The sequence below is a fragment of the Sus scrofa genome, chromosome X (genome assembly GCF_000003025.6).
Source record: "Sus scrofa isolate TJ Tabasco breed Duroc chromosome X, Sscrofa11.1, whole genome shotgun sequence".
NCBI lineage: Eukaryota > Metazoa > Chordata > Mammalia > Artiodactyla > Suidae > Sus > Sus scrofa.
Genome location: NC_010461.5, coordinates 42,239,115 through 42,517,930, shown reverse-complemented (window position 1 = coordinate 42,517,930; position 278,816 = coordinate 42,239,115). Strand labels below are relative to the sequence as shown.

Here is a 278,816-nt window from a genome sequence, read left to right as displayed (position 1 = left end):
TTAAATAGTGATTATTTCTCCAGTATCATTTCACATAGAGTGTATTTGTGATTTCTTTTTCCTCAATTAGGGAAACTAATGCTGGCATTTTATTTATTTTACACCTCTCACCTAAGATCAGTTCTTTTTTTTTTTTTTTTTTTTTGTCTTTTTGCCTTTTCTAGGGCCACACCTGTGGCATATGGAGGTTCACAGGCTAGGGGTCTAATCGGAGCTGTAGATGCCAAACCTACACCAGAGCTACAGCAACGCGGGATCCGAGCCGTGTCTGCAACCTACATCACAGCTCACAGCAACTCCAGATCCTTAACGCACTGAGCAAGGCCAGGCATTGAACCCACAACCTCATGGTTCTTAGTCGGATTTGTTAACCAGTGAGCCATGATGGGAACTCCTAAGATCAGTTCTTATCTTTATATCATTTTCCTGTTTTCTGATTCATTCATTTGTGCTCTTTTTCATTACAGTCTTTCCATTTGCTTTTCTATTTTTTCTAACTTCTTTAGTTGAATGTGTAAATCAATATCACCATTTTTGGTTTATTTATAGATTGTATTTTGGGCTATGTATTAATTTGAGAACAATTTTTAGCCATTTGTGGTCTAATCTGAGGGCATTTTGCTTTGGGGTAGGCGAATCCTACTGTTAAGCCAAATTTTGTTAGTAGGTATTACCGATCTATTTAGTCTTAGATGTCCTAGCATGTTTCCTGTTATGCATCCTATTTTCATTGCTTTTATGTCTTTTAATCTTTCATTATGGGGCCCTGACTTCCTTGGTACTGCTTTGGATATGTTACTTGTGTCCCAGAGCATAGCAAAGGGAGGAATGCTTCTAAAGGATTTTCAGGAAGCTAACATAATCCTGATACCCATAATCTTGATAATCCATAAGACTTGGGAGATGAGATTTGAGGCTGAAAAGAAATATGATGGCAGGACTGTGGCTATAAATGTTGAGAGGAACTTTTTTTAAAAAAAAAAAACCAAAACTTTTCCACTTAATGCTGGGATTTAAGGTAGATAATTTCCAGTCTCTTGGGCAGAGGAGGTTTTATTTCTTTTATTTCTAGCTCATTCTTCCAGTGAGCATGACGAATTTTAAAAATTGAAGTATAGTTCATTTACAATGTTGTGTTAGTTTCAAGTGTACAGCAAAAATGATTTAGTTATACATCTATCTATCTATCTATCTATCTATATATATATATATTTTTTTTTTTAGTCTTTTTTGCCATTTCTTGGGCTGCTCCCGCGGCATATGGAGGTTCCCAGGCTAGGGGTCAAATCGGAGCTGTAGCCTCCGGCCTACACCACAGCCACAGCAACATCAGATCCGAGCTGCATCTGCGACCTACACCACAGCTCACGGCAACGCCAGATCCTTAACCCACTGAGCAAGGCCAGGGATCCAACCTGCAACCTCATGGTTCCTAGTCGGATTCGTTAACCACTGAGCCACGACGGGAACTCCTATACATCTATATATTTATCTATTTTTTTTTCAGATTCTTTTCCCTTATAGGTTTGCAGAGAAAATGGAGAAACTCAGGCGCTTTACTCCTAGGCACCATGCTGTTCTGGTGAGGAATCATGTGGCAATTATTATATAATGGTAATTACACCCGTGCGTGCACAGTAGAATAGGATGATGACCACCTCTTATGTAACAGTTTGGCAAATTGCCGGCTTTGTTCTATACCAGTATAAAAGGCGGCTGGGACTTCGCCCACCACCACTGCTTGTGAAGTCAATAAAGGTACGTCTGACCTACCTACCCACAGAGCCTCAGCTCTTTTTCAGGTTGCCCAAATCCAGATTGAACCTGCCTGGTCTCGAGAGACTGCAGTATTATAAAACATTGAATACTGTTCCCTGTGCTGTACAGTAGTTCCTCGTTGGTTATATATTTTATATATAGTAGTGTGTATATTTTAATCCCAAATTCCTAATTTATCCCCACCCCCCTCCCCTTTGGTAACCATAAGTTTATTTTCTATGTCTGTGCGTGGCTCTTTCTGTTTGGAAATAAGTTCATTTGTACTATTTTTTTTTAAGATTCCACATATAAATGATATCATATGATATTTGTCTTTGTCTGGCTTATTTCACTTAGTATGATAATCTCTAGGTCCATCCATATTGCGGCAAATGGCATTATTTCATTCTTTTTAAAGGCCGAGTGATACTCCATTGTATATATGCACCACATCTTCTTTATTCATTTCTCTCTCCATGGACATTTAAGTTGCTTCCATGTTTTGGCTATTGTCAATAGTGCTACAGTGAACATTAGTGTGCATGTATCTTTTTGAATTATGGTTTTCTCTGAATATATGCCCAGGAGTGGGACTACTGGATCATATTGTAGTTCTATATTTAGTTTTCTGAGGAACTGCCATTCTGTTCTCCATACTGGTTTCACAAATTTACATTCCCACCAAAAATGTAGAAGGGTTCCTTTTTTTCCACACCTTCTCCAGCATTTATTATTTGTAGACTTTTTGATGAAAAGCAAAAAAAAAAAAATCCATAAGAAAGAACAAAGAATCAAATCCATAAAACTTCATATTAAAATGATCAGACATAGGTTATAAAATACATACATACACACACACACACACACACACACACACACACATTTTTTTTTTCTCAGGGCCACGCCGACAGCACATGGAAGTTCCCAGGCTAGGAGTCAAATTGGAGCTACAGCTGCTGGCCTACAGCACAGCCACAGCAACACTGGATCTGAGCCGCATCTTTGACCTACACCATAGCTCACGGCAACACTGCCAGATCCTCAACCCACTGAGCAAGGCCAGGGATTGAACCTGCATCCTCATGGATACTAGTCGGGTTCTTAACCTGCTGAGCCACAACAGGAACTCCTCAAATAAGTATATATTTAAAGTAACAAAAGAGGGCATATTAGTTTGCTAGGGCTACCATAAGAAAGTACCAGATGGCTTAAACAAAAGAAACTTATTGTCTCACAATTCTGGAGGCTAGAAGTCCAAATTCAGAGTGTTGGCAAGATTGGTTCCTTCTAAGGGACTGTTAGGGAAGGATCTTTTCAGGCCTCTTTCCTTGGCTTGTAGATGGCTGTCTTCTCCCTGTATCCTTCACATGGTCTTTCGTCTCTGCATGTTTCTGGGTCTAAATTTCCCCTGTTTATTTTATTTTATTTTATTTTATTTTATTTTTCCTTTTTAGGACCACACCCACAGTTTATGGAAGTTCCTAGGCTAGGGGTCAAATCAGAGCTGCAGCTGCTGGCCTACACCACAGCCATAGCCATGCAGGATCTGAGCCGTGTCTGCGACCTACACCACAGGTCAATACAATGCTGGATCCTTAACCCACTGAGCAGGGCCAGGGATTGAAACTGCATCCTCATGGATACTAGTCAGGTTCGTTACCACTGAGCCACAGTGGGAACTCCTCCCCATTTTATGAGGACATTAGTCATATTGGATTAAGGCTCAACTTAGTGACATTATCTTAACTTGATGACTTCTGTAAAGTCCCTATCTCCAAATAACATCACATTCTGATGGTTAGGACTTCAACATATGAATTTTGAGGGGAAACAATTTAACCCATAACAGAGGAATGGAATATATAAGAGCAAAAGAGTCCTAAATGACCAAGCAGATTTAAAAAAATTAAAGTATAGTTGATTTACAATGTTGTGTTAGTTTCACAGGTATGGCAAAGTGATTTGGTTATACATACAAATATATACCTATACTATTTTGTTCAATTCTTTTCCATTATAGTTTATCAAAAGTTAATGAATATAGTTCTTTGTGCTATACAGTAAATCCTTGATGTTTGTGTATTTTATATATAGAAGTGTGCATCTGTTAATCCCATACTCCCAATTTATCTCTTCTCCCTCCTCTTTGGTAGCCATAACTTTATTATATACATCTGTAAGTCTCTTTCTGTTTTGTAAATAAGTTCATTTGTACTATTTTTTATTTTTATTTATTTTTTGCTTTTATAGGGCCACACCTGTGGCATATGGAAGTTCCCAGGCTAGGGGGTTGAATCAGAGCTACAGCTGCAAGCCTATACCACAGCTACAGCAACATGGGATCTGAGCCGCACCTGCAACCTACATCACAGCTCATGGCAATGCCGGATCCTTAACCCACTGAGTGAGGCCAGGGATCGAACCCACAACCTTATGGATCCTAGTCAGGTTCGTTAACCACTGAGCCATGAAAGGAACTCCCTGCACTATTTTTTTTAGATTCCACATATAAATGATATCATATAATATTTGTCTTTCTGTGCCTGACTTACTTCACTTGGTATGATGATCTCTGGGTCCATCCATGTTGCTGCAAATGGCATTATTTCATTGTTTTTTATGACTGAGTAATATTCTATTGTATATCTATATACCACAAAGAATACATATATACATATTTCATTGTTTTTTATGACTGAGTAATATTCTATTGTATATCTATATACCACAAAGAATACATATACACATATATAGATATACAATTGAATATTACATATATGTATTCTTTGCAGTATATACATGTATAATAGAATATTACTCATTTATCTTCTTGATCTACTGCTGTGTGTACTTTATGACAAACTTGTGCAGAACACTTAGCATAGAAATTAGCTGATGGCTAGCTCAATCCAATTTTTCCTTAGGCCAGTCATTCTCCATCAGTCTTATATCCTGAAGATGCTTTAACTCAATCTCCCAATACATTTGATCATCAATATCAGTACTATCACATGAGTTATTTACATAAGGCAGTTGAATTCTTACCAATAGTGGCACTATTTTACCAATTATGCCAGTGTCATACCATATCACAGTATAGTCAGGGTGTAGTTCATTTCAAGTCAGTAAGAAATTATAGAGGTATTTACTAGGCCTTATCAACAGAATCAACTCTTGCCATGTGATGCCTACTGCTTTAATTCTATTTGAAACCCATTGTTTTTTTTTCTATTCTGTTTAATAACTTTCCATCCACAAAAACAAGGGCACTATATACCTGTGTACGACACAACGTGCCATGTCAGGCATGCTGCTGTTATATTTTGTCCATTATAACCAGGAACTTTTCTAAGCATTCTGTCATCAAGGTTTATAATGACATGTAAACCAGTCTGCTGAGAGCTGTAGACCACAGAGTCTGATGGCCCAGTAGGGAGTAGTTCCCAGAAATTCCTTCTCAAATGATATAGTAGACGTATCCTGAAAAAAAAATAAAAGAAGAAGCAAAAGATATTGGCATGTAGAGTTCCATTCAGTCATCAACAATTGGCCCAGTTCATCATCATATGCTATGAAGAAAATGCAACCCAGAATGATGCCACTGGGGTTACAGATTTCCATTCGAACTTAGGATCCAAAAGCAGGGATGGTCCTGGCAAATATATATAGTTCACCTTTGCAAGCATCTGATATAACTGTGCTAAGAGACCACATCATTCTTTTGCTTTGATCCTATCTCAAGGCACCAATGTAATACCGGATTTCCCTTGTGGCATAAACCGTTTATTCACTCCTTTCCCCTCAGCTACCATTTCTCCTTTTCTCCATTTGTCATTGATGGTTTTTTTTTTTTTTTTTTTTTTGCTTTTTAGGCGCGGGCCCACAGCATAGGGAAATTCCCAGGCCAGGGATTGAATTGGGGCTACAGGCTGCTGGCCTACACCACAGTCACAGCCACAGCCACCCCAGATCCAAGCTGCATCTGTCACCTACACCACAGCTCAAGGCAACGCTAGATCCCTAACCCACTGAGCAAAGCCAGGGATCAAACCTGTGTCCTCATGGATGCTAGTCAGGTTTGTTACCGCTGAACCACAATGGGAACTCCCTGTCATTGATTTTTAACCCAAATGTTTCCACCTTTGGGAGGGATATTAAGGTCAGCTGCTGTACGGGTCCAGATTGCTGACAGCAATATCAATCTAGCAGTCCATTCCCATTTGTATGGATAGCATTATTTGGGGACAGAACTAGTGGGCTACTTTGACCAATAGGTAATAGAACTGTATTAACTGTCAGATCCTGCTGTCTTCACTAGGTATTCAGGCTGGTTTCTTTGGACCCTTTGTGTCTTTTTCTGGCTGGAAAGATAGGAATCTATGATGGTGAGTCACCTCTTCTGAGGCCAGTGCTCTGGACATTTGTTGTAGCATGGTAGTAAGGAGTTACTTTTCTTTCCAGCAAAAAGATGTTTCTTTGCCCCTGCATAAGGTCCCTTCTGTTTTTCCTCGGCTTCCCTAAAAACTGCAGATTGTGCATGGGAATTTCCTCAGTCCCTTAAACCCATGGATTTGGTGTGGGACTTTCCTGAACCCCCCAGTACCTAAAGATTGCATGTAGGTATTCACTTGGCTCTTTACCCCAGAAATTGGACTTGCATGTTCCCTTGGCTCTCTGCCCTGGAACTTGCATGAAGTGTTCCCTCAGCTCTCCAGTCTTGGTTTAACTCTTTGTTTTGTCTTTTTTTTTTTTTTTTCATTTTTGGCCACCCCATGGCATATGGAGTTCACCAGCCAGGGATCAGACCTGAGCCACAGCAGTGAACTAAGCTGTAGCTGCAGCAATGCCAGATCCTTCACCCACTGTGCTGGGCCAGTGATCAAACTCATGTCCCAGTGCTCCCAAGAGCCATGAATCCCACTGTGCCACAGTGGGAGCTCCAGTTTAACTCTTTGTTAATCCCATGGCTAACTCATTCTGCCAGGTGTCTTGTCTCCTCTTCTACCCTGCTTACTACATGTTTTGCCATTATTGCACTTACTGAGTTTAATACCTTCATAAATAGCAAAAATTTACCAAAGGCAATTGGAACTTCAACAACCTCTTTGGGATCCTTGAGGCCTTCCCAAACTGGCTCATCCAAGATCTGTCCCTTCCCATTACTTCCACTCCTTCCCTGTGGCTCCCTTAAATCCTTTGATCTGCCCCCCTTCAACCTCCTTGCCTGACTTTTTTCCTCTAGCCCTTCAGCTTCCATAGTCAGTTAGCGATTTAGGCCTCCTGACTCCATTGGGGGACTCTCAAAGGGATCAGGGACCCCCAAAACAACCACCTGAAGCTGAAAAGGTTAATTGGAAACAGACTGGCTGTTTTACCCACTCAGATATCTTTGGAGATGCTCACATGGCTGCTGGGTATCTCTTTGGTCCCTCTCTGTATTTATTCCACAGCCTTCCTAAGATAACACATTGGGTCAAAGAAGATGGTGGGAAACTTTAAGTCCTCACATTGAACAGATAACCTCAACTTGTTCCATCTCTCAGAATAATCCCGATAAAAATATAAAGTGGGGCAGAAACAAGGACTAGTTCAGTTATATAAACCAGGGAGTTTTGCATTTCTGTGTCTGTGCATGACTCAACTAAAATTTTAGAATGAAAGTTATAAAATCTTTATTTGTATCTGTATGTTATGTATTTTTTTTTTTTTTTTGGTCTTTTTGCCTTTTCTAGGGTCTCTCCCGTGGCACATGGAGGTTCTCAGGCTAGGGGTTGAATCGGAGCTGTAGCTGCCAGCCTGTGGCCGCCAGCCTACACCAGAGCCACAGCAACGCCAGATCCGAGCTGTATATTCCACATACACCACAGCTCATGGCAATGCCGGATCCTTAACCCACTGAGCAAGGCCAGGGATCGAACCCGCAACCTCATGGTTCCTAGGCGGATTCATTAACCACTGAGCCACGATGGGAACTCCTGTTATGTATGTATGTAATGTGTATGTAATATTTTCTCACCTTCAGATGGCATTACCAAATTGTTCAAATATCCTGACAACTTTTGACCTTTTGCCTTCCCCAAATCTCATCTCACCTGATATCTTTTATGCTCAAAACTGTCTTTGGGATTTCCCAGAGGGCTCTGGAAAATCACAAAGGATTTGTTCTTTCATCCTGTAAAAAGAGGTGCTATAAATAACTAGTTTTATTTAATATTATAGAAATTATTATATAAATTGCATGGGAAGTGTTGTTAAAAAATACTTAGCCTTCCCTAGATTCAAGTTGGTTGTGGAGTTCCCATTGTGGCTCAGTGGTGATGAACCCGACTTGTATCCATGAGGATATGGGTTCAATCCCTGGCCTCGCTCAGTAGGTTAAGTATCCGGCATTGCCATGAGCTGTGGTGTAGATTGCAGATGCAGCTCAGATTCTGAGTTGCTGTGCTGTGGCATAGGCTGGCAGCTGCAGCTCTGATTCAAAACCCCTAGCCTAGGAATTTCTATATGCCATGGGTGAGGCCCTAAAAAGACAAAAAATAAATAAATAAATGAATAAAGAACATTGGTTGAGCTGTTTAGTACAGAGAACTCTATCTAATCTTATTCCCAATAATTTATGTGGGGAAAAATCTGAAAAAGAATGGATATGTGTACATGTATAACTGTATCACTTTGTTGTACAGCAGAAATTATCACAACATTGTAAATCAACTATACTTCAATAAAACTTTAAAAATGAAAAAAAGTTGGTTGAGTAAAATGCTATTAATATAAATATTTTAAAAATTATATAAAGTTGCTAGAAATTTCTCATTGTGTTCACTGTGATATATTTCTGTTTATTAGAGTCCTCATGCCACTTTGCTTTACCTTAGGTAGCAATAACACCTTTTTTTTTTTTTTTTTGGCTGCGCCTGTGAGCATGTGGAAATTCCTGGGCCAGGGATCAAACCTGTGCCACAGCAGTGATCCAAGCCACTGCAGTGACATGTCAGATCCTTAACCTGCTGTAACACAAGGGAGCGCCATTTTTTCTTTTTGGGGGGCCACACCTGTGACATGCAGAAGTTCCCTGGCCAGGGAGCGAACCTGAGCCACAGCAATGACAACACCGGATCCTTAACCCACTGAGCCATGAGGGAACTCCCAGAAACTTATGAATGTAAGTCCTATCCTAGTGAGAAAGCAGAAGCGATAGCCTCCTTTAGTTTATCTACTGTTTGTTGTAGCTCAGGTCTTCACTCAAAGTGGAAGACTTAGGGGTGACTCAATCGATAGCGTCTAGCAAATGTGTTGGCACCAGAATCCAAACTTTTCTACCAGATGTTGGGCCTCCTTGCCGGTGTGGGAGGTTGGGGCACTAGGAGCTTTTATTTTACTGGAGCGGGGAGAGTTTGCCCTTTTTTAATTTTAATTTTTATTTTTATTTTGTCTTTTTGCTTTTTCTAGGGCCACTCATGCAGCATATGGAGGTTCCCAGGCTAGGGGTCGAATAGGAGCTGTAGCCGCCGGCCTACACCACAGCCACGGCCACGTGAGATCCTTAACCCACTGAGCGAGGCCAGGGATCGAACCCGCAACCTCATGGTTCCTAGCCAGATTCATTAACCACTGCGCCACGATGGGAACTCCTGCCCTTCTTTGTTCTGAATGTGGCCCCTCAATTTAACAGACTGGTGGAGGTCTTGTACCTCCTGGGGGGGGGGTGCAGTTGCCCATTCCCTCTCAGTGAGGAGTTCACCACCCATCCCTCAGTGCTTTGCCCAGATCTGGTACTGTGGCGCAATTAGCATCCACACCAGTAATGGACTGTTAACTGGTTCCCAGTGGGTGGCGCCCACCAATAGTATAAAAGCCTTAGTTTTGTTCCATAAGGTCACCGGCTGACTGAGCTGGTCTGGTCATGGGAACAGGGATCATCTCCAAGGGAACCACCAAGAAAGAAATATCTTGTAGCAAATCTGGGCCAATTTGAATAGTTAAGTGGGTAATTTCCCTTTTCATTCATTGTCCCTCTCGAGCCAGTCACCTCCTTTGGGGGGAGGGTCCCTTTAAAGGGTGACACTCCCCTGGATTAGGGAGGTGTGAGCACCCCTGTCCAACAGCGCCAGCCAGTGAGCTTATGTTTTGGAGCCCAAACTACAGTTAATGTGATGCAAGGGCAACTGCCTTCCAGATGAGTCCCTGCTTCTGTGGCTGCTGGATCCCTAGATGCGGGCTGTCCTGCCTGCTGGTAGAGATGAGAGGCACATACTGAAGATGAAGCCGCCTCTGAAGAGGAAGTCTCTGCAGCTCCTAATCTAACCCTAGTAAGTAGTACCATTCCTCTACTGATTTATCAGAGGACATCCAATGTGGGACCTTCTTGTCCCTAATGGTTCAATATGACCCATGATGGTTAAGTTAATGTGTCAGTTTGACTGGGTCACAAGTGCCAAGACATTCAGTCAAACATTATTCTGGGTGTGCCCATGAAGTTCTGGATGAGGTGAACATTTTTTCTTCCTTCTTTTCTTTTTAGGGCTGCAGCTGCAGCATATGGAGGTTCCTGGGCTAGGGGTCGAATCGGAGCTGCAGCTGCCAGCCTACGCCACAGCCACAGCAATGCAGGATCTGAGCTGCATCTGCAAGCTACACTGAAGCTTGTGGCAATGCTGGATCCTTAACCCACTGAACGAGGCCAGGGATCAGACCTACAGAGACAATGTTGGGTCCTTAACCCACTGAGCCACAAGGGGAACTCTGAGGTGAACATTTTTTTTTTTTTTTGTATTTTCAGGGCCATACCCACAGCATATGGAAGTTCTCAGGCTAGGGGTCAAATTGGAGCTGTAGCTGCCAGCCTACATCACAGCCACAGCAGCGTAGGATCCAAGCTGTATCTGCAACCTACACCGAAGCTCACCGCAACACCAGATCCTTAACCCACCGAGTGAGGTCAGGGATCAAACCTGCGTCCTCATGGATCCTAGTCGAGTTTGTTATTGCTGAGCCACGATGGGAACTCCCGAGGTGAACATTTGAATTGGTAGACTGAGTAAAGTAGATCGCCCTCCCCAATGGAGTGGGTCTCATCCAATCAGCTGAAGCCTGAATAGAACAAAAAGGTGAAGCTCCCCAGTAAGAGGGAATGTCCCCTTGCCTGACTACTTTGAGCTGGAACTTTGGTTTTCCTGTTTGGGGACTCAAACTGACACACTGGCTTCTCCCAGGCCTGTAGCCAGCGAGTCTTTGAACCGGGACTACCTCCCTGGCTCCCCTGGGGCTCTAGCTTGAGGACTGCAGGTCTTGGGACTTGCCAGGATAACCCCGTGAGCCAATTCCTTACAACACATCTCTTTTTATATATACATCTTGTCCGTTCTGCTTCACTGGAGAATTCTGACTAATATATAACCTGTCTTGTTTTCTCAGAGTTCACGCTTAAGCAGAGGCCAAGCCGTAGGTTTGTTTGGCTTAGGAGCAGGGGCGGCTTTGCACTTGATCGTAATTTTGATTTAGGCTAGGTGGCCTCACCGCTTGGTTCTCCCTTTTGTGGTTTGTCTTTTGTGAGTTTCTGTTAAATTCAGGGCAGCTATGGCTTTGGAACTGTTTTTGCATTAACCATCATTGCCAGAACAGAGGACGTAGCTTTGTCAGGAGCCCCTCTGAGAAACAACTCTGTGGACTCAGGACTCAGTTCGCCCTCCTCCCCCTTGCGCAGTCATCCTGCTACACACCATCTGTTTCCTGATAAGCCCACTCCAGCATCCCTAGCTGAGGGAAGAGATCTTTGGCCTCAGCGGGTGTTTTCCGTTGACAGTCCACCCAGGTGATCATGAGCCATAAAAATCCATGTCAACAAGGTATATGTGAACCAGCATCCGAAGCTGCCTCAGGGGGTCCTTCCCGCCTTCTCCACTAATCGTGCAGGATCCCCTAGCAGGGAACCCATTTTTCCATCCCATTCCGTGGCACCAACTGTTTAACTCCAGCCCCTGCTAGGTAGAGCTCGATCTCTGCCTGATACATTCTATAGAGCCAGGCATTCCCTTTTGCACTTGGTTCCCTGGCTCTCTCCTTAAAGAGGGACTGGACCTCTGGGCGAGAGAGGATGTGTCTTCTCCCTTAAGTGAAAACTGGTCCCTCTTTCTGGACCTTCTCCTCTTATCTCTTCTGTCTTTTTAAAAAGATTTTTCAGAACATTTTAAGTAAAATAAATAGAACCAAACAGAGACTAAACAAGTGAAACCAGGGAATGTTGAATACATATATAACTTTGCCTTTCTGTCTTTTTTACTCTGCGGCTGGTTCTGTGTGGTGGATAGTCTCCACCGTGCTGGCAGTGTGCTGCCTGGGCCACTAGAGGGCGCCAGTCCTCTTCTCCAGGGCCCTTCCCTCCATCTCGTCTTCCAGTGTGTAAGCTCCTGCTTCCACTCCAGGCTGTCTCCTGGTAAGAAATCGCCAAGAGGAAGTTTATCCTTTTTTAAAAAACTTTTTTATTTTATTTTTTTAGGGCCGCACCCACGGCATATGGAAGTTCCCAGGCTAGTGGTCTAATTAGAGCTGCAGCCTCAGGCCTACACCATAGCCACAGCAATGCAGGATCCAAGCTGTGTCTGTGACCTACGCTACCGCCAGAGCAATGCTGGATCTTTAACCCACTGAGTGAGGCCAGCGATTGAACCCAATTCCTCATGGATAGTAGTCGGGTTCATTACCATTGAGCCACGACGAGAGCTCCAAGAGTAAGTTTAGCAGTATAGCCCCCTGTTTGGGAGTCTGAGCAGGAGGTGTCGGGGGCGGGGGGGGGCAGTATTTGTCACTTTAAGTAATGCTTTAGCTGCCTCAGTCCAAGGATTGGGTGTCGGGATACCCCTCCAGGGAAGGGCTAGAATCATGCCACCTGTAACAGCAGAGCTGAGTGTGACGGCATCAGAGTCAGGCTGTTTGCAAAGGTACCTCCCCCAACTGCATTTAGGGGACTAAACTTGGCTTTATGCCTCTGCCTTGTAGTCTTGTTTAGCTGCCATAATGGTTCCTTAGTAACAAGGATGTCCTCCTCTCCTCTCAGAGTATTCCCCAATCACTGGCCAGTGTCAGGGAGCTCCTCCCATCATAGCTCATTATGGGGCCAGGGGTAGCCCCGCTTCAGTCCAGGAGAGTGTACCCCTCCCCTTTTTCTGTGCAGGCCCACAGGTGTTACAGTGGTGGTGGGCATCTGACTTCCTATCCCATGCAGCTGGGCCCTTTGATTCTCCTAAATCGGTTCCAGTGGCATATGTTCACTCAAATACCGATGCTATCGCTTGGCCAAGGTATTGAAGCACAAGGAGATAACCCCCATAATGTAATACAGTGTACAGCAGTGCCATGCCAAACTGACACAGTGACATTCCAAATTTTCAATCCCAACCGTTTGAGTCCATGCAGAATTTTTGCTGATTGATGGTTCTGCCGACTGGGTGACCCCTATATCTATTTCCTAATCATCCCTTCTCTTCATCCCTAAATTCTTCCCTTCTCATTGCTGCTTGCCGGGGTTTGAGATATTTGGGGGGGTTGATGGAGAAAAAATGTATGACCACAAGGTGGCAGTAGCACATAAAGCTTTACTGGGTTTGCAGGCAGGGGAAGTGCCCCACCACAAGAGCCTGTTCAGAGGCTATGGCCAAGGGTCACTATTAAGAAGAGGAGGGCAAAGCACCTGCTGGAGGCTGGGGGTTTAAGAGAGGGAGCTTATGTGTCTAGGTGATGTCACTCAGCAGCAAAGTGAGTGCCTTTGAAGGGCAGCAGCAACTGGGATTTTTTATAGCCCTTGGGCTTAGTTTATCTATTGCCAGCAGATGTAGGGTGAGGTTTCATGGGGTATGCAAGGCAGGTAGGCTCTAAATGATGGAAAATCTGCTTGTTTGGGCAGTTTATAAAATGATTGGATGTGTAGAAATCTAAGTTTGGCACAAGCAGACTTTTGAGCTATTGGGTCTCAACAATCTAGGGGCCAATGCACAAAGGCTATTATTATTATTATTGTTGTTGTTTTAGGGCCACAACCATGGCATATGGAAGTTCCCAGGCTAGGGGTTGAATCGGAGCTGTAGTTGCTGGCCACAGCCACAGCCACAGCCGCAACAACGCAGGATCCTTAACCCACTGAGCGAAGCCAGGGATCGAACCCACTTCGTCATGGATATTAGTTGGGTTTGTTACGGCTAAGGCACAATGGGAACTCCCACAAAGGCTATCTCTGACCTAGCTATATAACAGGCGAAAGTACAGTCCATCTCATTAGGGGTCTTAGTAATTCTGACATAAAGGTTTATTTATTTATCTATTTAATTTTTCCTTTTTTTTTTTGTCTTTTTGCTATTTCTTTGGGCTGCTCCCGTGGCATATGGAGGTTCCCAGGCTAGGGGTCTAATCGGAGCCGTAGCCGCCAGCCTACACTAGAGCCACAGCAACGCAGGATCCGAGCCGTGTCTGCAACCTACACACCACAGCTCATGGCAATGTTGGCTCGTTAACCCACTGAGCAAGGGCAGGGACTGAACCCGCAACCTCATGGTTCCTAGTCAGATTCGTTAACCACTGTGCCACAATGGGAACTCCTCTTTTTTCTTTACTTTTTGGCTGCACCTGCAGCACATGGAAATTCATGGGCCAGGGATCGAATCCAAGCCACAGCTTCAACCTACACCACAGCTTCGACCTATGCTACAGCTGCAGCAATGCTGGATCCTTAATCCACCGTGCCAGGCCAGGATCGAACCCATGCTGCCGCAGAGGCCCCATGGGACCTTCACCCACTGTGCCATAGCGGGAACTCCCTGCTGTAAAGGTTTAAAGGTATACTTACAGTTTCTCATTTAGGGATCATCCCTATTTCTGGCACTTGCCGTTGTAGTCCTGGTCTCGGGACCCCTGCCTCAGGTAGGAAAGAAGAAAGTGGAGGAGATGCAAGGGAAGAATTGTGTAGTGGGAACGACATCTTCCCTGCCCTTTCTGCCTCAGACCTCACAGAGAAATGGAGGAATCTATCTAGTGGGGACTCTGCCTTGGCCTATGTCACGTTAAATGTGAGCGTACACGCATGCAGGGGTGTAAGCCAGCTCTTCAGGCTTTATCTCTCCCACTTTAGACACCTTCCTGTTCCAATTCTCCATCTAACCAGTACTCTGAGGTTTATGTCCAACATGATGTATTCATTTAATGTCATGGGGTTTTTTTTGTTTGTTTGTTTTTTGTTTTTTTTTTTGCTCATTTTTGGACACTCGGAGCTGTGAAGTGTGTTCTTTGGTTTGAAAAAGAAATGTAACTCTTTGGTCCCAGCTGCTACACTAGCTTCTATTCCCATCCTTTTCTAGTATTTTCTAGTGTTCTGAGTATTCGCATCTGCAGAGTATGCAAAGCCCAGTGCGGAGTGGGCTATTCCTCTCAAGATTCATTTATAAAAGAAATGATAATTATGAGCTGATAGAGGTGGTAGCTAATATTAGAGTGGTAATCAGATTGCAATATACAAACTATCAAAACAAAGCATTGTCCTCCTTAAAACTTACATAAATATTATGTGTCAATTATATCTCAATTAAAAAAAACATTTGGGAGTTCCTGTTGTGGTTCAGTGGTATCAAACTCAACTAGTATCCATGAGTACGTGGGTTCGATCCCTGGCCTCGCTCAGTGGGTTAAGCATTCAGTGTTGCCGTGAGCTGTGGTGTAGGTCGCAGACGTAGCTCGGATCTGGCATTGCTGTGGCTGGGGCATAGGCTGGCGGCTGTAGCTCCTGTTAGACCCCTAGCCTGAGAACGTCCATGTGCCATGGGTGTGGCCCTAAAAGATAACAACAAACAAGTAAACCAAAAAACCAAACAAACAAAATACAAAACCCCAAAACAAAAAACCACATTTGTAGCCTTCTGGAACTACCAGTGCTAGTCTATATAGGCTACTTGCCAGCTATGTGTGGGGCCTTCCCCCAGGGATCTGCCCCATAGTCACCTGAAGTCTCTGCCTCTTTTGCCAGACAGGCCAGTTCTTGTTGACATTTTGCGTTGCAGTGGGTGCGGGAGGAGTATGCCAGTGATCAGCTCGTCTCGGCATTGCTGTTTCTTTCATTTCATGGACCCAGGTGACTACCTCAAGCCTGCACTTGACGCTATCCACTTGCCAAATTTGTTGCCTCCTGGGAAGGGGTTCTTCTGATGGGCATCATCACGTTCTACATTACGACACTATTGTGCTTCTCATAGGGCTGTGCCCCCTATGGGGATCGCTTTAATAGTCCAATTTTCTTTTCTTTTTTGTCTTTTTAGGGCCGTCCCCATGGCGTATGGATGTTCCCAGGCTAGGGGTCCAATCAGAGCTACAGCTGCCGGCCTACACCACAGCCACAGCAATGCCAGATCTGAGCTGCGTCTGCGACCTACACTACAGCTCACGGCAATGCCCGATCCTGAACCCACTGAGCAAGGCCAGGGATCGAACCCGCGTCCTCATGGATACTAGTCAGGTTTGTTAACCGCTGAGCCACGACGGGAGCTCCAGTCCAATTTTCTGTTGCTCATCTTCCTGACCATATGGCCAGGCTATTGGCCATGACCCATTGATGGGTAAAAACTCAAATATGGTGGCTCTTATCTTGGTGCAATGCTCAATTATTGCAAAGAAAATAGCATGCAATTCAGACCACTGAAGTGATTTGTTCTCGTCTTCTTCAATCCAAGTTTTTGTAAGAGTCAGTTGTAGTGGAGTAGCCTTCCAAACAGGATGTTATGTGTCCACCTTGGAACTGCCACCTGTAAACTAAGTAGCCTTCTAATATTCAATAGAGAGCTCTTCATAAGACACCACACTTGTGGTAATAGGATTTGGCAGCTCCTCAGGTGAATCCACAGTCAGCCCTAAGGAAGAGTCTGCCTGCTTGTAAATACAATTTCTTGCATTCCCCGGTAACATGTTCCTATAGAAACCATTTCCATTTTATTATGAAACTCTTCTGGGCACTGCTTTCCCTCTAGCAGTGTTTTCTCCGACATTATCCAAGACATTATGAGCATTTCATATTTCAAGATTTTTTTTCTCTCTATGGCCGCACCTGCTGCATATGAAAGTTCCCAGGCCAGGGGTTGAACCAGAGCTTCAGCTGAGCCCTGTGCCACAGCTATGGCAATAGCAGATCTGAGCTGCATCTGCAAACTATGCTGCAGCTTATGGCAACATGGGTTCCTTAACGCACTGAGTGAGGCCAGGTATAGAACCTGCATCTTCACAGAGACAATGTTGGGTCCTTAACCCGTTGAGCCACAGTGGGAACTCCTCAAGATTTTTTTTTCTTTTTTGGCTGCCCTGCAGCATATGGAGTTCCCACGCCAGGGATCAGATCAGAGCTGCAGTTACGACCTTCACCACTGCTGTGGCAACAGTGGATCCTTAACCCATTGTGCCAGGCTGGGGATCGAACCTATGTCCTAGTGCTCCAGAGATACCGCCAATCCCATTGCACCACAGTGGGAACTCTTCCTCAAGATTATTTTATGTCCTTCAGTCATAGGGACACTTTCAATTAATGCATGCTAGCAAGGTAGTAATTGTCTCTCAGCTGGTATCTACTGTACTTGCCGTGTCTGGACATTTTCTGGTCCAAAATCCTAGTGTTCACCACTGGGTAGCACTCATGGACTTTCCCCATAAGCTCCAGTCTATCTCTTTTTGTTCAGTAGGTATTCCATACTATTTCAAATTAACAACCTATGTGGGCTCTGACAAGTCTATAAGTTTCCATTTAGCGTGTTCAATTACTGCTGGCTGGAGGGTGAACTTACATGCCTTCTGTTTTACAATACTAGGTAGGAGAAGTGTTCCCCACATCACCCCAATAATACATTCAGGTAAGGGAGATGCAACCACTTTACATAAAGCCCACTCACACATTTTAATTTTGATACAAACTTTCATATCAACTATTTCATCCCCATATCCTTCCAATCTAACTAAAGCCCCTGTTAGGATTTTACCATCAGATTTTGGAATAACTGTGCATTGGTCTCCCATGTCAAGGAGTCCCAGAAAGTTTCTTTTCTACTCGGCCTTGTTAGCTCATTTTATTCCCACATGTGCATATGGCCTTGGGTCTGCAAGCCTTGGATTGCTTCAAGGGAACTTGTGGCTCCTTCATCAATCCTCATCTTGATTAATTTGCCAAACCATCACCCCCAGCAACTCAGGGTCAGTTTTCCCATTTGTTAACTTTGCCTTCTGGCTTTTTAAAGTCTGCCAAACTAAGAATAGAGTGAATTTGTGTTTTTTTTAATTTTTTTTTATTTTCCCACTGTACAGCAAGGGGATCAAGTTATCCTTACATGTATACATTACAATTACATTTTTCCCCCACCCTTTCTTCTGTTGCAACATGAGTATATAGACAAAGTTCTCAATGCTATTCAGCAGGATCTCCTTGTAAATCTATTCTAAGTTGTGTCTGATAAGCCCAAGCTCCCGATCCCTCCCACTCCCTCCCTCTCCCATCAGGCAGCCACAAGTCTTTTCTCCAAGTCCATGATTTTCTTTTCTGAGGAGATGTTCATTTGTGCTGGATATTAGATTCCAGTTATAAGTGGTATCATATGGTATTTGTCTTTGTCTTTCTGACTCATTTCACTCAGGATGAGATTCTCTAGTTCCATCCATGTTGCTGCAAATGGCATTATGTCATTCTTTTTTATGGCTGAGTAGTATTCCATTGTGTATATATACCACGTCTTCCGAATCCAATCATCTGTCAATGGACATTTTGGTTGTTTCCATGTCCTGGCTATTGTGAATAGTGCTGCAATGAACATGTGGGTGCACGTGTCTCTTTTAAGTAGAGTTTTGTCTGGATAGATGCCCAAGAGTGGGATTGCGGGGTCATATGGAAGTTCTATGTATAGATTTCTAAGGTATCTCCAAACTGTTCTCCATAGTGGCTGTACCAGTTTACATTCCCACCAACAGTGCAGGAGGGTTCCCTTTTCTCCACAGCCCCTCCAGCACTTGTTATTTGTGGACTTATTAATGATGGCCATTCTGACTGGTGTGAGGTGGTATCTCATGGTAGTTTTGATTTGCGTTTCTCTTATAATCAGCGATGTTGAGCATTTTTTCATGTGTTTGCTGGCCATCTGTATCTCTTCCTTGGAGAAATGTCTATTCAGGTCTTTTGCCCATTTTTCCATTGATTGATTGGCTTTTTTGCTGTTGGGTTGTATAAGTTGTTTATATATTCTAGAGATTAAGCCCTTGTCAGTTGCATCATTTGAAACTATTTTCTCCCATTCTGTAAGTTGTCTAGAGTGAATTTGTTGAGAGCACTTCAGTGTTAGGGGACCAGCAGAAAGTCCCACTGGTCCACCTAATCTCTAATAGACCTGCATTAATGGTTGGATTTTTGGCCACATCAATGTCTTTTTATTAATCCCATTTCTTAATAACTATTTATTTATTTATTTGTCTTTTGTCTTTTGAGGGCCACACCTGCTGCATATGGAGGTTCCCTGGCTAGGGGTCGAATCAGAGCTACAGCTGCCAGCCTACACCACAGCCCCAGCAACATCAGATCTGAGCCTCAGCTCACAGCAACGCCAGATCCTTAACCCACTGAGTGAGGCCAGGGATCGAACCTGCAACCTCATGGTTCCTGGTTGGATTCATTTCCACTGCACCATGATGGAAACTCCCCATTTCTTAATAACTATTTAAAGACTTGCATATAAAGATGTATATAAAGATACTTGCCCAACCTGCTTGGACAAGTCCCTTGACTCTCCCTATTGTAGTTTCCCATTCTTTTGTGGATCACTCTAATTTTCTTAGCATCTGTAAGATCCATAAAGGGAAGCTAATGATACTGATTCACAAAACGAGGTAATTCCTGATTATGACTTTGTATGAATTGTTATGTTATGAATTTGTTAAATAGAGGACTGGGGATCTGAATGGAGAGTCTAGGTGCAACAATGAAATTGAAATAAGGAGGTTTATTATTCCTGGAGGAGGCACACCTTGATGGGCCACATGGGGAGGTCAAGACAGGATGCAGGTGGAGAGAGAGGTAGGATCTGGGGAACATGCCTTTATTAGTGTCTATGGGTAGAGTGCTTTAGTGTTCCCAGGCTAAGTCTGGATTGGTCAATTCAAACCAAAAAGAATAGGGTTTTGTAAGTTCCACAGGGTTTTATCTAAGGGGTGCACAAGGGGAAGGTCATAGGAGGCGAGAAGACTGCTTATCACAAGGGCTATTGAGGAATTCATATCAGGAACTTACATTTACTTGTGATTCTGTGGGCTGTTATCTAGTATGCATGCATGCATGAGTAGGCCAGTGTCATTTTAAGACTCCTGCTGGCTGCTTGGCCCAAACAAAATGGATGTTGAGGTAGCAAGACCATGGAGCAGCCTAACTAAATTCTCAACACTTCTCCACAATATACCCCCCTGGTTTCATTAGTTTCTTGCTTTTGCCCCCCTGTCACCTGCACTACATTCTTAGTGACCAGAGGTTGTAGAGATAGTATTCTGTCATATTTCCCCCCTTTGGTAGTGGCTCTGAGGCTAGCGGTCATAGCTTAGACTAGCTGAAATCTGAGGTTTGCACAGTGTCAGAATCTTTCCCAACCTTCTACTTTCATTTTAGCTATTAAAGATTGTATATTTAGCTTGTTTCTGGTTATTTAGTGTATCCTTGTATATCAGGTGTGATGGTTATTTGTATGTGACAACTTGACTGAATCACTGGGTGCCTACATATTTGGCTAAACATTATTTCTGGGCGTATCTGTGAGAGTGTTTCCAGATGAGATTAGTATTTGGATCAGCAGACTGAGTAAAGCAGAGTTCCATCCCCAGTGTGAGTGGGCCTAAGCAATCTGTTGAGGGCGTGACTAGAGCAAAATGGTAGAGGATGTGGGAATCTGTTTTCCTTGCCTGACTAAGCTGAGACCTTGGTCTCCTCCCTTTGGAGTGGGACTTACACCATTGGTGCTTCTGGTTCTCTGGTTCTTGGACTGGAATTTATACCACCAGCTTTTCTCAATCTCTAGCATATCGTGGGACTTCTCAGCCTCTGTATTTGCATGAGCCAATTCCTTGTAATAAATAGTGTGTGTGTGCGCATGCGTGTATTTGGTTCTTTTTTATTGTTGTTGTCTTTTTAGGGCTGCACCTGTTGCATATGGAAGTTCCTGAGCTAGGGGTGGAATTGGAGCTGTAGCTGTAGCCCACACCACAGCCACAGCGACACTGGATCTGAACTGCATCTGCAACCTACACTGCAGCTTGCCGCAACACTGGATCCTTAATCCACTGAGCGAGGCCAGGCATTGAACCCTCATCATCACAGAGACAAGGTCAGGTCCTTAACCCGCTGAGCCACAAAGGGAACTCCTATTTAGTTCTTTTGGTTCTGTTTCTCTGGAGAACTCTAGTACGTCCAGGGAGGCAGTTTTTCAGGAGGTAGTTCTGTCATTTCTAAATTCTATTGGTAACTTTTACCTTTAGTAACTGATCACAGCACAGCTGCTGTTTTATACCATGGGTGACTTGGAGGCTATTCAGGCATCAAAACTTCATCAATTCCCATCCACTCATCCCTCCTTTTCCCAAACAATACTTTTGCCATGTTTCAGTGAGTCAAGGTCATTCTAGTGAATATCACTTCTGATGTCAAATATGGGGCCTGCAGGAACACTCTCAGTTTGATGATTCACTGGAAGGACTCACAGAACTCAGAAATGTGGTTATACTCCTGATTATGGTTTACTACAGCAAAAGAACACAGATTAAAATCAGCAAAGGAAAAAATTCATAAGTCAGAGCCCAGAGGTAACCAGGCCCTAGCTCCCAGTTATCTTCTACCAGTGGTGTTGCATGATCCACACTCAATTTTTCCAGCAATGATGTGTAACATATATAATGTATTGCCAGCCAGAGAAGCATACTGGAACATTGGTATCCAGGATTTTTATTGGGGTCGGTCATATAGGCATCCTGTTCTGCTGAGGCTACCCCCCATGCCACAGCTTTCCTTTGCCCAGGAGAGGCTGATTATGTTCGCAGGGAAGCATGGCTCACCTTAACTACTTAGTTTCCAGACTTCCAGAGGTCAAACCAATACAATGTGGCCCAAAGCCCCAGACATACAAAAAATGTACATACACCATAAATCAGGTTGTTAGCATAAAATATCTGATGTGGCCCAAGATCTCCGGTCCACAAAGATGCTCTTATCAGGAAAGATATTCCAAGAACCCAGATGTTATCTCTTAGGAGCTGGTTAAAGGTCAGTCCTGAAGATGTTTGGGAAGCACAGGCCTGCTGCATTAAGTCTTTACTACACAGGATAAACAGACATCTCAGTAGGGACATTTTCTACTTCTGTTTAGAAAGGACTCAAGGGGAAGAATAGAGCATTGAGAGACCAGAGTGGCAAGCATCTTTATATTGGAAGGTGTAAAAATTTTGTTGCCCTCATGTGATCCAGCAATTCTATTTATCTTTCTAGAGCTTCATCCTTAGACAATAGTCATGGATATTCACAGAGATTTAACTTCAGGAAACTTCACCACCAATTTGTTTTTAACACCAGGAAATCCCAATTTCTTTTTCCTAATAACCTAGACTCCAACCATGGGTATTGGAGAAAGAAGTGATACCTTCAATGTGTGTAATGCTAGAGGATCGTTAAAAGCAATACTAAAGATGATTAAGATACTCATGAGACATGGAAACCAAATGAAACAAATGGGTTGAAGATTGAGGTCTAAAATAGATGAAAAATTGGTTGTGGAATAGTTTTAACAGGACCAAGTTCAAGGTAAGGCCAGAGGGACTGTATCGGTGCAATAGTAAACAAGGGCTTGGGTTCTGTTTCAGGTCTGAAAGACATGGATGTTATAATATTTAGCAAAGATTCACATTCAAGGTTAGACCAGAAGGGCATTGGTGGTGAACATCTTATTAGAAGCCTAGGTTTTAGATCAAAGAGAAAGGAACATTGATGGTGAAATGGTTAAAAGAGGCCCAGGTTTAAGATCAGAGCCAAGAGACACTGAGGGTGGAGGAGTTAATAGACAGAAAAAATTGAATCCTAAACTAGGGAGTCATTGATGCTACAGGTTAACAGTGGTCTAATTTTAAGGTCTAACACAGAGGAACACTGATGATGGAATAGTTAACAGTAGCCCAGGATTTGATATCTAGATAAGAGAGTCATAGACTATTGAGTTAACAAGAGGCATAATTTAGATACATGGATTCTATTTGTAGAAGCATTAATAATAAAAGAGCTAACAGAGGCTTAGGATCAACATCAGCTCATAGGGACATTGATGGTGGAAGAGTTAACAGAGAGATTGGCTTTATGTCTAAAAAGAAGAGGTCTTTTACTGAAGTAATTAACAGAGTTTTGGATTTAAGTTTAAAGTGGAGGGTCTTTGATGGTAGAAGAGTTGAGAGGAACCCAGATTTAAGATTAGACTAGAGGAGCACTTGAACTGAGTCCCCCTAAACCTGAGTTCCCCTGCTGAGTTTATTTTATCTTACTTTATGTGGGTTTTTGTTTTGTTTTGTTTTGTTTTTTGTTTTTTGCTTTTTTAGGGCCGCACCTGTGGCATATGGAGGTTCCAGGCCAGGGGTCTAATCGGAGCCACAGCTGCCAGCCTACACCACAGCCACAGCAACTCAGGATCCTAGCTGTGTCTGCGACCTACATCACATCACAGCACATGGCAATCCTGGATCCCCACCCACTGAGCAAGGCCAGGGATTGAACCCGCATCCTCATGGATACTAGTCGGATTCATTTCTGCTGCACCACAATGGGAACTCCCCCTGCTGAATTTATGATTAACCTCTCTATTAAAATTTTGTTCTCATTCTTGTCCCACCCCTATTCCCCTCAGGATAGAGGAGTGTCAAAGAAAGGGGGGATTGAAACTGAGCAGGACCCTGAAGGACCCTCCCAGCTACCAAAGCACCTCTGTGTCCCCTGTTTCTTGTTTGTAGAAAGAGACTTTAGTTTCCTGGACCTTCCCTGAGTCCCAAAGAGCAGACTCAAGCAGTTACTAATCAGGGAATTGAGGGAATGCAGAAACAAAGGAGGAGCAGTGAGTGACAAAATATAGAGTCCTAGTTCCTACTCAAGGGATATACATAACATCTGACACATATATTTGAGTTGTTTGGCAGGAACTAAGATGTCCCCATCCCCAACCCAGGTGGAGGATAGTGACTACATGCTGAGCACAAGCACTAGACCCTAGACTGGTCGGAACCAGAAGGTTGATGATTTAGATTCCTGAAACATCACTGCTACCTCACCACCAACAACCAATTGGAAGAAAGTCCCTGAGCTGATCCCATACCACACAACACCCACCCCTAATGGTGCCTTAAAAAGCCTTCTCTGCAAGCCATCAAGGAGTTCAGGTCTTTTGAGCATGAGCTACCCCTTCTCCTTGCTTGGCATCTGCAATTAATGCTGTCCTTTCTTTCACCATAGCCTGATGTCAGGGAATTGGCTATGCTGTACAGAAGGTGGATGAGGAGTTCCCATCGTGGCTCAGTGGTTAACGAATCTGACTAGGAACCATGAGGTTGCAGATTCAATCCCTGGCCTTACTCAGTGGGTTAAGGATCCGGCATTGCTGTGAGCTGTGGTGTAGGTCGCAGACTCGGCTCGGATCCTGAGTTGCTGTGGCTCTGGTGTAGGCCGGTGGCTACAGCTCTGATTAGACCCCTAAACCGGGAACCTCCATGTGCCACGGGAGTGGCCCAAGAAATGGCAAAAAGACCAAAAAAAAAAACAAAAAAAACAAAAAAAAAAGAAAAAGAAAAAGAAAAAGAAAAAAAAGAAGGTGGATGGATGACACACATGTAGTTTGATAGCACATTGATGGTTGAAAATATGAGCCTTGATTTGAAGTCTAACCAAATAGAACTTTATAGTGAAATTTGTTCCATATGTCCAGGAACAAGATCCAGACCAGAGGACTATTGATGGCAGAAGAATTCACAAAGACACAGATTTGATTTAAGAACTCCAGGCCGTTACTATTGAAAAAGTTAACGGAGTCCTAGAAGGTCAGTGATGGGAACTGCTAACAGTTGTGGCATATTGTTATATTAATGTATTCCAGTGAGTCATGCCTCCTGGTGTCCCTGCTCTTGGTTTTGTTTTGTTTTTAAATATAATAAGTAGAAAGGGTTTATTTAGTAAATAAAACTTGGCTATTCATGTTGGAAAAAATCTGTATATCACATTACTAAAAACTCTATTCAATATGGATAATGCTTTCAATGTAAAATATGAAGAAATATTCAGGAGACTATACATAAAATATAGGAGTACAGGATACATCTTCCTAAGAAAAGAAACCTAACATTAACTAAAAGGAAAGCAGATATATTCAACTATATAAAAGTTTAAAATGTTTGCATGTCGAAAGGTACTTTAGAGCAAATGTACAAATGATAGATTTTTTTTTTGTCTTTTTAGGGCCGCACCCACAGCACATGGAGGTTCCCAGGCTAGGGGTCCAATTGGAGCTATAGCCGCTGGCCTATGCCACAGCCACAGCAATGCAGGATCTGAGCCACATCTGCGACCTACACCACAGCTTATGGTAATGCCAGATCCTTAACCCACTGAGAGAGGCCAGGGATCGAACCTGCATCCTTATGGATACTAGTTGAGTTTGTTAACCACTGAGCCATGACAGGAACTCCTACAAAAGATAGACTTAAAGTAAGGAGACAGGAGTTCCCATTGTGGTTCAGCAGTAATGAATCCAACTAGTATTCATGAGGATTTGGGTTCGATCCCTGGCCTTGCTCAGTGGCTTAAGGATCCAGCATTGCTGTGAGCTGCAGTGTAGGTCACAGACACAGTTCAGATCTAGCATTGCTTTGGCTGTGGTAGTCTGACAGCTGTAGCTCAGATTAGGCCCCGAGCCTGGGAACTTCCATATGCTACAAGTGTGGCCCCAGAAAGCAGGGGAAAAAAAGTAAGCAGACAAAAGATATTTTTTCCTGTTTATTTTATTTTATTTATTTTTAATGTAATTTTATTGGAGTCTTGACTTACAATGTTATGTTAGTTTCAGGTGAACAGCAAAGTGAATCAATCATGCATATAAATATATCCATTCTATTTTCCCATATAGGTTATTGCAAACTATTGGATAGATTTTCCTGTGCTATACAGCAGGTTCTCACTAATCATCTATTTTATACAGTATTGTGTATATGTTATTCCTACCCTCCCAATTTTTCTCTCCTCCCAACTGTTTCACCTATGGTAGCCATAAGATTGGTTTTGAAATGTTTGAGTTTGTTTCTATTTTATAAATAAGTTCTTTTGTATCATTTTTATTAGATTCCACATATAGGTGATATCATATGATATTTATCTTTCTCTGTCTGACATATTTCACTTAGTATGATAATCTCTATGTCCATCCATGTTGCTGCAAATGGTGTTATTTCATTCTTTTTTATGGCTGAGTAATATTCCATTGTATACATGTACCACATCTTCTATGTCTTGGCTATTGTAATAGTGCTGCAGTGAACATTGGGGTGCATGCATCTTTTCAAATTAGAGTTTTCTCTGGATATATGCCCAAGAGTGGGATTGGTAGATCATATGGTAGTTCTATGTTTAGTTTTTTAATGAACCTCCATACTGTCCTTTATAGTGGTGGCACCAATCCCTGCCTTGTGTAGTCCTCTGAAGAGGCCCAGAACTGAGATTGGATCCAGCAGCATAAATAATGGAAAAGTTAATAAATATCCAAGTTTACGGTCTGTCCAGGGGAACATTAATGTTGGAACCATTAACAAGTGCCCAAATTGACAATAGAAACAGAGAAACGTTGGTGGTGGAAGAGAGCTCAGAGACCCAGGCTTTGAGATTTAGACCAAAGAGCCATTGATGGTGGAAGAGTTAAAAGTTTCCTAAACTTGCCATCAAAGCAGAGGGGCACAGGAGTTCCCATCGTGGCTCAGGAGTTAGTGAACCTGACTAGCATCCATGAGGATTCGGGTTTGATCCCTGGCCTAGCTCAGCGGGTTAAGGATCTGGCATTGCTGTGAGCTGTGGTGTAGGTTGTAGATGTGGCTTGGATCCCATGTTGCAGTGGCTCTGGTGTAGGCCGGCAGCTACAGCTCAAATTGGACCCCTAGCCTGGGAACCTCTGTATGCTGTGGGTGCGGTCCTAAAAAGACAAAAAGACAAAAAAAAAAAAAAAAAAAGCAGAGAGGCTCAGTGGGGGAAATATTAACAAAGGCATAGTGTTGTGGGCAGCAACCAGTTGGCCACCAAGGTTGCGACGAAGGAATTCACCAGTCAGGTCAGAGTAGAGAAATACAGATGTATTGAGTACACTGAAAGGAAACAGCAGGCAGAGCAACATAAGGAGAGCTGTCTGCCCCGCGATAGTAGTTTGGGCTATTTTTATAAGAGAACTGGGTTTGAACTGCCCATTCTGGTCCCATCATACAAATAAGGGATTGAAACATGGTGGTTTTGGTTGGCTGATATTTGAGACTGCTCATTGGTTGGTTCAAGGTTAACACAAATGGCTTTTGTCATATAAGATGGGTTCCACATCTAGGATTTGATATCTAGATTAGAGAATATTTGGTGATGCAATGTTAGCAAAAGGGTTTAAGAGATAGACTAGAGGGGATGGGTAGCAAAATAACAACTAGAATAGGAAGTCTGAACAGATGGATATTCACAGTGAAGAAGTTAACAGAGGCCTTTCTTGATTTCAAAGCAGAGAAGCATTGATGAGGGAATCGCCAAGGGCCCAGGATTTGAGGCCAAGACCCAAGGGTATTGATTGTTTTGTATTGCACTAATGTTGTAGAGTTAATGAGGATAGTTTCAAAGTCTAGGTGGAGTAGTTTAGAGGCTGACTTTGAGGTCAATCTAGAGTATCAGAGATACTGGAAGACTTAATGGAGACATTAATTTTCATTACAGTGCAGAGGGGAATTGAGGTAATAGACCTAAGGACAAGATCTTAAAAAGAAGGAAACTGATGGTAGTTGACTTAACAGAGATCCGAATTGGAGATAGTTTAGGGAGACAGTGATGATAGAGAACCTGTTTGATGCTTGGGGTTTGGTATCCAAACCAAAGTGAAACTGATGTTGGGGTATTTAACACAGGGCCAGATATAATGTTAGCGCAGAGGTGTATTGATGGTATATTGTTAACAGTAGTCTGGATTCGGGATTTACACCAGAAGAGCTCTTATGATGGAAGAGTCCATAAAGGGCTGGAATTAATATAAGACCGGAAAACTATTAATGGCACAATATTTAACAGAGACTTGGGTTCAAGTTTAGACCAGAAAGGTGTTGATGATGAAAGTGTTAACTGGGGTATAGTTGGGATGTCAGATCCATTGGTGTTAAAATAGATAAGAGGGTCTCAGATTTATAGTCAGGAACACAAAACAGATCATGGTGGAATAGTTTGTAGAAGTCAAGATTCATGGTTAAAGCAAAGGGATTTAGAAAGTGGCTCTTTGGTGTGGCAGAACCTACCCCCACCTGTCATTCTTTTTTTTTTTTTTTTGTCTTTTTGCTATTTCTTGGGCCGCTCCTGCAGCATATGGAGGTTCCCAGGCTAGGGGTCGAATTGGAGCTGTAGCTGCCGGCCTACACCAGAGCTGCAGCAACGTGGGATCCGAGCGGAGTCTGCAACCTACACCACAGCTCGCGGCAACGCTGGATCGTTAACCCACTGAGCAAGGGCAGGGACCGAACCCACAACCTCATGGTTCCTAGTCGGATTCGTTAACCACTGCGCCACGATGGGAACTCCACCTGTCATTCTTGACCCAAGCATTACCACCTGCAGCCCTCCTATTGGCTTCAATGCTGGTATAATTTCTCCCAGCCTCATATTGGCAAAGCCTGTCCCTGCCCATCTCTTACAACCCGAGAGTCACTGCCCTCTAGGCTTTCTATTGGTCCATCAATGGTGACAAATTGTGCCCCCAGTCTGTTGTTCATAGCCCTAGCATTACTATTTCCATTGAGTCTTCAATGCCAGCAGAACTTGACCTGGCCTGTCACTCACAGTCCCAGCATTACCATTCTTTATGTCTCTTATTGGCCCTTAGATCCAGTGTCACCTCCCTACAAACCTCCCATTGGGACTTCTCTCTCTCTCTCGTTTTTTTGGCAGCATGTGGAAATTCCTGGACCAAGGATCAAACCTGTGCCACAGCAGTGATCTGAGCCACTGCAATGACAATGCCAGGTCCTTAACCTACTGTGCCACAAGGGAACTCCCCCATTGGGCCTTCATTCGGATAAAGCCTGCCTCTGCCTGTTACTTACAGCCCCTGTGTCCGCCTCCAGAATTTCCATTTGTTCTTCAGTGCTGGCAGGGCCCACCTCACCTGAACTTCAAACCCCAAACCTGCCAGCCTTCATATCTACCATTGACTCTTCAGTGCTGATAGAGCCAGCCTTCACTTGTCACTTGCAGCCCCAGGGTTATTACCACCCTCCAGGACTCCCATTGACCCTTTCATTTGGCCAGGACCCTTCCCAGTCTATCAGTTGAAGCACCAGCATTACCACTTTCCAGGCCTCCCATTGGCTTTTCAGTGTGACAGAGACCATCCCAGGCTGTCATTCACAATACCAGTATCACATTCTCACTGCCTTCTGAGCCACTCATGACTATTAAGTGGGGCAGGGTCAAATCCTGTTTGTCATGGATAGTCCAAGCATTATTGTTCCCTAAGCCTTCCATTGTATTCCTAGTGTCTATCCTAGCCTGTCACTTTCAGCCTAATGTCACTGCCCAGGTTTCCCATTTTGGCCCATCGAATGGGTACAGTTCACCTATGCCTGTCACTACAGGGTTAATATTCTCTCAGCCTCCCACTAGCTCCTCTGAGATCTGCCAAAGCCAGTCTTTGCCTGTTACATACAATCTTACTGCTCCAGTAACCTGAAAGTCTCTGACAGAATTAACAGAAGTCAGAACAGATTCAAGAACTCACTTGATCAATACTGATGGTGGAAAAGTGGACTCATAATTTGAGACCCATATACTTTGATAACAAAAGAATGAACAAAGTCACAGTTTCGTGATCCATAGCAGAGAGTCATTGATTGTGAAATGGTTGTATGAGACCAAAATTTGGTGCTCAGGCTTGCACTGGTGATAGAAATATTAAGAAAAGCCTGGGCTCTTTGCATAATTTAGAGGGGTAGTTACTGGGGGAATATAAACAATACCAAAGATACAGTTTTGGCCTTAGGGATATTGATGGTGTAAGAGTTAACAGATTCATGAGTCTGAGAAACAGAGAAACATTTTTTTGGGGGGCTGCACCTGTGGCATATGGAGGTTCCCAGGCTAGGGGTTGAATCCGAGCTACAGCTGCCAGCCTACACCACAGCCACAGCAACGCGGGATCAGAGCCGCATCTGCCACCTGTACCACAGCTCTCGGCAATGCTGGATCCTTAACCCACTGAGCAAGGGCAGGGATTGGACCTGCATCCTCATGGATACTAGTTGGGTTTGTTAACCACTGAGCCATGATGAGAACTCCAGAAACAGAAACATTGATGGCAGAAGAATTGATGGCTAACTTGATTTAAGATCCAGATCAGATGGGCATCGATATTGGGAAAGTTAGCAGGGGCCTTGTTTCTTTGTCACATGTGATAAATTAAGAAATTATTTTAAAAACAGAAACAGGAGTCCCCGTCGTGGCTCAGTGGTTAACCAATCCGACTAGGAACCGTGAGGTTGCGGGTTCGATCCCTGGCCTTGCTTAGTGGGTTAACGATCCGGCGTTGCCGTGAGCTGTGGTATAGGTCACAGACGTGGCTAGGATCCTGAGTTGCTGTGGCTCTGCCGTAGGTCAGCAGCTACAGCTCTGATTCGACCCCTAGCCTGGGAACCTCCATATGCCACGGGAAGTAGCCCTAGAAAAGGCAAAAAGACTAAATAATAATAATAAAATTAAAAAATAAAAACAGAAACAAATTCACAGATTTCAGAACCAATCTATGGTTATCATAGGTGAAACCATTGGGGGGAGGGAGGAATTGGGAGGGTGGAAATACCACGTACACATTATTGTATAAAATAGATGATTGTTTTTGTCTATTTGTCTTTTTAGGGCCACACCTGTGGCATATGGAAGTTCCCAGGCTAGGGGTCCAATTGGAGCTTTGGCTGCCGGCCTATGCCAGAGCCACAGCAACACCAGATCCAAGCCCCGTCTGCGACCTACACCACAGCTCATGGCGATGCTGGATTCCCCAACCCACTGAGCAAAGTCAGAGATCGAATCTGCAACCTCATCGTTCCTAGTCGGATTCATTTCCTCCGCACCAAGACGGGAACTCCTAAAATAAATGATTAACAAGAACCTACAGTAGAGCACAGGGAAATCTACTCAATAGTTTGTAATAACCTATATGGAAAAAAAGAATGGATATGTTTATATGTCTGATTCACTTTGCTGTTCACCTGAAACTAATACAACAGTATAAATCAACTATACTCCAATAAAATTAAACTTAAAAAAAATCACCACAGGGAGCTCCTGTCATGGCGCAGTGGAAATGAATCCAGCTAGTATCCATGAGGATGCAGCTTTGAGCCCTGGCCTTGCTCAGTGGGTCAGAGATCCGGCATTGCCATGATCTGTGGTGTAGCTTGCAGACACGGCTCAGATCCCCTGTTGCTGTGGCTGCGGTGTAGTCCGGCAGCTGTAGCTCCAATTGGACCCCTAGCCTGGGAACCTCCATATGCCATGGGTGTGGCCCTAAAAAGCAAAAAAAAAAAAAAAAAAAAAAAAAATCACCACAATAGGAGTTCCCTGGTGGCTCAGTGGGTTAAGGATCCGGTATTGTTACTGCTGTGGCTTGGGTCGCTGATGTGGTGCAGGTTTGATCCCTGGCCCCCGGAACTTCTGTATGCTACAGGCACAGCCGAAAAAAAATTGCCACAAAACTTTGCAGCTTTTCCCATTCTTACATTGGGCTGGCCTTGTACTTACTTTGAATAGTAGAATGGGGCAGAAGTGATGTTATGCTTGTTACAGCCCAGATCTCAAGAGTTTCAGATTTGTAGTTTCTGCCTTCACTGTTGTAGAACTCTTCCTCCATCGTGTGGCAAAAACCCAGGGCAGAAATCCCAATGGAGAGGAGCAGCCCAGCCATTCTAGCCATCCTAGCCATCCTAGGTGATGCCCCAGGCATGTGAGAGAGGCCTTCGTTGGACCTTCCAGCTGCATGTCTGACCCCAGGGGAGAATAGCAGAGGAATCACCAGTCAAGCCTCATAATCCTTAAAAATGATAAATGGTTGGAGTTTCCTGATGGCCTAGCAGTTAAGGATCCGGCGTTGTCACTGCTATGGCTTGGGTTCGATCCCTGGCCCAGAAACGTCTGCATGCTGTGGGCATGGCCAGAAAAAAAAAAAAGCTTGTTTTGTTGTTGTTTTTTCTTTCTTTCTTTTTTTTTTTTTTTGGTCTTTTGCCATTTCTAGGGCTGCTCCTGCGGCATATAGAGGTTCCCAGGCTAGGGGTCGAATCAGAGCTATAGCTGCCAGCCTACACCACAGCCACAGCAACACGGGATCCAAGCCTTGTCTGCAACCTACACCACAGCTCACGGCAACACCAGATCCTTAACCCACTGAGCAAGGACAGGGATCGAACCTGCAACCTCATGGTTCCTAGTTGAATTCGTTAACCACTGAGCCACGACGGGAACTCCTTGAGTCACTAAGTTTTGTGGTCATTTGTTACATAGCATTAGATAACTGAAATCTCATATTAGAGGAGGTTTAATGGTGGGATAGTGATCAGGGGACCAGGACAAGCCAGGGTCCATTGATGGTCCAGAAAGGCATCAGTGATGCAATAGCTAATAAAGCTCAGGTTTGATTTCAAGACCGCAGGGGCAATGATTGTGGGTGAGTTAACATACATCCAGGGTAAATTTCAACTGAATAAACACTGACAGTAGAATAAAGAGTCCAAAGTTCAAATTCAGACCAGAGGAGCACTGATGGTAGAGCAGTTAGGAAAGTCCCAGGATTCAAGATCTCCACCAGTGAGATATTGATGTGGAAAACATAACGGTAGCCCTGGTTCAAGGTGAAATCCAAAGGACTTTGATGGTGAAAGAATGAATAGAAACCTAGTTTCAAGGTCATTCCCAAGAGATTTTATCTTATTTTTAAAAATTATAGTTGACTAACAGTGTTGTATTAGTTTCAGATATATAGCAAAGTGATTCCGTCATATATATATATATATTTTTCAGATTATTTTCCATTATAGGTTATTAGAAGATATTAAACATAGTTCCGGAGTTCCCATCATGGCGCAGCAGAAACGAATCTTTCTAGGAACTGTAAGGTTGTGGGTTTATCTGGCCTTGCTCAGTGGGTGAAGGATCTGGTGTTGCCGTGAGCTGTGGTGTAGGTTGCAGACAAGGCTTGGATCTGGCGTTGCAGTTGCTCTGGCGTAGGCTGGCAACCACAGCTCTGATTAGCCCCCTAGCCTAGGAACCTCCATATGCCATGGGTATGGCTCTAAAAGGACAAAAGACAAAAAATATATATATAGTTCCATGTATTATACAATAAATCCTTGTTGCTTATCTATTTTATGAGTAGCAGTATATATATGTTAATCCCATACTTCTAATTTCTGTCTCTCCACTCTCCCTCTCCCCTTTAGTAACCATAAGTTTGTTTTCTATGTCCGTGAGTCTGTTTCTGAGGAGCTAAAGATTCTTAACCACTCTCAGAATAAGGCGTCTGTATTTTCATTTCCTATGCGATTATTAAAATGTACCTTTCTAATTACTTTGAAGCCTTGAAGTCCACACAGATGGGCCCAAGTCATTATATCATTTCCCATTACAACATATGCTGTTACTAAACCAGATATGACTACCTCTGAAGAAGACAGGACTTTGGATCATAGAGAAATCCCAAGTTCAAGCTGTACAGGCAAATAAGAAATGAATAGGTGGGAGATGATGCGAGTAAGACCCCATTGGGTCAGGGAGGATTAGACATCTCTTAAAGCTCAGAAATATTATCCTAACGCATGTGGGCTTTTTTTTTTTTTTTTTTTTTTACTACAAATTGGTAATTTTGTGAGTTACCATCTCATGGTAATCTTGGAAGGGGATGTCGAGGAACTGGGCTTTTCCTTCTTCTCTTGGTCACCTCAGTTATTTTCAGCCTCCCTGAAAAGCCCTTTCTATTCTATTTTGAGTTCTGTCCCTCTAAATCCTAGATCTACTACCATTTCAAAAGTCCTTTTTTCCCACTCCATGGCTGCCTAAACCTATTTTCACTTTCTTGCCTCAATCTTAAACAGTCAATTTCTTTCTTTTCTTTCTTTCTTTCTTTTTTTTTTTTTGTCTTTTCTAGGGCTGCACCTGCACCATATGGAGGTTCCCAGGCTAGGGGGTCTAATCGGAGCTGTAGCCACCAGCCTACACCACAGCCACAGCAACGCAAGATCCAAGCCACGTCTGCGACCTACACCACAGTTCACAGCAACGCCAGATCCTTAACCCACTGAGCAAGGCCAGGGACTGAACCCACAACCTCATGGTTCCTAGTCAGATTCATTAACCACTGAGCCACAACGGGAACTCCCATAAACAGTCGATTTCTTAAACAAAGTCACTTATAGTTATTGTTACTCTCCTTTTCCAATTTCTATTAGAGCAATTTGTGCTTTTCCCTCCTCAAGCTCAGGATATAGGATACACATGGTCTTTGAATTTCTTTGCGAGCGGTATCTAGACTGAAAAGAAAATAAAAACCCTTGGAGTTCCCATTGTGGTGCAGTGGTTAATGAATCCGACTAGGAACCATGAGGTTGTGGGTTCAATCCCTGGCCTCACTCAGTGGGTTAGGGATCTGGCGTTGCCGTGAACTGTGGTGTAGGTCGCAGATGCGGCTCGGATCCTGCGTTGCTTTGTCTGTGGCGTAGGCCGGCGGCTACAGCTCCGATTAGACCTCTAGCCTGGGAACCTCCATATGCCGCGAGTGCGGCCCTAGAAAAGGCAAACACACACACACACACACACACACACACACACACACACACACAAAACAAACCCTACAGAGGTCTGTTTCTGACTAAGGTGTATTCACAGGGTGTGGCTTCTCATTCTTCTTTCTAAAAGTCCAGCAAGTTGACCCACTGGAGAGGCACAAGAGAAATCAAAACAGATACCTGAGGCAAGCTATATTCATTAATGAGAAAAAATTGACCAAGGAGGGAGGTCAGGAATGTAAGAGATTAAGAAACCCACCTCCTCAGAGCACAAAGGTGGTTTCTTCATGACACACTCCGTGTATATATGACTCATATTAGAAAAGTGTTCAAGACAATTCAAGTTTACTCTGTCATAATAGAGGCTTTGCAGCTTAGAAATGTTAATGAATGTAATGGATGTGGGAAATTATTAATTCATGGCAGGCTTGAGAAAAATAATGGAATGAAAACTGATGATCATTATGTGGGTGGGAAAGCTCATAAGCGTAACCCTTTTTTTGTTCAGCATAGTATATAACTCAAGCTGGTGAGAAACTCTATGAATTTCCTAAGTATAGAACAACTCAGCAAGAATTCACTCCTTATTGCTCATCAGATCACTCATGTAGGACAGAAACCCTATGAAGGAAGGTACAGAGTTCAGAAATGCGTTTAACAAGAAGGCACACCTTAGTGTACATCAGAGAACGCACATAGGCGACAAACCCTTTGAATGTAATGAATGCGGTAACTCCTTCAGAGAGAAATCAACAATGCATGGACATCAAAGAACTCATCCAGAACAGAAACCTTATGTGTGTTCAGACTGCAGAAGAGCCTTCTTCCTTAAGCTCAGTCTAAGTGCTCATCAGAGAACTCATGCAGGGGAAAAAACTGATGGATTTATGTGGGAAAGTCATCTCCCGGAAGTCATATCTAATGTTGCATCAGAGAGCGCAAACAGGAGAGAAAGTTGAGAAATCCTATGAATGCAATGAAGGTGATAAAGCTTTCTTCCTGAAGTCATATCTCACTGTTCATCAGAGAGTTCACACAGAGGAGAAACCCTGTGAGTGTACTATATGTGAGAAAGCTTTCTCCTAGAAATCATATCTCGTTATGCATCAAAAAAGTCACCCAGGAGAGAAACCCTATAGATGTGGTAAGTGTAGTAGAACCTTCAGAGAAAAGTCAAAACTCACTGGACACTGGAAAACTCATGTAGGAGAGAAACCCTATGGCTGTCCTGAGTACAAGAAAAACCTTCCAGGAGTTCCCACTGTGGCTCAGTGGGTTAAGAACCCAACTAGTATCTAAGAGGTTGTGGGTTCTATCCCTGGCCCCGCTCAGTGGGTTAAGGATCCAGCATTGCCATGAGCTGTGGTGTAGGTCAAAGATGAGGCTCAGATCCCATGTTGCTGTGGCTGTGGTATAGTCCGGCAGCTGAAGCTCCAATTGGACCCCTAGCCTGGGAACTTCCATATGCAAGGATGGCTGTAGAAGGCAAAACAAACAAACAAACAGCAAAAAAAAAAAAAAAAAAAAAAAAAAAACCAACAAAAAAAACAACCCTTCTTCCAGAAGTTGAAGCTCATCATGGAGTAAAGAAATCAGAGAAAAGGGAAGCTTTGCAAAAGAACTAAAAATGGAAAAATCCTTCTCAGAAAAGTCAAAGAAAAAGAAAGAGTTGAGGTGAGAGTGTTATGCTTTAGCTAAGGTGGTCAGGGAAGGTCTTTCTAAGAATGAGGAGCCAGACATACTAGGGGTAAGAACATTACAAGCAGAAGAAAGAGTAAGAGTCAAGGTCTTGGTGCGAAAAGAACTTGGTCTCCATACTGGTTCTCATGGGTATATGGTGAATGACTATTTTACATCAGAGAGGTTGTTCAAGCTTGCAATTCTTTGAAATTCTAAATATACAAGAGCCAAACGTCATGGTAAATCTGGGCACAGATATCAAGAGAAACCCAGTTTAATTGATTTCAATAAATATAGACATGATATTAAGGGAAATATTCCAGATTTAATGCCAAAATCTCATAGAAAAAAACCCAACACAGTTTATTATAAAAAATAGCTGTTTTGACATCTCTAGTAATGGAGAACAAGTGCCATCTACCAAAAAAAGTTTATCAGAGTTCCTGTTGTGGCTCAGTGGAAACGAATCTGACTAGTATCCATGAGGATGCATGCTCAATCCCTGGCCTCACTTGGTGGGCGGGGGATCTGGCATTGCTGTGAGCTGTGGTATAGGTCACAGACCTAGCTTGGATCCCATGTTGCTGTGGCTGTGATGTAGGCTGGCAGCCGTAGCTCTGATTGGACCCCTAGCCTGGGAACTTCCATATGCTGCATGTGTGGCCCGAAAAAGGAAAAAAAAAGAGTTTATTAAATGATTAAAATTAGAGATTTAAAATAACTACTAAATGAATAATGATGATAAATATAAGTGTGGTAAATTATTAGAAGGGATGCATAATCAGAAAACTGTAAAGGATACAACACCAGGACATCAAATCCAATTTTCAGAAGTAGCAACAGCTGATAATGCCAGTATTTCTGGCCCACCCTGTTCTATGGTCAAGATTTTGGCTTTTTCTCTGTGTGAGACTTCCTGCTGGCTGAGCTTGATCATGCAATCTTCCCAGAAACACTATGAATGATCTGATTGGCATTTAGGAGATCTGCTTTTTTTTCCCTTTCCCTTCTGTGCCATGGCATGTGGAAGTTCCCAGTCTAGGGATTGACCTGAACAACATAGCAGTGACCCGAGCCACAGCAGTGACAATATCGGATCCTTAAACTTTACCCCCCTGGGAACTCCTAGGAAATCTGCTTTTTACTTAAATCCACCAGTTTATTTCTGATGCTTTTGATGAATAACTATTCCTCCAGAAATTGGTACCCAGAGTGATGGTACCTTTTATGGACCCTCAGGGAAATGTGAGATTTGGTTATCTAGGCTGGTTGGGGCTGAAGGCAGGGGAAACACAGGTGGCATTTAAGGAAGGGGGCTCCAGTATTCCTTGGCATGTAGTGGCTTTCATGATCACCTGTGCTTATCTGGGATAAAATAAACACTGAAAACAAGGCTTTGCGTAGTTGAAGGACTCCCACTGCCACACACACCAAAAAGTACAAAGGACGTGAGGACTGCTTCCTCACCAGGGTGGCTGCTTTCAGTGGGGCTGGCCAGCACAAAGAGGAAGATCGGCAAGTTCAAATTCCTAAATTCTCTGCTCAAGCCATAGACTGAGACTCAAGTAAAAAAAAAAAAAAAAAAAAAAAAAAAAAAGGATTACCTTGTGCAGCCATTGAATTCCTGGCCTAAATTTCCAGTTTGTCACTTGAAACTTTGGTTACAGATTGTGAAAGATGTTGGGGGCTAAGAGTTAGAATGGTAATGTGTGGGAGGATGTAGCAGAAGAATACTTTACCCCCCCCCTTTTTTTTTTGGCTTTTTAGGGCCACACCAGTGGCATATGGAAGTTCCCAGGCTGGGGTGGAATTGGAGCTGCAGCTGCTGGTCTACGCCACAGCCACAGCAACGCAGGATGCGAGCCACGTCTGCAACCTACACCACAGCTCACGGCAACTCCGGATCCTTAACCCACTGAGCAGGGCCAGGAATCGAAACTGCATCCTCATGGATGCTAGTCGGGTTTGTTACCACTGAGCCACAATGGGAACTCCAAATACTTTAAACTCTTAATTCCCAATGAGCTTCCTGTGTAAGCTGTAACCAATTCCATTATCCCTCGAAGAGACTGCATCTGCCTTAATTAAAGTCCCTGTAGTTAGCACAACAGAGAATGATACTTTTCAAAGGAAGCCAATTTTCCTACCTCCTCATCCCTTCTATCTCCAGACCTAGAATCGCTTTGAGTACCAAGCACTTTATGTGCTTTGCAAACATTAATTCATTCAATTCTCCTAACAACCTCGTGAAATACTTACTCCCCCTACATCATCATTTTGCAGATGAAGAAACTGAGGCACAAAGAAATTAAGTGCCTCACTCGAGACAACCTAGCTAGTAAGTGGTACAGATGGTATCTGAACCCAGGAGAACTTATGCTCTTAATCACTACATCATCCTCCACTCCTACCCCAAATTATCTTGTGTCCCCTGATTAGAGCTTTGAATATGTGAAGGGAGGGATTGAATCGGGTTACCTTCAAGCATTGGAAAAATGAAGTGAGTCAGACCTCAGGGGTCTCTTGCATTCTTTATAGTATCATACTTTATTAAATCCACAAGAGAAAGAACAAAAAGGAAAAGAAAATTTCTATCACTGAGAATCTTAGTCATGAATGAATTCTTTTGGGGTCAGGTTTTACATTCAAATGACACCCCTTGAGCCATTCAGATAAGTCATGGCCAGAACAGTGCTGGCTCCAAGAATCCCTGGGAAAGGAAAGGAGAGAGGGAGGATGAAGTGGACAGGCTGATAGAATGGCAGTGCCACTATCCCGGTTGCCCAGGGTCCCAGCCATTCCTGTACACTTACCAGGCATTCATACCTTCCTGTGAGGACACTACCTGCTGGGCACACATGATGTCATCAAGAATATGGCGGTTGAGCAGTTCTGGGGAAGGAGAGGGACATAGCGATCTGGTATATTTGGGACAGGGCGACAGTGTATGAAAGGCCCAGGGGTTCTGGGTTCCTTAGGGCCTGAATAACTTCTATATTGTCTGATTCTGGATGACCCTGATGCACTTATCAGCTGGATATGAATTACCTCAACTGCCATGTTGGCTGGTTCTGTACAGCCTTAGCTCATTGACTAATCCTGTGTGATCTTGATTGTCATGTTGGCTGGTTATGAATAATCTCAACTACCCTACTGGCTGGTCCTGAACAACCTCAAACTCCATGTTGGGCCAGTTCTGGGTGACTTCAATGGTCATTTTTGTGTGGTTATGAATGATCTCAACTGCAATGGCTGTTGGCTGCTTGGGAAGCCACTCAACTGCAAGGCTGGTCAGTCCTGGGGGCTTCAAACACTATGTTGTCAGGTCCTGGATAACCTCAATACCAATTTTGACTGGTTACAAGCGACCTCAGTCTCCACGTTGGCTAGTCCTGTTCAATCTCAGCTACCATGGTGCCTAGTCCTAGATGACCTCTATTCTAGGTGAGGTTTGGGAGCTTTGAGTCCTCCTGACCTAGACGACATCTCAGTGTGGTCTGGTTAAGGATACAAGATGTTGTTTCTAACAGCCCAGGCAACTCTGCTCCTTCCCTTATCATTTTTCTGATTGTTACTTAAGATTGTAGCTTTGTGAGTTCCCATTGTGGTGCAGTGGAAATGAATCTGACTTGGAACCATGAGGTTGCGGGTTCGATCCCTGGCCTTGCTCAGTGGGTTAAGGATCCAGCGTTGCCGTGAGCTGTGGTCTAGGTCGCAGACACGGCTCGGATCCTGTGTTGCTGTGGTTGTGGTGTAGGCCAGCAGCAACAGCTCCGATTAGATTCCTAGCCTGGGAATCTCCATATGCCACAGGTGTGGCCCTAAAAGGACAAAAAGACAAAACAAAACAAAACAAAAAAAGATTGTAGCTTAGACAGTCTTGCTCTCTCTGTGCTGGGGAGTGGGGCCAGGCAGAGCTTCAAGATGTCCCCAGTGCTGCCTCACCATGACACTCCATGTGACAGAGGTTCTGGGTGGGTGTAACACCATTGTCACACCACCAGGCGGAGTTCAGTTGGAAAATGCCATATTCACTGCTGCCATCAGGATTGTGGTTCACAAAGGAGGTGTCAAAGCCACTCTCATAGTGCGCCATGCACAGCCCTGGGGCAGGGAGAGAGAGGGGAGGTAGCAGATAGTCATGAGTCCTGGGAATAGGGGAGGGTGGATGTGGGGGCAGGGATGGTTTTCATCTCAGTCGTAGGGGTGATGACCTTGGTTTGGTGGAGGTGTTGATGTTGGGGATTGTGATGAGATACCAGTAATGGTGGTGGTGATGGTATGCATGGTGATAACAGCAGTGATGCCATTGATGGTAATGGTGGTGGTGGTAGTAGACATGAGGGTAAAGAGTTGTGAAGGAAATGATGAGAAAGATAAGACTAGAGTTAAACTACACATCACAGTTGGGGTGGGGGGCGAGAGGATTGTTCCCTAGCCTGGGGAGGGGACAGATGGCAAGAGGGACCTGGGTCTGAGTGTGGTGGGTGGCTCAGGGTGTGGGTAGGACTTGGGGTAACAGAATCTCACAGTCTCCAGTGGTGTAGCCCTTGAAGCCATCGAGGCCCGCCTTCTCCAGCTTCGTTGCCAGCTCACAGCGTTCATAAATCTTGGCATCCACAGTGGCAGCCATTAGCATGGTGAGGGTCACCACCACAGAGCCCCAGGCTTTCATTATGACAGCCCTCCTAACTGACTTCTTTGCTCCAGACTCACCCTGCGGTGTTCAATACTCTGGTCATTCTGGAACTCTGGGTGCTATGAGCAAAGATCTAAGTGATAGGTTCTGGAACACAGAAGGAAGGGGGTTGGGCACCTCACCATCTTCCCTTAAAGACACACACAAAGAAAAAGAAAGATTCTGTATACACAGAGGCTGAATGAGACAAAGACAGGGAGAAACCTAGAGATGACAGAAAGGGACACAGGGGAAAGAGGAGCTGGGGACACACAAAGGCCAGACAAGATTGAGATACTAAGCCTCATACCTGGCCCATGTTCCGCTACATTCCTTAACACTGTCCCACTCTAGTCCCATTCACCATGCTCTAACCCTTTTGATTACCTTCATTTCCGTTCACTCTGCCCCTCATCACCTCCATCCTACCCACTACACTCTGCTGAGTAGTCAGTGCTACCACCTGAGATTCCTCCTGCTCTGTAAAATATGGCCACCTTGCCGTCAACCCCTGCCCCAAATTACCTCCATTTATATATTCTCAGCAACCCCTTCACCTCTCTTCACTTAGCATGCTCTGTTCCACCCTCGTTTACTGGAATCTGCCCCACGTTACCTCCATTCAATCAGATTCTGCCTCACATTGCATATTACACAAGATATATTACATATACATGTTCACTCTACTGCCTTTTTACCCCCATTCTCATTCTACCTTTTATTCCCCCGTCCACTTACACTGCCTCACACCCACTTATATTTGGTCTCACTGGGCCTCGTGTTACTGCCATTCAATAACCCTCTACTTGCCATGACTCAAGCTCGCTCACATCGTAGTTCTCCTTCACCTCCATTCAGTCCCACTCCGACTCACATTTCCTATTTTCATCTTCAATTCCTGACACCTCATCAAAGGACTCCCATCTACTCTCATGTGGTCCATCCTTCAGCTTTGTTCATTGACTCTGGGCCTCATTCCCTTGTGCCCTTTCTTCACTTCTCTCAAGGGCTGCCCCCCTCCCCCATATTACCGGCATTTCCTGGGACTGTATTACTCTCAAACACTCATTCAAGGTACCCACACATACTCCACGCTTGGTCACCTCCGTTCTTTCTCAAATCTTCTCTTCATTTGCCTCCATTTACTCTCACTCTGCCTCATGCTATGTCCTACATTTGCAGTCACACCCAATGTAATCCCTGTTTCCACTTATCTCTCCCATTCTGCTCCTGATTCCCGTCCAGTTGCTCCCACTCTGCCCTATGGGACTCTCTTTCTTTCTTTTATTTATTTATTTATTTATTTATTTATTTATTTTGCTTTTTAGGGCCGCACCCACGGCATATGGAGGTTCCCAGGCTAGGGGTCCAATCGGAGCCTCAGCTGCCGGCCTACACCACAGCCACAGCCACGCTGGCTCCGAGCCACGTCTGTGACCTACATCACAGCTCATGGCAATGCCTGATCCTTAACCCACTGAGCGAGGCTGGGGATTGAAACTGAAACCTCATGTATCCTAGTTGGATTCGTTTCTGCTGCGCCAAGACAGGAACTCCCCATGCGACTCTCATTCCATCACACTCTGCCTCAGATTTACCACTTTTTGCTCACATTGGGCCCCATTTCTCTCACTTTACTCGCTTTGGGCAACGTGTCCCTCCTCCCCTCTCCCCTGGCCTCACAATTACTCACCGTCTCCCATTCTCACTCTGTCCAATGTTACCTCCATTTACATACACGCTTCAGCTCATTCACCTGGGCTGATGCCTACTGGGATCTCTGCACATTCCAGGCAATGCCTTGCATTACCCCCATCTAATCCCATTCTGTCCTTCATGCACCTCTGGTCAATCTCCTCCTTCACAGTATCCCCACTCAAACAAACGAGACTCGATTCAAGTATTCACATTCAACCACGTGTTCATTTCCCTTCCCTTGTGTTCTGTCCCTTGTGCCCCCCCTTCTTCCTTCAGTGCCTCACATCTCACATTACCTTCGTTCACTTCTACTTTCCCCCTAAATTTGCCTCTCTTTACTCATACTGTACCCCCTAAACCATCATTCATTTACACTCTAATCCTTAGTACTCATACCAACTTGCACACTAATGCTTTATCAACCTCATTCACATTCGCCAACTTTCATTGCCCCAATCAACTCACAATCTGCTCCCATTTCCACTTTTTGCCATTTAGACTGTGCCTCATTTCCCCATCATTTACTCAGTCTCATTCATAATCTTATTAATTCAAAATCAAATGCATTGGAATTCCCTGGTAGCCTCGTGGTTAGGTATCCAGCATTGTCACTGCTGTGGCTTGGATCACCGCTGTGGCACAGGTTTGCTCTCTGGCCGGGGAACTTCTGCATGCCACAGGCACTCAAAAAAAAAAAAAAAAAATCAAATGCATAGTCATTTACTCACTCTGCTCCACACTCCCCACATTCACTCCACTCTACTGCTCATTCACCTCCCTGACATCACCCTTTGTCTCTCCCCAATTTGTCCTTCATGCACCGTTATTCACCTGCCCCCCCATCCCATGTGTCTCCCATTTAGTGACACATTGGCCAAGACAGAAAAGTCTGCTGTATCATTGAGGAGTCAGTTTGGCTGCACATACCAACACCACCCTAAATGCCAATGGCTTCAAGAGGATGGAAGGGGATTCCTCTCTTGGAGGCAGGAAGTTCGAGGCTAGAGTGGCCCTCCACCACAAATCTCTGCTTCAGATATTTGTGTGGCTGGTTCCTTTTGGTCAGCGTAACTGTCACCCCTGACAAAAGGAGATTGTCCCTGCTCATCCTGAGAAAACAACCTGTCAGCCACTACTTAACACATCCCCATCATCCCAGGGTGTGTGTGTGTGTGTGTGTCCATCCTCTAAGTCGCCGTTTATTTATTCTTCAGCCTCTTGTTTGTCTGCACACCGTCCTTCAAAAGCTAGGCTGTAAACTTCCAGCCTTAGCCACTGGATGGAGCTAGTGAACTAAGAAGCCAACCTCCTAGCCTTTGTGCTTGTAGAGCAATTCTACCATGCACCCCCATTTCCTATTCAATTACACCTGCGAACCCGAAGCTGCCCTCGCCCTCCAGGTTCAAAAGATCAAATTTCCGCCCGCTAGCATTTTCCTTAATTGGGCACGTCTCCTTCCCGCCGTAAGGAAACAGGTTTTTGGAGTCTTAGGAATGACGGCCTCCACCGATCAAAGTAAACACCTGTTCTACACCAGCACCCGCAAGGGGAAGACACGCAGTGGGCGCGGCCATCGCTTCAGAACAGTGACGTCACCGGAGCGGCCATCTTCCCTCTGCGCCTGCGCTGCTGCCCCACCGCGTTCGCGTCGGGCGAGAGCGAGGTGGGTGTGCCCCCATGTTGACTATTGGCGGACGCAGGCTCAAAGCCCCCACTGAGCTTGCGCATACCCGGTCGCTGCAGCGCTGTGGCTGCGGAGCCCGAGTTGTCCCAAAGCGGAAGTGCTTCTCGGGGCCAGTTCTTGTAACGGTCTCCTCTGCAGCGAGCAGAAAATCTGTTGTCGAGAGAGAGGTTGAGGGGGCGAGTGGTAGGAGTGATGGGCTGAGTGATGGGGAGTTCTGGGGGAACAATGCAGCCGGTTTGTAGGGGTCGTGGACGTGGGAGGTTGTGGGATTAGTGATGGTGGACCGAGAGGTCAGCGAATGAGGATCTGTGGGTTCCGTGGCAGACAAAGTTAGGGGGCTAGTCAGGGTTGAATGGTGCTTATTAAACGTTGACTTTTACACATTTTCCAGCACAGTGACCTGCGCTAAGGGTTCATTCGCACCCCTCAAGCTCCTCCTTAGGCGTCCCCGCCTCTCCCTCTGTCCCTTTCCCTTTGCCCAAGCCCCGAGGTAGGGGCCTGGTGTGAATGCTCCAGCTGAAGTGAATCTGCACCCGAAGGCTTCCTTCTGGCTCCTGGGCAAGACGGCCCCAGTGAGGTGAGGAGAAGCAAGAAGAGGCACCTGAGAGAACTCACCTGAGAGCTTGGGGCTCGGGAGGGCTGGGCAGGATCTGGTGGTGTGGGGTCTGGGGGCGGGGATGGGGCTTAAAACGCATGGGAATAATAGTTGTAAAGTTCAGTTTCTTTTGACATTTAACAAATAACACATTCGAATTATAGATTGATTAGAAAATAGAGGAAAAGAAAATTCAAAGGAACTAATTTTATCCCCTCTTACATTTAAATGTCCGTTCTTAGACATTTGTAGTGTGTATAAGGGGCGTGCATTTTTAAACATTTAACATACGGTTTTCAAATGGGTTCCTGCAGTTTTATAACCTGCCCTTTTTTTATTTAGAAGTTACTGTGATTCAGCCTAAAAGTTTATTCTCTAACGTTTAAAAACCTTGTAATTTAGATGTATGTACAGAAAAGTACACAGATAATTGTACGGTACCATACTTTTTTTTTTAATAACCACATAGAATTTAATCCCTTGTATTTCCTTGTTAATCCCATGTTATGGGTCATTTAGGATTGTTTAAATTTGGCATCGTTAAAAGTCAATGCTGAGATGAAGGTACTTCAGAGAAATTATGACACATTATTTCATAATGGAAAATACCTAGAAATACAACTTGTGAGTCAGAACACAAGTATTTTTAGAAAAAAAAAACAAAACCCTTTTGTGTTAGATGGTCACATGAGGAAAAGACTCAAGTATACACAAGTGGTTGTTAAAACCACATGTCCAAACTGTGGAGGTTGCCCAAACTTACACAGAGAGGCCTCACACCCAGTTGGTGTGAGAGGATTTCTAGGCAGATAATTCTGGGCATTGGAAGCCTGATGGAGTCTCTCATATGCTCTACACTTCTCCACTCTTCTAGCTCAATCCTCACACATCTCTGACTTTTCCCAAGAAGAGCAGGAAATGGCCGAACCCCAGGTAAGTATGTTGTCTGTTCCTTCTGTTCTGCCCTGGACGCGATGAGCACTGTAGGACTCTCAGACGTAGAATAGGAAATTATTTGCAAATAAGCATTAAAATCAGGGGTAATGAGAGCCAGCAGCAAGGCCAAATTTGAATGTAGACGCAAAAAAGACTTAGGGCGGAACTGCTAGTTACGCATTATAACATTAGTTGAGTTGCAAATTTCTCTTTGAGCCTCTGGCAGCCAGAGGTAATCTGGCTCCCTTAACTCAGGAGGGAGAGAACACACAAAGTCAAGTCATCTGGCAAGTAAAACTTTTGGGGCAATTGCCTTTCAGGGCTTTTCTTTGCTGAATCTTTGTGTGGATGGTTGAATTGTCTTCAGTCACAACCTGATGACAAATGCAGCCTCTGGTCTCCTGCAGGTATTTCTTAGAGCCTTCCTCAGTGAGCTGGAGCCATAATGTCAAGACGGAATGTGGGAATGAAATGGGGAACTTGCTTGTCTTTTAAATGATTTTCCTCAAGTAATTTTCTCAGTTGGACTTTGGATTCTCATTTGGTCAAGAGACAAAGTATGGCAGGCACCCACAGCCCACCATCTTTTTTTTTTTTTTCTTTCACTTAAAAATTTTTTTATTTTTAAAATTTGTGTACAGTAACATTGATTTTTGTGGTCCAGGCTGATAAACATTAACACCTGTGTAGACTGTCACGCCTAATCTATAGAATAGAGAATAGTTTCATCACACCGAAAAAGGGCCTTATGCAACCCCCTATAGTCATATCCTCCCCTAACTGTAACCTCAGGCAACCACAGATGTTTTGTATCAGAGTTGTATCTTTGCAAGAATGTCATATAAATGGAATCATACAGTATGTAGCTTTTTTAAAAAAATTATTCTTTTGCAGTAATTGACATGCAGTTGTAAAAATAATACAGAGAAATCTCATGTATCTTTGATTCAATTTCCATCAATGGTAACATCTTGCAAAATTATAACACAATGTCACAACCAGGATATTCACATGATGTGTTCAGACACAGTTCAATCATCTGTTCTCCACCCACCCCCACCCTGTTCCTAGACCTCTAGCAATTACTGATCTAGTCTCTATTTCTAGAATTTTGTCATTTCAAGAATGTGATAACATCAAATCACATAAAGTCTGTAACCTACTGGAACTGGATTTTTTTTTTTCTACTCAGTGCGATTCCCTAGAGATTCAGCCAAGTTGTGTGTGTCAGTAGTTCTTTCCTTTTTATTGCTGACTGGCTTTTCATTTTGTAGATGTACTGCAGCTTATTTATCCATTCTCTTGTTGAAAGACATGCGAATTATTTTCGGTGTTTGGCAGTTATGAGCAGAGATACTTTAAACATTCATGGACATATGCGTTCAGTTCTCTAGAGTAAATAGTGGATTGCTAGGTCATGTGGTAAGTGTATGGTTTAACTCTTTAGGAATCTGCCAAATTGTTCTCCAGGATGGTTGAATTATTTTTCATTTCCACCAGAAATGTGTAAGAATTCCAATCGCTTCACATTTTTGCCAGTACTTAGTACTGTCAGTATAGCTGACTCTTAAAAAACCCTCAGGTTGGGGGCACCAACCCTCCTAGTAGTTGGAAGTCCACCTATAGTTGGCCCTCTGTATCTGTGGTCCCAACTAACTGCAGATCGTGTAGTACGGGATTATGCATTTATTGAAAAAAATCCACGTGCAGGTGAACCCGTGCAGTTCAAAGCGATGCTCTTCCATGGTCAACTGCATTTTTAATTTCATACATTCTAGTGGTATAGTGCTATCTCTTGGATGGTTTTAATTTGCATTTCCCTAATGGCTAATGATGTTGAATATCTTTTACTTTTTGCATATCCTCTTTGGTGAGTGTCCAATCAAGGCTTCTGCCCCTTTTTAAATTGCATTGTATGTTTTCTCACTACTGAGTTTTGTGAGTTCTTTATGTATTCTGTGTACAAGAGCTTTGTCAGACACGTGGTTTGTAAATATTTTCTCCAGGTGTGTGGCTTGTCTTTCAGTTCATAGTGTTGGTCATAGAGAAAGAATTTTTAATTTTGAAAATGTCCCACATGTAAACTATTTCCTTTATGGGTTGTGCTTTCGATGTTAGATCTAAGAACTCTTTGACTACCCTAGGTGAGATTGAAAACCTCTAGCCTCCTATGTAGAGAAAAACCCAGTTCTTTTCTACTGTATCACTCCTGTGAGTCTTTAACTCACACTCTTCACTTCTGGTACTTCTGGTCACCAAATGTGTGGAGGTCTTCTCCCACAACGAGCAATTCTCTGACACCAGCTGGGTGTTCTGCAGCTTAATTCTGATACTGTCTACCTGGAGATTGTGTCAGATCTCACAGGTTAAGGGGTTCAGTTCCCTACAATTGCCCCACCTCCCAACGTAAATGCCAGTCAAAAGCCTATCACCTGTGCTTCTGACCAACCCGCTGTGGATCTGAGGTTTCAACAACCTGCTTTTTGGGTTCGCTTCATTTGCTAGAGTGGCTCACAGAACTCAGGGAAACACTAGGACATGATAAAGGATACAGGTGAACATGCAGGTGGAAGAGATGTGGAGGGGCAAGGTATAGGGGAAGAGGCTTGGAGCTTCCATTCCCTCTCCAGGTCCAGGTGTGTCACTCTCCTACCACCTGCATGTTTACCAATTCAGAAGCTCTCTGAACCCGGTCCTATTGAGTTTCTATGGAGACTGCTTCACGCAGGCATGACTGATGCACTCATTGGCCCACTGGCTTTTGATTCAAACTCCAGCCCTTCTCCCCTTCCCCAGAAGTTGGGGGTGGGACCACAAGTTCCAAACCTCTAATCAGGTGGTTGATTCTCCTGGCAGCCGGCCCCCACTCCTTAGGTGGGGTCCTAAAGTCAGGTCATTAGTATAACAGAAGACACCTGTATTGCACGCTTCACTTAAACTCCAAGGGTTTCAGGAGCTCTCTGCCAGCAGTTGGGAGCTAAAATCAATTAGTATGTTTGTTGGAGTTCCCGCTGTGGCACAAGGGATCAGCAGTGTCTCTGGAGTGCTGAGATGCAAGTTTGATCCCCAGCCGGCAAAGTAGGTTAAGGACCCGGCATTGCTGAAGCTGTGGTGTAGGTCACAACTGCAGCTTGGATCTGATCCCTTGGCCCTAGGAACTCTATGCCATGGGGTGGTCAAAAATGGAAAAAAAAATATTATAAATCACAATATCACACTAGGTCATGACAATTTTTTCCCATTCTCTACGTTTTTATCGTTTTAGATTTACATTTAGACCTAAGAGCCATTTCGCATTAGTTTTTATGTGAGGTGTTAGGATTAGGCTGAGGTTTATAATTTAGCAAATGGACTTCTATTTGTTCTAACCTCATTTGTTGAAAGGACCATCTTTTCTCCATTGAAGTGATTTTTATGGTCTTGTCAAACGTCAGTTGGCCATGTTTGTGGGGTCTCTTTCTGGACTGTTCTTTTGTTGTCTTGATCTATGTATCTAATCCTCTGCCAGTACCACACCGTCTTCATTACTGCAGCTTTACGGTAAGTTTTGAAACCAAGTAGTGTGATTTCTTCAACTTAATTCCACTTTTTCTAAATTGTTTGGCTATTCTTACTCTTTTGCCTTTGTATTTGTATATACATTTCAGAATAATCTTGTTGACATATCTAAAAATGATCTTGCCATGATTTCGATAGGAATTGAGTTAGTCCTATAGATTACTTTGGGAAGAATTGACATCATTATTTTGTTGCATCTTCTAGTCCGTGAACAAGCTATGTCTCTCCATTTATTTAGAACTTTTATTGATTTCATCAATATTTTGTAATTTTCAACATAGAGATCCTATTCATGTGTATTAGTCTGCTCAGGCTGCCATAATAAAATGTCACAGACTGAGTAGCTTAAACAACAAATTAATTTTCTCACAGTTCTGGAGGCTGGAAGTCCCAGATCAGGGTTGGTTTCTGGTGAAGCCTCTCTTCCTGGCTTGTAGACGGCTGCCTTCTCACTGTCCTCACATGGTCTTTCCTTTGTGCCTCTGCAGAGAGGGACCTCTGGTGTTTCTTCCTATTTTTAGGAGAATACCAGTCCTATTGAATTGGGCCCCAATCTTATGACCTCATTTAGCCTAATTACCTTCTAAAAGTCCCATCTCCAAATACAGTCACCCTGGGGGTTTGGGCATCAACTTAGGAATTTGAGGGGTAACATAATTCATTCCGTAACAACATGGCATGTTTCATTTTTTAAGCCATTGAAAATGGTTTTGTTGTTAAAATTTCAATTTCAAGGAGTTCCCGTTGTGGCTCAGTGGTAACAAATCTGACTAGTATCCATGAGGATTCAGGTTCCATCCCTGGGCTTGCTCAGTGGGTTAAGGATCTGGCGTTGCCTGGAGCTGTGGTGTAACTTGCAGACACGGCTCGGATCTAGCATTGCTGTGGCTGTCGTGTAGGCTGGCAGCTACCCCTCCGATTTGACCCTTAGCCTGAGAACTTCCATATGCCACAGGTGTGGCCCAAAAAAGACAAAAATAAATAAATTTCAATTTCAAGTATTCATTGCTAGTATATAGATGTATGATTGGTTTTTGTTGTTGACCTTTGCTATGGTCTGGATGTTTGTGTGCATCCAAAATTCACATGTTGGAATTCTAATGCCCAAGGTAAGTGATGGTGTTAGGAAGTGGGGATTCCTCTTACTTATTTATAGTAATATAGAATTTTTATTTTTATGGATTTTAATTTTTTCAGTGGATTTTTAAAAAAGATACAGTGTATTTTTTTATTACTCAGTGAATTTTATTATAGTTGTACAACAATCAACACAATTTTATAGCATTTCCATCCCAGATTTTCAGTGGTTATAATCCATTACTGTCATTGTTTATTTTGATGCTTAGTTGTCCCTGAGTTATCCAGTGGAAGCCCCTTTAAGCTGACTTTTCTTGTCCTTTTGTCACAGCCTGATAATTTTCTGAGCACTTCCTTAGTTTCCAACATAGTAAGATGTATCAGCCCTTTTTTTCTTTCCCTGCCCCAGGCCTAATCAGCCATTTCTCCAAGGAGCACTGGTTCCTCTTAGTAAATAATTATATATAGAAATCAAAATCTGGGTGCTAAGTATGTTCATTGCTGTTGGGGTGTCATTACTTCTAAGGCCTTTCAGAGAACAAAGCTCTGTGTATATGTCTGCATATGTATATGTGTACATATGCACACACATATAGACACATACACACATACCTTGAATTCATACAAATATCCAAGGAATCTTCCTAGGCCCCTCTCATTCCATATCCGTATCTCCCTTCATCAACAGTGAGCACTGGCTCCTGGTGTCAATATATTGACTCGTTTGCTCAGTCTTAAAATGTACAGAAAGTAGAATCAGAATTCCTGCACCCACACTTGTGAAAAACCAATGTATTGAGTACAGTACATGATTTATTTGCATGTCTTTTATACTGAGGATACGTAAGTAAAGTACCCTGTTCAGAAGTTATTTGGATTAGTTTTTCTTTTTGATTTTTTTTCCTATCGAGGGTGCTTATGTTATTTACTTGGTATATAGTTAGGTTCATTTTTTTCTGTTTGCATTCCATTTTAGGTTTTATTTCTTTCCATTTTTGTTGATTTAGTTTTATTCTTATATATGTAAAATGTTAATATGATTCGAAGAGACACAACTATTCATACATGTACACACAGAATTGTCATTTCTCCCCTGAACCTTCCACCCCATTCTCATTCTACCTTGGCGATAACAAATCTTGTTAGCTATCTTGGTAGAAGCGGACAAAGGTATATTTTAAAAATTTCCTTTTTCTCATCTAAAATACGATACAAATGAACATATCTATGAAACAGAAACAGACTTGTGGTTGTCAAGGGGGAGGGGGCTGGGAGGAAGGAAGGATTGGGAGTTTGGGATTAGCAGATGTAAGCTATTATATATATTATGGATAAACAACAAGGTCCTACTGTATAGCACAGGAGACTATAGTCAATATCCTGTGACATATCATAATGGAGAAGAATATGAAGAAGAATATGTATAACTGAATCACTTTGCTGTACAGTGCTGTGGGCAATGGCCACAGCCAGGACCAAAGGCAGCAGAGGCTAACAAGGCAGGGGGTGGGGGATAGGGGAGCAGTTCAACATTTGCCTGGCAGCATCCCCACAGGTGCAAAGTCCAGGGCACTAGAGAGACTTGGAGCCTTGTCCGTCTGCCCTTCCAGAGCGATTCTATCACCCCAAAAGGAGACCTGGTCTCCGTTAGGAGTCGCTCCCATCCCAGCCTCTGACAACAACTAATCTGCTTTTCTGTCTCTGGATTTGCCTGTTCTGGACATTTCTTGTAAATGGGATCATATACTGTGTCTGTGATATATTTTGTGTCTTGCTGTAGTTGCAACCTATGCCACAGCTTCAGCAATGCCGGGTTCTTAACCCACTTTGCCGGCTGGGGATCAAACTTGCATCTCAGCACTCCAGAGACACTGCCGATCCCTTGTGCCACAGTGGGAACTCCAACAAACATACTAATTGATTTTAGCTCCCAACTGCTGGCAGAGAGCTCCTGAAACCCTTGGAGTTTAAGTGAAGAGTGCAATACAGGTGTCTTCTGTTATACTAATGACCTGACTTTAGGACCCCACCTAAGGAGTGGGGGCCGGCTGCCAGGAGAATCAACCACCTGATTAGAGGTTTGGAACTTGTGGTCCCACCCCCATCTTCTGGGGAAGAGGAGAAGGGCTGGAGTTTGAATCAAAAGCCAGTGAGCCAATGAGTGCATCAGTCATGCCTGCGTGAAGGAGTCTCCATAGAAACTCAATAGGACCGGGTTCGGAGAGCTTCTGAATTGGTAAACACATGCAGGTGGTAGGAGAGTGATGCACCTGGACCTGGAGAGGGAATGGAAGCTCTATGCTTCTATAGGCTTGCTTTTTGGCCCAGCATGGGATCTATTGTGTAGAATGTTCCATGTGTACTTGAAAAGAATGTGTATTCTGCTGCTTTAAGATGGAATATTCCATAAATAACAATCAAGTCCTTCTGGTCTAATGTGTCATTTATGGCCTACATTTCCTTATTAATTTTCTGTTTGGATGATCTGTTTGTTGATGTAACGAGAGGTGTTAAAAGTCCCCTACTATTATTGTGTTGCTGTCAATTCTTTTATGGCTGTTAGCATTTGCCTTATATATTGAGGTGATCCTATGTTGGGTGCGTATATATTTACAATTGGTATATCTTCTTAGATTGATCCCATGATCCTTATGTAATGTCTGTCTCTTAACAGTCTTTAAGTTCTATTTTGTCTGATAAGAGTATTGCTACTCCAGCTTTCTTTTGATTTCCAGTTGCATGGGATACATTTTTCCATCCCCTCACTTTCAGTCTATATGTGTCCCTTGATCCGAAGTGGGTTTTTTTGTAGACAGCATATATGTAGGTCTTGTTTTTGTATCTGTTCAGCCAGCCTGTGTCTTTTGGTTGGAGCATTTAATCTGTCTACACTTAAGGTAATTACTGCTATGTTCTTAATACCATTTTGTTAATTATTTTGGATTTGTTTTTGTAGTCTTTTTATTCCCTTCCTCTTTTGTCCTTTTCTCTTGTTAGTGTCGTGTTTGGATTGCTTTTTCTTAGGTGTGTGTATCTAGTGTAGATTTTTGGCTTGCAGTTACCATGAGGTTTTGATGGAGCACTCTAAAGCCAAAGCCGGGTTCCCTCCTCCCAATGCCAGACCCCAAGGCTGGGGAACCTGATATGGGGCTCAGAACTCTTGCCCCTGTGGGAGAACCACTGTGATATTATTTTCCAGTTCGTGGTCACCCACCTGGCAGGTATGGGATTTGATTATACCATGAATGTGCCCCTCCTACTTTCTCACTGTGGCTGCTTCTTTGTCTTTGGATGTAGAAGATCTTTTTTTTTTTTTTTTTTTTGGTAGGTTCCAGTGTTTTTTTGTTGATGGTTGTTCAGCAGTTAGTTGTGATTTTGGTGTTTTCATGAGAGGAGGTGAGCTCAAGTCCTTCTACTCTGCCATCTGTCTCCAAGCTGCAACCACCATTCTCCTGTGTATGAATTTTGGTTGTTTCCAGTATTGTGCAATTAAGAATAATGACAAAATGAAATATATTATGCATATGTCGTCTCCTTTTTGTACAGATATATCTTCTATGTAAATTCCCACAAGTGGTATTGCTGGGTCAAGGGGTTAATTTTGGTTTGTTGGATATTGCCACATTCCCTTCAATAAAGGTCATGCTGTTGCACATGACCACTACTAATATATATGATAGTACCTGTTTCTCTATGGCTGCACCAACAGAGTATATTGTCTGGTTTTTAAATTTTTTCCAATCTGCTAGGTAAGAAATGATATCTCTCTATAGTTTTAATAGGCATTTCTATTATTATAAACAACGTTGAATGTAATTTCATATATATATAAACCATTTTTATATTTCTTGTTTATTGTCTTATTTTTTTTGCCTAATTTTCTATCAGGTATTCTTTTTTCCCCTCCATTTTTTTTTTTTTATCTCTCTCTCTTTTTTTTTTTTTAGGGCTGCACCCACGGCATATGGAGGTTCCCAGGCTAGGGGTCTAATTGGAGCTACAGCTGCTGGCCTACACCACAGCCACAGCCACAGCCACAGCAACGTGGGATCTGAGCCTTGTCTGTGATCTCCACCACAGCTCATGGCAATGCCGGATCCTTCACCCACTGAGCGAGGCCAGGGATCTAACCCACAACCTCATGGTTCCTAGTCGGATTCGTTTCTGCTGCGCCATGACGGGAATTCCCTTCCCCTTGATTTTTTTTTTTTTTTTTTTTTTGTCTTTTGTCTTTTGTCTTTTTTTTTTGTTGTTGTTGTTGCTATTTCTTGGGCCGCTCCCGCGGCATATGGAGGTTCCCAGGCTAGGGGTTGAATCGGAGCTGTAGCCACCGGCCTACGCCAGAGCCACAGCAACGCGGGATCCCAGCCGCGTCTGCAACCTACACCACAGCTCACGGCAACGCCGGATCGTCAACCCACTGAGCAAGGGCAGGGATCGAACCCGCAACCTCATGGTTCCTAGTCGGATTCGTTAACCACTGCGCCACGGCGGGAACTCCCCCCTTGACATTTTAAGAGTTCTTTATATATTAAGGATATTATCTCTATTTGTGATATATGTTGTAACAAATCCCCCCCACCCCAGTTTGTCATTTGTCTTTGGACTAGCCAAAGTATTTTTTTTTTTTTGTGGTTGTATTTATTAATCTTTTATTAAAACATCTGGACTTTATTTATAGAAAGTTTTTCCCTCCATCCAGGTTATGCAGACATTCACCCCTTCATTCTTCTAGTAGTTTGTTTGGTTTCAGTTTTTTACATGTATTCCCCTTATCCATTTGGTGTTTATTCTTGTGTCTGTAATAAGGTTTGGATCCGATTTAGCTTTTTCCAAATGGTTCTCCAGTTGACCCAGCACAATTTATTAAAAAGTGGGTCTTTACCCTGTGCTTTGAGAGAACGCATGTATCAAAGTATGTGTTGGTATCTGGTAGGCACTCCATCCCTCACAGTTTTTCTTTTCCAGAGTTTTTCTAGCTATTGTTGTACATTTATTTTTTGATAGGATCTTTAGTACTACCTTGTTTAGCACCATTAAAAACCTTGTTTTAGGAGTTCCCGTCGTGGCGCAGTGGTTAACGAATCCGACTAGGAACCATGAGGTTGCGGGTTCCATCCCTGCCCTTGCTCAGTGGGTTAACGATCCGGCGTTGCCGTGAGCTGTGGTGGAGGTCAAAGATGCGGCTTGGATCCTACATGGCTGTGGTATAGGCCAGCAGCTGTAGCTCCAATTCCACCCCTAGACTGGGAGCCTCCATCTGCTGCAGGTGTGGCCCTAAAAAGACAAAAGACCAAAAACACCTTGTTTTTTAAATTGGGATCACATTGAATTTATAAATCAAGGGTAACTACATCTTTGTGACTTTGTGTCATTCTATCTAGGAAGAGTTAAGACAACTGTGAAGTTAGAGGGAACTGTCCCAATAAGAGACCACCCTCACTTCTGACACCAAATACAAGTTTGGGGGTCCCCAGTATCACACTTAGGTTTAACACTTCACTTAAGGAATTCACAGAACTCACTGAAATCTGTTATATTCATGCTAATGGCTTGTTACAGGGAGGGGACACAGATTCACTTTCTGTCCCCAGAGTCAGGATGCGTGACTTTGTGCAGCATTGATGTGTGACAGTACACATGGAGTTCTGTTAAACAGGGAAGCTCTTATGAGCCTTGGTGTTCAGAGGATTTTTTTTGTTTTTTTGTTTTTTTAATTATGGCTCCATTTTATAGGCATGATTGTCCATGTTGCTGCTATCTGTCCCTAGCCGCTCTGGGAGAGATCAAACTCTTCCCCCCCCCCCCTCCGCTAAATTATGTGGTTGGTCTTTCTGGTGTGGCCAGACCCCCACCCTAAGTCACATCATTATGCTAACCATGGTGACCTAAGGCTCCTATGCAGAACATCCTGCTGCCCTTCCTTCCTTCCTTCCTCCCATTCCAGTCCATCTTTTTGTCCATCGTCTCTTCTTTCCTTCCATTCTTCCATTCCAATTTGCCTTTGCTCTTAACTTCCTTCCTCCTTTCCCTTCCCTTCCTGCCATTCCTTCCATTCTAAATCCATCTTTCCCTCCTTCCTTCTTTCCTTATCTGTCCATCCATCCATCCATCTTTGGTTATTTTAAGGAGATTACTATCTATTCTAGTTTTTTTTTTTTTTTTAAATCAAGATTGGGTATTGGGAGTTCCCGTTGTGGTGCAGTGGAAGCGAATCTGACTAGGAACCATGAGGTTGCAGGTTCGATCCCTGGCTTCGCTCAGTGGGTTAAGGATCTGGCGTTGTATAAACTGTGGTGTAGGTCGAAGATGCGGCTCAGATCCCACCTTGCTGTGGCTGTGGCGTAGGCTGGTGGCTGTAAGCTCTGATTGGACCCCTATCCTGGGAACTTCCATATGCTGCGGGTGTGGCCCTAGAAAAGACAAAAAAAAAAGATTGGGTATTGAATTGTTTCAATATTTTTGTATCAGCTTTTCTTATATTAAGCGTATAAGTTTTCTCTTTAGGTCTATTTAATGGTGATTTATGTTAATGAATCTTCTAATATTGAACTGTCATTGCATATCTGGAATAGATTGTAGTTGGTCATCAAGAATTATTGCCTTAATACGGATCTATTCTCTTTGCTTATCCAGTTGACCCTTGAATCACGTGGGTTTGAACTGTTTGAGTCCTCTTACATGCAGGTGTTTTTCGATAGTAAATACTACACAGTCCATGTTTGGTTGAATCTACAGACGTGGAAGAAATACTGATATGGGGGACTGACTGTAAGTTATACATGGATTAACACCCATGTTGTTCGAGGATCAGCTGTGTTTAGGATTTTTGCCCTGTTGTTCGTAAGTGAGATTAGCCTGCATGTTCCTATTTTGTACAGTCTTAGGTTAGTTGATGTGTTAACTTTATAGTCAATTCATGTAAGAATTTGAAAGCTTTTCATTTTTCTATGCTCAGGAATAATTGGAGCAATTAAGAGTCTTCTCAGTTCTTTTGTGAGCCTGAGTTTTGTCCTAGGCATATGTGTGCCTTTCTAAATTCCCCTGTACATGGGTGCTTTCGAATGTCCTAATTGCCCAAAGAATATCTCCTCGCATTTCCTCTCAGGCCTTAGGCAGTCTGTTGTCTGTCTAGACTGTAATCTTTTGCCCCAGGCATCAGTGGGTTCTTTGTTTGCTTTGCAGCCTTTTCGATCAGTGTCTACAGCTCTGAGTTGAGAGGCGAAAGAGCAAGGAACATCTTGCGTTCATCTTTCTGGTAGCCTGTCAGCAGGTTAGAACAGACCCACACTAATTTGTGAATAAGGTCTGCTCTGCTTCCTCTAGAACTAGGGTCTGGGGTCCCACACAGGGAATACTGGCTGATGCTGTTGCTTTAAGACTGCTGGTGCTGAAAAAATGTTCAACATCGCTGATTATAAGAGAAATGCAAATCAAAACTACCATGAGATACCACCTCATACCAGTCAGAATGGCCATCATTAATAAGTCCACAAATAACAAGTGCTGGAGGGGCTGTGGAGAAAAGGGAACCCTCCTGCACTGCTGGTGGGAATGTAAACTGGTACAGCCACTATGGAGAACAGTTTGGAGATACCTTAGAAATGTATACATAGAACTTCCATATGACCCTGCAATCCCACTCTTGGGCATCTATCCGGACAAAGCTCTACTTAAAAGAGACACTTGCACCTGCATGTTCATTGCAGCCCTATTCACAATAGCCAGGACGTGGAAACAACCCAAATGTCCATCGACAGATGATTGGATTCGGAAGATGTGGTATATATACACAATAGAATACGACTCAGCCATAAAAAAGAATGACATAATGCCATTTGCAGCAACATGGATGGAACTAGAGAATCTCATACTGAGTGAAATGAGCCAGAAAGACAAAGACAAATACCATATGATATCACTTATATCTGGAATCTAGTATCCAGCACAAATGAACATCTCCTCAGAAAAGAAAATCATGGACTTGGAGAAGAGACTTGTGGCTGCCTGATGGGGGGGGGGGAGTGGGAGGGATCGGGAGCTTGGGCTTATCAGACACAACTTAGAATAGATTTACAATGAGACCCTGCTGAGTAGCATTGAGAACTATGTCTAGATACTCATATTACAACAGAACAAAGGGTGGGGGAAAAAATGTATACATGTAAGGATAACTTGATCCCCTTGCTGTACAGTGGGAGAGAAAAAGAAAATGCTGGTGCTCTTTGGGAGTTCCCGTCGTGGCTCAGTGGTTAACAAATCCGACTAGGAACCATGAGGTTACAGGTTCGATCCCTGGCCTTGCTCAGTGGGTTAAGGATCCAGTGTTGTTGCTGTGAGCTGTGGTGTAGGTTGCAGATGCGGCTCGGGTCCCGCGTTGCTGTGTCTCTGGCCTAGGCTGGTGGCTACAACAGCTCCAATTCGACCCCTAGCCTGGGAACCTCCATATGCTGCGGGAGTGGCCCTAGAATAGGCAAAAAGACCAAAAAAAAAAAAAAAAAAAAAAAAAAAAAAAAGACTGCTGGCGCTCAGGAGAGAGGCAAGTAATGATGCAATGATGTTTTCCTCATGTCTTTAAGTTGCCTTTCTCTTGATTCCATGTGGTTGCTGCAGTCCTTTGCTTCCCAGAATTCTGACAAAGTTGCTTCTGACAGTTTCGGCTTGTTTTGTAATTTTTATTTTTGGAGTGGCGTTGGGAGAGGAGCTAAGGGCTGCGAGCTGCCTGCTCTGTCATTTTGCCGATGTCATTGTGGGATGAATTTCTTATCACTTGAGCTATTTTCTCATTTTCTGTTGTTCTCAAACTTTGAGTGGATGTTTTCCTCTATTTGAGGACAGTGTTGGAGGCTGGGGTGACTTGCCTGATTCTTGGCTCAAGAGCTCCCTCTTTAGTCAGGGAGGCAAAGTGCAGTTTCCTTAATGGTCAATTTCCTTTTGGTGCGGTGGAGGGCCACTGGGTGTATTCTGACTTATTTTAGTTTGTTTAGGTCATTCTTTGTCTCACATGACCTTCACTTTCTCCCTCTGGCTTTTTCCCTTCACAACCCAATTTCCACATGGTTCTTCCTCATTGTTTTTTACCCAATGTTCCCTTTGAGGCAGTGATTTTTTTGGGAGACTGCAATCTTGGGTCACACACTCCTCCTTATAGCTGGTGCTCTGATAGAGCAGGCCCATTTTTCAGTATTTTTATACTTTCAGTATATTTTCTCTCTTTAAACATGGTTTCAACTCATTCTTAGGTTCCCTGCTCCCTTCTCTGTTCTCTTGATTGTTTTTTTTAGACCTTTCCTGCACTCCCAGAAAGGTTTGTGGTAGTAGCTTGAAAGCCAGCTGAGCTGGAATTTGCTATTTTATTTATTTTGTCTTTTTAGGGCCGCACCTGCCCTAAAAAGGGTCCCAGGCTAGGGGTCCCAGGCTAGGGGTCCAATCGGAGCTGTACCTACTGGCCTACCCCACAGTCACAGCAATGCTGGATCCCAGCTGCGTCTGCGACCTACCCCACAGCTCACAGCAATGCCAGATCCTTAACCCACTGAGTGAGGCCAGGGATCAAACCCGCATCCTTGTGGATACTAGTCGGGTTCATGAACTGCTGAGCCACGATGGGAACTCTTGCTATTTATTTTTCACTTATAGATCATTAGGATATGTAGTAGTCTATACTTAAGATATAGGTTATATGTAGTTTTATTCTTCATATTGACCTGTATAGTTTTTTGGAGGCTGTGTGGAGAGATTGGATTTACACAGGTGCAGTTATTCTAAATTACCTGAGGCTCTTTAATTTTTTTACATTTAAATTTAAAAAATTAAGGTATCATCTGTACGTAGTAAAACAGACCCTCTGCATTATACAGTTTTGCAACTTCTCACAAACTGCACGTTTTGATACCACCACAATAAAGCTCTAGAACAGTTCTATCACCTTCCAATACAGTTGATCCTTGGACGATTCAGGGGTCAGTAATGCTGACTCCCCGCACAGTTGAAAATTTGCATGTAACTTTGGACTCCACCTAAATTTAACTCCTAATGGCCTAGTGTTGACTGGAAGCTTTATCAATAATATAGTCATTTAACACATATTTTGTATGTTATATGTCTTAATACTGTATTCTTACAACAAAGTAAGCTAGAGAAAAAAATGTCATTAAGAAAATCATAAGGAGAAAATACATTTTAGGTACTATACTATATTTACTGATACCATACATTTATGTTGTCCGTTTACAAGATGAATCATCTGTCAGCACGTGTATCAGTTTGTCTTATATGATACAAAACACTGTAGATGTTAATACAGATTAACATTAGCCATAAAAAATGAAAAGAGAGAGAGTTCCCATTGTGGTGCAGCAGAAACGAATCCAACTAGGAACCATGAGGTTGTGGGTTCAATTCCTGGCCTCACTCAGTGGGTTAAGGATCCCATGTTGCCATGAGCTGTGGTGGAGGTCACAGACGCGGCTCAGATCTGATGTTGCTGTGAGCTGTGGTACAGGCCGGCAACTACAGCTCCAATTCAACCCCTAGCCTGGAACCTTCATATGCCACAGGTGAGGCCCTAAAGAGTAAAAAAAAAAAAAAATGTAGTGTGAAAAACAAATTCATATTTATTTACAGGTATAACAATTCATGCATTAATAATGAAGAAGCAGCAATATGATTGCTTTTCAGTAGCCTAGTTTGCTACAATTGCTTTATGGTAGCCTACTCTATACACTAATGAATGGATCATTATAAAATTTTGTGGCATACAGTATTCCAACATTGTTACTTTTTTAAAAAACCCACTTACCTGTGATGATAGGCTGATACTCAAGTTTCTCCAGTTATTAGAGTGGCATACTGTAAATATAGTAATACAGTAATATAATTCTTTAAAAGCAAAGTTATAAAACAGTACGAAAACTTAACACGTTTTAAATTTTATGTCTCACCTTATGCCTATGTAAGGATAGAATAGTATCTATGTATATTTTATGCATTCATGACATACCTAACCTTTTCTTACTATTTTCTGTATTTCTAGACTATGCAGTTCATCTGTGAGCTTTTTTAAATTGTTGCAAATTTCCAAATAAATTTTTTTTTTTTTTTTTTTTTTTTTTTTTTTTTTTTTTTTTTTTTTTTTTGTTGTTGTTGTTGCTATTTCTTGGGCCGCTCCCGCGGCATATGGAGGTTCCCAGGCTAGGGGTCCAATCGGAGCTGTAGCCACCGGCCTACGCCAGAGGCACAGCAACGCAGGATCCGAGCCGCGTCTGCAACCTACACCACAGCGCACGGCAACGCCGGATCGTTAACCCACTGAGCAAGGGCAGGGATCGAACCCGCAACCTCATGGTTCCTAGTCGGATTCGTTAACCACTGCGCCACGACGGGAACTCCGCCATTTTGTCTTTTTAGGGCCGCTCCTGTGGCATATGGAGGTTCCCAGGCGAGGGGTCGAATCGGAGCTGTAGCCGCCGGCCTACACCACAGCCACAGCCATGCAGGATCCGAGCCGTGTCTGCAACCTACACCACAGCTCACAGCAACACCGGATCCTTAACCCACTGAGTGGGGCCAGGGATTGAACCCGTAACCTCATGGTTCCTAGTCGGGTTAACCACTGAGCCGCAATGAGAACTCCAGCATGTAGCTTTTTGGGTTGGCTTCTTTCACTTAGCATAACACATCTGAGATTCATCCATGTTGTTGCATGTATCATTAGTTCTTTTATTATTATCCTTGACTCGTATTACATTGTATAAATTAGTTTGCTGATCCATTCACTGGTTTAAAAACATTTGTGTTTGTTCCAGATTTTGGTGATTACAAATATCGCTACTATATGAATGTTCATGTTCAAGAGACAGATTCACAGACCTCAAAACTGTGGTTACCAAAGAGGAAACGTGGTGGTGGTGGGGGGGGTGGATTGGGAGTTTAGGATTGGCCCGTGTACAGTGTTGTATTTGGAATGGATGGTCAGCGGGGACCTGCGGGATAGCACAGTATTCTGTGACAACCTATATGGGAAAAGAATCTGAAAAAGAATGGATATGTGTACATGTATACCTGAATCACTTTGCTGTACAGCAGAAATGAACACACACACACACACAAAAAAAATGTTCACGTTCAGGTTTTTGGGGTTTGTACAAGTTTTCATTCCATTTCAGTAAATACGCCTGTGAGGGGGATCGCAGGTGCTATGGGAGTATATGCTTAGCTTCCTCCGAAGCTGGAAAGCTTTTCTAAAGTGGCGGTGCCATTTTGCATTCCTGTCTGTGATAAATGAGGGTTCCAGCTGTTCCACATCATCACCAGCACTTGGCATTTTCTGTCTTTGCCCCCTTCTAATAGGTATGTGGGGATAGCCCATTGTGGTTTTGGTTTGCAGTTTCCTCCTGGCTAATGATGTTCAGCACCTTTGCATGTGCTTATTTGCCATTTATATCTCTTTGGTGAAGTATGTCTCTTTTGCCTTTTTTTGTAGTTTTGAGAGTTCTAGTTCTTGTAGATTCTCAGTACAACTTATTTGTCAGATATGTGATTTGCAAATATTTTCTCCCATTCCATGGCCTTTTATTCTTTTAACAGTGTCTTTTGATATCCCATCAAAGAAATACTTGACTAACCTAAGGTTAAAAAGATGTTCTCCTATATTTTCTTCTAAAAATTATACAGATTTAGATTTTACATTTAGGTTTGTGATCCATTTGGAGTTAATTTTTAGATATGCTGGAGGTATGGATTGAAGTTATTTTTTTGCACGGAGAGATTCAATTGTTCCAACCCTATCTGTTGAAATAGGAACGCCCATTTTCCATTGAAGTGCCTTTGCACTTATCAAAAATAATTTTTAAATATGAAAATATAAAGTACATTTAAATATACCATACATGAAGTGTGGGCTTTAAGTGTACAGCTTGATGAATTATCACAAAGTCAATACCCTGTGGAGCCACCCCCAGGTCAAGATTAAAACATAATCAGGACCTTCAAATCCTGCCTCATACCTTCTTCCAATCAAAAGCAGCTGCAAAGGTAATCACTCTCCTGACTTCTAACATCATGGCTGTTCTCTTGCTGTATATAAATAGAATGATGCAGTATGTGCTCTTTTGTGTCTGGGTTCTTTTGCTCATCAGTACCTCTCTGAGATCCAGCTGTGTTGGCTCTGCAGTTGCAGTTCATTCTTTTTCATCACCGCATAGTATTCCATTGAAAGACTGGGCCACAATTTACCTATTGGATTGCTGAGTTGGGTTTTCCCCACAGCTTAGTATGAGAAATAGTGCTGCCTGTGAACATCCTTGTACTTGTTTCCTAGAGCACATGTGCATGATTTTCTCTAAGGTGTGTACCTAGGAGTCGAACTGCTGGGTCACAGTGTTGGCAGAGCATTAACTTTAGTAAATCATGCCAAACTGTCTCCTCAAAAAGTTATGCAAGTTTTAATATTCCTACTAACAGTGTGCGAGCGTCCCCATTTCAATACAATCCTACGGTATTTTTCTTGGTCTCGCAATGTGGCTTAAATTTTAATTTACCCGAGGGCTAATGGGGTTGAGTACAGTTTCTTTTTCATAGAGCATATGTCCATATGTTTATTTTTTCTTTTTAGTGAAGTAGCTAGTCACATCTCTTGTCTATTTTTCTGTGTTTGTATTTTTCTTTTGATTTGTAGGGGTTATTTTATATGTTCTAGATAAGAGCCCTTTATCATTTTTGAAAGATAGAGATCATCTCCCCATCTATAGCTTGCCTTTTTACTGTTGTACTTTTAATCTTGTAATATTTATAAGTCTTTTCCTTTATGAGTAGTGCTTTTCATGTCTTGTTTTTTAAATTTTCCCCTACCCCAAGCCTATGAAAACATTCTCCTTTATTATTTTCCAGGCACTTCATTGTGTTACCTTTCACATTAGATTACAATTTACCCATAGCTGATTTTGTGTATGGTAAGGATTAGGGGTTAAATGTCATTTTCCCCCAATGGGAAATGTTTTTTGGAAAATATCATCCTCTCCCCACTGTTTTGCAGTTTCCACTTTATCATAACTCAGGTGTTCTTGCATATTTGGATTCCCTGTTTAATTCTGCTGGACTGCTTATCCATCTATCCTTGTGCTAATACCACATTGTCTGGCATTTTTCATTATTTAATGCAATAGTTTCTCTACCATGATTTGTGATTCTGCCCCCCGCCCCCCGCCGCTGCAGCAGGTCCCTAACATGCTAGGCATCCTGTATGAAGCCATCATCGTGAACTGAGAACCCAGTCAGAAGTTGTATCCATCCATCCTTATCACCCCGTGGTCAGCATTTTAGAATAAACGAATGTGCCATTCCAGGGACTCATGACATTTGAGGATGTGGCTGTGGATTTCACCCAGGAGGAGTGGCAGTACCTAAACCCTCTGCAGAGGACCCTGTACAGAGATGTGATGCTGGAGACCTACAGCAACCTGGTCTCTGTGGGTAAGAATGGCTTCCTCGGGTAATTTTGCTGTTCGTGATTATCATGTCTGATAGAAGGCGTTTCCTTTCTCCATCTGGGAAACTTGCCAAAGGCCTCTGAACTAACTGAAGAGTTTGATGTTGAATTCCAGGGATCAGAGTTCCTCTCCACCACCCTTTGCTTTCCTGACAAGGTGTGTGTGAACCCAAAACCCAGGCGAATTGGGTTGACTACCATTGTATCAAGTGATGCATCCCTTGTGCTGCCCCCAAATGCCACTTTGCTTCTTCTCAGAGGGTCTCAAGACCAGGGAGGTATTGCTCTTATTTCTCATCAGCAGGGCAGCATGTTACCAAACCAACTCTCATCCTCAAATTGGAGGTAGAAGAGCCGTGCCTGGCAGAAGGGAAAATCCCAGTTTGGAACTTTCCAGGTAAGTGGGCTTGACCCAAGCCATGGGGACATGAGGTCCCAGCTTGTCAGTCAGGGGCTTTGAAAGCCTCTGAAAAGGCTTTGAGGAATATCTTGAGAATGGTGGTGGCCCTTTGATGTTGGAGGATGGGGACGTGAACAGCTTAGACTGACACCCCCCGCCCCAGTCCTATATTTACCAGATCACTCTCCTTAAGTTGGTGCTAACCCATAAGTTTGTGCACCCATTTTCCGGTATATAGGTGGCTTGTACATGCCAGTCCCTTGGCCCCAAGCCCTGCCACTTCCATCATTCTCATTTCCCACTGCCTCATCTGAAGCCAGGCTCATCATGTTAAGTCATAGGCCGGGGTGCTAATGCTCTAATTCTGGATTGGAGACTACCTGATTGCATTCAGCTTGGATTTTTCTATCCCGTTTCGCTCTCCTAAAGCATCTTGATTATCTCTTTAAAAATTATTCAGGAGTTCCCACTAGTGGGTTAACATCTGCCTTGTCTCTGTGGAGGCACCCGTTCAATCCCTGGCCTGGCACAGTGGGTTAAGGATCTGGTGGTGCCGCAGCTTTGGTATAGGTCGCACCTCTGGCTCAGAATTGATCCCTGGCCCAGGGAACTTCCATATGCCATGGGGGTGGCTGAAAAATTAAAAAAAAAAACAAAACAGATAATTCACATACAATATAATTCACTCTTTTGAACTGTACGAATTCAGTGATTTTTAGTATATTCATAGAATCGTGCAACCGTCACTATTACCTAGTTTTAGGACGTTATTATCACCCCTTAAAGAAACCCCTGTCCCTTATAAGTCACTCTCCATTCTGCATCCCCTGGCAACCACTAATCTACTTTCTGTCTCAATCATTTTGCCCTTTCTGGACATTTCATACAAATGGAACCCTACGAAATATGGAATTTTATGTCTGGTTTCTTTCAATTGGCATGTTTTTTTAAAGTTCATCCATATCATAGCATGTGTCATTCCTTTTTATGGTGTAATGGTATTTCATTGTACGTATATTCCACATTTTGTTTATCCATTCATCTGTTGATAAGCATTTAGGTTATTTCTACTTTTGGGCTATTATAGATAATGTTGCTATGAACATTCATGTAGAAGTTTTGAAATTATGTTTTCATTTCTTTTGAGTACAAACATAGGGGTAGCATTGTTAGACCATGTGATAACGTGTACTTAACATTTTGTGGAACTGCCAAAGTGTGTGACTATCCTGTTCCTTAAAATTTTTTGCCCAGTGGTTTTAACTTCCTCTGATGATTCTTGCCTGAATCAATTATTACGAAGGTGGTTGGGAAAATGGTGAATTTTCTATCATTCCCTCTACATTTGTAGGTTGGCACTTACCTGTAAAGAACTTTCCCTTACCCCATCTCCACTAATTAATTAATTCATAAATTTTAGTATCAGTATAGACTCATAGATTTTTATTTTTCCATGTGTTACATATAATTCATTACTGTCATTATTCATTTTCATGTTCAGATTGTCCTCAGTTTGGCTAATAGGAGTCTCTTCAGGCTGGCTCCTCTGTCTTTTGATGTCTCCATCATTCTTTGAGCACTTTCAAGCACAAAAATATGCTCTGGTTCACCTTATACTTTCCCCATTTCAGACCTGGAATGAGCAGCTTCTCCAAAGATCTCTGATTCCTTTTAGTGGAGAGTGGTACATAGGAATCAGGAGCTAGGAGCTGAGTGCATTCATAGCTACTTGGATCCTTTCTTAAAATGATTCCCTTCTATCTGTCTTTCTCTTTTTTATGTATTTCTTTTTTTTTTTTTTTGTCTTTCTGTCTTCCTAGGGCCGTACCAGTGGCATATGGAGGTTCCCAGGCTAGGGGTCGAATCGGAGCTATAGCCGCTGGCCTACGCCAGAGCCACAGCAGGGGAGGATCCGAGCCGCGTCTGCGACCGACACCACAGCTCACCGCAACGCCAGATCCTTAACCCACTGAGCAAGGGCAGGGATCGAACCTGCAACCTCATGGTTCCCAGTCAGATTCGTTAACCACTGCGCCACCACGGGAACTCCCCCCCCCTTTTTTTTAATGAATCGGTATTTAGAGCTTGACACTTGATTAGAGTCATTTTTTTTTTTCCTTTTCTTTTAGCAAGATGACCTCCTGGCTAGTGTAACGTAATCCCATATCAGGAGGCATGTAATGCATGGTTTTCTCTTTTCTGTTATGAGTCATTGATGATGACTTCTTAGATCCATTACTTCTTTAATGGTTGCAAAATGGTGATATTCTTCCATTCCTTCTTCATACTTCTATGAAGAAGGAGTGCCCTCCATCTATTACAGTTTACCCTTGAACAACATGGGTTTGAGCTGCACAGGTCCAGTCCACTTACAGGTGTTTTTCAGTAGTAAATACTATCATACTACATGACCTGTGGTTGGTTGAATCCATGGATGTGACCTGCAGACTCAGGAGGAACTATATACATGGAGGGCCAACTATTAAGTTATAACTGGGTTTTTGACTGCACAGAGGGTCAGTATCCCTAACCCCTGCATTATTCGAGGATCAGCTGTGTTTTGTTATGTATGAGCTACATATGTTTTTTCCGTTTATTGGTTTTCAAAACAAAGAGTTGATTTTGTAGCATCATTCAGGGGTGACTAATGTGTTTTTTTTTTTTTTTCAGTACAATTTGTGGACTTCTGGATTTAAACACTTTATATTTTGATCCATTACCTTATCCTCATTATAAATCTAATTGCTCCATCCCTGACCAGTGGAAATCCCTTCAAGCTGGGTCCCAAGGCTTTGGTAGCTTCCTTGCTTTCTGTTATTACAAGATGTTCCAGGTTCAGTTTATATACGTTCTGTCTCTCCCTTGGAACCAGTCATTTCTTCAAGGAGCCTTGGCTTTTTTTTGGTGGCAAATGTTTTGTGATCACAATTTGGATGTTAGGGAATTGTTTCTAGGCCTTTTCATTGACATAGCCAGAAACTATGTACAAAAAAAAGATTTTTAAGAGAAAATACATCATGTTTTCAAATTGCTATTTCCAAATCAAATTCTGAACTTAAAAAGTTTTAATCAGTCATAATCTGATGGTAGTATTGTTAGTATTATTCCGAGAATGCTGAATGTGTATAGTGGGTTGAGTCAGTTGAAGTAATTATGTTGGTGCTATTGAGAATCAAGACTTTTTAGCATGGTTATTGGGAAATACAGATGAGGGGATATTTATTATTATTATTAGGGAATCCTATATTTGTTTCCTTGCCTAGAAAAACGGTAGCCTACTTTGCACATTTTTATTCACTTTTTTTTCAGTTAATTCAAGAATGTGTTAAATATATGGAGATAGTCCTTATTACTTTTATAGTACTGTAGTGACTCTTACTCATAATAGTAGTAGCTATTATTGTAGTAGTAGTGGTGGTTCTAGTAAACATTTGAAGTGCTGTGTAGCCCTGTTATAATTAATTTAATCCTATCAACATACATTTGGATGGGTATTGTTATAATTCCTATTTGTTAGGTGTGAAAGTAAGGTATAAATAGATTAGATGACATGCATAAGGCCATAGAGTAAGTTAAAGTCTGATCCAGGATTTGATTCTGGGCTAGAGAACTTATGACCCTAGCCACACGTGCTAGGCTGCTGCCTAACACCTAAGGAGGTCCATGTTCGGTAGCTCATTGGTAGAGTTTGGGTCCCATCAAATTTATTTTGTAAAAGCTTTTCCTGTGATTACGATGTTTATTCACAGTTAAAAACTATTGCTTTACTGGCTGCATGATCCATTTTAAAATTCCTTTATTACTCTTAAATGTTATTAAACTTGGGTGGTAATATGAGTAGTTATTGTATTCTTTCAACTTTTCTGTATGTTTGAAATTTTTCACATAAAATTTTAGAAATAGGTGAAAGGAAAATTAAACCACAAAAAGTAAAAATTCAGTATATGTGCAAAAAGTATTTACCATATTTTACTGACCAAGATACCACTGATTTTAAGACACACCCATAGGAAAGAAAATGTGCCACCAATTAATGACATGTCATTGATTGTAAGGTGCATCTGGATTCAGAGGTGTTAGAATGTGGAATGATATGCATATTGTAGTTGATGAAATACAGTATATTAAAGGCAAGGATTTGCAATTTTAACTGTGTAACTGAGTGGAACAGATAACTGATTACTTAAAGTCATGTAGAGGAAGATCAGAGTAAGTTTTTTTGCAAAGACAGAACTGCTTCTTAAAAAATTTTTTTCATGTTTGTGTGTGTGTGTTTGTCTTTTCTAGGGCTTCACCTGCGGCATATGGAAGTTCGCAGGCTAGGGGTCGAATCAGAGCTGTAGCCGCTGGCCTACACCACAGCCACAGCAACACGAGATCCGAGCCGTGTCTGCAACCTACAACACAGCTCATGGCAATGCCAGATCCTTAACCCACTGAGTGAGGCCAGGGATCGAACCTGCAACCTCATGGTTCCTAGTCAGATTCATTAACCACTGAGCCATGACGGGAACTCCTAAAAAATTTTTTTATTATAGTTGGTTTACAACTGAACTGCTTCTTGAATGTTATCTAGATTCTTAATACAGCAAAATATGGAAGACTGGCTATGCAGGTTATGGAACATGAGGAAGGGTTTGAGTTAATGATAGACACAGTTTTTAGTAGAAATAGTGTAAACAGGAGCTGAAGGTGGCATTGACGAACTATGAATGCAAACTTGAATGAATACAAAGGTGAATCCAGACTGGGCAAAGATCTTTAGGTTTATTTTTGTAAGGCTAATTATTCTAGATCTTTCTCTCATTTACTGAGCATGTAGATTTCAGTATTGTTGTAAGAGTCCACGAGTCATACTGTTGCATTTCTACCCAGGTGGAAATAGTATATAAGTCAGGTACAGTTAAGACTTCATAGGATAAATGAAGATAAAAGATGATAAGTTGTCTCCAGAGTGATGTAAAAGTAGAGGTAGGTTTTTGGTAACAAAAAGGCTAGGTGATGAGAATTTAGTAAGAGAACAGGATTGATAGTTCTTTCTCCAGGAACTCTGATAAAATGGGAGAACAGTATTAGCTTTCATTTGGCAGGGCATTTCTAAAGAAGGTCCATTCCATAATGTCAAAATATAAAGATGGTTTATTTACTTCTTTCTAGAAGAAGCCTGCCAGGTTGATGAACAGATTGAGAGACAGCATGAGGACGACCAAGATAAATATCTGTTACAAATTGGACTCCCAGACAAGAAAACAGTCATCACTAAGAGTGGCCATGACTATAATGAATTTGGAAGCATACTTCATCTGAGTACAAACTTTGTTGCCTCAATACAAATACCCTATAAACACGAGTCATTTGGACATAATATGGTAGATAACTTAGACTTATTTAATAGAAGTTCTGTAGGAAAGAAACACGATAATGGATGTGCAAAATTATTCTTCCATACGGAGTATGAGAAAACAACTCCTGGAGTGAAAGCCTATGGATATAAAGATTATGGGAAGACCCTCAGGCAAAAGAAAGGTCTTAGTCTACATCAGAGAATTAAAAATGGAGAGAAACCCTTTGAATGTACTGCCTGTAGGAAAACCTTCAGTAAGAAGTCACACCTCATTGTACATTGGAGAACTCATACAGGAGAGAAACCCTTTGGATGTACGGAATGTGGAAAAGCCTTTAGCCAAAAATCTCAGCTCATTATACACCTGAGAACTCATACAGGAGAGCGACCATTTGAGTGTCCAGAATGTGGAAAAGCCTTCAGAGAAAAGTCCACTGTCATTATACATTACAGGACTCATACAGGAGAGAAACCTTATGAGTGTAATGAGTGTGGGAAAGCTTTCACTCAGAAGTCAAACCTCATTGTCCATCAGAAAACCCACACAGGAGAGAAAACTTACGAATGTACCAAGTGTGGGGAATCTTTCATACAGAAGCTTGATCTAATTATACATCATAGTACTCATACAGGAAAGAAGCCTCACGAATGTAATGAGTGTAAGAAAACTTTCAGTGATAAATCAACTCTCATCATACATCAAAGAACTCACACGGGAGAGAAACCTCACAAATGTACTGAATGTGGGAAGTCTTTCAATGAGAAGTCAACTCTCATTGTGCATCAGCGAACTCATACAGGAGAGAAACCTTATGAATGCGATGTGTGCGGGAAAACCTTCACCCAAAAGTCAAACCTTGGTGTACATCAGAGAACTCATTCAGGTGAGAAACCCTTTGAATGTAATGAATGTGAGAAAGCATTCTCTCAGAAATCCTATCTCATGCTACACCAGAGAGGTCATACAGGAGAGAAGCCCTATGAATGCAATGAATGTGAAAAAGCATTTTCCCAGAAATCATATCTCATCATACATCAAAGGACGCATACAGAAGAAAAACCCTATAAATGTAACGAATGCGGCAAAGCCTTCAGGGAAAAGTCGAAGCTCATTATACATCAGAGAATTCATACAGGAGAGAAACCCTATGAATGTCCTGTATGTTGGAAAGCTTTCAGCCAGAAGTCACAGCTCATAATACACCAGCGAACACACACAGGAGAGAAACCCTATGCATGCACTGAGTGTGGCAAGGCCTTCAGGGAAAAATCAACATTCACTGTACACCAGAGAACTCACACTGGAGAGAAACCCTATAAGTGTACAGAATGTGGGAAAGCCTTTACCCAAAAATCAAATCTTATTGTACATCAGAGAACACACACAGGAAAGAAAGCTCATGGGAAAGGCCATACCCGGAAGTCCAAGCTCATTGCACATTAGAGAGTGAGTCCGTGGTGCAGTTATGTTTACTGAAGGCAAATTTCGTCAATAAAACATTTAAAAAGTATGTTATGACTTCTGGCTTAAAGAGGGGGGTCAGCCTTTTTTCATCTCAGGCTTCACCCAAAAGCTACAAGGAGAAAAGGGGCAGAATTGTAAATCTCTGTATCTGAAACCCTGCTGAGAGGGCTACTAGAGGCTGAAGAAATCAAGCCACCAGTGCAAGGAGATTTCAAAGGAAAGAGAGTGGTCAAGGCTGCAGACGTGAGACTGGAAAGGGCGCTTCGCCAAGTTTTAGGCTGTGTCTTGAGTGCAAGACCATAAAGATACATAACAATTGTAACGGAGGCCAGGAACAGGTGGGATGTTTCCTAGACTCATTTGGAGTCTCATGAGAGACAGGCAGGGGCCTCGACGAGGCATTGCTCAGACAAGCCGTGTTTGCAGAAAGTATTCTGTACTCATGAGAGGAGCAGTTGGCAGGGCCTGGGGAAAGAGAAGGGAGTGTTCTTAGGAGGAACCCAGCAGCTGCCCCTATTGACTGACTCCGCAGAAGTCAAGTCAGAAAGAACTACCAAATGGAAAACAAATCCAACTGTTAAGAAAACCCCTCTGATCTGCCTAGAATGTGGCCCCGATTCTTCCCCTGCATGAACTTCCAGCAAACAGCAAGTCCAGGAAAAACTCTTATTCAATGAGGGATCATTCCAAAGTAGTCAAAACCACAAACGAACATGGCTTCTGAGCCAGCGAATTCACTTCTAGGAATGTATATACTCATGCATGTACAAAATGACAAACACATGGAAGTATTCGATGATGCACTGTTTGTAAAAACAAAAGATTGGAAACTTTCCACGTGGCTCCTAAAGTCCTGGAATGTTCATAAGCAACCTTTTAGGTAGACAAAAAGGACTAAATCTATAAAGAGAATTTGGACACCATTTGTGTAGTGATGTGGGAGGATCTCCAACATTATTCTTAGGTGAGAAGAGCAAGTGCAAGATAGTGAGGCTTATAGGCAACCATTTGTATTTAAAAAGGAGAACAGATGGTAAGTACATAATTGAGTGTATGTGCATAAATTATCTCTGGAAAGTTACGTGAGAAGCTGGGAACCCTGATTACCTCTGGGAAGTGGAAGCGGGTGGCTGGGGGTGGGGGAGGAATTGGGAGGGGGACACCTGTATATCCTTTGATAGCTTTTGAAAATTGTACTCTGTGGATGTCCTACCTTTTCAAAAAAATAAAACTTTAAAAATTAATTTTGTTCTATTATTATTTTTTGTCTTTTTGCCTTTTCTAGGGCTGCACCCACGGCACATAGAGGTTCCCAGGTTAGGGGTCTAATTGGAGTTGTAGCCACCAGCCTACGCCAGAGCCACAGCAACACCAGATCTGAGCCATGTCTGTGACCTACACCACAGCTCATGGCAACGCCAGATCCTTAACCCACTGAGCAAGGCCAGGGATCGAACCGGCAACCTCATGGTTCCTAGTCGGATTGGTTAACCACTGAGCCATGATGGGAACTCCTGTTCTATTACTATTAGAATGAAGTCAGAGTCTAGATAAAAGATCTCACAACATTTAGTGGAGATGCGCTCAGTGTGGAGTTTAATTTTTTTAGAGTGAATAAATTGAATCAGCGGTCTGACAAAACAGATACCCAGTCAATTCCAAAGGCACGTGAACTTTTTTTTTTTTTTGATTTTTTTAAAGGGCCACACCCCATGGCATACAGAAGTTTCCAGGCTAGGGGTGGAGTTGAAGCTGCAGCTGAGGTCTACGCCATAGCCATAGCAATGCGGGATCTGAGCCACATCTGCAATCTACACCACAGCTCATGTCAATGTTGGATCCTTAACCCACTGAGTGGGACCAGGGATAGAATCTGCATCCTCATGGATACTAGTTAGGTTTGTTACCACTGAGCCACAACGGAGACTTCTGACATGAGCATGATTTTGAGGGTGCAAAATAAAGTGACTCTCAGATCAGCTGGGACCACGTTATGTAAATCTACAATGAGACTGAAACATTTCTAAATTAGTATGCACAGTGACATATGTGAAAATATCATGTACTAAAGCCCACCAGTGCCTTTCCACATCTTAAAACAATGCGGAAATCATTAAATCATTCCTGTGTGTATATGCTTTCTTATAAATAAGACATATAAAGCATAAATCCACAGAGAGACTGAGTAACTTGACTGCCAAGTCACTTTCTGGTGACGATCTTTAGGTGAGAGACATTGAAAGCTGTGGTCTTTTTGTCTTTTCTAGGGCCGCTCCCACGGCATATGGAGGTTCCCAGGCGAGGGGTCCAATCGGAGCTGTAGCCACTGGCCTACACCACAGCCACAGCAACGCCAGATCCGAGCTGTGTCTGCGACCTACACCACAGCTCATGGCAACTCTGGATCCTTCACCCACTTGAACAAGGCCAGGGATCGAACCCACAACCTCATGGTTCCTATTCAGATTCGTTAACCACTGCGCCGCAATGGGAACTCCTGAAAACTGGTCTTAATGGATACAGCTAAAGACTATGAATAGTACTTTTGCTCCAGAAGGAGAGGTCCCATAGTGTGAACAACCATATTTGTAGCCCTCACACTACTGTGGTTTTTCACGGAGGCCATCTCTGTGGTTGAACTGAGCAAATCAAGCCATGTATTTGGACTTAACAAAACAGGTGAGTGAGTCAGACCTGAAACTCTGCCTGTGCCCTCCCAGGCCTTGTTTTTTCCCCTCAGTTAGCCTGCAAGAAAATGAACAGTGGGCTGACTTTATGAACTATGGATGTTGGACATGCCATGTTGAGTACCTTTCCAGGGAGAAGGAAGCTTAGCAAAGGAATATGGGGCCAATGTCTTGGCTATTGTACACAGTGCTGCAATGAATGTTGGGGTGCATGTATCTTTTTGAATGAAGGTTTTCTTCCTTGCCCCTAGTCTGCTGAGAGGACACCTGAGGGTGCTAGAAATGAGACATTTCATGTACCTGCTGATAGAGAATACTCCTGAGGTTTTAGGCCCATCAGAGGTCACCCTGAAATGGGCTATGGACAGATCTTGACATTTCAGGTTGATCTTGGATTCCTGCTTCCTGGGACCCAGATGGCAATCTGTGGGACCATGTGGGTAAGTGGAGATGAGTGAGGCAGGGACCCAAAGGGGAAGGGGTGGGAATGAACAGCAGGATGTGGCTAAATAGTCTGGAGTTGTGGGAGAAAGACTAGGGTGATGAAGGGATGAGTGTGGGATTGGGGTGATGATGAACAGAGTGGGGGTGAACAGGAGAGAGCAGGGAGAAATAAAGCTAACTTTTTTTTTTTTTTTTTTTTTTGCTTTTCAGGAGCACACCCACGGCAGATGGAGGTTCCCAGGCTAGGGGTTGAATTGGAGCTAGAGCTTCCGGCCTACGTCAGAGCCACAGCAACGCCAGATCCGAGCCACATCTGTGACCTACACCACAGCTCATGGCAATGCTGGATCCTTAACCACTGAGCGAGGCCAGGGATCGAACCTGCAACCTCATGGTTCCTAGGCGGAATCATTTCTGCTGGGCCGTGACGGGAACTGCAGAAGTAAGCAGCTGAGTTGCTGGAGAAGAGACAGTTCAGCGTAAATTATGAGCAATGCCAGGGAGAGTGCGACTGAGTAGTTTGAGGGGACAGAGGGTGGAGGTTGGAAATGTGGGCAGGGTGGAGTAAATTGGGAGTGATAGGACGCACAATGGGAATGATGGTGAATGAGGCAGAATGAAGAGCGGCTAGGTGTGTTGCAAACTGTGGCTGAGCCTTAGCGGAAAGAGCAAGAGTGTAGGTAGGCAACATGGGGCAGACCCCCAGACCTGAGGAGTGCTGGGCCATCTGTGCCATGAGTGAGAAGAATATGGAGCTGAGCTGTAGGGTCTTAGAGGCTCAGTGATGCAGGATCCCCTGCTGCTGGTGAGCAGGAGTTGGTGGGGACTGTGCGTGATGGAGGTGGGAGGCTGTCTCAAAAAGCAGCTACCCCAGGCCCTAAGGTGACCACAGGTATATGTGATGGGAAGAGCTTGTGGTCTGGACAGTGCTCCTTGTTAACACGCAGAGGGTGAGGCCCTCTGATAGGTATATCCCTGCTACGTTCGCCAAATCAGCTCTGTTGTTCCCATAGACCAGCCTTGAGTCCCACCCGACTATTATTTATGCCGGTTACTAAGTTGGCTCTATTGCCATACTAAAACCTGTCAGATTACATGATGATTTTTCAGTTTGTTCCCATGGACACTCAAGACTATCCTGGGATGTCTAAGATCAGCCTTGTGACCTTTTTTTTTTTAACTTTGAAAATTTACTTTTTATTGTATATTGGAGTATATTTACAATGTTGTGTTAGTTTCAGGTGTGGGGCAAAGTGATTTTAGTGATACATATACATATATCCATTCTTTCTCAGATTCTTTTCTGATATAGGTTATTAAAGAATACTAAGTAGAGTTCCTTGTGCTATATAGTAGGTCCTGGTTGACCATTTTACATGTAGTAGTGGGTATATGTTAAACCCAAACTCCTAATTTATCCCTCCCCCCACTTTTCCCCTTTGGTAACCAAGTGTGTTTTCTAAGTCTGTGAGTCTGTTGCTATTTTAGAAATAAGTTCATTTGTATCTTTTTAAAAAAATTACTGTTTATTTTTTGCCTTTTCTAGGGCCGTTCCCGCAGAATATGGAGGTTCCCCAGCTAGGGGTCTAATCAGAACTGTACCCGCCGGCCTACACCAGAGCCACAGCAACTTGGGATCCGAGCCGCGTCTGCAACCTACACCTCAGCTCACGGCAACGCCGGATCCTTAACCCACTGAGCAAGGCCAGGGATTGAACCTGCAACCTCATGGTTTGTAGTTGGATTCGTTAACCACTGAGCCACGACGGGAACTCCTCTTTTTTTAGATTCCACATATAAGTGATATATAACATTTGTCTTTCTATGTCTGACTTAATTAATATGGTGATCTCTAGGTCTATCCATGTTCCTACAAATGGAATTTATTTTATTATGGTTCAGTAATATTCCATGGTGTGTATGTGTATATATAGATGTGTGTTATCCATTCCTCTGACAGTGGATATTTAGTTTGCTTCAATGTTTTGGCCATTGTAAATAGTGCTGCAATGAACATTGGGTGCATGTATCTTTTTGAATGATAGTTTTCTCCAGATATATACCCAGGAGTGGGATTACTGGATCCTATGGTACTTCTATTTTTTTTAGTTTTAAAAGGAACCTTCATAATGTTCTGCATCTGGTTGTACCAAATTTACATTCCCACCAACAGCACAGGGAGGGTTCCCTTTTCTCCACACCCTCTCCGGCTTTTATTGTTTGTAGACTTCTTGAGGATGGCCATTCTGACTGGTGTGAGAATGTAGGTTTTTTTTAATTTTTATTTTATTTTATACTGGAGTATAATTGATTTTCAGTGTTGTGTTAGTTTGAGATGTATAGAAATGTGATTCAGTTATACAAATATCCATTCTTTTTCAGATTATTTCTCCATGTAGGTTATTACAGAGTATTGAGTAGAGCACCCTGTGCTATACACTAAGTAGGTATTGATGATTTAAATTTTTTTTTGTTTTGTTTTGCTTTTTAGGGCCGCACCTGAGGCATATGGAGGTTCCTAGGCTAGGGGCAGATTCAGAGCTACAGCTGCTGGCCTACGCCACAGCCACGCAGGATCCTTAACCCACTGAGCAACGCCAGGGATCAAACCCGAAACCTCATGGTTCCTAGTCAGATTCATTTCTGTTTACCACAACAGGAACTCCTAATTTTTTAAAATTATAGTTGATTTACAATGTTCTGTCAATTTCTGCTGTAAAGTGATCCAGTTTATTTACATATATTTTTTTCTCACATTATCCTCCATCATGTTTCATCACAAATGATTAGATATAATTCCCTGTGCTAGAAAGCAGGATCTCTCATTGCTTGTACACTCCAAATGCTATAGTTTGCATATACTAACCCCAAACACCCAGTCCATCCCACTCCCTCCCCTTCCCCCTTGTCCATGAGTTTGTTCCTTTTCTATAGATAGTTTTATGTGTGCCATATATTAGATTCCAGATAAAAGTGATATCATATGATATTTGTCTTTCTCTGACTTACTTCACTTAGTGTGATAATCTCTAGTTCCATCCATGTTGCTGCAAATGGCATTATTTTGTCCTTTTATGGTTGCATAGTATTCCATTGTGTATATATACCACATCTTCTTAATCCATTCATCTGTCGATGGACATTTAGGTTGTTTCCATGTCTTGGCTATTGTGAATAGTGTTGCAATGAACATAAAATGTATGAATCTTTTTCAATGAGAGTTTTGTCTGGATATATATGCCCAAGAGTGGGATTGCTGGATCATATGGTAGTTCTATATTTAGTTTTCTGAGGTTCCTCCATACTGTTTTCCATAGTGGTTGTACCAATTTGTATTCCCACCAGAAGTGTAGGAGGGTTCCCTTTTCTCCACAACCTCTCTAGCATTTATTATTAGCTGACTTGTTAATGATGGCCATTCTGACCAGTGCGAGATGGGTACCTCATTGTAGTTTTGATTTGCATTTCTCTACTAATTAGTGATGTTGAGCATTTTTTCATGTGCCTATTGGTCATCTGTTATCTTTTCTTTGGAAAAATGTCTCTTCAGATATTCTGCCCATTTTTCAATTAGGGTGTTGGTTTTGTTTTGTTTTTGCTGTTGAGTTGTGTGAGTTGTTGGTATATTTTAGAGATTAAGCCCTTGTCGGTTGCATCATTTGAAACTATTTTCTCCCATTCCATAGGGTGTTGTGTTTTTTCTTTTTATGGTTTCCTTTGCTGTGCAAAAGCTTGTTTGATTAGGTCCCATTGGCTTATTTATTTTTGCTTTTTTCTTGTTTTTTTTTTTTTTTTGTGGGTTTTTTGGTCTTTTTTGCCTTTTCTTGAGCCGCTCCCTCGGCATAACGAGGTTCCCAGGCTAGGGGTCGAATCTGAGCTGTAGCCGCTTGTCTACGCCAGAGCCACAGCAACGCGGGATTGGAGCCGCCTCTGCGACCTACACCACAGCTCACAGCAACGCCGGATCCTTAACCCACTGAGCAAGGGCAGGGATCGCACCCAAAACCTCATGGTTCCTAGTCGGATTTGTTAACCACTGCGCCACGACGGGAACTCCTGTTTTTTTTTTTTTTTTTTTTTTTTTTTTTAAGGGCTGCACTGCGGAATATGGAAGTTCCCAGGCTAGGGGTTGAATTGGAGCTACAGCTGCTGGCCTACACCACAGTCTCAGCAACACGGGATTCAAGCTGCGTCTGCAGCCTACACCAAGGATCATGGCAACACACGATCCTTAACCCACTGAGTGAGGCCAAGAATCGAACCTCCCACCTCATGGATACTAGTCAGGTTTGTTAACTGCTGAGCCATGAAGGGAACTCCTATTTTTATTTCTATTGCTTTGGGAGACTGACCTAAGAAAACAGTTATATACCATTTATGTCAGAGAATGTTTTACCTGTGTTCTCTTCTAGGAGTCTGAGGGTGTCTTGTCTTATGTTTAAGTCTTTAAGCCATTTTGAGTTTATTTTTGTGCATGGTGTGACGGTATTTTCATTGATTTATATGCAGCTGTCCAGGTTTCCCAGCACCACTTACTGAAAAGACTGTCTTTTCCCCATTTTATATTCTTGCCTCCTTTGTCAAAGGTTAATTAACCATAGGTGACTGGGTGTTGTTCTTGGATTCTCTATTCTGTACCATTGGTCTGTGTGTTTTTGTACCAGTACCACACTGTCTTGATTACTGTACCTTTGTAATATTGTCTGAAGTCTGGGAGCGTTATGCCTCCTGCTTGGTTTTTGTTTCTCAGAATTGCTTTGGCAATCCTGGGTCTTTTGTGGTTCCATATAAATGTTTGGATTGTTTGTTCTAGTTCTGTGAAAAATGTCATGGGTACTTTGATAGGGATTGCATTGAATCTGAAGAATGCTTTGGGTGGTATGGCCATTTTTACAATATTAATTCTTCCAATCCAGGAGCATGGGATAGCTTTCCATTTCTTTGAATCCTCTTACATTTTTTTGATTAATGCTTTATAGTTCTCAGCATAGAAGTCTCTCACCTCCGTCATCAGGTTTATTCCTAGGCATTTAATTTTTTGGTATGCAATTTTAAAAGGTATTGTATTTTTTTTGGTCTTTTGTCTTTTTAGGGCCACACCCACAGCATATGGAGGTTTCCGGGCCAGGGGTCGAATCAGAGCTGTAGTTGCCGGCCTATGCCACAGCCACAGGCACAGGGTATCTGAGCTACGTCTGTGACCTCCACCACAGCTCATGGCAATTCCAGATCCTTAACCCACTGAGCAAGGCCAGGGATCAAACCCACATCCTCATGGATACTAGTCGGGTTCGTTGACCACTGAGAACTTGTATCTTTATATTCCTTTTCTAATATTTCATTGTTAGTATACAGAAAGAAATACAACCAATTTATATCTTGCTACTTTGCTGAATTCATTGATCAGTTAGAGTAGTTTTTGTGTAGAATCCTGAGGGTTTTCTATATAGAGGATCATGTCATCTGCATACAATGAGAATTTTACCTCTTCTCTTCCAGTTTGGATGCCTTTGTTTGTCTGATTGCTATGGCTAGGACTTGCAATACTATGTTGAATAAAACTGATGAGAGTGATCATCCTTGTCTTGTTCCAAATTTTAGTGGGAAGGCTTTCAGCTTTTCTCCATTGAGTATTATATTGGCTGTGGGTTAATGGCTTTTATTATGTTAAGGTATGTTCCCTTTATTCCCACTTTGGTAAGAGTTTTTATCATCAATGATTGTTGGATTTTGTCAGATGCTTTCTCTGCATCTGTTGAGATGATCATGTGGTTTTTGACTTTTCTTTTGTTAATGTGGTATATAATGTGGATTGATTTGCATAGGTTGAACCATCCTTGTGCACTTGGGATGATTCCAACTTGTTCGTGGTGTATGATCTTTTTTTTATATGTTGAGAATCTTTGTGTCTATATTCATCAAAGATATTGGCCTATAGTTTTCTTTTTTGGTACTATCCTTGTCTGATTTTGCTATTAGGGTGATGGTGGTGTCATAGAATGTCTTTGGGAGTGTTTCTTCTTCAACCTTTTGGAAAATTTAAGAAGGATGGATATAAGTTCTTCTTTGTATGTTTGGTAGAATTTTCCTGTGAAGACATCTGGTCCTGGACTTTTGATTGTAGGGAGTGTTTTATGATATATTCAATTTTGTTTCTAGTGATCAGTCTGTTCAGTTGATCTCTTTCTTCTTGATTCAGTTTTGGTGGGCTGTATGTCTCTAGAAAGTTGTCCATTTCTTCTAGGTTGTCAAATTTGTGCCATATAACTGTTCATAGTATTATAAGATGTGGTGCTTTTTTTTTTTTTGTATTTCTTCAGTATCCATTGAAATTTCTCCTTTTTCATTTATTCCGTTTGAGTTCTCTCTTCTTGGTGAGTCCGGCCAGAGATGTGTCATTTTCGTTTACCCTCTCAAAGAACCAGCTCTTGGTTTTATGGATTTTTTTCTATTGTTTTTTTAATCTCTATTTTATTGATTTCCTGTTCTTGATGATTTCCTTCCTTCTGCTGACTTTAGTTTTTGTTTGTTCTTCTTCAAATTCTTTTAGGTGTTAGGTTAAGTTGTTGATTTGAGATTTTTCTTATTTTTCGAGGAAGTCTTGTATCACTATGAACTTCCTGCTAGCAACAGCTTTTGCAGCATCTCATAGGTTTTGAATGGTTGTGTTTTCATTGTCATTTGTCTTGAGATATTTTTTTTTTTGTCTTTTTACTATTTCTTGGGCCTCTCCCATAGCATATGGAGGTTCCCAGGCTAGGGGTTGAATCAGAGCTGTAGCCTCTGGCCTACGCCAGAGCCACAGCAACGCGGGCCACATCTGCAACCCACACCACAGCTCACGGCAACACCAGATCGTTAACCCACTGAGCAAGGCCAGAGACCGAACCCGCAACCTCATGGTTCCTAGTCGGACTCGTTAACCACTGCGCCACCACGGGAACTCCTTGAGGTATTTTTTAACTTTTTGGTTTCCTCATTGACCCATTGGTTTTTAAGTAGCATGTTGTTTAGTCTCTATGTAGTTAGTTTTTTTTAAATCATTTCTTTTCCTGTGGTTGATTTCTAGTTTCATGCCATTGTGGTCAGAGAAGATACCTGAAATAATTTCTATACTTAAGAGTTTGTTGAGGTTAGTTTTGTGCTCTACCTAGTATGTAGCATGTGGTCAATCCTTGAGAATGTATATTCTGATTTTTTTTGGATGTAATGTCTTGAAAATTTCAATTAAGTCTAACTTTTCTATTGTGTCATTTAGGATCTCTGCTGTGTTATTGATTTACTGTCTAGAGGATCTTTCCAGTGATGTGAGTGGGGTGTTAATGTCCCCTACTATTACTGTATTCCCATCATTTTCTCCTTTTTTGTCTGTTAGTATTTGTTGTATGTATTTTGGTGCTCCTATATTAGGGGCATATATATTGGCAGGTGTAATATCCTCTTGAATCCATCTTTTTATCATTAACTAGTGTCCTTCTTTGTCTTTCTTCATGACCTTTGTTTTAAAGTCTATTTGGTCTGATCTGCTTTGTCTTTTCAGTTCCCGTGAAATATCTTTTTCCATCTCCTCCCTTTCAATTCACATGTGTCCTTTGCAGTAAGGTGAGTCTCCTGTAGGCAACATATTGTAGGCCTTTTTTTTTTTTTATCCTGTATGCCGATGTCTTTTGATTGGAGCATTCAGTCCATTGACATTTAAGGTAATTATTGATAAATATGTATCCATTGCCATTTTAAACCTTGTTTTCCAGTTGATTCTACTTTTGTCCCTTGTTCTTTTCCTTTTTTTTTTTTTTGGTTGGATGATTTTAATTTATGCTCGTGTCTTTTTATATTTTGTGGATGTGTTGTTTAGTTTTGATTTGTGATTGCCCTGTTTTTCACATTTTTTCACGTTAACTCCTTCCTATATTTGCTTCCTTTAGATTGATAGTCATATAGGCAAAAAGAGTCTAGATTTTCTTACTCTCCTTCCCTCATTTTATGATTTTGATGTCTTTTTTAAACATCTTCATGTTTTTATCCTTTTGCTATTCCTTGTGTTTATCATTGCTTTTACAATAGGTTTTTTTTTTTTCTTTTAGATCTGTGTTCTGGCTTATTTAAGTGACTACTTTCCAACTGTGATTTCTTCCATCCTATTTCTTCTTACTTCTTTCATATTTAAAGGAGAACTTCCAGTTTTTCTTTTAGAATGGATTTAGTATTACTGTATTCTTTTAGTTTTAGAATGGGTTTAGTATTACTGTATTGTTTTAGTTTTTGTTGGAGAAATTATTTTTCTCCTTGTATTTTAAATAATAATCTTGCTGGGTAGAGTATTTTAGGCCACAAATGTTTCCCTTTTAGAATTTGAATATATTGTGCCTGTAGTGTTTCTATAGTAAAATCAGCTGATAGCCCCATGGGGGTCCCCTTATAATTAACTTTTTTCTCTGGCTGTGTTTAGTATCCTCTCCTTATTTTTACGTTTTGCCATTTTTGTTATGTGTCTAGGTGTAAATCTGTTTGGGTTTAACTTGTTTGGGGCCCTCTGTGTTTCCTAGATCTTGATATCTGTTTCCTTTAGATTTGGAAAGTTTTCAGCCATATTTTCTTCAAATATATTTTCAATCTTTTTTTTTTCTCCTTCTGTAATCCCTATTATGCATAGGTTGGCCCACTTTATATATTCTCATAGATCTTATATTGATTTCATGTTTTTTCATTTGGTTTTTCTGTCTGCTGTGCTGATTGGGTGATTTCCATTGTTCTATCTTCCAAGTCACTTATTCGTTCCTCTGCATTATTCATTCTCTTCTTCAGTGCCTTTAACTCAGTTTGCGTCTCTGCAACAGAATTTTCTAATTTTTTCTTGGCTCCTCCTTATATTTTCTCATTCCTTTCTAAAGTAATCTGCGTTACTGTTTATATCTGCTCTTAATTCCTTCAGTATTTTCACTATCTCCTTCTTGAACTCAGTGTCTATTAGACTGCAGAGGTCTGTTTCATTGTTTTTTTCTTCAGGTGATTTCTCCTGTTCTTTGAACTGGGAATGGTTCCTGAGCTTCTTCATTTTGCTTATTATGTTTTTCTTATTTTGTGGGTTTAGGGCAACCAACTACTGTAGTCTTGGATGGCTATTTATATGAGAGAGTGCCCCTGGGTATTTTATGAGGGCTTACTATTTATCTTTTGGTGTGAGGGTTTGGATGCTTCCTGTCCCTTTCCTCACTGTGTGCAGGCTGTTACCCCCTTGATAGGATGCTGTGTGTGCTTCCAGGGAGATGGAGGCAGTGGGCAGGGCTAGTAGCCAGTGCCTGGTTGCTGGGTCCGTGACAGTAGCAAAGACCTGCAGGAAGGTGGCACAGGTTCCTCCTAGTTGCAAGGCTCTGGGAAGTGGCAGTGAGCCTCAGGCAGTTTTAGGCAGCACCTGGAGAATTTGGCATTGGCAGGGTGTGTGCATTCCCAGGGAAGTGAAAGCAATAATAGGTGGTGTTCAGTTGCAGTGCTCTCCTCTTTGCTGACATCTAAGGTGGCTGGGGCCACAGATTGTGCCTGTTCACAGACCTCTAGTGGTGGCTGGCCATGCTCACCTCCGGAGTCTGAAATGACTGAATTTGCCCCCACCTCCTGTAGACCATGCAAGAAATGCCCCATCATGCTTAGCCTGCACAGGAGGTGCTGCTACCCATAGCTGGTGCAAGAGGGGCCATCACCCCATAGCCTGTGCAAGAGGCACCTTGCTGCCTGTAGCCCTGCCTCTGAGAATCCACATGTATGTAGATAAAGTATTCCTATGGTAGTCTGCCCCCTCCTCCTCTTGCCCTCTCCAACAATGGTGCCTTGCTTCTCTTCTGCAGGCCCAGACCTCCTCCTGGGTTCTCTTGGCTGTGGCGCTCTGCTCCCCAGCCCTTGGTGCACTGCACCCTAGCTCCCTCAGGCTGTCTTCATACAGCCAACCCTCATCCTCTCCCTGGAACTGACCTCCAGAGCCTGAGTCTCAGCGTCCAGCCCCTACCTGAGCATCTCAGGCTGTGGTGTCTGAGGACAGTGGTACCAGTAGTTTGCACAGCTCGCACACTGCTTTGCCCTCCTCAGTTTGGCTGCTGCACTTTTCTCTGAGGCTTTGCGGTCCCACCATCTTGGCTGATCTCCCTGTCAGCGAGGTGGCTTCCCAGGGTGTGGGTTCCTTTCCTCTTCCACAATTCCCTCTCAGGTATGCTGGTCCCATCCTGATTCCTTCCTCTCTCTCTCTCTTTTTTCCTTTTGTTTTACTCAGTTATGTGGAGGGTTTCTTGCTGGTTTTGGAGGTTTAAGGTCTTCTGCCAGTATTCAGTAGATGTTCTATGTGAATCGTTCTACATATAGATGGGTTGTTTGTTGGAGAATGTGAGCACTACATCTTACTCCTCCACCATCTTGATCCCACTCCCAGAAAATGAAAGTTTAAAATGACATAACTTATAATTGCAACAAGAAATTTAAAAACAACAACTAGGAATAATGTTTTTTCTAACTTTTGGCTGCACCCATGGCACACAGAAGTTCCCAGTCCAGAGATCAAACCATGCCACAGCAGTGACCTGAACTGTGGCAGTGACAACACTGGATACTTAACCCATTGAGCCACAAGGGAGCTCCCAACTAGGAATAAGTTTAACAAAATATATATGAGACCTCTGTGGAGAAAATTACAAAACATTATTGAAGGAATGTAAGGGCATACATATATGTATATAGCATTTATTAGAATACTAAATATTATAAAGATATCGATCTCCTCATTGATCTTTACAATCCCCTCATTAATCTCTACATTCACTGTATTCCCAGAAGGCTTTCTGGAGAAATTGACAGATTCTAAAATATAGATAGAAATGCAAAGGACTTAGACTATCCCAGATAATTGTGAAGAACAAAACTGGAGGACTCAAGAGTTCCCATTGTGGCTCAATGGGTTAAGAACCTGACTAGTATCCATGAGGAAGCAGCTTCAATCCCTGGCCTTGCTCAGTGGGCTAAACGATCTGGCATTGCTGCAAGCTGTGGTTTAGGTCACAGATGCAATTCGGATCTGGCACTGCTATGGCTGTGTAGGTCAGCAGCTGCAACTCCAATTTGACCCCTAGCCTGGGAACTTCCATATGTTGCTGGTATGGCCCTAAAAAAAAAACAAAAACAAAAACCAAATGGGAGGACTCATAACCTGATTTTGAGACTTACTATAAACCTACAATAATTAAGACAGTGAAGTGCTGGCATAAGGACAGGCAAGTAAATAAACAAAACAGAATAAACAATCTAGAAATAGATCTACACATATATTACTAGTTGAACTACAATGAAGGCCACAATAAAATTCAGTGGGGAAATGATAGCCTTTTGGGATAAATGGTGGTGGAGCAACTGAATATCCATTTGGAAAATGAATTATCTTGATCATTATCTTCACATTATAAAAATTAAAGATTGTTATATAAATAATCCAGAGATGGCACCTGTACATTGGCCTTTTGTTTTTTTCTTCACAGTAGACTAAGACCACTACTTCAAAGCCTGCCTGTACAAAACTCAAATTTTCACATGTCCAACTGCTTTAAATCTAGCCAAAATAATATTTTTAGCTCTTTAGAGTCTACCTGCTTTGCACATCCTATGAAACTGTACCCAACATTTGATAGCCATGGATAAGTTAAACCTTGGGACCATAAAGGATCCTAATCGGCTGCGGTCCCTCAGAGCTCTCTGACACAGACTCCCTGTCTTGCTACTGAATGACATCACCTAGACACATTACCCATTCTCTAATTCCCCTCTCTGGAGGACTCTCCTATTATGAGGGACTTTGATCTCATGTAACCCGTTCCAGCTCTGCCAAAACAAAAACCAAAAACTGTTGAGCAATACATTTTGTGATCATGTCTTTTCTTGAATCATTTCCCAAATCCTCAAACTCACTACGAGGTGATAAGGATGGGACTTTGGTGATGATCAAGGAATTAGCATGTCTATCCAGTCAGTAGGACATTCAGTTGGCACATTGGTCCTGGATGGCGTCAAGTGGTGGGGGTTCAAATCTGAAATACCTCTGTTAGTTTGGCATGGTATTACTCTTTGCAATTGCTCTATATTTTCTGTGGTCTTCCCCTGTGCCTCATTCGCCTGGCTAAGCAGTAATGCCAGTATTTGAATGAACCCTCCCTAGTAACATGACTACAGATACCATCACTGAGCCTGGTACTCCTCTTCCCACCTCTACTGAGAGCAACACACATTCTGGCTAAGCCAGACTCTAAGACATGGTTTGTGATTCACAGGTGCCTTCTTTTAATACTGTAGATCAACTTTTACTTCAAATCAAATGAAGATATTAGCAACTAGTACCACCAATTAGAGCAAATGGTTCATGATCTATGTCTCATTTAAAGCATACCCAGAGATAGTGGGTACAGGATGCTCATGAATGGCATGATCAAAGTAAAGATACTGTATTTTAAAGCAAATACCAACAAGCCCTGTGGGATTTCAGAGATAATATGATACTTCTGACTAATATCTAGGATGATGATAAGTGTAAACTCTGCCATGAATGGATAAAGAAGACGAGGTAATAAATACACAATAAAATACTCAGCCATGAAAAAAATAAAATTTTGCCATTTCCAGCAACATGGATGGACTTGGAAGGCATTATGCTAAGTGAAATAAGTCACAGAAAGGCAAAAATACTGTATTGTATCACTTATATGTGGAATCTAAAAATGCAACAAACTAGTGAATATAACAAAAGCAGATTTACAGATACAGAGAACTAACCAGTGGATAGAAGGAATGGGGATGGGGCAGAGAGGGGTAGGTACAAACTGTTGGTTGTAATATAGGCTCAAGGATGTACTGTGCAACAAGGGGAATATGGCCAGTATTTTATAGTAAGTATAAATGGAAAGTAACCTTTAAAAACTGTATAAAAAATAGTGTTTAAAAGAAAAAATGTAAGCAACCTCTGCCCTAAATGTAAACCCTGCCAACAATGTAGGCCCTTAAAACTACTAGTATCTTTTCCTATTAATTATAATGATCTATTGGAGTTCCCATCATGGCACAGAGGAAGTGAATCTGACTGGGAACCATGAAGCTGTGGGTTCAATCCCTGGCCCCACTCAGTGGGTTAAGGATCTGGTGTTGCCGTGAGCTTTGGTGTAGGTCACAGACGTGGCTCGGATCCTGTGTTGCTGAGGCTGTGGCACAGGCCGGCGGCTACGGTTCTGACTGGACCCCTAGCCTGGGAACCTCCATATGCCATGGGTACGGCCCTAAAAGGACAAAAAGACAAAGAAATATTATAATGATCCATTTACTGAAGCAGAAAATTATACTCACCAGTGGTTAAGGGCACTTTACTATGGATTTCCTCCCTGGCCACTAATCAATACATACAAGGAAAGCAACATATACTACATCTTAGCCAGCCCAAGGCATGTCTAAAATGAGAGAATTTATTACCAGCTTGGGAACCTCTCCCCAACCTACCCTCACAGTGATGGCAAGCTGTGATATCACACTTAATGGAAGCAGGCTCAGCAACATCTGCAACACTGAATGCCATAGTGAACAAGCTGAGTTCCTGGGTGTTACAGCAAAAATTCTCACAAAACCTACATATATATGATCCCATGGTGAAATCTCCCCCTCCTTACAAGGGAATCCCTCCACCCAAATTGACAACTACTTGCTTACAGCTTTACAACATTTGCTGGGCCTACCAAGACCACAAGTAACAAGGCGTCAGAAATCTTTGAGGAAAATTGCCACCCATTGTTCATCTTCTTGTGGGTCCTTAAAAAACGTACAGAACCCCACCTTAGAGGAGATAGAAATAATCAGAAGATCAAAGACTTAACACTGTAAATCAACTACAATAAAATTTAAAAAAAAGATCAGAGGCAAAGCTACCCTGGGGGGAAATTTATTAGGGGAGTCACATCATCTTTTCCCAAGGGGCTACCACCAGAGCTGCCCTGGAAAAGTTTCCCCTGTAATGAAAGCAACAGAATAGGAAGTCTCCCACTGAAACACAGCAAAGTTGTGATAAACTGAGATGGAAATGGGCCAAATTATAATACGATGAATGTCTACTGTTGTAAGTAATTTGGTTCCCCTGTGAGAATCCCATATGTGAATGCCCAATAGTTCAGGATCTAATTTGGTTTATGTCTAAATTAACTGTTTTGTCTTTTTAGTCCTGCACCCACAGCATGTGGAAGTTCCTAGGCTAGGGCTTGAATGAGAGCTATAGCCGATGGCCTATGCCACAGCAATGCAGGATCTGACCCGAATCTTTGACCTACACCACAGATTGTGGCAACGCTGGATCCTTACCTCACTGAGCAAGGCCAGGGATCAAACCCACCTTCTCATGGATACTAGTCGGGTTCAATAACCACTGAGCTATGGCGGGAACTCCCGAACTTTTTTTTTTTTTTTTTGTCTTTTGTCTTTTCAGGGCCGCACCTGTGGCATATGGAAGTTCCCAGGCTAGGGGTCAAATCGGAGCTCCAGCTGCTGGCCTACACCACAGCCACAGCAACGCTGGATCCGAGCCACATCTGCAACCTACACCACAGCTCACGGCAACACTGGATCCTTAACCCACTGAGCAAGGCCAGGGATCGAACCTGAAATCTCATGGTTCCTATTTGGATTCGTTTCTGCTGACCCATGATGGGAACTCCCGAACTTTTTTTTTTTTTTTCAACTGCAGAGAGCATCTGTGGACTCACACTGATGCTATTTACTTTTGGAAATCAGCGAAACTCAAGCACCAATGCCCACCCATCAGGAAAAGTAGGAACAGAGAGTGGGAACAAGATGGCAGAGGAGTAAGATGTGGCACTCACCTACCAAAAAACACATTAAAAAAAATCCATCCACATGTAGAACAATTCATACAGAACATCTACTGAACACTGGCAAAAGAACTTAAACTTCCAAAAAGGGCAAGAAACCCTCCACGTAACTGAGCAGAACAAAAGGAAAAAGAGAGAGAGAAGGGGGTAAAATAGGAATCAGGATGGGATCAGCACTTCTGAGAGGGAGCTGTGAAAGAGGAAAGGAATTTGTGTCTTGGGAGGCCACATAACTGACAGGAAGATCATCCAGGACAGGGGGAATCTAAATGCCAGACTGAGGAGGGCAAAGCAGAGAGAGAGCTGCCCAGACCGTCAGTACCACCACCTGGGACACCACAGCCTGAGACACCCAGGTGGGAGCCAGGCACTGATATTCTGGCTTCAGATCTTAGTTCTGGGGTGAGGACTAGGGTTGGCAGTGTGGAGACAACCTGAGGGGCTATGGAGCAGCATGTCATGGGCTGAGGAGAGGAACACCACAGCTGAGGGAGTGTGGGATGAGGCCTGGGCCTGCCAGTGAAGCAAGGCACCACTGCTGGGGAGGGTAAGAGGAGGAGAGGCAGGAACCACCATAGGAACATCTTTCTCTGCGCACGTGTGGGCTCTCAGGTGGTGGGGCACCTCTTGCATGGGCTATGGGGGCAGGTGCAAACCACTGCAGCCACCTCGGAGTCCTGAGGTGGGTGTGCCCTGCCACCACTAAAGGTCCTGTGAACAGGCACCACCTGCAGCCTCAGTCACCTCAGGAGTCACTGCTACTGAGGGCCCTGCTACCAAGCACCTCCCCTTGCCCTCACCCCCTTGGGAATATACATCCCCAGGCCATTGATGCTTCCAAGGGCTCTGAGAACCACCCCCACCTCCCTGATGGTCACTGCCACTGCTCAAGGCCCTGCAACCAGGATCAGCCTGCCACCCCCACCTTCCCATGGGTTTTCACTACTGCTAAAGGTCCAGCAATCAGGCACTGCCCACAGGTGCTGCCCATTGCCCCCACCTCCCTGGAAACACACATAGGGCATACACCTGCACACACTGAGGAAAGACACAGCAAGCATCCAAACCAAAAGCAGCCCTCATGCCAAAAAAAAGTTAGCCATCACAAGCTACCCAGGAATGCCTATAAATAGGAGCTCTATAAATAATTGTTTTTCCTAAACTCACAGAATAAGAAAAATATAAGTAATATTGAAAAACACAGGAACCATTCCCCTGAAGAAGCAAATAATGAAACAGACCTTTGCAGTCTATCAGAGTTCAAAAAGGAGGATGTGGGTTTGATCCCTGGCCCTGCTCAGTGGATTCAGGATCTGGCATTGCTGTGAGCTGCAATGCAATTTGCAGACACGGCTCGGATCTGGCATTGCTGTAACTATGGCATAGGACAGCAGCTCCGATTTGACCCCTAGCTTGGGAACTTACATATGCTGCGGGTGAGACCCTAAAAAGAAAAGAAAAGAAAAAAGGAATTAGAAAGAAGGAGTCAAGAAAAATTAGAAAATTCATTTGCAGAGACAAAAGCTGAGTTAAAGGCATGAAGAACAGAATGAATAATGCAAAGGAATGAATAAATGACATGAAAGATAGAATAATGGAAAGTACCCAATCAGGACAGCCAACAGAAAACCAAATAAAAAAATATTAAAAGCAATATAAGAGGTCTGTGGGATAATACAAAGCATGCCAATCTACCTGTAATAGGGATTCTAGAAGGTGAAGAAAAAGAAAAGGGGATTAAAAATATATTTGAAGAAATTATGGCTGAAAATTTTCCAAATCTAAAGGATACTGATATCAAGATACAGGAAGCACAGAGGGCCCCAAACAAGTTGAACCCAAACAGATCTACACCTAGACATATTATATCAAAAATGGCAAAAATTAAAGATAAGGAGAAGATTCTAAATACAGCCAGAGAAAAACAACAAGTTAATTATAAGAGAACCCCCATAAGGCCATCAGCTGACTTCTCTATATAAACACTACAGGCCAGAAGATAGTGGCAAGATACATTCAAAGTTCTAAAAGGGAAAAATTTGCAGCTTAGAATACTCTATCTAGCGAGATTATCATTTAAAATAGAAGGAGAAATAAAGAATTTCTCAAACAAAAAAAGAATACAGGAGTATTAAACCCATTCTAAAAGAAATATTGAAAGGACTCCTCTAAATAGGAAAGAAGTAAGAAGATATAGGATGGAGGATATCACAATTGGAAAGTAACCACTTAAATAAGCCAGTATACAGATCTAAAAGAAAATAAAAAACCTATTTGTGAAAGCAATGATAAATACAAGTAATAGCAAAAGGATAAACATAAAAGTGTAACAAAGGACATCAAAATCACAAAATGTGGGGAAGGAGAGTAAGAAAATCTAGACTCTTTTTAGAATGTGTGAGCCTATATGACTATCGGTCTAAAGCAAGCAGATATAGGAAACAGTTAACATATGTGAAAAACAGGGCAACCACAAATCAAAACTAAATATTCACAAAATACAAAAAGAAGAGGACACAAGCATGAATTAAAAGGAAATCATCAAACCAAAAAAAAAAAGAAAAGAAAAGAAAAAGAAAGGAACAAGGGACAAAAGTCAAATCAACTGGAAAACAAAGTTTAAAATGGCAATGAATACATCATTATCAATAATTACCTTAAATGTCAATGCACTGAATGTTCCATTTATTTTTTTTAAAAACAGACTTTAAAATAGACTCCATTTACCAAAAAAATAAAAAAACAGACTCCATTTAAGATGGAGTCCATTTTAAATAAATGGAGTCTATTTAAAACAGACTTTAAATCAAAGGCCACAAAGAAAGACAAAGAAGGACACACCATTTAATGATAAAAGGTTGGATTCAAGAGGAGAATATTACACTCATCGATATATATGCCCCAAATATAGGAGTACCCAAATACATACAACAAATACTAACAGACATAAAAGGAGAAAGTGATAGATAATAATAACAGTACAAGGCTTTAACACTTCACTCACATCGATGGACAAATCCTCTAGATAGAAAATCAATAAGGCATCAGAGATCCTAAATGACACAATAGAAAGTTAGACTTAATTGATATTTTCAGGTATTACATCCCCCAAAACCAGAGTATATATTCTTTTCAAGTGCACATGGAACATTTTCAAGGATTGACCACATACTGGGGCATGAAACTAACCTCAACAAATTTAAGAGTACAGAAATTATATCAAGCATCTTCTCTGACCACAATGGCATGAAAATAGAAATCTACTACAGGAAAAGAAATGATAAAAAAACTGATTACATGGAGACTAAAGAACATGCTACTAAAAAACCAATGGGTCAATGAGGAAATCAAAAAGGAAATTTAAAAAATACGTTGTGACAAACGACAATGAAAATGCAACCATTCAAAATCCATGGGATGCTGCAAAAGGTGTTGTTAGCTAGAAGTTCATAGTGATACAAGACTTCCTCAAAAAGGAAGAAAAATCTCAATTCAACAACCTAACCTAACAGCTAAAAGAATTAGGAGAAGAACAAACAAAACCTAAAGTCAGCAGAAGGAAGGAAATCATAAAGAACAGAGAAGAAATCAATAAAACAGAGATCCAAAAACAATAGAAAAAAATCCATAAAACCAAGAGCTGGTTCTTTGAAAGGGTAAACAAAATTGACAAACCTCTGACCAGACTCACCAAGGAGAGGGGACTCAAACAATATAAGAAATGAAAAGGAGAAATACCAACGGATACTATAGAAATACAAAAAAAAAAAAAAAAAAACCCAAAAAAACAAAAAACAAACAAAAAAACCCCAAAAGTGTAAGAGAATACTATGAACAATTATATGCCACCAAATCTGACAACCTAGAAGAAATGAACAACTTTCTAGAGACATACAGCCCACCAAAACTGAATCAAGAAGAAACAGATCAATTGAACAGAACGATCACTAGAAATGAAATTAAGTATGTAATAACAACACTCCCTACAAACAAAAGTCCAGGACCAGATGGCTTCACAGGGGAATTCTACCAAACATACAAAGAGGAACTTATACCCATCCTTCTTAAACTTTTCCAAAAGATTGAAGAAGGAACACTCCCAAAGACATTTATTGAAGCCACCATCACCCTAATAACAAAACCAGACAAAGTTACTACCAAATTGGTCAATGAATTCAGCATAGTAGCAGGATACAAGATGAACATTTATAAATTGGTTGCATTTCTGTATACTAACAATGAAATATTAGAAAAGGAATATAAAAATATAATACCTTTTAAAATTGCATCCCCAAAATTTAAATACCTAGGAATAAACCTGATGATGGAGGTGAAAGACTTATATGCTGAGAACTATAAAACATTAATCAAGGAAATTAAAGAGGATTCAAAGAAATGGAAAGATATCCCATGCTTCTGGGTTGGGAAAATTACTATTATAAAAATGGCCATACCACCCAAAGCAATCTACAGATTCAATGAAATCCCTATCAAAGTACCCATGAAATTTTTCACAGAACTAGAACAAACAATCCAAAAATTTATATGGAACCATAAAAGACCCAGAATTGCCAAAGCAATCCTGAGGAACAAAAAGCAGGAGGCATAACTCTCCCAGACTTCAGCCAACGTTATCAAGACAGTGTGTTACTGGTTCCAAAACAGACATACAGACCAATGGAACAGAATGGAAAACCAGAAATAAACCTAGACACCTATGGTCAATTAATCTTTAACAAAGGAGGCAAGAACATAAAATGGGAAAAAGACAGTCTTTTCAGCAAATGATGCTGGGAAAACTGGACAGCTGCATGTAAATCAAAGAATGTGGAACACACCCTCACACCATACACAAAAATAAACTCAAAATGCCTTAAAGACTTAAATGTAAGACAAGATACCATCAAACTCTTAGAAGAGCACAAAGGCAAAACATTCTCTGACATCAACCTTACAAATGTTTTCTTAGGTCAGTTTCCCAAAGAATAGATATAAAAACAAAAATAAACCAATGAGACCTAGTCAAACTGACAAGCTTTTGCACATCAAAGGAAACCATTAAAAAACCCCCAAAGAGACAACCTACAGAATGGGAGAAAATAGTTGCAAAGGATGCAAATGACAAGGGCTTAATCTCCAAAATATACAAATAACTCATCTAACTCAACAATGAAAAAAACTTCTAATCAAAAAATGGGCAGAAGACCTAAATAGACATTTCTCCAAAGAAGACATACAGATGGCCAACAGGCACATGAAAAAATGCTTGACATCAGTAATTATTAGAGAAATGCAAATCAAAACTACTATGAGGTACTACCTCACATTGGTCAAAATGCCCATCATTAATAAGTCTACAAAAAACAAATGCTGGAGAGGCTGTGGAGAAAAGGGAACCCTCCTACACTGTTGGTGGGAATGTAATCTGGTACAACCACTATGGAGAACAGTATGGAGGTACCTCAGAAAACTAAATATAGAACTACCATAGGACCCAGCAATCCCACTCCTGGGCATATATCTGGACAAAACATTCATTGAAAAAGATACATGCACCTCTATGTTCATCACAGCACTATTCACAATGGCTGAGACATGGCAACAACCTAAATGTCCATAGACAGATGAATGGATTAAGATGTGTTACATATATACAATGGAATACTATGCAACCATAAAAGGACAAAATAATGCCATTTGCAGCAACATGATTTCAACTAGATATTCTCATACTAAGTGAAGTAAGTCAGAAAGAGAAAGACAAATACCATATGATATCACTTGTATGTGGAATATAAAATATTGCACAAATGAACCTATATATAAAACAGAAATAGACTCACAGACAGAATAGACTTGTGGTTGCCAAGAGGGAGGGGGGAAGAAGTAGGATGGACTGGGAGTTTGGGGTTAGTAGACGCAAACTATTATATTTAGGATGGATAAGCAATGATGTCCTACTCTATAGCACAAGAAGCTCTATCCAGTCTCTTGTGATAGACCATGATGGAAGGTAATATAAGAAAGGGAATATGTATATATATATATATATATATGATATATGTATGACTGGGTCACTTTGCTATACTGCAGAAATTGGTACAACATTGTAAATCAATTATACTTTAAAAAAAATAAAAAAATAAAAATAAAAATAAATAAATAAAAAAAAAATAAATAAAAAGGATGAAGATACTATTGCCCAGCAACCTAAACTTTCATATAGCCCTATCCACAGCCACATACAAGGTGATAAGTTTACTGGGCTTGCTTCTGCCAACCTGATTTTAGTATACATAGCATAATACTCTACCTGGCCAAGCTCCTTCATAAACTTCACTTACCAAGATAAGCATATTACTCTAGCCATGGATATCCAACAACAACATCAAGAGGTTAATCTCATGAAAATCTATGGCTAACTGTGGGCTGAGTCCATAACCAATGGAGTTGGCCAAGGTGCTGAATGCAAGGTGGCTAACATGCAGGCTTGTTTGACTAGATAAACTATAATTATCCTCCTTTTAACACCCCCTGGAATCTCACTGTGCCACACAAAGTTACCTTCGGAGGAACATAGAAAATACAGGCAACAGAGGGAGACTGGTGAGCCCATCATAAGCTTCTCCTCATCCAACATGGGACAGTATTTATGTCCTTGGGTTTGGCTAAAAATTCCAGCAGATTTTTCCTCAGAAGAACTCATTAAGGACTTGCCTCGACAAATCATGCCAGCCACCACTCCCTATCACTGTAAATGAGCTTTTCACATAGTACCTCTTGTACTCACCACTCTAGGATCACTAGTAGTTTTGAAACTGAGTAGGGCCCTGTGGGGATACTGAGCTTTTACAAAAGCCTTTCTGTGTCCCCCATTTCTTGTCTGTAGGAAATAGGCCTTTCAGCCTCCATGACCTTCCCTGAGTTTCAAAGTTCAGGTTCAAACAGTTGCTAGTCAGGGAAGGGAGGGGATGCAGAGAAAAGGGGAGAAGAGTCAGGAAACAATGGTGCAGCCTTGGGGCAGGGTCCTGGTTCCTTCTCAAGGAATATATATATAACAATATCTTTGAGTTCTTCTGAAGAACTAAAACCCTTAACAAATGGAAGATGTTAATTACTTGATGAAGCATTTTTTTTGTCTTTTTTTTTTTTTTTTTTTTTTTTTTTTTTAGGGCTGCACCCTCGGCATGTGGAGGTTCCCAGGCTAGGGGTCGACTGGGAGCTGTAGCTGCTGGCCTACACCACAGCCACAGCAATGCCAGATCCGAGCCATGCCTGTGACCTGCACCACACCTCACGGGGTAAAGCTGGACCCTTAACCCACTGATCAAGGCCAGGGATCAAACCTGCATCCTCATGGATACTAGTCAGATTAGTTTCCAAGGAGCCATGATGGGAACTCCTTGATGAAGCATTTTTCATTCCAGAAAGAATGCAGACCACAAGAACCAGTTCTGGAGCCAATAAATACCAACTCTGAAGAAGAATCCACTTGTATCTGTGGCCCTATTTTCATTCCTAAACTATAAAACCACTTCCTAATCTCTCCCAAAGGAGGACATAGTATTCAGGGCATTAGCTTGCTGTGGCCTCCTTTGCCTGGCAAAGCAAAGCAATTTTTTTTCTCCTTTGCCCAAAACTCTGTTATCACACTTCTATTTGGCATTAGTGGACGGAGGCCAAGTTTCAGCAACAGTGCGGGGGCAGCAGAAACAGTATACAGTTAGGGCATCACCTAACAATGAGAAGACCACAGAGTGCTAGTCCAAACAAATTAAATAGTCCAAGGACTGGAACTCTTGGTCTCATCTTAAGTTTAGTGACTATGGTGTTAGAAAACCACATAGCCCTAAATTACTGACTGATTACTTGGCTGGGGGTGGGGGTGGGGGTGGGGTCTTGCATACTTGCCAATACATCATGCTGCATGTGGGTAGATAATACTAAGTTTTATTGAAAGTCAGGGTTATACACTATAGAGCCCATAATACCACTCTGCTGACTAAAGAAATTGAAATCCTCTAAACAAATCAAAATATTCTTCTTTTCTGATTGATTCTCCTGGCTTTCCCCACTAAATTGGCAGACTGACTGTGAAGGGGCTTTGAAATCTTAGTTTATGCCTTTATAGAATTTTGGGTCTTAAGGATGCTTTATGCTGGCCTCAAACTCATGTGTTATGAAATAACATACAACTTAGGTTATACAACAACGTGGACCCAGGGGATGGAGTGTTACATAAATGAGCCAAGGATGGCCCCTGTATATTGACTGGCTCTATGTTGTTTACTTTTTTATAGCAGGCTGGTACCATTAGCTCAAAAGTTGCTGGCACCAAACTCAAATTTTTACACATGCATTTGTTTTTAAATATAACCCCAATAAGTAGACTTTTAGCCATTTAGAACCTGGCTGCTTTGTAAACCCCATAAAACTGCAGGTGACATTTGCTAGCCATAGATAAGATAAATCCTAGGTCTATAAAGACCCCAAACCAAAACACTGCTGCTCTTTAGTGCTCTGACACAGAGACTCCCCATCTTGACACATAAGTCTCCTCTCAGATACACATCGCCTTGGATTTCACTTATCTTCCTCCCCTCCTGAGTGGTGTGGTCCCTGGACGGTCTTTTGCCATGAGGATATCCCATTGCCTATCCCCTTTCAAAGCATTATTTTAAAGCTGGTTGTATGCTACTGCCACTTTGTGGCCACATCTTTTTCCTTGATCAATCTGAAATCTCTTGAACTCACTATAAATATCCAATAAATCAATTAACGAGAAACACCATATTAATAGAATAAAAAACAAAACCATATGGTCATCAACTGCACAGACACAGAAAAAGCATTTACCAGATTTCAACACTTTCATGATAAGAACCTTAAGCTAGGAATAGAGGGAAGTTTTCTCAGTCTTATAAATGGTGACTTCAAAAAAACTACAGATGTTATCATACTAGTGAAAGACTGTTTTAAGCCTAAGATTAGGAAAAAAGGCAAGAATATCTGTTCTCCCCACTTCTATTCAACATTGCTAGAGATTCCAGCCAGTGCAATAAGGCAAGGAAAACATATTAAAGGCATATATATTTAAAAGGAAGAAGTAAAATTATTTTTATTCACAGACAACATGATCTTATATGTAGAAACTCCTGAGTAACCTACAATGAAAAATATGTACTAGAACTGATAAGCGAGTCTAGCAGGGTCACAGCATACAGGATCAATACACAAAATCAATTGCATTCTACATATTAGCAACAATCTAAGAAAGAAAACATAAAAGTAATTACTTCATAATAGTATGAAAAAGAAAAATACTTAGAAATAAACTTTGAGAAAAGAATTGCAACACCTGTACAATGAAAATTACAAGACATTACTGATAGAAATTAAAGAGGATCTTTAACAAAATCCAGAGATACACTATGCTTATGGACTGGAAGACTCAATTTTTTTGTCTTTTTGCCATTTCTAGGGCCGCTTCTGTGGCATATGGAGGTTCCCAGGCTGGGGGTCTAATCGGAGCTGTAGCCACCGGCCTACACCAGGGCCACAGAAACGGGGGGGTCCATGCTGCGTCTGCAACCTACACCACAGCTCACGGCAATGCTGGATCCTTAACCCACTGAGCAAGGTCAGGGATTGAACCCGCAACCTCATGGTTCCTAGTCGGATTCATTAACCACTGAGCCACGATGGGAACTCTGAAGACTCAATATTTTTAAGATGTCAAATCTCCCCAAGGTGATTTATAGATTCAATGCAATCCCTATAAAAAATCCCTGCAAGTTTTAAAGAATTTGACAAACTGATTATGAAATGTATGTGGAAATGAAAAAAGCATAGAACAGTCAAAATAATTTTGAAAAAGAACAAAGTTGGAGAACTTACATTACTTGATTCCAAAACTTAATATAAAGCTGCAATTACCAAGACTTATGCTTTTAGCATAAGTGTAGATATGTAGCTTATAGGAACAGAATAGAATCTAAAAATAAACCCTCAGAGGAGGATCAAGATGGCAGAGGAGTAAGATGTCACACTCACCTTCTCCCACAAGCACATCAAAAAAACACATCTACATGTAGAACAATTTGCACAAAACATCTACTGAATGCTGGAAGAAGATCTTTTTTTTTTTTTTTTTTTAATTTTCCCACTGTACAGCAAGGGGGTCAGGTTATCCTTACATGTATACATTACAATTACAGTTTTTCCCCCACCCTTTCTTCTGTTGCAACATGAGTATCTAGACAAAGTTCTCAATGCTATTCAGCAGGATCTCCTTGTACATCTATTCTAAGTTGTGTCTGATAAGCCCAAGCTCCCGATCCCTCCCACTCCCTCCCCCTCCCATCAGGCAACCACAAGTCTCTTCTCCAAGTCCATGATTTTCTTTTCTGAGGAGATGTTCATTTGTGCTGGATATTAGATTCCAGTTATAAGTGATATCATATGGTATTTGAATGAGCCAGAAAAACAAAGAAGATCTTTAAATCGCCAAAAAAGGGCAAGAAACCCTCAGCATAACTGGGTAGAACAAAAGAAAAAGAGAGAGAGAGAGAGAGAGAGAGAGAGAGAGAGAGAAGGAATCAGGATGGGACTGGCATTCATAAGAAGGAGGTGTGAAAGAGAAAAGGAACCCACACCCTGGGAAGCCACCTAACTGATGGGGAGATCAGCCAAGATGGAGGGACCTCAAAGTAACCAAGAAAAGCACAGCAGCTGGACTGAGGAGGGCAAAGCAGAGCGAGAGCCACACAGATCATCTGCACCACCAACATGGACACCACAAACTGAGATGCTCAGGCGGGGCTGGGTGCTGATACTCAGGCTTGGAGGTCAGTTCCAGGGAGAGGACTAGGATTAGCTGTGTGGAGAGAGCCTGAGGGGCTAGGGAGTGGTGTGCCATGGGCTGGGGAGTGGAACACCACAGCTGAGAGAACCCGGGAGAAGGTCTGTGCCCACAGGAAAAGCAAGGAGCCATTATTGGGGAGGGCACACACTACCACTGCCAAATGCTCTGGGTATGTCCTAAATCTGCCTAAGGCACATTACCACTTTCCAGGGGCCTGCAAATAGGAGTAGCCTGTGCCACCTTCCTGCAGATCCTTGCTACTGTCAAGAGCCCAGCAACCAGGCACTGGATAGTAGCCCTACCCATGGCCTCCTTCTCCCTGGAAAAACACTCAGCACCCTGAGGATAACAGCCTGCTAACAGCAAAGAAAGAGATAGCAAATATACAAACTCCCACACCAAACATAAATAGTACCCCCTCAGAAAATACAAAGGGGTGCTCTTGCATAGAAATAGCCCTCCAAGACTATAGTTTGGTTTCCCTAAACTCACTGACAGAGAAAACTATAAGCAAGATAAAGAAGCTCAGGAACCATTCCCAGTTAAAAGAACAGGAGAATTCACCTAAAGCTGCAAACAATGAAACAGACCTCTGCAGCCTAATAGACACTGAGTTCAAAAGGGAGATGGCGAAAATACTGAAGGAATTAAGGGCAAACATGAAGGAATTAAGAGCGGATATAAACAGTAATGCAGATTACTTTAGAAAGGAACTAGAAAATATAAGGACAAACCAAGAAAAACTAGAAAATTCATTTGCAGAGATGCAAACTGAGTTAAAGGCACTAAAGACCAGAATGAATAATGCAGAGGAATGAATTAGTGACATGCAAGATAGAATAATGGAAATCACCCAATCAGGACAGCAGACGGAAAACCAAATGAAAAAACATGAAAGCAATATGAGAGATCTATGATAATATAGAGCAGGCCAACCTATGCATAATAGGAATTTCAGAAGGAAAAGAAAAAGAAAATGGGATTGAAAATATATTTGAAGAAATTATGGCTGAAAACTTTCCAAATCTAAAGAAAATAGATATCAAGATACAGGAAGCATGGAGGGTCAAAAACAAGCTGAACCCAAACAGGCCCACACCCAGACATATTATAATAAAAATGGCAAAAGTTAAAGAGAGGATTCTAAAGTCAGCAAGAGAAACACAAGGCATTAATTATAAGGGAACCCCCATAAGGCTATCAGCTGATTTTACTACAGAAACACTACAGGCCAGAAGAGAGTGGCAAGACATACTCAAAGTTATAAAAGGGAAAAATTTGTAGCCTAGAATACTCTACCCAGCAGGAATATCATTTAAAATAGAAGAAGAAATAAAGAATTTCTCCAACAAACAAAAGCTGAAAGACTACAGCAATACTAAACCCATTCTAAGAGAAATACTGAGGAGGTCGAGTCATGGCTCAGCAGTTAATGAACCTGATTAGCATCCATGAAGACGTGGGTTCAATCCCTGGTCTCAATCGGTAGGTTAAGGATCTGGCGTTGCTGTGAGCTGTGGTGTAGGTGGAAGACATGGCTCAGATCTGGCATTGCTATGGCTGTGGCATAGGCTTGTGGCTGTAACTCTGATTAGACCCCTAGCCTGGGAACCTCCATATGCTGTGGGTGTGGCCCTAAAAAGACAATAAATAAATAAATAAATAAATAAATAAATAAATAAATAAATAAAATTTAAAAAATAAAAGAAATACTGAAAGGGCTTCTCTAAGTAAAAAAGATGTAAGAAGAAATAGATGGAGGACATCACAATTGGAAAGCAATCACTTAAATAAGCCAGTATACAGATCTAAAAGGGGGGAAAAACCCTACTATAAAAGTGAACATAAACACAAGGAACAGAAAATGGACAAACATGAAAATTTTTAAAAAGGACTTCAAAATCATAGAATGTGGGGAAGAAAAGTAAGAAAATCTAGACTCTTTTTTTTATTGCTTTTTTTTTTTTTTTTTTTTGTCTTTTTGCTATTTCTTGGGCCGCTCCCACGGCACATGGAGATTCCCAGGCTAGGGGTCCAATAGACTCTTTTTTTTTAAAATAAAGTGTTTGAGTCTATATGACTATCAGGCTAAAGCAAGCAGACATAAGAAGGGGTTAACATACTTCAAAAACAGGGCAGCCACAAATCAAAACCAAACATTACACTGACAAAAACTAAAAAGAAAAGTACAAAAGCATGAAATAAATGTAAAGCATCCAACCACAAAAAGAAAGGAACAAAGGAGAAACATACAATCAACTGGAAAACAAGGTTTAAAATGGCAATAAATACATATCTATCAATAATCACCTTAAATGTCAATGGACTGAATGCTCCAATCAAAAGACACAGAGTGGCAGATTGGATAAAAAAGCAAAAGCCTACAAGATGCTGTCTACAAGAGACTCACCTTAAGGCAAAGGACACCTATAGACTGAAAGTGAGGGGATGGGAAAAGATACTTCATGCCAATGGACAAGACAGTAAAGCAGGAGTGGCAATACTCATATCAGACAATACAGACTTTAAAATGAAGGCCATAAAGAAAGATAAAGAAGGACAGTGTTTAATGATAAAAGAACCCATTCATGAGGAGTATATTACAATCGTCAATATATATGCCCCTAATATGGGAGCACCCCCCCCACACACACAAATACTAACAGACATAAAAGGAGAAACTGATGGGAACACCCACTCACATCAATGGAGAGATCCTCTAGACAGAAAATCAATAAGGCAACAGAGATCCTAAATGACAAAGCAGAAAAGTTAGATTTCATTGACATTTTCAGGACATTATACCCGCCCCCCCCAAAATCAGAATACACATTCTTTTCAAGTGCACATTGAACATTCTCAAGGACTGACCACATACTGGGGCACAAAACTAACCTCAACAAATTTAAGAGTACAGAAATTATATCAAGCATCTTCTCTGACACAATGGCATGAAAGTAGAAATAAACCACAGGAAAAACTAACTACAAGAAGACTAAACAACATGCTACTAAAAAACCAATGGGTCAATGAGGAAATCAAAAAGGAAATTAAAAAATACCTTGAGACAAATGACAATGAAGAAACAACCATTCAAAACCTACAGTATGCCACAAAAGCAGTACTCAGAGGGAAATTCATAGCAAAACAGGCCTTCCTCAAAGGAAGAAAAATCTCAAATTGACAACTTAACCCACCTCCTAAATGAATTAGAAAAATGAGAACAAACAAAACCTAAGGTCAGCAGAAGGAAGGAAATCAATGATCAGAGAGGAAATCAATGAAACAGAGATTCAAAAAACAATAGAAAAAAATCAATAAAACCAAGACCTGGTTCTTTGAAAAGGTAAACAAAATTGACAAACCTCTGGCCAGACTCACCAAGAAGAGGAGAGAAAAAAATAAAATAAAATAGGAAATGAAAAAGGAGAAATCACAACAGATACTACAGAAATACAAAAAAAAAAATGAGAATACTATGAATAATTATATGCTAACAAATATGACAACCTAGAAGAAATGGACAACTTTCTAGAGACAGCCTGCCAAAACTGAATCAAGAAGAAATACATCAACTGAACAGACCAATCACTAGAAATGAAATTGAAAATGTAATAAAAACACAAGTCCAGGACTAGATGGCTTCACAGGCGAATTCTACCAAACATACAAAAGGAACTTATACCCATCCTTCTTAAATTTTTCCAAAAGGCTGACAAAGAAGGAACATTCCCAAGGCCATTCCATGAAGCCACCATCACCCTAATACCAAAACCAGATAAAGATACTACCAAAAAAGAAAATTATAGGCCAATGTCTTTGATGAGTATAGACACAAAAATTCTCAACAAAACTTTAGCCAACCGAATCTAGCAACATATAAAAAAGATCATACACCATGACCAAGTGGGATTCATCCCAGGTTCACAAGGATGGTTCAACATATGCAAATCAATCAACAGCATACACCACATTAACAAAAGAAAAGTCAAAAACCACATAATCATTTCAATAGATGCAGAAAAAGCATTTGACAAAGTCCAACAGCCATTCATGATAAAAACTCTTACCAAAGTGGGTATAGAGGGAACATACCTTAACATAATAAAAACCATTTATGACAAACCCACAGCAAATATAATAGTCTATGGAGAAGAGCTGAAAGCCTTCCTGCTAAAATATGGAACAAGACAAGAATGCCCACTCTCATCACTTTTATTTAACATAGTATTGGAAGTCCTAGCCATAGCAATCAGACAAACAAAAGAAATAAAAGGAATCCATATTGGAAGAGAAGAGGTAAAATTCTCACTCTATGCAGTTGACATGATACTATATATACAGAAAACCCTAAGGACTCCACATAAAAACTACTCAAACTGATCAATGAATTCGGCACAGCAGCAGGATACAAGATTAACAATCAGAAATCAGTTGCATTTCTGTATGCCAACAATGAAATATTAGAAAAGGAATACAAAAATGCAATACCTGTTAAAATCACACTCCCAAAAATTAAATACCTGGGAATAAACCTGACCAAGGATGTGGAAGACTTATATGCTGAGAACTATAAAATATTAATCAAGGAAATTACAGAGAATTCAAAAAAATGAAAAGATATCCCATGCTCCTGGATTGGAAGAATTAACATTGTTAAAATGGCCATACTATCCAGAGCAAACTAAAGATTCAATGCAATTTTTATCAAAGTACCCATGAAATTTTTCACAGAACTAGAACAAACCAAAAATTTATATGGAACCATAAAAGACCCAGAATTGCTAAAGCAGTTCTGAGGAACAAAAACCAAGCAGGAGGCATCACTCTCCCAGACTTCAGGCAATATTACACAGCCACAGTCATCAAGACAGTGTGGTCCTGGTACAAAAACAGACACACAGACCAACGGAACAAAATATAGAACCCAGAAATAAATCTAGATACCTACGGTTAATTAATCTTCCACAAGGAGGCAAGAATATATAATGGGAAAATGTCTTTTCAGCAAGTGGTGCTGGGAAAACTGGAGAGCTGCCTGCAAATCAACGAATCTGGAACACACCCTCACACCATACACAAAAATAAGCTCAGAATGGCTTAAAGACAGATGTAAGACAAGACACCATCAAGCTCCTTGAAGAGAACATAGGCAAAACATTCTCTGACATCAATCTTACAAATGTTTTCTTAGGTCAGTTTCCCAAGGCAACAGAAACAAAAGCAAAAATAAACCAATGGGTCCTAATCAAACTGACAAGCATTTGAACAGCAAAGGAAACCACAAAAAACCCCAAAAAGACAACTTACAGAATGGGAGAAAATAGTTTCAAACAATGCAACTGATAAGGGCTTAATCTCTAAAACATACAAACAACTTATAAAACTCAACAGCAAAAAGCCAACAACCCAACTGAAAAATGGGCAAAAGACCTGAATAGACATTTCTCCAAAGAAGATATACAGATGGTTAACATGCACATGAAAAAATGGAGTTCCTGTCATTGTGCAGTGGAAATGAATCCGACTAGGAACCATTAGGTAGTGGGTTTGAGTTAAGGATCTGGCGTTGCTCTGAGCTGTGGTGTAGCTCGAAGACATGGCTTGGATACAGCACTGCTGTGGCTGTGGTGTAGGCTGGCAGCTGTAGCTCCGATTAGACCCCTAGCCTGGGAACCTCCACATGCCGCGGTGCGGCCCTAAAAAGACAAAAGACCAAAAAACAAACAAAAAATGCTCAACATCACTGATTATTAGTGAAATGCAAATCGAAACTACTATGAGGTACTACCTCACACCAGTCAGAAAGGCCATCATTAATAAGTCCACAAATAACAAACACTGGAGAGGGTGTGTGGAAAGGGAACCCTTCAACACTGTTGGTGGGAATGTAAATTGGTACAACCACTATGGAAAACAGTATAGAGGTACCTCAGAAAACTAAATATAGAACTACCATAGGACCCAGCAATCTCACTCCTGGGCATATGTCTGGATAAAACATTCATTGAAAAAGATACATGCACCTCTATGTTCATCACAGCACTATTCACAATGGCCGAGACATGGCAACAACCTAAATGTCCATCGACAGATGAATGGATTAAGAAGATGTGTTACATATACACAGTGGAATACTATGCAACCATAAACAAGAACAAACAATGCCATTTGCAGCAACATGGATGGAACTAGAGACTCATAACCAAGTGAAGTAACTCAGAAAGACAAATACCAAATGATATCACTTATATATGGAATCTAATATACGGCACAAATAAACCTCTACACAGAAAAGAAACTCATGGACTGGGAGAACAGACTTGTGGTTGCCAAGGGGGAGGGGGAAGGAGTAGGCTGGACTGGGAACCTGGGGTTAATAGAGGCAAATGACTGAATTTGGAATGGATAAGCAATGAGATCCTGTTGTATAGCATTGGGAACTATATCTAGCCACTTGTGATGGAGCATGATGGAGGATAATGTGAGAAAAAGAATGTATATATGTATGTGTGACTGGGCCACTTCGCTATACAGTAGAAAATTGACAGAACACTGTAAACCAACTATAATGGAAAAAATAAAAATCATTAAAGAAAAAAGCCCAAAAAACAAAAATAAGCCCTCGTCTTTTTGGTCATCTGATTTTTAACAAAGATGCCAAGGCAATTCAATGGTGAAAGGACAATCTTTTCAACAAATGGTCCTGGAACATGGCTATCCACATGCAAAACAAAATGACTTTAGACTCATATGTCACACCATGCATAACTCAAAATGGATTATAGATGTAAGAGGTAACCCTAAATAAAACTTTCAAAAGAAAACACAGGAGAAAATTCTTGTGACCGTGGCTTATATAAAGATTTCTACAATCCATACAAGATGATGAATTGGACTCCAATGAAATTAAAAAGTTGTTTCTTCAAAAGACATCATTAATAAAATGAAAAGTCAAGCCACGGACTGTGAGGAAATATATGCAAATCACACACTGCAGAGAGGAATCATATCCTGAACATGCAAAGAACCTTATAGTGCATTGGGTTAAATGCATTTTTTTAACCAAATTTTAAAAATGGACAAATGATTTAAAGAGACATCTCACCAAAAGAAGACATATGAATTAACAAGTGCATGAAAAGAAGATCATTAGTCATTTCTCTAAAATGCAAATTAAAATCACAATTGAGATACCATTTTATACGCTACAATTAAAATGACTGGCCATAGCAAATATATATAGAATTATAGAAATATAGAAATATAGAATTCCTGGAAATCCCATAATTGGTGGGAATATAAAATGGTGCAGCTACTTTGGAAAACAATTTGCCAGTTTCTCACGAAATTAAACATATACTCACCATACTACCAAGAAACTCCACTCCTAGATATCTGCCCAAGAGAAATGAAAACACATGTCCAGGAGTTCCCCTTGTGGTTTAGCGGAAACGAATCTGACTAGTATCCTAGTATCTGACTAGGTTGCAAATGCAGCTCAGATCTGCTGTTGCTGTGGCTGTGGCATAGGCTGCCACCTCTGGCTCTGATTGGACCCCTGGCCTGGGAACATCCATATGCCACAGACGCAACCCTAAAAAAAAATTAATTAAAAAATTAAAAAAAAAACCCACACGTTCATACAAAGACCTGGATGTGAAAGTTCACAGCAGCATTATTTATAATAGCCAAAATTAGAAACATTCCAAATGTCCATCAACTAGTGAATGAGTAATATGGCATATCCAAACAATGAACCTCAAAAATATTCTTCCAGAGTTCCTGTCATGGCTCATCAGAAATCAATCTAACTAGTATCCCTGAGGATGCAGGTTCGATCCCGGGCCTCGCTCAGTGGTTTAAGGATCCGGTGTTGCTATGAGCTCTGGTGTAGGTCACAGATGTGGCTCGGATCCTGCATTGCTGTGGTTGTGGTGTAGGCTGGCAGCTACAGCTCCGAGTTTACTCCTAGCCTGGGAACCTCCATATGCTGTGGGCACGGCCCTGAAAAGACAAAAAAAAAAAAAAAAATTCTGCTGAGTGAAAAGAAGCCAGACTCAAAAGAGTATACATACAGTTGACCCTTGAACAATGCAGGGGGATTAGGGGAACCCACTGTCCATACGGTTGAAAATCTGAGCATAACTAATAGCTATTCACGTCCATGATTCCTCATTCTCCTTGGTTCTGCATATTTGGATTCAACCAACTGTGGGATCTTGTAATCATTACACTATTTATTGTTTTGTTTTTTTTTTTTGCATTGAATTTTCCCATTTGTATTTTTTTCTTTTTTTTAATTACTCAAATGAATTTATCACCTCTGTAGTTGTATAATGATCGTCACAATCCAATTTCACAGGATTTCCATCCCACAACCCAAGCACATCCCCCCACCCTCCAAACTGTCTCCTCTAGAGACCATAAGTTTTTCAATGTCTGTGAGTCAAGTCAGCATCCGTTCTGCAAAGAAGTTCAGTCTGTCCTTTTTTCAGATTCCACATGTCAGTGAAAGCATTTGATGCTGGTTACAGTATTTACTGTCGAAAAAAAATCTGTACATACGTGAATCCACACAGTTCAACCCTGCGTTGTTCAAGGGTCAATTGTATATATAAATATTGTATGATTACGTTTATGTGAAATTTCCAGCAAAGGTAAATCTATAGAGGCAGAAAATGAATAGATCAATGGAGGCCTGGATCTGGGGCCATCATAAAGACTGCGAACTAGTACAAGGGAACTTGCTGGTAGGGTAGAAGTGTTCTTAAACTGGTGATGGCTGCACAAATTTACCAACCTTCATTGAACTGTACACTTACAACAGGCGAATTGTATGGTATGTAAATTGCAACTTCAATACAGGGTTACATTTTTTCTTTGACTTTTCAAAACTGCACTCTGGTCATGAGAGTGAAGGTCTCATTCCAAAGAGATTCACAGTGAAGTTTCTAAGGATGAAGGGTCACAGTGTCTGCAACTCATTCTCCAAAAGTTTTAAAAAAATCAGATTGAGATGAAGAGAGAAAAAGCAAATGGGGCAGAATCAAAAATTGGTGAATGCGAGGGCGTTCCCATTGTGGCTCAGCAGGTTACAAACCTAGGTAGTATCTATGAGGATGCGGGTTGGATCCCTGGCCTCGCTCAGTGGGTTAAGGAGGCGGCGTTGCCGTGAGCTGTGGTGTAGGTTGCAGACGCAGCTCAGATCCTGTGTTGCTGTGGTTGTGGCGTATAGGCTGGCAGCTGTAGCTCCAATTCGACTCCTGGCCTGGGAACTTCCCAATGCTGCAGATGCGGCCCTAAAAAGCAAAAAAAAAACCAAAAAAAAAAGTGAATGTGGATAAAGGTTATATTGTATTTTTCGGTAGGTTTGATTTTTTTTTTTTTTAGAAAGTTAAAGAAATTAATTGAAAATCATGTATTTGCATGAAAGCTTCTTGTGACCCACAGTTTCTCTATGAAGTCAGAGAATTTAGGATGTCAGTCTGTGTTCAATCTCTACTTCACCCTGTGTTATTGACTGGGACCCGAAGAGAGGGAGCAGGCAAAGGGAGATTTTAGAAAGCTGCTTTCAGAGTTCCCGCTGTGTTGCACTGGGTTAAGGATCTGACTGCAGTGGCTTGAGTCACAGTGGAGGTGCAGTTTTGATCCCTGGCCCAGTGCAGTGGGTTAATGGATCTGGCACTGCTGCAGCTGCTGCATAGGTGATAGCTGTGACTCAGATTAAATCCCTGGACCAGGAATTTCTGTTATGTCGTGAATGTTGAACATAATTTTTTTTGTCTTTTTGCCATTTCTAGGGCTGCTCCTGCGGCATATGGAGGTTCCCAGGCTAGGGGTCCGATTGGAGCTGTAGCCGCTGGCCTACACCAGAGCCACAGCAACACAGGATCTGAGCCACGTCTGCAACCACACCACAGCTCACGGCAACGCCAGATCCTTAACCCACTGAGCAAGGCCAGGGATCAAACCTGCAACCTCATGGTTCCTGGTCGGATTTGTTAACCACTCAGCTACAATGGGAACTCCCACAATTTTTTTTTTTTAAAGAAAGCAAGCTGCCTTCACAAAATATTCTATGAAAGCTCCTGTACATTCCCATGTGGAAAATGGAACCTGGGTAGCATAGGTGAAAAAGAGGAATCCTATTTTGCTAGACCAGGGTCCACGGACTATGTATGGTCCTTAAACCAAATCCAGCCCCACCACCTGTTTTTGTGAAGCCTGTGAGCTAAGAATGCTAATTTTTAGTGATTGGAAAAGATATCAAAAGAAGATTTTTTTGACATGTGAAAATTTTATGAAATTCAAATTTTAGTTCCCATAAATAAAGTTTTATTAGAACACAGCCAGGCCCATCACTTTACAAATGTTCTAAGAGCTGCCTTTCCACTACATCAGCAGAATTGAGAAGTTGTGACAGAGATCATACGTGGCCCATAAAGCATAAAATATCTACTCGCCAGCACTCCACAGAAAAAGCTTGCTGACTCCTACACTGGGCCACATGAAACACGCGGAGTTCCTATAGCTCAGCAGTTCTCAGCTGGGGACAGTTTCACCCCCTCAGGCCACTGGACATTTGGCAATGCCTGGAGACATTTTGGTTGTCACAACTCAGTGGGATGGTACTATATCTAGTCGGGGATGTGGAGATTCTAGAGAGAGAGGGAGAGAGAGATTAGAAATAGAGTTCCCTGGGCTCAGCAGGTTAAGGATCTGGTGTGGTCACTGCAGCAGCTCGGGTTGCTACTGTGGTGCGGGTTTGATCCCTGGCCCAGGAACTTCCACATGCCATGGGCACAGCCAAAAAAGACAGGCAGATGACACAGATAGATAGCGAGAGAGGTAGGTAGGTAGATAGAAAGACAGACAGATAGACAGGGAAAGAGAGATACGATGACTAATATCCTGTAATGCACAGGTCATCCCCACAGCAAAGACTGATCCAGACCCAGATGCCAATAGCGCTGGGGTTGGGAACACTGGTCCAAAGGACACAGACACAGTGACACGTTTAGGGCTAGATATCATGGCCTCACCCTGAATAAACTAAAGATTTCACTCCTGCCTTTGACCCCACCTCCGTGTCCAGTCTCTACATCCCTATGCCCACCTGCCCCCCTGCCAGGCATGTTCCCAGTAGGCCATGCACATAGCTCTGGCAGGTCCCCGTCAGCGTCCTCCCCTCCCATCCTTGCTGCCATGCCAGGCAGCCCTCTGTGATCTCATTTAATTCCATACCTCACCGTGCTCCCATCCTCGTCAATGCTCAGGCTGGTTCCGCTCAGTCTGCCCTCCTGTTTCTCCATCATTCCTCAGGCCCGGGCCAGGAGGGTCTCAGTGACAAGCCCATTTCCAAGGCCGGGAGGGGCAGAAGCTGCACCTCACACCGCAGTGATGGACCCACTCCCACCTCTTGTCCTAGGGGGTCCTTGCATGCTTGGGGCTGAGCCATCTGACTCAGGGGTACGGTATTCATGGATCTGTCCACTTCTGTCATCACCCTCCACCTAGAACCCTGGGGCTGAAAGCGAGATGGGTGGGGTCATTGGGCAAGTGGGTGCCTCACAATGGCCTGCTAGGTCTGCCTTTGGAGCTAGAGTCACCCACGTGAATCCCACCTCAGATGCTTGCAATATGTGGAAACTTGGACACCTCATCCCTAGGTCTCGCCATGACTCGATTTCCCAACTTGCAAGAAGGGAAGAGCAATCACACCCACTGATGTGGGATGGTTGTAAGGATTATAAATACCCAGGATCATTTTTCCTACAATATGATAATAAGCAGGGAGTCCAGAGGAAAGTCTGAGATCAAGGGGTCGGCAGGGTTGCTTTCATTCTTCTGCTTCTCCCTCTGGCCTGTAGATGGCCACCTTCTCCCTGTGTCTCCACGTGGTCTTTCTTCCATGTGTGCACATGTCTGTGTCCAAATTTCATCTTCCCACAAGGGTACCAGTTGTACCAAATGAGGCCCTGCCCGTAGGACCTCATTTCATCTTAATTCCTCTTTCAAGACAACATCTCCAATAAGGTCACTTCTGAGGTTCCCGGGGGTGAATTTTGAAGGGATGGATTTCAGCCCATAACAATCAAGGAAAGATTTGAAGAACTGTTCCTGATTAAGGGAATAGAAAAGAGACATGGTGGGAGTTCCCGTCATGGCGCAGTGGTTAATGAATCCGACTAGGAACCATGAGGTTGCGGGTTCGGTCCCTGCCCTTGCTCAGTGGGTTAACGATCCGGCGTTGCCGTGAGCTGTGGTGTAGGTTGCAGACGCGGCTCGGATCCCGCGTTGCTGTGGCTCTGGTGTAGGCCGGTGGCTACAGCTCTGATTTGACCCCTAGCCTGGGAACCTCCATATGCCGAAGGAGCGGCCCAAGAAATAGCAAAAAGACAAAAAAAAAAAAAAAAAAGAGACATGGTGGCTAATCCAACATGTGATCTTAGATTGGATCCAGGACTGGAACTGGTGAAAACAAATGAGATAATACTATGGGGGTATTGATATTTCCTTTCCTTTCCACCCCATTCCATTCCTTCTTTTTAGGGCCATACCCACAGCATATGGAAGTTCCCAGGCTAGAGGTTGAATTGGAGTGGCAGCTGCTGGCCCACACCACAGCCGCAGCAATGCAGGATCTGAGCAGCATCTGCAACCCACACCACAGCTCACGGCAATGTCAGATCCTTAACCCACTGAGCGAGGCCAGGGACCGAACCTACACCCTCATGTCATGGATGCTAGTTGGGTTCATTACTGCTGAGCCACAACAGGCACCCCAAATAACTACTGCACCATATTGGTGGTCGTTATGGACTGAATGTGTCTCTCACCCAATTCACGTGTTGAAGCTCTAACCCCTCAGTGTGGCTATATTTGGAGATGGGACCTCTGAGGAAGTAATTAAGGTTCGATGACATCATAAGGGTGCAGCCCTGATCGGATAGGATGAGCATCCTTACACTAATATCAGTGAGCACTCTTGAACTCTCATTCTCTGTGTGCATCCACCCAGGAAAGGGCATGCGAGGACACAGTGAGAAGACAGCCATTTATAAGCCAGGAAAGGAGCTCTTGTCACAAATGGAATCAGCCAGACTTCCAGTCTCCAAAACTGGGAGAGGATACGTTTCTATTGCTTAAGTCACCCAGTCTGTGGTATTCTGCTATGGTGGCCCGAGCTGACTAAGACAGTGGTTATGTAGGAGAATGTACTTGTCCTTGGGAAATTCACACAAAGTATTGAGGGGCATGGAGGCATCATGTCTGCAACTTCCCCTAAAGTAGGTCAGAACAAAATAATGTCTGTATGTGTAGTAATGTGTATATATATAGAGGATGGAGGGAGAGAGGGAGGGAGAATCATAAAGCAAATATGGCAAAACATGAACAATTGTTGGATCTGGTTGAAGGGGATTCTCTGTGTTACTCATGGAAATTCTCTCTCAGTTGGAAATGATGTCTAAATAAAAGGTTTAAAAAATTAACTGGTCCCTGGGAGGGGGGGTGTGGGATCATTAGGAATTTGAGGAGGATTTTCGACCAATCATATTTATGGAATCTTTCTTTTTTTTTTTTTTTTTTTTTTTTTTTTTTTTGTCTTTTTGCCTTTTCTAGGGCCGCTCCCATGGCTTATGGAGGTTCCCAAGCCAGGGGTTGAATCGGAGCTGTAGCCACCGGCCTACGCCAGAGCCACAGCAACGTGGGATCCGAGCCGCATCTGCAACCTACACCACAGCTCACGGCAATGCCGGATCCCCAACCCACTGAGAGAGGCCAGGGATTGAACCTGCAACCTCATGGTTCCTAGTCGGATTCGTTAACCACTGTGCCATGATGGGAACTCCTATGGAATCTTTCTAATCTGTCTGGTTAGGGTCACTTTATTGAAGACTATTTCCTCACCCGGGCACCATATTGGTCCCTCGTCCCCACACTCTGAGCCACCTTGTCTTCCTTCACCCTCTCCGTAGTCTTGTCCAGAGGACAAAGCAGCTTGTCATTATTCTCAAGATGAGTCTGTCGCAGTTGAGAGCGGGCTACCTGCTACCTCCCGGCCTGCAGGCCACTGCAACAAAATCCATCAAGGGCACTAGAAAGCAGTTCCTTGTTTCCCAGAGGCCTGAAGCATTGAGACATCTCCCTTTTCTTTGTGTGACACGGAGCACAGGTCCCTAAGCACCCTCACTCAGAACTTGACAATGACCCTGGGCACTTCCTCTCCTCGCCTCCTCCCTCCATCCTGACCAAACAAAAAGGCCAGTGCCCTGACCACACTCTGAGACCCCCTGTCCATCACATCTGGTTTCCTTTTCATGGGAAGGCAGACTCCAGAGTCTCTAACAACCTCCAGAATAGCTGGGGGCTGGGGGCTGGGGGCGGGGAATGGGATGTGCTCAGGGTTCCTCTGGGAGAACCCCGGCAGTCCCCAGCAGCAGGCCAGCTGTTGGCCTCCTTGTCACTGTCAAATGTCTCTGCTGATGAGGGTGAAGGGGCACTTTCTCCTGCTCCTGGAACTCAGAGGGCCTCTTAGGGCCTATTCTCTGAGGGGTCATCCAGCCCTGCTGCTTTCCCCTGCCCCCTCATGGTCCATGAAACCTCTTCTGCCCAATCCCTGTCAGAAGAGTGTGCTCTCAGCCCTTCCTGTCTGTCTGCAGTGGAATTAGCTTCTCCAGATTCTGGTGGAGTTTCCCCTTCTTGCATCCCCCTTCTCAGCTGCTGTGAGCCCCCACTTCCTCAGGTCCCCACCCTGAGCAGCGTCTGGGTGTGCTCAGCACTTTTGAGCCAAGCACTGGGTCCTGTGCTGGGCGTGAGGGGTCCCCTCTGGCCCTAGGGAGTTGAGAGGCTGCAGTGCAAAAGAGTGCCTTCTTTGACACAGTTTCCCCATGTGCCAGGAGCCCAGTCTCTGCCAGTGGGAACTTTGCCCTGGGACCCAGATGGGCCATGGCCCAGTCTCACAATGCCACAGAGGAGGGCAGTGCTGCCCAGATACCCTCCATCCACAGAGGGCTCACCACCCACCCTGGACTCTTATGGGAGGGAACAGGGACCTCTAGCTCGTTTGTGTGGAACTCAAGCCGCAGCATATTAGCTCAAACACAAACCCTGAAGCCGATGCTCCCAAAAGGCCTGGCTCTCTCCTGATAAAGAAGTAACCTGTCCTAGAAAGCTCTCCTTTTCTTGGTAAAGGGATGGCTTACTCAAGCAGACCCTTATCAGGCATGAGGAGAGTTTCAGACCCCTGTCTAATCAGTAAAGCCGCACTGCCCTTTCCCTTACTCTCTGGATATGAGAAGCAGCCAATTTCCATTGGGGTTGGCCTTCCCTGACCACCAGGAAGGCATCCCACTGCACTAGCAGCATTTCTTAATAAACTCTTCCTTCTCTTCACCTTGCTATGAGCCCGGAAATTCTTCTTCTGACCTGCACCAGGACCATGGCAGTCTGAACCAAAGCATCTGAGGTCTCTTCATTACAAGAGTTCCACCTCCACCCTCACTCCTCCCCTGTTCCAGGGCTAGCAGCCTCAGGCCACATGGCCCTCTTGACCAGAGCAGATTTTTATCTTCTTGGTGCTTCCTTGAATTAAACTCATTTGGTGATGAGGGTGTCTTTCACATTAGGGCTTTTTTGAAAAAAATATATAAAATCATAATTGATTTACAATGTTCTGTCATTTTCTGCTGTATAGCAAAGTGACCCGGTCATACATATATATATACCCATTTTTTCTCACATTATTCCACATTAGTTTTATTATTTTTTTTTTTTTTTAGGGCTACACCCACAGTATATGGAAGTTCCCAGGCTAGGGGTCAAATCAGAGCTACGGCTGTCAGCCTACACTACACCCACAGCAACTCAGGATGTGAGATGCATCTGTGACCTCCACCACAGCTCATGGCAGCGCTGGATCCTTAACTCACCGAGTGAGGCCAAGGATTGAACCCACATCCTCATGGATACTAGTTAGGTCTGTTACCGCTGAGCCACAATGGGAACTCCCACATTAGGATTTTAAGATCCTACAGAATAAACTGAAGTTTTTTTTTGGCTGTACCCACAGCATGTGGCAGTTCCCCAGCCAGGGATCGAACCCACACCACAGCAGCTACCCAAGCCACAGCAATGACAACACCGGGTCCTTAACATGTTGAGCCACAGGGGAACACCTAAAATTCATTTTAGGCCAGGCTGACTCTCTGCACTTAGCATAATCCCAGCACACCACAGGTGGCCAGAGATTTTCATTTCTGAATGTGTGGAAGAGGAAGGAAAGTGCCTACCTGGACCTCAAAGATTTCCAGTCACTCTGGCTTATTTCTCTGGGCCCTTTCCATACCTTATCTATGATTTCTGTGATCCTTAACAAGTTAGGACAGTGACATGTGCACCTCCCTTCAATGACTCTCTGATATATTCTAAGTAAGATTCTCACGCCTATGAAGGGGCCTCACCTGGGGCTTCCTGTCTTAAGTTTCATGGATCATATTGTTTTATTATTTTTTTTTCTTTTTAGGGCAGAACCTGTGGCATATGGAAGCTCCCAGGCTAGGGGTTGAATCGGAGCTACAGCTGAGGCCTACACCAAAGCCATAGCAATGCAGGATCTGAGCTGCCATCTGCAAACCACACCACAGCTCACGGCAATGCCAGATCCTTAACCCACTGAGCAAGGCCAGGGATTGAACACACATCCTCACAGAGACAACGTCAGGTCCTTAACCCGCTGAGCCACGACAGGAGCTACACTATGGCTCATCTTAGATGAGCATCCCTTGTGCAAGCACAGCCCACACTTTCACAACTCCTCACCCTTGTCTATGTCAAGCCTCCTTCCTAGAATCTCCTGGTCTCTGAAGTCAGTCTACTGAATCCTGCTCGTTCTCTAAGAACCAGTTCAACATCACACAGCCTGAGCTCCACATCATGAGGCTCATCTCCATCTATCAGGTACTAGTCATATTCTGCTTGAAATCATTGGGATTATTTTTACCTTGTCTCCCCTGTGAGATATGATGGATTCACCTATTCTCAGAGCACTGATCAATGGCTTGCCTATTATTCTTAAACAACTTGGAATAAGAACCACCAGTGTCTATCACTCAGTCAATAGGTGCAGACACAGAGCCATAGGACTTACATGCTTCCTGTCATTTAATGCACACAGCTCCCCTGTGAGGATGGCAGGTAAAATCAGAGAGAGTCACAGGGTCTTGGAAAGAGTCCCGTAGAAGGATCTTCCCCCAGGGACCCACCTCCTTGACTGTGACCACCGTCCTTCCTCCAATGGACCAATAACATCTGCTGCAGTGACTCTGCCCAGAGCACAGAAAGGAAGTAACTGTGGGCAGAGGCTCTTCTGGGTCCCTCTGGCCCTGTTTACCACACCAGCACTGAGAATGATGGGTTCTCTGAAGCGGCAGCTTCAGTGACTCTTATGTGGCAGAGTAGCCTCCTATAGGAATTGCCCTTTTCCAGCTGAGAACCAGACTGGCCTGGGTGAACAAGGGCAGAACCAGAAGGGGGTGCTGTCGCTCTGGCCTGGGCCCTCATCAGGATGCCGGGGGCACGTCAGGGAGAGCAGGCAACCTAAGACTCCAACCCAATGACAGGGAGCCCACTTTTCGGGACATGGGTCTGTACATTAGTGTGAGACAAAACAGGCACTGAACACACGAAGGGTTGTTGGTTGCGTACTTTGAAAAGTTCTAGTGTGTAGTTAAAAAATCTTGCCCCTTCTCATATTTCTTTGTATGACTGGGGTAGACGCTGGTGGGTCCCTTTATGGGCCAGTGCATTGCCCCTCCTCCAGGGCTAGTGTTAACTGCTAAGGGTTCACGCTGTCCTTCCTTCAGAGAATTGCCTTGGTCAACAGAAGTCATCCGGCCCCACATGTCTTACCCCTCAAAGAGCCCCATCCCAAGGGTGGGGGTAACCCACGGACAATGACTGACTAATAGCGCGTTCCCAAGGACTGGCCCCCCTGCCTTAAGTCAGACCAACTCTCTGGCATCCTCCATGCTTTAGAGCTCCCTGTGGGATCAGGCTGAGGCCACCCTTCTACTCAAACCACACACCTGCTAGGCTTCTTCCTGGGACCCATCCTGCTTTCCTCACCCCTGTGCCCATTTCCCTCAGAGCTCTCCCTCCTCAGATCACCCGAAGAAGAATTTGCTTCTAGTGAACCAGCCTAAAACGGTAAGCAAGCAACTGTGGTGTGCCTTTCAGAAACTCTTCAAGGCTCCATGTCAATGTGCAGGTGTATGTTTGCATGATGTGTGCGAATAAAATAGGGCCCGTGTTTCTAGAAGAGCCTGGCTTCATCTCTCCACATTCTGTACTACATGGGCATCTGCTCCAGCCACGTTGCCTGGGAATCGCCAGATAAACTCTCATGTCAGTGCCTTTGCAGTTGCTGTCCCCCCGACGGAAATCCTTTTCCTCCAGGTACCTGCCTGACTCATTCCCTCATCTCCCTCAGGTGTTTGCTCAAATGTCTCTTTCTGTTGAGACCCCCACCACTTACGAGGACCCCCCCTCACACACCTTCTCTCTGCCCCCTCCCTGCTATAGATTTGTTCATAATGAGAACCACCCTTGAGTATACTAAGTATTTGTTTCTGTTGTTTATTGTATGCCTCTTTCCACCCCCTCCCACCCCCAGTAGAAAATAAAGTCAGTGAGAGCAGGGGGGTTTATCGGCTTTGTTCACAGCTATATCTTGAGCACATAGAAAAGTCTCTGGCATATAATAAACACTCCAGAAATCTTTTCTTTTTCTTTTCTTTTGCTTTGTAGGGCCACACCTGCGGCATATGGAGGTTCCCAGGCTAGGGGTCCCATCGGAGCTGCAGCTGCAGGCCTACACCACAGCCCCAGCAATGTGAGATCTGAGCTGCATCTGCAACCTACACCACAGATCACAGCAATGCTGGATCCTTAATCCACTGAATGAGGCCAGGGATGGAACCCGCAGCCTCATGGATCCTCGTCAGGTTCATTAACCGCTGAGCCACAAAGGGAACGCCCAAGAAATCATTTTTGACTACACCAGGTTTCCTCCCACAAACCAAGGCCATCTCTCTCTGTGTATACGGTACTGATGGCATGCCCTTGCTTTTGATCTATCCCTGTTAAGCCTAAATTACACTAGAAACTTTATTTGCAGTATAAAAATTTTCAGTGAAATACGAACTTCTGGAGTTCCCATCGTGGCTCAGCAATTAACAAAGCTGACTACCACCCATGAGGATGCTGGTTCAATCCCTGTCCTTGCTCAGTGGGTTAAGGACTTGGCATTGCTGTGAGCTGTGGCGTAGGTCGCAGACACGGCTCGGACACCATGTGGCTGTGGCTGTGGTGTAGACCGGCAGCTACAGCTCCGGTTTGACTCCTAGCCTGGGAACCTCCATATGCCGTGGGTGCAGCCCTAAAAAGACAAAAAAAAAAAAAAAAAAAAGAAATAAGATTTTCTCCATACATTAGACCCTAGTAACCACTGCCCTCTAGAACAGACAGAATAAAATCTGAAATATCCATTTGTAAGGAGGAGTTGATTTCTTTCCATTAGTCTGTGAAGGAATTTACCTCCTTTAATATGTCACACACCAGAGCCTTCAGGGTTTATCGAACTCAGGGAGGATAATTCCTTGGTGTGGAGGGGCGGTTGAACAAATGGTCCTGACTCAGTCTTCCAAAATGTACCTTCCCCTCCTTGGGGTACTCCATGCCACAACCACGATGTTAAAAACAGTTTTTGAAATAAAGGATGGGATAATCCAGGTAACTCTGCAATTGTCCCCATTCCTGGCCCATCTCGTAGGCACACACATCTCACAAGCAAAAAGAACTCAAAGGGTGGCCACCCCAGGCCTCCCGAGAACCGTAGTAAAACTGTGGCTCACAGAGCAGAGTGGACAGCGCTGGGGGACACCGAGTTCTGCTATAATGAGCATATTTATAATGTGTGAGTGTGTGAGTGTGAGCAGAGAGCAGGATGTGGGAAATAGACACCAAATGACCCAGTGGCCAGCTCCTGAGAGGCAGCAGGGACGAGAAGAATGGCAAGAATGCTGCTCTTCTCTCTGGGCACCTGTGTGTTGGTTCGCCTCTGTTGTCTGTGTTCACATCGCCTCTTTGCGGATGACTTTGAACCAAGCTCTCCAGCTTGAGGGACTCAAGGGAACATGAAATGCAGCATAACTGAAGCCTGAGCTCATTATCTTAGGTGCCATCACTTTCTCAGGCCCCCATACTCAGTCTTGAACTGCACCCTCCCTTTCCCCACCAGTCAATCAGTGGCCGGGACCCATCCACTCTGCCTGCGCCTCTGCCCTCAAGTCCATCCTCCCAGTTATGACTTCTTTTTTAATGATTTTTATTTTTTCCATTATAATTGATTGTGTTCTGTCAGTTTTCTACTGTATAGCAAAGTGACCCAGTCTCTCTCTCTCTCTCACACACACAAACACACACACACTCTTTCTCTCACACTATCCTCCATCATGTTCCATCACAAGTGACTAGATATAGTTCCCTGTGCTATACAGCAGGATCTCATTGCTTATCCATTCCAAATGCAATAGTTTGCATCTACTAACCCCAAACTCCCAGTCCATTCCATTCCCTCCCCCTCGGCAACCACGAGTCTGTTCTCCAAGTCCATGAGTTTCTTTAATGTGGAAAGGTTCATTTGTGCCGTATATTAGATTCCAGATACAAGTGATGTAACATGGTATTTCTCTTTCTCTTTCTGACTTACTTCACTTAGTATGAGAGTCTAGTCCATCCATGTTGCTGCCAGTTATGACTTCTGCCTCCATCACCCTGATTGCCCTCCGCACAGTGCTGCTCCAGACTCCTGGCCCTGCCAGCTCCCACGAACGACTCCAGATTTCTAAGGCGAAGCTTTGGGCCCATCCCTCAACTGCTCAGAAACCTCTAATGGCTCCACAGGGTCTGCTGCACACAACCCAACCCAAATTCAGCCTAGTCACCAAAAGACAGCCCTATGCATCCTCATCCACCATCACATAGATGGTGCTCTGCTGACCTTTGAGACATTTGCCTGGATTAACACTTAGTTGTAATAGTAATCAGAAGGGTAGGGAGCCAACATTTGCTGAGGACCCACTACATTTTAAGCAATGAGTTAGGTGTCTATTAGTGCTACTTCCTTTTGATATTCATTTAGCATGTTTGTGTCTGTCAATGGAAAAGGGAACATAGTGAAAACTGTTATAGTAAAAGCTCCTGTAACACAAAACCATCAACTAACATCTCTGTGTATCTATGTGATAAGCGCAATGAGCACTGTTGAAAATAAAGAGCATCGGATGGTAACCGATTCCCGAGTGCACTTCGTTTTGAAGAACAATGAACTCGATCTCCATAGTCATATATGATTTTATAATTTCAGGCATGACTACATATGCCAGACAGATCCCGTGTGAGGTGTATTTTATGATTCTCTATGCCACACAATATCCAATAATTTTATTAAGTAAAATATTCTATTGACCAGAAAAATCTCACTCCCTGATGCTTTTGGGTACCAGCCACATACTGTGTACCTTCACTATGACATTGCGGCACTTGGCTAAGTATGGTCTTTTTTTTTTTCCTTTTTAGGGCTACCTCTGCAGGATATGGAAGTTCCTAGGCTAGGGGTCGAATCAGAGCTGTAGCTGCCAGCCTATGCCACAGCCACAGCAACACCAGATCCTTAACACACTGAGCGAGGCCAGGGATCAAACCCACATCCTCGTGGATCCTAGTCAGGATCGTTAACTGCTAAGCCACGAAGGGAACTCCATTTTTAAAAATATGGTCTTTTAAAGAGGAATGCACCAAGGAAAACATACCCACAAGATTAAACACCCAGGTTTACAGCTGGGATCCCTGGAGGCCTCTATCCTGGAACTAGAGCCAATCTAGAGGCTGCCTGAGTCTCACAAACACTGCAAGTCAGCCTTGAACAGTTCAGCTTCTGACTGGTTAAGGTGATATGCCCCTATTTTGGTTGCTTGCCTGAGGATAGAGTGAATCCTCTATGGAGGAAGATATCAATTTCAAAAGCCTCTAAAATTTCTCATATATAATTTCCAGCATTCACTGAAAAATTACCATGCATATCAAGAAGCTTTACCAAGAGAAAAAACACAATAGACACCAACCTTCAATAGACCACAATTTTGGACTTATTAGACACTGACTTTAAAATACCAAGAAATTAATATATTCAAGTTAAGATATGGTAAAATGAAGAATGTCACCAGGCATTCTATGAAAAAAAAAAAAAAACCCCACACACAGACGGTCTATAGCTAAAAATTATAGTAAGTGAAAGTAAGAACTCAATAGAGTTTTAGTAGCAGATTGGAAACAGGTGAAGCATGGATTAGTGAACCAGAAGACAATAGAAAAAATATGACTGAATTACAAAGACCTAAAACAATGGAAAAGAGACTCAGGGCACATGGTTAAAAAAAAAATCTCAAAGATGGAGTCATAGAAAGGGAGGGTGCCAAGTGTTGGTGAGGGTGTGGGACAGCAGAACTCTCTTGCTCTGCTAGAGGGGATGTAAAACTGTACAGCCACTTTGGAAAATAGCTGCTTCAAAACCTAACAATACATCTACCATATGGTCCAGCCATTCAGCTTCTATGTATATACCACACAGAAATGTGTACATGTGTGCACTAAATAGCATGTATTGGAATGTCCAGATCAGCTTTACTGATAATTGATAACAGCCAAAAAAACCTTTTTTTTTTTTTTTGCTTTTTAGGGCCATACCCCATGGCAAATGGAAGTTCCCAGGCTAGGGGTCGAATCAGAGCTGTAACTGCTAGCCTATGCCACAGCCACAGGCAACGCAGGATCCAAGCCTCGTCTGCAACCTACACCACAGCTCAGGGCAACACCAGAGCCTTAACCCATTGAGTGAGGCCAGGGATCAAACCAGCAACCTCATGGTTCCTAGTTGGATTCATTTCCGCTGTGCCACAACGGGAACTCCCAGCCAAAAAAAAAATTTCTTTTTTTTTGAAAAAGGTGGATCAGCTGTAGAATGAATAAAGGATCTGTGGTACATCTAGAGAACGGAATGCCAGAAAGTGATGAAAAAGAGTGAATTACAAGGAGCTGCAGCAATGCAAGTGAATCTCATAAAGATAATGATGGCTAGAAGGCTGACCAAAAGAGCACATACCACGTGATCCCATTTAACTAAAGTTCAAACACAGACAAAACTAATGTAGCTTGAGCGAAGCTGGGATGGCAATTAGCTTTGCGAGTAGGGGTAGTTACCGGGAGGAGCTGGTGGTAAAGGAGCAACTCCTGACACATGAGAGCTGGCTGGATACTCACAGCTGGGCTTCGGTGTTTCCTTGTTGAGCCAGAACAATTTCACAGAAGAAAAACATCAAATGAAATCACTCTGTGACTGATGGATCAAGACAAAGTCTGTACTCATGTCTGACTACCCATGAAAACAGGAACATTGTCCAAGCCACACGAATCATTAAACACCCGCCTTTCCTAGCTGACATGAAAAGACTGCCGCTTCTTTACAAATTACAGTTTTAGTCTGTCTTCTTCCTCCCACCGTACAGATAAGTTTTCAGATACCCCAGCTTCCTGGCAGCATCCATCCCAGAGCAAAGTCTTTCTTCGTTAATTCTCCCCCAAGTCACCTAACAGACCCACATCCTGCAAGTCTTTTCTTTTTCCTTCCTTCCTTCCTTTCGCTTTTTATGGCCACAGTCATGGCACGTGGAAGTTCCCAGACTAGGAGTCGAATTGGAGCTGTAGCCACTGGCCTGCACCACAGCCATGCCAGATCCAAGCTGTGTCTGCAACCTACACCGCAGCTCACAGCAAGGCCGGATCCTTAACCCACTGAGCAGGGCCAGGGGTTGAACCTGCGTCCCTATGCATACTAGTCAGATTTGTTACCGCTGAGCCACAGTGGGAATGCTCCTGTAAGTCTTTTCTCCTGAGACCCTGCTCCATGTGCATTCCCCCCTCACTGCAGTGAATAATAAATCGCATTTGTTTAACCACAGGTGTGTCCCTGGTGGTCTTTGGTGGGAGGGCTTTGGCACTGGTCATGCGCTACTGTTCCTTAAAACAAATGGTGGTTACATAGATGTCTTCGCTTTGTGAAATTCATCATGCTATGCATTTGTGATTTGTGTCCAAATCACAAGGAACAAAAAAGTACAACAGATCTTCCTGGTAAGTTACTCACTGTATTAAATAAAAGCATCCTAATTAAAAAAATTATATAATGAATACTGTACTATTGAGCATCCATATAACAAACCTTTTGTTTGTGTCTTTTTGGCTGTGCCCACAGCATGTGTTAGTTCCCAGGACAGAGATCAAACCTGAGTCACAGCAGTGACAATGCCAGATCCTTAACAGCCAGGCCACTAGGGAACTCCTAACAAACCTTTTTTGAACTCCTTTTATGTCCCTGGGGTTTTCCTGGGTGTTTGGGGATACAGAAATGCAGGATACACATTTCCTAATATCCCAGGTAGCTCAGACATCTAAATGCTGCAAAGCTGTGGAAAGGCTGTAAGTTTTGAAAGGAGCACTGTCTTTCAGGCTGATCTGGAAAAGGCATTTCCAGGTGGACACATCAGGAGGGACAGGGCACAGGTGCTAGATAAATGTGGCAGGTAACTGCAAATACCTGGGAATGAGAGGCGACTGGCATGGGGGGTGTGAGTGAGCTAACAGGTCACAGCCTGGGGCCAAGGCAGATTGGGGAACAAGGATGAGTTTGTCTGCTCCCACGTTTGTCACGGGGAGAGCTGGTGGCATCTTGGGCAGGACAGTTCTGTGTTGGGCAGATCTATCCCACATCCTGCAGGATGTTTCATCTCCCCACCTCCACCTGATGAATGACTTTAGTCCTGCCCAGTCTTGTGACAATTGAAAGTGCCTCTTCACATTTCCAAAGCAGTACAGGTACACACCACGGGGAGTTAGAAAAGGCACTCCTGGGTCACTGGGAATGTTTAACTTCTTGATCTCAGGGGTGGTTACAAGACTGCACTCATTTTCAAAATTCATTAAGCTGTATGCATCAGATGTGTATGATTTCCTGGACAAAATGTTCGATTTTGATGAATAAGTTTATTAAAAAAAAAACAACTATGGGCTGCACCTTAAAGGAAGATATACAGAGGAAAATTTATAATCTTAAACAAATATACTGGGAACATTAATAACATATTAGCTAAGTGTCCTCCTCAAGAGGCTATAAATAGGAGTTCCCTGGTGGCCTAGTGATTAAGGACCCGGCATTGTCACTGCTACGGTGCAGGTTCCATCCCTCACTCAGAAACTTCTGTATGCTGCAGGCACAGCCAAAAATAAAGGAAGCTATAAACAGAACAACAAAATGATTTTAAATAGGAAAAAGGTGAATGAAAGTAAAAGATATTTTCTAAAAATATATATTTGATACATAAACACCCCTAAAAAAAGAAAAGGATCTATAGGCCACTCCAATCTGATTAAGATAAACAGAATCAGGACTGAGAAAGAGAACAGACTTAAATTCAGAGGAGATTTTTAAAGCATGAGAACACAGTGTGACTCTTCCAATTAAATGGGGTGGACTGACCATAAGCATTTAAGTCAGGTTTTTCCTAAGACACAAAAATATCAGCTGTAAACACACATTTGTTTTAATGTATAAACTCACCACGTGCACAAAAGGACTAGAGAGGAGCTGTCACGAGAGCACAGTAGGTTTCTGGAAAGCAGCCGAAGGAGTAGGCAGAGTTCCAGCTGAGGAGACCAGTGAAAATCAGCCTCTTGGCCGAGTGGAATTCCTGAAGGGCACATAAGGTGATAATTGGTATACTGGGGGCTCAGTGTGGATCTGAGGTGCCTCAGGGTGACCTGATAGTGATAACAGAAACCTGGGGTCAAAGGCCTGGTTTAGACGCCCAGAAGACATTGTTAATAGTATTTTGGAAGTTTTAGCTGAAAGTCAAGAAAATGAAGTGTACAGATTTGGAGGGAGTCTGGTGCTGCTCTGTGCATCCCAGATAATTGAGGAGAAATCACTATTAATACTGTTATGAAGGTTTAGGGATGGGAAATAAAGAAATGGAATAAGTGCCATCGTGTTAGAGGAAGTGCTCAATGCCCCTATTTTCTGGGTTCAGGAGAGGTCCCCAAATGAAATAACTCATGTAAATATTCGGCGTCCAGACCCTGCTCTGGTCTGAATCCAGCCTGAGAGGGGCCTATTTACTGTGGCCTTAGGTATCATGGTAGTATCACCAGGTCCGGCTGACCTTGTAATTCATGTGGGGCTTGTTCTTGTGCAGTCCCCATAGCCAGGTCACCACGTTCACAACTGCAGCAAGAAGTGCCACAGCGTCAAGATGGGTCTAATGCTGTTAGGTCACCCCCACCATCCCGGGGGGACTTGGAGGACAGACGACTCACAAGCAGGAGGCTGTGGACACAGGACGGGGCAGCAGTCAGCAGAGAGGCCCAGCACCTGAAAGTGTTTCAAGCACCGCCCTGCTTGGAATGATAAAATGAGGTTGATGGTAGTACCCACCTGGTACCTTGTCAGGACAAGAAGATGAGCTGAAAGAAGTAAAGCGCTTAGCACAGTGCCAGCACAGAAGGGCAGAATACTAACGGTTGTTATTGCTGTTAGCACGTGTCTTTCACTCCCTAATCAGGATGCCCTTTTCTCACCTTAGAAAACTCATCCCTCCTCTTTAGTCCGCTCACAGCCTAGCTCCAAACGCTCTGCACCAGTCACGGGCACATTTTCACCCCCATGTCGTCAAACGAAGAAACTGAGGCACGGAGAGGATATGGACAAAGTGCTCAAACTTACACAGGTCACAAACGTTGGGTCTGTCCAAAGCTTGAACTTCTAAAGCCTAGGTAACGCTGCCACCGCCGCCGCCAACTCACCTGCGAAGCAGCCCTCTCCCCGAAAGACACACCCACAAGAAAGCCCAAGTTAAGGCTGGATTCTAGTCCACCTATAACGTGCCAAAAGAAGCCGTGGTGGGCGGGGCTACGTACGCCCCGCCCCACGTAGACCGGCCCACACGCCCCGCCCACTATAAGAACTACCCCACAGCCCAGGCCTCTACGAATGAAGTCCCTTATGCCCCGCCCATTACGTAAACGCCCCGCCCATTACGTAAACGCCCCGCCCGGCCCGCCCACGCCAAAGAATGCTCAGAGGTAACTTTTGCCGGAGTGAACGTACCCGGTGCCGGTTAATTGGACCCGAGCAGGGGGCCCAAGTTTAGCCTTCCTAGTCCAGCGAATGGATTCACCCCTGAGACTCCCACGCCTCAGAATACCTGAGCACCATCTTTATTACTCCTCCAGGGATGGAGCGAGCCTGAGGGAAAACAGACTGACCAGTGGGGAGAAGGTCTTTACAAAATTAGATGGGATTGCGGAGAACTCTAGCATGCGAGTAGAGCTGGGAGGAAAAGAAACGGGCCAATGGAGGGGGTTGTGTACGGAGCCTCTGAGGAGCATGCCTTGCATGGGGTCGGGGCTCAGTGCATTTCCAATGGAGACGGAGAGGCGGGAGGCACAGGTGGAATCCTAGGTGGGAATGAAGCATAGAGAACATGCAGGATCGGGACGGGGTGCAAGCCTACGTATGTAATGGCAGGAATAGCACAGCAGTTGGAAATAGATGGAAACAGAAAAGTGCATCTGGGGGTCATTATCGATAAGAAAATGGTAACAGAAAAAGTATGTTTTTATGGCATTTTACAGCTGCTTTATGACTTTGGGAGAAACAATATTTCCTGTTAACTTGCAGTTGTCTTTGTGCCTGTCACACAGCCTGATTAACAGCAGGGCTGCCTTTTTCTTTCTCATTCTGAGCTGATTTTCACTCTTTGTGTCCCAGAGAAGTTTTTACTCTTTCACTCCCCCCTTTAGCCAAGGGCAGGTGAGGTCAACCATAGAACATTATTCTGCGAAGTTCACATCTTCATCATTGTCCGGATTCCATTGATCTAAAGATGATTTGAAGAACACAATCTGTAGTTGGACAGATGTCCATTCTTCACATTCCTTCAGTAGCACCTTAGTGCTGCATCATCAGAAAGGACAGTGGCTGCACAGTAGCATTTAGGACTCTGGAGGTCCCACATTTGAACACTGTAGCACAAACACTAGGAGAATGATTATAGCAAGAATGTGTAGTACAGTCATAAACCAAGAGCCAAGTTTATCCAAGTTAAAGGGAAAGAGAAGATCCCATTCTTAATCTGAAGAGTATGCAGAAGCAGATATTGGTACACTAGCAAAACTACCAAGTATATTGATTGTTCATTTCTCTGATATTTTTAGTAATCCCAGAGACCCTATTGGAATATAGGTACAACATTCTTCCACCTTGAGAGGCCAATGTTATATCTAGATTAGAGTGGCTATATGCTCAACCCACTGCTTGTCTTGTTTCACGAACCTCTTCTGCAAGGAGTTCTATGGCCTTAATGACCTTGTCTAGTTTTTCTGCTATTCTTTAAATGGCAGCATGTAGGATTTCATTATTTTTCTGGCCTCTTACAAAGCATTCAAAGAAGAGACTTGGCAACCAAAGAAGGCAGTCCAAGATTTCTCTTAAGAAGTAGTTAAGGCTTTTGAACTCAAATCAAGGTCCAGTCTCTCTCACTATTGAATCAAATTATCTAAAGACTTCTTTCTCTGAAAAGGAAACTTAATGGCCTTAAAGAGGCCCTAGGTGATATCAGGGGCTATTATGAAGGCAGGCATTAGTTTATCAAGATAACAGATCCTCTGCAATTTGCAATTAATAGTCAGTAGGCATTTATGTCACAAATCTAATACAGTTCCATCAGGGGCCACCAGTGATCTGTCTTTGGTCAAAATAACCCCTATGGGATTGTCAAACAGTATTGTAAGTTTTGCACCATTTGACAAGAGTGGTCCAATGCCAAGCATTAACAATTTTAATAATAGAGACCATCAAGTAGATCTAAATCAAAAGAACTAGAGGCTGCACCTATATAATAAGCCTTTTTTGGGGTAAGTTGTGTATATGTGAGACAGCCTCACTGCTGTGTCTAGGACTTCCAATACTATGTTGAATAAAACTGGCGAGAGTGAGTGTCCTTGTTTTATTCTTAATCTCAGAGGAAATGCTTTCAGTGTTTCACTATTGAGTATGATGTTGGCTGTGGATTTGTCATACATGGCCTTTACTGAGGTGTGCTCCCTCTCTACCCACTTCGTTGAGAGTTTTTTTTTTTTATCATAAATGGATGTTGAATTTTGTCAGAAGCTTTTTCTGCATCTATTGAGATGGTCATTGGATTTTTATTCTTCAGTTTGTAATGTGGTGTATTACACTGATTGACTTGCAAATATTTAACCATCCTTGCATCCCTTAGATAAATCCCACTTGATCATGGTGTATGATCCTTTCAATGTATTGTTGGATTCAGCTTGCTAGTATTTTGTTGAGGATTTTTACAGCTATGTTCATCAATGATACTTACCTGTAATTTTCTTTTTTTGTGGTATCTTTGGTTTTGGTATCAAAGTGATGCTTGGCTGTGTAGAATGAGTTTTGAAGCATTCCTTCCTTTTAAATTTTTTGAGTAGTTTGAGAACGTTAGTTGTTAGATAGTTGTTAGCGCCTCTCTAAATGTTTGGTAGAATTCACCTGTGAAGCCATTTGATACTGGATTTTTGTTTGTTGGGAGCTTTTTAAAACAACTGATTCAATTAGATTCCACATATTAGTGATCTCATATGATACAGTAGAACTGACAAAACAGAAACAGACTTAAAGATTCAAAACCAAACTTAATGTTTACCAAAGGGGAACGGTTGAGGGGGAAGGATAAATTAGGGAGTTGGAATTGATTATATACACACTACTATAATATAGAATAGATGAGTAATGGGGACCTACTCTGGAAATTTACTCACTACTGTGTGGTAACTTATACGGGAGAAGAATCTGAGAATGAATGGATACATATATATGTATAACTGATTTACTTTGCTATATGCCTGAAATTTATACAACTTTTTAAGACACTATATTCCAATACAAGTTAAAAAAATAAAATAAATTACTGATTCAGTTTCATTACTGGTAATTGGTCTGTATAAGAATGTAAAAGAATGAAATTAGAACACTTCCTAACACCATACACAAAAATAAACAAAATGGATTAAAGACATAGATATAAGACCAGATACTATAAAACTCTTAGAGGAAAACATAGGCTAAACATTCTGACATAAAACAACAGCAACACCTTCTCAGATCCACCTCTTAGAGTAATGACAATAAAAACAAAAATAAACAAATGGGACTTAATTAAACTTAAAAGTTTTTGCACAGCAAAGGAAACCCTAAACAAAACAAAATGACAACCCAGAGAATGGGAGAAAATATTTGCAAATGGATCGACTGACAAGGGATTAATCTCCAAAATTTATAAACACCTTCTGCAGCTCAATACCAGAAAAACAAACCACCCCATCAAAAAATGGGCAGAAGATCTAAACAGACGATTCTCCAAAGAAGACATACAGATGGCCAAAAAACATATGAAAAGATGTTCAACATCACTCATTGAGAAATGCAAATCAAAACCACTGTGAGGTTACCTTACACAGGCCAGAACGGCTATCATCAAAAAGTCTACAAACAGTAAGTGCTGGAGAGGGTGTGGAGAAAGAGGAACCCTATTACACTGTTGGTGGGATTGTAAATTGATGCAACCACTGTGGAAAAGAGTACAGAGATCCCTCAGAAAATTGACAATTGGAGTTCCCGTCGTGGCGCAGTGGTTAACGAATCCGACTAGGAACCATGAGGTTGCGGGTTCGGTCCCTGCCCTTGCTCAGTGGGTTCACGATCCGGCGTTGCCGTGAGCTGTGGTGTAGGTTGCAGACGCGGCTCGGATCCCGCGTTGCTGTGGCTCTGGCGTAGGCCGGTGGCTACAGCTCCGATTCAACCCCTAGCCTGGGAACCTCCATATGCCGCGGGAGCGGCCCAAGAAATAGCAACAACAACAACAACAACAACAACAACAACAAAAGACAAAAAGACCAAAAAAATAAAAAAATAAAAAAAAAAAAAAAAAAAAAAAAAAAAAAAAAAGAAAATTGACAATAGAATTACCATTTGATCCAGCAATCCCACTCTTGGGCATCTATCCAGAGAAAACCATGACTCAAAAAGACACAGGTACTCCAATGTTCATTGCAGCACTATTTGCAATAGCCAAGACATGGAAACAAACTAAATGTCCATCAACAGAGGAGTGGATAAAGAAGATGTGGTACATACACACAATGGAATATTACTTAGCCATTAAAAGGAAGAAATAATGGCATTTTTAGCAACATGGATGGACCTAGAAATTATCATGCTAAGTGAAGTCAGTCAGACAATGAGACACAAACATCAAATGCTATCACTTACATGTGGAATCTGAAAAAAGGACAGACTGAACTTCTTTGCAGAACAGATACTGACTCAGACTTTGAAAAACTTATGGTTCCCAAATGAGACAGGTTGGGTGTTGGGGGAATGCATTGAAGGTTTGGGATGGAAATACTGTAAAATTTGGTTGTGATGATTGTTGTACACCTATAAATATAAAAAATTTCATTAAATAATAAAAAATTAAAATAACTGATTCAGTTTCATTACTGGTAATTGGTCTGTTCACTCTTTTTTTGCTTTTTAGGGCTTCACTTGCAGCACACAGAGGTTCCCAAGCTAGGGGTCCAATCGGAGCTACAGCTGCCAGCCTATACCACAGCCACAGCAATGCCAGATCGAAGCCGAATCTATGAGCTACACCACAGCTCATGGCAGTACTGGATCCTTAACCCACTGAGTGAGGCCAGGGATTGAACCCACAACCTCATGGTTCCTAGTTGGATTCATTTCCGCTGCACCACGACGGGAACTCCAGTCTGTTCACATTCATAACTTATTAATTTGGACCCGAGTCTCTTTTCTTCTTGATGAGTCTGGCTAAAAGTTTATTGATTTTGTTTATCTTTTCAAAGAATCAGCTCTTAGTTTCATTGATCTTTTCTATTTTTAAAATCTCTATTTCATTTATTTCTGCTTTGATCTTTATGATTTCTTTCCTTCTACTAACCTTTATTTTGTTTGTTCTTCTTTTTCTAGTTCCTTTAGGTGTAATGTTATGTTGTTTATTTGAGATTTTTCTTATTTCCTGAGGTGGGCTTGTATCGCTATAAACTTCCCTCTTAGAACTGCTTTTGCTGTGATCCATACATTTTTGGATCATTGTGTTTTCCATTTTTTTTGTTTCCAGGTATTTTTTTTATTTCTTCAGTGACCCATTGGTGGTTTAGTAGCATATTGTTTAGCCTCCAGGTATTTGTGTTTTTTTGCAGTTTTTTTTCTTTGTAGTTAATTTCTAGTCTCATAGCCTTGTAGTTGGAAAAGATATTTAGAATGTTTTTAATTTTCTTAAATTTACTGAGACTTGTTTTGTGCATGTGATCTATCCTGGAGAATGTTCCACATGCACTTGGAAAGAATGTGTGTTCTGCTGCTTTTGGGTGGAATGTTCTATGTGTGTGTGTGTGTGTATATATATATATATATATATATATATATATATATATATATATATATATATAAAGTCCATTTGGCCTAATACGGTTTTTTTTTTTTTTTTTTTGGCCTAATGTGTTTTTTAAAGCTGGTGTTTCCTTATTGATTTTCCGTCTGGATGATCTGTCCCTTGATATAAGTGGGGTGTTTAACTCCCCTACAATTACTGTGTAATTGTCAAGTTCCCCCCTTTTGTCTGTTAATATTTTGCTTTATGCATCTAGGTGCTCCTATGTTGGGTGCATATATAATTGTTATATCTTCTTCTTTGGGTGATTCTTTGATCATTATGTAATGGCTTTCTTTTCTCTTGTTAAGAGTCTCTGTTTTAAATCTATTTTGTCTGGCATAAGTATTGCTACCCTGGCTTTCTTTTAATTTCCATTTGAATGGAATACCTTTTTCAATTCCCCTCAATTTCAGTGTGTGTCTTTAGATCTGAAGTGAGTCTCATGTAGGCAGTATATATATATGAGTCTTATTTTTTTATCCATTCTTCCATTCTATGTCTTTTGATTAGAACATTTAATCCATTTACTTTTTTTTTTTCTTTTTAGGGCCACACCCATGGCATATGGAGGTTCCCAGGCTAGAGGTTGAATCGGAGCTATAGCCGCCAGCCTATGCCACAGCCACGGCAATGCAGGATCTGAGACTCATCTGCAACCTATACCACAGCTCACAGCAACGCCGGATCCTTAACCCACTGAGTGAGACCAGGGATCAAACTCACAACCTCGTGGTTACTAGTCAAGATTCATTTCTACTGCACCACAACAGGAACTCCATTTACATTTAAAGTAATTATTGATAGGTATGTACTTACTACCTTAAATTTTTTTTTGTCTTTTGTCTATTTAGGGCCACACCTGCCGCACATGGAGGTTCCCAGGCTAGGGACTGAATCAGAGCTACAGCTTCCGGCCTACACCACAGCCACAGCAACGCCAGATCCGAGCCATGTCTGTGACCTACACCACAGTTCACGGCAACACCAGATCCTTAACCCACTGAGCGAGGCCAGAGATTGGACCCACAACCTCATAGTTCCTAGTCGGATTCATTTCTGCTGTGCCATGATGGAACATTGCCATTTTGGTAGTTGTTTTTGGAATTTTTTTTTGTTCCTTTCTCCTTTTGCTCTTTTCCCTTGAGATTTAATGACTATCTTTACTGTTTAGTGTTTAGAAGTCCTGGGGTTAGTGCTGGTTCACTGGTAGGCAGAGATGAGTTCTAGGGTGGATGGTTGTGGGGCTAGAGTTCCTGGATCTAGTGTCAGTCTGCTGGCAGGTGGGGCCAGTTCCTGACATGGCTGGCTGCGAGTTCTGGGGTGTCCCAAAGTTGGGGCTGGCCCACTGGTGAGTGGCCTGGATATCAGGATAGCTGGCTGAGGAATCCAGGATATCTCGGAGCTGGTGTCAGCCTACTGGTGGTGGGGGATCAGGACCCAGTGGATCCCATGGCTAATGCCAGCTCATTGGTAGCTGGAGCCAATCCTGGCCTCTTTGGCTGCAGGGCCCTGGAGGGGGGGGCAGCATCTCAAAGCTGGTGTGAGCCTGCAGGGGGAGGGATTGGATCCCAGAGCCACTGCCTGAAGGGCCCAAGGTATCCCAGTGCTGAAGTTGGCCCACCGGTGGCATTGCTGGGGCCTGAGGGTCCTGAGGCTGGTGCTAGCCTGCTAGTGTATTTTTTGTGTCCTCACAAGGCAAGGTAGTTTCTAGAGCTGCAATTGTCCTGGGGCTGGTGTCTGCCCACCAGTGGGTAAAACTCTGTCCTGGGACTAGTGCCTGCATACCTGTGAGTGAGGCTGGTTTCACGGCTGGATCTAGCCTAGTGGTGGGTAGAGCTGAGTCTTGGGGTTCCTGGCTGCAGAGTTCTGGGGGGGTCCCAGTTCTAGTGCCTGTATACTGGTGTGGGGTCAGATCTGGTGGACAGGGTTGTGTCCAGGGGTGGCTGTGGGCTCAGGGGTCTTTAAGGCAGTCTGCTTGCTGTTGGGTGGGGCTGTGTCCCCACCTGCCTAGTTGCTTGCTGAGGCATCCCAGTACTAGTGCCTATAGGCTGGTGGGCAGGGGTGGGGATGGGTCCCAAGGCTAATAATCTAGAGGGAAATTTCCAAAGTGGCGCTTGCCAGCACCAGTGTCCATGTGCTAGAACAAGTTCCCCCAAATGGCTGCCACCTGTGTTTATATCCCCAGCATGAGCTGAAGTTGTCTCCTGCCTCTCCAGGAAGCTCTCTTAAGATCAGCAAATAGGTCTGCCTCAGGCTCCTTTCAAGTTAGACTGCTTCTCCCCTGGGTCCCGGAGTGTGTGAGACTTTGTGTACATCCTTTAATAGTGGAGTCTCTATTTCCCATAGCTCTCTGGCTCTCTTGAAAGAAAGCCCTGCTGGTCTTCAAAGCTGAATGATGTGGGGGCTCGTCTTCCTGGTGTAGGACCCCAGGGCTGGCAAGCTCAACGTGGGGCTCAGACCTCTCACTCCTTGGGGAGAACTTCTGTAATTATTCTCCCATTTGTGGGTTGTCCACCCAGGGATATGGGTCTTGACTATACAATAACTCCTCCCCTCATACCCGCGACCTACACCACAGCTCATGGCAATGCCCAATCATTAACCCACTGAGCGAGGCCAGGAATTGAACCCGCATCCTCATGGATTCTAGTCAGTTTCATAACCTGCTGAGCCATAATGGGAACTCCTGAATAGTGCTTCTTTGAATGTTTATGTACAAGCTTTTGTTTGAACACTTACTTTCAACTCCTCTGCATCTATACCTAGAAGTGGAAGTAATGAGTCATATGATAATTCTATGTTTAACTTATTGAGGAACCACCAAACTATTTTCCACAGAGGTGGTTCAGTATTACATTCCCATAAACAGTTCAAGAGAGTTCCAGTTTCTCCATACCCATGCCAACATTTCAGAAACTATAACTTCTTTCAGAAAAAAAAAAGAGGGAGTACTTCCCAACCCATTTTATTAGGCAGTATTACCCAAATACCAAAACCAGAAAGTGGCATGCCATAAAAATAAAACTGAAGACCTATGTCCTTCATGAACATGACACAAAAATCTTCATTAAAATATTAGTTATATGTATAAATATGTCTATTTTACATATTTATATAAAAATATACAAGAAAGAAATCACACACACACATATGTATCTAACATATCACAACAATGAGTGGTTCATGCCAGGAGTGCAAGGCAAGCCATATAATTATCTTAGTAGATGCAGAGAAAGCATTTGATAAAATTAAATACTCATTTATGATAAAAACTCAAAGCAAACTAGGAACAGAATGGAAATTCCTTAACCTAAGAAATGGCATCTACAAAACCCCTACAATTTACATCATACTGAATGGTGAGAAATTGCATGCTTTCTAAGATCAGAAACAAGGCAAGGATGTCTTCTCTGACCACTCCTATTCAATATTCTACTTAAGTCCTAGATAGTGCCATCAGATAAGAAAAAGGGATAAAGGGCACTCAAATTGTAAAGTAAGAAATAAAATTCTATTTTCAGACAACATTGTCTATGTAGATAAAAATTTTAAATCTAGAAAAAATCTAGCATTAGCAAATTTAGTAAGATTTCAGGATACACTATCAAATACATAAGTCAATTATATCCATACACCAGCTATGAACAATTGGGATTTGAAATTTTAAAATATAACACACATAACACTACCACAAAGATGAACTAATTATGTACATATCTAACAAAATATGTACAGGATCTGCATACTGAAAAGTAAAAAACATCAATGAGATAAATAAAATACCTAAATAAATGGAAAGATAGACTAGACTTATGGATTTTTATAAGACCTACTATAATTAAGATGCCAATTCTTAATTAAATCTAATTAAGAATTGGCATCTAATCTATAGATACAATGTAATTCTAATCAAATTCCCAGCAAGCCCTTTTAAAAGGCTAATTCTTTTTTTATTTTTTTTATTTTTTTTTATTTTCCCACTGTACAGCAAGGGGGTCAGGTTATCCTTACATGTATACATTGCAGTTACAGTTTTTTCCCCCACCTTTCTTCTGTTGCGACATGAGTATCTAGACATAGTTCTCAATGCTATTCAGCAGGATCTCCTTGTAAATCTATTCTAGGTTGTGTCTGATAAGCCCAAGCTCCCGATCCCTCCCACTCCCTCCCCCTCCCATCAGGCAACCACAAGTCTCTTCTCCAAGTCCATGATTTTCTTTTCTGAGGAGATGTTCATTTGTGCTGGATATTAGATTCCAGTTATAAGTGATATCATATGGTATTTGCCTTTGTCTTTCTGGCTCATTTCACTCAGGATGAGATTCTCTAGTTCCATCCATGTTGCTGCAAATGGCATTATGTCATTCTTTTTTTATGGCTGAGTAGTATTCCATTGTGTATATATATACCACATCTTTCGAATCCAATCATCTGTCGATGGACATTTGGGTTGTTTCCATGTCCTGGCTATTGTGAATAGTGCTGCAATGAACATGCAGTGCATGTGTCTTAAAAGGCTAATTCTAAAATTGATATTGTATAGTAGAGGAGCAAAAATAGCCAAAACAATTCTGAAAAAACAAAGTTGGATTTGCACTACCCTATCTCAAGGCTCACTATAGAACTACAGTTATCAAGACACTATGGTAATGATAAAAATGCAGAAATACAGATCAATGGAACAGAATAGAGAACCCCAAAATTGGCCCATACAAATGGAATCAACTGTTTTTTTCTTTTCTGCTAGAGAAAGAAGTACAAATAAGCAAAGGCTGGGAGAAGGCTAAAGAAACCCTGCAGTACTAGGTTCAAGTCAGAAATATCAGTATGAGCTCACGTTTATTTTAAAATATATACAGATAAAGAAATAAAAATAAATATGTTTGTATACATTGGTAGACTACATACATGTATTTCCTAACTCTTTGACACTCCTCGCAGTGACTCACCAGTAGCAATGAACATACATAATGCCAAGAGCTTGGTTTCTAAATGCCACTTTCCAACAAAAGCAACCAGATCTCGGAGAAATTAATAGCTGATTCTAGGTCTGGAGCAGGTACATGACAAGATGAGCCCAAATCATCTTATAGTCCTAGCAAGTGAGGAAGGGCCCTCCTCCACAGTAAAATGATGGGACCATGTTCAAGGGACTCAGGAGCCAACTTGAAAGACCAAACAATGGCCAAACCTGTTAAAATTTGTGCTACATAACACATAATGTAATGCTGGATTATAATACAAAGAATTTTATTTTATTCCATTCATCCATAATGATATAAAAAATGATTGAATGGGTAAATAAATAAATGAGGGGGAAAGGACAAATCTTCCTTTTGAGGAATCCCAATTAATAAATGTAGAAGCAATGAAAGAAACAGAAAATCACTATTAGAACAAAACAGTGGTAGTTGCTGAAGGCAAGATCCATTGATAAATGCTAAAATTACTGGATGAAACTTTAAGGAAAAAGTGGATATTTGCATAACCTCAAAGTAATTCCCTTGTAGTTTTAACATATGACCACAAAGTCTTTGATGCTCCTTCATCCAGAAGGTGGAGCTTAATCCACTTCCCTTCAGTATGAGGAATTTGACTCAATGAAGAGTATGGAAAGAGGAAAAACAGTAACTTTACAACAGAAAAACATGGGAGAGATACCACCATAAAAAGTGACCAAGGTTAATATCAGTAGTAATAAGTCATGTTCATATAATCAGTCCCCTAAAATAATGCAATGAGAATGGCACATAATCTCTGTAATATCCATCCCCCATATCCATAACCTCAATCTGGTCATGATAAAACATCAGAAAATGCAAATTGAGGGACATTTATACAAGACTGCTTGTCATGTCTACAAGACTATTCTTCAAAACTCTCAAGGTCATGAAAAACAAAGAAAGATGAACAAATTGTCACAGGTTGGAGGAGACTAAGGAAATATGGCAATTCAAAGCAATGTGCTAAACTACACTGGATCCTGGAACAGAAAAATATCAATATTCAGTTAAGGGTAAACCTTGCCCAAAGAAAAGGCCCTTTCCCCAGCTCCTAGGAGGTAAGCTCTAAGTCCCTAGAATGTCCTGCCTGATAACAGCATCTATTACCTAGGAACCTTGAGCCATGTTGGATAGTCTATACCAACAACGTGATTTATGGTAGGCTCAGGAAGGGCTGGAGACTATATATGTGTGTGTGTGTGATGAGAAAATACGTATTTGCTAAAACTGATGAAAAGGAAAAATGAAGTGGCTATTATAAGAATCTTACCATGATAGAGTCATTTCATAATGAAAAAAAGGGTGTACTCAACAAGTGGACATAACAGTCCCAAATGATATATACCTAATAACAGAGCTTCAAGATAGACAAAGCATCAGCTGGTATCAGCTGGTATAATTGAAAGGGGAAACAGAAGCACAATGTTAGTTGGAGATTTCAATACCTCTCCCTCAACATCTGATAGAATAGTCATAAAATCAGTAAGGCCACAGAAGACTTGAAACATACTACCAAAAATCTTAACTCATATTTATAGATTTTCCATGCAACAATAGCAAAATACTATTCTTTAAGGTGTGCATGAAACTTACCAAGACAGATCATATTCTGGGCCATAACAGAAGTCTCAATTAATTTATAAGTATTGAAATCACACAAAGTATATTCTCTGATCACAATGCAATCAAATTATAAATCACAACTGAAAGTTGTGTGGAAAATTCTAAAATATCTGGATACTGTAACACACATCTAAATAACACATGAGACAAAGATTGAGTTAGGAAGTATTTTGAACTGAATGAATATGTAAGAATAACATGGCAATAGTATGTGAGATGCTACTGAATGAGTGCTTAGAGGGTTATTTTCATCACTACAGCTTTATACTACAAAAGAAGAAAAGTCTCAAATCAAATACTCAGCTTAACTATAAGAAACTAGAAAAAGAAGAGCAAATTTAACTGAAAGTAAGCAAAGAAAGGAAATAATAAAGAAAAGAACATAAATCAATAAAATTGAAGACAGAAAAACAATAGACAAAAATCAATCACCCCAAAGCTGGATATTTGAGATAACCAACGAAATTGATAAATCTCTAGCCAAACTGACCAGAAGAAAAAGAAGAGACATTACCAGTATCAACAATGGGAGAAGGGGATATCACTTCAGATCCCACAGATTTTTTTTTTTTTTTTTTTTTTTTTTTGCTTTTTAGGGCCACACCCATGGCATATGGAGGTTCCCAGGCTAGGGGCCAAATCAGAGCTACAATTGCCTGCCTACACCACAGCCACAGCAACGCAGGATCCGAGCTGTTTCTGTGAACTACACCACAGCTCACGGCAACGCCAGATCCTTAATCCAATGAGCAAGGCCAGGGATCGAACCCTCAACTTCATGGTTCCTAGTTGGATTCATTTCCGCTGCGCTACGATGGGAACTCCCCCAGATTTTTTAAAAAAGGAATATCATGATGAACATCATTTTGCTCCTAAATTAGACAACTTATGTGAAATAGACAAATTCTTTGAAAAATACAAACTACTAAAGCTCAATGAAGAAAAAGGTAACTTGAATATTCTTATAACTATTAAAGAAAGTGAATTTTTAGTTAAAAACCCTTTTACATGAGATATAATTGACATTTAACATTGTGTTAAGTTTAAAGTATACAATGTATTGATTTGATACACTTATACATTGGAACATGATTACCACAAGAGCATTAGCTAATATCTCTTATCACTTTTTTTTTTTTTTTTTTTAGGGCTGCACCTGCAGCATATGGAAGTTCCCAGGCCAGGGGTCAAATAGAAGCTGCAGCTGCCAGTCTATGCCACAGCCACAGCCATGTCAGATCTGAGCCACGTCTGTGACCTACACCATAGTTCATGGCAATGCCAGGTCCTTAACCCACTGAGCGAGGCCAGGGATCAAACCCACATCCTCACGGATACTAGCTGGGTTCGTTACTGCTGAGCTTCAATGGGAACTCCTACATAATTATTTTTTGTGGTGAGAACATTTAAGATCTAGTTTCTCAGTATAGTTCAAATATATAATATAGTATTGTTAACTATAGTCACAATGCTGTGTATTAGATACCTAGAATTTATCCATCTTCTAGCTGAAAGTTTGTACCCTTTAACTAACTCTCCCCATTGTCTCACTCCGCCAGTCCCTGGTAACCACCATTCTACTCTATGAATTTGGCTTTTTAAGATCCTATATGTAAGTGATATTGTATAATACTTGTCTTTCTCTGTCTGACTTATCTCACTTAGCATAATGCCCTTAAGTTTCCTCCATGTTGTCACAAATGGTAGGATTTACTTCTTTCTCATGGATAATATCCAACTGATACATACACCACATCTTTTATAAAAGAATTCCAGTACCAGATGGCTTCACTGGAAAATTCTACCAAATATTAAAGGAAGACATAACACCATTTCTACACCAACTCTTCCAGAGGGACCACTTCTCAAGTCATTCTATGTCCTTGGCATTACCCTGATACATAAAGCAAAGAAAATACAAGGAAACTAAAAACCAATATTCCAAATAAGGATACATGCAAAAATTCTTAACAAAATTGAATCCAGTGGTATTTAAAAGTGAAAATGCATCATGACTAAGTGAAGTTTAATTCCATAAATGCTAAATTTAACTATCAAAAATCAATATAGGAAGTTCTCTTAAGGTGCAGCAGGTTAAGGATCTGGTGTTGTCATTGCAGTGGCTTGGGTCACTGCTGGGCACAGGCTTGATCCCTGACCTGGGAATTTCCATATGCCACGGGCACAGCCAAAAACAAAATCAATATGATCAATGTAATTCATCAGATTAACTAAAAAAGACAAGACATATGATCATATCAATAGTTGGAGAAAAAAGTTTTGACAAAATCCAACATCTATTCCTGAAAAAAACTATCAACAAATTAGGAATAGAGGTGACTTTCTCAACCTGATAAAGAGCATATATGAAAAACCCACAGCTAACATCATACTCAATAAGTGAAAGACTAAATGTTTTCTTCCTAAAAATCAAGAAAGAAAAAGGCAAAGATATCCATTCTGATCACTTCTATTCAACACTGTACTGTAGGTTCCAGTCAGTACAATAAGACAAGAAAATAAATAAAAGGAACCTATAACAGAAAAGAAGAAGGAAAGCTATCATTTCTCACAGATGAGATGACTGTCTATGCATAAAACTATACAGTATCAAAAATAGCTACTAGAACTAATAAGTGGGCTTAGCAAGATTATGCGATACAAGGTCAACATGTGAAAGTCAGTTGTGGAGTTCCCATTGAGGTTGAGGGGGAACGAACCTGACCAGTATCCATGAGGACACAGGATCAATCCCTGGCCCTGCTCAGTGGCTTAAGGATCTGGCATTGCCGTGAGCCATGGTGTAGGTCTCAGACTTGGCTTGGATCCTGCATTGCTGTGGTGTGGCATAGGCTGGCAGCTGTAGCTCCAATTCGACCCCTAGACTGGGAACTTCCATATGCTGCTAGTGTGGCCCTAAAAAGAAAAAAGAGAAAAAAAAGTCAATTATATTTCTGTATCCTAGCAAATAATTACTGGAAATTGAAATTTTAAAATAACTAATACCGGAGTTCCCATTGTGGTGCAGGGGAAACGAATCCAACTAGGAACCATGAGGTTGGGGGTTCAGTCTCTGGCCTCGATCATTGGGTTAAGGATCCGGTGTTGCCATGAGCTGTGGTGTAGGTTGAAGACATAGCTTGAATCCCATGTTGCTGTGGCTGTGGCATAAGCCAGCAGCTGCAGCTCCAATTTGAGCCCTAGCTTGGGAACCTCCATATGCCATGTGCAAGGCCCTTAAAAGCAAAATAAATAAATAAATACATAAATAAATAAATAAATAAAATAACTAATACCATTTAAAATAACATAGACATGTGAAATACTTAGGGATAAATTTGACAAAATGTATAAAACTTGCATACTAAAAAAACTACAAAACACTTCTGAGAGAAATTAAAGAACTAAATAAATGGAAAGATATGTCCTATTTATGAATCTGAAAATTCAATATTGTTAATATTTCAATTATTTCCAAATGGATCTATAGATCTATTCCCAATCAAAACCTAATCAGGTTTTTTTTATAGTAAACAACAAACTGATTCCAAAAATCACATGGAAATTAAAAAGACCTAGAATAGCCAAAACAATTGTGGAAAAGAAGAGTGAAGTTGGAGGACTTAAACAAACTGACTTCAAGACTTATTGTGTAGTTACAATAATCAGTAATGCTACAGTAATACAGAAGCTATAGCAATGCCAATAGTGGTGCTGGCAGTAAGACAGACAAACAGAAAATCAGAACTGAAGTACTTCCAGAAATACAACCAATCAACTGATTTTTTACAGAAATGACAAGGCAATTCAATGGAGAAAGGATAATTTTTTTTTTTAAACAAATGGTTCTGGAACAACCAGGCAGCCATATGCAAAACAAAATGAACCTAAATCCCTTCCTGAGACCATATACAAAATTAAATCAAATGGCTAGCAGAACTAAATGTAAGAACCAATGTTATGAAATATCTAGAAGAAAGCATAGGGCAAAATCTTAGTGACCTTGAGTTTTGCAAAAAAATTCCTAACCATGACTCAAAAAGCATGAACTGTAAAAGAAAGTATAAAGGAACTGGATTTACTAAAATTAAAACTGTTTAATTCCCTGGTGGTCTAGTGGTTAGGATTCTGCGCTTTCATCACTGCAGCCTGAGTTCAATCCCTGGTCTGAGATTCCCACATCAAGCCTCTGCACAGTGCAGCAAAAATAAAAAAAGGTATTGGAGTTCCCACTGTGGAGCAGTCAGATAAGGTTCTGGCATTGCTCCAACTGTGGTGTAGATCGCAGCTGTGGCATGGATTCAATCTCTCCCCAGGAACTTCCATATGCTGTGGGTGCAGCCAAACAAACAAACAAACAAACAACCCTTTATGTTATTCAGATGAAAAGGTAAACTTGGGAGAAAAATGTTTTCGAAATATATATCCAGCAAAGGACTTATATCTAGGATATATAAAGAACCCTTAAAATTGGACAAAATATTTTAAAAGATACACCAACCAAGATGATATACAGATTGTAAATAAGCACAAGAGGCTCTACTGCATTAGTTATCAGGAAAGTATAAATTAAAACCACAGTGAGGAGTTCCTGTTGTGGCGCAGCAGAAACGAATCCGACTAGGAACCATGAGGTTGTGGGTTCGATCTCTGGCCTCGCTCAGTGGGTTAAGGATCTGGCATTGCCGTGAGCTGTGGTGTAGGCCAGCAGCTGTAGCTCCAATTAGACCCCTATCCTGGGAACCTCCATATGCTGCAGGTGTGGCACTAAAAAGCAAAAAAAAAAAAAAAAAAACAAACAAACAAACAAACAAACAAACAAACAAAAAACCCACAGTGAGATACCACTCCACGCCTATGAAAATGGATGAAATTAAAATGAATAATCGTACCCAGTGAGGGCAAAGATATGAAGCAAATGGAACACATATACTGCTGGGGGAAATGTAAAATGATACACCGCCTTGGAAAACAGTTTGGCAACTTCTTAAATAGCTAAATATGCACTCAACATATGTTCAGACTATTCAATTCCAGGTCATTACGTAAGAGAAATGAAAGCTATGTCCACACAGACTTGTATTCAAATGTTCATATCAGTTTTATTGTAATAGCCCAAAACCAGAAACAACACAGATTTTTATCAACACATGAATGGATACACAAATTTGGTACATCTATACAATGAAATACCACCTAGCAGTAAAGAGTAATTAATAGAGATACATGTTAACAGCAAAAATGAATCACGAAATAATTATGCTGAACAAAAGAAGCCAAACAAAATGCAAATGCCTACAGTATGATTCCGTTTATATAAAATCATAGAAAAGGCAAACTAATTTGTAATGACAGAAAACAGATTGCCTGTGGATGGGGGGAAGGGTGTGGGGAGGGAGGGCTGGGTGACAAAGGGGCATAAGGAAACTTTTGGGGTAATGGATATATTCATTATTTTTACTGTAGTGATGGTTTTAAAGGTATATACATATATCAAAACTCATCAAATTGTACACGTTAAACAAGTTCTATTTACTATTTGCTATTACATCTCAATAAAGTCATAAAATATATTTTGGAGACAATGAGAGAAATTTGAAAATGGACTGATAATGAGATACCATATTAGATATCACTTGAGAATCAGGTTGATAATGATAATCCAATTATGGGGGAGAATGTCCTTATTTGTAGGAGATGGATGCTCAAGTATTTGAGTGTAATGGGGTTTTTTTGTATTTTTTTTTTTTTTGTCTTTTCAGGCCCGCACCCACAGCATATGGAGGCTCCCCAGCTAGGGGTTGAATTGGTGCTATAGCTGCCAGGCACAGCCACAGCCACAGCAACGCGGGATCCAAGTTGCGTCTGCGACCTACACCACAGCTCACGGCAACGCTGGATCCTTAACCCACTGAGCAAGGCCAGGGATTGAACCTGCAACCTCATGGATGTTAGTCGGGTTCGTTAACCACTGAGCCACGATGGGAACTGAGTGTGATGTTATAATGTCTATAACCTGCCATCAATTATTCAGGAAAAAATTTACATATACATTGTTGAATCCAGATGAAAGTTATGTGTTCATTGTACAGTTCCTTCAATGTTTCCACGTGATTGAAAAATGACATAATTAAAATGTGGGGAAAATACAATATCGTTACACTGATTTGTTGCATTAGGAAGAGAGACGTTATCTTTATTGTCCTAGAAAGTAAGCCAATCTTTTCTAGAAACATCTCCAAGGAGGGAGACATTCTCTATCTTTACTGTCCTGAAATATAAATAAATCTGAGCACACTGGCTGTTAATGTCAAGACATTAAGAAACAGGGAACTATATCCAATCTCTCGGACTAGAACATGATGCAAGATAGTATAAGAAAAAGAATGTGTATATATATACATATATATAACCCATATATATCTGGGTCACTTTGATGTACAGCAGAAATTAACACAACACTGTAAGTCAACTATACTCTAATTTAAAAATATGGAAATTCCACAAAAAAAGAAACAGGAGATTCATGGAGAATTATCTCTGAACAGGAGGCTAGAGCCAATTGCACACAACCAAAAAGAATAATGATAGGAAATGAATGCAGAGTGCTATGAAATGGATGGAGATGACAAAGACACTTTACATATGCATAACTGATGTCCCTGAAGAAGAGAAGAAACAGATCAGAAAAAAGTTACGCAAAATAAAACTTCCCTGAAATAAAAAGCATCAGGATTGCAACAGCAACTCAGTTAAAATTAGTGTACAAAAATCAAGACTAAGGCGTATGCTTCTAAAGAGCCTCCACTTCAAGCATAAAAAAAGAATCGTGTGGCAGAAATGTCTAAGAAAAAGAGAGAGCAGGTTAATTTCAAGACTTCTCAATGGCACCACACGATGTTATAAGCGCAATGTTCACCAAGTTCTTAGGAAAAGAAAGTGTAACTTTACAATCAGGGTTCAATTGGGGAAGTGGATTTGTGGTGTGTGTTACAGAATAAGGAATTTTTCTTATGAATTAGATCATGCACCATTGGGGGAGTGGCTGAGGAAGTAAAGGTATGCAAGGGGAAGTTGGAAGATTAGAGAAGTCACTAAACCAGCCCTTTTGAAACACTGGCATGGGTGCATAGGTCAGCGCTTGCAAGAAAACCTGAGAAGCACATCCGGCTGCTTATGTGAGACCATGAAGGGGGAGCTGATGGAGAAGCCTGTGAAGAGCTGTTGCCTTTGCAGGCTGTAGCCAGGCATCCAGTGGCAGGCCTGGGGCCACCGTTGGTTAGCAGGGCTGGGAGACAGAAAGGGCTAAACACAGAGTGGAAGAGAGGGAAAATGAAGACCTTCCGAGTATCTCTGGTTCTGTCCTTCCCTGCATCGCATCTCAACCTTTTGGAGCAATGGTTGCTCCTTCACTGTGACTTCCCAAATCTCATGCCATTTCTACTTTTGGCGAACTCTAACCTGGAGTCACAAGGGATTCTTGAAAACGCATTTCTCAGTATAACCTAGACAATAGCCGAGCAATGCAGCCCAATAACCATATATATGTGTGCGTGTGTATATATATACACACGCACACATATATACACACACACATACATATATATACACACATGTATGTATATATATACATTTTTTTCTATTGGAAAAGCTTTGCTTTTGTGGCTGCCCTGTGGCATATGGAGTTCCTGGGCCAAGGATCAGACCCAAGCTGCAGTTTCCATCTACACCACAGCTGCAGCAATGCCAGATCCTTTAATCCACTGTGCCGGGCTGGAGAGAGGACCTGCGTCCTGGTGCCGAAGGGACACTGCCAATCCCATGTGTTACAGCAGGAACTCCTATTGGAAAAGTTTCGAGGTGAAGTAACCTCACATGAGTTCAGAAATTCCTTCAAATCTGCTCAGGTGTTTTGTTTAGTTAAATTCACTTCTAGGAGCTCCCATTGTGGCTCAGCAGGTTAAGAACTGACTAGAATCCATGAGGATCTGGGTTCCATCCTTGGCCTCCCTCAGTGGGTTAAGGATCCGGCGTTGCTGTGAGCTATGCTGTAGGTTGCTGATGTGGTTCAGATCCTGCGTTGCTGTGGCTGTGGTGTAGGCTGGCAGCTGGAGCTCTGACTCGACCCCTAGCCTGGGAAACTCCATATGCTGTGAATGTAGCCCTAAAAAGCAAAAAAAAAAAAAAAAAAAAAAAAAAAAGCAAAAGCAAAAATTCACTTCTAAAATACAGTCACCAAAGTTAATAACGGCCCCCTTGTCACAAAATCCAAGAACCAGTTTTCCATTCACATGTGACCTGACCTCTAGTCTGGACAGTCCCTCCCCTGAGATACTCCTTGGAAAACACTCTGTCCTCTGTGAGCCCCTTGCTTACCTGTTATGTCTTCACCTCTCGGGCTGCTTCTTCCCATTATCCTCTAAGGATGAATCCTTCTTGGCCCGGTCCTCAGATGCTGATAGTAAAAGTCTTGCTCCTAGATTTGCTTTTCTGGTTACTCCATACATTGTCTTTAGGTAGTTGGATGAGACTAAAATACCACAGATAAGCTTGCAAATCCCGCCCAAGCATCGAGAAAGGTAGGGGCAGGCTCAGGAAGTGGGGCATATCTAGTATTCATCAGGAACTTCTCCCCATGCATAGTTTGAAGTGCTTTCTACATATAAGTGCATTAACTTCCTCTTAGGAGTAACTGTGTACCCTCCCCCCAAAGACATGTTGAAATCCTGACCTCCAGAACCTTGGAATATGCACTTATTTGGAAGCAGAGTCTTTACAGAAGTAATCAGGTTAAAATGAGGCCACAAGGGTGGGCCTAATCCAATGTGACTGGTATCCTTATAAAAAAAGAAACAAAGGGAAAATTAGACACAGAGACAGACACGCAGAGGGAACGTGACATGAAGACACACTGGAAGAAAATGGTTGTGGGACTGGCGCGATGCGCCCATAAGCCAAGGAATGCCCGAGACCAACAGAAACTAGGAGAGAGGCATGCAACAATTCCTTCTCCAGCGCCTTCAGAGGAACTGCAGCCCTGCTAAAACTTTGACTTCAAACTCCTGGCCTCGAGAACTCTGAGACCATACATTTCTGTTGTTTTAAGCTGCTCAGTGTGTGGGACTTTATTATAGCAGCCCTAGGAAGTTTCTGTACTTCTCATGCCACACCTATGAGATCGCTATGAATGCAAACATCCTTTACAGCTGAAGAAATCAGGGCAGAGAGGTTAACTAATCTGTCCAAGGTCACGGAGAAGCCAAGAGGTGGAGCCAGGATTGAAACCCTGGCCCACTGGTCCCTGAGCCTCTCTACCTAACCACTCTGCAAAGTGCCTCTTGATGTTTTGAACAGCATCGCTCCTAGTGACAAAAAAGTTGAAACGGGGGGTGTATAAATAAATATTAATATGCAGATGATTGAAAAATTCTTGCATACCCACCCCATGAACTATCATGCAACCATTCAAAAGGGTTACTGTTGAGTAATAAAGCAAGGAGCAGAGATGTCTGTGTGACATGATCCCGTATTTGAAAATCAAGGACAAAAACAATCCTTATATAGGCATGTAACATATGTATGTCTATATATGACCATGAGCACAGATTAAAACAAGAAAGTGCTCAGAGTAGTTAACTTGTATTGGTTATCCATTGGGGATAAACAGTGGAGGAAATTCAGTAAATAATAAATGTATTATGGAGTTCCCGTCGTGGCTCGGCGGAAACGAATCTGACTAGTATCCATGAGGATGCAGGTTGCAGACATGGCTCAGATCTGGCATTGCTGTGGCTTTCGGTGTAGGCCTAGTGGCTACAGCCCCGATTGGACCTCTAGCCTGGGAACCTCCATATGCCACGGGTGTGGCACTAAAAAGATAAAAAATTTTTAAAAATGTATTAAGTTTTTCCTGGGTAACATTCAAAATTTAGTGGCTTAAAAATCTACATTTTCATCCATGGTTCTGTAAGTTGTCTGGGATGGCTGGCAGAGCTTTTCTAGTCTGGGCCAGTATGTTACTAACCTATTATTATGTGACAAATTACCTAAAATTTCGCAGCTCAAAACAACAAACATTTATTATCTCATGGTTTCTGTGGATCAGGAATTCAGCTGAGGCTCAGAAAGGTGCTTCTGCCTCAAGGTTTCTCATGGGGATGCAGTCAGCTGGGCCTATGGTCTCATCAGGAGGCTGGACCAGGAGAATATGCTCCCAAACTCACTCAAGTGGGTCTCTCCATAGGGCTATCTCATGAGAGTGAGAGAGCATCCAAAATGGAAGCCGCAGTCTTTCTATAATCTTGAAAGTGACAATCCCATGACCTCTGCCTCATTCTATTCACTGGAATCAAGCCACTAAATCCAGCCCCAACTAAAGGGAATGGAATGACACAAGGGTATGAATCATGCAGGGTCATCTCAGGGGCTGCTGACCACAGTGAACATGACCATGGTAAGATGGACAGAATGGCTTCATTCACATGTCTAGCAGATAAAATCTAGTTGGTCTAGGGCACCTCAACTGGGATGGCGCATCTCTGCTCCATCACTGCTCTGGAAAGAGCTTATCTCCCATTCTTTTTTTTTTTTTTTTTTTTTTAATGGCGGCACCTGGGGGCAGCCTGAAAGTTCCCAGGCTAGGGGTCGAATTGGAGCTGCAACTGCAGGCCTATACCACAGCCACAGCAACATGGGATCCAAGCCTCATCTGTGACCTATGCTGCAGCTTGTGGCAACACCAGATCCTTAACCCACTAAGTGAGACCAGGGATCGAACCCGAAACCTCACAGAGACCATGCTAGGTTCTCACTGAGCCACAATGGGAACTCCCCATTCTTATAATCAGAAAAAATATAGGTAATCTACAAAATCATAACTTTTCCTGAATTCATCAGAGAGCGAATTTCATGGAGCAACTAACTAGCCTGATACATAACGCAAATGCCTCAAGGAGACAGGAAGTCACCTATGGCAGAGCAGGGAGGGAGGTGGGTCCACCATACCAGCAGTAAGAATTCAGCAAGAATTTCAAATACATTTCTAGGAGTTCCCTTCGTGGCTCAGCGGTTAACGAACCCGACTAGGATCCATGAGGATGCAGGTTTGATCCCTGGCCTTGTTCAGTGGGTTGAGGATCCATTGTTTCCATGAGCTGCGGTGTAGATCGCAGATGCGGCTCGGATCCTGTGTTGCTATGGCTGTGGCGTAGGCCTGCAGCTGTAGCTCTGATTTGACCCCTGGTGTGGGAACCCCCATATGATGTGGGGGCAGCCCTAAAAAGCAAAAAAAAAATTTTTTTTTAAAATACGTTTCTGAAGGCTGAGTATGGGACAGTGTGAGAATATAGGACCTCTGAGAGCTGGAGACCTAAGGGTAGTTGGCCCCCACTTGCAGGTTCTTCTCCATAGACCTCCACTGAATGCTTGCAAGAAGCATGGGGTAGGGTGGGAGACTGGAGAAAGTCTCTGTCAGTGCTGTGGGCCTGCAAGGGGACAGCTGCTGATACAGAAATGACACAGAGCCCTGATGAGATCCTACTCCCTTACAGAACAAAAGCCTGAAGTCCCTGGGGGAAGTGCATCAAAACCTGTTGCCCGCAGAGGAAGGGGAAAGGGAAAAAAACCCTTCCACTCATGGGGGAAGGCCAGGAAACCATGCTAGGCCCAGACCATTAAAGGCCTTATACCAATGGGGAGGGTGGAATCCCTGAAAAAGCTTCACCCTCAAGACCCAGGTATTCAGGGCCTGCCTAAGACTGAGGCTGGCTCAGGCCAACTCCTGCCTCCCCATTCATCAGATCACCACGACTCAGGTAATAATTGACATCTATGATGAAGGGTGGGGCAAGAGTATGAAGAGAGAGCCTAAGACACAGGCACACAGGAAAGGACTGAAGGCAAAGGTGGTGCAGGAATATTGAGAAAAATTGTCTGGACAACCAGTGCCTACCCTAAGCCCAAGGAAACACTAGAGAAATGTGAAGTCATTGGCACACTGCAGGTAAAGAGAACAGCGAAACCTAAACTCAGGCCAAATCCTGACTAGAGGGCCACAAGTCCCCTATGCTAATGACCTGGAAGGAAGGCAGCCGCGTCTATTCCCAGGAATAAATACTCACCCCAGTTTCTATTCTCCTACATATAACATCTGACATTCAGCCAAAAATCTGATGCAAAACAGCACGAGAAAAAAACCTTCACTGTCACGAGACAAAGCAATCAACAGATCCAGACTCCACTGATCCACCTGTTAAAGATGGTGGTGGAAAACGTAACAGGTATGAACAGATGGGGAATTTCAGCAGAGAGATGAAAACTCTAAGATTCAAGGGGAAATACTAGAAATAAAAAGAAAATGTTAACTGAGATGAAGCATGCTTTCAATGGGTTCATCAGTAGACGTGACAGGGCCAGAACAGGGGTTAAAATCAGTGAACTTGAAGACAGTTCACTGGATCAATAGAATTGATCCCAACTGAAACACAAAGAGAAATTGTGATTGAAAGCAGGCATACATATAGGGATGGAGATTCATAGCATTTTCTACCTAACACGGTCTCTCTTCTGCTCATAAATTATTTACATTATCATACCATGCAAAATATGTTCACCCCCCCATTCCAAGACCTCAAAATGTCTATCCCAAGTTATGGCATCAGGCTCAAGTCCAAAATCTTAAGTCTTCTGTATCAGGTTCAGATATGGCTGAGGCTCCTTGGGTACAGTTTCTCAGTTTCTTGATCCAGAGACCTGTGAGCTAAATGAGAAGTTATGTGACCACCTCCCCCAACACACACACACACAAATACAAGAGTGAGATGGGGATAGGATAACTGCAATAGATACTCCCATTCAAAAAGGGGAGGAGCAAGAGGCACATCTCACCCACTGTTCCATAATAATTCCGAAATCCCAACACAGCAAAGGTTGTCAGGTCTCCCTGCTTCAGGGGCAAATCATGTTTCTTGCTTAGGTCACAGTTCTACCTGGGAATGGCTTCCCAATCCATTTTAATACATTGTTCTTGGGTCTTCTCTCTGAGACGGCCTTCTTTTCCCATAAGAAATGGCCCATGTTTGCAGCTGAGCAACCTTCTCAGCTTGCTTCCTGTTCACAGAAGTTAGGGAGTCCAGAGGCCACTTTTCATTTGGGCCTGTTTCACTCCCTTGAAGTCCAACCTGGAGGTAGTTTTGCTACTAAAACTCTATTAAAAATGGTACAGGTTGTCTATGATTCTGGCTTGGATTTACTCCATGTCCCAAAGGCGACATCATCAACAATTCTTTTTCAGACAGGCCCCTCTTGACTTTGAGCAAGGTGTCAGACTACCGGGGAAATATTGCGAAGTTTTTAGAAGTCCTTTAGCTTAGCTGAGCGGGTTTCCCAAACACCAACTTAAATATCTCACACATTTTAACAAAGGGTCTTACAGCCACATCTACAATTTGATCTCTACCTTGGGGCCATTTTTTTCCCACCTTGAGAATATTTTGATGGCTGGAGAGACTGGAAATGTGAAGCAGATATTTTCCAACCCAGCCAAGTTCTGGCTTTTTTTTTTTTTTTTTAAATTTCTTCTGGATTCTGCTTGCAAAATGGAACAGTTATTACTTCATATTTTTCTTTCTGTGTATTATATGCAGCTAAAAGCAGCACACTGATACTTCCAATCTTCTGCTGAAAATTTCCTTAGCCAGATCCGTAAGTTCATTTGGTACATTCTCTGTCTTTCCACAGAGCGTGGTGACTGTTTTGCTATTTTTTTCCTTACTAAACAACATGGACTGCCGTCTTTTTCAGACTTTCTTATGGATTTCCTCATTGTTTTTCCAGTCTCCACCTGAGGCCCAGGCCCAAAGCTAATGCCACATGTCTTATGTTTTGATACAACACCCTCAACAGGCATACACTTTTAGGTATTACTGAGCATTTGCTGTGCAACAGACTACCCCAAAACTTAGTAGCTTAAAGCAAGAGTCATTTTATTTATCTCATTATTCTCCAGGTTGGCTGGGATAAATGGCATGGCTCTTCTGGTGTGGGCTGGTGTGGCTGAGGCTGGAGGTCGAGGAAGGCTCACTTCTAGGTCTGGCATGTGGTCTAAGGGGCCTCTGCTGGGCTGGATCATCTCTGCTCCACGTGGTTTCTCATCCCCCAGTAATCTGAGCCTCTTCAAATGAAGGTCTCAGAATTCCAAAGAGCAGCAAGAGAGGGTAAGCCTCAAGGTAGGCTTTTCACACTTCTCCAGCATCTTCTCGAATTTCTTTGCTAATGTATGTTGGCCAAAGCAAGTCACATGGCCAAGCTCAGAGTCAAGGAGTAGAGAGAGAGCTCCACTTCTTAATAAGAGAAACAACAGAGTAATATTACACAGGGGTGTGCATAAGGGGATGGGAGAGATCTGTGGCTGTTTTGCATTGTACCACAATGAAAGAAGATAAAAATATGTCATGGAACCTAGTATAAATGACAGGATTATACTTATGCATTCGTGTAAAATTATATATGCAGATATGTGTATATATAAAACAATAATGACCTTGAAACTGTGGATTCACATAAGTGAAATATTCAGTTGGAAACATATTTGATAGACATAATTACATTAACTCCAAAAAAAGAATTTCAATTCAGTGATTCCTCCCATTGTGCAATGGGTTTGACTACAAACAGAGCAAGTCTTGCACATCAAATATATCATTTTGTGGTTCTGCCTTTTGCTTTGTTGTCACTTTAAAACGCTTACTATAACACAGTGAACCTTACTGTCATTTATATAATTTTGCATGCTCAATCTATAAAGCATTTGGTAACAACTTGCTTTATAATACTTTCTACAGGAAGGCTTTTCCTAATGCATCAAACTGACAGCATTTTTCCCAGTATGAATTCTATTATATTTTGTGAGGCCATCCAAACATGGAAATTTCCCTTCATTCAATGCATTCATAGAGGGTCTCTTCTGAATAATTTTTCTCATCTCAGGTGAAAGAGCCTAATGAATGCTTTGTATTATGCAATGTACTCATATAGGATCTGTCTTGGTTGAATTTTATAATACACAGAAATCTGATTTCTATGATAAGGCTTTCTCATTTTTAAGAAGCAGGATAACTTTCATGTATGAATATTGCGATGCATACTCAGAACTGATTTCTGAGTGAAGCCCTTTCCACAGTCACTACACTTATAGGGTTTATCTCCAGTATGAATTGTCTGATGCTTATTGAAATTTGACCTGTCAGTGAAGGCTTTCCCACATTCTGCACATATATATGGTTTCTCTCCTGTGTGAATTCGCTGATGTACTTTGAGATGGGGTTTCTTGGAGAAGGATTTCTCACAGTCAGAGCACTTATAAGGCTTCTCTGTAGTATGAATTCTCTGATGTGTAATTAACTCTGACTTCTGGATGAAGGCCCTTCCACAATCAGCACAAACATAGGGTTTCTCTCCAGTATGAATCGTCTGATGTTTATTGAAATTTGACCTGTCTGTGAAGGCCTTCCCACATTCAGCACATATATAGGACTTCTCTCCGGTGTGAGATTTCTGGTGAGTATTGAGATTTGATCTGTTGGTGAAGGCCTTCCCACAGTCGGTACATATATAGGGTTTCTCTCCTGTGTGAATTCGCTTATGCATCTGGAGTTGTGACTTAGATGGGAAAGACTTCCCACAGTCACTGCATTCATAAGGCTTCTCTCCAGTATGAATTCTTTGATGTGCAATCAAGTGTGCCTTTTGGATGAAGGCCTGCCCACACTCAGTACATATGTAGGATCTCTCTCCTGTATGAATTCTCTGATGCATTCTGAGTGTTGACTTTTGCGTAAAGGCCTTCCCACACTCACTGCACTTGTGGTGTCTTTCTCCAGTATGAATTTTCTGGTGCACATTGAGGGCTGAGTTCAGGGAGAAGCCTTTCCCACATTCACTGCATTCATAAAGTTTTTCTCCAGTATGGGTTGTCTGATGCCTAAGTAGAGATGATACTTGGAAAAATGATTTTCCACATTCACTACATTTATAGGGTTTTTCTCTAGTATGAATTTTCTCATGCATAATTAATTCTGAATTCTGGATGAATGCCTTCCCACATTCAGAACATATATATAGTTTTTCATCTCTATGAACTCTCAAATAAATACTGAGTAGTGGCTTCTGTGTAAAAACATTTACACATTTACTAAGTTCATGAGGTTTTTCCATAGTATGGATTCTTTGAGATGCAAAGAGGTGTGACCTTTGGGTGAAGATCTTCCCAAATTCAGTACACATATTTGATTTCTCCCCAACGGGAAATTTCAGATTGTGACTGAGTGCTTGTTTGAGGCTGAAGACTTTTCCACACTGATTGCTGTCACAGAATTTCACTGCTGTCTGTGTATTTTCATGGTTAGTAAAAGAGGAACTCTGGGTGAAAACTTGATCATGTCCAATAATTTTATCAAAGTTCTTTGTTGCATTGCTTTTACTATGAATTTGTAAGTCTAAATTATGCTTTAAATTCTTTCCAAATGAGTCACGTTTATGGAGTCTTTTCTGTGAAGGAATACAATTTGGGCCTGGATGAACAAATTTTCCACTGTCTTTATACTCATAATCCCACTCTGTGTTCAATATTTTCTTATTAATGAAAGCAGTATGACCCAGAGGCTTGTTCTGTTTTTCCTGATAGCTTTTTATCTGTTCAGTATCTTGCCACAGCTCTTCTAAAATGGAATACAATGAATCATCTCTTGTATCTTCACCCTCTACTTCACTATGAAATGAAACCTTTCCAGAAATTCTTTTTTGTGAGGTTTTAATCCCAAACTTTCCATCTAAAAAGAGAAAAAAAAGTAGAATTGACACAAAGAATAAATAGCAGAAGACTAAAAGATACACATAAGCTACTCCAAACCGAACACATGGAAGCCAGTAAATTTGTTGTTGTTGATGATGATGATGACAGTAATAACATAAAAATATATACAGTGCTTTATTATGTGCCAAGCTCTTATATGACACTTATTATGTTCCAGGCATTGCTCTAAAAAATATATACATATGAACTCATATAGTCCTTTCAAAAGTCCTATGAAGTATTTTCTGTTATCCACTTATTGTAGATAAGGAAAGTGAATTTCATAATAATTATATATATAATATATATTTATATATATTTATTCAGAATATATATATATTTAAATATATATACATTTATTCATATATATATTTAAATATATATATTTATTTATTCAGAACTGGAGATTGGAGTTCAACATAAGCAATTTAGCTCTACTTTGGTAGGGGATATCAAGTAGGGTGGACTGAAGATTAAACAGACAAGAATATTATGGGGAAATATCTGTGGAGAGCCTAGGCTTTAAGGGGGGTGACCCAGAGTCCAAGTCCTCATTAGCTTTCAATTCTAAATCTTCACTAATCTCACTGCTTCTTGCTTATTAGCAACGAAACCAAATTAATGTGATTTAAAAAACAATTAAATTTGCTAAGAGAGTAGATCCTAAAAGTACTCAGTACAGGAAAAACATTTCCTTTTTCTTTTTTATATCTATATGATACAGATGTTAGCTAAACTTACTGTGACAATCATTTCACAATATATATAGGTCAAGTCATTATGTGGTACATCTTAAACTAATACAATGCTTTATGTCAATTATATCTGAATAAAACAGAAAACACTGATTTATTCAGGCTGATAAGAAAAATATTGTGGTCATAGCCACCTTGACCTATACAAACAATAACTGGATGTCTCTACTCCAACCCTCCATCCAGGTCTAATGGTTTCCTTGGAACTAAAATTATATATATTTGACAAGATATACAAAATCAGAGATATGACAAGCCATCTATGGTAGTCTGAAAGCTGTCTACCAGAATCTGTTTCACCATTCTTTTGCATTAAGAGGGTAGTATCCAGGCATACGGCTGCCCAGTCATATAACATTTCTCAGCCTCCTTTGAAAATTAGTGTGGCCATGTGACAATGTTCTCAATGGAATGTGAGAGAAAATGATGGGTGCTGCTTTCAAACCAGAGCATTGAAACAGTAGGCATGGTTTCTCTATAGCCTCTTCTACCTTCTTGCCTACTAAAACCTGGACTTGGCAGCAACACAGATTCAAACATGCAGATGCTACAAAGAATCCAAGTGATGGTGGAGTTGGGTATTGGAAGGAAATTGCATTCATGAATAAGTATGAACAACTAGGTTTTCCAATGGCCTGTGATATTAGAGACTGTATATAAGAGAGAAACAAAATTTTATATTTAAGTCGCTGTATCTAATGATCTCTTTATAACTGTGAATTAGCTTTAACACAATTAATACGCAATTCTTGCCCAGAGTGGGAATCACCAGTGTTTCCATTACCATTATAGTGCATGAGACATATTACATTCACAATAAAAATGTTAAAATGGAAAAATTATATCCTATCTCATCAGTAAGAGCTTTTAGATACTAATAATGCTCTGAGTCATGAAATCCAGTTTTCCCATGTTAGTTTGATACTGTACTCTGGACACACATGTCCCATACAAAATCTCCTCTTATTCTTTTTTTTTTTTCAGGGCTGCACCTGTGGCATATGGAAGTTCCCAAGCTTGGGGTCAAACTGAAGCTGCAGCTGCCAGTCTACACCACAGGTGCAGCAACACCAGACCCTAGCTGCATCTGCAACTTACGCTACAGCTTGTGGCAATGCTGGATCTTTAACTGCTGAGTGAGGCCAGGGATTGAACTCCCATTCTCATGGAACCCACTGAGCCACAATGAGAACTCTTTATCCCCTTATTCTTTTTTTTGGGGGGGAGGGTCTTTTTATAGGGCTACACCTGTGGCATATGGAGGATCCCAGGTCTAACTGGAGCTGTTACTGCTGGCCTAAGCCAGAGCCACAGCAACGCCAGATCCAAGCCGCGTCTGTGACCTACACCACAGCTCACAGCAACACTTGATCCTTAGCCCACTGAGCGAGGCCAAGGATCGAACCTGCAACCTCACGGTTCCTACTTGGATTCGTTAACCACTGTGCCATGACAGGAACTCCCTCTTATTAAATTGCATTTTATTCTCACACATTTGGCTTTAATTTATTTGGTAGCTGTTAAGCCCTGGATTCCTAGGCTTGGTTTTAACAGTGGTTTTGCTTTTCACTTTATTTAACACTGAAATATGTATAAAAAGTATAACTTAAAAATAAAACTAAACCCTTGCTGTACTGGACAATATTTAGAACACCAGCACCACTATTCATTGTAAAATTTTTTCTCCTGCAATAAAAAGCTTCTCTATACTTTCCTGAGCCCATAGATTCAATGAACAATATACAAATGGTGAGTCATGGGTCTAGAAAGAGCTGCGCATTCAAGCTGTCGTTCTCTTTGCCACTCAAAAAAAAAAAAAAAGCCTCACAAAAGTCAGGTTTATTCCCAAATAAAAGGACATGTTCATATCCTCTTCTTCCATTTAGCCTGCTTAGCATCTTCTTTTGTGCCGTTTAAAAATGTACTGCGGAATATTATTCAGCCATAAAAAAGAATGAAATAATGCCATTTGCAGAAACATGGATGGACTTAGATATTATCATACTGAGTGAAGTAAGTCAGACAAAGACAAACATCATATAATATCACTTATATGTGGAATCAAATAAAAATGATACAGAAGAACTTATAAAACAGAAACAAACTCACAGATTTCAAAAGAAATCTTATGGTTACCACAGGGGAAACCATGGCGGGGTGGGGGGGGAGAAGAATTGGGAGGATGGGAATAACATACACACACAGTACTTTCCAATTACAATTAACGTTCCGTTGAATTCCTCTCAGCAGAATTTTAAAAATTCCCCCTGAAATAGAGCAAAAACTTATATACTTATTCCCCACAAATTTGATTATTTAATACTGGCATTTTCTTTGTGCTTCACATTTGAATAGTGAAAATAAGATACAGGTTCTTATTTTCAGGGACTTTCAAAATTATGATGGGCATAAGCATCTGAGGGAGGGGGGAACAGAAATGGGAAGAGCAATAACTTTGGAGTAGGTAAGGGTCATTTCATGGACTAGATGATAATCCAAATGAAACAAAGTAAAAGTGTCTACTGCCTGGATAGGCAGAGCACAAAACAATAAAGAACCTAGATGGAGAGACAAACTTCATATTTGACAGGTATTAAAGCTTTTTTTTAGGAGGGGGGTTGTAATTGCAGCATATGGAAGTCCCCAGGCTGGGGTAAAATCAGAGCTGCAGGAGTTCCCGCCGTGGCGCAGTGGTTAACGAATCCAACTAGGAACCATGAGGTTGCGGGTTCGGTCCCTGCCCTTGCTCAGTGGGTTAACGATCCGGCGTTGCCGTGAGCTGTGGTGTAGGTTGCAGACGCGGCTCGGATCCCGAGTTGCTGTGGCTCTGGCGTAGGCTAGTGGCTACAGCTCTGATTCGACCCCTAGCCTGGGAACCTCCATATGCCTCTGGAGCGGCCCAAAGAAATAGCAAAAAGACCAAAAAAAAAAAAATCAGAGCTGCAGATGCTGGTCTATGCCACAGCCACAGCAACACGGGATATGAGCCACATCTGTGACCCACACCACAGTTCACGCCAATGCCAGATACTTAACCCACTGAGCGACACCAGGGATTGAACCAGCATCCTCATGAATACTAGTTAGATTCACTACCACTGAGCCACAATGGGAACTCCCTTGGTAGGTATTAAAGACAAGGTAAAAATTTGAGGGAAACATGAATTAAGGAAATTGCACAGATACAACTTTGACTGGAAATAAATGGCCATGTTGTAAGTGGCACTGAGATGAGCTACTGGACATGTGGAATAATTGTAAGTTTACTTCATAAAGCTGATGGTAAAAATAAATGCAGTGTCCCAGGTAGTAAAATATTTTGGTGGAATTTAAGATGAACCAGAAACAATAATGGAATCTGCAAATATTAGGAGCAGAATAATCCAAGCAGAAGAAAATATAGACTTGCTTTTGGGTGATGCTACTAGGATTTAAGATGAGAGGAAATATAAACAGTATTCTCTTTCCTTTTCTTTTCTTTTTTGTCTTTTTTTAGGGCTGCACACATGGCACATGGAGGTTCCCAGGCTAGGGGTTGAATCAGAGCTGCAGCTGCCAGCCTATGCCACAGCCATAGCAACACCAAATCCGAGCTGGAACCTACACCACAGCTCAGGACAACACTGGATCCTTAATCCACTAAACAAGGCCAGGGATCGAACCCACATCCTTAAGGATACTAGTCAGATTACTTTCCACTGAGGCACAATGGGAACTCCTGATAGTATTGTTTTAAAAAGAAAAAAAAAGGAATTGCAGAGTAATTAGTAGGAGAAGATAACTAAGATGGAAGAAACAAGATACAGCAGAATCTGACAAAATTTGGAATTTTGAGGATTCCTAATTTGGACAATGATGATGTGAGTTCCTCACATACTAAGTAAGGGTGAATAAAGTAAAATATTCTATGGGAATTGCCTAATATGCAGATAAGTGTGCCACTGAAGCCCAGTTATTATATAGCAACCAGTGATGTCAATATGGAAGTCATCAGAATACAAATAAAAAGCTTGTGTTCACTGGTCAGAATGACCATCATTAAAAAGTCTACAAATAACAAACACTGGAGAGAGTGTGGAGAAAAGGGAACCCTCCTACACTATTGGTGGGAATGTAAACTGGTGCAGCCACTATGGAGAACAGTATGGAGGTACCTCAGAAAACTGAATATAGAACTACCAGATGATCCAGCAATCCCACTCCTGGGCATATATCCAGAGAAAACTCTAATTAAAAAAGACACATGGAGTTCCCATCGTGGCTCAGTGGTTAACAAATCCGACTAGGAACCATGAGGTTGCGGGTTCGGTCCCTGCCCTTGCTCAGTGGGTTAACGATCCGGTGTTGCCGTGAGCTGTGGTGTAGGTTGCAGACTCGGCTCGGATCCTGCGTTGCTGTGGCCCTGGCATAGGCTGGCAGCTATAGCTCTGATTAGACCCCTAGCCTGGGAACCTCCATATGCCGCGGTAGCGGCCCAAGAAATAGCAAAAAAGACAAAAAAAAAAAAAAAAAAGGACACATGCACCCCAGTGTTCACAGCAGCACTATTTACAATTGCCAAGACATGGAAACAATCTAAATGTCCATCAACAGATGAATGGAAAAAGAAGATGTGATACACAAACACACACACACACACAAAATGGAATGTTACTCAGCCATTGAAAAGAATGAAAAAACACCATTTTCAGAAACATGGATGGACCTAGAGATTATCATATTAAGCAAAGCAAGTCAGAAAGAGAAAGACAAATACACCATATGACATCACCTATATGTGGAGTCTAAAATACAACACAAATCAACATATCTACAAAACAAAAACAAACTCACAGACATGGAGAATAGACTTGTAGTTTCCAAGGGGGAGGGTGTTGGGGGGAGGGAAGGATTGGGAGTTTGAGATTAGCAGAGGCTATTATACATAGACCGGATAAACAATAAGGTCCTATTGTATAACACAGGGAACTATATTCAATATCCTGTGATAAACCATAAGGGAAAAGAATATGCACTATATATACACACATATACATACACACACACACATACACATATAACTTTGCTATGCAGCAGAAATTAACACAACATTGTAAATCAATATAAGTTTTTTAAAAACTTAATTGTCCAAATATGTGTGGGTCTTTTTTGGTCTCTCTTTTGTTCCATTTATATATTTGTTCGTCCTTAGAGTAATACAACACTGTCTGGATTACTATAGCTTTATAGTAAATGTGAACATTAGATAGTATAAATCGTGCTTTTTCGTCTTTCTCAAGACTGGCTCTTCTAGGTCCTTTACATGTCTATATAAACTTCAAAATCTCCTTGTCGGTTTTTGCCCCCTATAATTACAAATAATTGAACAAGTAGAATACAATTCAATAAAGCAACAGATCTTGACAACACACAACCAACTTGATTTAAATATATGTGACATATATATGTATGCATATATATATATATATATATTACAAAATACTCATCAACAGTCAAATATATTCTTTTCTCAGACAACAGGTTAGACAACATAAAGGAAATAGACAAATTCCTTAAAAAATACAACTTATTACATCTGACAATCTGAACAGCCATATGTGTATTAAAGAAACTGAATTTATTACTGCAACTTTCTCATCAAGAAAATTCCAGGCCTAATGGTTTCACTGGTGAATTCTATGAAACAGTAAAAAAAGAAATAGCAGTCTTACACAAACTATTTCAGATAATAGAGAGAGAACACTTCACAGCTCATTACTTTTTTGTGTATCCAGCATAACTCTAATACCAAAACCTGACAAAGATACTGCAAATAAAGAAAAAACTTCAAAGCAGTATCACTCATGAAAAATGCAAATATTTTAAAAATATTAGTAAATAGAATCCAACAATATATAGTAAGAGTAATAAATCATAATCAACTAGTATTTACCTCAAAAATGCAAAGTCAATTCAACATTTGAAAATCAATAATAAATTTACATAAAAATAAAAGCAGCTGAGGATCAAGATGGCGGAGGAGTAAGACATTGTGCTCACCTTCTCCCACGAACACATCAAAAAAACACATCTACATGTAGAACGATTCGCACAGAACATCTACTGAGCGCTGGCAGAAGAACTTAAACCCCCCAAAAGGGCAAGAAACGTTTGATGTAAGTGGATAGAACAAAAGAAAAAAAGAAAAAAGAGAGAGAGAGAAAAAGAATCAGGACGGGACCAGCATTCTTGAGAGGGAGCTGTGAAGGAGAAAAGGAACCCGAACCCTGGGAAGACACCTAACTGACGAAAGATCAGTTAAGACAGAGGGACCTCAAAGTCGCCGAGAAAAGTGCAACAGCTGGACTGAGAAGGGCAAAGCAGAGTGAGAGATGCTCAGATCATCTGCACCACTTCCCTGGACACTACAGCCTGACACACTCAGGCAGGGACTGGGCGCTGAGATTCGGGCTCCAGATGTCAGTTCCGGGGAGAAGACTAGGATTGGCTGTGTGGAGATAGCCTAAGGGGCTAAGGAGTGGTGTGCCATGGGCTGGGGAGTGGAAAACCACAGCCAAGGAAACCCAAGAGGAGGTCTGGGCCCACAGGAGAAGCAAGGCACCACTGTTGTGGTGGGCGTGAATGGGGGGCGGGGCCAGACCGCCATAGGAATCTTCCTGTGCATATGTGGGTTCTCAGAAGGTAGGGAGCCTCTGGTGCAGGCTTTGGGTGGGGAGAGGCCATTTGCTCAGGCTACGGGAGATCAGGAACTTCTGTGGGCTATGGGTGGCTGGGCACCTCTTGTATGAGCTAAGGGCAGTGGGGGGCTAAGCATGATATGGCGCCTCTTACATGATCTATAGGCAGAAGGCACAAACCACAGCAGTCATCTCAGAAACCAGAGGGAGGCATGGCCTGCCACCACTAGGTTCTGTGAACAGGCTCCACCTGCGGCCCCATTTACCTCAGAGGTTGGCAAAAAAGAGGACACTGCAACTGAGCAACACCTGTTGTTGCTCTTGCTCCCTTAGGAATACACCCACCCTGCTGCTGCCACTGCCAAACGCTCTGGGCAGTGCCCACAATGCCTGACCACTGTCACTTCCCAGGACCCTGCAACTAGGAGCAGCCTGTGCAGCACCTCCTGCATGGGCTAAGTGGGATGGGGTGCTTTTGTATGGTCTACAGGTGGCAGGGGCAAACCATGACAGTTATCTCTGACTCCAGAGGTGGGCATAACCTGCCACCACTACGGGGTCTGTGAACAGGCACCACTTGCAGCCCCAATTCCCTCAGAGGGCACCACAGAGGAGGGCACTACAGAGGAGGGCACTGTGACTGAACACCACCAGTTGTTGCTCTCACTCCCCTGGGAACTCACACACCCTGCTGCTGCCACTGTCAAATGCTCTGGGCACCTTCTTCATCTGCTGAAGGCTCATTACCACTTCCCTGGGCCCTGCAACTAGGAGTAGCCTGCACCACATCCCTGCAGGTCCTTGCTACTGACAAGAACCAAACAACCAGGCACTGACTACTAGCTCTACCCATTGTCTCCTTCTCCCTGGAAACACAGTCAGCACCCTGGGGATAGCACCATGTTCACAACGAAGAAAGAGACAGCAAATATCCAAACTCCCACACCAAAAATAAATAGTAACCCCCCACAAAACACACAGGGGCACTCTTGCATAGAAGTAGCCCTGCAAAACTACAGTTTGGTTTCCCTAAATTCAAAGAGAAAACTATAAGCAAGATAAAGAAGCTCAGGAACCATTCCCAGTTAAAAGAACAGGAGAATTCACCTAAAGCTGCAAACAATGAAACAGACCTCTGCAGTCTAACAGACACTGAGTTTAAAAGGGAGATGGTGAAAATACTGAAGGAATTAAGGGTGAATATGAAGGAATTAAGAGCAGATAAAAACAGTAATACATATTACTTTAGAAAGGAACTAGAAAATATAAGGAGGAACCAAGAAAAATTAGAAAATTCATCTGCAGAGACACAAACTGAGCTAAAGGCACTAAAGAGTACAATGAATAATGCAGAGGAATGAATTAGTGACATGGAAGACAGAATGATGGAAATCACCCAGTCAGGACAGCAGACAGAAAACCAAATGAAAAACATGAAAGCAATATAGGAGACCTATGGGATAATATACAGCAGCCCAATCTATGCATAATAGGAATTCCAGAAGGAGAAGAAAAAGAAAAGGGGATTGAAAATATATTTGAAGAAATTACGGCTGAAAACTTTCCAAATCTAAAGAAAACAGATCTCAAGATACAGGAAGCACAGAGGGCCAAAAACAAGCTGAATCCAAACAGGCCCACGCCAAGACATATTATAATAAAAATGGCAAACTTTAAAGATAAAGAGACGATTCTAAAGGCTGCAAGAGAAACACAAAGTGTTAATTATAAGGGAACCCCCATAAGCCTATCAGCTGATTTCTCTACAGAAACACTACACACCAGAAGAGAGTGGCAAGACATATTCAAAGTTCTAAAAGGGAAAAATTTGCAGCCTAGAATATCTGCAGCAAGGATATCATTTAAAATAGAAGGAGAAATAAAGAATTTCTCCAACAAACAAAAGCTAAGAGAGTACAGCAATACTAAACCCATTCTAAAAGAACTACTGAAAAGGCTTCTCTAAATAAAAAAGAAGTAAGAAGAAATAGGATGGAGGTAATCACAATTGGAAAACAATCACTTAAATAAGCCAGTATACAGATCTAAAAGGGGGAAAAATCTACTGTAAAAGTGATGATAAACACAAGGAATAACAAAAGGATAAACATGAAGATGTTAAAAAAAGGATTTCAAAATCATAGAATGTTGGGAAGGAAAGTAAGAAAATCTAGACTCTTTTTTTAAATAAAGTGTTTAAGCCTATATGACTATCAGGCTAAAGCAAACAGATACAGAATGGGTTAACAAACTTAAAAAAAGGGCAACCACAAATCAAAACCAAACAATACATTAGCAAAAACTAAGAAGAAAAGTATAAAACAAGCATAAAATAAATGTAAAGCATCCAACCACAAAAAGAAAGGAACAAAGGAGAAACATACAATCAACTGGAAAACAAGGTTTAAAATGGCAATAAATACATATCTATCAATAATCACCTTAAAGGTCAATGGACTGAATGCTCCAATCAAAGGACACAGAGTGGCAGATTGGATAAAAAAGCAAAAGCCTACAAGATGCTGTCTACAAGAGACTCACCTTAGGACAAAGGACACCTATGATTAAAAGTGGGGGGATGGGAAAAGATATTTCATGCTGATGGACAAGACGGGAAGGCAGAAGTTGCAATACTCATATCAAATAAAATAAACATTAAAATGATGGCCATAAAGAAAGATAAAGAAGGAGTTCCCATCGTGGCTCAGCAGTTAACTATCCCGACTAGGATCCATGAGGATGTGGGTTCAATCCCTGGCCTCACTTGGTGGGTTGGGGATCCGCCATTACTGTGAGCTGCAGTGTAGGTTGCAGATGCAGCTTGGATCAGGTATTGTTGTGGCTGTGGTGCAGGTCAGCAGCTGTAGCTCTGATTAGATCCCTAGCCTGGGACCTTCCATATGCTGCAGGTGTGGCCCTAAAAAGAAAAAAAAAGAAAAAAAGGAAAGACAAAGAAGGACACTATTTAATGATAAAAGGATCCTTTCAAGAAGAGGATAATACAATCATCAATATATATGCCCCTAATAAAGGAGCACCCAGATACAGAGAACAAATACGAAGAGACATATAAAAGGAGAAATTGATGGGAATATAATCATAGTAGGAGACTTTAACACCCCACTCATATCAATGGACAGATCCTCTAGATAGGAATTCAATAAGGCAACAGAGATCCTAAATGACAATGTAGAAAAGTTCGACTTCATTGACATTTCCAGGACATTATAACCAAAAAAATCAGAATATACATTCTTCTCAAGGGCACATGGAACATTCTCAAGGATTGAACACATACTGGGGCACAAAACTAACCTCAAAAATTTTAAGAGTACAGAAAATTATTTCAAGTATCTTCTCTGACCACAATGGCATGAAACTAGAAATCAACCACAGGAAAAGAAATGATGAAAAATTGACAATATGGAGACTAAAGAACATGCTACTGAAAAACCAATGGGTCAATGAGGAAATCAAAAAGGAAATTAAAAAACACCTCAAGATAGTCTCCTAAAGCAAAAGAAATAAAAGCAAAAATAAACCAATGGAACCTAATCAAACTGACAAGCTTTTACACAGCAAGGGAAACCAAAAAGAAAACAAAAAGACAACTTACAGAATGGGAGAAAATAGTTTCAAATGATGCCACTGACAAGGGCTTAATCTCTAAAATATACAAACAACTTATACAACTCAACAGCAAAAAAACCAACATCCTAGTTGAAAAATGGGCAAAAGACCTGAATAGACATTTCTCCAAGGAAGATATACAGATGGCCAACAAGCACATGAAAAAATGCTCAACATCCCTGATTATTAGAGAAATGCAAATCAAAACTACTATGAGGTACCACCTCTCACCAGGCAGAATGGCCATCATTAAGAAGTCCACAAATAACAAGTGCTGGAGGGGTTGTGGAGAAAAGGGAACCCTCCTACACTGTTGGTGGGAATGTAAGCTGGTACAACCACTATGGAGAACACTATGGAGGTACCTTAGAGAACTATACATAGAACTACCATATGACCCAGCAATCCCACTCTTGGGCATATATACAGACAAACCTTCCTTGAAAAAGAAACATGCACCTGTATGTTCATTGCAGCCAAGACATGGAAACAAATGTCCATCCACAGATGAATGGATTAAGAATATGTAGTACATATACATAGTGGAATACTACTCAGCCATAAAAAGAACAAAATATTCCCATTTGCAGCAACATGGATGGAACTAGAGACTCTCATACTAAGTGAAGTCAGGAGAAAGACAATTACTATATGATATCACTTATATCTAGAATCTAATATATGGCACAAATGAACCTTTCCACAGAAAAGAAACTCATGGACTTGCAGAACAGACTTGTGGTTGCCAAGGGGGAGGGGGAGGGAGCAGGATGGACTGGGAGTCTAGGGTTAATAGATGCAAACTGTTGCATTTGGAGTGGATAAGCAATGAGATCCTACTGTACAGCACATAACATATACATTTTATAATTACAGTTTTATAATTACAATTTTTTTAAATTACAAACTGTAATTATAAAATGTATATGATATGCAAATGACCTAGGAGAGCCAAAGTCATTTTTTTTTTTGTCTTTTTTTTTGTCTTTTGTTGTTGTTGTTGTTGCTATTTCTTGGGCCGCTCCCGCGGCATATGGAGGTTCCCAGGCTAGGGGTCGAATCGGAGCTGGAGCCGCTGGCCTACGCCAGAGCCACAGCAACGCAGGATCCGAGCCGTGTCTGCAACCTACACCACAGCTCACGGCAACGCCGGATCGTTAACCCACTGAGCAAGGGCAGGGACCGAACCCGCAACCTCATGGTTCCTAGTCGGATTCGTTAACCACTGCACCACGACGGGAACTCCCAAAGTCATTTTTAGAATAAAGGCAAGTTGGAGAAATTACCCTACCTGATTTTGAGGCTCACTATAAAAGCTATTGTAAAAAATTATGGGTTTGCCAAAAGGACAGTGTATTAACTATATTTTCTTATTTTGTGTAATTTTTTTTAATTGGGATATGTAATTTTATTTTTATATGATTTTTATTTTTCCATTATAGTTGATTTACAGTGTTCTGTCAATTTCTACTGTACAGCAAAGTGAGCCAGTCATACATGTATATATTCTTTTTCTCACCCTATCCTCCATCATGTTCTATCATAAGTGACTAGACATAGTTCCCAGTGCTATACAGCAGGATCTCATTGATTATCCACTCCAAATGCAACAGTTTGCACCTATTAACCCCAAACTCCCAGGCCATCCCATTCCCTCCCCCTCCTCCTTGGCAATCACAAGTCTATTCTCCAAGTCCTTGAGTTCCTTTTCTGTTGAAAGGTTCATTTGTGCCCTATATAGGATTCCAGATATAAATGCTATCATACGGTATTTGTCTTTCTCTTTCTGACTTACTTCACTTACTATGAGAGTCTCTAGTTCTATTCATGTTGCTTCAAACGGGATTATTTGGTTCTTTTTTATGGCTGAGTAGTATTCCATTGTGTACATATCTTAATCCATCTTCTTTTTTTTTTTTTTTTGTCTTTTTGCCATTTCTTGGGCCACTCCCGTGGCATATGGAGGTTCCCAGGCTAGGGGTCTAATCGGAGTTGTAGCTGCCAGCCTACATCAGAGCCACAGCAACTCGGGATCCAAGCTGCATCTGCAACCTACACCATAGCTCACGGCAATGCCGGATCGTTAACCCACTGAGCAAGGGCAGGGATCAAACCCGCAACCTCATGGTTCCTAGTCGGATTCGTTAACCACTGTGCCACGACAGGAACTCCCTTAATCCGTCTTCTTAAATCCATTCATCTGTGGATGGACATCTAGGTTGTTTCCATGTCTTGGTTGTTGTGAATAGTGCTGCAATGAACATACAGGTGAATGTGTATTTTTCAAGACAAGTTCTGTCTGGATATATGCCCAAGAGTGGGATTGCTGGGTCATATGGTAGTATTTTATGTATTCTTGATGCTCTGGCATCTGGTGCCTTGCTGATGGATCCTGGAGAGACTGCCCTTCTCAGGGCGAGTTATTTTCTTCCTAGAGACAGCAAATGACTTCCTTGTAAGTATACCTTTCATATGCAAACCAACCAATCCAGAGCCCATATCCACCAACTATCTCTTTATCAAGATCTCACAGATTGAGCCACTAGACTCCTGCCCTAATCACCTCAGGGCCAGATACCTGGCAACTAAGGACAGTCCTTACACCCCAGAGCCCACTGAAACTACTCAAACTAGCTAATTCTAAACCTCCCCCACCTGCTTACTCTGTGTCACCCATTCTTACCCCTGAAAATCTCAAGGGTCTTGCCCATGCTTTCCCCTTACAACCTCTACCTCCTGATTGATCCTGGTGTTCCCTGGTGTGACCCTGAGTGGTGTGGAATGCCTCCTCCTCTTGGGACTGGGAGTTACAAACTATTTTCTTTTTTATATTCCTTTTAAAATATATGTATTTCTTTTTAAAATTTTTATTGGGGTAGAGTTGATTTACAGTGCTGTCTTAGTGTCATGTTTACAACAAAGTGAATCAGTTATACATATACGTATATCCACTCTCTCCCCCCCCACCATACATTATTAAAGAACATTGAGGCTCAGTGGCTTAAGAACCCGACATAGTGTCTATGAGGTTGTGGGTTCAATTCCTGGCCTTGCTCAGTGGGTGAATGATCCAGCATTGCCACAAGCTGCAGGCATAGGATATGGTACTGCTGTGGCTGTGGCATAGACTAGCAGCTGAGGCTCTAATTTGACCCCTAGCCTGGGAGCTTCCATATGCTGCAGGTGTGGCTGTAAAGAGAAAAAAAAACCTTGAGTAGACCTCCCTTCACTATACAGTAGGTCCTTGTTAGTTATCTATTTTATATATAATAGTGTGTATACGTTAATCCCATCCTCCCAACAGATTCCTCCCCTCTGCCCCATGGTTCTAGCTTTGGTAATCCTAAATTTGATTTCAAAATCTTTGAGTTTACTTCTGTTTTACAAATGAGTTCTTGTGTATCATTTTTATTAGATTCCACATATAAATGATATCTGATACCTGCCTGTCTCTGTCTGGCTTACTTAATATGATAATCTCTAGGTTAAAAATTATTTTCATTGGCAATTATCTCTGGATCTGTTTGCCTCATCATACCTGAATAATTTCATTTTAAAACAGGAAGACATACAGGACAATTGAACAGAAGAGAGAGTCCAGAAATAGGTTCACATTTATTAAAATCAAATGATTTTAATAAATGTGCCTACCTTAGGAAATTCAGTGGGGAAAAAGTCTCTTCCACAAATGATTCTGGAACAACTGAATATTATATTGAAAACAATGAACATCAATCCTTACATTAAACACACAAAATGGATTGCAGACCTAAACTGAAAATGCTAAAATAGTAAAACTTACAGAAGAAAATATGAGAAAATCTTTGTGACCTTGTAGTAGGCAAAGATTTCTTAGACCACAAAAGTACTAAAATATTAAACTTTTTAAAAAGATGATAAATTAGACTCCATCAAAATTAAAACATTTGTCCTTTGATAGGTACCAGTAAGAAAAGAAAAATTGCAAGGAACTGACTGGAACAAAATATTGGAGATATATATATATATATAAATATATATAAAGACAAAAAGCATCTCAATGGTGGCCTGGGGCCAAAGTGGTGGTGGGTATTAACTACAAAGAGCATAAAGGTGCATTTTTGTGTGATGGAATGTAATATATCATGATTGGGGTGATTATACAAGTGTGCACCTTTGCCAAAATTCACCAAACTGTACTCTTAAAATGGATACATTTTATGGTATGTAAATCACACCTTAAAAAAGCTGATATTTAGGAATTCCCATCGTGGTGCAGCAGAAACGAATCCAACTAGGAACCATGAGGTTGTGGGTTCAATCCCTGGCCTCCCTCAGCAGCTTAAGGATCCAGCATTGCTATGAGCTATAGTGTAGGTCTCAGACACGGCTTGGATCTGGTGTTGCTGTGGCTGTGGTGTAGGCCGGCAGCCATAGCTCTGATTTGAGCCCTAGCCTGAGAACCTCCATGTGACACAGGTACGGCCCTAAAAAGCAAAAATAAATAAATAAAAATAAAGTTGATTTAAAAAAAATGCTAGGTGACAGTGACCATAAAGTCAGAAGATGGGAGAGAGGTGTGAAGATAAGGGAGGTAGAGCGAAGTAAGAAATCTGAAGGCAATACCTACAAAAAGAAAAGGAGGTGAGGCTAGTTGTAGATGACAGTTTATTGGTATCTTAGAGTGAGAAGATGAAAACCAGAGGGAGAAGAAGATGAAAGAGCACCAGAGAGAATAGGACTGAGGCAACCAACTGATCTCCAAAGAAGGAAAATCCATGGAAACCTGAATGTATAGAATAAGAATCTAAGGCCCCATACTAGTCTCAGTCCTTAAGCATAAAAATGCGATGGAAGGAACAGAATAACCAAGAAAGCCAGACCTGTAGTGAGGAAGCCTGGCATATGACCCAGAGTATAGGTATTAGAGCAATTCTTTTGGAGGAAAGCCAAGCAAAGAAGACAGGGGATAACAGTAAGGAGAATAAAGGGAGAGAACAATTTGGTACCAGAGAGGCCAATGTTACCTATTTCAAGCAGTTTCTAAAGTTTTGAACCTTCAAGAAGCGTAGAAATCATGGCACTTTAAAGATATTGGCCTCAAGTATTTCCAGGTCTCCCTTCTGCCTGAATCACACTTGCTCACCTGAACAGCGCCGATGTGGGGTATCTCTCTCCAACATCCAAGGCTCCTCTCCTTGCTCCAACTTCAAGATGACCTCTGGTTTGGGAATTTCATACCCTGTTAACAGGAAATGATAGAAAACAGGGTCCAGTTAATGGCTTTCCATTCATTTTTTTAAGTTTTATTGAAGTATAATTTACAAGGCTGTGATAATTTCTGCTGTACAACAAAGTGACCCAGTCACACACACACACATATCCATTCTCTCTCAGATTCTTTTCCCACATAGATGATCACAGAATACTGGGTAGAGGTCCCTGTGCTATATAGCAGGTCCCCGTTGGCCAATCACTCCATATACCTCAGTGTGCACATGCCAATCCCAAACCCCCAATCTATCCTCCCCCCCGCAACCTGTCCCCTTTGGTCACCACATGGTTTTTCAAAGTCTGTGAGTCTGTTTCTGTCTTCTATTGTTTCCCATGTAGTCTTTGGAAAAGTCACCACATTTCATTGGGAAAAGAGTAACAAGCACAAAGATGAAGGGACTGGAGAATCTCAGACCAATCAAGGATGACGCCATCACACACTTGACATGTCCCCAGAGCCCTAGCAGCTGAGGATGGAAACAGCCTCGCTGAGGTTCTGCAGTAATTCCCTAGGCTGTTATAGCTAAGTACCGAAAACTGGGTGGCTTAAAATAATAAAAATGTATCATTTCATATTTTTGGAGGATAGAAATCTGAAATCAAGGTGTTAGCTGAGGATGGAAACAGCCTCGCTGAGGTTCTGCAGTAATTCCCTAGGCTGTTATAGCTAAGTACCGAAAACTGGGTGGCTTAAAATAATAAAAATGTATCGTTTCATATTTTTGGAGGATAGAAATCTGAAATCAAGGTGTTAGCAGGGGAGAATCCTTCCTTGTATCATTTAACTTCTGGCATTTGCCCCGAATCTTGGGTGTTCCTTGGCTTGTAGATGCATTTTGATCCTGTCTCAAGGCTGCTTCTCCCTGTGTAACTTCTTATGGTCTTCCCTCCATGTGTGCCTATTTCTATGCCCAAATTTCCCTTTTTTTATACGGATACCACTCATATTAGGGCATGCCTCCAATGACCCCATTTTAACTTGATCACCTATATAAAGACACTACTTGCAAATAAGGCCACATTCTGAGGTACTGGGGGCTAAGATATCCACGTATCTTTTTTTTTTTTGAGGGAACACAATTTCAACCCATAAGAGCCTGCCCTCTGACCAACCCCCCAAATTCATGTCCTTTCCATGTGTAAAATACACTAATCTCTTCCCAATATCCCCCAAAGTCTTAATCATCCCAGAATCAACTCTTAGGTCTAAAATCTCATCTAAACATCAACTTGGGAGTTCCCATTGTGGCTAAGTGGGTTAAGAACCCGACATAGCGAGGATGTGGGTTTGATCCCTGGCCTTGCTCAATGAGTTAAGGATCCAGCATCGCCATGTGCTTTGGTGTAGGTCGAAGACGCGACTCAGATCTTGCACTGCTGTGGCTGTGGCTGTGGCTGTGGCTGTGGCGTAGGCTGGCAGCTGCAGCTCTAATTCAGTCTCTAGCCTGGGACTTCCATATGCTTCAGGTGCAGCCGTAAAAAGGGGAAAAAAAAACAAAAACAAAAAAACAAACATCAACTCAAAGTCTCAAATCTCATCATCTAAATCATCCAAATCTTATGGGTGAGAGTTGAGTATGAGTCATTTTGGGACAAAATTCCTCTCATGTAAACCTGTGAAGGCAGACAAGTTACCTGCTTCCAAATTACAATAGTGGGACAGGCATAGGATAGATACACCCATTCCAAAAGGGAGAAATCAGAATTTAAACAAGGATGGCAGAACATGATGGAAGATAGTATGAGAAAGAGAATGTATATATATGTATGACTGGGTCACTATGCCCTACTGCAGAAATTAACACAACACTGTGAATCGACTATATTTTAATTAAAAAAAGAAAAATTATTTTATTTTATTTAGGCCCACACGTGCAGCATATTAAAAGTTCCTGGGCTAGGGGTCGAATAGGACCTGCAGCTGCCGGCCTACACCACAGCCACAGCAAATGCAGGCTCCTGATCTGAGCCGCATCTGTGACCTATGCTGCATCTTGCGGCAATGCCTGATCCTTAACCCACTGAGCAAGGCCAGGGATCAAAGCCAAATCCTCATGAATACTAGCTGGGTTCTTAACTTGCTGAGCCACAAAAGGAACTCTGAAAAAACAACAATTTTTTAAAAACCGAAAAAAAAAAGGGGGGGGGATGGCAGGTCTCAAGCAAGTCTGAAATCTACCAGGGTAAATTCCATTCGACTTAAGGCTTGACAATAATTCTCCTTGGTTCAATGGTCTGTCCTCTAAGCCTATCAGGGTGGTAGCCCCACTCCCTTGGCCCTGGGCCAGGTGTGGCACCACTTACTATTATTATCCCTTGGAGGACGGGATTAAGATGGCGGAATAGAAGGACTGGAGCTCAACTTCTCTCCTAAAAACAACAAAATTCACAACTAAAGACTGAGCAATCTCCACCAAAATGGACTGGAAACCTTAAAAAAGATACCCTACTCCAGAAGAAAAAGAGGAGGCCACATCAAGAGGTAGGAGGGGCGATTTTGTGATATAAACAACCCCATACCTCCTGGGTGGGAAGCTCTACAGACTGGAAACTAACTGGTTCACAGAGACTCACCTACAGGAGTGAGAGTTCGGAGCCCCACATCAAACCCTCACGTGCGGGGATCTGGCACTAGGAGAAAGAGCCCCGGAGCATCTGGCATTGAAGGCCAGTGGGGCTTGTGCGCAAGAGCTCCATGGGACTGGGGGAAAGGGAGACCCCACTCTTAAAAGGCGCACACAGACTTTCACATGCACTGGGTCCCAGGGCAAAGCAAAGTCTCCAAGGGAATCTGGGTCAAACCTGACTGCAGTTCTTGGAGGACATCCTGGGAAAACAGGGGTGAATGTGGCTTGTTGTGAAGGAAGGACATTGAAAGCAAAGCTCTTGGGAATATTCAGCAGCAGTGCCTTTCACTGGAGGTGGCCATTTTGGGAAAATCTGGCCCCACCTGACAGTCAGCTCCTGAGAGGCCCCAGGGCAAACAACAACCTAGGTGGGATCTCAGCCCCACCCCTCAGTAAACAGGCTCCCTAAAGACCCCTCAGGCACACAGATGCCTCTAATCCCATCCAGAGACTAAGCCCCACCCACCAGAGGGATTAGAATCAGCTCCACCTACCAGGGGGCAGGCATCAGCCCCTCCCATCAGGAAGCCTACACCAAGCCCCCACACTGACTTCAGCCACAAGGGGGGCAGACACCAGAAGTAAGAGAGGCTACAACTCTATTATCTGTAAGAAGGTCACCACACCAAAAACCTATAAAAATGAAAAGACAGAGGACTATAACTCAGATGAGGGAGAAAGGAAAAACCCCAGAAAAACAGCTAAGCCATGAGGAGATTCTCAGCCCCCAGGAAAAAGACTTTAGATTGTTGATGCTGAAGATGATGCAAGACATTGGAAATAAACTGGAGGCAAAGATGGATAACTTACAGGAAACACTGAGCAAAGAGATACAAGATATAAAACTTAAACAAGAAGAGATGCAAAATACAATAACTGAAATAAAAAATTCACTAGAGGCAGCTAACAGCAGAATACAGGAGGCAGAAGAACGAATAAGCGAGGTGGAGGACAGATTAGTGGAAATTACAGATGCAGAACAGAAAAGAGAAAAAAGATTGAAAACAAATGAAGAGAGTCTCAGAGAACTCTGGGACAATGTGAAATGCACCAACATCCGTATTATAGGGGTGCCAGAAGGAGAAGAGAGAGAGAAGGGGACAGAAAACATATTCCAAGAGATAATAGCCGAAAACTTCCCTCACATGGGAAAGGAACCACTCACTCAAATCCAGGAAGCACAACGAGTACCATATAAAATAAACCCAAGGAGGAATACACCGAGACACATATTAATCAAACTGACCAAAATTAAAGACAAAGAGAAAATCTTGAAAGCAGCTAGGGAAAAGAAACAAATAACATACAAGGGAATCCTGATAAGGCTATCAGCAGATTTTTCAACAGAAACTCTGCAGGCCAGAAGGGAGTGGCATGATATACTCAACGTGATGAAAGGAAAAAACCTCCCACCAAGATTACTCTATCCAGCAAGGTTCTCCTTCAGATTTGAAGGAGAAATCAAAACCTTCACAGATAAGCAGAAGCTGAGAGAATTCAGCAACACTAAACCAGCCTTACAACAAATACTAAAGGAACTTCTATAGGTAGAAAAGAACAAGAGAAGAAGGAAAGGAAAAAGAACGGCAAAAACAAATCCAAAGTAATTAATGAAATGGCAATAAGAACATACATATCAATAATTACCTTAAATGTGAATGGACTAAACGCCCCAGCCAAAAGACATAAACTGGCTGAATGGATACAAAAACAAGACCCATATATATGCTGTCTTCAAGAGACCCACTTCACTTCTAGGGACACATACAAATTGAAAGGGAGAGGATGGAAGAAAATATTTCATGCAAACAGGGATCAAAAGAAAGCTGGAGTAGCAATACTCCTATCAGACAAAATAGACTTTAAAATGAAGAATATTTTAAGGGACAAAGAAGGACGTTACATAATGATCAAAGGATCAATCCAAGAAGATGATATAACAATTTAAAATATCTACGCACCCAACACAGGTTCACCACAATATATAAGGCAACTGCTAACAACCTTCAAAAGAGAAATTGACAATAACACAATCATAGTGGGGGACTTTAACACCCCACTTACAGCAATGGACAGATCAACCAGACAGAAAATCAATAAGGAAACACAGGCCCTGAATGAAGCATTAAACCAGATGGACTTAATAGATATTTATAGGACATTTCATCCAAAAGCAACAGAATACACATTCTTCTCAAGTGCACATGGAACATTCTCTAAGATTGATCATATCCTGGGCTACAAATCCAACCCCAGTAACTTTAAGAAAATTGAAATCATATCAAGCATCTTTTCTGACCACAACGCTATACGACTGGAAATCAACAACAAGAAAAAAACTGCAAAAAACACAAACACGTGGAGACTATTATCCTTAGTGACTCATCAACAAAAATGTTGCCTCCTGTTCTGGCAACCTTATTATGCTCTGCTGTCCTAGATGTCTTAGTTCCAAAGGAAGGAATGCTTCCACCAAGAGACACAACAGTGATTCCGTTGAACTGGAAGTTAATCTGCCCCCTGAGCATCTTGGTCTCCTTGTGCCTCTGAATCAAAAGGCAAAAAAGGGAGATGCTGTGCTGGCTGGGGTGACTGACCCTGACTACCCAGGGGACACTGGACTGCTTTATCACAATGGAGGTTAAAAAAGGGCCAGGTCTAGAATATGGGAGATCTCCAAAGGCAAGCTATTGTGCCCTGTGATTAAAATCAATGGAAAACCACGAAAACCCAATCAGGCAGGACTGCTGATGGCCTGGACCCTTGAGGTATAAAGTTTGGGGTCACCCCACCAGGTAAAGAACCACAACCAGCTGAGGTACTTGCTGAGGGCAAAGGGAACAAAGAAGGGGTAATGGAAAAAGGAATTCTGCCTCAGGACCACTATATAGAAACCTGCCTAGTTTGCAGTCCATGGCCTGCCCTGTGGATTTCAGACTCGTGACATCAGAGTTCCTGTCGTGGCACAGTTGTTAACAAATCCAACTAGGAACCATGAGGTTGCGGGTTCAATCCCTGGCTTTGCTCAGTGGGTTAAGGATCCAGCATTGCCATGAGCTGGGGTCACAGATGTGGCTTGCGGATCCCGCATTGCTGTGGCTCTGGCATAGGCCGGCATCTACAGCTCTGATTAGACCCCTAGCCTGGGAACATCCATATGCTGCGGGAAGTGGCCCTAGAAAAGGCCAAAAAGAAAAAAAAAAAAAAAAGCTGTGACATCAACTCACCTGAATTTCCAGCTTGCTGGCCTGCCCTTCAGACTTGTCAATCCCCACAACTGCATAAGCCCATTCCTTAAAATAAATCTCTCCCCCCACTCTTGTATTTATGTACACACACACACACACACACACACACACACACATGGATGTTCATACTCTCTATATGTATACAGCCATGTCCTATTGGTTCCATCTCCCTGGAGAACCATAATATAGATTCTGATACTAAGTGGATCTAGAGGAACAGCGTCTTAAGGGTGAGTTTTCCGAACTATTTATGAGATTTCTGGAATCGGTACCTTATTTTAATTAGATTCAAAAGCGCCAACAGGAGTTCCCACTGTGGTTCAGTAGGTTAAGAATCTGACTAGTATCCATGAGGATGCAGGTGCGATTCCTGGCCTCACTCAGTGGGTTAAGGATCCAGTGTGGCCACAAGCTGCAGCGTAGCTCACAGACGTGGCTCAGATCTAGTGTTGCTGTGGTTGTGGTGCAGGCTTCAGTGGCAGCTCGGGTTCAACCCCTAGTCTGGGAACTTCCACATGCTGCAAGTGCCGTAAGAAGAAAGAAGAAAGAAGAAGAAGAAGAAGAACTAATTACTCTATTTCCAGTAGTAAGGAGAACATCAATAGTCACTGGCATATGATCATGGAGAAGTGCAAAAATATCAACATTGGATACACCTAATCAAATTCTTAGAAGAGGTGAGATTTTGGATGATCCTGTACTTGACCCTTTGAAAGTTTCTGGCAAATATACAGATATAATAAGATTGCCGAGTTGCTTCTGATTGCACTGGACAAAGAAAAGGACGAGCTCAGGGATTTTGATTTCCCAGCTCAAGCATTGCATAAATGACCTGAAAATCTCTATGTCTGGTCCTGAGAGCAACCCTTAGCTCCTGTAGCTGCAGAGCTGAGCTTGCTGAAAACCACACCCAGAGTCTCATCCTGGGAGTGGCTAAATTACAAATAAACTGAATTCCCGACCTCTCAGGGTGTCTGCTGTTAAAGGAGGGCATTGACTAGGGAGGAATGGGATCCTGCAAATTGGAATGGGGACACATGAGAACACGTGAGGACACGGAACCTCGAACTTTGGATGAATCATTGCCAGAAGCAGCAGCCCTTCTGCCCTTGACTGAGATTAACCCTACTCTGCCCGAGGAGCCTGCAGCAGCCTCCCCTGAGGGACTTGCCTTGGAAGGCACTGCTGAGTCCTAACCCCAGGACCTATGCCCATCACCCTTCTTTGCTTCCGGACCTGTAACTAGACTTAAGTCTCATCAAGGCCCAAAGAGTGAAGGACTGAGTCTGATCCATGAGAAAGCGGGATACACTCCAAAAAAAAAAACCCCTGCATGATTTGTCCAATTGATATGGACATAAATCTGGGAAATATGTGTGAAAATGGATATGAAGAGTATAGGATAATGAAAAGAACATAAACTTGGATCAGGCCAATTTTTTTTTTTTTTTACATTTTATCTATCTATCCATCCATCCATCCATCCATCCATCCATCTACCTACTGTTGCACCTGCAGTATATGGAAGTTCCCAGCTAGGGGTCGAATCGGAGCTGCAGCTGCCAGCCTACACCACAGCCACAGCAATGCCAGACCTGAGCCGCATCCATGACCTATGCCGCAGCTTGCAGCAATGCCAGGGATTGAACCTGCATCCTCATGGACACCGTGTTGGGTTCTCAACCTGCTGAGCCACAATGGGAACTCCCAAAACTATTGATGCGTGTACACTAAGCAGATTCTGAATTTACCATTGCCACTTGAGGGCTTAGAAAGGGCTCCAGCAGCCCCTGCTTGGCTGGTTGGCTGAAAAGTGGACCAAAACGTGGCCCAGACTACATGAAGTTGAAATGCCAGAAGCGATTTTTTTTTTTTTTTTTTGGCTGCGCCCTCAGCATATAAAAGTTCCCGGGCCAGGGATCAAACTTGTGCCACAGCAGTAACTCAAGCTACAGCAATGACAACACCGGATTCTTACTTGCTGAGCTACCAGGGGACTCTCAGAACTACTTTGGAGGTATATAGAGAAAGGTACCCAAAGGCTTAGGGAGATTGAAATGTGAGAGTGGTTTTGTCACATAAGATCTGCCAGCTCACACTGGGAGGGTCCAGAGACACACCTGTCATGAGGACGGGGACAAATAAATTTGTGGGGGAGCCCCTAGTAATCTGTGATTACTCTTCTCTGTAGGTCAGAAACTTCAGTGAGAACTACTGCCACTCAACTGGAAATCTAAATGCCATGGGAGTAGCTGAGTTCTGGGATGGCAGTGGCCAAATGGAGACACCGAGTTACCAAATGCAAGGTGGACACAGACTGTATGGACAGCAGGGTCAAGGCAGTAATCAGAATAGTCCAATTCAGGAGTTCCTGTCATGGCTCAGTGGTAATTAACCCGACTAGGATCCATGAGGATCTGGGTTCGATCCCTGGCATCGCTCCGTGGGTTAAGGATCCGCTGTTGCTGTGAGCTGTGGTGTAGGTCGCAGACACAGTTCGGATCCTGCGTTGCTGTGGCTGTGGTGTAGGCTGGCAGCTGTAGCTCTGATTGGACCCCTAGCCTGGGAACCTCCATATGCTACAGGTGTGGCCCTAAAAAGACAAAAAGGAAAAAAAAAAAACACAATAGTCTGACTCATAGAGATCAATGCGGTTGGCTAGTTGATCATGACATCCCTCGAAAAGAAATAAACAGGCGATCTAGTAAATTCTTACTTGGTCTGTACATAAGGAGAAGAGGTCTAGGACAAGTGAACGGAAGTCTAACCTGACACATCAAAACACAGAGTCCTGGCTCCTCAATCAATTCCCTGACTTGAACCCAGTTTATATAGTCAGAACCTTTTGAATGAACGGAAGCTGGGTGCCTAGAGGAAGGACCCCAAGGCACTGCCAAAAATGTATACTACTCATTTTTCTCCCAACCTTCCCGAGAGGGACCTATGGCCCTTTACCAGGGTGCCTGTGCACTGGGGAAAAAATAATGAGACTTTGCAGACATTTCCTGGACACTGGGTCTGAACTGACACTAATTCCAAGAGACCCAGAACATCGCTGTGGCCCACCAGACAGAGCAGAGGCTTATAAAAGTGATCAGTGGAGTTTTATCTCAGGTCTGTCACACACGTTGGGCTCAGTGGGTCCTCAAACCCATCCCCGTGGTTATTTCTCTGGTCCAGGAATGCATAATTGGAACACACATCCTTAGCAACTGGCAGTATCCCCATACTGCTCTCCTGACCTATGGAGTGAGGGCTTTTATGGTGAGATATGCCAACTGGGAGCCACTAGAACTGCCTCTACCTGTACTCTACCTGTACCTCTACCTGTACCTGTACCTAGTACTGCCTCTACTACATTCCTGGAGGGACCGCTGAGCTTAGTGCCACCATCAAGGACTTGGAGGACGTGGGGTGGTCCCATCACATCCTCATTCAACTTGCCTATGTGGACTGTGCAGAAGACAGACGGGTCTTGGAAAATGACAGTGGATTATCATAAACTTCACCAGGTGGTGATTCCAAGAGCAGCAGCTGCTACACCAGATATGGTTTTGTTGCTTGAGCAAATGAACATAGCCCTTGATAGCCAGGATGTTGCTACTTATCTGGTAAATACTTAAAAAAATAATAGCTGCTAGTAAAGACCAACAGAAGCAGTTTTCTTTCTGATGGCAAGGCCACCCATATACCCAGTCTTCCTCCCTTTTTTCCTGTCTCTGTCCTCTTTAGCCCAAGCTTGGCAGCATTTCTTCTGAGATAGCTAGATCCACAAATCACACTCTTAATCTTTTTAACCACACCCTTGGTGCTCTTTCCAGAGTACACCTTCTCATGTATTGCCATCTGGATGAGCTGAGAATCTTCCGAATCATCACATTCTGGTTCCTGTTTACTACCCATTCCTTCTTCGATTTTTCTCATTCCTCCAGCATTTTACTTATAAGTATCGAGGAGAAACCAAGCCTTGCCTTTAACACTTTGCTTAGAAATCTGCTCAGCTAAATATCCAAGTTCATCACTTACGAGTTCTACTTTCCACCCAAGAGGACGAAATTCAGCCAAATTCACTGCCACTCTATAATGAGGGTCACCCTGCCACTAGTTTCCAATAACACATCCCTCACTTCCACCCGAGACCTTACTGAAAACACCTTAACATTCCTATTTCTACCTGCAGTTTCTTTGAGGCAATCTAGACTTTTTTTCTATCAAGCACCTGAAAATGTGTCCAGCCTCTCTACATTGCCCAATTCCAAAGCCGCTCCCATGTTTTATTTTTAGGTATTTGTTACAGCAGCCTCCCCACTTCCCAGTACAGAAAGCTGTACTCAATTTCCTAGGGCTGTTGTAACAAAGTCCCACAATCTGGGGGGTCCCCAACAACGTCAATTTCTTGTCTTGCAGTTCTAGAGGCCGGAAGTCCAAAATCAAGGTGTCAGTAGGGCCATGCTTTTTTTGAAGGTGCTAGAGAAGGAACTATTCCATGCCTCTCCCCTGGCTTCTCGTGGCCTCAGGCATTTCTTGTCCTAGAGATGCATCAGTCCATGCATCAGACCATACATAAGTCACATGGTCATCTTGTTCTTGTGTGTCTTCACATTGTCCTCCCTCTGTGTTTGTGTGACTCTGGGTCTAGACTTTCCTTTTTTATAAGGACATTAGTCATAGGTAGATTGGATTAGGGTCTACCGAATGACTTCATCTTAGCTTGATTACTTCTGTAAACACTCTATTTCTGAAGAAGGTCACATTCAGAGGTATTGGGGGTGAGGATTTTGACATATTTTATTTGGGGGACCCAACTTTACCCATTACGGGCTCCTCGCAGATTCGCAGGGTGGTCGTGCTTACCCAGCGACAGGAGGTGGCTGTAGTTCTCCAGCATCACGTCCTGGTACAGGCGCCTCTGAGCAGGGTCCAAGTGCTGCCACTCCTCCCTGCTGAAGTCCACGGTCACGTCCTCGAATGACACTGACACCTGTAACAACACGATTCCGTTCAGGGTGACATGGTCAGCACTGGGGGTTGGAGGAAAGACAAACAGGATGATGTTTTTAATGATTTTTACCATAACATCCCATGTGGTATACCTATTAAATACCTACTTATACATAATGCATAGAATATAAACATCTAACCATACGTTTCGGCTCTTCACTGTATACAAGAGCCTTTTATTTTAAAAAATAATAATTTTGTACAGGAGTTGAACTTTATCCTATTTTCTTGCTCATTTAAATGGGAAATTTGTGTTTTATGAGTTTTAGAAGGAAGCATGTACACTTTTCTTTTTCATTTCACATAGCTCCCTCTACGTTGCTTTCCTTTGGTCTTCAAAAATAGAGCCATTTTCTCTGATGCCTTTTTTTTTTCTCAATTCTCATTTAATTCCATAGTGGTCCAAATCTATGTCCTGCAGGATTTCAACATATAGTCCATCTAGAAGGATGTTTCATGTGTCCCTGGAAAAGAATGTATATTCAGCTGTTGGTGGGTGCAGCACTGTAAGGTATAAATCAACTTGGCTGAGTGTCATTAAGATCTTCTATCACTTTACGCATTTGTCTTCTATTTGTTCAACCAATTATTTGTCAACTTTCTGGTAAACACTGACAAGGAGATGTTAACATTTATATGGCTATGCAGAAGATCTAGAATACACAAAGCAAAGATTACCATGGAGGATTTATACTGTGTAATGTTAAGACTTGCTACAAAGATACAAAAATGCAGACAGTATGGTATTGATATAATACAGACACATATCAATGGAAGAAAATAGACAATCCAGAAACAGATCTGCACATATTTGGACAACTGTTTGTTTGTTTTAATGGTTGCACCTGCAGCATATGGAAGTTCCAGGGCCAGGGACTGCATCCAAGCCATAATTGCAAACTATGCCACAGTTGTGGCAACGCTGGATCCTTTAACCCACTGAGCCAGGCTGGATATTGAACCCGCACCTCTGCAGCAACCTTAGCCATTGCAGTCAGACTCCTAACCCACTGCGCCACAATGGGAACTCCTGGACAACTGTTTTTTGACAAAGGTGCTAAAATGATTCAATGGGGGAAGGGAAAGTCTTTAAAAATTGTGCTGGAACAAATGGTTTTAAGTTTTGGAGGAAAAAAAACAAACCTTGACCCACAATTTACATCATATATATAAACATTAATTGTACACACACACACACACACACACACACACACACACACAGTAACTCTGTGAGATGATGAATGTGTTGACACAAAGATAATAGAACAGAACAGTGAGTCCAGAAATAAACTCATACAATATGGTCAATTTATTTATTTATTTATTTATTTAGTCTTTTTTTTGCTATTTCTTTGGGCTGATCCCGCGGCATATGGAGGCTCCCAGGCTAGGGGTCTCATCGGAGCTGTAGCCACAGGCCTACGCCAGAGCCACAGCAACGAGGGATCCAAGCCGCATCTGCAACCTACACCACAGCTCACGGCAACGCCGGATCATTAACCCACTGAGCAAGGGCAGGGACCGAACCCGCAACTTCATGGTTCCTAGTCGGACTCATTAACCACTGCGCCACGACGGGAACTCCTGGTCAATTAATTTATGACAAAAGAGCCAAGAATATACAATGGGGAAAGGACAGTCTCTTCAATAAATGGTGGTGGGAAAACGGGACAGCTACACACACACAAAAATGAAACAGGATCACTATCTTACACAACATACAAAAGTTAACTGAAAATGGATGAAAGACTTGAACATAAGACCAGAAACAATACAATTCCTGGATGAAGACATAGATGGTGTGCTCCCTGACATAAGTCTTGGAGATGAATTTTTGGACTTGACACCAAAAGCAGAGGCAACAAAAGCAAAAATAAACAAACGGGAATATATCAAACTAAAAAACCTAGGCACAGCAAAGGAATCCTTCAACAAAATGACAAGGCAGCCTACTCAATGGGAAAAATATTTGCAAAGTATATATCTGATAAGTGGTTAATATTCAAAATATACCAAGAACTCATACAATTCAATAGCAAAAAACCTCAAAGAAATCTTTTTTTTTTTTTTGTCTTTTTGTCTTTTTAGGGCCACACCTTCAGTATGGAGGTTCCCAAGCTAGGGGTTTGATCAGAGCTGCAGATGCTGGCCTACACCACAGCGACAGCAATGCCATATCTGAGCTGTGTCTGCGACCTACACCACAGCTCAGGGCAACGCCGGATCCTTAACCCACTGAGTGAGGCCAGGGATCGAACCTGCAACCACATGGTTCCTAGTCGGATTTGTTTCCTCTGCGCCACGACGGGAACTCCCAAAACCTCAAAGAAATCTGATTAAAAAATGGGCAGAGGAACTATTTTCTCCCATTTTATAAGTTGTCTTTTTGTTTTCTTTTTGGTTTCCTTTGCTGTGCAAAAGCTTGTCAGTTTAATTAGGTCCCACTGGCTTATTTTTGCTTTTATTTCTGTTGCCTTGGGAGACTGACGTGAGAATATATTCATAAGGTTGATGTCAGAGAATGTTTTGCCTATGTTCTCTTCTAGGAGTTTGATGATGTCTTGTCTTATATTTCAGTCTTTCAGTCATTTTGAGTTTATTTTCGTGCATGGTGTGAGGGTGTGTTCTAGTTTCACTGATTTGCATGCAGCTGTCCAGGTTTCCCAGCAATACTTGCTGAATAGACTGTCTTTTTCCCATTTTATACTCTTGCTTCCTTTGTCAAAGATTAATTGACCATAGGTGTCTGGGTTTATTTCTGGGTTCTCTATTCTGTTCCATAGGTCTGTATGTCTGTTTTGGTACCAGTACCACACTGTACACCCCCATGTTCACTGAAGTATTATCTACAATAGCCAAGACACAGAATCAACCTGTAGGTTCACTAGGAAAAAATGGAAAACGAAAATGTGGTATGTATTATTTAGCCATAAAAAGAAGGAAATCTTGCCATTTGAGACAACACGGATGAACCTTAAGGGCATTATGCTAAGTGAAGTAAGTCAGGCAGAGAAAGATAAATAACGTATGATATCGCTCATATATGGAATTTAAGAAAAACAAACAAAAAAGAACTCACAGATACAGAGAACAGTTGGTAGCTGCCAGAGGCAGGAGTAGGTGGTGGGCAAAACAGATGAAAAAAGTCAAAAGATACAAACTTTCAGTTAAAAAATAAATAAGTCATGGGGATATAATATACAGCATGGTAACTATAGTTAATAAAACCGTATTAATGAAAGTTGCTAAGTAAATCATAAAAGTTCTCATCACAAGAAAAAATTTTGTAGTTATGTACAGTCATAGATGTTAGCTAGACTTATCGCAGTGACCATTTCACAATATATACAATACTGAATCATCATGTTTTACACCTGAAACTAACAATCTTAAACGTCAATTATACCTTGATTTAAAAAATAGCCAAGTGAAAAGTCTAGAACTGAAAAGAACCGGAAAACATAATCTGGAACTACAAAATTCACTAGATGGGCTTAATGGTTAATGACCAAAACAAGTAATGACCATAAAGAGACACCAACAGAAACTATCCAGTCTGAAAAGCAGAGAGAAAAAATTAAAAAAAAAAAAACCAGAATAGTCTCAGGAATGGAATAGTCAATAACAAAATATTTAACATACACATAACTGGAGGCCCAGAAGGAGAAGGGAAAGAGGGGAAAGGGATAGAAAAGATACTTTAAGGAGTTCCTCTTGTGGCACAGCAGAAAACAATCTGACTAGGAACCATGAGGTTATGGGTTTGACCCCTGGCCTCGCTCAGTGGGTTAAGGATCCGGCGTTGCTGTGAGCTGTGGTATAGGTCACAGATGCGGCTTGGATCTGATGTTGGTGTGGCTGTGGTGTAGGCCGGCAGCTGTAGCTCCAATTGGACCCCTATCTTGGGAACCTCCATATGCCATGGGAGCAGCTTTTTTTAGTTTAAAAAATAATAGGCAGAAGTTCCCATTGTGGCTCAGCAGAAATGAATCTGACTAGCATCCATGAGGATGCAGGTTCAATTCCTGGCCTCACTCAGTAGGTTAAGGATCTGGCATTGCTGTGAGCTGTGGTGCAGGTCACAGATGCGGCTCAGATCCTGCGTTGCTGTGGCTGTGGTGTAGGCTGGCGGCTGCAGCTCCGATTGGACCCCTAGCCTGGGAACCACCATATGCCACGGGTGCAGCCCTAAAAAGGCAAAAAATAATAATAATAATAGGCAGAAACTTCCCAAATATGATAAAAGACATAAATTTACAGATTCAAGAAATCCAGCAAATCCCAAGCAGGATAAATCCACAGAAAACTATGCCTATGCACACTGTAGTCACACTAATGAAAACCAAAGAAGAAAAGAGTTTGAAAGCAGCCAGGAAAAAAAAAACCCTGAAAAATGACATATTACATACAGGGAAACAGTGACTAAAATGACGACTCTCTGCTCAACAGAAGAAACAGAGGTCAAACTGCACAACACAAAACACAAAATTTTTACATGCTAAAGAAAATAAGCGTTGGGTTCCGTGATTAGGTCTTAAGGCCTAGGAATACTTCTTCATGGCTTTTGAGTCTACCCTTTGTGTTTTTGGCCCCACCCTCTGAGCCCACTTTCCTATGTCATTAAAGGATGAAAGGCAGCATTTCATGAAAGGCAGCAGAAGAGTTTTCTCAGTCTGCTTCCTGCCAGAGGAATTTTGAAGATCCAATGTCTTCTTCCCATTTCTGTACTGTCTCTATCACCTTCAGTCTAAGGTGCTAGTGTTTCTGCTCATATGATTTGCTCTAAAATTTTATGAGTTGTCTGTGAATCTCATTGGGTTCACTCCCTTAGACAAAAACTGCACCTAAAGGAGTTCTTGTTGTGGTGGAAAGAGTTACGAACCCAACTAGTATCCATGAGGATGCAGGTTCGATCCCTGGTCTCGCTCAGTGGGTTAAGGATCCAGTGTTGCCGTGAGCTGTGGTGCAGGTCACAGACGTGGTTCGGATCCCGTGTTGCTGTGGCTGTGGTGTAGGCCGCAGCTGCAGCTCTGATTCGATCCCTACCCTGGGAACCTTCAGCGGGTTGACCCTAAAAAGCAAACAAACAAAAACTGCACCTATAGATCTCGTTGAGCTAAGCCATTCTTTACCTTGGACTCCAGCTGAGAGGGCTGAGGAACAACACTCTTAAGCTTCCTAGGGGCCCTCTTGTTTGATTGAGAACTACGAGGCCCTCTTAGTCTCTTCAAGGGGAGTTTTGTGTGGCTGAATGCTCTGATCCTCTGATCTGAAGTCTTAACGAAAGGTTGTATAGTCACATCTATTGGTTTATTTCTAGCTCGTATTTTCCTGATCATGTTTCAAAGCCATTATTTCTTAAGTTTCGAGTCTTGTGTTATCTGTGGAGGCTAATAATTTTCAAAACCATCAAGTCCTGGATGCTTTGTTTAAGTTTACCAAAGTCCTTTAAGAGTCCTTCTCCCAGTTTATCTTCTTTCACATTTTGCTAAAAGCAGTAAGAAGAAACTAGGAGCCGTCAACACTTTTCTTGAAAATATCAGATCACCAAGTTCATGAATCTTGACAGTGCTCTACTTTCCACATAATTACAGATGACAGTGTTGCTAAGTTTCTATCACAGAGGCTCCTCCAGTTTCCAAAATGTGTTCTTTACTTCCTTTTGAGCCTCAGCAGCAGCATTTGAAAGTCCAAATTTCTACTAATCATCTGTTCAGGCAATTTAAGCTTTCTCTAATACCCGCCTCTAAGAACTCAGCTTTCACCCACATCCCACTTTGAAAGACATCCCCACATTTTTAGGTATTTGTTATGACAACACCCTACTCCCAGTACATTATTGGCGTTAGTTTTCTATTTGATGTATAGCAAATTACCCTAAAACACAGTAAGTTACAACATCTATTATCTCACTTAGCCAGGTCCTCTCGCTCAGGGTCTCTCACACAGCTACAATCAAGGTAGTGCTTTTTTCATTATACAACTACAGATGTGATAAATTCATTGAGTAATTTAAAAAACCTATATTTCATTTGAAAAAAGAAAAAAAAATTGAAAACAAGAAATAAAATAAAATAAAAAATAAATTTAAAAAGGCTGCTTACTGAAACAACATATCAACATATCTGCATAAAGCAGATACAGATAAATTTAGAAGGAAATAGCTTTAAATGCTTATACTAGAAAAGAGTCTAAAATCAACAACCTAAAATTTAACCTTAAGAAGCTAGAAAATAAAAGACCAAAGAACCCTAAAGAAAGTAAAAGAAAATTAGCAAAGCCAAAAAAAGAATGAAACAGAAAACAGATGACAGAAAAAGTCAACAAAAAATTACTTCAAGCTGCATTATAGATCTAAACATAAAAACTAAAACTAAAAATGCCCTAGAATAAAACATAAGAGAATATCTTTGTAATGCTAGCACAAACAAGGGTTTCTGGACATAGTACAGAAAGCAACAACCATAAACATTTTTTTGATAAATGGAATTTTATAAAAATTGAAAACTTATGCTCATCAAAAGATGTCATTAAGAAAACAAAGAGGAGTTTCCGTCGTGGCTCAGTGGTTAACGAATCCGACTAGGAACCATGAGGTTGCGGGTTCAATCCCTGGCCTTGCTCAGTGGGTTAAGGATCTGGCATTGCTGTAAGCTGTGGTGTAGGTCGCAGACGTGGCTTGGATCCCGCGTTGCTGTGGCTGTGGCACAGGCCTGTGGCTATAGCTCCAATTAGACCCCTATCCTGGGAACCTCCATATGCCGCAAGTGCAGCCCTAGAAAAATACAAAAAGATCAAAACAAAAAAAAAAAAAAAAAAAAAAAAGAAAAGAAAGAAAGAAAAAGAAAAAGAAAAGAGTTAAGACACAGACTGGGAAAAATATTTGCAATACATATACAAAACATCCATATTAATATTTGCTCATACATAAGAAGCAACTCTTCATCTATTCAAGTTTGATGATGAGATTACAGCAATCCAGTCACATCTTCGGGTTCTACTTTGAATTCTAGTTCTCTTGCTATTTCCACCGCATCTGCAATTACATCTTCCACTGAAGTCTTGAATTCCTCAAAGTCATCCATGACTTCTCCTAAACTCATGTTAATGTTGATATTTTTACCTCTTCCCGTGAATCATGAATGTTCTTATTGGCATCTAGAATGGTGATTCTTTTTCAAAAGGTTTTGGGTTGACTTTGCCGAGATTCACCAGAGGAATCACCACCTATGCCAGTTATAGCATTACAAGATATATTTCTTAGATAATAAGACTTGAGGTCAAAATTATTCCCTGATCCATGGGCTGTAGAATGGCTCTTGTGTTAGCAGGCATGAAAACAACATCAATCTCATACATATCCATCAGAGCTTTTGGGTGATCAAGGACCTTGTAAAGGAGCAGTAATATTTTGAAAGCAATCTTTTCTCTGAACAATAGGTCTCAACGGTGGGCTTAAAATATTCAGTAAACCATGTTTGTTTTTTTTCTTTTTTGGCCACCCCATGGCATATGGCATTCCCAGATCAGATCCAAGCTGCAGTTGCGACCTGCAGCAACACTCGATCCTTTAACCCACTATGCTGAGCCAGGGATCAAATCTGTGTCCTGGTGCTACAGAGATGCTGTCAATCCTGGTGAACCACAGTGGGAACTCCCAGTAAACCATGCTGTAAACAGATACACTGTCATCTAGGTTTTGTTGCTCCACTATATCGAGGACAGGTAGAGTAGATTCAGCATAATTCTTAAGGGCCCTAAGATCTTCAGAAGGGTCACTGAGCACTCGCTTCTTAAAGTCACCAGCTGCATTAGCCCCTAAAAGAGAGTCAGCCTGTCCTTAGAAACTTTGAAGCCAGGCATTGACTTCTTTTTAGCTATGAAAGTCCTGGCTGGCATCTTCTGATAGATCTACATCTGTTTCATCTACACTGAAAATCTGTTGTTTGGTGTAGCCCCTTTTATTAGTTCTTTTATGAGTTACTTTAGCTAGGTCTTCTGGATAACTTGCTGCATCTTCCACATCAGCACCTGCTACTTCACCCTGCACTTTTATGTTACGGGGAGCGCTTTCCTTAATGCCCATGAACCAACCTGTGCCTGCTTCAAACTTTTTTTCTGCAGTTTCCTTACTTCTCTCAGCATGCATAGAACTGGAGAGAGTTAAGGCTTGCTCTGGTTTAGGCTTCGGCTTAAGGGAATCTTGTGGCTGCTTTGATGTTGTATGCAAACCACCAAAACCTTCTCCATGTCAGCAAGAAAGCGCTTTTGCTTTACCATTTGTGTGTTCACTGGAGTATCACTTTTCATCTCCTTCCAGAACATTCTCTTTGTATTTCTTTGGTGCAAGAGACCTAGCCTTCAGCCTTTCTCAACTTTCGACATGCCTTCCTCACTAAGCGTAATCACTTCTAGCTCTTGATTTAAAGTAAGAGACTCTTCCTTTCACTCCAACACTTAGAGGCAATTCCAGGTTTATGAACTGGCCTAATTTCAATATGGTTATGTCTCAGGGAATAGAGAGGCCCAAGGAGAGGAAGAGAGATGGGGAACGGCCAGTCAGTGCAGCAGAATGAACACATACACTTATCAACTAAGTTCACCATCATCTACGGGCACCGTTTGTGGCACCCAGAAACAATTACAATAGTAACACCAAAGATTACTGCTCACCGGTCACCATAACAAATAGTAGTGAAAACGGTTGAAATATTGCAGGAATTACCAAAATGTGACACAGAGACGTGAAGTAAGCAAATGCTGTTGCAAAAATGGCGTCAAGAGAGTTTGCTCAATGCTGCTTTGGTTGCCCACAAACCTTCAATGTGTTAAACAATGACAACCATACAACACAGAAACAGACTTACAGACATAGAAAACAAACTTTCGGTTACCAAAGGGGAAGGGGGGATAAGTTGGGAGTATGGGATTAACATATGCACACTATCATATAGAAAAAGAGTAATAATAAAGCCCAAGGAAGCATAGTCAATATCTTGCAAGAAACCATCATGGAAAAGAAACCAAAAAAGAGGGGAAAAAAAACCCTCCCAATATCTATGATGAGCAATGAGGCAAAGTGCAATAAAAACGAGGGACGCCTGCACTAAGAGTTGGTGGAGGGCAGAGGTGGCTCCCAAGATTTCTCAGACAACAGTTACAGAGATGAGCATCTAAGTGCAAAAGGAAGGAAGCTTGTGACCAGTATGGGCAGAAACCAGGCACATGGTTACAACTTTGGCTGCTTGGCTGAGGAGCAGGAGGGTATGGGAAGCTTGTTACGGAAGAATGGCAACAGCTGATATACCTGACGGCTCTGCCCCTCCTACCTTCTATCATGCCAACCTCAGATTCCCTGAGAAACAACAGCCAAAGCTCTGAGAAGTTTTGTGCAGTAGATCCTGCCTCCTAGATATAATTCAGCCTTCTTGGCGAGACTCCCCCCGCCCCCGACAAACTCCTGCACGAAACCACAGATGAGGCAGTGACTAGCATCCAGGCGCTTGCTGTCCCATACTGGGTCTATAAAGCTGATGATAAATTCTAGATAAATGGTTGAGGTCAACCCCACCATCCTGAAAAACTTTCCTAGCCGTTATCTTAAAAGTAAGCAAAAACTTAAGATACGTGACTTCCCACTGTGGCTCCGTGGGTTAGAAACCCAACATAGTGTCCATGAGGATGTGGGTTTGCTCTCCGGCCTTGCTCAGTGAGTTAAGGGTCTGGCATTGCCACAAGCTGTGGTGTAGGTTTCAGATGCAGCTCGGATCTGGTGTTGCCGTGGCTGTGGTGTAGCCCGCAGCTGCAGCTTCAGTTTATCCCCAGCCTGGGAACGCCCAGATGCCGCAGATGCAGCCGCAAAAAGAAAGAAAAACAAAACTTAAGATGCTATTACAGTTGGGGTTCGGGATGGGCTGCCCCCAAATACAGCAGCTTGGCATATCAGATATTTTTACCTGAAGGAGTCTGAGAAAATAGTAGAAGCAGGAAGGTCACTCTGTCCTTCTCCCCTGAAACAGGCCATAAAACCTTCATGTGAGAGGTACCCTGCCTATACTCAGGGAAGGAGCATCTTTATCTCCAAAAACAGAGGGACCCCAAGAAAAAGGTCGTGCTAAGTTTCCCTCAGTTTATTACACTTACCTCCTATTCCCTGACCTATCCTGTTTCTCCACACTGTCCACTCTTCATCAAACCCAGCAGAAACCTGCTCAGGCAGGTCTGTTTCTTTAGGTTTTCATGTCCTTAGGGAGGCTCCCACATCACGTAAGGCTTACAAATACATCTGTGTGCTTTTCTCCTGTTATTCTACCTCTGTCAGTTTAATTTTCAGATCCAGCCGGGGACCCTAGGAAGGTCGAGAAAAACCTTCTTCTCCCCTATCCTATCAGGAAAATAGGCAGCAAACGCCCCGGATTAAAAGTGGACACCTTAACAAGAAAAAGCTGCTAATGTGCTGGTAATGCCAGGCACAAACTCTAAAGCGGTATCACTGTGGCTGCAGAACTGAGGCATCCTCACAGTTGAGAGAGATGGCATCGGTCACGAAGACCACGCCACTGGATGCAGAGCTCTGGGCACGCTGAAAATAAGTGATCGTCCAGTTGAGCCCTAAGCAGCTGCCTGTATGGTTTGAAACTAAATATAGATGTATTAAGACTTGCCTGCTGGCATGGAGCCTCCCTCTCACTCCATGCCCCATCCCCCGCCTTCCCTTCTACCCTGAAATCAGCTGCTTTGAAGCAATGATGGGGCGGGACAGAGGGCTCCCTGTTCCCAAGAGGGACCAGAGGCCATACATCCCCCCTCTGAGTATGCTGGAGAATTTCAGGGAAGGGAGAGACCCAGACTTCAAGGCTCTGTTGGATACAGGTAGGCACCTGAGACCATCTGATCTGATCTCGAGGGAGGGAGGGGGCAGCCGAATCCAGCTGATCGGGTTTAGGCAGGGATTAGTGAGGAAAGGAACCAAAGTGACCTTGGGGGCTGAGGAATCCTTTGGGCCAATTCAGTGTGCACGTGAACCCTGGATAATATGGGTTTGAGCTGCGGCAGGTCCACTTATAGGAGGACTTGTTCCCCCAAAAATCTATTGGAAAAATTCTTGGAGATTTGCGACAATTTGAAAAACTTGCAGATGAACCGTGCAGCTTAGAAATATCGAAAAAAATTAAGAAAAAGGTATGTCATGAACATACGGAATATTTGTAGATCCTAGTCTATTTTATCATTTACTACCATAAAATATACACAAGTTGATGATAAAAAAAGTTAAAATTTTGTTGTTCTTTATTATAGTTGATTTACAGAGCTGTGTCCATTTCTGCTGTACAGCAAAGTGACCCAGTAATACATACATATACATTCCCTTTCTTTTTTTAAAAAAAATTTATTTTTTTATTTTTAGGACCACACCTGCAAGCATGTGGAGGTTCCCAGGCTAGGGAATCAAATCGGAGCTGTAGCCTCTGGCCTACACCACAGCCACAGCAACACAGGATCCAAGCCACGTCTGTGACCTACACCACAGCTCATGGCAATGCTGGATCCTTAACCCACTGAGCGAGGCCAGGGCTCGAACCTGTGTCCTCATGGATACTAGTCAGGTTTGTTTCTGCTGAGCCATGACAGGCACGCCTACATTCCCTTTCTTATATTATCTTCCATCATGTTCTAGCCAAGAGATTGGATAAAGCTCCCTGTGCTGTACAGGAGGACCTCATTGCTTATCCATTCTAGATGTAAGAGTTTGCATTTACCAAGTTATTTAAACTTCCCTTCCATCCCACTTGCTCCCTCCTCCCCCTTGGCAACTGGGTCCCGAATGGCCATCATTAGTAAGTCTACAAATAACAAACGCTGGAGAGGGTGTGGAGAAAAGGGAACCCTCCAGCACTGTTGGTGGGAATGTAAATTGGTACGACCACTATGGAAAACAGTGTGGAGATTCCTCAGAAAACTACATATAGAACTGCCATATGCTGCAGCAATCCCACTCCTCGGCATATATCTAGACAAAAGTATAATTTAAAAAAAGTTAAAACTGTTCAAAACTTACGCACACACTTACGGACTCTACACGGCGCCGTTCACAGCCAAGAGAAATGTAAGCAAAATGTAAAGATGCGGTAAAAAATCGTAATTGCATAAAATTAACGGGAGGCCATACTGTGCTACTGTACTTTGTAGCCACCTCCTTTTGCTATTGCGGCGAGCTCAAGTGTTGCCAGTATCGGCTTAAAATGCCATGGGATGCTAAGCATCCCCACGTGAGCAGTCTGTCCAGTGAGTTGTGTATGGCAGTAACAAGTCATCTCTTGGGGTCCTCGAATATTTTTCATCAGTATTCATACGCTACTGCAAACCTTGAATAATACCACGAGACCCATGGGAAGTGCCACTAGTGATGCTGGAAGTACCCCCAAGAAGCAGAGAAAAGCCGTGACATGACAAGAAAAGGCTAAATTGCTTGATCTATGCTCTAGGGTGAGGTCTGCAGCCACTGCAAGATAAATGAATCCAGCATAAGGACTACTTTTTTTTTTTTTTTTTTTAAGGACACTGGTGAAGCTGTTACTGTAGCTATGCCAGCAGGTGTAAAAACCTTGTCCTTTCTGTGAAACACCTTTTTTTTTTTTTTTTTTTTTTTTTTTAATTAAATTTTATTTTCCCACTGTACAGCAAGGGGGTCAGGTTATCCTTACATGTATACATTACAATTACAGTTTTTCCCCCACCATTTCTTCTGTTGCAACATGAGTATCTAGACATAGTTCTCAATGCTATTCAGCGGGATCTCCTTGTAAATCTATTCTACGTTGTGACTGATAAGCCCAAGCTCCCGATCCCTCCCACTCCCTCCCCCTCCCATCAGGCAACCACAAGTCTCTTCTCCAAGTCCATGATTGATTTTCTTTTCTGAGGAGATGTTCATTTGTGCTGGATATTAGATTCCAGTTATAAGTGATGTCATATGGTATTTGTCTTTGTCTTTCTGGCTCATTTCACTCAGTATGAGATTCTCTAGTTCCATCCATGTTGCTGCAAATGGCATGATGTCATCCTTTTTTATGGCTGAGTAGTATTCCATCGTGTATATATACCACATCTTCCGAATCCAATCCTCTGTCGATGGACATTTGGATTGTTTCCATGTCCTGGCTATTGTGAATAGTGCTGCAATGAACATGCGGGTGCATGTGTCTCTTTTAAGTAGAGCTTTGTCCGGATAGATGCCCAAGAGTGGGATTGCAGGGTCATATGGAAGTTCTATGTATAAATTTCTAAGGTATCTCCAAACTGTTCTCCATAGTGGCTGTACCAGTTTACATTCCCACCAACAGTGCAGGAGGGTTCCCTTTTCTCCACAGCCCCTCCAGCACTTGTTATTTGTGGATTTATTAATGATGGCCATTCTGACTGGTGTGAGGTGGTATCTCATGGTAGTTTTGATTTGCATTTCTCTTATAATCAGCGATGTTGAGCATTTTTTCATGTGTTTGTTGGCCATCTGTATATCTTCCTTGGAGAAATGTCTATTCAGGTCTTTTGCCCATTTTTCCATTGATTGATTGGTTTTTTTGCTGTTGAGTTGTATAAGTTGCTTGTATATTCTAGAGATTAAGCCCTTGTCAGTTGCATCATTTGAAACTATTTTCTCCCATTCTGTAAGTTGTCTTTTTGTTTTCTTTTGGGTTTCCTTTGCTGTGCAAAAGCTTTTCAGTTTGATGAGGTCCCATGGGTTTATTTTTGCTCTAGTTTCTATTGCTTTGGGAGACTGACCTGAGAAAATATTCATGATGTTGATGTCAGAGAGTGTTTTGCCTATGTTTTCTTCTAGGAGTTTGATGGTGTCCTGTCGTATATTTAAGTCTTTCAGCCATTTGGAGTTTATTTTTGTGCATGGTGTGAGGGTGTGTTCTAGTTTCATTGCTTTGCATACAGCTGTCCAGGTTTCCCAGCAATGCTTGCTGAATAGACTTTCCTTTTCCCATTTGATGTTCTTGCCTCCCTTGTCATGAAACACCTTTTTAATCTCATATTGAAAAGGCAGCTTTTGGAGTTTCTGCTGGGGTGCAACGTCTCTGCAGCACCAGGATGCAGGTTCAATGCCCATCCTGGTGCAGTGGGTTAAAGGATCTGGCATTGCCGCAGCTATGGCATAAGTTGCAACTGTGGCTCAGATCTGATCTCTGGCCCAGGAACTCCATATGCCACGGGGCAGCCAAACAAGGAGGGCCTGCTGTATAGCACAGGGAACTATATCCAATCACTTGTGACAGATCATGATGGAAGACAATGTGAGAAAAAGAATGCGCATATATGTATGACTGAGTCACTTTGCTGTATAGCACAAACTGACAGAACATTGTAAATCAACTATAATTTTTAAAAATTTATTATTTGGTTTTATTTTATTTTTTTGGTTTTTTTTGTCTTTTTTGGGCTGTACCCGTGGCATATGGAGGTTCCCAGGCTAGGGGTCAAATCTGAGCTACAGCTGCCAACCTACACCACAGCCACAGCAACACTGGATCCAAGCCGCGTCTGTGATCTACACCACAGCTCACGGCAACACCGGATCCTTAACCCACTGAGTGAGGTCAGGGATCCAACCCGCAACCTCATGGTTCCTTAGTCGGATGGGAACTTCTAAAAAATTTTTTTAAAAAGAAAAGAGGAGTTCACATCGTGGCTCAGTGGTTAACAAATTCGACTAGGAACCATGAGGTTTCAGGTTCGATCCCTGACCTCGCTCAGTGGGTTAAGGATCTGGCATTGCCATGAGCTGTGGTGTAGGTGGCAGACATAGCTTGGATCCTGAGCTGCTATGGCTGTGGTGTAGGCCAGTGGCTACAGCTCTGATTAGACCCCTAGCCTGGGAACCTCCATATGCCGTGGGTGCAGCCCTAGAAAAGACAAAAAAAAAAAAAAAAGAAAAGAAAAGAAGATGCAGTCTTTATGTGGATGCAGGATTCCTCTGAGAAAAGCATACTGATAGACTCGAATATGATTCAAGCAAAAGCAAAGTCACTGTACAAGCAAAAAGAAGGGGAAGGTGATAAAGCTGGAGAATTTAACGCCAGCAAAAGGATGGTTTGATAATTTCAGAAAGAGCTTTGGTTTTTAAAGTGTTGAGATAACAGGAGAAGCAGCTTCTGCTGACCAAGAGGCAGTGGAAGAGTTCTCAGACACCATTAAGAAAATCATGGAGGAGAAGCAATATCTGCCTGAACAGATTTTTAATGCAGACGAAGGTGCCCTATTCTGGGGGGGGGGAATGCCACAAAGGAATTTATTAGTAAGGAAGAGATGCAAGGATCAGGATTTAAGGCAGGAAGGGATAGGCTAACTCCACTGTTTTGAGCAAATGCAGTCAGGTTTAGGACCAAGACTGCCCTCATCTACAGAGCTACCAACCTCTGAGCCTTGAAGGAAAAAGATGAACACCAGCTGCCAGACTTCTGGTTGTACAAGAAGGCCTGGACAACCAGAACCCTTTTTCTCGATTGGTTTCATCAATGCTTTGTCCCTGAAATCAGGAAGTACCTTGCCAGCAGGGGGTTTTATTTTATTTTGTTTATTTCACTTCATTTTATTTTAGTCTCGTCTAGTCTATTTTATTTTATTTTGCTTTTGAGGGCCACACCTGCGGCATATGGAAGTTCACAGGCTAGGGGCTGAATCGGAGCTGCAGCTGTGGGCTATGCCACAGCCAGAGGCCACCCAGGATCCAAGCCGCTTCTGCGACCTACACCACAGCTCACGGCAATGCTGGATCCTTAACCCACTGAGCAGGGCCAAGGATTGAACCCATGTCCTCATGGATACTCGTCGGGTTTGTAACCTGCTGAGCCACAATGGGACCTCCCAAGGCGTTGCCTTTTAAAGTTCTTTTGATACTGGACAATGCCCCTGGCCCCTCAGAACCCCATGAGTTCAATCCACTGAAGCCATAAAGGTGGTTTACTTGCCCTCAAACAATATATCTCTAATTCGGCCTCTAGATTGGGGGTCATAAGGACTCATTACACATGGTACTCTATGGAAAGTGTTAGCAACGCTATGCAAGAGAACCCCAATAGAGAGAACATCATGAAAGTCTGCAAAGATTACACCACTGAAGATCCCATTGTTGTTATAGAGAAAGCTGTGAAAGCCATCGAGCCCATCAACAAGAAGTTCCTGCTGGAGAAAACCATCCAGGTGTTGTGCATGACTTCACAGGATCTATGACAGAGCCCATCAAGGAAACCACAAAAGAGACTGTAGAGATGGCCAAAAAGGTGGAAGGGTGAAGGGTTTCAAGACATGGATCTTGGATGCAAGAGCTAATAGGCACCACGCCAAAGAAATTCACAGAAGAGGACTAGATGGAGATGAGTGCTTCCAGACCCGTGCTGAACAAGGAGGAGGAAGAGGACGGAGGAGCAGCAATGCCAGAAAACAAACTGACGTGAGACAAATCTGGCCAAGGGGTTCTGACCCTTCACCACTGCTTTTGACTTCGTTAACGACATGGATCCTTCTATGCCATGAGCACTGCAACTAAAGCAAATGGTGGAAGAAGGACTGGTGCCATATAGAAACAGTTTTAGAAAAGCGAAGGAGAAAAAAAAAAAAAAAAGAGGAATGACCTTAAAAAAAAAAAAGAAAGAAATTGCCATACACTTGCAGAAAGTTACATAGCATGTATCTGCCTCCATCTCCCCTTCCGCCTCCTCCACCTCTGCTGCCCCCGAGCCCGCAAGACCAAGCCCTCCTCCTCTGCCTCCTCCCCAGCCTGCCTACCAGTGTGAAGATGAGGAGAAAGACCTTGATGATGATCCACTTCCATTCCTGAAAGTTCCTGAACGGAGCAGACCAGCAACCCTCCCTTCCAGCTCTGTGCTCTTTTCAAGTATTAGCTAGATGGAGCTCGCTCTCCAAGTTCCAGAGTTTATTCTTGAGTAAGCATGTGTAAATACAGGACCTAAAATCCACCAGGTTCACCATTAGCTTTTCTTTTAGTGTGTTTGTTTTTCTTTTTTTTAATTTTTTTTACATTATTTTTTTTCCCCGCTGTACAGCATGGGGACCAAGTTACACTTACATGCATACATTTTTTTTCCACCCTTTGTTCCATTGCAAGATAAATATCTAGACATAGTTCTCAAGGCTACTCAGCAGGATCTCATTGTAAATCCATTCCAAGTTGATGTAATGCATTTAAGCTCATTTGGCGTTGTTTCTATTCCATTTTGGATTCCCCTGCATTCTCACTGATTTTAATTATTTATTATTTATTGGGGGGTGACATAGTCTTGTGATTTTAAGAGTTATACTGAGAGATGTCCCTCTCTCCTTAACCCTCCTACCTAGTGCCACGATACTTTCCAGACCTTTCCTACCTATTCTCTGCATGTAACTGAGTTTGGTTACATGCAGAGAACAGGTAAGGATAAACCAAAAACCATTAGGTTTTTTTTTTTTTTTTTGTCTTCTTAGGGCCGCACATGTGGCATATGAGAGTTCCCAGGCTAGGGGTCGAATCAGAGCTGCAGCTGCCAGCCTACACCACAGCCACAGCAACACGGGATCCAAGCCACATCTGCAACCTACACCATAGCTCACGGCAATGCCGGATCCCCGACCCACTGATCAAGGCCAGGGATCAAACCCACCTCCTCATGGATTCTAGTCAGAGTCGTTTCCACTGAGCCATGACAGGAACTCCAAAAAAACAAACAAACAAAAACCCAAAATATTACCTTTGATGGATGGTGGAAAAAGATGGGAAGCCAGGGTGTTGCCTGCAGGTCTTTCTCTTTAAGGGCCAATGTGGCTCTAGATGACATCTGGAATGGAATCCATTCCAAAGAAGAATCTAGTCTTACAGTGGCCTGAGGATGACTCCTTTGATTGGAATGAATGAACTTATCTGAGGTGGTTTCTAGAAGGACCTCATCCCCAGCAAATGAATGACTTGTGTTTACAGGATGAATATCATCCTAGGAGGAAAGTTAAAAATTACTTGGGAAGATTGAGGAAGATGGAAGAGGAAGGGGGAGAATTCACGCCTTTGTCTTCCATCAAACCTCCTTCTTCCCTTCTCTGCTGTCCCCACTCCTTTTGCTCCTTTTCCACTGGTTCTCTTTGCCCCTTCGTGTCTCAAACTGACTCCAAGTAGGGGTGAAGCTATGATCTTTGAGAAGGGCAGTTCTGTGAATTAGCAGGTTTCCCTGCAAAGACGGACAAAAGCCCAGTGATGAACCATCGGCCCTGAGTGAGGTGCGTGAGGTGCCTCATGCCCTAGCTCTGATGCCATTTCATGTTCAGCCTACATTCCCTCCTCCAAGTCTTTTCTTATGCACACACTACAGAGCTAGGAAAGCAGAGACAATAAAGCAACACCATCCAGGAATAACTGGGAACTTGGATAAACGACTGTGTGCCCTTATGATGGCAACAGGATGGAGAGTGGCTGCAGCAGTCACTTGGAACAGACAAACAACAAAGGTGATAGACTTGAAAAATACCAGTATGGAAAAGGAAACCCAAGAGCCATCGAATTCTACATTTTTCCGGACTCAACGACAGGACAGCCAGCCCTCCTTAACTACTTTGCCAATAAAGCTGATGCTAAGTCGGACCAAGACAAATAGCATGCTATCACTTATAGGGGGAATGGAATAAAAAATGATACAAAGGAACTTGTTTAAAAAACAGAAACAAACTCAGATTTCAAAACCAATCTTATGGTTACCATCAGGGAAACCACTGGGGGGGAGGGAGGAGTTGGGAGGGTGGGAATAACACACACTACCGTATACAACAGATGATTAATGAGAACCTATGATATAGCACAGGAAAGTCTACTCAGTCATTTGTAATAACCTAAATGGGAAAAAAGAATGGACAGGTTTAAATTTATGACTGAGTCACTTTGCTGTACACTTGAAACTAATACACTGCAAATCAAGTGTACGTCGATAAAATTAAATTAAAAAAAAATTAAAACCAGAAGGTCTCCAAGGGACCTTTGTACAGCACAAGGAAATCTATTCAGTATTCTGTAATAACCCATATGAGAACAGATATGTGTTATATGTATGTGTACACATTATATATAAAATACACATACACACATACACACATACATATACATACACATATATGTATTGGCACATGTATACGTGTGTGTACATATATGATCCATGGATGTGTGTGTGTGTGTGTGTATATGTATACGGATATGTGTATATATGTATAACTGAATCGCTTTGCTGTAAAGCAGAAATTAACACTGCAAATCAACTATACTAATACTAATTAACACTAACACTAATACACTAATATAATTAAGATTAAAAACAAAAGGTACCCAGGTAAGAATCTACATGCCCTTTGACTCCCCAGGGTTATTTATGAAGGCCTTCTTTTCTTGTGCCCAGGAAAGACCCACAAAAGTTTGCACAAGCACTTGGCAGTGTGTTTTCAGTGTACTGCCCCACACAGTCTGCAACCAGCAGGCTTTGTTTGTTTGATGGAGCAGGGCCAGGAGGTGATCCATCACATCAGGGGGAATCATGTGCCACCCCCCACAACCATGAAAGAACTAAGGGCTTTAGGGACCCACTGGGAGGGGCTGCCAAGGACCCTACTTGAAAGCTTTCTGCTAGAAATCACAGCAGTGTACCCACAAGCCTAGTGTGTTCCTTGTTGATTTCCATTAGCAGTTTGTTGAAGCATTCTCAAAATGTACCCGCATGGATCTAGCTCAAAACCACCCCCTGGTCCTGTACACCTTTGTCTCAGCCTAGGACAGACTACCACTCAAAACGTTGCAGCAACTCCTCAGTTTGGGGACAGTCTAGAGAAAGAGGAAAGAGAAAAGAAGCAATGAAACATTACTATGTTAGCCACTTGATTACAACTATCTTTCTTTCTTTCTGTCTGTCTGTCTTTTGTCTTTTTAGGGCCGCACCCACGGCATATGGAGGTTCCCAGGCTAGGGGTCCAATTGGAGCTGTAGCCGCCGGCCTAGGCCACAGCCACAGCAACACCAGATCCGAGTCACATCTGCGACCTACACCACAGCTCATGGCCACGCCAGATCCTTAACCCACTGAGCGAGGCCAGGGATCAAACCTGCGTCCTCATGGATGTTAGTCGGGTTCATTAACTGCTGAGCCACAACGGGAACTCCTTACAACTATTTTCTAAGGGAATAATCCCTACGCTGGACACCATGTGAAGGGAGCCAAGGGCAGGTGAGAAAACTGTATGTCATTATTGCAAGAAGCCAAGACACTGGAAGAGGGATTGTAGCAAGAGGCTCCGGAGGATGCAGACCTTGCAAGAACAAGGGAGTCAGGCAATCCCAGGACAAAACTAGAGGAGAAGAGGCAAACAGCTCAAAAATCAACAGATTAAGGGAATCTGAGAGGCAGAAACCGGTGAACCCCAAGTTTCAATAATTTTGCCCCAGGCCCCTCTATACTTGCCTTTTCTGGTAAATACTGGTGCTATTATGTATTCTGCAATTTCCTCAGAAGTTTGTCACTTTCCATCTAGTGGTGAGTCAATACAGGCTGACATTTCAGGTCAGCCTTCTATTTATTCTTTGTCTTCTACGGACCCCATAAAGAGAGGTCCTCTGATGAAAAACATGCTTTCTTATGGAGTTCTCTGATGGCCTAGCAGTTGGGGATCTGGTGGTGTCCCTGCTGTGGCTCGAGTCCCTATTGGCAAGAGACCTACTTGCAACCTCTGCTGTGCAGAATGAAAGCTACCATATTCTGTACTCCAGATGGAGTGCTTTCAGTGATCCCTATAGAAAAGGCACCTGCTTTGGTTATTGCTGTGTGCCTTCAGAAAGGAAAGGGGCCTGGGAGAGAGTGACAGTTTCACAGGGGGCTGGAAAAGTACCCCGAATGGAAACAAGCCCATGACTTTGAGCCCTAGAGACTGGTGATAGTGGTTTCATTCAAGATAATAGAAGCTTACCAAAAGGATAGGCTATGGCCATGTATAAAACGATACCCCTTGAGGGAGGAATTGGGAAGATGGGAATTACATACACACATAACTATATAAAATAGATGATTAACAAGAACCTACTGCATAGCTCAGGGAAATCTACTCAATAGTTTGTCATAACCTATATGGGAAAAAAGAATGGATGTATTTATATGCATGACTGATTCACTTTGCTGTACACCTGACGCTCATACAACATTATAAGTCAACTATATGCCGATTCGATTTTTTTATTTTTATTTTATTTTATTTTGTCCTTTTGCCATTTCTTGGGCCGCTCCCGCGGCATATGGAGGTTCCAAAGCTAGGGGTCGAATCGGAGCTGTAGCCACTGGCCACAGCCACAGCCACGTGGGGATCCGATCCGCGTCTGTGACCTACACCACAGCTCACGGCAACGCTGGATCGTTAACCCACTGAGCAAGGCCAGGGATCGAACCCAAAACCTCATGGTTCCTAATCAGATTCGTTAACCACTGAGCTACGACGGGAACTCTAACACAGTTTAAAAAAAAAAAAAAAAAAAACACCTTTTGTGGAAAGCCCAATTTGGGGAAATAAAAGAATACATAAAAGAATTAGAAAAATTCACCCTCTTACACATCCATACTTCCAATAAAGAAGGAAGGCAAATTTGATGGACAACCATGATCTAGATTCAGATATAAGAATTGAGAGAAGTAAATCCACCTACTCTTCCATGAACCTTTGTAGTTCCTAATCCTACAACTGTTCTGACTTCGGTACCATAGTCTTAAGTGTGTCTCCCTGTTTTGCCCCCCCCCCCCGCCACCTTTTTTGGCCACGCCCATGGCATATCGAAGTTCCAGGGGCAGGGATCGAACCCGAGCCAAAGGTATGACCTACACCTCAGCTACCGCAATGCCAGATTGTTTTTTTGCCCCCTTTTAAGGTTTCTCTAGCTTGTGAGTTGAAATTCTTGTTTGATTTTACTTATTAAGGACTCCAGTATTTATGGCAAAGGATTCTTCGTGGGTTTGAAGGCTCTCCTCTTATTTTCTCTGGCCTCTCACAGGAAAGCTTAGGGAAATCTGGCCCGCTGCAGGGAGCTATAATTATTCAATATGTGGCTGATGTGCTGGCAGCCTCTGCAACTGAAGGGCACGGCAAAACTGGTACTTTGGCTCTGTTATAATTCCTTGCTTCACTGGGGCATAAAGCCTCCCTAGATAAATTCTAATGCCGTCAAAACTGAAGTCAAATGTTTATGGTATCTGTTGTCAGCTAAGGCTATAATTTAGCAGATGAAAGGGCCTGTTACAAGAAAGCAACTTGGGACAATTTGGGGCATTCATCAAGTACTGCAGACAGTGGTGATTCTCCAGAGCCTCTGATTAGGTCCCTAGCATCTTACTTCAGAATTTTTTTTTTTTTTTTTTTTTTTTTTTTTTTTTTTTTGCTTTTTAGGGCCACACCCGCAACATATGGAAGTTCCCAGGCTAGGAGCTGAATCAGAGCTGCAGCTGCCAGCCTACACCACAGCCACAGCAACTCAGGATCCGAGCCGCATCTGCAACCTACACCACAGCTCATGGCAATGCCGGATCCTTAACCCACTGAGAGAGGCCAGGGATGGAACCTGCATCCTCATGGACAGCTGGATTCATGTCCACTGTGCCGTGAAGGGAACTCCTTGTCCCTAGAATCTGAAGAGGCTTGTAAACAGCTGAAACTGGCTAGAATCTCTCCTCCAGCTCTGGGGACTGCAAATTTTGAAAACCTTCCCACTTGTTTATCGTGAAAATAAAGGCGCTGCTAGTGGAATTTTAACTCAAAAGGTGGGATCAGACTATACACCAAGGACACATTTCTCAGTTCTGGAGGCTGTGGCACTGGGAATGTCTGGATGCCTCCAACTGGTGGCAGCAGCCACCATACTTGGTGAAAAGGCACAACCTCTTGGGGTTCCTGCTGTGGTGCAATGGCATTGGCAGCATCTTTGCAGCACCAGGACGCAGGTTCGATCCCTGGCCTTGCTCAGTGGATTAAAGATCTGGCATTACTGTGGCTGTGGCATAGGCTGGCACCTGCAGCTGCTATTCTACCCCTACCCTGGGAACATCCATATGCGATGGATGTGGCCCTAAAAAAAAAAAATATACATATATATATATATATATATATATATATATATATAAGAGCACAGCTGGCCTGGCTCCAGCAACATGCTTATTATTTATGGAGATTTTTTGTTTTTGCCTTTTTTTAGGGCTGCACCCGAGGCATATGAAGGTTCCCAGGCTAGAGGTCTAATTGGAGCTGTAGCTGCTGGCCTACACCACAGCCACAGCAACACCAGATCTGAGCCTTGTCTGCGACCTACACCACAGCTCACGGCAATGCTGGATCCTTAACCCACTGAGCAAGGCCAGGGATTGAACCTGCAATCTCATGCTGCGCCACGATGGGAACTCCTATTCATGGAGATTTAACATGATTGTTTATTGATTTGGAACAATGCAGGCAATGGTCCATAGGCTGTTTGTTTTTTTGTTTTTTTTTCAAGATTTAAAATTATTAAAGTCAAATACATTAAGCGCTGGAAGTTCAATTTGTACCCATCAAAGTGTGCCTCAAAAATAATGCCCAAAGACCATGGATGTCTTTGTGCTTTGTACCTGAGGAATATTATTGGAGGAAATGAAACAGTTACTGCTGGGATAAATTATGCGCGTGTGATGTTAATTACGGAATGACAGGAACTTAGGAGAAGTTCATTGGACCTTATGAGAAAAAAAAATCTTAATTAAAAATTAGTTTATCAGGAGTTCTCGTTGTGGCTCAGTGGTTAAGGAACCCAAATAACATCCATGAGGATGCGAATTCGATCTCTGGCCTTGCTCACTGGGTTGAGGGTCTGGTGTTGCCATGAGCGGTGGTGTAGATTGCAAATGTGGCTCTGATCCCACCACAGTTGCTGAGGCTGTGGTGTAGGCCAGCAGCTGTAGCTCGGATTCAACCCTGAGCCTGGGAACCTCCATGTGCCGCAGGTGCGGCCCTAAAAAGCAAAAAAAAAAAAAAAAAAAAAATTTTGATTATCAGGCCTCCAGAGAGCCACCTACCCCTTAGACTTGGACTGGAGTAGACTTCATAAAGAATTAAAAAATACTACTTAGATAATGAATCATTTGAAAGAGCAAGCAATAAAGACAACACGATAGTTTGTGAAGGTAAAGTATGAGGAACAGAGAATTTTGCACATTGCTCATCAAGAATGCGCTTTAACCACTGGTAAGACGTATTTAAAGGTTTTCTTTTCCCCCAACTCATATATTGTACTGACTTTTTTTTTTTTTTTGTCTTTTTGTTGTTGTTGTTATTGCTATTTCTTGGGCCGCTCCCACGGCATATGGAGGTTCCCAGGCTAGGGGTTGAATCGGAGCTGTAGCCACCAGCCTACGCCAGAGCCACAGCAACGCGGGATCCGAGCCGCGTCTGCAACCTACACCACAGCTCACGGCAACGCCGGATCGTTAACCCACTGAGCAAGGGCAAGGACCGAACCCGCAACCTCATGGTTCCTAGTCGGATTCGTTAACCACTGCGCCACAACGGGAACTCCTGTACTGACTTTTAAAATTCACCCTATGGCCATTTTCCTAATTGCTTCACTTTGTTATTGTATGAACTTGCTGGATATTTAGGTGGCTACAAACTGCCCAGAGAAAAAAAGAAAGGAACTGCCAATGGAGATAATTAGAAAGGGTGGTGTAATTATAAAAGGGACACTGTAGGGAATTTTTTTTTTTTTTTTTTTTTTTTTTTTTTTTGCTTTTCAGGGCCGCACCTGCAGCATATGGAGGTTCCCAGGCTAGGGGTCGAATTGGAGCTACAGCTACTGGCCTACACACAGCCACAGCAACACCAGATCAGAGCCTTGTCTGTGACCTACACCACAGCTCATGGCAACGCCAGATCCTTAACCCGCTGATTGAGGCCAGGGATCGAACCCGAATCCTCATGGGTCCTAGTCGGGTTTCGCTAACCACTGAGCCACGAAGGGAACTCCCTGGAGGGATTTTTAAAAAATGAAATTTTCCCTGTTGCCAAAAGGGAAAGAGACCTTTTCCAGATCCCCGCTTCTTAAGAGTATTTCCCTGAGCAAACTGGTATTTGCAAAAACTTCCTCTGCCCCTTTGAAATGTATGTAAATCTTTTAAAAGGGTAAATGAGCCTTTTGTCAGTATTACAACCCAGGAATGTTTGTCTTAAGGGCCTGGGAGCTGTCTTCCCGACCTGTAAACATCAAGGAAGACAGTGTGCTATCTCCCTGTCACCCTGGGAACTTAAGTCTAGGCGTCTGGCTCAAAGCTGTCACTACCTGCTGGTCAAAGAGAGGGACGAGTCTGATTTTTGCCTTTGGATAAAAGCAATTAACTAGCCCAGATGGTCATTCCAATTGCCAGGTGAACTTGGCAATGAACTTCAAAAGAATGTAGAGCGAGGAGTTCCCCATCGTGGCTCAGTGGTTAACGAATCCGACTAGGAACCATGAGGTTGTGGGTTCGATCCCTGGCCTTGCTCAAGTGGGTTAGGGATCCGGCGCTGCCATGAGCTGGGGTGTAGATCACAGATGTGGCTCGGATCCAGTGTTGCTGTGGCTGTGGTGTCGGCCAGTGGCTACAGCTCCGATTCAACCCCTAGCCTGGGAACCTCCATATGCTGTGGGAGCGGCCCTAGAAATGGCAAAAAGACAAAAAAAAAAAAAAAAAATGTAGAGCGAATTGTCCTGTCAAGTCCTCCCGCAGGAGGACTGGATATGTTATCACTGATCTTGAGGACAAGCAGGTAATGGACTCGATCTGTTCTGCTATAGAAAACAGTTAGGGTTCTTTCCGTCTCTGCCATCTCTCTAGCTAATTGCTTGTGAGGCCCATTGTACTCTGGCTTGATGCTGCTTCAATACCAAAACGATTTTCTGTCTATTTCATATTTGTACCAAAGACGTCCTGGGTGGCCAAGAGATTTTATTTTTAATTTCTTTTTTTTCCCTAACGTGCAACCACACTGACTCTGGCTGCTGCTTTTTTCCATGAGTAATCAAGTCTCCCACTGCTGACTCATGAGTCTCATGGCTTCCTGTCAACATACCTGAAACTGTGGCAAGCCAACTTGTTAGCTTAAGTAAGGTAAAGTCTCAGCCCTTTCACAGTTCTTTTTTTTTTTTCTTTACGGCTGCACCTGGGGCATATGGAAATTCCCAGACTAGGGATCGAACTGGAGTTGCAGCTTCTGGCCTCTGCCACAGCCACAGCAATACCGGATCTGAGCCCCATCTGCAACCTATGCCACAGCTCATAGCAATGCCAGATCCTTAACCCACTGAGCAAGGTCAGGGATCGAACCGGCGTCCTCATGGTTACTAGTTGGGTTCTTAACCCGCTGAGCCACAATGGGAACTCCCCTTTCACAGTTCTTGACACCAAGGACCAAGACTAATCTGCATTCACGTGGCAGGGCCTTCAACATACATTGGCAGTGCTCTCCCGGCATTTCCCACCAGTGAGTGGATCAGGCTTTATTGAGGCTGCCTCTACCCTCTGCTGTCCAAACTTTTCACTATATTGATGAAGTCCTTTTGGTCAGTCATCAGAAGCGTTGTCACTGAAGCGGCTTGGGTTGCTGCTGTGACGTGGGTTCCATCCCTGGCCCAGGAACTTCCACGTGCTGTGGGAGAAGAAAGGAAGGAAGGGAGGAAGAGAAAGAGAGAGAGAGAGAAAGAAAGAAGGAAGGAAGGAAGGAAAAGGAAAAAAGAAAAAAGGAAGCCCAGCACCGTACTCGGCTCTTTGGGAGGGGGAAGTCAGTATATGACTTGTCTGAATGTTCTCCCTGAGCCTTTGTATTGACTAAGCCACAAACAATGTCTTTTGAGTGGGGCCCAAACCAATGGCCAGTGTAGGATGCTATCCAGCAAGCTGTGACACATTCTTTGCTCCCTACCTTTGGGGTCCCCAAGGCACAAATGACCCTGCTGAGCTACCAGTCTGTGTAAGGGAGGACTGCTGCCTGTTGGGGCCACTAGCAAAGGGGAGGCAGCCTCCACTCAGAAAAGCCCCTTAGGGTACCAGCTTTGTCATCTTCCTTACAGAGCTACTAGGTACACCCCTCATGAAAAGCAGCTATTAGCTTATTACCAGGCCCTTGTGGAAACTAAACACTTGACCCATGGAGGCCTTGCAAAACCCTCTAGCCTAGGAGTTCCCATTGTGGTGCAGTGGTTAACGAATCTGACTAGGAATCATGAGGTTGCAGGTTCAATCCCTGGCCTCGCTCAGTGGGTTAAGGATCTGGCATTGCTGTGGGCTGTGGTGTAGGTCGCAGACGCAGCTTGAATGCCGAGTTGCTGTGGCTCTGGTGTCGGCTGGTGGCTACAGCTCTGATTAGACCCCTAGCCTGGGAACCTCTGTATGCTGCAGGAGCAGCCCTAGAAAAGGCAAAAAGACAAAAAAAAAAAAAACCTCTAGCCTAATAGTTCCATTTTGGGATAGGTCGTTTGGCTGAGAAGGGCCAAATGAGCTCATTTATCAAAAGGAAAGAGTATATTCAAGAGTACAGCTGGCCTGGCTCCAGCAGCATCCTGGCTTTATAGGAAAATGGGACAACTATCCCTCTGGGGGAAAATTTATTTCCCACTCTGCCAACCATGGAGCAAGGCTGTTGGACTTCATGGGGGCCCTACGATTCATAGGTGATCCCTCAAATGCCTGGACCCGATCCACCCATGCCTGGGCTAAGCTGGAATCTAATGGTTTCCACTGGGCTCTGTGGCTGTTTGGCTTTAGGAGAACTAAGAATAGGTGTGGACGCTCCCCTCAGCAAGCAGGACTCTAGGCTATTCTTAATAACTCTGGCCAGTATCCCCTTTGATATTTATTGACTCTTGAGCTCTTGCCCATGTCCAGCTGTTCAGTTTCCCATTTGGAAGACGACAAGCTGGGAGACCACACAGCCCTCTTTGCTATCGAGGGCCGTGGAAACAAATCATGGCTACTCATTGAATGGTCTGGGTCACCCTTGCACGTGCCCATGGCAACGGTCCATTCTCTGAGGACACTGATTTCAAATCAAACTGCTAACGGAGCCTTCAGTGCCCACCTTACTGCTACTGCTTTTCTGCATCCATCAACACATGAAGATGGCCACACATCCATCATCATGGACCAGGCCCAAATTACAAGACTCTACTTCTTTGATGCAGAAGCCACCACTGTCTGCCAACTGTGACTCCTTCGAAAAAAACGACCTACTGGGATGAGGAAGGGCCCATGGCACGAGTTGTAGGCCCACCTGCTCCTGGCAAATGGCATCACACCTCAAGAGCCTGCCCTCAGGGATTTCACCACTGTTGCACCATTGGTTGACTTTTTTTTTTTTTTCAGGTTGAAGCGTTGCTGTTTCAGTCTGCTCAACTGACTCCAGCCACACCGCTGTGGCTCTTAGACTTCATCTGTGCCAGCTTGTCAGCTTCCTGGACTAGGAAAGGTATTTGCAGGCTGAAAATGGTACACCTTTTATTGCCAAAGCCATGTAATGATAGGCTGATAGTCAAGGTATTTGATGGACTTCCACACTCCCTACCATTGATGGTATCTGGTATCATCAAGAGTGCAAATGGCTTCCTCGGAAATGGACTCAAAAGGATTTCAGACTCTACTGCCCTCACCTCCTCCTGATCCACATGCCCTAGTAGGTCAGCTGGGTCGATGAATATGGCTCTGCCCAGAAAGGAATCAGCTCCTTTCAGCCGCTCCCCGGGTAATGATCAGAACAAAAGGTGGTAGGGGTTATATGGACGTATTTTTTGACAATCTGGGATCTTCTGTTGAACATTCCTCGGTATCATCTTTCTTTCACCTAGCGACCCTGGACCAGCCTGGCTGGTAACCCTCTGGGTGGCAGCTTCGCCAGAAGGGGAGAGGGACTGAGAGATTGAGATTGAAGACTGATTCGGCCACCCGGATTCTCTGGTTGGATGGCCACTGTCCTAGATCAGAAGGCGAATTACTATTTGGTTTAGTACACTGCTTGCTCTCTCCCCCTTGCAGTGGCCCACATGGGCCAAAGTGCAGAACATAACAGATCTCTGTGCATTTATAACAATGCCCTTGTCCTTCTTGTACCCGGGCCATTCAGATGAAAGGTCTGGGAACAAAGAGGAGATAATGAGGGGGTGATTTTATAGCTACTGGAATGGACCGTAATGATTTTGTGTCCGTAGAGGATGAGCAACAACACAGAACCTGAAGAGGAAACATCTTCAACCCCAGGAGGTACAGGAAAGAGAGAAGCATTAAGGATCTTTGCCTTTTAGAACCACCCCCTGGAATCCTCCTCACCACTGAAAATGCCCTGGTGCATTTCCCTCAAACTGCTGCAGGAGCCTTAGACTGAACTGACTGTCAGGTCTTCCAGTCCCTGCAGCCAGGATGTTATCTGCATTTCCCTTGATCTTGCTGAGACGTCTGTCAGAAGCAGCAGGGTGGGTACCAGCTCCCTCATCTCACATGCAAAACACCTGCCAACACCTCCAAATGTCTCACCCAACCACTTCCCTTGGCCGTTGCTCAGCCACTCTGTGCGGCAGAAGAAGGCCACATGGCTGGCGGCATGGACATGTCAGACTAGACTCAAGTTTTCAAACAGAACTGAGAACGCGCCATGATGCTGAACTTCGCCTGAGCCCTAAAAACAGTGACAGCTGAGGAATGCCCCCACTGGTCTGTGTTCCTTATCAAGAAATGACTGAGCACATAGAACCACTCTTCCCATGTGACTTAGATAAGGCTGGCTGTGCACTCTTTCCCATGACCCCTATACGACTTGCAAATGATTCTCCTGTTTACCTATGAAAGGGCCAAATGCAGACCTTTCTCCTTTTGCCTGAATCTTACAGACAAGGCCAGATACAGACTCTCCAATTCCCCATGCTTGGGCTCATAAATGATTAACTGAGATTAGAAATGTGTCTCCCTTCATGGAAACAACGTAAATGTCCATCAAGAGATGAACAGAGTAAGAAGATATATATATATATATATATATATATATATACACACACACACACACAATGGAATATTGCTTAGCCATTAACAAGAATAAAATAATGCCATTTGCAGCAGCATGGATGGAACCAGAGATTATCATACTAAGCGAAGTGAGTCAGACAGAGAAAGACAAATACCATATGATATCGGTTATATGTGGAATCTAAAATATGACACAAATCAACATACCTATGAAATAAAAACAGACTCACAGATGTAGAGAACAGACTTGTGGTTGCCAGGGGTAGGGATGGTGAGGAGGAATGGGATTTAGAATTAGCAGAGGCAAACTAGTATATATAGGATGGATAAACAACAAGGCACTACTGTATAGCACAGGGAACTATATTCAATATCCTGTGATAAATCATAATGTAAAAGAATATAAAAAAGAATGTGTGTGTGTGTGTATATATATATATATATATATATAACTGATTCACTCTGCTATTCAGCAGAAACTAACACATTGTATTTCAACTATACTTCAATATAATTTTAAAAAATTTTTTAATTAAAAATAAAAATAAGAGAGTGTCAGAGTTCCCGTCGTGGCTCAGTGGTTAACGAATCTGACTAGCAACCATGAGGTTGCGGGTTCGATCCCTGGCCTCGCTCTGTGGGTTAAGGATCCGGCGTTGCCGTGAGCTGGGGTGTAGGTCGCAGACGTGGCTCGGATCCCACGTTGCTGTGGCTGTGGTGTAGGCCGGCAGCTACAGCTCTGATTCGACCTCTAGCCTGGGAACCTCCATAGGCCGCGGGAGCGGCCCTAGAAAAGGCAAAAAGACAAAAAAAAAAAAAAAAGGGAGAGTGTCTTCTTTAAACTAGCTGGATGCAGAGATAAACACTTCCTTTGTAGCCAAATGATATGAGACTTCCCTTGAATGCAGAAACAATCCCATCCTCAATCACCCCTCAATAGATTTGGGGGGGCAGTTTTTATTTTTTTTTATTAAAGTATAGCTGATTTACAATGTTGTGCCAATTTCTGCTGTAGAGCATAATGACCCAGTCATATATACATATATATATATATATATTTTTTTTTTTTTTTCTTTTTCTCATACTATCTTCCATCATGCTCTATCCCAAGAGATTGGATAGAGTTCCCTGTGCTGTACAGCAGGACCTCATTGCTGATCCATTCCAAATGTAGTGGTTTGCATCTACCAACCCCAAACTCCCAGTCCATCCCACTTCCTCCCCACCCCCCGGGGCCACCACAAGTCTGTTCTTCACAAGATATGCCAATCTTGAGATCGGAGGAACTCTCCCGATTGCAACAGCCTGAATAAAATTCATTTTTACTTTGTCGTCTTGGACAGTTTGGTGCCGAGACTTAAGAAGGAGTAGAGGCCCACCTCTGAGCCCCAACCTTCCCCACCTAGGTGCTAAGGCCTCTCTAACACGTTATGTTCCTTCCCTGACTGCTGATCCAGGATCCCATGGTCAATTCAAACCCGATCCCTGTACTCTGGACACTGGCCATGGTAGTACAGTAAGGATGTGCTTTTCACTTTGGGAGTGCTTTTCTGGTTTTGTTCTGTTGCTGGATGTTGTTCAATCTCAGTACTTGTTGGAAACTCTCAACCCTCAACCCCTTCAGAAAACTCCTACCGATCATATGCCTCACTGCTATGGCAACAGTTCAATTTACTGCCTCCCAAAATGACATCATTTTATTACTGAGGACAACTTTGAACTCCAAAGTCCCCTTTTGGGGACATATGTGATCTCCTCGAATGTGTTCTTTTTTTAGGGCTGCACCTATGGCATATGGAGGTTCCCAGGCTAGGAGTCCAATCAGAGCTGTAGCTGCCGGCCTACACCACAGCCACAGCAACACCAGATCCGAACCACGTCTGTGACCCACACCACAGCTCACGGCAACGCCGGATCCTTAACCCACTGAGCAAGGCCAGGGATCGAACCCAAGTCTTCATGGATACTAGTTGGGTTCGTGACCCACTGGGCCACGACAGGAACTCTGAACCTGTTCATTTATGAAACACCCTCAAATCTTGGGGCCCTAAGATCTCTTCTCACCAAGGCTCAGCTTATTTTGTTTAGTACAAGGAAGCTGAAAAATGAGAAAACGTCTCCAAACTATGGTGAACTGTTTAGTCCCTTAGGGACTGTCTCTCTTACCATCAGTCTACCCCTCTGGCTTTTCCTTCGCTCCCCACTAAACCTCATAGCCTTTCCTTCCTCAAAACCCCAGCCCTTTCCCCTACCTACCCTACCTACCATTCCTCTCTATTCTGTGGATTCCTCCTTTCCCTGCCCTTCAGCCCCTACACCTCCTCTTTACCCTCCATGGCTCCATTAAACTCTCCTGCTCCCAAATCCCTATCATAACCTGGATTATTGCCTTTCTCCAACCATGACGGAAGGTCAACAACCTGAGCGTCCACCTTTAAGCCTTGGTCTTGTTCAAATGTACATGCTAAAGACTTTCCAGAGCCCTGAAAGAATAAGAAGAATTCAGTAATCAATTCAGACTGGTCTTTGGGACATAGTCTTCTGGGCCCCCTGGTTTATATCCACTTGTGCAACTGCTTGTGCACCCCAGAGACGGACCTTCAAAGAAATCAGAATACCTCTGAGGCTCACATGCAAGTTAAAACCATAGCAGAGAGACTGGTAGGATCCATTCCCATTATCTTCCTCCTCAAAAATGAATTAGTCAAAGACACAAGCCTGCAGACAAGAAAGAGATAAATCAACCTCTAACTACAGACAGAGATTAGAAAACGTTGGAAAGGGCTACTCCAGTCTCTCAACAATCAAACCGCATCCACCTTGGGCACTAAGTGTTAATGGCTTAGAATCAGAAAGTAGAGACATGATCCAAAAACGTCATGCAAACTGGTCAACTACTCTTCTTTCTAAATATGTATACTAGCTCAATACCATAAAAACTCTGCAAATCATCACAATGCAAACCCATGACTTTAAAACTTAAATAATTAGAAGGAAACAAGCTGGGGCAATCTGATCCCCCCAAAACCTCTACAGAAAAAGAACACCTGTGGATGTCATTATACCAAAAGGAAAAGGGTATTGGACTTCAGATTTCCTGACCTTAAAATCCAAGAAGGAATAAGAATCCAAAAATCCATTTCCCCAATGACTTTCCTCAGAAAGACTCTCCCACTTGTGCCCACAGCTGACTCAATGTGTGAGCGGAAATAATCTCTCAGCCACAGAGAGCCCACCACCTTCCTAGAGGACACACATTCCACTATTAACACCTCTTATGCTCCTACTACCCTCCTTCAGAATACACCAACAATGCCTGGGGTGGAACTGAATAACACACCATATACCTTGCCTTCATCTCAACCTCTTTCCGTCTTACTGGGATTTCTCAGAACCCAGCACAGCTTTCTGCTTAGTTCCACTAACTCAGCAAGACCCCTGGGAAGAGAAGAGCTTGTTTACATCAACCAGTGGGCTCTAACAGCATTTTTTTTTAAAATTACAGGCCAGTTTATTGATACACATAGATGCAAAAACCCTCAACAAAATGCTAGCAAAATGAATTCAGCAACACAGTGAACAGATTATACGTTATGATCAAGTGGAATTTATCCCAGTCTAACAGCTTACTTGTGTCTGTATGTTTACGTGTCTGTGAGGAAGTCATATTTTCCTACCTCCAGGAAAAAAAAAATGAATATTCCTAAAATTCTCTCAAATTAAATAACTTTGAAATCCTAATATTTCCAATGCCAAAAAAATGTATTCTTCCGGAAACTAACTGAAACATTTTCAGAATTCGAGGGCACATAAATGCAGGAAAATCTTTGACAAATGCTACTAGTTTAATATGGTTAGTTAAGAAAACCAGCCACATCTTCTATGTTATCGGCATCAAGTATAATATAAGCATACATTTTTTTTTCCCACAGCTGGGACAGCCCCCCTTTATGTTCCTCTATTTCTTTGTGTTTTTCTTTCTTTATGTTATAGTTGATTTACAATGTTGTACCAGTTTCCAATGTACAGCGAAATGATTCAGTTGTGTGTGTGTGTGTGTGTGTGTGTGTGTGTGTGTGTGTGTGTGTAGATCACTAATTTCACTGCAGTTCCCTGGAGGATAGCTGACTCTTGATTATTCCTGGTAAGAGTGGACATGGCTATAGCATAAAAAATTGAAATCCAGGAGCAATCTATGAACTTGCAGGTCATTTTTCTACATCAAAAACTTAGACTGAACAAAAATATACATTTGTATTCTACTTGGGTATTGTCTTTCCAAATTTATACATAAGCAAACACTATTACATCTACTAGATGTTTAAGGTTATGAAACATGTTAATCTGCATTTAACCAAACTGACCCATCATTCTGACAAACCTTATTTCAACAGTAATTATGTTTTGTCGTGTGTTAGCTTGAGGATGGTTTCTGGTTTCGTTAGGTAACTTATAATCTTGAACTCAGGTTAAATAAATTAAGTTAATGGATATTCATTAGATCTGTATATCGTTTCTAGGTATGATAGAAATATGGAACATTAAGAATAATTTTAAGTTTGTAAACCTTTCGCATCTTATTTTTATACGGTACAGAGAAGCTGCATACATTGATTCTGTTCATCCGTTCTGTTAGTTCAGATCCTGATTCTGTTTTGCCACTGTGACAAGTTATACTAAAAAGGATGGCTGTAAAAGACTGTGAGATGTAGGAGTTCCCATTCCGGCTCAGTGGAAACAAACATGACTAGTATCCATGAGGGCGCGGGTTTGATGCCTGGCCTCACTCAGTGGGTTAAAGATCTGGTGTTGCCGTGAGCTGTGGCGTAGGTCGCAGACGCAGCTCAGATCTGGCATTGCTGTGGCTGCGGCATAGGCTGGCAGCTGCAGCCTGGATTCAACCCCTAGCCTGGGAACCTCCACACGCCATGGGTGCGGCCCTGAGAAGACAAAAAAAAAAAAAAAAGTGAGATGCATACTCATGAAAACTGCTAGTCTACCATGAAATGCTGGCATAGGGCAGATTATTCACATTTCCTAGTTTTCTCTGTGACATTGAAGTTCTTGTAGCTGAAAGCTGTAATCAATGTATGCGAATGAGCCTCTCCTAGGAGCAACGGGATGTGTGTTGTAGATGAAGAAGTGAGAAACTTTGTCCAAAAGTAAAATGACTGGTTGTCCCAGAATAAGAAAGAGAAAAACTGAACGTCGTAGAAAGTCCACAGAAAGGGTATTTTATTTGTTGTGGTCAAAGTTGGCTAAGGTTTGCATTTATAAGATTTCCAAAAAGAACTTTAGTATCAAACATTATTCTGATCCAAAACTAGAGTTTGGTTTTCTCTGTTGAAATTACTTAACCCCTGCCATCATGCTTCTTTGTCTACTCTTTGTCATATTTTGCTCTCTTTCCCATTGATCTCTCATCCAACCATCTCCTCATGACTGTACCATAACTTTGTCCCTCGTCTTCTCCCTCCTTTACACCTCTGCTGTACGAACAAAGGGAAGATGAAATTCCCTTGTATTTAAATCGCCCTAGAGAACAGACGTGTGGTTGCCAAGGGGGATGAGGGAAGAATTGAGATGGACGGGGAGCTTAGGGTTGGTAGATGCAAACTATTGCATTTAGAATGGATCAGCAATGAGGTCCTACTGTACAGCACAGGGAACTGTGTCCAATCTCTTGGGATAGAACATGATGGAAGATAATATGAGAAAAAGAATGTATATGTGTGTGTGTGTGTGTGTGTGTGTGTGTGTGTGTATAAAACTGGGTCACTATACTGAACAGCAGAAATTGACTCAACACGGTAAATCAACTATATCCTAATAAAAAATAAATTTAATTAAAAAAATCACCCTACATCATCAAACCCAACCTAGTTTTTTCTTTCACAGAGAAAACTAGGAAATGTAAATAATCTGTCCTATGCTGACTGGACCTTATCTCCCCCAAATAATAAATGCTTCTCTTAAAATCTCCAAAGTCTACAACTCTACTTCCTCAGAATCGGGTGTGGGAAAAAAAAAAAAAAAAAAAAAACACAGGAGTCCTTTTATCCCTGGTTCACCATTTCCACCTCTACCATTTTTCAACCAGCCTTACAATTCTACAACCAACCAGTTCAATTCTACTCAAAAACGACCCCCTCCTGAGGGGCCACGTCATGGGTAACTGCACTCATTATTAATAATTCCTACACAACAAACACTGCCTTTGACTAAGTTTCTAATACTACTTTACGTGTAGCTGCCAGCTTATACCTGTCTTCCTCACAACAATCTTTCCTGTGTCTTTAGAGTCCAGATCCGGGATTTTCAAATACTGAAAACCAACACCCCCACCTGTTGCCCACGTGTCACTCTGGAAATTTAAACTATCACTCCAAAAATAGTTTCAAATGATGCAACTGAGAAGGGCTTAATCTCTAAAACATACAAACAACTTACACAACTCAACAGCAAAAAAAATAACAACCCAATGGAAATATAGGCAAAAGACCTGAATAGACATTTCTCCAAAGAAGATACACAGACGGCCAACAAGCACATGAAACAATGCTCAACATCCCTGATTATTAGAGAAATGCAAATCAAAACAACTACAAGGTACCAGCTCACACTAGTCAGAATGGCCATCATTAATAAGTCCAAATGCTGGAGAGGGTGTAGGTGGAGAAAGGGGAACCCTCCTGCACTGTTGGTAGGGATGTAAATTGGTACAACCACTATGGAAAACAGTATGGAGGTACCTCAGAAAATGATACATAGAACTCCCACATGACCCAGCAACCCCACTCTTGGGCATATATCCCAACAAACTTTCCTTGAAAAAGATACATGTACCTGTATGTTCACTGCAGCACTACTCACAATAGCCAAGACATGGAAACAAACAAAATGTCCACCGACAGATGAATAGATGAAGAAGATGCGGTATATATACACAATGGAATACTACTCAGCCATTAAAAAAACCAAAATGCCATTTGCAGCAACTTGGATGGAACTAGAGACTCTCATACAAAGTGAAGTCAGAAAGAAAAAGACAAATACCATATATCACTTATATCTGGACTCTAATATATGGCACACATGAACCTTTCCACAGAAAAGAAACTCATGGACTTGGAGAACAGACTTGTGGTTGCCAAGGGGGAGGGGGAGGGAATGGAATGGACTGGGAATCCGGGGTTAATAGATGCAAACTATTGCCTTTGGAATGGATAAGCGATGAGATCCTGCTGTATAGCACTGGGAACTAGAGTCACTTATGATGGAGCATGATGGTGGATAATGTGAGAAAAAGAATGTATATGTGTATGTGTGACTGGGTCACTCTGCTGTACATTAGAAAATTGACAGAACACTGTAAACCAGCTATAATGGAAAAAAATAAAAATCATTTGAAAAATAAATAAATAAATAAATAAACTATCACTCCAAAATGAGGTGAGTACAGGTTATTCTGGAACTTTCCGGCAGCAGCGGGGGTGGGGGGGAGGTCAGCAATTCTCTAAGCACCCTCTCTTTATGAGGGCCATTTTACACACCAAGGGACTTACATGATTCGAAAAAGTGGTTCAAAATCGCTCCCTAGCCCTTGCAGAAGTAATAAGTGATCCCGCTTCCGCATGGGAAATACATTTAAACTCTCCAGCCCAAGTTATTATGGTCAACTGCATAGCTCTCAACTTCCTCCTGTGTCACTGGGGAAGCATCTGTGCCATAGCCAACAACACATCCTGCTGCATTTGGACACACACCCCAGGCCAGGTAGAACAGTCACTAAACTCAAGGCAAAGGCTACTTGGCTTTCTAAGGCTGATGTGAACAGCCTATAGGACATGATATCCTGGCTAGAATATAAGGTCCTGGCTCTTATGTGTACTGAAAGGATTATTAATACTTCTGCTGGTTCTAATCTTATGCCTACCAGGGGGCCCTGTGTCTTTTTCTTTTTTTTCTTTTTTTTTTTTTTTTTGGTCTTTTTGGGGTTGCACCCATGGCATACGTAAGTTCCCAGGTTGGGGGCTGAATCGGAGCTGTAGCTGCCAGCCTACACTACAGTAACGCCAGATCCCAGCTGCATCTGCACACGGCAATGCCAGATCCTTAACCCACTAAGGGAGGCCAGGGATCGAACCCACATCCTCATGGATACTAGCTGACTTTGTTACCACTGAGCCACGATGGGAACTACCCTGCCCTGTGTCTTAAATGCTAATATATAGCCAGTCTTTTTTTTTTTAATCGCTTCCTGTATACTTGTTTTTTTAAAGCAGAGTTGATTTACAAAGTTGTGTTAGTTTCTAGTATATAGCAAAGTGATTCAGATATATACGTGTGTGTGTGTGTGTGTGTGTGTGTGTGTGTGTGTATTCCTTTTCAGATTTTTTTTATTATGGTTTATTACCATATAGTGAAAACAGCTCCCTGTGCTATTCACTAGGATCTTGTTGGTTATCTACAGGGCCGTCCTTGACAAATGATGCAACAACGTACCATAATCTAGCAGGCCTGAGAATAACTACACCTCAGGCGGACTTTGTGCACAGAGGCCAAATCTGAGCTGAGAGCTTCACACGTGGACATCACATCTGGACTTGACAAGAGTACAGCCCGGGCATTTCCCACTGCCTCATTTCCAGACACAGTTGCTCAAGGATGACTTTATGGTTGTCTTGAACAAGAGGGGGTTTTGAATTCCACCTGAGCTCTGAAAATAAGGGCAGAAATCCCCCCTCCCCACCTTTCTGGGTTCTTGGAAATGACTTACTATGAAGAACACCTTTCCTCATCACATCTAATTCCCCATGCGATTAAGAGAAGACTTGCAGTAACTCTCACGCCTCCCAGAAGAATCCTAGCCTCTGCTGTGACAAGGCTAAATGCAGCCCTTTCTCCTTTTGTTGAAGCTGCTGAAAGGCCAGACAGAGACCCTCCAACTTCCCATTCTCTGCCTCATGAATGATTAACTGAGATTAAGACATGGAAGCTGGAGTTCCTGGGGTGGTGCAGCAGAACTGAATGCGACTAGGAGCTATGAGGTTGTGGGTTTGATCCCTGGCCTCGCTCAGTGGGTGAAGGATCTGGCATTGCCGTGAGCTGGGGTGTAGGTCGCAGATATGGCTCAGATCTGGCGTTGCTATGGCTCTGGTGTAGGCCAGCAGCTACAGCTCCGATTTGACCCCTAGCCTGGGAACCTCCGTACGCTACGGCTGCGGCCCTAAAGGAAGCAAACTAAATGTCCATCAACAGAGGATTGTTAAAGGTGTGGTATATATATACACACATACATACACACACACACACACACACACACACACACACACATACACAATGGAATACTACTCAGCCATAAAAAAGCATGAAATAATGCCATTTGCAGTAATATGGATGGATCAAGAAATTATCATACTAAGTGAGGTAAGTCAGAGAAAGATGAATATCATATGAGATCCCTAATATGTGGAATCTAATAAAATTGATACAACAGAACTTACAAAACAGAAATAGAGTCAAAGATTTTGAAAACAAACTTTTACCAAAGGGGAAATGCGGGGGGGGGGGGGGAGGGATAAATTAGGGGGTTGGGATTGATAAATATATACTATTATATATAAAATAGATGGGTAACAAGGGCCTACTGCACAGCACAGGGAAATTTACTCAATACTGTGTAATAACCAATATGGGAAAAGAATCTGAAAAGGAATGGATGTATGTATACATATATAACTGATTTACTTTGCTGTGTGCCTGAAATTAACACAACTTTGTATGTCAGCTATATTCCAATAAAATTTTTTAAAAAAGAAGGATGCAGCCAGACCTTGCTAAATTTAAGAAAAAAGAAAGAAAGAAAAAAAGGAAAAAGAGGAACTCACATCTTGTCCCTGTTTTTCATGGGAAAAATAAAAGTTAAAGTGAACCACCTTTATTTAAAAAAAAAAAAAAAAGAAATGCGAGCCCCTTGAATGAGCTGGACACAGAGACAAACACTGTCTTTTCAGCTGAGACATCCTCTGAAGGCAGAAACAATCCCACCTATAAATCTCCCACTGTAACTTGTCCACTCCTCCCTGTGGAAGTCAGGTCCAAGGCCAAAGGACCCAGCTGACAGTCTGATCTTCAGATCTGGGGTGCTCTCTCAACTACAATAGAGAGATGTCCTTTCTTATTCAGTTTTGTCTTTAATAGTTAAAGATATCAGCTGGCTGAGAGGCCACATCAAAGGCATCCTGAACTTGTGTCCCATGACTGCTGTGGGTCCTACTTAGGGGGCCCTACCACCTGTAAACAACACTTTCTTCTGGGGGGCATCCAGAGATCGTATTCCTATGTGGCCAGGTATTACCTTGCCTCCTCCGACCCCCCCAAAAAAACATGGTGATTTGCATCTCAGGGGTGGTCATAAGTGACCTGCAAATGTTTAAGGTGGGGACCAGTGGTTCAGGGCGCCCTTAAATGACTCTAAAAGAGGCCACCTTTGGTTGCTAGGAGGAGCTTCCTAGAGGGAGAAATGGCTTGTTATTTACAATACCCTAAGAGCAGTTACTCCTATGATAACGATCATCCAATTAGAAAAGGTGGTAAGCTGGAGTTCCCGTTGTGACTCAGTGTGTTAAGAACCCGACATAGTGTCCAGGAGGATGTGGGATCGATCCCTGGCCTCGCTCAGTGGGTTAAGGATCTGGCATTGCCACAAGATGTGGCATAGGTTCCAGATGCTGCTCTGTTGCTGTGGCTGTGGCATAGGCCAGCAATTGCTAGTCCCATTCAACCTGGGAACTTCCATATGCCACAGATGGGGCCATAAAGAGAAAAAAAAATAGAAAAGGTGGTAGGAAATCTGTCCTTGATTGTGATTGGCCATGCTAGCTTGGTCCTGGAAGGCATTCTGATCAGCTTACAGGCCAAGGCAGAATCTGTGCAATTGTTAATACATCCTGCTGTACTTGGATTTGTGTCTCAGGCTGAGTGGAAAGGCCAGTATAGAAACTGCGAGAAGAGCACCTGGCTTTGTAAGATAAGCCATGATGGCTTATAGGATTTGCTCAGCTGATTGCGTCTGGAACCCCAGAGGTCACGGTTGAGCAAAATACTGTGGATCGGCCTTATTCTGCCACTGGGAGCCCTGGTGATAATAGCTTTAATTAAGTGCTGTGTGAGATAATAAATTTGGCCCTAGCCTCTGTCAGATGATTAATCAAAGTGGCCAATGGAAGAGTGTAGGCATGGGAACATTTGCAGAAAGGCAAGGCAGTGTACAAACAAGCGGTGGATGTTGCTGGGAGACAATTCTCCATGGGTCTCTCATGTCTCTGTGCATCTTGTGAGTGCAGGCACTGACTGCCCTTTTCTCTGGACCATTTTTTCAAGGATGTTGGCACAGCAAGCAGCCTTGAAACATACTAGACCTCCCTCCAGAGTAAAGGACATATTTGCTTACTGCTCATTATAAAAGATTTGGGTAATCTCAGCAACCTATTGTGTGTGCGGGTGTCAGCTGGCCTTCTTCATGTCACCCTGCAGGAACTGGGACTCAGGGAACAGGTTAAGACTCAGGCTTCTATTGCCTTAAGTACTAAAGTCCTTTTTCTCCAGCCCAGGAGCCTCGTGTCTTCTGCCAGGATCCAGGCCACTGAGACAGGCCCACTTGTTAGCTTGCAAGCAGTATAAAATCTCAGACCCTTCACTGTTCTTGACAGACATAGGAACAAAATGCAATGTGTGGACCTCATTTGGATTCTAGTCTGCAGTAATCGGCTTTGAAAAGAAACTTGCTTAAGCACTCTGAAAATTTTTTGTCATATGCTGGCCAACCTCAATAAAAAAAAAAAGTGGTAAAACAAACCATGATACAGAAATGAAATCTTTCACAGTTCCTGCCAAAATAACAGGGGGCCAAGAGAGGATCATGACCCGCAAACAAAATAAAGTGGAAATGAACAAAGATTTAAAAGTATAATGGAGAAAAAAATAACAGACACGTGGAAAAGATGAAATTCAATATACATATAATTTGTGTCCCTAAAGAATTAACCCAAACTAATGGAACAGGCGAGCCCTCAAATATAGGGTTCAAGGAAAACTTACAACAAATAAAAGGAAATAGTAGTATACAAACCTTGTCAGTTAATAGATGGTTTTAACACCTAGAACATTAATTATATTTTATAAAGTTAACGTTACAAAGGTATCCACTTAAAGAACCAAAAAAGAATCCAACCACTCCAAATCATCAGAAGGAACACAAAACATGGCAAAATAGAGCATGTCGTGAATGATATAACAAAGAAGTATTAACAACTAGCAGGCAGAACATTAAACACATCTTTCATGTGTTGTATCAAAAACCCCCAATCCATCCCTCCTACATTCACATATCTTGTGATACACCATATTGGAAAAGAACATGAAAAAGAATGTATATATATGTATAACTGACTCACTTTGCTGTAGAACATCAGTCAACACGACATTGTAAATCAATGACACTTCAACAAAATAATTTTTAAGAATTCACAAAGACTCACAGAATGACGAAGGTAAAAAGGATGAGCAAGGGTGTATCAGAAAACGCTGGGAGAAAGGAAGCAAGGTCTCCCTTCGAGGCAGAGGAGAATTCTTGGACAAAAGAAGGAAACAAGACAAAGGAAGATACTTTATAAAGGTATAAGAAGTGCCAAGAGAAAGGAAGCCAAGGTCTCCATTTTAATACCAGGAAGAGGAGAATTGTGGGAAAGGATTCAACAAGACAAAGGAGGACAATTTACAGAGATAAAAAGATGATCCAAAATGAAGAACCTGGATGTCATTAATGAACCCCCATTGCTTCATCGACCATCCCTAGGGTGAGTCTGGGGAAGGAATGGAAGGGTGGGATGCTCGACCTTGATACGTCTTAAAATCAAGACTGGATGTTGACTTTTATCAAATCACACCTCTCGGATGCTATGTTAACATGATGGATTATATAGAGATTTCGTAATGCCGAACCATGTGCTCAGAATAATTGCTTTTTAAAGGCACTGCTGGATTCTGATGGATGATACGTATTTCATTTATAATTGCTCCATTGCTATTAACAAGTGAGACTGATCTATAATCAGCCAATTCTCTTTTGTCAGGATTTTGAAAGAAAACATTAAACAGAAAGTATAACAGACCCTCAGGAAGGTAAGATTCTGGCCAGGATGTCGAATATGGAGTGGGAATGGGAGCTTCGAGCATAATAAGGAAAGAGCTGAGGGCTAGGGAGCTGGTTCAACTAAGACTCTTAGGACCTGCATAGAAGAGCAAGGGAGAGCTGCAGGGGGAGGGATCCCGACCCCCAACCCCACTTTGAGGAAGCAAGTTCCTGGCCTGAAACCCAACCAGCAGCAGAAGACATTAAGCATACACAGCTGGTTTTGTCCCTGAACTTGCAGGAACTACTTATCTGGTGAAACACCCTAGCTGTCAGGGCACTGGGGGTCAAGGAAGGATGCTTGGAGATGGAAAATACTACTGCGTGTTATATGCTTTGGGCAGGTACCAGGACAGAAGGGGAAAGGTGATGCCATAGGAAACAGAGGAGCCACCTGGAGGAGAGGGGGAGGGGCTCAGGGGAGAGTTCGAGTCTTTCAAACAGGAAGGAAAGTCCATGGATACAGGAATGGAAGACATAAAAGCATTCAAATCTCTCATTTTCCCTCTACCTGCAAGTTTTGCTTCACTGCCTAAACTTTAAAATAGGCCACCTCTGTTTAAAATCATTCACCTCTGTTATGGACTGAATGTATACCCCTAAAAAATTTTTTTTGCCTTTTTAGGGCCACACCTGTGGCATATGGAGGTTCTCAGACTGGGGGTCAAGTTGGAGATGCAGCCGCCGGCCTACGCCAGAGCCACAGCAACGCCAGATCCAAGCTATGTCTGCAACCTACACCATAGCTCACCGCAACGCCGGATCCGTAACCCACGGAGCGAGGCCAGGGATCGAACCCGCAACCTCATGGTTCCTAGTAGGATGTGTTTCCACTGCGGCAGGATGGGAACTCCAAAACAGGCATTCTTATACAACTGATATGACCCACCAAGAAGGTCAGTTTGCTATATGGATCAAAAATGAAAATGCATATATATTGCTTGTCCTGAGAATTACACTTGCAGAATTTTCTCTATAAACATACTCCTTTATGTACAAGGATTTTCACTACAGCTCTGTTTGTGATAGCAAAAAGGTTGGAAATATCTGAAACATCTTTTAACGGGGGCCAGCTAATGTGGTATAACCATATAAGGGAATAAGATTCAGCCTTTAAAAAGAATGAAGCAACTCTTTATGTCTACTGACATTTAATGATCACCAAGCTTCATTGTTAAAGGAAAAAAGTGTTGGAAGTTTAAAAATGGATAGAGCATGTATGTGTGTATGGTTTTCTCTTTTGCTGTTTTTCTTTTCATGGCCACACCTGCAGGATATGGAGGTTCCCAGGCCAGGGGTTGAATCGGAGCTGCAGCTGCCAGCCTACACCGCAGCCATGGCAACACCAGATCTAAGCCACATATGCAACCTACACTGCAGCTTGTGGCAATGCTGGATCCTTAACCCACTGACGGAGGCCAGTGGATCGAATCCATATCCTCACAGAGACTATGTCAGGTCCTTAACCTGCTGAGCCACAACAGGAACTCCTGTGTGTGTATGTGTGTTGCTGCTTTTGGAAAGGTTATATGGTGGACTGGGCTCAAAACTGCAAAGCATATATTTTCCTTTTCAAAAGATTTTTATGAAATATAATACTCATGTAGAAAAATATGACACATAAATATTTGGCTTAACTAATAATTCCAGGCAAATACCTCCCTAATTTCCACCCTGGTCTGGAAACAGAATGTTGCCAGCACTTAGCCCAGAAGGCTTCCTCATGCCTCTTTCCCTCCTTCTCCCGGCCTCCCCATCAGTCATGGAAAGCACTCTCCTGCCTCTGTTGGTAAGCACTTGCTTTCAAGTTTTACCACCTAGGAGTTCCCTAGTGGTACAGTGGGTTAAGGACCTGTCATCAGCACTGCTACGGCTCGGGTCGCTGCTGTGGCAAAGGTTCAATCCCTGGCCTGGGAATGTCTGCCTGCCACGGGCGTGACCAAAAAAAAATTTTTTTACTTTGTTTTTTCATTATTTTTAAAAATTTATTATTCTTTTTTTTTAGGGCCACACCTGTGGCATATGGAAGTTCCCAGGCTAGGAGCTGAATCAGAGTTGTGGCTGCCGGCCTACACCACAGCCACAGCAATGCCACATCTGAGCTGTGTATGCGACCTACACCACAGCTCACAGTAATGCCGGATCCTTAACCCAGTGAGTGAGGCCAGGGATCGAACCTGCATCCTCATGGATACTAGTCGGGTTTGTTTCCACTGAGCCACAATGGGGACTCCTGATAAAAAAAATTAATAAAAAAAAAAGTTTCACTACTTAACCATACATCCCTACGCAACATGGTTTTGTTTTGCTTGTCTTGAAACTTTACATAAATCGAAACAATACGAATTCTTTTGTGCCTGGTTTCTTTCATTCAACATTCTGTTCAGTGTACGTGTCCCTTCTACTACCGACAGACATTTAAGTTATTTCTGGTTTCTGGCTGTTATAAGCAATGCTACAGGGAGCATTTATACATGCATCCTGGTACCTGAGCCAAGGATTGCTCTTGAGGATTTTCCTAGAACTGTCATCTCATACGATGCTTTGATGAAGAAGGCTAAAATTGTTTTCCAAAGAGACTGTGCCAATTTACACTCCCACCAGCGGCACATGACCTGCTGATAGGAGCTAATATATCAGCAGCTATCTGTGCTGAAATGAGTATGTGAGCTGTTGATATGGCCCCTTATCCTTGCTAACGCTTCGTTGTCCGGGCTTCTCCGTTGTAGCCATTTCGGTGGGAGTGGAGTGGTATTACATTGTGGTTTAACTTTTGCATTTCCCTATGACTAGTGAGATGGAGTTCCGTGGCAGGTGTTATTAGCCATTCCGTTATCATCTTCTGTTACATAACTATTCAAGTAAGGCCTCTGGCTACCGGGTGGTCTGCTTTTGTTTATTGTTTTGTCGTCCTTTATACATCCTGAGTATTAAGTCCTCTACTGTCTACCTCTTCTCACACTCTGTGGCTGGTGATTTTCTTCTCGGTGGAAGCAATTATCATAAAAGTCAGGAGAGTTCTTATCTTTGGGAGTAGGGTGATTAGGGAATGCTGACTATGGATACTTTCTAGAGTTACACAGTGAAAAAACATCAAGCTGGACATATCTGTTGTGCATCCTTTTCTGTATATAGGTTATATTTTAAAATATTTTTTAATTTTTTTTGTCTTTTTGCCATTTCTTGGGCCGCTCTCACGGCATATGGAGGTTCCCAGGCTAGAAGTCAAATCAGAGCTGTAGCTGCCAGCCTACACCAGAGCCACAGCAACGCGGGATCCGAGCCGCCTCTGCCACCTACACCACAGCTCACGGCAATGCCAGATCCTTAACCCACTGGGCAAGGCCAGGGATCGAACCCGCAACCTCATGGTTCCTAGTCGGATTCGTTAACCACTGCGCCACGACGGGAACGCCCTAAAATATTTTTTAAAAGATAGGCTGGGAGTTCCGATTGTGGCTCAGCGGTCACGAGCCCGACGAGTACCCCTGAGGACACGGGATTTCCTGGAGGATGGCAAACAGAAGACACCGAGGTCACAGCTGTGTGTGGAGCTGAGAGAGCAACCAGACCAGCCTTTCAGCAAGGCAACAAGGTCCAGGAGAGATTTCTTCAAAGAGAAGATACAGATGCCCCGAGCTGAGACAGCAAACCCTTGGTACTAGCTGTGTTAATGTGGGCCCGATGCTTTTTCTCTATGCCCCAGTTTCCCCCTCTATAAAATGGGACTAGCAATGCCATCTACTGCTTGAGGTTGTTATGAAGATGAGTTAGTATATGCAGTGTGGGTGTAACAGTGCCGGACACAGAGTAAACATTATAAGAGTGTTTATAATTACGGTCGTTATGATTATCACCTAGTATGTTTGAATAATATACAGAGAAGAGATTTAAACAACTGGAAAGAATTTGGAGTCAAATTTCTGAGATATAGATATATATATAGAGAGAGAGAGGGAGTAAAGCGAAGAAATGACTAAAGCAGAAAATTACTAATTCTAGGGAAAAGAAAAAGTTCTGCAAAAAATAGTAATCACAGCATGAATACTACATGATTCAACTATAAACAGTCACAGGAATAAACACTGATGGCAGAGCTGATCAAAACAGTGACAACTAGACGTAAAACTAGAGGTTAGTGTGTACGTGAGTAGGGGCTGCACGGAAAATCTAAATCTCGGCCTTCCAGAGTGGAAAGTCAATAGATAATATCCAAAACTAAAAAAAAAAAAAAAAAGAAAGAAAGAAAAGAAAGAAAGAAAAAGAATCCATTAAAAAGATTATGAAGCCTTGCTTCTAGGGAGCTAGAATCTAGGCGAAACAAAGCAGGGAGGGGGCATTGTTTTAAGAAGACTTAGAGAACGATTTGTTATCTTTTGCCCCTTGTGAATAAAACTAGAAATTATTTCAAATTACAAAGTGGCAAGAGATATTCCTAAAAAATAGACAAGAATGATAAAAGGGTTATCAACCTTCATACTTTAAAAAAAAAAAAAAAACCTGTTTTCAAATCCATAAGCTAAAACAAATCAGCAGTGGAGAGAAGAAAATTCACATAAGGGAAATGAATTAACCAATAAAAATCCCCTGATTATGCTGCCTGGTTTTTTTTTTTTTAAAAAAAAGTCATACAAATTAGAATAATGAGATACTATCTTTCATTCTGGATGAATTCCTACCCCGAGGCACCTCTTCCTCCTCTTTACCTCGCAGGAGCTGTCAGGTGCCCCCGTAGTTAGGGCCAGGGAAGGCCCATGAGAGCTCCGGTGGGCTGGCATCTTCTTGCTGGGCCTCAGTGCTTGGGCTTTCTTGCAGAAGACTCCTTTCTTCCCTGGAGCCCAAGGCCGGGAGAGTTGGTGGACTCACCAGAGCTGCTGGGGCCAGAAGGAAGATCCTGCAGCCTTGACTACAGGGTCTGGCCCAGGGGCTCCACAGAGACGCCAAGAAACCTGGAAAGACAGGGTCCACATGGTCAGGCACTCGGCATTCACCCCATAAACTCTTCCTGAGGGCACTGGATACCGTGGAATAGACAAAGCCACGTTACACACCTGTTCTGGTTATCAAAATGGAATATGAGGAGTTCTTGGCGTGGCTCTGTGGAAACGAATCTGATGGGTATCCATGAGGACACAGGTTCAATCCCTGGCCTTGTTCAGGGGTTACGGATCCGGCATTGACATGACCTGTGGTGTAGGTCACAGATCTGGTCTCGGATCTGGCGTGGCTGTGGCTGTGGTGTAGGCCGGTGGCTACAGCTCTGATTCAGCCCCCTAGCCTGGGAACCTCCACATGCCATGGGTGTGGCCCTAAAAAAGACAAAAAAAAAAAAAGGAATATGAGGGGCTCCTGCTGTGTCACAACGGGATCAGCAGTGTCTCTGCAGTGCCAGGACACAGGTTTGATCTCCGGCCTGGCACAGTGAGTTAAAGGATTTGACTTGGTCACACACGCGGTGTAGACCACAACTGTGGCTTAGATCGGACCCCTGACCCGGAACTCTATATGTCATAGGGTAGCCCCCCCCCCAAAAAAAAGGAATATGAATGAGACCATGAGATCTAGACTAAAATTAATAAAGATTTAAATTCTAGCTTTGCAACTTCTAGCTATAGGAATACGAAAATGTTTCTTCTGGTTTTTTCCAAAACGAATTAAAACTATTTATCACAAGGGATTGTGAAAATTAAATGATGATGTTTTTAAGACACTCAAAACTACAATGGCCCAGGTAAACATTTAATTCATATTAGCAAGTATTGTTACTACAAGGAATCATGTAATGTGCAGAAGGAGGTACCTCATTTAATTTGTACACCAATCCTGTCATCTATGGTTGCTGTAATTATTATTATTTCATTTTATGCATACAGAAACAGCTGGCTTCAAAGTTCACATTCTCAATGGTACATCACATGGTACATTTTGCTTTTTTATTTTTATTTTTATTTTTTTGTCTTTTTAGGGTAGCACCCACGGCATGTGGAAGTTCCCAGGCCAGGGGTCGAATCAGAGCTGTAGCCATTGGCCTACACCACAGCCACAGCAACACCAGCTCTGAGCCTCATCTGCAACTTACACCATAGCTCATGGCAATGCCAGATCCTTAACCCACTGAGCGAGGCCAGGGATCGAACCCACATCCTCATGGATACTAGTCGGGTTGTTAACCTCTGAGCCACGAAGGGAACTCTCACATGGTACCTTTTAAGTGAGAGGCTCAAAATAAATGCAGTTCTATTCAATGGATGCTGAAATCAGGACTATAATTTGGAATAAAAATGTCAAGTAAATTTCTTTAAGCAGAAGAGAGATGTCATGAGGAAAATACTAATAGCCTGGGACTAAAATTTTAATTACCCCAAAAACATCCAGAGGTAAAAACTGCTTCTCCTGTTGAGGGAACTAGGGAGGGAAGGTTGTCTCTAGGTCTAAGCCAAGGTGCAATTTCATCATGATCAACTAATACAGGCACTACAGATTAAGTCATTCTTGTTGGGAAAGGGAAAATATCATACACAATGAAGACGAACTTGGAGTTCTCGTCATGGCTCAGTGGTTAACAAATCCGATTAGGAACCATAAGGTTGCGGGTTCGATTCCTGGCCTTGCTCAGTGGGTTAAGGATCCGGCGTTGCCGTGAACTGTGGTGTAGATGGCAGAGGCGGCTCGGATCCCACATAGCTGTGGCTGTCGTGTAGGCTGGTGGCCACAGCTCCTAGATCCCTAGCCTGGGAACCTCCATATGCCACGGGAGCGGCCCAAGAAAATGGCAAAAAAAGAAGAGGAACTTAAGACAACAGAAGTAAAACATGGGATGAGGGAGTTCCTGTTATGGCTCAGTGGAAACGAATTCAACTAGTATCCATGAGGATGTAGGTTCGATCCCTGGCCTCGCTCAGTAGGTTAAGGATCCAGCGTTGCCCGAGCTGTGGTCTAGGTCGCCGACGCGGCTCAGATCTGGTGTTGCTGTGGCTGTGGTGTAGGCCAGCAGCTGCAGCTCGGATTCAGCCCCTAGCCTGGGAACTTCCACATGCCGTGGGTGTGGCCCGAAAAAGCAAAATAAAGAAAGAAAGAATGTGTCCCAAAAGAAGATCTGGTAGACGTTTTAATGTTGGGAATTGACAAGCTATATTCTCTGGTCATAGTATACAATGCTCGACATCAGTAGTCCTTAGAGAAATACAATCAAAACCAAAAATGTTCCATTCAGTAGGAGGCCATATCCATTAGGATGGCTTAAAACAAAAAAGACAGTATCGAGTGTTGATGAGGTGTGAATAAATCTGAGCTCTCATACACTGCTGGGAGAATTGTAAAACGGTGCGGCCATTCTGGAAAACAGGATGGCAGTTCCTCAAAATGCTACCCATAAAGTCATCATATGCTCCAGCAATTCCACCCCTAGGTCTCTACCAAGAGAAATAAAAACACACATCCACTGCAAAAGGTGTACACGAATCGATCCCTGGCCCGGGAAATTCCACATGCTGTAGGTGTGGCCGAAAACAAACAAACAAACAAAACGTGTACACAAATATTCACAGCAGCATTATTCATAGTAGCCAAAAAGTGGAAACCACTTAAATATTCATCAACTGATAAAGAGGACAGGCAAACAAAACGTGTGGTTTCCATCAAATGATGAACAGATATGGGGAGTGCCCACTGTGGCTCAGAGATCACAAACCCAACTAGAATCCATGAGGATATAGGTTCAATCCCTGGCCCCACTCAGTGTGTTCAGGATCCAGTGTTGCCATGAGCTGTGGTGTAGGCTGCAGACACAGCTCAGATCCCACATTGCTATGGCTGCGGTGCAGGCAAGCAGCTGCAGCTCCAGTTCAACCCCTAGCCTGTGAAGCTCCATATGCCACAGGCACAGCCCTTAAAAAAAAAAAAAAAGGAATATTATTGGGCGATAAAAAATAAGTACCCACACATGCTTATATATAACATGAATGAACCTTGAAATCATTCTGTTACATGTAAGAAGACAGTCACAAAGGACCATATATTTCATGATTCCGTTTATATAAAATGTCCAAAATAGGCAAATATATAGAGACCGAAAACTGATTAGAACTTGCCTAGGGCTGAAAGTGTGGGGTGACAGGAATGGCGAATGTCTGCTAATACGTGTCTCCCTCTCGCTCCCTCTCCTGCTTTCTGGGGTGTTGCAAATGTTCTAAAATTAGATTGTGATGATTGCACAGCACTGTGAATGCATTAAAAACCATTGGATTTTGGTTTTGGTTTAAATGGTGAATTTTATGGTATTGAATATGCCTAAATAAGTCTGTTATAGATATCTGGATAAGTAAATCTGTTTTTTTTTGTTGTTGTTGTTGTTTGCCATTTCTTGGGCCGCTCCCACGGCATATGGAGGTTCCCAGGCTAGGGGTCGAATCAGAGCTGTAGCCACCGGCCGACACCACAGCCACAGCAACACGGGATACAAGCCACATCTGCAACCTACACTACAGCCCACGGCAACGCCAGATCCTTAACCCACTGAGCGAGGCCAGGGATCGAACCCAAAACCTCATGGTTCCTAGTTGGATTTGTTAACCACTGAGCCATGACGGGAACTCCAGTAAATCTGTTTTAAAAGAAAAGAAACGCTTTCCTAAATAACCCAGGATCAAGGTTAGAAATCAATACAGAAGCGCTACGATTTTTACCAGAAGTCATGGAATGCACTAAAGTTGTATACAGAGTGAAATTTATAGATTTGAATGGCTTTATTTTTCATTAAAAATATATATAACAGGGAGTTCCCATTGTGGCACACCGGAAACGAATCTGACTAGTAACCATGAGTTTGCAGGTTCAGTCCTTGGCCTCGCTCAGGGGGTTAAAGATCTGGCATTGTTGTGAGCTGTGGTGTAGGTCGAAGGTGTGGCTCGGATCCCACCCTGCTGTGGCTATGGCATAGGCCGGCGGCTGCAGCTCCGATTCGATCTCTAGCCTGGGAACCTCCATATGATGTGGGTGCGGCCCCCCTCTCCCCAAAAAGCTAAATAAATAAATAAATACATAAATAGATACAACGGGTGAAGATGGTGTCACCTGGAGCTTAAGCAGCTGCACAAGGGTATTGAAAACAATGGCCAAAAACAAACTAAGAGGGCAGAAGTCCAAAAATGTATTCCATATATCCAGCCCAAAAACTTTAAGGTTAAAAATACAGCAAAACCAGTTACCGCTAATCCTAAGAAGATAAACATTTTCAGTGATGAAAAAGTTAATAGAGTGAAAAAAGCTTTTAAAGATGTACAAAAGGAATTTGCACATTTCTCAAAAGGCCTTTCTCTTGAACGTCTGCAGAAACAGCTGATTCCTCAGCAGTGCCATAAAAATGAACCAGTTAATGCTGATGAAGCCACAAGATTAATGGCTCAGCTGTCATACATTGGTGATGTATCAAATTCCCCCCAAAGATCAACAAATTAAATGTTTCATACCATTAGTAAATAAAACAAGAGCTTATATATTCAGCCTGAAACATCAGAAGCAGAAAAAAACAAAATTAAGCAACCCCCCCAAAAAGGAAAGTTGTAATTAATTTTAAAAAACCTTAAATAAATCAAATAAATATAATAATAAGAGTTTAAATAAAACTAAGAGTTGGTCCTTTAAAATGACCAATGTCACAGATAACTCCATAGCAAATGAGATAAAGAACAGTTAAAAAACAGATATAGATACACACATGTATGAAAATACTACCCATCAAAATTTGTGGGATGCAGATAAAGCAGTGTTGAGAGGGAAATTTATAATCCTAAATGTCTATGTTAGAAAAGAATTAAGGTATTAAATCAACAAGGTAAGCTCCCACCACAAGATACTATGAAAGGAAAAGCGAAGTAAACCCAAAGCAAGCAGAAGGAAGTAATAAATGTAAGAGCAGAAATCGATGGAATTGAGAACAGAAAAACAAGAGCGAAAAACCAATGAAACCAAACGCTGGTTTTTTAAACAGATTGATAAAATTGATAATCCTCTAGCAAAACTGACAAAGATAAAAAGAGCGAAGACACAAATTACCAGCATCAGAAATGAAATAGGAGATATAACTATATATTCTCCAGCCATTAAAAGAAAAGGGAACACGAAAATTAACTCAGAATGGACTAAAGACCTAAATGTAAGGCCGGATACTATAAAACTCTCAGAGGAAAGCATAGGCTGAACACGCTGACATAAATTGCAGCATTATCTTTTTGGATCCACCTTCGAGAGTAATGAAAAGAGAAACAAAAATAAACCAACAGGGCCTAATTAAACTTAAAAGCTTTTGTACGGCAAAGGAAATAATAAACAAAACAAAAAGACAGCCCACAGAATAGGAGAAAATATTTGCAAACGAAGAGACCAACAGTGATTAGTCTCCAAAATGTACAAACAGCTCATGCAGCTTCCTATCAAAAAAACAAACAACCCAGTCAAAAAGCGGGCAGATCTAAATAGACCTTTCTCCAAAGATATACAGATGGCCAAAAAAGCATATGAAAAGATGCTCAGCCTCACTAATTATCAGAGAAATGGAAGTCAAAACTACATGAGGTATCACTTCACACCAGTCAAAATGGCCATCATCAGAAAGTCTACAAATGGAGTTCCCTCATGGCCTAGCAGGTTAAAGATCTGGTGTGTCGATGCTGTGGCATGGATTTGATTCCCGGCACAGGAATTTGTGCATGCTGCAGGTGCAGTGAAAAAAAAAAAAAAAAGGTTTACAAACAATAAATGCTAGAAAGGTATGGAAAACCCACCCTGTTGGTGGGACTGTAAATTGGTACAGCCACTATGGAGAACAGTACGGAGGCTCCTTAAAAAACTAAAAACAGAACTATCGTATAATCTAGCAATCCCACTCCTGGGCATATATCCAGAGAAAACCATAATTCATAAAGAAACATGCACCCCAATGTCCACTGAAACACGATTTACAATAGCCCAAGACATGAACGCAGCCTCAATGTCCATCATCAGAGGAATGGATAAAGAAGATGCACATATATAAAATGGAATATTACTCAGCCATTAAAAAGAATGAAATAATGTCATTTGCAGCAAGATGTATGGACCTAAAGACTACCATACTGAGTAAAGTAAATAAGAAGAGAATGACAGATATCATATGATGTCACTTATATATAGAAAAAATTTTAAATGATACAAAATGAACTTATTTACAAAACAGAAACCTGCCTCACAGACTTCAAAAACAAACTTATGGTTAACCAAAGGGGAAATACAAGGGGAGGGATAAATGAGAAGTCTGGGATTAACATATACACACTACTATACATAAAATAGAAAAGTAACAAGGACCTACTAGCACAAGAAACTCTACTCAAGAGTCTGTAATAACCTATATGGGAATAGAATCTGAAAAAGAATGGATACGTGTGTATGTATAACCGAATCCCTTTGCTGTACACCTGAAACTAACACAACATTGTAAATCAACTCTACCCCAATATAAAATAAAAACAAAAAAAGAAATATCACAAGCTACTTTATGCACATAAATTCAAAAACGTGGGTGAAGCAGTCCAATTCCTCACAAAACAGAGGACCCCCCCCAAACTTAGCCACAATTAAATACATAGATACTCTAGAATGATATTAAATAGATAACCTGAATAGTCATTTAACTACTACAGAAATTGAAGCCACAATCAAAAAGCTTCCAAAAGAAAATTTCCAGGCCCAGATGGTTTCACTGGAGAATTCTACCAAACATTTAAAGAAAAAATTCTACACAATCTTCCAGAAAATAAGAGAACACTTCCTAACTCACTGATTGAGGACAGTATTACCCTAATACTAAAACCAAAGACAGTACAAAAAAAGAAAACTATAGACCAGTATCTCTCATGAACCTAGACACAAAAATCCTCAAAAAAATATTAACTAATCTCTCCTGTAATATATTAAAAAAAAAAAAGAAATATACACCACAACCAAGTACGGTTTATTCCAGAAATGAAAGGCTGGTTCAATATTCAAAAATCCCCCATACTAAGAGGCTAAAGAAGAAAAATCACAAGATCATATAAATTCATACAGTATTAACAAATTCAACACACAGTCTTGATAAAAGTGGACAGACACATAGATCACTGGAACATAACAGAGAACCTAGAAACGGCCCCACAAAAGTATGGCAAATTTAGACAAAGGTGCAGAACAAGTCAGTGGAAGAAATACAGTCTTTTTGACAAGTGGTGCTTGAGTAACTGGACATTCAAATAAATGGACCTCGATCTAAGTAAGTCTCACACTTTATACAAAACTTAACTCAAAATGGATCATGGACAGCAGGAAGGAGAAATGAGCAAATCACCATCACAGTGGAAACTTAATCACTCCTTTCTCTGCAACAGAATAAGCAAACCCAACAAAGTACAAATTTTGTAGAAAACAATTGACAGCTAAACGACTAAATATTATTTTCGAATTATACATGGAACTTTTATTTTAAAAAATTCACCAAGGACTAGGCCATGAGTCCCCCTCAGATTTCAAGAAATGAGCTTCACGTAGACATTTTTCCGACCACAGAAAACTAAGGTTAGAAGTCTCTTTAAAAGATAAACTTTAGTGAAACGAAAACGCACTTCTAAAGAATTCATGGGCAAAATAAAAATGATCAACTCCTAAAAAAACACTTGGGATATAATGCGCCAAACCTTGTGGGTCTCAGAGTGAACTTTAGGACCTTAATGTTGATATGAGAAAAGAGGAAAGCCTAAAAAACAACGAGCGAGTCATCCGACTACATTCAGAAAACCGATTCCATCACTGACCACACAGAATTCCACAACACTTACCCTCCCCAAGTCCCCATCACCTCCGCATCCCTCCGGTACACAGCACCGAGATCCTCTTGACAACAACTACTAAACCTCGGCTGAGAACCGCAGTTGCTTCCGGTCACCACCCCTAGCACCGCCCCTTCTCCGGGTTTGGGACTTCGCACGAAGGGGCGTGGTCCTGCGCACGCGCAAAACCACATTCGAAGCCGCGGTCAGCCAAGCGTCAACATGGGGATGTTACGGAGTCTGTGTTTAGGGGGGGCCTTCGGTGGCCCTCGGCTGCGCTATCAAGCGCCGAACATGGCCGCGCCCATGTTGTGCTTCCCTATGGGGTCCGCCATGTTGGAGGAGTGTCCATTCCGTACGGAGGATGAAACGTCTCTAAACTCACATTTGCGGAGCAGGGGCGCTGTCTCGCAGGTGTTGGAGAGCTCGCGTAGGGAAGTTTCTCTGGGCAGGCTTCCTGGAGGAGGGGTCTTTGGATCTGTACTCAGTGGATCTGTGTCATAACGTTCAGAGAAGCTGAGGGGCCCTCTGGAAAAACGCAGATGTGCCCGTGGTTCTTATCTCTTGGCGGATACCACAGCATGAGAAGAGGGGGGAGAAGCCAAGCTGGTTGCAGGTCTCTCCTAGAACATACTGCAAAGAAAGAAAGGGAAAAAAAAATCAGGGACCTGCAAGGCCACCCAGGATACAGCACTGGGAGGAAAAGTCAGTGTTAGAATCCCCTTTGTTGGGCTTGTGGGGTTGGCTGTGAGGTGTGGCTCCCCAAACCTACGTTATCTCCCACTCCAGCTACCTCAGCTAGAATAAAAGTTTGTACCAATGGTTTTTTTTATTTTTCCTTAATCTAATGCAGTAGGTCAATAAAAATATCTTTAGGAAACTTTATTATTTTTATTTTCTCATAAAGCAAAATCTATGTAGCAGTAATGCCCTTACTTTCCAAGTGTAGCTTTAAGGCAAGACTGATGCTGCCCTTCAACCAGCTTGTTACCCCTTATCACCTCCAGTATGGAAGGGCGAGAGATTCCCCTGCCCTCTGGGAGATGTCACTGGGGCAGAAAGGGAAGAAATCCTGCTGCTCTTCACCTGGGAATGCCTACTTAACGTTCAAAATCAAGTTCAGATAGCTCCTCCTCCAGGGAATCCTCCTGACAGAGGAAGAAGGCTCTGTGCCCTTTTCTGAATCCTCAGGTGAGGAAGGGAAGTTTTGAGGGGCTCAGGTGTGAACTGGCTGGATGATCGCATTCTGTCACATCCCCTGTGGGCTTCAGTTTGACACTCTGGAATGTACGGGTGTCCTATTTCAATCAGCCTAAGACCATCTGGGACTAATTTGTGGTCTGATAGATCTTTCAGTCAGTGAGGGAGACCACATACCAGAGAAACCATGGGGTAGATCACTAAACAAAGGAAAAAAAAAAAACAGAGTTATTATTGGATTCGGAGGAACAGTGCTGTCCTGATTAAATGTAAGTGAAGCAGTGGTTTGTAAACTTAAAGCAAAGCAGGCCTGTATGTGGACTGTAACGTGAGCCCATAATCCTGTTTCCTTGGAAACGAGAAAGATACACAATTTTGTGTCTAGGGCCCCCTTCTCTCTGCACCAGGGTTGGAAATCTTAGCTGCTCTTTGGTGGCTAAGTGACTTAGAATCTCCAGCAAGAGTGGGATGTTCTATTTGCACTGCTACCACTTCAAGCAGCAATTTCTAATAGTCTGTGATTGCAGAGAACAAAGTTTCTCAGTGACTAAGAAAGCAGGAGTCACTCAAAATAGGAATTCTTTATGGTGTTACGGCTGAAGGACATCCCCGGGGGAAATGTTTCCTGTTCACTTTCCATCTGACTTTATCCGTGTCTGTTCTCCCAGCCCTGTGAATGGCAGAGCAGATTTTTATACTCTGAGCTAATTTTTACTTTCTTAGAGGGTTGGACCCTGATTATCCCAGATTTTCTTTCTGCCCCCTATAACCCTGGTCTGGTGGGGTTTTGTTTGTTTGTTTGTTTGTTTGTTTTGAATGAATAAAGAAGAAATAGGATCAGTGAAAGCACTTTTGGCATGAATACATGTCTCATAGAGCACCAGGAATCACTGTTAATGTGTCATAATAGTACTATTAGACTAATAGACTATTGCAGAGAAGAAAGAAAGATAGAGCCAATAAACACATGAAGAGATGTTCAAAGTCACCAGTGGAGTTCCTGTTGTGGCTCAGCAGAAACGAACCCAACTAGTATCCATTAGTTTGCAGGTTCGATTCCTCAGTGTGTTAAGAGCCAGGTGGTATTGTGAGCTGTGGTGTAGGTCGCAGATGCGGCTCGGATACCGTGTGTGTTGCTGTGGCTGTGGTGTAGGATGGCAGCTGAAGCTCTGATTTGAACCCTAGCCTGGGAACCTCCATCTGCCGCCCCTACATTTAAAAAAAATTAGCGAATTAATGCCATTTGCAGCAACATGGATGCAACTAGAGGTTTTTTAAGTGAAGTAAGGCAGAAAGAGAAAGACAGATACCATAGGATATCAGGTATGGCACAGATGAACCTCTCTACAGAACAGAAATGGACTCACAGACACGGAGAACAGATTTGCGGTTGCCAAGGGGCGGGGGGAGGGAGTGGGATGGATGGGGAGTTTGAGGTCAGTAGATGCAAACTATTGCATTTAGAATGGATCAGCAGTGAGGTCCCACTGGACAGCACAGGGCACTGTGTCCAATCTCTTGGGACAGATGATGATGGAAGATAACATAAGAAAAAATAAAAATATGTATGACTTGATCACTTTGCTGTACAGCAGACACTGGCACCACATTATAAATCAACTATAATTTTTTAAAAAAGAGAACGTTTGCATGGAGGAAAAAAAAGAGAAAAGTCTGCATGGAGAAAAGTATTGTCCCTTCCTTGAAAGGGGTAAGAAAATATTTAGCAAGATGATGCCCAGAGATGCCACCCAGTGGTGGGATGAGCAGGGAGGCAAGCGCTCCAGGGCCTTGACACGTATTGTGGCTTCTGCCAAAAGCGCTCTGGCTCCAAAGCTCACTCCATCACACCACCCATGCAGCTGCTCAGATGTCTGTTCTTCAGAGGGTTTTTCCCCTGACCTACCCCACAACTCTCTAGCTCCTCGCCCTTCCTGCATTTTCTTCATAGCCTTCCTTTTTATTGGGAATGATCTTGTTCATTTACTGTGTGCTTATTTATTCGTGCAGTGATTTCTGCTTCTCACATATGTGGTGTGATCAACTGATTTATTTTTAGTATCTTTACCACACATGTGGTGAGCAGCAAAACACATACGCTGGATTCATTTCTGCATTCTTTTTTATTATTAAAGTATAGTTGATTTAGGGGGTCCCGTCATGGCTCAGAGATTAGCGAACCCAACTAGCATCCACGAGGACGAGGGTTCAATCCCTGGCCTCGCTCAGCGGGTTAAGGATCTGGAGTTGCCATGAGCTGTGGTGTAGGTCACAGATGCAGGTTGGATCCCGTGTTGCTGTGGCTCTGGCCTAGGCTGGCGGCTACAGTTCCCATTAGACCCCTAACCTGGGAACCTCCATATGCCTTGGGTGTGGCCCTAAATTTAAAAAAAAAAAAAAAAGATAGATGAGCAATGAGATCCTGCTGTGTAGCACTGGGAACTATATCTAGTCACTTATGATGAAGTATGATAATGTGAGAAAAAAAGAATCTCTACATGTATCTGTAACTGGGTCACCTTGCTGTACAGTAGAAAACTGACAGAACACTGTAAACCAGCTATAATGGAAAAAAAAATAAAAATCATTATATAAAAACAAAACAAACAAAAAAAGACCCCAAAAAAGTATAGTTGATTTACAGTACTGTGCCAATTTCTGCTGTACAGCAGTGACCCAACCATGTATGTATCTTTTCTTGGATTCATGTTCTTCAAAGATTAACTAGTCCCTCCAAAAGGCTCCGCAACCATTTCTGGATGACATGACTAATTAGAAAATTGATTTGGTATGAGTAATGCAGGAAATACTAGAGAGGGAGAACATCTACATATGTAAGACCGTATTTGTTCATTCAGCAAATATGTATTGATCACCAGTCACTGCTCTTGCTACTTGATGTTTGGTCAAACAAAATAGCCCCCAAATCCCCTAGCTTTGTGAACCTGAAAGAGAAGCAATAAGCATTGTTTGTTAAAAGATGATAACTGCTTAAGGGGGGTGGATAGAGCAGAGTGGTGTGAGTAGTAAATGCTGGGGGTGTCCCACTTTAAATAGGAAGATGAATTTCCTTTAAAACATTACCCCTGACTGCCATGAATCCTGAAGTGGCCCAGTCTTGAATCCTCATATTTTTGTGGGCATCTGGCTGAAGCCAAGGCAGAACACAAGGTCAGAATATTTTCGTATCTGCAACGAATGACGTAATGATGAGCTCTTCCTTGTCCTACAGTAGATGCAAAGAGTGATATCCACAGTCATCTTCTTTTTTCTTTTTTTTTCTTTTTTGTCTTTTGTCTTTTTTGGGCCACACCTGCAGCATATGGAGGTTCCCAGGCTAGGGGTCGAAGCGGAGATACAGCTGCCGGCCACAGCCACAGCCACGTGGAGATACAGCTGCCGGCCACAGCCACAGCCAGTGGGATCCCAGCCTCGTCTGCGACCTACCTACACCAGAGCTCACGGCAACGCTGGATCCTTAACCCACTGAGGGAGACCAGGGATCGAACCCGCATCCTCACGGATACTAGTCCAGTTCGTTAACCACCGAGCCATGACGGGAACTCCCCGGGTCTTCTGATCAGTCCTGTCTTGCATGCCTTCCTTTAGTAGGTGAAACATTATGATATTTACTGAGCGGGGCCCTCCGGACCAACAGCCACAACCATTTACATGTGTCAATAGATAGAAAGTAATGATACCTTATTTATTTTACACCCAGCTTTTTTTTTTTTTTTTTTCCTTTTTTGGCATATGGAAGTTCCCGGGCCAGGAATCAAATCTGAGCCACAGCTGTGACCTATGCTGCACCAATGCCGGCTCCTTATCCCTCTGTGCCACAGCAGGAACTCCTATTTTATACCCAGTTTTTTAATGGAAAAATTTCACACTCCCATTGGGTAATGATGGAGTCTGGCCCTCTACCATCCAGAATGTTGAACTGGGGCCTCGAAATGATGTGACTGATTTGAGAGCCCAAAGATATAAAGAACACCAGAGCTCGGGGCTAGGTCCTTTTAAATAGGACCTGGCGGGTCACAAGGGCCTTCAGCTGACATGGAGTCTCCTACCACTGTCAGCAAAGGTTTCCCACAGGAGGTATGTGAGCTGGATTTTTTTCTTTTCTTTTTAGGGCCACACCTGCCACGTAGGGAATTTCCCAGGCTAGGGGTCAATCGGAGCTGCAGCTGCCAGCCTACACCACAGGCACAGCAACACCAGATCCGAGCCGCATCTGTGACCTACACCACCACTCACAGCAATGCCGGAACCCTGACCCACTCACTGAGCGAGGTCCAGGGATGGAACCTGCATCCTCGTGGATACTAGTCAGGTTCTTAACCTTACATCGGTCAGAGAAAACAACCATTGGCCATATCAATTTAAAATTATTTCTTATTGACACCAAATATTATTTTAGTTGCAGTGACCCATGTAGGGTCTGATTGAAATTATGGACACATTTAGACCTTCACGCTCCACTCCTCTGCCTTATCCCGTCGCTCCCGCCCAAAACCTCTCTCCTGATGGTATCTCCCAGGAGGGTACAGTACCGCTCCATCTGCACTGCACCCCTTCTGCAATACTCCATAGTATCACCCTGAGAAGGCTCCTCTCTGCAACCTTGCCATGCCCCTGGGAACCCCTCAGTGCCTAACTCCGGAAGACCTCCGTGCATCAGGAAGTCTGCCCACAGAAGAACGAGCCCCCTCCTCCCAGTGCAGCCCCACTGTTCTGCTGCCCGAGGCAGGAGGCAACAGCTTCTTCCGCTGTACGGCACGGACACCCTTCCATGATGGCGGTCCCCATGAAACAGCCACACCTGGGTGCGGCCATATTCTGAGCCCAGCAAAGCCGCACAGGTAAGGGAACTCTCCGGGGTGCTCAGTAAAAGCGCCCTGTTGATTGAAGAATGCAGCTTCGCAAGTGCTTTTGAGCAGGCGCATCGGACTACCCCTCTCTCCCCTAGACACCCGGGTGTTAGAGGTTGGCACTTGGAAGGGAAGGGATTCTCAGCGCCTTGCGGGTTAACACCGAACTGTTTGTTTTTCGATGGGGTTGGTTCCTCTGAGCGGAGTGATGGGGCGGGGGACGGGTGGAGCGGGGGGTCTACCTCGGTGACACGGCTACTGTGGATTCAGTGATGGGTCTTTTACATCGGATGGCCATTTAATTATTAGCCTTTCCTTTTCTAATTTAAGCCTTAAAGCTGTACATTTCGATCTGAGACCCACAAGATCAGTTGTATCATATTAGCATTATTCATTTCCAAGTAGTTTAAAATTTCAGTTATGCTTTTTTTTAAATTTCACACGTGTCACTTTGAAGCGCGTTTCTATTTTGCAATAAATAGTCAATCCTTCTTTTATTTCTCAGTGATTAAATAATGTGACTTTTGTCATGAATGTTCCTTGAAACCTGCGGAGACTTGCCTTATGGCAAAGTCTTTTTTGTGCCATCACAGAAATGTGCCATCTATTGCTTTCAAAGAATATGTGTTCTCCAATTGTTAATTGTGTTGTTCAAAACTTGCATACTCCCTCTGATTTTTTGTCACCTACTTGCTCTGTAGAGGGCAATGTGATGGTGACGTGTGCATTTCTCTTTGCTTGTGTCAGTTTTTGCTGTATTGGAACCTTATTATTAGGTACAGGGTTGTTTTTTTTTTTTCTTTTTGGCTGCCCTGCGCTGCATATGGAGCTAAGCCGCAGCTGGGCAATTGCCTGATGCTTAACCCACTGTGCCCACTGGGGATCGAACCCTCAAGCACTCCCAAGACGCTGCTGATCCCACTGTGCCACAGCGGGAACTCCTTTTTTTTTTTTTTTCCTTTAAATGGCCCAACCGGTGGCTTATGGAAGTTCCTGGGTCAGGGGTTGAATCCCAACAGCAGCTGCAGCAATGCCGGATTCTTTAACCCACTGCAGCAGAGGCTGGGGATCAAACTGCGCCTCCACAGCGACCTGAGCCGTTGCAGTTGGATTCTTAACCCATTGCCCCATGGCGGAACTCCAGAGGTGTATTGTTAAAATAGACATTGCCAGGGGTCCCCTCCTGGCTCAGGAGGTTAAGGATCTGGCAGTTGCTGCTGCTATGGCTCTAGTTACAGCTGTGGCGTTCAAACCGTGGCCAGGAAACTTCTGCCAGAGGTGTGGCCAAAAAAAAAAAAAAGACATTGCCAAATGCCTCTCAAAAATGTTATCTATATTATATACACTATATTATATAATATACACTGTACAAAATATGTGTATATATACATAAATGTGTATGAAATATCCCCATCAGCAATGTATAAATAGCCTCATTTCCCAAAATCCTCCCCAGCACTGGATAATGTTCTCTTTTCCTTTTTTTTAATTGTTCTGAGGCCTGAAAAATTACATCTAGTTCAATTTTACTTTTTCTACCTATTAGTGGTTGAGCATCTTCTCTGGTTATTTGAGCACTTAGATTCCTGCTCTGCATTTCCTTATCCTTTGTCCACTCCTCCTCTTTCCCCTTTTACATAGTGGACTTTTCTTTCCTTTCTTTTCTTTTTTTTTTTTTTTTTTGTCTTTTTGCTATTTCTTGGGCCACTCCCGCGGCATATGGAGGTTCCCAGGCTAGGGGTCTAATCGGAGCTGTAGCCACCGGCCTACGCCAGAGCCACAGCAACTCTACATCCGAGCCGTGTCTGCAACCTACATCACAGCTCATGGCGATGCCAGATCGTTAACCCACTGAGCAAGGGCAGGGATTGAACCCGCAACCTCATGTTCCTAGTCAGATTCGTTAACCACTGCACCACGATGGGAATTCCAGGACTTTTCTATACTCCATTGAACATCACTGGTGTCATGTACATATGACATTCATGTACGAATTAAAATCAAAGTCTGAACATTTCCTTTTACTGGCCGACTTCTCCCTGCTTTTGACTGCATTTGTTTTTTATTGTAAATTTTAATATCTGCTAGTCCAAGCATCCTCTCAGTATCCCTTTACATAATGTTCTTGGCTATGGATACCTCTGGTAAAGTGTTTGAAATCATTTTACCAAGTTGGAAAAGAATTGGAATGCTGCTTGCCACTTCAATAGGGTTACCATTGAACCAGTGATGTTTTTATTTTACTAGATTCCCTCCCAGGAATAGCATCTGTCTCTCCATGTGCTTCAGTTTTATATTATATTCTAGAATAATCACTATTAGTTTTCTTATGTTGAGTCCAGCACCATTCTTGTTATGTTCAATTTTAGGTATCTTGTGTTATTATTGGAGATAGGATATTTTTTCCTTTCTCTTTCAGTCCTCTGTATTTATTTTCTCCCACCACTTTATCACACTTGCCTGTGCTGGTTTTCTGAGCATACAATGATATAACCTGCAAATGAAAATGATTTTCTACATTGTAAATCAACTATACTTATAATTTTCTATCCCTTCTCAATACTGAAGTAGTTTATTTCACCTTCATATTTATTTGCATTAGCTAGAGCCTTCAAAACACTGTTATGATAGGAACAACCCCAAGGTAAATGGAAATGTCTTCAGCATTTTACCTTTTAGCTGTATGCTTCCTGGTGGTTTTGAGACTATGATCTTTTCTGATTTTTCGGTAGCTTTCTATGAAATTTTGAGAATTGCTGCGGGATATTTTTCAAATGCCCTTTTTATATCCATCGATACGATTGTCTTTTTTCTTAATCTGTTGATATAATAAGTTGATAAATAGATTAATACTAACCACTTTTGTCTTACTAGAAAACCCAAGTTGGTCATGAGCTAAATTTTTCTTTTGATAGTTGCTGGATTCAAATTGCTAACATTTTTTTAAAGACCTTTGCATCTGGAAGACAAAATAATTTCCAGATAACTGCTTGTTTGTATTAGGACTACATTTTTTAAGGTAGGGTTATAGTGCTTCACAAAATGAACTGGGAAGATTTCCAACTTTCTATTATGTAAAACAGGGATTGGCAAACTTTTTCTGCAAAGAGCCAAATAGTAAATATTTGAGGTTTTGCTGGTCCTGCAGTCTCTATTGCAACTCTGCTGCTATAGCAAAAGCAGCCACAGACAATACAGAAACAAATGGACACAGTTATTTTCCAATAAAATTTCATTTACAAAAACTGGCTATGGACTGGATTTGACCTATAGTTTGCCAATCCCTGGTCTAGAACTGTTTAACAACTGTAGAAATATTCTACTTTTTAAAGCTTAGATTGGACTCTGTATTAAGTCAATTTCATCCGTGTATCTTTTTTTATCCTTTTTTTTTTTTTTTTTTTTACTTTTGTCTTTTTAGGGCCATACCCGTGGCACATGGATGCTCCCAGGCTAGGGGTCCAATCGGAGCACAGCCACAGCAGATCCAAGCCGCGTCTGTGACCTACACCACAGCTCAAGGCAACGCCGGATCCCCAACCCACTGAGCGAGGCCAGGGATCAAACCCGCAATCTCATGGTTCCCAGTCGGATTCACCTCTGCTGTGCCACAGCGGGAACGCCCATCTTTTTTCATACTATAATAGTATAGTTGACATACTATAATAGTTTCAGGTGCGCAGCATAGTGATTTGACATTTATATACATTACGAATTTATCACCATGATAAGTCTCGTAAGCATCTGTCACCATATGGTACTTCGTGAGTTTATAGATTCATGGGACATTGCAAAAAATAGTAAAGACCATCATTAATAAGTCTACAAATAACAAATGCCACAGAGGGTATTAAGAAAAGGGAACCCTCCTGCACTGTTGGTAGGGATGTAAATTGGTACGACCGCTATGGAAAACCGTATGGAGTTTCTTCTGAAAACTAATGCTGAATAATATTCTATTGTATGTCTATACTGCATTTTGTTTATCCATTCGTCTGATGGACACTTGGGTTGCTTTCACACTTGGCTATTGTGAATAATGCTGCTATGAGCATGAGTGTGCAAATATGTCTTTGAGATCCTTCTTTCAATTCTTTTAGATAGACAGCCAGAGGTGAGATGGCTATTTTTAATTTTTTAAGGCAAGCCATGCTATTTTTCATAGTGGCTGTACCATTTTCATATTCCCACTGGCAGTGTGCAAAAGTTCCAATTTCTCTACTCTCTTCCAATCCTTTCCAATACTTGTTTTCTTTTTTAATACTAGCCATCCTAGTGAGTGTGGGGTGTTATCTTGCCCCCAAAAAGGCCTAGAAAAGACTCAGTCCCTGGTAAATTGTCATTTGTTCCTTTATTTGCATAGTTGCTGCTTCCATTTACCATTGGATTTAGGAAGTTTGTAATCATCAGTGTAGTGAATGAACACATATGAATCTAAAAACTTAGGACCAGGGAAAATACAGACAGAATGGACAATGTCAACAACAGAGTGTAATTAGACTGTAGATATTCACACAATGCTGAATGAATTTTAGTAACTTGTGGCAGATACAGAATAAAAGAAATATAAGCAGTTACGTGATTGTCCACATGGACAACATGACAATTCCTCTGTGGTAGGACCTTCCTGGTATGGGATTTTCGAGAAGATTTTGATAGATTGTCATATAAATTGATGGCGGGTACTCTGGTCATAATTATGCTGTGACAGCTGGTATAAATTTGGACATATAGTCAGCCTAATAATAGAGAAACAAAGTCATTTATAGCAATACCATCTGTGTGTAGTACCATATTTTCTTTGGCTGTCTTCTAAACCAGGCCTTGGCAAGCATTTTCTTTAGGGCTAGATAGTAATTTTAGGCTTTGGGGGTCATACTGTCTGTTATAACTACTCAACTCAGCCTTTGTAGCATCAGAGCAGTCATAGTCCACAGGTAAACAAATGAGTGTAGCTACCTACCTCTGTTCTAAAGCATTCTTCAGAGGAAACCAGAGGCCTAGGGTCAAAGCAGATCTGTTTCTATTCTGTAGATAGGTTCATTTGTGCCATATTTTAGGTTCCACATATAAGTGATATCCTATGGTATTTGTCTTTCTCTTTCTGACTTACTTCACTTAGTATGAGAATCTCTAGTTGCATACAAGTTGCTGCAAATGGCATTATTTTGTCTTTTTTATGGCTGAGTTGTATTCCATTGTATACGCGCTACTGTTTTTTAAGAAAAATATTTTCCCCATTCACCCAACATCACACATTTCTTTTATTATAGTTGATTTACAATATGGTGTCAATTTCTGCTGTACAGCAAAGTGACCCATACGTATATAAACATTCTTTTTCTCGTATTATTTTCCATCATGTTCTATCCCAAGAAACTGGATATAGTTCCCTGTGCTATACAATAGGACCTCATTGCTGATCCATTCTAAGTGTAATAGTTTGCATCTACTAACCCCAAACTCCCAGTCCATCCCACTCCCTCCCCTCTCCCCCTGGGAAACCACAAGTCTGTTCTCCATGTCTGAGTCTATCTCTGTTCTGTAGGTAGGTTCATTCATGCCATATTTTAGATTCCACATATAAGTGATACCCTATGGTCTTTGTCTTTCACTTTCTGACTTACTTCACTCAGTATAATAATCTCTAGTTGCATCCATGTTGCTGCAAATGGCATTATTTGGTTTTTTATGGCTCAATAGTATTCCATCACACTTTTCATCATCCAACTTAAAAGTCATTCTGTGAAGTCTTAACTTACATTCACAGGTAGAATTTATAGTTCATCCTTTTAGATCCAGGATGTGCTCATTTCAGTCATGTTCTGTTTTAAACAGCTTAGTGAACTCATCTATTTACTTATGTATTTTCAGGTCTTTTAAGTTTCTAGATGTCTACAAGCATGCATAATACATCTTTGTGGCCACAGAACCTAGCACAATGTCTGGTACCTAACTGTTCAATAATTCTAGGTGTTTCCTAAAAGAACTGGAAGCATTAGAGAAGTTAATTTAATCCTAATTTCTGAATAATGATTTACTTATTGAGTTTAATACACAATGAATAGGAGACATTTTATATTTTTTCCTGCACAATATTTAAGTGTAACTAGGTACTTAATAAGAATACCATATCATGGTGAAATGTCATTAAAAACAATTTTGTCTCCCCTCCATCCCCTGGTGCTGACCTTGTCACCCTGAACGGGATCGTGTTGTTACAGGCATCAGTGTCATTGGAGGACGTGACCGTGGACTTCAGCAGGGAGGAGTGGCAGCACTTGGACCCTGCTCAGAGGCGCCTGTACCGGGATGTGACCCTGGAGAACTACAGCCACCTGCGCTCCGTGGGTAAGACATCTGTCTCTCTGCCCGGTGCACCTGCCCGGGGCCTCAGCGAGGCTGTTCCCATTCTCAGCTGCTGAGTGCTCTGGGACACCTGACGTGTGGGATGGTGTCATCCTTGCCTGAGAGTCTTCTGTCCTTTTTCACTTCTGTGACTATCACTTACTCCCAGTGAAATGGGATCACTGTCCCATTTCAGAGCACATGGAAGTGTTATTGAAAGGCCCCCAAACCCAACTAGCTGGACCCAATCCTGTATCACGTCCTGTTAACAGGGTACCACGTTCCCAAACCAGAGGTCATCTGCAAGTTGGAGCAAGGAGAAGGGCCATGGACGTTGGAGGAGGAAACCCCACATCAGAGGTGCTCAGGTGAGCGAGTGTGACCTGGGCAGATGCGGGACATGGAAGTAGATCTCAATTTTCCTTGGGAGATTGATGCCTTTGAAAGGCTCTAAACGTTTGGAGTTGCTTGGAGAGAGTTGACAGAAGCTCCTTCAATACCTGAAATGCCATCTCTGAGTATGAGCCTGGCCAACATCCACTGCCTTCTTTGCTTGGCTTTTTGGCTGGAGAGCTGTCCACCCTTCTTCCCTCGTCCCCACACTCCGGATCATATCCCAGGCTACATTCTCAAGAACCTCGCTTTCTCAGTTATTTTTTTCCTTTCCTAATATTTTGTGCTTCTTCTGTCCTGCCTTCCCCCCATCTTTTTCATCCTTATGTATTCAGATTTTAAGGATCCGCTTCCTTTCAAAATTACCAAGTCATACTCTTACTCCTGTGAATCCCCTTTCATCTCCTCTTTGGCTTCTCAACTGTCATCTGTAACCAGCCTCATTAAAAAAAATATTTAACGGCCGCACCCACAGCATGTGGAGGTTCCCAGGCTAGGGGTCAAATCAGAGCTATAGCCACCAGCCTTCGCCACAGCAACGCCTGATCTGATCCAATCCATGTCTGCAACCTACACCGCAGCTCATAGCAATGCTGAATCCTTAACCCACTGAGAAAGGCCAGGGATCAAACCTGCGTCCTTACGGATGCCAGTCAGATTTGTTTCCACTGAGCCACAACGGGAACTCCAAAAACTTTAAAATTTTTTACCAAAGTATAGTTGACTTACAGTGTTGAGGCAATTTATTCTGTATAGCATAGTGACCCAGTCATATATGTGTGTGTGTGTGTGTGTGTATGTATACACACACACACACATATATATATACATATATATACACATATACATTCTTTTTCTAATAGTATCTTCTATATCACGTTCTAGCCCAAGAAACTGATAAGTGATATCCTATGGTATTTCTGACTTATTTCACTTAATATGGGAATCTCTAGTTGCATCCATGTTGCTGCAAATGGTATTATTTCATTCTTTTTTGTATGGCTGAGTCATATTCCATATGTCAACACTGCCATGAGATCCTATACTTTTTTTGTTTTTTTTTTTAACGCCACACACATGGCATACAGAGGTTCCCAGGCTAGGGGTCTAATCAGAACTGCAGCTGCCAGCCTACACCACAGCAACACATGATCCAAGCACGTCTGCAATCTACACCACAGCTCACAGCCATGCCGGATCTTTAACCCACTGAGCAAGTCCAGGGATCGAACCTGCATCCTTATGGATACTAGTTAGATTCGTTTCCACTGAGCCACAACAGGAACTCCAAGATCCTATACTCTTGTTCATCACCCTATGCCTCAGTCCCTGCTAACTTTGTGGTGTTCATGTTTCAGTTCCATTTTTCTTATAATTAGCTACTTGGAACATTAATTGTATTTGTTATCCATGTGGGATTGCCTTCTGTGAATAGCTTGTTCCTACTGTTATATCCATTTGTAACCATAGATTTTTCTCTTTTCCTCGTTGATGAGGATCCTGTTTGCTTTCTTTCTACAAACTTTTTTTTCTGTTCCTTCTAGTTGAGGGGTCCCTGTCTGCTGCCCTCTGTCCTCCCTTTACATAATACCTTCTTTAAGGGGGTCTTCCATCCTTTCTGAACAGGTTTTATTTTCATATTCTACTCACTCACATAATGATTAACTTCAGCCACTGCATTACCACTGTACTCTCGTACCGTATTTACCTATGTAAAGCTATTTAATTCCTTCATTTTCAGTATATTTTTAACTGGAATCATCATTGCCCAAATCAGAAAATGTTCTCTTCTTCGAAATTTTTCACTCTGCAATTCCTACCCATTTTGTCTTTTTGAAGGTATTATTTAAATGCCGCCTTTTTCAAGTCACATCTCATGTCACCTAAAACCAAGCCCATATTTTATGTTTGGATTATTCTGTTCTTAATGGGATTAGCCGATTACATTTTTAAGGCCACACCCCATATGGAAGTTCCTAGGCCAGGAAGCAAACCTGTTCCTCTGTAGGGACCCTAGCCGCTGCAGATTTTTAATCCACTGTGCCACAGTGGGAACTCCTGATTCCATTTTTCAACAAGTTCATCTTAGGTGCTACTGACAGATTTCATTACCTAAACCATGACATTTATCTTGTACTAGGATTATCAAATAAAATTGCAATCACTCCCTATTATGGAGGGCCATAGTTCAACTCTCCTCTTCGTGTGGCAACAGTCCCCATATTTCCAACTCAACCTTGTATCTGTATATCTTCCATATATGTTCGATTCCAGTTTTCTTAATGTTTCCTACATATGAAATTTCTGTGTCTAGGCTATTGATTTTTTTTCTTTTTTTTTAGGGCCTCACCTGAGGCATATGGATGTTCCCAGGCTAGGGGGTCCAATCGGAGCTACAGCTGCCAGCCTATACCACAGCCACAGCAATGCCAGATCCTTAACCCACTGAGCGAGGTCAGGGATCAAACCCGCATCTCGACACAACTTAGAATAGATTTACAAGGAGATCCTGCTGAATAGCATTGAGAACTATGTCTAGATACTCATGTTGCAACAGAAGAAAGGGTGGGGGAAAAACTGTAATTGCAATGTATACATGTAAGGATAACCTGACCCCCTTGCTGTACAGTGGGAAAAAAAAAAACCCGCATCTCCATGGATACTAGTCGGATTCTTTTCTGCTGCACCACAATGGGAACTCCAAGGTTACTGATTATTTAGGGCTCTATTTAGATTCAGGTTTCACCTGTTCCATAAAATGGGGTCCTTAATTATTCCAATATCTAATATTCTTTTCTTTTCTTCCCCTGTCATCCCATAGAGACTCAGAACAAGTAAAAACTTTACCACTTTCATTTTTTGGGCCACACCCATAGCACGTGGAAGTTCCTGGGCCAAGCATCAAATCTGAGCTGCAGCTGCAATCTTTGCCTCAACTGTGGCAACAGCGGATCCTTAACCCACTGCACCACAGGAAGAACTCCTATTTAAATTTTAATTAAAGAAATTTGGAGATAATACATTCACAAGGTTTGAAATTCAAAACGTATAAAAGAGTGCACAGTGAAAAGTATCACTCCCACCTCTGTCCCCAGGGACTACCTGCCAATGTTAATCATTTATTAGGTTTCCTTCCAGCAACACATTTTACAAATAATGTATTTTTACATTGTGTGGTATATGATTATTTCCATCCTAGATCTTTAAAGAAATATTTAAGACCAATAGCAATATTTTATTCTGAAATCTTCCAGCGGAAAAAAATGGAGAAACCAGTTCAAGTACTGAAACTAGTGGTTTTGTGGAAATAGGCAAACTGGAGTGTTTTGTTTTAGTGGGTTTTTTTTAAGTGTGTCAAAAAGAATTCAAAGAAACAGATTGTTAGTGGGAAGGGAAAACATGGCTTGAAAACAAAAAAGAATTCAGCCTTTGTTCATTAACTATTCCAGTAAAGGAGACAACTTACTAAAAAAGCATCAAAGTGGGTAGCATAGAGAATGTCAGCTTTCAAAGTTCAGAGAAGATGATGTTTCCCTAGAGTTGTGGTGAGATTGTGAGTTGATTTCAGAGCAGAGTACTCTTAACTGATCTATAAATCACATATACATTTTGAACTGCACAAAGAAAGCAGAAAAAGCAAAATTAATGGAAGACTTGTGTGTAAACAATTATTGGATTGAGGAATAAACTGGAGTTTTTGAGGAAATGTTCATGACTAGTAGAATGCAAACTCACATTGAGAGCTATATTTTTCAGACTGATAACTCTATTTATGTGCTGCTTAGTAAGTCTATGGGCTCAGAATGTTAAAGATAATTATTTTCAGCACAGGCATTAACTTTTTCATTGAATACTGGTGGTTGTAACTAAACATTAATGGCTCCAGTAAATTTTATACATATATACTAAATGAAATTTTAAAAATTGGAAAAAACTCCCAGTCCATGCCTCTGAATCAGTATGCTTAAGATCTACAAAATAAAGAAATGAGGCTTGTGGATATAAAAAGTATAGCATAAGAATAGTGAAGTTTGGGGGGGGTAAGGCAAAGTTCTAGATTTCACTCACTATTTTAGCCTAACTAAAAGAAGAAAACAAACCATATTTCATGATCAGATCATGCTATTTTAAAATTTGGTAGAATGAGATAATGGCATGATTCATTCTATTTAATATTAAAAACCTACTGTATCTCATCTTGTGTACAAATCATTGAAACAATAGTGATTTCCCCTTCCAAGTTAAGTTGATGTATTACTTAGGGTAAAGCTTAGGTGCTGTAAGGACTCAGTACCAAATAGTCTATGTAAATGGAGATATGCTGCCTTGGTTTAAATCTAATCTACCCAGCATATTACCCAAGTCATCTTGGGAAAATTATTTACCCATTCTGAGCTTTAGCTTCCTCTTTTAAAAACATATAATAGTATCTGGAGTTCTTTTGTGGTGCAGTGAGTTAAGGATCCAGTGTTGTCACTGCTGTGGCTTGGGTCACTGCTGTGGTACAGGTTCCACCCCTGGCCCAGGAACTTCCACATGCTGAGGGCATGGCCAAAGGGGGAAAAAAAATCCTGTATAATAGTATCTAACTCAGATGGTTGCTGTGAGGATTAAATGAGTTTATATGTATGTATATACTTCTGTATCACTTAGAACAATGCCTGGAATGTTCTAAGTTCTATAAGGACATAGCATTATAATAAGAACCATGGGAGTGTTTTCTATCATCATCGTCATCATCATCTGATTTCCCTTGTCCAACCTGGATCAGTTGCATGTAGCTCCTTTATAGTTGGTTAACTATTCTAAGTTTGAATTTCACTATATCTTTCTCCTTTTAGGAGAGAAGTGTGGGATTGAAATCTTACAATAGGCAATTTATGTAAAAGCTTCATTTCACAATGAGATAGTGGGTGAACTGAAGAGGGATTATTCATTGTTTCCATTTTTAATAAGCACGGGGGCAAGATGACCAAGTAGAGAAACATAAGGAAAACCAAAATAGACCTTTGAGTCATGTTGCTTTCATCAATAAGACCACATTGAAATAAGGATAGAGATTAGGAATATAAGTATATTGGAAAAATAACTCATATGAATCCATGGTTAGTTCACAAGAACAACTCCTTCAATGTGATTCATTTGGAAAGGGTTTGAAGCATAGCTTAAACTCACAAGTCCTAATAAAAGTAATGTAAGAAAAACCTTTAGAAGATTATTGAATAGTCAGATTTACTTTTAGCTTTTCCTATATTAACTATGTTAATTCTCATATAGGTGAGAAATCCTGTGAACCTAATCAGTGTGGGAAAGTCCTCAGCCATAAATGAGAGCATATTGGCATTCCCATTGTGGCTCAGAGGTAATGAACCCAGCTAATATCCATGAGGATGCAGGTTTGATCCCTGGCCTCGCTCAGTGGGTTAAGGATCCCATAAGCTGTGATGTAGGTCGCAAATGAGGCTGCAGTCCCGAGTTGCCGTGGCTGTGATGTAGGCCGGCAGCTGTAGCTCTGATTCGACCCCTAGCCTGGGAACTTCCTTATGCCACAGGTGCAGCCCTAAAAAGCAATAAAATAAAATAAAATAGCAAGAACATATCCTTCATCCAAAAATTTTTACTGGAAGGATAGCCTATGTATGCAGTGAATGTGGGAATGTCTTTACTCAGAAGTCACACCTCTTTGCACATCAGATTTAGTCATTCTGTGGGGGAAAAAAAACTATGAATACAGTAGAAGTGAGAAAGCTTTCACCCATCAGCAAATACTGAGGTTGCCTCAGAGAATTCATACAGAATAGAAGCCCTACATATGCACTTGAATGTAGGCAGGCTTTTAGCCAGAAGATATACTTGACTGCACATCAAAGAATTAATAAACCAGATGAACGTAGTGACTGTGGGAAATCTTTTCCTTCCAAATCACAACTCCAGGAACATAGAAAAACGCACACAGGAAAAGAACCCTATATATGCACAACATGTGGGAAGGTCTTCACCAAAAGATCAAATCTCCTTGCACACCAGAGGACTCATACTCGAGAGAGAGCTTATGTTTGTATTAAAGGTGGAAGGCCTTCACTTACAAGTCAGTATTGAGTACACATCAGAGAATTCATACTGATGAAAACCTTTATGAATGCAGTGAGTGTGGGGAAATCTTTACTCGGGAGGTATCACCTCATTTTACACTTGAATTTTCATACTAGATAGAAACCCTATGTACTTTCAACCATAAGTCAAACTTCATTACACATCCAAAAGTTCATATTAAGAGAAAAATATGAATGCAGTGATGGTGGGAATTTTTTCAAGTCACAGATTCATGAACATCAACAGAATTTCATAGGAGAGAGTTCCTATATATATAGTAAATGTGGGAATGCTTTCACCAAAAAAACCAAATCTCCATTCACACCCGAAAACTCATACTGGAGAGAAATCCCATATATGCCCTGAATGTGGGAAGGCTTTCACACACAAGTCAGTTTTGATTACACATCAGAGAATTCATACTGGAGAGAAACCGCATGAATGTGGTGACTAGGGAATCTTTCACAAGTAAATACCAGCTCCAACGGCATCACTGAATTCACACAGGAGAGAAACCATATGCATGTACTGAGTGTAACTAGGCCTTCACCAACAAGTCAAGTTTAAATAAACACCAGAATACTCATCCTTGAGCTAAACCTTATAAATGCAGGGATTGTGGGAAAGGCTGCCTCCAGAAATCAGCTCTTTGTATGCATCAAAGTGTAGTTGCCAAGGGGGAGGAGGGAGGAAGTGGGGTGCACAGGGAATTTGGGGTTGGTAGATGAAAACTATTACATTTAGAATGGATAAGCAATGAGGTCCTACTGTATAGCACAGAGAACTAGATACAATCTCTTGGGATAGAACATGATGGAAGATAATTAAGAAATGGAATATATATGTATGTATGACTGGGTCACTTTGCTGTATAGCAGAAATGTACACAACTCTGTAAATCAACTATATATATATATATATATATATATATATATATTTTTTTTTTTTTTTTGCTTTTTAGGACTGCACCCGCAGCATGTGGAAGTTCCCAGGCTAGGGGTTGAATCAGAGCCACCGGCTTACACCACTGCCACAGCAGTGCAGGATCTGAGCAGCATCTGCAACCTACACCACAGCTCACAGCAATGCTGGATCCTTAACCCACTGAGTGAGGCCAGGGATTAAGCCCACATCCTCATGGATACTAGTTGGGTTTGTTACCACTGAGCCACAACGGGAACTCCCCAGCTATTCTCTAATAAAAATAAAAATAAAATTTAAAGGAAAAGATATTTTAAAAAAAGAATTCCGGGGAGTTCCCATCGTGTCACAGCGGAAACAAATTCAACAAGGAACCATGAGGTTGCAGGTTCAATCCCTGGCCTCGCTCAGTGGGTTAAGGATCTGGTGTTGCTGTGGCTGTGGTGTAGGCTGGCAGCTGTAGCTGTGATTCGACCCCTAGCCTGGGAACCCCCATACGTGGTGGCTGTGGCCCTAAAAAGCGAAAAAAAATCCTAAATAAGAAAAAAATCTACATATTTCTTCAATATGAAAAAGCCTTCTCAGAGAAATTGGATCTAAATGTAACTTATAGAATTCCTGCAGCAGAGAAACCATATGAATATATTCATAAGAGAAGGTGAGGGGTGATCTTCAATGCATCAGAGCAGCATTTGCCCTATTTGTGCATCCTCTTTAAGTGGAGTAGAGTGGCAACTGAGTGGCTGTTGGCACCTTACTCAGATCCCTTTTACTGGCCAGGGTACCCATCCCCTTCTACTGCAAGTGCTGCAGCAAACAGATTGGAGAAAGTCACAGGTGCAGAGAATTGCCCTTGGCCAACCATAGAGCCAACATGCCTGGAGATGCGTAGGTTATACAGCCCTCCTGGAGGGTAGCCTGCTGTTGGCTCAGACAGGGATACAAAGACCAGGTTCCTGCCTGAAAGTATGACAAAGTAGCAATTTCCAGTGCAACTAGCTCCAGAAGTTTCCCTCCTTTCCCCCATACATTGACCATGTGTCAGGACAATGCTAGACTTTACATGAAACCACATCCTTGCTTTGACTCCTTTCCCTTCCTTATCTTGCTTCTCTTATTCCCTTACAGGTTTCACCTAAGGAAGACACTGAATAAAGTATGGGTACCTAGATGTCTGCCTTAGTGTCTGCAGATGTAAGGAAACATGACATAAGACACTCAGTATCATAGAATTCATGGAGCCCAACTGAGAATAAACTGTTCAAGTTGGATGCTTTAGGAAAAGACTGCCCATAATAAAAGTATTATAATATAAATTGATACCAAACACTTTATAAAAAGGAATGTGGGAAATTATGTAAATGCTATTCCTGTTTTATTCCTATTTTCTGTAAAATTTTAAATATTTTATAATGTCAACAAAGTTCTGGGAAAACTAATACTATATCTATGATGATATAGACATACCATCCCTTCAAGAGACTATATTTCAGAATACGCTGCATAATAGGAAGTGTTTTAAATATTTTGTTGTTGTTGTTTTTGTCTTTTTGTCTTTCTAGGGCCAAACCTGCGGCGCATGGAGGTTCCCAGGCTAGGGTCTAATCAGCGCTGCAGCTGCCCGTCTACACCACAGCCACAGCAACATCAGATCCTAGCTGCCTCTGCAACCTACACCATAGCTCACAGCAATGCCGGATCCTTAACCCACTGAGCAAGGCCAGGGATTGAACCTGCAACCTCATGGTTCCTAGTCAGATTCGTTTCTGCTGCACCATGACGGGACCTCTTAAATATTTTTGTAATCTGACATAACTTCTTATCAAATGTTCCCTATTGTGTATTTCTAGAAAGATTCCACAATAAAAACCATTTCAATTTCTTCATGTATACAGACATACATGTACAATTGTATGTAATGCACAAATATAATCTTATCATACTAGCTTTTATTTCAGTTATTTCACAGCTTTTTCTCTTCTTACTCTGGACATTCACATATGTATAGTTTTAAGTGAATGCATAAACAAAATGATATCATACTTACTATATATTATTATGCAGTACTTTTTCTATTCTTCTAAAGATCTGCTTTAACTTCCTCTTCCTTCCTGTACTCTACTTACACCTACATCTGCAATCCTACCCACAAATAACCACCAGTGCTAACCATCAAGTATGAATCCTTTCACTCTTTTTTTTTTTTAATGGCTGAACCTACAGCATATGGAAGTTCCCAGGCCAGGGATCCAATCCAAGCTGCAGTTGCAGCAACACCAGATCCTTAACTCACTATGCCAGGCCGGAGATTGAACTGGCACCACCACGAAGACAAGCTAGATCATTAACCCACTGTGCAACAGCAGGAACTCCCCATTTCACTTTTATTTCCATGTGTGTGTATATGTGTATCTACCTATCACACACATATATCCTTTATTTTTTTAAAAGTGCGATGAGATCATATGCATAATTCTCTGTATCTTGGATTTTTTTTCACTCAGTACTTTTCCAATGGCACACAACATTCAAAGTGGTAGAATTTTCCCATTCTCCATCATTATTTACCTGTTGTACAAGCAACAGATTAATTCTCTAGTATCTGGATATTGGCTGGGGTTTGTCTCTTCTAGGCTGGGCTCCACTAGGTGATGCCACAGTACAGCATGTTCTGCATGTCTCTCATGCTGAGACATGAGGGCAGCAATTAGCTAGATATCTTCTTATAGTGATGACACAGGGGCAAGAGGGCCAGCCAGAAGAGGCACGCCTTAAGGCCTAATATCAGAAATGGCATACTGTTATTTCTACTCATATGCCACTGGGCAAAGCAAATCACATTGGCAAGCACAAAGTTAAAGGGGTAAGAGGGTGGATGCAGGAAGGAGTGAAAAATTGGGACCATTCACTCATCTCCCACCACCTAACTGATGGCCAATCACCCATTTCCCTGACTTTTCTCCAATAAATATCCTGGAGATAGAATATAGCCTAATAGCTAAACAAATCAACTCAGGAACCAGATTGCCTAAAAATCATAAGAGAAAGTAAGCATGTAAGAATGATTAGAAAACCCTAAAAAAGAAAAGCAATGATGGAGCCTAAGGCCAGCAAGTATTGGAACATACCATAAAGCCTCTCTAATTAAAAACTTGTGATATTATAGAGAGGTTCATTTGTGCCATATTTTAGATTCCACATATATGATATCATATGGTATTTGTCTTTCTCTAACTTCTCTAACTTACTTGAGAATCTCAAGTTGCATTCATGTTGCTGCAAATGGCATTATTTTGTCCTTTTTTATGGCACATAGAGAACAGACTTGAGGTAGTCAAGGGGCAGGGGGAAGGAAGTGGGATGTGCTGGTAGTTTGGGGTTAGTAGATGCAAACTACTACATTTAGAATGGATAAGCAGGAGTTCCCGTCGTGGCGCAGTGGTTAACGAATCCGACTAGGAACCATGAGGTTGCAGGTTCAGTCCCTGCCCTTGCTCAATGGGTTAACGATCCGGCGTTGCCGTGAGCTGTGGTGTAGGTTGCAGACGCGACTTGGATCCCGCGTTGCTGTGGCTCTGGCGTAGGCCGGTGGCTACAGCTCCGATTAAACCCCTAGCCTGGGAACCTCCATATGCCGCGGGAGCGGCCCAAGAAATAGCTAAAACACACACACACACACACACACAAAAAGAATGGATAAGCAATGAGGTCCTACTGTATAACACAGGGAAGTATATCCAATCTCTTGGGATAGAACATGATGGAAGATAGTGTGAAAAAAAGGATATATATGCATGTACAACTAGGTCACTGTGCTGTACAGTAGAAATTGACACAACACTGTAAATTAAATATACACCAACATTAAACAATGAAAAAAACTTATGGTGATAACACATGAATGTATAAACCAGTGGAACAGAGGAAAAAGCCCAGGAATGGATCCAAATATAGAAGAAAATTTTGTATATGATTAAAATGGAATCTCAAATCACTAGGGGCTATGATGAATTTTTTTGGGTTTTTTTTGTTTTTTTTTTTTTTTGCTTTTTTTTTTAGGGTTGCATCCATGGCATATGGAAGTTCCCAGACTAGGGGTCGAATCAGAATTACAGCTGCCAGCCTACGACACAGCCATAGCCACGCCAGATCCAGGCTGCATCTGTGTCCTATACCACAGCTCACGGCAACACCAGATCCTTGACCCACTGAGTGAGGCCAGGAATCAAATCCGCATCCTCATGGATACTGTTGGGTTTGTTTCCACTGCGTCAAAATGGGAAATCCACCAAGATGAATTTTTAAATAGCGTATTAGTTTCCTAGGACTGCTATAATAAATTACCATAATCTGGTGGCTTAAAACAATAAATTATATATATTTTTTTGTCTTTTGTCTTTTTAGGGCCACACACACAGCATATGGAGGTTCGCAGGCTAGGGGTCAAATTGGAGCTGCAGCTGCCAGACTATGCCATAGTCACAGCAGCGTGGGATCTGAGCCACGTCTGAGACCTACACCACAGCTCACAGCAACGCCAGATCCTTAGCCCACTGAGTGAGGCCAGGGATCGAACCCACGTCCTCATGGATGCTAGTCAGATCTGTTTCCACTGAGCCACGACGGGAACTCCCAGAATTATATACTTTCACAGTTCTGGAATATAGAAGTCCAAAATCAAGCTGTCTTTGGGGTTGGTTCATTCTGGAGGTAAATCTGTTCTATGCCTCATTCCTAGCTTCTGGTGCTCTGGCAAACCTTGGTGTCCCTTGATTTGTAGATGCATCTCTCCAATCTCTGCCTCTGTCTTCACATCATACCCTCCCCATGTCCTTCTCTTCTTCTGTCTGTTATAAGGACATTTGGGAAATTCCCTTGTGGCACAGTGGATTAAGGATCTGGTGTTACTGCAGCTGTGGCATATGTCACAACTGCAGTACAGGTTCAATCCCTGGCCTGGGAACTTCGACATGCTGTGGGTATGGAAAAAAATCAATCAGCAAGACATTTGTTATTGGATTTAGGGCCCACCTCATTAATCCAGAATGATCTAATCTCAAAATCCTTAACTTAATTACATCTGCAAAAATCTTTTTTCTAAATAAGATCACAACCACAGGTTCCAGGGACATATCTTCTGGGGACACAGCATTCTACACACTAAATGTGATGATTTAGAAACAGATTAAATTGGATGCACACCTTGCTATGCACAAGAACAAACTCCAAATGGATCACAGATCTACATGTGAAAATGAAACCATATACACATATTAGAAGACAGACTGGGGACATTTCTTTTAAGCCTGAATTTGGGCAAAACCATTGTAACTGTGTCTCAAAGTCCAGATTAACTTAGAGAAATAAATTAGTTTGATAGGAGCCGTAAAACATTTAGAAGTATGCATGGAGTTAGTAAGTTCTTAAATAGTGGACATGCCCCTAAGATTCCCAGAGGTTGTTTGCTTTACCTTAACTTCTCCATCTCCCTGTGGTAGCACCCAGGGCTGAAACTGTACCACCTCATCTTCTCTCTTTCCCCCAGTGATATCTCCCACGTGGGGACAGTACCATCCTGAGCTCCCTCCTGACCACTCTGACATCTCCCCATTCTTCCCTAATGCTAACTTACCATTGGTAGCTTGTGAAGCTCCCTGACTTCCCCAGTTCCTCCAGTGGTATATCTCAGAAGAGAACTGTTTTGTCCTGAATTTTCCCTCCCTGATAGAACACACTACGGTGGTATCACTTAAGAGGATATAATTTCTCTCTCTTACCCTCACGCCATAAACTGAAGGGCACCTCAGCTTCAACAAATACCACAAATCTCTATATCACAGATCCAAGAACACCCTACTCCTACTCTAGGAATCCTGTCTAGAGAAGGCTCACATCCCTGCCTCCTGACCTCTTTGGTAAAACAAGCAAAGGAGTGTCCTCTGTATATAATAGATACTTTTCCAAGATGGCAGCCCTCTTTGGGAAGCTTTTGACAATTCTGCCATGTTCCTTGTCTGACAACACCATTTATGGAAACTGAACACATGGATTAACTGTGCCATACTGATCATTGGCCCACTGTGGCGTCCGTGATGCTTCTAAGCACTTACAAAGCCACAGCTTCAGAAGGGGTGCTACTAGGGGTTAAAACCAAAAGTAACAGCACTTACCGCTGTAATGAAATTCACTGTTACAAAGAAAATCTCCAAGGCTTCAAAGGTTTAGTGCTTAAGGAGCACTGAGACTTGAGGTGTGTGACGTATGGGATGAAACGTATTTGTAGATCAGTAATGAATTTCAGAAATATATTTTAGAGGACTTCTAGTTTAAGCTTGGAATTAGAGAGCTAGAAAGACACAACTCCCATCCTTAGAAGATTCTGAACAAGCTAGAAATTAATACTTTTTCTTGAACTTATCATAAAACTGAGGTCATAAGGCAAATAACTATTGTAAAATGTGGAGAAAGACAGGCACCTTTGGAGAGAGAACAGGATCTGAGCATTTGCCAAGGTTGGGGCTGATGCCAACCAAATGCCATATAGGTTAGTGGGAAGTTTAAACTAGAACTTTTAATGAATTGGTGAAAGCCAAGTATGGGAGAGTGAGACTCTAAAGTTCCTGGGGGCTGCAGACACGGAGACTTCCCATCCTTCTGCAGATTTTCCTCCAGGAACCCTAAGAACCTCTTAGAGTGAGAGAGTCCAAAGAAAGTCCTCCTCTTTCATGGTGATGGTTAGAGGAGGAAAAGAAAAGCCCCTGCAAAATCCACCCAGAGTTAACTTCTTCTTCCTTTCAGAACAAAAAGTTTATAATCTTCAGGAGAAAATTAATGAAAACCTATACCACAAGAACACTAATGCAATTCTATTGTAGCTGAGGAAAAGGAACGGAAGTCACTAAAGAAACTCCACCTGGACACACCTTGCTTATCTTTCCAAAGTAACAAAAGTCTAATCTCCAAGGGGAAGGGTTTTTAAAATGTAGCCTAAGCACATGAAAAAGATGTTCAACATTTCTAATTATTAGAGAAATGCAAATCAAAACCGCAATGAGGTATCATCTCACAAAATGGCCATCATGAAAAAGTCTACAAATAATAACTGCTGGAGAGTGTATGGAGAAAAGGGAACTTTCTTACATGGTTGGTGGGAATGTAAATGGGTGACGCCACTATGGAAAACAGTATGGAGGTTCCTAAAAAAAAAAATCTAAAAATAGAGTTGCCATATGATACAGCAATCCTACTCCTAGGCAAGTATCTGGACAAAACTGTAATTCAAAAAGATAGATGCACCTCGATGTTCATATCAATATTATTCATAATAGCCAAGACATGGAAACAACTTAAACGTCCATCAACAGATGAATGGCTAAAGAAGATGTGTATGTATATATGTAGGTATATATACACATATACAATGGGGTACTACTTAGCCATAAAAAGAATGATAAAACACCATTTGTCGCAACATAGACGGACCTAGAGATTATCATGCTAAGTGAGGTAAGTCAGAGAAAGACAAATACTTTACGTTATCACTTATACGTGGAATCTAAAATATGACACAAATGGAGTTCCCTGGTGGTCTGGTGGCTAAGGATCCAGTGTGGTCACTGTCATGGCTCGGATCACTGCTGTGGCATGGGTTTGATCCCTGGCCTGGGAATTTCTGCATCCTATGGGCATGGCCAAAAAAAAATGATACAAGTGAACTTATCTACAGAACAGAAACAGACTCACAGACATAGAGAACAGACTTGTGGTTGCTGGGGGGGGGGGCAATGGGATGGACTGGGAGTTTGGGGTTAATAGATGCAAACTATTATGTTTAGAATAGATAAGCAATGAGATCCTACTCTACAGCATAGGGAACTATATCCAATTTCTTGGGATAGACCATGATGGAAGATAATATAAGAAAAAAATGGATATACATGTATAACTGGGTCACTTTGCAGTACAGCAGAAATTGGCACAACATTGTAAATCAACTATACTTGAATTAGGAGTTCCTGTTGCAGCACAGTGGTTAACAAATCCAACTAGGAACCATGAGGTTGCAGGTTCGGTCCCTGCCCTTGCTCAGTGGGTTAAGGACCCGGCGTTGTCGTCAGCTGTGGTGTAGGTTGCAGACTCCACTCGGATCCTGCGTTGCTGTGGCTGTGGTGTAGGCCGGCGGCTACAGCTCTGATTCGACCCCTAGCCTGGGAACCTCCATATGCCGCAGAAGTGGCCCTAGAAAAGGCAAAAAGACAAACAAACAAGCAAAAACTATACTTGAATTTTAAAAAAAAGAAGGAAGGAGTAATATGATGAGAAATGCAGGCAGAATTATACAGCTGACATCCAGCAAGGAGACAGACCTCAGCACCACAGCCGCAAGTAACTGAATATTTCCAAAATCCTGACTGAGTGTGGAATCAGATTTACCCGCCAAACAATCCAGATAACAGCCCAGGCTTGGTAACACCTTGATTTCAGTATTGTGATACCTAAACAGAATCCCAAAAAGCTGTCTGAACTCATGGTATAACACAGCAGGAACCTATGGGGACTCCAGGGACAACCCCTCACCCATGTCTTCCACCCCCCTCTTATTTGTAGGAAAACTTGAACCTCCAACGCCTTTCCCAAGCTCCAAAGAATAAATTTAATCACAGAAATGAGAAAATGCAGAAACAAATGAAAACAGTCAAGCAAGACAAAATAATACTTTTGCCATTAAAACAAAGTCAAGGACCTTTAGTTCCTCCTCAAGAACCGTAGATCATATACTGAGCCGTATCATTTGAGCTGTTTTGCAAATACTGAAACCCCCACCAGGTGGAAGGAGTTAACTGTATGCTGAACACAAGCATGGACTCCCGACTGATTGGAACCAGAAGGTTAATGATGTTGACTCATGATTATCTCACCACCAACCAATTAGAAGAATGTCTATGAGCTGATCACATAGCCCACAACCTCTTCCCTCACCCTGTCTTTAAAAATCTTTCCCTGAAAGTCACCAGAGAGTTCAGGTTTTTTGAGCATTAGCTGCCTGGAGTCCTTGTTTGGTGCCCTCAATAAATGCTGCACTTTCCTTCACCACAACCAAGTGTCAGTAGATTGGCTTTACTGCACAATGGGTGAGCAGACCCAAGTTCAGTTCAGTAACAATGCCCTATAAAAGTGTGAGATGACAAATTTGTGTTGTTTGAGGCCACTAGATCTGTGGCAATTCATTAAGACAATGATAGAAAACTAATATCCCAAATTTCTATCTGCAGTGAAGATATCCTTCATGAATAAAAGCAAAAAAAAAAAAAATTCTCAAAGGAAAACAAGGAGAATTTCTAAACAAATGGCCTATGGGGCTATTTTACATTTCTGAACAGCATCTAATATTTCAGGCCTAAGGCAAGTAACAAAAAATGGAAGGGCTTGATCAGCATTAATGTTCAAGTCTGAGTATTCTTGAAAATGGTCTTGGACTTTTAGATCCAGCCAAGATGGATTCTTCCCATTCTACCATCTGATAACTAAAACCCATGGACATAACACCACAAACAAGCACAGGAAAACTATGAAAGGTAGAAGGAAGAAAATGACAGGCTGCCTAGGGCCCTCAGGACTTGAAGAACATGATGGAGAAACTGTACCCTGTAACTTGAAAGACCCATTAAGGTAGAAGAGAACACCAAGAACACCAAGCTTGTTTTTCAGAGTATCATCGAAACTGCAGATACGGAAACAACTAGCTGAAAGGCCCTTCAACAGGCAAATTGGGAGACTAGGATGACTGACAGTGAATTCAGATGGCACAGGCCAAAAATCCAACACATTTCATATAGAACCCCAAAATTTGCACATGCGACTGATCCATGAAGAGCACATCGAGAACACTTGAAACTTATAAATCATGTTCCACCAGTCCTTTCAGAGCCTCCTCCCCATCCTGCTCTCTACTTTCATGATAAATATCCCACTCAACAGCCGATCCCTGAGACAGACCTGAGCGTGGCCTCCTCTTTGCTTGGTCTCCCTCTAAGAAAATCTTTTCTCTTGGCAAAAGCCCATTGCCTTGATATTTGGTCTTTCTGTTGTGCAGTGGGCAGCGAGCCCACTTGGCTCAGTTACAGTGGTGAGTTCCTTGGGTTTCCTCATTGCCTCACATACATCCTAGAAAGATAACTAAGGAGGCCTCCAACCCAGAACTACCAACAAGCACAAAAGCTTGTCCCTTCTATTTAAAGAAAAGCATGGTCTAACAGAACAGAAAACCTTTCTGGCAATACTCACCGTTCTCCAGCCAAACTCCAACACAGTTTCAGCGAGGTGAGCCGGAAGCTGATTACCCACCCCATCTCACCATTCTGCAGAAGAAGGTAGTGGTGCTCTGACTCCCCTGCTGGGGTAGGGTCTGTCAGGGAGTTGTGTCTCCACTCCACTCTCATCAAAGAGACTCTTGTGGCTCAGCAAATTAAGGATTCTCTTGATGTCACTGCTGCGGCTTGAGTTTGATCCCTGGCCCAGAAATTCTACATGCCATGGGCTTGGCAAAAAAACAAAAACAAAAACGAAAACAAAAAGCCACAAAATGAAACCAAAAGAGAGAGATTGAACTAAGCAGTGCTAGTTGAGGCCAGTCAGCATTCCACTTCCTGCCATCCCTGAGGTCAGGAGGGCCCCGGTGCAGAACTGAACCTCCACACTCACCGGGGGAGCTGAAAGAGCTCAGCTTGAACCTAGTTCTAGTCTTGCTCCAAACACCTGTAGCTTGTCAAAGATGTTTATCAGTTTGAATGGGTTCCAGCCTAATTGCAAGAGCAGCGCCTGCGCAGAGGAAACCTAGAAGTTTCTGAAAATCGCCTTAGCTTCAATTACGAGGATAAGACCTCCACCCAAAGCAGGTGGGGGGCTTTTACCTTGTTAGGCATAATTAGCACCATGTACAAGGGAGCCTGGGGGACTGCGCCTGCGTGGCTGTTCCTGGCCCTCTCAACTCTTTCCCCGTTTCTGATGATGCACCTGCCTCTTACCCTTTAAAAGTCTCCCACTTTCCTCCCATAGGAAAGAAAACGTCTTTAGAGCAAGTGTTCTCCCTTCCTCATTCTTTGATCAATGAATAAAGTTCCTACTCTGCTTTGCCAAACCTGGTCTCATTCAATAGATATAAGCAGCACTGGGCAAGGAAAAGACCCACCCAGTTGGGGTCCATCTGATCCCGGAAGGTCGGTAACAATGAGACTGAACCAGGTTGTACAAGGCCTCTGGGTATCAGGGGATCCCAGTTAGGATCTTGAGCCTCGAGCCCCACGTGGCAGCCATGAAAGAGAATGAGGTGGTGGGGAAAAGCTAGAGGACCACCTGCTTCCACCCTGCAGTGACAAGTTAATGTGAGTCAGCCCCCTGCTTTCCCCCTCCCTCTGTCAGCAGAGCCCAGTGGAGGTGACTTTACATGTGGGTGTGCAGGCAATGAGGCAGTGCAAGAAGGTGCCCTACTTTCACTGACAAGGGGCCAGCAGGGTCCAGGCGAGGGAAGCTGAATTTCCACAACCCCCATCTGCAATGAGGCAGTGCGAGTTAGGGCTCCAATTTGCTAGGGTGGTGTAGGCAGGAGCCGGCAGGAAGCTGAACATACATACCCACTTAGTCTTTGCCCTCCACCTCAACAAGCGGGTAACTGCTAAAAAAAGCACATCTTGGCTTTGTGGCACAACAAAACGCTCAGGTCCATCTTGTACATTTCCCACCCCAGCCCATACGTAATAACCCATATCTCCTTGTTAATAATTTTAGTGAGTTTTCATCCTAGGATATTACGTAGTATGTCTACTACTAAATACATCTACTACTAAAAGTAATATTTTGTAGGAGAAAAAATATAATTGAAATTTCTGCAATTCCCTGTGTTCATGCATTAAAAGTTATTCCTTACTAAAGACTGAGGGCTAGGAGTTCCCATCATGGCTCAGAGGAAATGAATCTGACTAGTATCCATGAGGACACAGGTTCAATCCCTGGCCTCGCTCAGCGGGTTAAGGATCCGGCGTTGCTATGAGCGATGGTGTAGGTTGCAGATGCAGCTCAAATCCCACGTTGCTGTGGCTGTGGCAGTGGCTGGAAGCTACAGCTCCAATTCAACCCCTAGCCTGAGAGGCTTCATATGCCATGGGTGTGGCCAAAGAAAGAAAGAAAGAAAGGACTAAATTAAGCCTTCTTAAATCCTCCAGCTAATCTGAGAACTGTTGGAAACACCTTTCCTGAGCAGCTGAATACCAGATGTTATGCTGGGAATGGGGGAGGAAGAAATATATTATACACACCCCAGTCCTGTAGCAACCCTGAAACGTGAAAAAAAAAAATACAAATACATAGAGGTAGGTTCTCCATGGGGGAGTAAATTTACCTGCCAGTGTTGCAGAAGCTTAAACTGGATAAGACGTGATGCAAAAGTACAAAGTTCTGGAAGGAGTTTCCGTCGTGGTTCAGTGGTTAACGAATCCGACTAGGAACCATGAGGTTGTGGGTTCGATCTCTGGCCCTGCTCAGTGGGTTAAGGATCCGGTGTTGCCATGAGCTGTAGTGTAGGTCGCAGACGAGGCTCAGATCCCGAATTGCTGTGGCTCTGGTGCAGGCCGGTGGCTATAGCTCCAATTCGACCCCTAGCCTGGGAACCTCCATATGCCACAGGAGCGGCCCTAGAAAATACAAAAAAAAGACCCCAAAAAATTCTGAAAGTAAAAAAACAAAACAAAACAAACAAACAAACAAAAAACTATTTGATGTCAAACAGCTCTATGTATAAGAAGGTTCTATGTGACATTTGGGAAAACAAAATGAGTTAAAAGTCTGAAGACAAATGCTTGACTCCATCACAGAAAAAGTAAGGACTTTTTCCTTGAACTCATGGAACGTCGTGGAGAGATAATATATGCAGGATAGCCATATTAACTAATTTTTGTATCTTGAAAGAATCTTAGTCTCTATTGCAATTGTATTTTATAGTTCAGGATAATGTATTTTTAAACAGACTTAATTTTTTATGGTTTGTAATTTAAATTTTTTATTAATTTTTATATTTTTAAAATAAAGTATAGTTGATTTACAATGTTGTGCCAGTTTCTGCTGTACAGCAAAGTGACCCAGTCATACATATGTATACATTCCCTTTCTTATATTATTGTCCATCATGGTTAATCCCAAGAGACTGGATATAGTTCCCTGCGCTATACAGTAGGACCTCATTGCTTATCCATTCTAAATGTAAGATTTCATCTATGAACCCCAAACTCCCACTCCGTCCCAATCCTTCTCTCCCTCCCACTTGGCAACCACAGGTCTCTTCAGAGACATTTATGTATGTATTTATTTATTTGTTTGGTGTTTTAGGGCTGCACCCATGGCATATGGAGGTTCCCAGGCTAGGAGTCTTATCAGAGCTACAGTTGCCGGCCTACACCATAGTCACAGCAGTGCAGGATCTGAGTCACGTCTGCGACCTACACCACAGCTTGCAGCAACGCCAGATCCTTAACCCTCTGAGCGAGGCCAGGGATTGAACCTGCAACCTCATGGTTCCTAGTCAGATTTGCTCCCACTGCACCACAACGGGAACTCCCAGAGGCTTTCAAAAACAGCATTGAAAGAGGAACTGACTTCAGAGTCCTTACACAGAATTTTAAGTCTAGACTGAAAATTGGTCTACGACCAATTTTTTCTTTTCATTTTGGCTGCCCTGTGCCTATGAAGCTCCCAGGCCAGGGATCGGATCCAAGCCACAGTTATGACCTAAGCCATAGCTTCGGCAACACCAGATCCTTAACCCACTATGCCAGGCCAGGGATTGAGCCTGCATCCCAGCACTCCCAAGACACCCCTGGTCCCATTGCGATACAGCAGGAGTTTCTATAACCAATTTCTTTTTAAATATTAGGAAAAAATTCCAGCTTTATTGAGGAATGGTTGACAAATTAAAATTACATATACTTAATATGTACAACGTGGTGTTTCGATATATTATTTTAACTTTGAGCTACCAAAGGCACACGTCATGTCAAAGGCCCCAGAGGAAAATTAAAATATAGGCTGGTTTGCACCTTCGTAAAATGAGATCATTGGTGAGGCGTGCACATGAAGAATCCTGCCTACTGAGTTCTGCTTTGGCTCTATGCCCCTAACTTCTTTTAGGTGCTTCTAAACCAGTGATTCTCAAACTTGAGCATGTATCAGAATCACCTCCAGGGCTTGTCAACACACAGGTTAACTAAGCCTCATATCCAGAAGTCTGGCATAGGACCCAAGAATTTGCATTTCTACTAATCTCTCCAATGCTGTTGCTGCTGATCTAAGGAACATGCTGTGACAACCACTGTTCTAGAAGATGGCTGTGGCCAACCTGATCATCGTGCACTTATGATAAGGTTACTGTTGACAACATTCTGTCTTTTTCATTAGACAGTCCAGTCCTGTCCAGTTTACACCTGTTGTTCCAGCATAATTATTAGTGATGCCCCTTTCCCATTCTAAAGTGTCTTTATTTGGATGCTAGAGTATAAGTTTACCTTATCTATACTCCACAACCAGATCAAATTAGTTTTTGAAATTCAGTTATCAGGAAATCTTTACCCTGGAAGAATTGTCATATTTTCTCCCTGTGGCTGATGCAAATCTTACAAACGACTGCATTTCCTTTCCAGCTACATCTGATCAGAAGATAAGAAACAAACTTAGAGCTCAATCTTAATTACTCTGTAGGATCATCAGGTCTGAATGCCTACAGTCCAGATAGATTCTTGTGCTGACTTTATTCATTCTGTATCTTCTCTGATGCGAATTTATACAGAGAGTCATACCTGGACATTTTACTACAGGGATTCTTCTTGTTTTCTTTTTACAGCCACACCTGCAGCATATGGAAGTTCCTGGGCTAGGGGTCGAATTAGGAGCTGCAGCCTATGCCACAGCCACAGCAACTCGGGTTTTGAGTCGCATCTGCGACCTACACTGCAGCTTGTGGCAATGCCAGATCCTTAACCCACTGAGAGAGACCAGGGATCAAACCTGCATCCTCATGGATACTTGTCGGGTTCTCAACCCGCTGAGCCACAATAAGAACTCCCTTACAGGGATTCTTAAATGCCCCCTGAAACCACTGGAAATGCAATGAGTGCAACAAAGAAATACATGACATAGTGATAACTCATGAAAAACTTGGTTATTTCCTGCTTTTCTTGGGAGGGGACTTGGGTCTGTAAGGTCAAAGTTGCAGAGGGAAGAGGTGCAGGTGCACTGCAGAGCTCAGATTCACCAGCGTGGTAACACCCGCACTTCAGCTGGAGGCCACACCCTTTGGAGGCTCAGAGAGCACCACATTTCTGTGTCCACATGTTGTCTATCTGTGACTGATGTGACTGTGTGACACTTGGAAAAGACAAGTTTCTCACTGGGACCAAGTATACAACTATCCTCTCCTAAGTCATTTAACATCTGCCCTTGCATCCTGACCCAAGATTTCAATTTCTAGAGACAATCATGGTATATGCACAAAGATTTAAAGGCAGGAATTTCACTACAGTGGTGTTAATAGTCAAAACTAAAACTATCATTCATAAGTGTTTACTATCAGTATATTGGTTTATAAAAATTATTGTACATTCAAAGACTTGCTATTACACAGCTGTTAAGATTGTATGATGGAGTTCACATTGTGGCTCAGTGGTAATGAATCCGACTAGTATCCTTGAGGACCTGGGTTTGATTCCTGCCCTCGTTCAGTGGGTTAAGGATCTGGTGTTGCCATGAGCTGTGGTGTAGGTCACAGATGTGGCTTGGATCTGGCATCACTATGGCTCTGGTGTAGGCCAGTGGCTGTAGCTCTGATTTGATCCCTAGCCTGGGAACTTCCATATGGCGCACGTGCAGCCCTTGAAAGAAAATTGTATACGGAATTCCTGTTGTGTCCCAGCAGAAACAAATCTGACTAGGAACCATGAGGTTGCAGGTTCCATCTCTGGCCTTGCTCAGTGGATTAAGGATCCAGTGCTGCTGTGAACTGTGGTATAGGCTGCAGATGTGGCTCAGATCCCGAGTTGCTGTGGCTGTGGGGTAGCCTGTGCCTGCTGTATCTCCAACTGGACCTGTAGCCTGGGAACATCCGTGTGCCGCAGGGCGGCCCTAAAAGAAAAAAAAAAGTTGTATACAAAAATGTTTGCTGACATGGAAAAATACTGATGTTAGAATACAAAACAAGCAAAGAAGTCGCCCAGAGCTTCACTTTAGGGATAAGCTCTGCCAACACCTTGATTTTAGCTCATCAAGATAAATCTTAGACTTCTGAATCCCAGAATTGTAAGATAATATATATATATATATTTTTTTGGCCACCCTATGGCATGTGGAGTTCCCAGGCCAGGGATAAGATCTGAGCCACAGTTGCAATCTAACTCATAGTTGCGGCAATGCCGGATCCTTTAACCCACTGTGCCAGGCCAGTGAATGAACTTGCATCCTGGTGCTGTTCAGACACCGCTGATCCCATTGCACCACAGTGGGAACTCGTGTTTTTTTTTTTAAAAAAGAAAGCACTCCCAAGGCAACAGAAATAAAAGCAAAAATAAACCAATGGGGCCTAATCAAAGTGGAAAGCTTTTTCACAGCAAAGGAAACCATTAAAAAAAAAAAAGAGAGAGAGAGAGAACCTATGGAATGGGAAAAAATAGTTTCAAATGATGCAACCAACAAGGGCTTAATTTCTAAAATATACAATTTATACAACTCAACAGCAAAAAAACCAACAACACAATTGAAAAATGGGCAAAAGACCTGACTAGACATTTCTCCAAAGAAGATATACAGATGGCCAACAGGCACATGAGAAAATGTTCAACATCACTAATGTAGAGAAATGAAAATCAAAACTACTATGAGGTGGAGTTCCCGCTGTGGCTCAGTAGTTAACGAATCCGACTAGGAACCGTGAGGTTGCAGGTTCGGTCCCTGCCCTTGCTCAGTGGGTTAACGATCCGGCGTTGCCGTGAGCTGTGGTGTAGGTTGCAGATGCGGCTCGGATCCCGCGTTGCTGTGGCTCTGGCATAGGCTGGTGGCTACAGCTCCGATTAGACCCCTAGCCTGGGAATCTCCATATGCTGCGGAAGCGGCCCAAGAAATAACAAAAAGACAAAAAGACAAAAAAAAAAAAAAAAAAAAAAACCTACTATGAGGTGGAGTTCCCGTCATGGCTCAGCGGAAAGGAATGCAACTAGGAACCATGAGGATGCAGGTTCAATCCCTGGCCTTGCTCAGTGGGTTAAGGATCCAGCGTTGCCGTGAGCTGTGGTGTAGGTCACAGACACAGCTTGGCTCCTGTGTTGTAGGCCGGTGGCTTCAGCTCTGATTCAACCCCTAGCCTGAGAACCTCCATATGCCATGGGCGCAGCCCTAAAAAGACAAAAGACAAAAACTACTATGAGGTACCAGCTCACACTGGTCAGAATGGCCATCATTAACAAGTTAACAAATAACAAACGCTGGAGGGGGTATGGAGAAAAGGGAACCCTCCTGCACTGTTGGTGGGAATGTAAATTGGTAAAACCACTATGAAAAACAGTGTGGAGGTACCTCAAAAAACTAAATATAGAACTACAACATGACCCAGCAATCCCACTCTTGGGCATTATCCAGACAAAACTTTCCTTGAAAAAGAAACATGCACCCGTATGTTCATTGCAGCACTATTCACAATAGCCAATACATGGAAACAACCTAAATGTCCACCGACAGATGCACGGATTAAGAATATGTGGTATATATACAGAATAGAATACTACTCAGCCATAAAAAGAACAAAATAATGCCATTTGCAGCAACCTAGATGGAACTAGAGCCCTTCATACTACATGAAGAAAGTCAGAAAGAGAAAGACAAATACCATATATCATTTATACCTGGAATCTAATATATGGCACACACGAACCTTTCCACAGAAAAGAAACTCATGGACTTGGAGAACAGACTTGTGGTTGACAAGGGGGAGAGGGAGGGAGCAGGATGGACTGGGAGTCTAGGGTTAATAGATGCAAACTGTTGCATTTGGAGTGGATAAGCGATGAGATCCTACTGTACAGCACAGGGAAGTATATCTAGTCCCTTGTGATGGGACATGACAGAGAATAATGTGAGAAAAAGAATGCATATACTCAT

The 278,816-nt window shown here is 42.3% G+C and overlaps 3 protein-coding genes, 1 long non-coding RNA gene and 1 pseudogene across 16 annotated transcripts; 2 read left to right on the top strand and 3 right to left on the bottom strand.

The window, feature by feature from the left end:
• SPACA5 (sperm acrosome associated 5) lies at positions 39,148 to 41,212 on the bottom strand. Its single transcript, NM_001177930.1, has 4 exons — positions 41,068 to 41,212; positions 40,483 to 40,641; positions 39,351 to 39,429; positions 39,148 to 39,247 (listed from the first exon to the last, which is right to left on the bottom strand). The coding sequence occupies exons 1-4, from the start codon at positions 41,210 to 41,212 to the stop codon at positions 39,148 to 39,150; spliced, it is 483 nt and encodes a 160-aa protein (NP_001171401.1).
• Positions 44,623 to 73,704, top strand: ZNF182 (zinc finger protein 182). Of its 7 annotated transcripts, none has more exons than XM_005657800.3 (6): positions 44,624 to 44,780; positions 44,989 to 45,174; positions 46,067 to 46,125; positions 65,109 to 65,235; positions 65,553 to 65,648; positions 70,809 to 73,704. In XM_005657800.3, the coding sequence occupies exons 3-6, from the start codon at positions 46,111 to 46,113 to the stop codon at positions 72,437 to 72,439; spliced, it is 1,869 nt and encodes a 622-aa protein (XP_005657857.1). In that variant the 5' UTR covers positions 44,624 to 44,780; positions 44,989 to 45,174; positions 46,067 to 46,110; the 3' UTR covers positions 72,440 to 73,704. The 7 variants fall into 7 exon arrangements, with proteins under 7 accessions (XP_013846339.1, XP_005657857.1, XP_013846337.1 ...); XM_013990883.2 differs by having other exon boundaries at positions 44,624 to 44,831; XM_021080396.1 differs by having other exon boundaries at positions 44,625 to 44,764.
• Positions 127,113 to 128,474, bottom strand: LOC106508228. Its single transcript, XR_002340752.1, has 3 exons — positions 128,240 to 128,474; positions 127,680 to 127,843; positions 127,113 to 127,208 (listed from the first exon to the last, which is right to left on the bottom strand). It is a non-coding gene; the product is annotated as an uncharacterized LOC106508228 (long non-coding RNA).
• ZNF81 (zinc finger protein 81) lies at positions 145,740 to 271,383 on the bottom strand. Of its 7 annotated transcripts, none has more exons than XM_021080390.1 (8): positions 270,915 to 271,383; positions 249,548 to 249,693; positions 245,089 to 245,230; positions 240,814 to 241,437; positions 232,672 to 232,914; positions 184,556 to 184,682; positions 173,699 to 173,794; positions 145,740 to 157,488 (listed from the first exon to the last, which is right to left on the bottom strand). In XM_021080390.1, exons 5-8 carry the CDS (start codon positions 232,741 to 232,743, stop codon positions 155,780 to 155,782), a joined length of 2,004 nt encoding a protein of 667 aa, XP_020936049.1. In that variant the 5' UTR covers positions 232,744 to 232,914; positions 240,814 to 241,437; positions 245,089 to 245,230; positions 249,548 to 249,693; positions 270,915 to 271,383; the 3' UTR covers positions 145,740 to 155,779. The 7 variants fall into 7 exon arrangements, with proteins under 7 accessions (XP_020936049.1, XP_020936048.1, XP_020936053.1 ...); XM_021080389.1 differs by having other exon boundaries at positions 245,089 to 245,193; XM_021080394.1 differs by having other exon boundaries at positions 241,190 to 241,437; positions 245,089 to 245,193.
• Positions 236,962 to 238,134, top strand: LOC110257783 (annotated as a pseudogene).

Coding starts and splice junctions, on each gene's coding strand:
- ZNF81 (XM_021080390.1), bottom strand. CDS start 232,743: ATGCCAGCCCACCGGAGCTCTCATGGGCCTTCCCTGGCCCTAACTACG. Junction 184,683..232,671: donor CACCTGACAGCTCCTGCGAG/GTAAAGAGGAGG, acceptor GTGTTGTTACAG/GTGTCAGTGTCATTCGAGGA. Junction 173,795..184,555: donor CAGCCACCTCCTGTCGCTGG/GTAAGCACGACC, acceptor TCCTGTTAACAG/GGTATGAAATTCCCAAACCA.
- SPACA5 (NM_001177930.1), bottom strand. CDS start 41,212: ATGAAAGCCTGGGGCTCTGTGGTGGTGACCCTCACCATGCTAATGGCT. Junction 39,430..40,482: donor CTGTCACATGGAGTGTCATG/GTGAGGCAGCAC, acceptor CTCCTTCCCCAG/AACTGCTCAACCGCCATATT. Junction 39,248..39,350: donor CAGGAAGGTATGAATGCCTG/GTAAGTGTACAG, acceptor TTCCTTTCCCAG/GGATTCTTGGAGCCAGCACT.
- ZNF182 (XM_005657800.3), top strand. Junction 65,236..65,552: donor CAGCAACCTGGTCTCTGTGG/GTAAGAATGGCT, acceptor ATTTCTCATCAG/CAGGGCAGCATGTTACCAAA. Junction 65,649..70,808: donor CCCAGTTTGGAACTTTCCAG/GTAAGTGGGCTT, acceptor ACTTCTTTCTAG/AAGAAGCCTGCCAGGTTGAT.